The sequence below is a fragment of the Pseudoliparis swirei genome, chromosome 17, assembly GCF_029220125.1.
Source record: "Pseudoliparis swirei isolate HS2019 ecotype Mariana Trench chromosome 17, NWPU_hadal_v1, whole genome shotgun sequence".
NCBI lineage: Eukaryota > Metazoa > Chordata > Actinopteri > Perciformes > Liparidae > Pseudoliparis > Pseudoliparis swirei.
Window position 1 is genome coordinate 18937469 of NC_079404.1, and position 250111 is coordinate 19187579.

The 250111-nt window shown below is 43.3% G+C and overlaps 5 protein-coding genes and 2 long non-coding RNA genes across 16 annotated transcripts; 3 read left to right on the forward strand and 4 right to left on the reverse strand.

The window, feature by feature from the left end:
* The first annotated feature begins 7687 nt into the window (after nucleotides 1-7687).
* On the forward strand, nucleotides 7688-24904 carry phyhiplb (phytanoyl-CoA 2-hydroxylase interacting protein-like b). Its single transcript, XM_056435101.1, has 5 exons — nucleotides 7688-8039; nucleotides 17006-17202; nucleotides 19399-19573; nucleotides 20484-20601; nucleotides 23448-24904. The coding sequence occupies exons 1-5, from the start codon at nucleotides 7934-7936 to the stop codon at nucleotides 23989-23991; spliced, it is 1140 nt and encodes a 379-aa protein (XP_056291076.1). The 5' UTR covers nucleotides 7688-7933; the 3' UTR covers nucleotides 23992-24904.
* On the reverse strand, nucleotides 24888-43833 carry LOC130206870 (protein FAM13A-like). 2 transcript variants are annotated; one of them, XM_056435099.1, is made up of 20 exons: nucleotides 43427-43833; nucleotides 42895-43096; nucleotides 42538-42747; nucleotides 41080-41260; nucleotides 38342-38510; nucleotides 37575-37696; nucleotides 34556-34768; nucleotides 33616-33724; nucleotides 33165-33262; nucleotides 31713-31767; nucleotides 29613-29793; nucleotides 28646-28892; nucleotides 28364-28487; nucleotides 27973-28054; nucleotides 27298-27530; nucleotides 27068-27151; nucleotides 26856-26960; nucleotides 26460-26674; nucleotides 26169-26270; nucleotides 24888-25757 (listed from the first exon to the last, which is right to left on the reverse strand). In XM_056435099.1, the coding sequence occupies exons 1-20, from the start codon at nucleotides 43715-43717 to the stop codon at nucleotides 25634-25636; spliced, it is 3147 nt and encodes a 1048-aa protein (XP_056291074.1). In that variant the 5' UTR covers nucleotides 43718-43833; the 3' UTR covers nucleotides 24888-25633. The 2 variants fall into 2 exon arrangements, with proteins under 2 accessions (XP_056291074.1, XP_056291073.1); XM_056435098.1 differs by having other exon boundaries at nucleotides 31713-31782.
* A 100-nt stretch (nucleotides 43834-43933) lies between these two features.
* LOC130206872 (monocarboxylate transporter 9-like) lies at nucleotides 43934-62881 on the reverse strand. The gene is made up of 6 exons (XM_056435100.1): nucleotides 62359-62881; nucleotides 61362-61620; nucleotides 60008-60151; nucleotides 58975-59070; nucleotides 57356-58225; nucleotides 43934-45220 (listed from the first exon to the last, which is right to left on the reverse strand). The coding sequence occupies exons 2-6, from the start codon at nucleotides 61558-61560 to the stop codon at nucleotides 45036-45038; spliced, it is 1494 nt and encodes a 497-aa protein (XP_056291075.1). The 5' UTR covers nucleotides 61561-61620; nucleotides 62359-62881; the 3' UTR covers nucleotides 43934-45035.
* LOC130206874 (uncharacterized) lies at nucleotides 49379-50213 on the forward strand. Its single transcript, XR_008834204.1, has 2 exons — nucleotides 49379-49435; nucleotides 49749-50213. It is a non-coding gene; the product is annotated as an uncharacterized LOC130206874 (long non-coding RNA).
* Nucleotides 52478-55580, forward strand: LOC130206875 (uncharacterized). The gene is made up of 5 exons (XR_008834205.1): nucleotides 52478-52506; nucleotides 53299-53394; nucleotides 53525-53547; nucleotides 53730-53784; nucleotides 55477-55580. It is a non-coding gene; the product is annotated as an uncharacterized LOC130206875 (long non-coding RNA).
* Nucleotides 62882-81399: 18518 nt separating the features above from the next.
* Nucleotides 81400-96015, reverse strand: LOC130207398 (coiled-coil domain-containing protein 6-like). Its single transcript, XM_056435988.1, has 9 exons — nucleotides 95666-96015; nucleotides 94483-94632; nucleotides 92722-92850; nucleotides 91676-91779; nucleotides 89042-89202; nucleotides 86747-86903; nucleotides 85337-85437; nucleotides 84597-84718; nucleotides 81400-83064 (listed from the first exon to the last, which is right to left on the reverse strand). Exons 1-9 carry the CDS (start codon nucleotides 95918-95920, stop codon nucleotides 82861-82863), a joined length of 1383 nt encoding a protein of 460 aa, XP_056291963.1. The 5' UTR covers nucleotides 95921-96015; the 3' UTR covers nucleotides 81400-82860.
* Nucleotides 96016-97129: 1114 nt separating this feature from the next.
* LOC130207396 (ankyrin-3-like) lies at nucleotides 97130-232972 on the reverse strand. Of its 9 annotated transcripts, none has more exons than XM_056435979.1 (46): nucleotides 232896-232972; nucleotides 160548-160649; nucleotides 160147-160245; nucleotides 157532-157630; nucleotides 156563-156661; nucleotides 154837-155022; nucleotides 152553-152651; nucleotides 150985-151083; nucleotides 150252-150350; nucleotides 149549-149746; nucleotides 148910-149008; nucleotides 148658-148756; nucleotides 148462-148560; nucleotides 148170-148367; nucleotides 146757-146855; nucleotides 142705-142803; nucleotides 140866-141063; nucleotides 140570-140668; nucleotides 139231-139329; nucleotides 138977-139075; nucleotides 138745-138840; nucleotides 137318-137390; nucleotides 132788-132911; nucleotides 129149-129251; nucleotides 127276-127385; nucleotides 126087-126119; nucleotides 124966-125190; nucleotides 124599-124753; nucleotides 124023-124234; nucleotides 123583-123790; nucleotides 122689-122785; nucleotides 121602-121830; nucleotides 121354-121479; nucleotides 120847-120969; nucleotides 120285-120311; nucleotides 118328-118409; nucleotides 108829-108903; nucleotides 108150-108281; nucleotides 107690-107833; nucleotides 104079-105441; nucleotides 103677-103839; nucleotides 103343-103420; nucleotides 102875-102958; nucleotides 102659-102765; nucleotides 101051-101139; nucleotides 97130-99180 (listed from the first exon to the last, which is right to left on the reverse strand). In XM_056435979.1, exons 1-46 carry the CDS (start codon nucleotides 232962-232964, stop codon nucleotides 99161-99163), a joined length of 6615 nt encoding a protein of 2204 aa, XP_056291954.1. In that variant the 5' UTR covers nucleotides 232965-232972; the 3' UTR covers nucleotides 97130-99160. The 9 variants fall into 9 exon arrangements, with proteins under 9 accessions (XP_056291954.1, XP_056291959.1, XP_056291955.1 ...); XM_056435984.1 differs by lacking the exon at nucleotides 232896-232972 and adding an exon at nucleotides 165788-166047; XM_056435980.1 differs by lacking the exon at nucleotides 232896-232972 and adding an exon at nucleotides 160804-161050 and having other exon boundaries at nucleotides 129149-129236.
* Between the last annotated feature and the right edge of the window lie 17139 nt (nucleotides 232973-250111).

Sequence of the window (250111 nt, forward strand, 5' to 3'; positions counted from 1 at the left end):
GACGGAAGGAATATGTCAACTAGTCCTCAGTTCCACTTCTCCTTTGTTGTTGTGTGTGTGTGATTAAGCTTTCAATAAAAGGCTGGACCAAAGGGGTGCTCGGCGGAATGTCTTGGAGGTCGTCGTGCTCGAGCACGCGTCTGAGCTTCCCCTTTGGCCAAAGCTTTCAAAGATACTACGTTGTCTGTGATTCATTTCTCACCTCCTTGACCGTGAATATTTTACATGATATAGAGAGGAAAAAACCTATCATAACTTGGTGCCGTGACCCGGATCCCAACATACCCATCGGCTGGATTTTTCTTTTCCTGCGGAGCCACTGACACCTGTGCAAGGCCCCGACTGATCATCGGATTAAGAGACCGCTCAGCAGTGGATAATAATTTCTGCAGAGAGGGGATCCAGTCGTGGATTGACGGGATCCGCGGATCGGAAGACCGAGGAGACTGACCCAGACAAAGTATGTATGGTTTTGCCCTTTTGCGAAAAATAAAGGTTGATTACGCCCGTAAAAATAAGGTTTTGCCCTTTTTGCGAGAAATAAAGGTTGACTACGCGTCGTAAAAATAAGCTTTTGCCCTTTTTGCGAGAAATAAAGGTTGACTACGCGTCGTAAAAATAAGTGTTGTGAACTAATACATATTCGTGGGAGGTTATATGTGTTTGTTTAGCTTTGTTTGTTTATATTTGTTTGTGAATGAATGCTGTGACTCTATTGAATCAGCGTCGCCCGACCTGTTCAATTAGACAACCACAGATTGACAGGTTTGGGTAAAGAAACAAGGAAATGTACTAATACTATACGATCACACCATAAACAATGGGTAATTCTCACGGAAAGCCTGAAGGCGAATTTTCAGGCGACACATTGTTTATGTTCAAACAGGACTCAGATAGTGTGAAATATCTGAAGAAAAAAAAAATTTAAAAAAATGAAAAATAAAATGGAAAACAAAATACGGCTTTTCCGGCGAACTAAACGTTTTTGAGATAGAAACAATCTGTAAAAATCTAAAAACCATCGCCATAGAAAACAAAAAACCCAGACTCAGCGAATCAAAACACCACGAACTAAAACAAGCAGAACAGTGGGTCCGAGCAGCAAAAGAGAGGGCACAAGCCCAAGTAAAAGAAAAATTATGGGCTACCAAGAAGTCTATTTAAGGCCGTGGCTATTTTGAGTCATGGGCGATGCCATGTCTCAACAGGAGGGATGGTATCTATGATAGAACAATACTTCTATACAATAAATATACAAAACTACTTAAAACTTTTTTGTAAAGCATGTGTAACATGCATCAAGCACAACCCTCAAGGAAACCTTCGCCCGAAGCGAGGCAGGTTCCCGCTCCCTGAATACCCATTCCAGGTAATGCACATGGATTTCATCGAACTCACGCCATGCGGTCATTACAAATACTGTTTAGTAATGGTGGATGCATTTTCCAAATGGGTAGAAATTGCACCAACAACGAAAGCAGATGCTGAAGCAGTGGTGAAAGCCATATGCAAATATATTCTGCCCACTCATGGCATTCCAAGACGATATACAGTGACAATGGCTCACACTTTGTAAACGAGGTAGTAACAAAACTAAGCGTCATTATGGACATTGAACTAAAAAATCATTGTGCATACCACCCACAGAGTGCCGGATTGGTAGAGCGAACCAACGGCACCATAAAAAGCAAACTGAAGAAATGCATGACTGAAACAGGAAAACCTTGGCTGGAGTGCATAGACATTGTGAAAACATACATGCATATCGTTCCGACCCAAACGGGCCCTACCCCATTTGAAATCATTCATAGACGACCCTACCCCCTACCACTAACTCACCCAGATTTAGAGCAAGTGGGTGAGAAAGAAACAATAGTGGAGTACATGAATAAGATCATGATGGGAGAGGAGTCAGGAAGCAAATGTCTTGCCAGATTCACCTGTCTCCCCATTATGTCTGTACAGGTCGGCGACTGGGTCTTCATCCGCCATCAAGAAAAAGACGTGGAGCGACGCTCGCTGGGAGGGACCATTCCAAGTCCTTCTGACGACTGCAACCGCTGTAAAGATAGCCGAGAGGACCACTTGGATACATCTTTCCCATTGCAAACTGTTCCCTACAGAAATCCCGGACCAGTGCCCTGATCCCGAGACGACCACGAGCAGAGGGGAAGACTGACTTCAAAGGGGGCTGTCCGCTTAAAAGACAGCCATCTCAACGTCAGTGAAGAAACCAACGATCCCTGCTCTTAGGTGTCGGCTCGGGTGATGGAGCGAGAGGTCCCGAGGAACTCAAACGAGAGGAGCCCATTGAAACGACCGCGTACATTCATATGTATGATGACATGGGAAGACCTGTCAATGCTCCCGTTTAAGAAAATATAACGTAAACTTTTGGTTTAAGCTTGGATGACATAATTGTGTAAAACTCCTCACAAGGAACGGACAATTATTGATGTGAAGCTGCTGACTAAAAAGTTTAATTCCCAAAGAGATTGGTGTGGTGTTACTAACAAATTATGTGTAAGAAAAAAAGAATAATCATGATTCTGCTTGGACTGCTTAACCCAAATACGTAAATCACATGCTGCTTAGAAATTAGACAAATAAAATGAGTGCCCTTATTGACCATGTTTAAATAATAAGCAATAGCATAAACAGGAGGGAACTGACAGAGATATAAATGTATGTTATGTTATTGCTTACCGTATCTTAAACTCAACAATCAGAGGAGCTTCCCGAACTCCGCGTTCCCACCCGAAGGTTGTGTTATGGGTTTGGGGAGTCTGATAAGGAAGTGATAATGAACCAGACGGAAGGAATATGTCAACTAGTCCTCAGTTCCACTTCTCCTTTGTTGTTGTGTGTGTGTGATTAAGCTTTCAATAAAAGGCTGGACCAAAGGGGTGCTCGGCGGAATGTCTTGGAGGTCGTCGTGCTCGTAGCACGTGCGTCTGAGCTTCCCCTTTGGCCAAAGCTTTCAAAGATACTACGTTGTCTGTGATTCATTGCTCACCTCCTTGACCGTGAATTTTTTACATGATATAGAGAGGAAAAAACCTATCATGTAACGCTTCACCTCTTGACTTCACCCACACTATTGAGCTTCAGAGTAGCTGGACGGTTTGATTGTGTTACCTTCAGACTGAGCCGGGCGAGCTGTTTGCGTTAGCTGCATATTTATCTTACAAACATGCAAACAAACAAAGCGAATAAGCACATTTCCCAAATGTGAAACTATTCCTCTTGGCTTTCTGTATATTGTGCGTCCTCCTATCAGTTAAATGTATTTATTCATAGCATCCCAGCTTTGAATTAGTCTCTCTGGACTAAACATGGCTTGTTGTCGCTTGTCGGCTCACGTTAGATTTGACTGTCACGACAAGGACGGAAGGTGAAGGCCTTTTATTTCTTGAAAAGCTCTGATGACACACTGGGATTTCCTTTGGAGACCTGGAGAGACACACACGGCCGTTATCAATCCAACTGCGGCGATAAACTAAAGCCAGAGCTCACACTGCAAATCAATGACACGCCTCATATACTTCCCTCAGACAAATGTGTTTGTGGTCCGCTGTGACACACATTATACCCTGGAGACTTGGTGTCGTTTCCTCCGAATGTAAAATGTTGTGGACGGTGCTCCATATCCTGGCTCCTAGACGGCCTCCTGGATGATGAGGGATGCGTCGTTGCCATCGGATGAGTGTGTGAGAGGATGATGTTGAACGCTGCGAGTAAATATAATGAGGGGAATATTTGGATTCTTCTTCTTCCTTCTAATGTTCAAACCTATTTGGCGTCTTTTCTCCGACTCCACCGCTCTCTCCCTGCTATTCCCCCATCTGTCACTGTGTGTGTCCATGTGGCCTCTGAGCTTTAAGCACAGCAGAGGGACCAAATCAGTGTGGACTGCCAACACAGGGCACACTATGATTTACATATACAGGACTGTCTCAGAAAATTAGAATATTGTGATGAAGTTCTTTATTTTCTGTAATGCAATTAAAAAAACAAAAATGTCATGCATTCTGGATTCATTACAAATCAACTGAAATATTGCAAGCCTTTTATTCTGATTTATTGCTGATTATGGCTTACAGCTTAAGAAAACTCAAATATCCTATCTCTAAATATTAGAATATCATGAAAAAGTATACTAGTAGGGTATTAAACAAATCACTTGAATTGTCTAATTAACTCGAAACACCTGCAAGGGTTTCCTGAGCCTTGACAAACACTCAGCTGTTATAAATCTTTTTTTTTACTTGGTCTGAGGAAATATTAAAATTTTATGAGATAGGATTTTAGAGTTTTCTTAAGCTGTAAGCCATAATCAGCAATATTAAAAGAATAAAAGGCTTGCAATATTTCAGTTGATTTGTAATGAATCCAGAATGCATGACCTTTTTGTTTTTTTTATTGCATTACAGAAAATAAAGAACTTTATCACAATATTCTAATTTTCTGAGACAGTCCTGTATATATATATATATATATATATATATATATATATATACAGTGGACTCAAACACAAAACATGCACACCGAGTGATATTTTTTTGTTTTTGTTTTGTTAATTGTTTTATGTATATGTAGGTATGTGTATTTATGTGTGTATATATGTTTATATGGGTGTGTGAATTTGTATGCATGTGTATATGTTTATATGTATATATATATAGGTATATGTATATGGTTCTCTAAAATAAGTATTTTCATGAAAACATAGGTTAGGGCACTTATAAGCTTGATAGCTTCAGCCTCGACCCTTTCGGTCAGCCACTTTCTTCTTTTGTTGAAATTTTGATTTTTGTATATTATTGCTGATAGAAATAAACAAAACTAAACTATATTCACTTCACGAGATCAGCGTAGGAAAACCGACTGAAAGAAGAGAAGATTTGAATGTGAAGAGGTGGAAACAAAAGGAGGAGGGGGTGAACGTGGCGCGCTGTGGTTTCCACGGTACACAGTGCGGCTCTCCTGCAGCGCCGCTGGAAACACTGACGCTAACGCACCATGACTCTCGCTGGAGGGAGAGGGATGGTGAGGTAGATGGATGGATGGTAGGATGAGAAGGACCCTCCGGAGTTGGTCGGCCTCCTCCTCCTCCTCCTCCTCCTCTCCTGTGCCAGATGAGCACAGCCGCCGGAGCCGGGAAATGGGGAAGGGAGACGGGGTGACTAAGAGAAATGGATGATGCCTTCCATGACAATGAGCTGCTTTTTCTTTCTTTCTTTTTGGTGTACCGTTAGCTGAGCTCTATTTTTTTGTATTCTCTTTTTTCACGACTGCCCAGAGACTTTCGATGAACATGCTCACTGCTTTATGTAATTATAGTGGAAAAAGGTAATTTAAAGCAGATGCTGTGTTAATCTGTGGATATGGGTGCAGAGCTCTTTAGTAGGCTAATCAAGCCATCTCAGACAGCAGGGAGGCGGATAGTAAGACGTGCACACAGTAAACATAAAGAGTGTAATGTTATATATATATATATATATATATATATATATATATATATATATATTTTTTTCCCTCTCAAATGATAGATCATTTCATCTGTTGATACAGCATCTTCCCCTCAGGCAGGCAGAGATGGCTCTGTTAGTGCCATTTTCCATATTGTAATTGTAATTGTAATTTAGACTCAGATTTAGATACTATATTATTTAGATTTGTTCGTTATAGTGATTGCATAATTGTATGTTATAATTTGCATTGTTTAGAATAATCAGAGGTGAGTTGTGACGTATTGAGCTCGCGCATTGATATATCAACGGGCGGACTTGTTTCACGTGCTCCAGAATTCAGTAAAAGGAACGGAGCGAACTCACTGTTTTCTACCGTTGTTGGAACACATTACACGCGTAGACTCGTTCTTTCCGTCTAAGAGTGGTAAAACTAATGGAAATGTCAAGAAACATCTACTGATGACACGAAGGGAGTTTTAGCCGCTACAGGCTCTATGTGGGCAGGCATGCTTGATCTGCATCCTGACCTTCACTTCTCATGAGTTGCGTTTCCCAGGCAGGAAGTCTGAGCCAGATGCAATGTTTCCCTTAATACAAGTATGGAATAAATGCAGGCACGTCATGGCTGTGTCTAATATGTTTCCTACTGAATCCACAGTGATTATGGGCTTACCACGATTTTAATTTCCCTGCCTGCACGCTGTAACCCCGTTTTCTAAATCCTTCAATGTGCATGCGGATGATATCTAAAAATTATAAATTGCAGTATAAAAAGGGTCACGTTGCTCTTTGCTGTTGTGTAATGCTCCCTCTCCCTCCTTGTCTGTAACTCCAGAGACGATTTAGATGCCGGTGCCTCAAACAGAGATGTGTTTGGGTGGTTTCCCTCCGATGATTCGCAGTGGAGCCGACAGTGCGTCCGTTCTGAACAGCATGACTCAGGGGTCCCAGAGGCGCGGCTGCAGAGTCGGTTGAATAGATAAGCACTCTGCCGCCTCAGGGCGCCGTGTGTTGCACTGAGAGACAAAAACAAACACAATGAGTGACATTGCTGACCGTGCTTTTGCCGTTAGAGCCCCTCGACTTTGGAACAACCTGCCGGAGGGGATAAGGCTTGCAGAATCAGTAACTTCTTAAAACCCGTTTTTATAGAACAGCTTTTAAGTGATCTAGTCTTTTTATGCAGAACGTTGGTTCCCCTAATTTAGTTTGTCTGTTTTTAATTTATTTTTAATTTATTTGGTTCTTAATTTATTTTCTATTTTTTATTTTAATTGTAATATATACAGTACTTTTAAATGTAATATTGGTTTCTTGCTATTCCACTTGTTTTGCTTTGACTCTCTGTGGAGCACTTTGTAAACATTGTTTTCAAAGGTGCTATATAGATAAAGTTATTATTATTATTATTATTATTATTATTATTGCCTCCTTGATGCTCCCCTGAATAAAGGAAACCGTGCTTCTGTATGAAATATAAGAATGCACGCGACTCCACGGGGATCAGAAAGGATTTCAGCATGGCTCGGTGGTGTTATGAGAGACACTGCAGCCGTCACAATTTGCCCTTGCACTTGACCTTTGTATGTCCTGCAGGCAGTGCTGTTCCTGGGAGCCACTGATAATAAAGATGGTCTGGCAGGGGAGATAATTATAAATAAATACACCCCCCCCACAGCCAAGCATGAAGCATGATGTTGTGCCTGTGAACTGGCAGGGCTTTGCATTGTGTTGTGTGTCATTAGAATGCATAAGCTGCCAAAGCGGAGCCAAGTAATTCATTATGTCGCGCCATGCTGTCGGAGCTCGTTATTGGCTGGTCCAGTTGCACCTGCGCTCCTGCGAGAAAGGACACCTCACCAAATAAGGACATGTGAGAGACCATTGATGGGATGACGAAATAGGAAATAACTGGAGAGTGTGGCCGCCTGGCCGGTTGAGATGGAGCCCTGAACCGGAGGGGAAGCACCGGGCTGATCGGGTTACATAAGAAGCCATTACATTTGCGGAACGTCTTTGCACTAATCCGCTAAAGTATTCACGTGCAGCCGGAGTAACACACACACACACACTCACACATGCGCGCGCACACACTTGTGGCTCTGAAGGCACATAAGCGCTTGCGTGCACGTGCATGGGCGTATATATGTTAAAGGGGGGGTGGGAGGAAAGAGAGCTTCATACATATAATCGTGTATCTGCAGTAGCTGCACGCCCAACGTTGTAAGACCGAACTGGCGGCTTGTGCCGTTCGCGCCCGTGACGAGTCCGCTGACGCGCCACTAGCCGCGCCACCCAGGAGGAGAGGAGAGGAGAGGAGTGAGCGACGGAACGAGCAAGGGACTGACTGGAAGCCGGCTCTTTCTTTTCTCCTTCCTTGACAGCGCGCTGTTGTGCAAGTCCCGAGGACGATATTTAACGGCATTCCCCGGAATCATCACCCAGGCTCTTCTGCAGAGATGGAGGTACCCGCCATGGCGCACAGCATCACCGGTCCATTAAGTCCCTGCGAGGGGATGATGAAGGACCTGAGCTTGGACGCTTTACAGTTATGTGAGCGGGATGGTAAGAAGACGTGTACCTGCTCTCCACTTGTGTGTGTGTGTGCGTGCATGTGCGTGTGCGTGTGTCGGTGCATTGCCCTATTGGTCATTTCCGAGCCGCTGGCATGCAGACTGTGTGTTTTGCCATTGGTTTCAGCTGCATGCTGGACCCTTATTGTGGAAGGAGTATAGCCTACAGGGGCCGGTTGCTCCACCGGTTTCCTGGATGGAGGGATGGTGCACCTCTGCGTGTGTAGAATAGCTGAGTGTCTCGACAGTGGCAGCACGGTTTTGTTCATTTCAAAGAGAAAGGACTGCTCCAAAGGAATAAAGCAAACTGAACATGCACAGGCGAGGGAACAATGTGCTGAGTGTCTTTATTTCAGCACCACAGACAGAGACCGGGAGCCACCCCGCCTCAAACTGCTGCTTCTTGTCCTAATCTCAGGGAGTTATCCCATGATTTAGAATTCATGATTAAATGTATCTGTGCACAGTGCATCACATTTTATCATTACCAAAGACGATTTTTAAAAATCATATATTCATATATATCTTTTCCCCATCCTGCAAAACTCACCACTGCATTTACATTTATATTTCAAGTCATCCATGCTGGATGGTCTGGTTGACTTCTCTGAATTCAAAAGTTGTTGGGGATAAATACCATCAAACCACAGATGATGTGAATTATATCTCATATAAGAGACAATCTATAAACTAGTTTTATTATGAGCAGTTTTTTTACACAAGAAGGTATGAATTTTAATGGTGGGGAGCACACAAAAAAGCAAGTCATCATCAGGAGAGACGAGAGGCTCCAACATGGCTGCACCCACGTGTGTGCACCGGCGGCTCAGCCCTGCACACCCATCAGTGCAATTACACACAACTGATTACACATCTGATGCATGGTTCCAGAGAGCCCCTCTTAATTAAGATTGCAGATTAAGTCGCATCCAGCAATACAATGAGATCACACCTTTTCACAGCTAAATTAAACTCTTTTCTCCTCTATAGCTATACCAGATTTTTTTTCCCCTCTGTATTTGGATCGGCCAGTTCGTGCACTGGTGGAGTCACTGGTGTGTCTTCATTGAGCCTCCAAAGGACCCCCAAGCATCTGAACACAGTGCAGTCATTGTACCACACCACCGTTTCTCATCTGCCAGATCTGCTGCTCGTAATGTGCTACAGCAGGATGTCGTTTATATCCTCTCTGTGCTTTGTGGGCCTGATTCTAAAGCTGTCATTTTAATCATGATGGATGTAGGCTGGGGCTGGACTTCTCGGATGGATCCCGAGCCAGCTGTGTGCAGGTTTACATGGTATTTGCAACACAACAGACACTTTTCTATGTATTAAATGGGCTGCCCAGTGTAAATAGTGTGTCTGTGTCCTTGAGAGACACGCATACTCTCTGTTTATGGAGCAACATTGTTCAAACAACCTTCTGTGCACATTATGCAGGCAGGACAATTGATGCTTGTTGTATCGCAGAGTAGTTTCTAAAATCGTGAGGTTAAATTGTGTTCAGAATGCTTTGCCGTGTTGTTTGGATTGTATGAGTGTCTCTGTTAATCTGACCAACCCCTGAATTTTGATGTCGCAGTTCCTCTCGCAAGATGACCTCCAGATGTCGAGTTTACACTTCCCCTGCCACACCCCATGTAGATGACTGCATAGCCCATTTTTAGCATTCTTGGAAATATACCGTTTCATCAGCTGGTTCAGACGTATGTTTCCCAAGGACGGTGTTCAATTCACTTTCCCCTCAGCTTTCTAAATGCATCTCCTGAAGCCATTAATATTTCATCGTCAGCATGAGAGGCTCACGTGCCTATGGTGACCTCGCAAATGGAAATGCATGCAGCTTGAGTGGGCCTCCTGTCTGGAGGAGAGAGCTCTCGCACACTGAGGACTGTTTGAGCTTTTCAACGGACAAAGAAACGATGGGATACAAGTTGTCTTTGTGTGTCCCCTGTCTTCGTGCTGCAGCCTTTAACGGCTCAGTTTAGTGGCGTGGTTAGGACGTGACTATAGGTAGTGAATGTGTGTTGTGGTACATTCGCCTAAGTCTCTCCCGCTGGTGTGTAGAGGGCCTCCATGACGTTGGAGTGGCTACAAATTTGCCCCCAACCTCAGCGCGGTGGACTCTGTCGACGACCATTTTGATTTCGTACCCGCCGTTAATACGCACTCACAGTGTTGTGTATTATGAAGTACACACTGCATGTCTTGCAGGGCCTGTGTGCCGTGCCCGCGGACATAATTAACTTCATGATGGATGGCTGTCATTCTCGCAACCGAGTGCTGTGTCTGCACGGCCTGAAATACTGCTGCTCTGGAACCGCCTCGGTCTGGAAGTGTGTGTGCGTGTCCACGATAGACGGATAGACCGACTACTCGACAACGCCGTTGTTTCCTTGAATGCGGTGCCGAAACACTTTGAACAAAAGGATTTGCTTTTTAACACCCCGAGAAGACATTTTGCAAGATTTAACATGCAGTCGGAGACATGACAGTGAAGGGGCCGCATGTGCTGCATTTCAGACGTTATCAAAATGTTTAGTTTTTTTTATTAGCCGCAGCAATGTGGCTCTTTGGATGGCGATGTTGGTGTGTGGGTCAGTCCACCACTGGCCATCATCAGGTCAATGTTCTTCCTTTTCCAATTTTTGTAAATGAACTCAAAGTACCCCTGTGTACCAGTACAGTCTCACAGAGGCTGTGGCAACTCGTGTGGCGCTCACCCGCTCTGCTCCAGCATGGCGTCGGCCTCGTGACGTCCAGGACTGTCTGAGTAAGTTGGCCTTCTGGTGTGGCCGATGTTCAGTATGAGCAGTTGTGTACCGTGACTGTGTTGGCAAGAGTTGCAGGTACATGTTACGCTGCCACTTATCGGCTGCATAATATATTCACTTGTGACTGACTGTGCTACATAGTTCTGATCGCTGTTTGAGATTGATTGCCGAGCGGTCGGGCCCTCAAAATCCATTTCAAACATTAATGCAAAAATAAAATTAGTATTTTTTTTTTTGGGCCTGACTTTCTGAAGTTGTATAGAAACCCTTCTGTTGAAGATTATTTTCAAGCTTTTTTACTGCCAAAAAAATATATTATAGAAGGAATTTACACCAGCTTGTTTTAAGGAATGTAAATGAGAAAAACATTGACTCATTCTGGTTGTGGAAAGGTTTAGAAAAAACAGATCCAACCTCCCTCAAGGTCTTCTCTATTTAATTAATTTGTAAGAATAGGATCAAATCACTTAATCTCTAAAGGTGGAGTTATTAAACTGTATTTACCGTTTTTTTCTTTTTCTTTTGCTGTTCAGGAGCTTATTGATGTGTAAAAGGTAGACCACTGTAAGTGTAAGCCAGCATTGTTTAGGCTCCGCCTCCGTCTGACTCGCGCATTGAGAGGAACAAAGGCCAGATTTCCAAAGGCCCGCGAACATCGATGTCTTGTGGGTGTCTGCTGCGCTGCTCAAGTCTACAGTTCAATTTCTGAACCTAAAAAGTAGGAAGCTCGACTGTCTGAAGCGAGTGCCCATTTGCACGGTCAGAAACGATAGCACGAACATAATCCACCAACAATACTCAATTCCCAACATTAACGTTGACCAAAGCTTTTGCAGACCTTCAAATAGAGCTTCGGTCTCACACGCTGGGCCCTTTTTATCACCAACTGCCACTGTGAGCGAGTACGTTTTCATTATGCAGGTCGCCTGATTGGAAATCAGATCACAAGTGAGTCGCAGTATCAAGCCAGGTGTGAGTGGAACAAATCCAACCTCGGAGAGCCATTAGGATGGCTCTGCGTAAGCATGTTAACAAGATGTGTATTGATCCTTCTGCATCTTTTGCTATCCCACTCGTGATATTCGACTAGACGCAGAGGCCAATACCCAATAAAAGACATTTGATTGGGCTTAGCAGATTCATCAGAGAAGGCTTTTCATTTATTAAAACTGTTGAACCCTCTGCACTTGTGTGCCCAGAGTGTGTAATCACAGCTCCTAAGCTCCGAAGTAAGGTCTCTCAATTAGTTTAATCGTGATTGGGGAAACGCTCCGCCTCCTGCACAGCAGTATTATTCAAATCAATTCAGTTTATTTTGTACAGCCCACAATCACAAATTAGAAAAATTTTCCTCAGAGGGCTTTAAAGTCTGTACACATACGACATCGTTGTCCCAGGACCTCACATCGGATCGGGAAAAACTCCCAAAAAACGGAGAAAAAACCTTTCACAAGGAAAAAAAAAAAGGGAAGAAACCCTCAAGAGAGCAACAGAGGAGGATCCCTCTCCAGGATTGACAGAAGCAATAGATGTCATGTGTACAGAATGAACAGCGTTACAGAGTTCCAACACATTCAATGAACATGACAGAAATTATGAATGAGGAGTCGGCATGGACCACGATCCAGACCTCCACAATCCATGAAACAGAAGGAGGTGATGAGGAGGGACATCAGCAGGGCCACGGAGGCAGGAGTCCAGACCATGATGCAGAAGGCATCGCAAAGGGCCAAGGAGGAAGGAGGCCAGACCCAGGCCAGTGGCAGGATGCAGGATGCAGGAAGCAGCGGCAAGGAGTCACGGGGCAGGAGCCAGGACCAGCTCCAGACACAGCCAGGTCCAATGGACCCTGTGAGGCGAGAAGGCACAAAGATTGGGAAAAAGTAGAGTGAGTAATGTGCAATGAAGAGACGTGAATTTCTCCAGAAGGAGATAGAGGAGAGAGGAGGTCAGTGTATCCTAAAACACCCCCCAGCAGTCTAAGCCTAGAGCAGCATCTCTAGGGGCCGGACCAGGTGAACCTGATTCTGCCCTATAAGCACTATTAAAGAGGAACGTCTGTAGTCTCCTTCAGTGCCTCCCGGACTGAAAGTGGAAGTTGGTTCCATAAAAGAGGAGCGTGATACCTGAAGGCTCTGGCTCCCATCCTACTTGTAGCCGAGTGAAAGAACGAGAGCTGAATTCTACGGGCTACAATACCAGCCCATAAATCTAAGTCCGGCTGAGGGTTTCGGTCTCCCGTGTGAGATTGTAAAGGGTTTGACTTTCCCTTACCGCCTGACCTTCGTCCTTATGCGTTTCCCCCTCTTCCATCTTTCATCTTGGATTGAGTCCTAAAGGATTCAGAGTGCAGCACTGTGCGAGGCAGAGCTGTTTTAGGAAATTCTATATATGAGTTTTTTGAGTATGTGTTATTATGTTTTATATTTCTTTGCCATAAAAAAAAAAAGAGAACGCATTCAGAACAGTGAACAGTGGGGGTTGCAGATCTCATGAGCATTTCATTAGATTTTTGTAAAGCGGCATTCTTCAGAGCCAGTTTTTATTTGTAGCCTGAAGAGTTTTACGTAAGCAGTATCTGACTGCATGGGCAATGCCTCCGTTTTCAGGTTAATTAGGAGAGCGTTAGAGGAACCCGGAGCTAAACCAGCAGCCAAGCCACGAGAGGCAAGGAGGCCAACGCCTGCATGGGGTCTCCTGTCAGAGCTGTAAGGGACAGATCAGTGTTGTTGACATCAAACATTTAACACAGAGACGCTACTACTCTTCTGGCACAGCGCAACAACGGAGTTAGCAGGTTTTTCATGTTTTATGTTTTCTATGGATGCACCAAAATTGAATATTGTGCCATGACTGTCTCACATAGCTGATTTGGGTAATGGAGACAATGAGGCTGGTTTATTCCATTAAATTATTCACTATATATGATAAATACTGGAATTTTAATTTTTGTTCAAGTTTTGTTGCTGTTATAAAAAAGTGCATGGTTGAATTGTAATTCTTTTATTTTGAAGGATTCTTTGCCAAATTACTGTTGCGCGATAAATAATTTAGTACATTTATATCTACATATTTATTTGTTACATTTTGTTTTATAAATAGTTTAAGCTTGATGTTTATTTAGGGCATAAAAGAAAGATCCTAGTCACTTCCACGCATACAGTTTATTAATTAAACACTGGTGTTGTATCGATATTCAAAGGGCAGGTATCCCGCATGAAACATTTGGATTGGTGCATCCAAATGTTTTTGTTTTTTACTGTTAATAATGGGTTGTGTACTGATTTTGGGAGAGAATGAATGACATGTTTATGATCTAAAATCAATAATAAATGCTTGTGATCACACAATATGCATAAAATAGCTGCTGAATCTCTTTATATGTGGAAATTAGACAAACGGCTCCTCATTATTATTCACATTTGAAGTACACTGTGCATGCTCTATTACCCATCACTTGTGTAAGAACTGTACTTTGGCACTTCTGAAAACTTGCAGATGAATGACAACGATGTTGTTATTTATTTGTTGAAGGTCAGCAACAGAGAGTTGCTGACATCACCGTCTGGTCCGTAGAGCTGACAGAGCTCTGCTCTGCTATGTCTGCTCTCAGGCTGAGACAAACTGCTCCGCAGGGTAAAGTATAATAAGATGGGCTTTAAATGTCCACCAGCAGCAGCAGACCAGATGCTTTCACATGCGGAGAGGTTTGGGAATGACCGCATTAAGGACGAGAGCCAAGTTCTGCCAGGCTGAGGATGTAACGGCTGGCCTGTTTACATTTCACACACACGGGACTCCCCGACTGCCTGTAACCACTGACGGAGTCAAGAGTTTATGTCATGTGCAGTGAGTCGGCTGTTTAAATGCCAGGAATGACTGAAGTTTGAAGATTTCTATTCAAAAAAATCAAAAAGATTTGTCTTTATCACTGAAAGTGCAGATATATACAGATCTGGTCCGATCCAAGCACGGACCAATTGGAAGTCTTTCTTTCAGTTGTTGTGTTGAGTAAATAATGTTTGGTAATCAGTTAGTGGTGATTAGGAACTAGGGGATAAGGAGAAAAGTAGAAGCACGAGGTATTGTCCGATCTGGTGGTAAAGAAGGGGCATTTATCTGTTTTGGATGTTTCTTGTATATTCATCTGAACACACTAACAGTTTACCTCCACGCCTTCCTTTTTGTAATAATTGTTTTCATCCTGTCACACCATCTCGTCAATCCAACTCCCCTCACCTGCCTCTGATCACCTCGTTAGTCCCTCATTCCCTTCACCTGGTCCTCACGCCCTTCTCACCTGCAGCCCATCCCCTCATTCGTCCCTCACTATTTAGCTCCCTCACTTCCACTTGTCCTCTGCCAGATTGTCTTGTGTTTTCGTGCCAAGTTCTCCAGTGTTATTAGAGTATATTCCTGACCTGCCTGCCTGCCCTGACCTCTGATTCTCTGCCCCGCTGGTTTTTGGACTTGTTTGCTTCTTCGACTGATCTCCCGGTTTTGACCCAGCCTGTTTCCAACCAAAGACAGTCATCTTTGTTACTCCTGTCTGAGTCGTGCTTTTGGGTCCACTCTAATAGCACCGTGACACACACAAAGACCCACATACACTATATATGTGTAGGAATTATCTTCTGGTTTCCGAAACTGAATCAACCGACAAGTGCTTGTCTGTTGTGTGGAGGCGAGACCGGAGAGTCCACCCAGCAGAGAAGCATCTGCAGGTTGATTCAATCATCAGTTTTGGGATAACTCTTTTATGCCGCCCTCTGTCAGCTGATGAGTGGAGATGGAGGCTCCCGCTCTGCCGCCTCTGTCTTTGTTAACTCACGATAGAGTCCAGCCGTGTTGTGCATTACTCCCAAATTCTTGTATTTTACTCTCGTGTTTATACCCCAGAGAACACACAGAAAACCTATTGTTGCCTTGCCAAGTGGGCGTCCCCGAGTGTGTCGCAAGGTCTATATTCATCCTAATTCTACAAAGCTCTCATTCAACCATGTTTGGACATTCCCAGTGTGCACTTTCGGCTGTAGACGCTTGCTTCATGATGCGTTCCTAGCTCAGAGAAATGTAAGATGTTCCAACTTATTTGATGGAAACGATGTTGCACTAGGACAAATAAATAAATTAACTAGAACGGGCACTCGGTAGAGGGCATACCTTCGCATATCACAAGATTGGGCATTGAATTATGAACATTTTAGCATTAGTTGCCAAAATCGAATCAAATGGTCCCCGGATAATAACAAACCATCCCACCAAATTTCATGTGATTCAAGAAGATGTTGACCTTTTCATGACCTTGACCTTGACCTTTGACCCGATCGATCCCAAAATCTAATCAAATGGTCCCCGGATAATAACCAACCATCCCACCAAATTTCATGCGATTCAAGAAGATGTTGATCTTTTCATGACCTTGACCTTTGACCCGATCAATCCCAAAATCTAATCAAATGGTCCCCGGATAATAACCAATCATCCCATTAAATTTCATGCGATTCGGTTTAATACTTTTTGAGTTATGCGAGTAACACGCATACAAATAAATAAATAAATACACGGCGATCAAAACATAACCTTCCGCATTTTCAATGCGAAGGTAATGATCCAACTTAATTAAATAGGTCTGTGACGTCAGCAGCATTTAAAATGCTATTGCTGCCGGCTCCTGTGTATCGCCTGCAGTGTGATGCATCGTACCGCTGGTTATAAATGGATCCGTTTCTTCTGAGTGGAGATTTAATCTACAGCGTTTGAAATATTTAGGGTAGTGTGTGAGTATGTGCGTGTGTATTGTGGGGATGATGTGTTTCCATGGCAACATATATTGTAGTCTTTAATACTGGCGGTGCGTGCGTGCGTGTGTGTACGTGTGTGTGTGCGAGCACACGCTTTATTACTGTTCCTGCTGTCTGAAATAATTACTGAGGAACTGCAGAAGTATGGATTTGGACAAAGAGAAGCACATAATATTTCTGAGAGCTGTATGAAGCTCGGCCAAGATACATTATTCAAACTGTATGCATTGCTGCTTTAAATCCAGTTTCTCAGATAATAGAAATGTGATTGATAATCATTGATATACGCGCAACTGATATCTGTACAGTTTAACATCATATTTAATGACATGAATGTGATGCAATGTTAATTTCTTCTTCTTCTTTTTTTTACCCCACAGCCAGTAAATCCCAGGACGGCACGATCTCCGAGTTGGAGGAGCTCCCGGTTCCTCAGAACATCAATATCAGCAACATCACCTGTGACTCCTTCAGGATCTGCTGGGACATGGAGGCGCGCGGCAAGGAGCGCATCACCCACTACTTCATCGACCTGAACAAGAAGGAGAACAAGAACTCAAACAAGTTCAAACACAAGGTAACGCTGCAGATAAACATCGTTGGAAGGCAGCGCTCGAGCTGTGACTCGACACAGTGACTCGTGTTGTTGTCTCGCTGCAGAGAATATGCAACGTTTCATAAACACAGAAGACAAGTGTCAAGAAAAAGATGTTTTGTGCTACAAAATATCAGTAGTAGACACAACTAGAACAACCCTAACACTAAAGTAATCTGATATATATTAAGTCCAACTTGGTTCACTGACTGCGTAACACTGGGCACCTGTGGTTATATGTCGGCGTGGGTAGCTTCAGGACCAGTATGCACCAGGGTGGCCTATGGCTTTTTACCCAATCAGTAAACCAATCCTAAAACTAAATATATTCAAACAACAATCACAATGAACTAAACTAAACTAAAACTATCATAAGAAAAAAAGCTCTTCTAACATATCAAAATATAACCTGAACTAGAACGGGCACTCGGTAGAGCGCATACCTTCGCATATCACAAGATTGGGCATTGAATTATGAACATTTTGGCATTAGTTGCATGACAATTGGATAAAAATGGACCGTGCTATGGTAAAAAGAAGATTTTGACCTTTTCATGACCTTGACCTTTGACCCGATTGATCCCAAAATCTAATCAAATGGTCCCCGGATAATAACCAATCATCCCACCGAATTTCATGCGATTCGGTTTAATACGTTTTGTGTTATGCGAATAACACGCATACAAATAAATAAATAAATACACGGCAATCAAAACATAACCTTCCGCATTTTCAATGCAAAGGTAATAAGCAATGAATAATCAATATTACTTTACAATAAAACTAAATACAAATGTCAAAATAAATAGCTCCAACCGTATAGTTTTCCTGGAGTTCGTTTCTTTTTTTTAAAACCTGCATGAGCCTGATTGATCTCCACAGACATTACTATGTGTATTAAAAACTAATTTACATATATATATTTTACAGTATAATCCATCAAAGTCTTTATAGGTAATGTGAATCTATAAGTGATGCAAACTGTAAGTGAACCAGATTTTGTCAGGTCTTTGTGACGGGGTGAGGCTCAGGCGCAGAGAGACAGGCTGGATGCAATATAAATAACAAAAAAGCACTCTTTAATGAGGCAAAACAGTTTACAAAAAAACAAGGTCCAAAAGGCGCAGGCAAAGGATCGTCGGTCAGGGCAGTCAGGGTCGAAGCAGGCAGGATCAGATACGACAGACAGGACGACGGGAAAAAGACACGGAACTAGAGACGACAATCCGACAGCAGACAAGGGAAAGACTGACACAATATATAGGGGGGAAACACAGGTGTACGACATCAGACAGTAACGAGACAAGAGTGGCTGAGGGCAGGTGCAGGGAATTAAACAATTAAGACAGAGAAGACACAGAGGAGACACGGAACACAGGAGAAACAGAACCGGGTGTTACAGATTTCTTTAAGTAAAGCTGTCATTCAGGGTTCAATTTATGTTCTCGACATATACTCTCCACTTGTGTTATTTCTTCTGTGTGTTGCCGTGACTACTTAGTGGACCGGCAGCGAATGACATTTGTCCCTTCGTGGCTATAACTGTAATTACATATGAGTGATTGCGATGCTCCGCTGCCGTGGTGATGCTCGCCGTGTGAAACCTAAAATGATTGCTTTGAGGCTGAAACATGCAACACAGGTGCAGCGTATTTTACCTCACGGTGAACTTTCTATTCACGCTTAAGGCGTACGTTTACTTTCTCTTTCTTCTCTCAAAGACACAGCGAGCCGTCGCTCTAACAGGCGCTCGGAGTCGCCGTCGCCGCAGCAGGGCGACTACTCCCGTCGTGCCGCTTCTTTTTCCTCCTGCGGTGTGTGTCGCTTCTCCTCTTCCTCGCCACTGACCACATCCTCGTATTTTGACTTTAAGTGTGCAGCAACAGTGTTGGCGGCTGAATGGATTGACTCTGTTGCTAGGCAGGGGCTCCTGGTCCAATCAATGAGCTGCTGAGGCCCACTGATGCTAGGGGGGAGGGGGGGTAATAGTGTACACGCATGAAGAAAAGGAACGCTTACCGGACGTGTGCATACAATGCGTACGTGTTTACGTTTGCACGCAGGTGTCTGCGAAATGCTTGTCGGGAAAGTAATGCGTAACTGGAGTATCTCCTGCTGACCAATGTCCTCTCATCCATCACCTCCTTTTTTTTTTCATCTCATCCTCCCTCCTTCAAGGATGTTCCTACTAAACTGGTAGCCAAGGCGGTGCCCCTGCCCATGACGGTTCGAGGTCACTGGTTCCTGAGCCCACGCACAGAGTACACCGTGGCGGTCCAGACGGCTTCAAAACAGACGGACGGGGACTACGCCATCTCCGATTGGAGCGAGATCATCGAGTTCTGCACTGCGGGTGAGTCAAATGCATCTTACAGGACCAACATGCCCTTTTCAGGACATCTGGACATCAAGTAGCGCCTTTTGATTTATCTATTGTTTGCCTATATGTGAGTATTTGTGCTACAGAGGTAATCAGGATAGAGCGCACTATGAGCGAGCGAAGGGAAAGATGGATGGAGAGATGGAGGAGGGGAGGGTGAGGTAAAGGATGGATTAAAGGAAGCAGGGGAGCTGCGCTGTATATGTTCCGATGCAGAGGTCACCCGGTTCAACAACGCTGGCGAGTGGCTTAGAGCGGGGGAGGGGAAAGGGATGAGACAGCTGAGATGGAAGGAGAACAATCAGCGGAAGTGTGTGTGTGATTAAGGTGTAGTGAGACAAATTGATGGAGGAGGCTTAATGATGTTGTTGATCCTCTGCATCTCAAGCAGGCCGTAGATGCTGCTGCTGCTGCTAAGACCTTCCTGTGAAATCCTCAGTTGAATTGTTGAACTAGCATTAATTCAATGATGTCTCACTGTCAACAGAACGAGCCTCGACTTGAAAAATAGGCGAAAGGTCGAGATAAAAACTATAGTCTTGAGTCTTCTTTCATGTTTGTTTCTTCGCCGTTTAATAAAAGAGAAATCCATTTACCCCAAATTGTCCGTCTCAGTGAATTCGAGCACTTGACAAGGAGAATTGGAAAGGGGGGAAAAAGAGCCTCGATCATTATGAACTTTATTATAATCTTTGGAGTTAGTCCACTCCCTTTTGTGAGTCCTGTTTACAGAGCGGTGAGTAAAAAGAGACGTTGCTAAATATGAACAGTTCATATTCCAGGCTTCGCTCCTGGTCAATGTAATAGAAGAATTTCCACTCATGTCATTTGAACACTTGTTTCTGATCTTCCTGATTTCCCCCGCGCTGCGTCTGTTTTCCAGATTACTCCCCGGTGCATCTATACCAGCTGATGCAGAAGGCCGAGGTCATCGCCGGCCGGATGCTGCGTTTCTCTGTCTTCTACAGGAACCAGAATAAAGAGTACTTTGACAATGCCAGGTAGGCGTGCCACACTTATTACTAGTAGTGTTTTCTATGCTTTAATTTTGATCGTTGTTCTTGTTACCGTCGCATTGAAAATGCGGAAGGTTATGTTTTGATCGCCGTGTATTTATTTATTTATTTGTATGCGTGTTACTCGCATAACTCAAAAAGTGTTAAACCGAATCGCATGCAATTTGGTGGGATGATTGGTTATTATCCGGGGACCATTTGATTAGATTTTGGGATTGATCGGGTCAAAGGTCAAGTTCATGAAAAGGTCAAAATCTTCTTTTTACCATAGCACGGTCAATTTTTATCCAATTACATGCAACTAATGCCAAAATGTTCATAATTCAATGCCCAATCTTGTGATATGTGAAGGTATGCGCTCTACCGAGTGCCCGCTCTAGTTTAGATATGTTTCTGCATCGCTTTACTCAACTCGTCTCCCTCTGATATCGTTGCTTTTCAAAACATCACTAACTATGACTGTGTTGTGCTGATTGCACATTGAATTGGACTACACATGTTTTTTAACAACTAATTTATTTTCCCCTCGCGGTTCTGTAGAATGTCTTATTTTTATTGTAAATGTCAAAATAAATACTGTATCGGGTTTTTAAACTTTTAAATAAAGAGTTGCTCATTCACAAATTTTTTCGAACATGTTAAATTCAAAATGTCGGCATCTGGTGCATTTACTTATCTTAAAGCCTTGTGATGCAATATGACATTAATATGACATTTTAGCGCAGGTTGCGCAACATATTAATAATAATAAATATTAAATATTGTTCATATCCTCCTGTAAAGATTGTGTGATGATGATAGTTGTTGTTCCCGGCTCGTGGGCTCTGGGGCCGTCACAATAGTACTAAAGTTATTCTGCAAACAATGTGACGACTTTGTCATTTTTTTATGTATTTCCATTGAGATAAAACCAGGAGAAAAAAACGTGTTTCGGTTGAAGGGGGCAGCTGCACAACGCAGTGACTATTTCCTCTAATCCGTACACGTGAGAGGAACTCGGGTGGCAGCCTCAGAATAATCCAGGGAATCATGATTTGATTCTTGCAAAAACATCATCAAAAGAAAAAGAACAAAAAGTATACAGAATTCAGCCTTTCAGACATTAGCGTGAACAATCATAACAAAGTATATTATGACATTTTTAATGAGAGTAGTATGTCTGGACTTTATTCATGATATTCTATTTCATGAAAAAGAAATGTATGGCATTATTTTTGACAATTTATCACATACTATATATACTATGTCATTCTTTTACATTTTTAGGATGTTTTTAAACACACACTTTAAATGGACTTTCTTTTAGTAAAGATTTTTTTTGCTGACTTTATTCAGGAAACTTATTTTACACAACATTTTTATGGCATTATTTTTGACATTGTATAACATACTATATACTATGTCATTCTTTGAAATTGTTAGAATGTTTTTACCACATACTTTACATGGATTTTAATGTTATTACATAATGTACAATTCAAACTATGCAATGTGTTTTTCATTAATACCATGATGTTTTCCCATTCAATTGGACAAAGCACATTGTTTCTGTACTAAAGCCACAGCTTGTGAGCACTCTGTGGAGCTTTATAACATGACGTCATCTGGATTGACTTCTCTCTTTTGGCTGAATAAAGGTGCTTCTGTTAAACTGCACCACCATGTGGGCAATAACGGTACTGACATGGGGTTGGGAACTGACTAATTCCATAATGCCCACAACAAAGCATCAGTTAAGGCTATAATGAGAACCTCTGGAGGGTAGCAGCTCCAATTACAATTGATAATTGGAGGTTTTAAAGGTCAGATTTACTCTGTGAAAAACAAAAATGCAGCTGCCACCGAATTAGTCATCGCTTTGAATGTTCATCTATTCATTTGTTTTCCGAGAGCTGCTTTTGTTTCCCAGCAGTGTGTCATCCTGACGGGGAATTGTTTTAGTTTAGTTTTTCAATCCAGCAATGTTCTCTCTCTTTGTTCCTGTCAGACAAATTGGACGAAGCGAAAGTAATTACTGCTCCAGAAACATTGAAACTAGATATGTTATATCGCGTTGATTAATCGTACACATTTATTCAGTCTCATACCGTCTCATACGCGGAATATTATTTTCACCCTGCTTTCTGCTATCTCCAAAATGACTCTGATCGTCTGAGGGAGAACACCGAGTCCAGATGTGTTACTGATGGTGTGCTATTTTTGCGTATATATTTAGTTTCCTCTGTATATTTAGTATTTTAGTTTTTAGTATTTAATATTGTTATTGTGTTTTATTTTGTATCTTTTGTTATTACCTTCGCATTGAATATGCGGAAGGTAATGTTTTGATCGTCGTGTATTTGTATGCGTGCGTGTTATTCGCATAAGTCAAAAAGTATTAAACCGAATCGCATGGAATTTGGTGGGATGATTGGTTATTTTCCGGGGACCATTTGATTAGATTTTGGGATCGATCGGGTCAAAAGTCAAGGTTAAGTTCATGAAAAGGTCAAACTTCTTGAATCGCATGCAATTTGGTGGGATGATATGGTATTATCCAGAGACCATTTGATTAGATTTTGAGATTGATCGGGTCAAGGTCATGAAAAGGTCAAAATCTTCTTTTTACCATAGCACGGTCAATTTGTATCCAATTGGCATGCGACTAATGCCAAAATGTTCATAATTCAATGCCCAATCTTGTGATATGCGAAGGTATGCGCTCTACCGAGTGCCCGTTCTAGTTTTTAATGCTCTTATGTGCACCCGCTGCTGTGATCCTGACATTTCCCCACTGTGGAACTAATAAAGGAATATCTTATCTTATTTGTTCCTTATGTTCTAAACTCCAGGGAGATGCAGGAGAACCGCATGCTGCAGGCGGTGAAAGACAACAGTGGCAGCCACGGCTCCCCCATCAGTGGCAAGCTGGAGGGCATTTACTTCAGCTGCAACACAGAGTTCAACACGGGCAAGCCTCCGCAGGACTCCCCGTACGGCCGCCACCGCTTCGAGGTCCAGGCCGTCACGCTCCTCAGCCCCGGCAGCAACCTTTACTTCGGAGACTTCTACTGCATGTACACGGCCTACCACTACGTCATCCTGGTGCTGGCGCCGAAGGGCTCCGCGGGAGACGAGTTCTGCAAGCAGAGGCTTCCCGCGCTGGACATCGCCGACAACCGTTTCCTCACCTGCAAGCAGGACGAAAAGGGCGACGGCAGTCTGGTGTTTCACCACGCCCAGGACGTCATCCTGGAGGTGATCTACACGGAGCACGTCGACCTGGCGGTGGGCACGGTGGCGGAGATCAGCGGGCACCAGCTGATGAGCATGTCCACGGTCAACGCCAAGAAGGACCCCAGCTGCAAGACCTGCAACATCAGCGTGGGACGCTAAGAAGAGGCCGCTTTTAGGAGAGGGAGGGGAAGGGGGAAGGCTAGTGGTGACTGACCTCTAAACACACACAGTAAGTCCACAGGTACGGATGAAGCAGAGCGAAACACGCATGAAGCAGCAGATTTAGCAGGCTCCCAGACATGCACACCAACATATCTCTATTCTCTAGTCTAAAGAGAGCGTCATTCCCAAAGAAGAGGGTACACACCGACACCTTTGTCTCCTCGTCTCAAAAGAGGTACCCTCGATGTTAAAAAGAAGAAAAAACGTAGCTAAAGATATCCCACACGTAAGGGACCGACAACACAGACCCATCCATCCAGCAAGTCAACCCTGGCGTACCGACGAAACCCTTTAACTTTATTAACACACTTGGGCTGCTTCTCTTCAATTTCCTCTTGGTATCTTTCAACACTTGTCCTATATTTTGTGAAAACTTCTGCCTTGTTATTATTGATATGCTGACGATTGAGTGTCCACGGTTCGTGTGGATAAGCATTTTTCTTGTTTCCAATTACTTTGACTGTTATTTCAGAAATGTTTTCTTCTTATTCCACAGTAGACATGTTCCCCTCCTAGTGGCACAGACTGGTACTACAATGTTCTAGGGCTGCAGCATCGATGGTCATCTTTCGTGATACCAAAGGTATAAAAAAACAAACCAGACATGAGACCTCTAAAGGATCTTAACAGTGAATACACATTTGAGAGGCTGTTGCGTTAGTACTAAGTCTTTGGTGACCAAGTGTGAACTACTTGTTAACCTTTTTTAAAAAGCATGATGCAGCTCTGTGCAGCATGAAAGCTGCTAGTACCTCGACCACAGCAACTGTTTCTGCAACAGTCACTCTTGTTTTACCATCAGAAAGTAGAACCATAAACTGTGTTTAGCAGAATAAATGTGAAAAAATATTTATTTTTATTGATACATTCATATATATATTATCTCTCTTTATAGAAAATGATATAAACCAGAAGTGCACAATGTCAAAAGCTCTGACCATTATCAACAACTGCATTTAGCGGGAATTAACTTCTTACAGGCAAACTGGGGGATAAACACTAATTTGACTGCATATAGAACTTGCAACGTTCTCATATTTTCCAACGTGAACACGTTCATTGAATTTTGATCAACTCTGAGATTCTTTACGCATATCATAGCACAATGTAGCACGAAAAAACTGACATGCACGAACACAAGTATTTCATTGATTGCATTTAAGCTTACACCTTCTTTTTTTTGCCAATATAGCAACAACAAAAAAAGAGAATGCTGTTTGTACATTAACTTTGGACAGAGCTGTCCAACAATAGTGTTATGGCGAGGACAGAAAAGGCAAGTAGCGTAGTGCCATAAAACAATGTTTAGTAACCGTACATTACTAATATGTAATAAACAAGTTGTTACAGCTCATCATACTTGACATAAATAAGTACTTCATAAAATACAGTTTGTGTCATAAATGACAACGGATGTGTTTTTTTGGGACGAACAACTGCAGTAGCGCAGCATCTCATTAAGACTTCCCATCCGCGTTATTCATGTAAAGTGCATCAACATCACGAGCATGGCATGAATCCACCGGACGTCATCGTGACGAAGGAATCTGGTTCGGTCTGAAAGTCCCACCGAGTCGACTCAACTCGTCTTGGTCGAGTCCCGTTTACTAAGCAGGGCCTCGAGGAGGCGGCGCTTCGCCTTGAGGTTCTTGTACTGGCGGTACTCCTCGGCCATCGGCCCGCGCTCCTCCTTCTGACAAGCCCTGTTAACGATGAAGAAACAAAAAGAGGCAAACAAGGCAACGCTTCAGCAGTTTCAAACGACCTGCAGCAGCTTCCACGACCGGTCGATAGTCCCTATGTTGCCTTACTCGGATCGCTTTGTACAGTGTGTATTGTAATCAAAAACTAAATGTAGCGTTTACTTCGGAGGACTAACATGTGCAGTACAACGGATGTGTCGAGTTCAGAGCCAACGTCCATCTCTTCGTCTCTCTCCTCTCTGTGCTGTGTTGACGTAACATTACGATGGAATTTCTTTTGTGGATGATGTTTTTTTTTCTCTTTGTTTTTCACAAGGCATTGTTGGAAACTAAATGTTCCAAGTTTATTAAATGACAAAATAAAATTCAAAAGACAAGTAGTTTGGATGTGTGTGTGTGTGTCACCTTTACCTGCCGGTCTGCCTGTAGAAGTGCTTCTCAAACTCTCGGAGCGCGAGGTGAAGCCTCCGCTTCTCTAATCGTGCCGTCTTGAGGTGATCCAGCAATTCTGGTCTGTAAAGTAAGAATCAAAGAAATCCTTTAGATTTCGCATTTAAATTAGCCACAACTCATCCAACAAAAAGCCTAAATAATCCTGAATGACGGATCTATTTGATCCCAAAAACTCACAGAGTGGTCAAATAAATTGGAAAATCACACCATGGAGCTGATGATGCGACAACCCCTTCACATACACAGTACCTGGAAGCTTCATGCAATGTTGCCATGGCGACAATCTGTGGCTGGAAAGCCTTCACGTCGTCCAGCGGGGACACCAGAGGGGTTTCGGTCGTTTCTAGGGACGGCAGAAGCGGCGGCTCATCGGAAGACTCGCGCCTGGACGAGTTCAGTCGGACCGGATGCATCTGGGGGCTTTGCTGATTCGGATGCTCTTCATCAGAGCTCTCCTCTTCCTCCTACGTAGACACAAACGCATAGAGGGTGGTAATGCTTGTCATGTGTAGCTCTCACATCTGGCCACTAGAGAGCAACAGAGTGACACTCTTTGCATGTCACGCTCAGTTTTATCCACACAAGTGAAATACAGTTGGCGTCGTTCTACAGATCCCATTATTATTACATTGGATGTTTACTTACGATGGTCGTGATGACTGCCGGCGCAGCAGAGCAAGGCAGCAGCTGCTTGACGAGACGGTAGCGATCGTAGAACGGTTTCATCAGAGTCCGCTCCTGCCTGGTACTCTGAGGACAGAAACCAACCCGGACAAGGAGATGAGAACTAAACCATTAAGGTGGAGCCATCAAATAAAAAAACAACACGCAGGAAGCGACGTCCAGATCGGTCTCACCGGTCGTCCGTGCAAATTCTCAAAGTAGAGGAGACACTTCTGCAGGCTGGCCTTCTCCAATGCCGTCTGGAAATGGGACATCTCCTAAACATGCACAGGGGAAACTGTTAACGGGTGAACCGCCCGATTACATAGATTATGGTCATGTTTTACGACTTAATTCAGGGAATCAGACCACAAACTCTATCTTACAATATACGAGGTCGTGAAAGCATTTTGGCAAAACCCACCTCCACACTGTCGGGAAGGCCCAGCTCTCGCCGCCTTTCCTTCAGTCGGTTGGTTATCATGTTGACGGTTTCCTCCATATCTGGCTTGGCGTTGCTGTCGTTAAGTAGCTGCAGTTCAGCCCCTGCGAGTGCTGCCTCCCTGTGGCCTGTGCTGGTACTGCATGTCTCCGCTGATGGGCTGAAGTCTCCCGGCCCCCGCAGACCCCCCTCTCCTGAGCGTCTCAGCTTCAGCTCTGAAAAAGACAGAAGTTCAGAAAGTAGAATGAAACATATACTCTGACATTATTGGAAACATCTGTTATGGTATACTATACTATACAAATGCCTTTTTGAAAGACTTGTTGGTAAACTTTTTATTGGCACATTATACCATGACATTCTTATGATATATTTATTTTATTGATTTCTAGGACATTGTTTCTGAAATACTATGACATAATTACAATATACAATATAGACAGACAGGCTTTACTTGTTGGGACATAACTTCCGAATGAGTACTTGTACATTTGATACTATAAGTACACTTTTTATTGATTATACTTCAGTACTTTTACTTGTAAGTACTGAAGTATTTTTACATTGTTGTATTTACACTTTTTCTCAAGCAATCTAAATACATCTTCAATCATTAAATCCTGCGTCTCAGTGTGTATTCGTGGTTTTGAAGCTGACCTTTAAGCTGCTTGCGACTCTTGATGAGCTCCTTCATCAGTCTCGCCACCTCTGGATGTGCCGTCTTGTCGTTATGTGCCGGCTGACAAAAAACAACACACTCGCATCACTGAAAGAACTTGGTCTCTGTCACTAAGTCTCTGTAACTTTACTCAGTACTTTGTCCCCTGGTCTGGGTGAGTCTATGTTTAACACCATTTTGTTCAGGAGCAGAAAGTATAGTTTCACAAAATGTAATCTTCCAATGTACCAGCAGAGGGAGTAACTCACTCTAGTAGTCCACAGCTTCATTTTGGAACGTTCTTGTCATTTATTTACTTATTTACTATTTCAATTAAATCATGACACGGCAAAATCCAGCTGACCGAGCATCTCTGATGTCGTCCCTCACCTTGTAGTGCTTCTCCTGTTCGAACCGCTCCTCAAAGCGCCTGATCCTCTTCTTCAGGGCGTGAATGTTTCTGCTGAGCACTAAGATGGACATGTGCAACTCTGTGTGGACACCGCTGGGAGCCCTGAAGGAAGAAACAGGATGTAAGGACCGTTAACGTGCATTCAACTATCACCATCAGCACTGATCTTTTTAAACCACTTCTCATTTGGAGGCCCAGCAGTAAAGAGAAATCCTTCTTATCCCATCTGTCGGTCTATTCCTGAACACAGTTGGTCTTACATGCGTATGTGCTGTGAGCAGGGTGGAGAAGGGGCCGTGTCGGGGTCCAGGTTGTAGCGCAGGCTGTGACCGAGGTTGGGGCAGCGAGGCGAAGGAATGGGGCAGTCGCTCGTGGAGAAACGAGAGAGGAGTGGGCTGGTTTTAGGGCCCGGTGGGCTCGGCAGGTAATCTCCTGAAGTCCCCTCAGAATGAAATGCAGTGGACAGGACAGGACTGGACTCTGATGAAAGAGGGGAGTCCATGAGTCCTGTAATAGACAGAAAGGACAAAATATCAACGGACATCCTGAAGAGCTTTTACTATTTCTCATTTGAGTCTGTCAGATTTTAAAAAAGCATGATTTTATGTAATCAGTCACAAAATAAGAGATGTGAGATAAGGAGAAAGGAGGTAGAGGGTAGGTAAGGAAGAGAAAGAGAAGGAGGGGAGACAAATAGGACAATGAAAGAATGGCAAACAGCCCTTTCCTATTCAAGCTACAAAAACATTTAAAACATACTTTCTATCAATGTTTCGCCAGAACAAAGACATGGAAAAACCAAAGCATCAATACAATCTACATTATGATAAATATGACATATTATTGAATATATGTTGTAACTGATTGTGTCAGAGGTGGCTGGGCAGTGCTGTAACAGCATCGTGCCAGGGAGCGCCTCAATGCATCAACTCAAAGACACGCCCAGCTCTGGGGAACGATGGAGCTCACAGCTCGCCGTCAAGACTTTATTTAACGACACAGCAGCGAGGAAGATGCTCCGAAAGAAAACAGACGATGAATTAGATTCTATAAATAAAGTGTGGTCCGTGAGAGACCATCCAATCTGACGATGCACTGTGACATGCTTTGGGTATAATTTGTCAAAATACATTTATGACAAAAGTAGAGACAATCGTCAATGGGCATTTACAACCGCATAAAGATATTTCACATGTGAATATCACCACTCGGATATCATCGTCTTACCAGACTGGGACTGAGCCGGCGGCGGCGAGTGGAGAAGCCGCTTGTGGGTCAGATACAGGTTCTGCTCTTCGGTATAAGGAGGCGGTTGCTGGGCTGGTAGGTTATCCTGAATTTGCGCCTCTACCCGTGAGGGCAGGGGTCCCGAGTCGGCCTCCAGGGCTTGTAGCTTGAGGAAGGGGCTCTGGAAACAGAAGCAGAACATGCCTTCAGGGATGCACCGGGGCAGCAGCAGGAGAAGGCAGGAAGACGGCGTCGTTTGCGCGTAGGGCTTCTTCGGCGTTTCACATGCGGCTCGGGAATCTTGAGAAGTCCCGTGAAACCATCGTACTCTCTCCGATTAAAAATATATGCTCTGCCGCTGAAGCGTGGTTCGGCAGAGATGAGTCAGAATACCACGAATGGAGCTCTACGAGCAGTCTGCTTTCACGGGTGGCTGGAGTCCGAGCTACAAAGTTGTCAAGCAGCAAATCTGTGATCATCCAAGTCGGGAACAAAATCGGACAGAAATCGTCACGGCGATTCAGTCGACGGACGATCCTCTGCTGTCGCTCCCCGAAGAGAACCCCGAAATCCACATGGCTTTCCTTCTGACCGGCACTGCTGCTGCTGCACAGCCTCCACATGGATTATTCAACGTGCACGGGGGAAGGGGGGCGGCGGGATTGCCGCTCGTGTCGGTGCGTGTGGCGTGGGCGTGTGCGCAGGGGAGGAGAGAGCCACTGTACATGACGAGGCGTTTCCATGGCAACGTTGTCAGACTGAGCTAAGGAGTCTATTTGATGGAGGTGCAGGGAGTCACGTGACTGATTGCCTCTGTATGGGTGTGAATGTGAGGCGTGTGTGTGTGCGTGTGTGTGCGTGTGTGTGTGTGTGTGATATTGGGTGTAGATGCAATGAATTTTGATGCAGAGTGAAAAAAAAAATACTGCACCAAAAACATTTTGAGGGTTGAAACGTTGGATTATAACGCATTTGGTTTTGGGCTTTTGTATTATTAATTTAGGTGCTCTGACATCATTCTTTGCATCATCATCGTCATCAGCAGCATTAGCAGCAGCAGATAACGGCTCAGCTTCTCCTTTCCCACCCGCCACGGGTGTTCATTCACAAAAACAAACAAAAATGAATTACTGCTGTGTGCGTCACGCAGAGGAGGTAGAACGATGGGAGGGAGGGAGGGGAAGAAGTGAGGCTGCTATTACTAAAGCTAAACACCCACGGCAAATAAGATCACACACACACACTGTCCTGCACAAGGTATTAACTGTCCTGTTGTCATAGATACCCGCAACCCTAAACAAAGTGTTAATGGGGGTGCTCCTAAAAAGACTGCGGGGAAGGAGAACCTACGTCATGGCTATTGTTCCTGCCTCTGCAATCACGGCGTCTGTCAGGAGAACTACTACAACCTCCTCAGTCTCCTCCCGAAGCCCACGCAGGCCAGCGTGGGCACACACACACACCCATGACCACGCAAACATGGAGGTTACAGTGACACATGCAGAGACACATCTTTAAATCATTTCTTTTCAGAAGGTCAAATTATTGCTTCATCAACAGTTAAAAAGTGTTTCTTCAACTATAATCTAATATATATATATATATACATATTTATGTATATATATATGTGTATATATATAATATGTATGTATATATAATATGTATATACATATATATAATATGTATATATATATGTATACATTTATGTATATATACTGTATATGTGTATATATATCTCAACTAAAAAGGGAATCCTGAGTGTATTTTGTATTCCGGGTTAATCTGGTTACGGCGTCAATGAAAACTAGCAACATAACAGTTAAACATCAGCCCGTTTTCCTCCGTCTGTGCTGTAAATCTAACTAAGTATTCATCTCCACTTGAAACTTCTCTTTTCATGTGAGACCCGAGGGGAACTGAGCGGACTCGGAGGCTCTTTCAGTGTGCTCTTTGTGTGCATTAGTGCATTCCACTTTGCTAGCTCACAAGCCGATGGCTACGAACTCTCAGACCTGGCTTTCAGAGAACGGACCAATGTAAATGGAGGCCAGTGGAAATGATTTGGAGATGGCGGCCGACGCTGGGCGGAGGTCCGTTTACCTTCTCGGACGCAGTGGTCGGGGCTTCCGTCTTGTACACTTTGCAGCACAGCAAGCTGAAAAACAAAAGACTGTCGACAACCGGCAAATACGATCAAATGGCATTCAAATAAAGAGCATCGTTTCTCCCCGTGGTTCACAAGCTGTAATAACCATTGTGCTCCGTCTGTATTCCGAATCGATTTTGTATCAAATCGGTTACGAGGCAGGACTTCCCAGAGCTTTCTGTGGCTTTGAGGCCTCGCAGTCATTAAAGTTATGGCTTATTCGTGTCTGACACTAATGAGGCATCATTGAGAAGACGGGCCCTGTGGCTCTGTAGACGCAGCGCAAACAAAAACTCAGTTTACGGCCATGCTAGGGTCAACCTCATCCAGCCAGCTGGGCGGCGCCACACAAGCCACCGTGGCAAGTCGATGTTAGCCGGACTGGAATCCTCTCAAACCCGTGAGTGTGAGCGGAGCAGTGGCCCGATAACCTACTTCTCATCTCACCGGGCTGAACTGAGAGCCACAGAGCATCCAAAGGAATGAGATCAGATTAATTCTGACACATCCCCTTTGGGCGTTGGTTATTACCTTCGCATTGAAAATGCCGGAAGGTTATGTTTTGATCGCCGTGTATTTATTTATATGCGTGTTATTCGCAAAACTCAAAAAGTATTGAACCGAATCGCATGCAATTTGGTGGGATGATTGTTTATTATCCGGGGACCAGTTGATTAGATTTTGGGATCGATCGGGTCAAAGGTCAAGGGTCATGAACAGGCCAAATCTTCTTGAATCACATGGAATTTGGTGGGATGATTGGTTATTATCCGGGGACCATTTGATTAGATTTTGGGATCAATCGGGTCAAAGGTCAAGGTCATGGAAAGGTCAAAATCTTTTTTTTACCATAGCACGATACATTTTTGTCCAATTGGCATGCAACCAATGCCAACATGTTCATAATTCAATGCTCAATCTTGTGATATGCGAAGGTATGCGCTCTACCGAGTGCCCGTTCTAGTTTATTTATTTATTTGTATGCGTGTTATTCGCATAAGTAAAAAAGTATTAAACCGAATCGCATGAAATTTGGTGGGATTGGTTATTATCCGGGGACCATTTGATTAGATTTTGGGATCGATCGGGTCAAAATCTTCTTTTTACCATAGCGCTGTCAATTTATATCCAATTGGCATGCAAATAATGCCAACATGTTCATAATTCAATGCCCAATCTTGTGATATGCGAAGGGATGCGTTCTACCGAGTGCCCATTCTAGTTCTCTTTGATTTGTTTATTTTTTATTATAATAGCTGATTGGAGAAAATGAAGAATTTGTATTCCACGTTATCCGTCAAGCCCAATGAACAAATGGTTGCTTCTGAAAACCAGGACACCGCAGAAACAAAGGAGGAAAACTGGATATGCAAATCAATGTCTTTGTGGAGAAATGTTCCTCTCACCTCTCCTTGTGCCGAGTCGGTGTTTGGTTGTTGTTCCGTGATTCATTCGCTTTGCAGCAGTCGGAATCTGACGATTTCTGTCCAGCATCTGCGGAAGCCTGAAGAGAAACAATTCAGTTCCAATCACACGCTGAGCTGAACGATTTTCCACATTAAAAGCATTATTGTGCTTTCATAATTCAACACTACATGCTCAACATCATATATTGAGCAGCATGTGCAGAGGCGGCAAGGTGACTGTGCTGTTTCACTTATTTAATGTAGCACATCTTTAGATGTCTAGTTTAAATATAAACGTGTATCATCCTAAAAACAGTTGTCGCTCAATGATATTCACAGCGGGAGATGTCGAGTGTGAAAAGATGGAGCTAAATGGAATGGGCCTGGGAAAGGGAGAGAAAGAAAGAAGAAAGAAAGACAAACTTGGAAGAAAAGAAACTACAATGCACACCGTTGAACAGTTGTCTTCAACGGGTGAGGAAGGTGTCCTCCTGTTCTCTTCCTCCTCCGTCTCCATTGAGGGGGAGGTGAACGGTGGCATCTTGTACTGCGCAAAGATCCTGTTGATTGTAATAGTTTATTTTGATAACATGTGCTGAGGTTTTATGCGTTAAATTAATACATATAGAAAGATATTATTATAGGAAATATTAGGGAGAATATTGATATTGTTATTAATGTATTATGAAGCATAGGGGTAATGTTTACTCTATGCAAATGTAAATGGCAAGAATTAATGTATGTTGCATGAGAGTGACTGTATGTTAGTATTATAGATTGACGAAGCCGGTTAAACTCCGTGAAGTGACTTACAATAATAGACGGGACTTTTATTGTGAAAATACTTGTTTAGTGACTTGACCGGAAGTGACGTTTTGACCCGGGGTTCAGTGACATTCGACCCCTCCATTGTTCTAGCGGGACTTTGACCCAATCACTTGGTATTAAAGGCTGGACTCACCTTTGAGTGTGAGGATTGGCTGATTTTGAGTCTAAGACTTTGTGGATAAGAGAGAGTGCTCTCTTCCGATGGACCCCGAGAGGAGCCGGCACCGATGAAGACCGCGATCGTGAGGCCCTGAATGTTTGTTTTACACTTCCTGCCATTAAATGTTGAAAACTTAATTTGCGCGTCCGGAAGCCTGTTTTCCATCATTTGCGAAGTGCCCAGTTTCAGAACATCCTTATATGATAAATAAAATGTAGAGGGGCTACACACATCCTAATTGTTGTATTAATGTCAAATGTATTGTACGTTTGCGTCTTGAGAAGGAAGCAACGGGGCACGAGAGTCTTATCTCCTCAGAATTATGTGAACAGCTGTCACCTTGTGAAATGATTCATCACCTGTGTGTGAAGAAAAGGAGCGACGAGCAGGAAGAAGCGCTCACCCTCGTGCGGTACACTCCGGGAGCTCTCCCCCGAGGCTTTGGGGGGGGATGCTCTGGAGTGAGCGTTGCTCTGGGTCAGTGGAGCCGGAGAGCTCACAACCTGCCTCGGTGCCGTCGCCGCTCTCCTCCCGAGCCTCTCGGTCTGGACTCAGACTCTGAATGTCAGCGCTGACGTCAGAGGCGGATTCACGACCCCGCTCCGGTGGGTCAGGGCTAGGGAGAGACACAGGAAGAGAGAGTGAGACAGACAGAGGAGCGCACACACAGGAGGAGGTGAGGAGACAAGGAAGTGATTGCGCTCGAAAGAAAGAACACAAATTCCAACCAAACCTGTAGATTATTGATCAGATATTTAGAAAATGGCATTAGAATAAAACAAAGATAGATCAATGTTATGTTAGCAGGAATGCAATATATGTACAATCTAACAACACATTTTAACGCCATTTTATTCCCTGAGAAAACTGCTGGCCTCCACACCAGGTGACACCACGCAGGTCATGCTAATGCTACACCATGACATGAGTCACGAAGCCCTTTGGAGCTTTAAGACCTGAACCCAAAACAGCCCAAAGGTGGCGTACTTGCCTAAAGTGGCGTCTGACCCCAGAGCTGTGACCTGCAGCAGGCGGGTCAGTACAGCAGCGGCAAGAAACTAACGTTGTCGAAGAATAAGCCAAGACACAAACCACAGATGTCTTCTTTATGGGTCCATAACAGCAAGCTAAGAACTGTCACGGCGCTATTAGAGTGGACCCAAAAGCACGACTCAGACAGGAGTAACAAAGATGACTGTCTTTGGTTGGAAACAGGCTGGGTCAAAACCGGGAGATCAGTCGAAGAAGCAAACAAGTCCAAAAAGGGGCGGGGCAGAGAATCAGAGGTCAGGGCAGGCAGGCAGGGTCAGAACAGGCAGGTCAGGAATATACTCTAATAACGCTGGAGAACTTGGCACAAAAACACAAGACAAACTGGCAGAGGACAAGTGGAAGTGAGGGAGCTAAATAGTGAGGGACTAATGAGGGGATGGGCTGCAGGTGAGAAGGGCGTGAGGACCAGGTGAAGGGAATGAGGGACTAACGAGGTGATCAGAGGCAGGTGAGGGGAGTTGGATTGACGAGATGGTGTGACAGGATGAAAACAATTATTACAAAAAGGAAGGCGTGGAGCTAAACTGTTACAAGAACAGGCGATGGCATCATGGACTGCTCTAAAAGGAACGACAGGCCACCTTGAGGAGGACTGCAGACGCACGGCCCTCGCCGCTGACGCTCACGCAGACGAGACAAGAACACCTCCTTAAACCGCCGTAAAACGTCTCCACTCAAAGCAGCGGTCCAGACTGAACAGCTTGCTACTACGGAGGGACAGAAAAAGCTAAAGACGTAAAGACGAGAGAGCACATATGAGGAGCGCTCGATGGTCAAGTTGCACCCGGAGGCAGAGAGCTCACGCAGCCCATTCAACCACCGGCGCACGCACAAACAAGCGCACACACTCACAGAGCCAAATATAAACTCTCATAGCGCAGCACCATTTGGGATCAACAGTTAGCGTTCCAGTATAACATAGGTCGAAGACAGCTCACACTAATGGACAAATAAGTGCAGTACAGACGGATACAATCACACTCAAACACGGCAGTTTAAACGGTGATCTGACAACGAAGGGGAATATTCTTCATGAGTATCGACCAACAAACCCGATTATGAAACATGCTTCTTGACCTACATATCCAGACTTGAACTGAAAATCTATAATTTTAGGAATACATTGTATTGCTTCCATGCAAGAGAAACCCTTCTGTCCTATTTCTTAGGATTAAACCCTTTGTGGGTATAATTACACTAGAATCAATATGGACTGTGACGTTAGTGGGAGGCGCAGAGGTCCAGACAGAACCAGACAGAACAGCATGCAAGTGCTTGGCCTTTCTGGAGGAGTGACACATCCCTGTCTGACATGTATACAAGAACATAACCGGTAAAAGAGCCCATTTATATGTGTTTAAATGCCAGTTTCAACCTAAGAGCAGCCTCTTCTTCTTTTTTTTTTTACAAAGGAACCATGGGAAACGTGCGAGATGCGTCTGAATCCTGTGCTGCTGCACTTGTCACGAAGAATAAGAGCAAAATACATATTCAAACACGGACAAAACGAAAAAGAGGAAAAGCGGTGTGCCTTAGATTTCAGACATAATCGGATCTAGACAGATAGACAGTTGATGATGCAGATCCTTATGCCTGCTGAAACGGATGAGAGTGGGAAGCTGTGGGAATTTGTTTGCCCTGCGAGTGCAAAAAAGAAAAGGAAAAGAAAACGCACGTGGTGAGAACACAAAAGACCCACGCGGGACAGCGTCTACTTGAAGCTTGGCACTCAGCAGGTGTGTTTTAAGCCTTTAGAATCAGGACGACATGGAGACAATGGCTTAGTGTCTGGTGTTGAGAAACAGGGTGAGGTTCATCTTGCAGGTGGGAGGCTGTATATAAATGCACTTTGATGGCTGCAGCCTTGTGGCAACCCACATTCACAATTTTTAAAATAGAAAAGAGCACAGAAGCTGAGTGGAAGAAAAAAAAAAGTTCCCCACAAGCAGATGGCAGCTAGTATGAAGATTCTCACTGGGGCGCCGATTTGAAATTGTCCCATTTATCTGTTCCTTCAAGCAGCTGTGGTGCTTTTTTAATTTTTAATGTGCAATCAGAAATCAGCTGGACAAACAACAGTTATTTTGCCTGTTGACTTAAGATACTGGGTGTCATGGTTTCTGTGGGGAGATTTGCAACACAGTTTGACATCTTTTATGACTTTCATGAACATGAGTGACAAGGAGTGGTTGTCCTTAAATAGCTGTGGATGACATCTCAGCTAGAAATGCTGAATACAGACGGAAATGCAGGTCCAAATATTCCCAGAAGACAAGATTTATAAGGGAGAGGCTTGTGTGAATTCATACCACATGACCATTTAGAGACGTCTGTCTGTCTGTGGAGTGCAGTTACAAGGTTACAGATACCTGTTGAGTTGCGAATGCATCCATGTTGTTTGGTTCAGAGCGCTGGTGGCTGAGCTGGGAGTCGTCTCTCCCGCCAACATTTCCACACCACTCTGCTCCGAGTGACAGCTGCTGGATCGGACCTACCAAGGACACAACAAAGTAATCACATGCACACACGCCATAACAAAACCTCAAAGCTTTTTTTGCTTTGTCTTTGCGCATTAACAATATACAGAAATTACGTTACAGATTTCAATACCACAGAAAATGTAATTGAAGTTTGTTTTTATGTTGATACCGGTCATCAAATCACAGGACAGTAATGCCTTTGACTATTTATTAAGAGCACGAATTTATTTACATTTATATGCGATTTTTATCGGTGTTTCCCAGCTGAATATATTGCTAGTACCAAGTAATGTAATTAGTAATTTAACACAACCAGTCACCAGATACGTGGATAAGCTTCATCAGTAGCTACTGTGGCTACTGCAGTAGCACCAGGGTCTGATGGTGATGACAACAGAGGGTTAAACAGCGACTGCCTGCCTGCAGTCCACTGATGCAGCAATCACACTTCTAGTGTACAGGTGTGTTATATCACCACACCCCGCAACCGCATACACACAATATTTATAAATAATGTTACGACAGGCAAGAACAAACATTTTAAGACAGAATATAATTAAAATGTCAAACTTTTCATACAAAAATACGGACCATGAAAAGCGATCATTGATGGAACAATCATCAAAAGGGAGGAGAGAAAAAAACACATGGATTACCTCAAAGTGCGAAAGAGCAGATAGAGTAGGTGGGGGTGAGGAGGTGATCGAGGAGGCCTCTGCGTCATCGGCGTGGATTGGAAAGAGAACCTTCTGATGCCTCAGAAGATGGAGCAGCAGGGCATTACTCACATACTGCTCCTCCAGCATCCGGGCTCCTGAGGGAACACTGCACCACGAGGAGAGGGAACAACAACAACACAATGTCACATTTAGCAACGTTCAAAATGGTACTCTTTTAAGTGTCAATATGATGGAAAATGGTTCCATCTAGTGGAAGGGTGCATATACAGACGTGCACGAAGATGAAGCGGTCAGACTGCTTTTCGGTGAATCAAAATCGAGTGAATAAAAAAAGATGTGCCGCTGACTAAAAGCTTGAACGGCTTCACTTTGAAAATCGCAACTTCCACATTGTGAGATGTGACCCGCTCCTGGTACATTTGACTTAAGCATTCTAAACACGGAGGTAAGCCCCACCTCGGACCAAAATAGTCGTCACATGTTTATTACCCTGCAGCAGCTGTTTGTTTGAAATGAACCATGTTGTGGTTGATGTCGTCCACTGTGGTGTTTAGTAAGGCTACGATATAAACGTGGTCGGTCAAGGTCAGCTTAGCATAAACTACAGGGGAGAGAAAGTGAAAAATTTGAAAATTAAAAGTGTTTCCTTTGCGGGCGGGTCAACTCGAATAGCAGCAACGGTCATATGGATTACATGTACCTAAATGGAGCTTAAAAAACATTTTGGGAAAAAAAGTTGCTTTGTGCAAGTGGACATTGTTTGTATTTCTCATTCATTCTTTAACCCTCCTGTTACCTTCGGGTCAATTTGACCCCATTCAATGTTTAACCCTCCTGTTACCTTTATATTTACTGACATATTTTACCCTTGGGGTCAATTTGACCCCAGCAATTAAAACCTCCAGAAAATTATTAGAATTAATATTGTTTTCCAAGTTTAAGTGTGAGGTACTTTATGTTTGTTTGTTGACTACCTAAATAGCCCTTTAAATATATAAAAAAGTTGATATTTCTTATACGTTTGACACAGTGAAAAACAGCCTGGGGTCAAATTGACCCGAAAGAACACCGACGTTAAACATTGAATCGGGTCAAATTGACCCTAAGGTAACAGGAGGGTTAATTGAAATCATTATACCATTCCCCTTTTCCTCTGATATGGTTCCACAACTTTTATAACCAGAAAGAAGAGTACATTCTTCAACTTCCTGCAGCTACAGCAACCTAAAACCACCCTGGACCTTTGCTGTCAACACCACACCCCCTAACCAGCTCTTCCTCCCCTCGCTATATCATCATTAGAAACCAGACGTTTCCACCTAGAATAGTCATTTACCACATTAACAATGTATAGTGTGTATTTTATTTGTTCTTCTTCTTTACTGTCCCATTAAAGGGTGTGACCCTGTGGAGGGCCCCGGCCCCCAGGTTAGGAACCACCTAACTAACCTCAGCCACTGTGACTGTGTTCCTTACATGTCAATGCATTGGCGTTAATAATGTTATGTATCATATCAGCCACAGGTGTAATTTTGTGTAGCACTTTGACTTTTATTTGAATAACTTCTACTTGTAATGATTATTTTACATGTTGGTACTTTTACTTACGACTTACTCGTCGAGTTGAATCTTTTCCAGCTCTGAATACGTTACCTTAAGAAGGTTGTGGGAGGATCTCTTGGAGTGGTTTGACCAATTATATTGAGAACATGGCTTCAGACGATCTGGACCCTTTATGAGTATCGACATTTCTAACTGCAGACTTGATGAGTACCAACATAAAATACTGCGTGAACAAACAAAAACGGATTTTTCAAAGCCAAATGTGTTCTTTGTAACTGATTTATGCTAAATCTTTAATAAATGATTGAAGGATAATCAATAAAAACTATTATTTACAACGTATTAACTCTTCATAAAGAAGGCTGTTTTTAGGTGATGTACTTCATTAAAAAAAGTCCTCTGAAAAAAGTTTGTAATCTGTTATTTTGGCCTAGACTAAATTAATTGAATTATATAAAATATCATTATTCCATGGTTATTAAGAAGGTTTTAAACAATGTATAGTGTGAAAGGAATCTAATTATCCTCATGTTTATCTGACATTTCCCCCTCATATGGAGAACTAAACAGCGTGACTAACAACGCATTCCACCGGCATGCCGTTCGCTTTCGGGGGAAACAAGGCTGGCATAGATGAGACTGCGGGAGATGAAGGGATGGGGGAAGAGCTGAAAGGTTGTTGATTGAATAGAACACATCCTTTCCTCAGTGGCAATAACTGCAACAATACACGACTAATAATAAGTGGGACTGCCGAGGGATTGCGCTTGTTTACAGTGATAGCTGCGTTCTGTAAACAGGAGGGGAGGAGCAACCATCAGTATCCCGATGACCTCTTGTTATATCGGCATGTCTTCTCGTGTGCCATCCTCCGTGCTATCAGCTACATCCACACCCATTTCCTGGACACATCCGACTCCACCCCGACATAGTGGTGTAGCCGTGGAAAATGTTTGCTTTTGTAGTTTGTTTGTTTTACATCTGGATGTGACAAAGACGAGCTTTACTGTCGTAAAACACAAGGATACCAACTGTCTGAAGCGTAATGTGAGTTAAGTCCACCCAGGCTGTGCGGATTTGATGGCGGGAATCTAGTGTCCCAGGACTGTTCTGGAGTGGATTTAAATGTGGCATCAACAACAGCAACTTACTGAAATATACAAGGCCCGAAGATGGTTGCCAGACTTTTCACAGGCATGTGATTTGATTGGCTGTGAGCAGCCACTCTAGATAGGAAGTGGATGATATAAGACAAAATAATGATGTTTTCATCAGGGAGATGGCAAAGGACTTCTCTCAGAGACTGGTTCACCTCGGCCTCATCGGCATATCCTAAAAATGAGCAAAAACATTAAAAACAGCATTTATTAAAATGCACTTCAAATCAATAATCTTTGGTATCTATGAATACACCATATACAATCAGCCTCAGACTCATATGACATATGTCAACACACTCTTTTATGCCTTACAGTGCATACAAATGAAGAATATAAGGAGCCTAATAAAAGAGAACCACCCACACAGCAGCGCACTCCTAAATTGCTACGGATGGGTTAAATGCAGAGACCAATTGTTATGTATGTATGTAAAAAGTATGAACAATTATCATACAAACATAAAATAAACAATACTTAACAATACTCAAAACTAAAATGAGTAATTTGAGATGGACATTTATTAATAGTTGTTGCAATTTTCCGAGTAAATAATCAATTTGTTACTCAGAGCATAATCATTACATTAAGTCTGGCTTGAAGTCTACTGCTACTTTACTTCAAGGAGAAAACATTGAGCACAGAAGGTGATTGAGATTAATTTAATCTCAAGGATGTACAATATGCTGTCGACCCTTTAACTTGTGTGTTCACACTTCTACTTCAAACTAACTTCTTAAGAAGGAAATACAGACACTGCCACTTTCTTACAAGAATAACATCCATCCCACAAGTTCCCAAACTGGTTTCAATCATTTGACCCCAGCCATAGCTTAGAGATATTTAAATTTAGAACATTTGAAACCATAACATAGATAACAATAGAGTTTTTGTGTCTACAACTTCATTATTATTGATTAATTTCAAAGAGCACGGACAGGTGTGTCTGCAACGCCCGCTGTTATTACGAGGTACAGCAGTACAGAAAAGAACAATAACAGCATTTATGTAATCACACCTACAATTAACCAAGTAATAGAAGATCAGAGACTATCAAGCTGCATGTGATTATTACCTTCGTATTGAAAATGCGGAAGGTTATGTTTTGATCGCCGTGTATTTATTTATTTGTATGTGTGCGTGTTATTTGCATAACTCAAAAAGTAGTAAACCGAATCGCATGAAATTTGGTGGGATGATTGGTTATTATCCGGGGACCATTTGATTGGATTTTGGGATCGATCAGGTCAAAGGTCAAGGTCATGAAAAGGTCAAAATCTTCTTTTTACCATAGTGCGGTCAATTTCTATCCAATTGGCATGCAACTAATGCCAAAATGGTCATAATTCAATGCCCAATCTTGTGATATGCGAAGCTATGCGCTCTACCGAGTGCCTGTTCTAGTTGTATTCTTGAATTAACCCAATAATGCCAGTCGAACACGGTTAGTACCTGTGAGGCTCAGAGCCAGCTGTTTGCGCCGGGGTTCTGGAACTATTGGGATGGGCAGTTCCCGAAGGAAGAGTTTGAGGAGCGAGGCCACAGTGGAGACGTCTCCCTCGTGCTCCAAATCCACCAGTTCTCCACGGTCCCATCTCTGCCTCAGCTTCCTGGTCCGGACCACCGACCCACACAGGCGGAACAGACCTCTGTGGTGCATTCCTGTCAGAAGAAAACCAAAAGAATCAATCAGTACACACACACACACACACACACACACACACGTCATGTTTGATAATTGTTGTTTGCATTGAGAGAGCAAGATAAAGATAGAGAGAAGTAAGGGAATGAAAGAAGAGCTTCAAATACCATTCTTATCGAGGAACTCCACCATGTCTCTGAGCACGAAGGGTATTCCACGAACCATCTGCCCTTGCTCTCTTAGTGTTTCAAAGTTAACACCAAACACACACCTGGCGGATAGTTCAGGCTCTGAAACCAGGGTGGGAATATTTGATTCTGGGCTAACCTTAGCACCTGGCTTCAGGATTCTCACTGAGGACGGGTCACTCTGCAGGGAAAGAAGAGGACAATTCCGCTGACTCGTGCAAAAAAAAAAGTAATTAATCCCAAACCCCCTCCTCCATTTCAAGAACACATATGAGATTTAGAAGTGACTGAATCCATGTTTTGATGTGAAATCGTGAGTTGATTAGCAAGAAGTGAGGAAACAATGGCATATTTCCTTTATTAAGAAAAATAAATACACTCATGCACAACATGCTGCGAACAGAGCCACAACAACCGTGACGATTAAAGTGGGATCGCGGTGCTCTGACTCTCACACCGAACATGAACCGGCCCACACGAACCCCGAGGAACGGAATAGAAGAGAACTTACACAGAGCGACAATGAAGCGCTTGCTCCCATTATTCGGCTCACGGGAAAACTCTCCAGTATTTGTTGAACTGTTGAAGTAGTTTCGCCTCCTCGACACGACGAGCCACTCTCAGAAAGTCCGACGCGCGACGAATAATGACCGCCATGGCCCTCACATCCCACCGTTTGGGCTCCGAGGAGGGCGAGCGTCCACCGTGGAGTGTTTATGTTGCAGGTCACGTGACACACTGTTTGTAACCATGGTGGCTCGTGCGGAGGAGGTTGCCAGGAGAAGGAACAAGCATCAGACATTGTTGAGCAGCTTGACAGCTTTCGTGTTAGAGGAGCTAAAAAGGAAGAGAACAGGGTCGAGATGTTTCTTTTATTTTTCCAGTCTTCATGGGAGTTTTGTCAACAGTGCGCGTGCGCCGGTTTGCGGCTCACACACACACGGCCGCAACGCAACGGTATATTCACCGTTAATGACCATCTATCCATGATGCATACGTCACACACCTTGACACTCCGTGTCATTAATCCAAATATCTTTTATTGGCACTTTTTAAATAAACTGATGTAGTAAAACAACAATACATATTGTGATATTGGCTTACAAAATAAGAGTGGCTAAGGGGTGACAAACAGACACATGTCTCTTCTAGGTCAGAAGTAATTGTACTTCCTCTGCACCATGTGAATACTTCTAACACAATAATCACACTCTATTGTCCCAAATTTACCCTGATGCCTGAAACCGGAGCTATCAAACATACATTTGTTGTGGTGTAATTCACAACATTCAGGTGATTCTAAAAGCATATTTCAATGTATTGATTAACATCATGATCACAATAATCAACTCAAGCAAAAACAGTGTATACAGCTCCATGGTGTGCATATAAAAGTCACTAGCGCATAGGACTTTACAAACTAGGGTATGTGGAACTCAAAAATTATCTATAAAGCAAGACTTTTGTATTGTTCCAACAGGCATTATGTGTTGACAGGCATTGACTATCATTTATGCTTTGGAAAGATACAAAGTAGTGTAATTAAGATATACATCAAAAAACAAATAGAAATGTGTTGCTATAATAACAGTTATCAAAAAGCGCTCCCTCCCTCGTTCCTGTAAGATTCCTGGGAGATTATTGTGCATTTGCAGAGTGGTTTCTAATTTTGTGATGTAAAATTAACACTCAACGTTTTTCTCCCAGGTATTATGAACGGAACCATGTCTTTCTTTTAAGAGCTACAGTGAACACCTGTGTTTACATGACAACAATTTTTAATTTGGGAGTTGAACAATTTTGTTCAGTTGACCTCGTAAAATGAGGGAATATAAAATAAAAATCAATACAGGCATAAGAGACACACCTTTAAAAAATATCTGCAGTATATGGTTTGAACCTGAGAAATGCAGGCAAGGTATGTGAGGAAAAAGGCCTGTATTTCAAAATCTCTGGCAAGTATTTTGGTATATTAGAACTTGGCAGCAGAAGTGAGGAGAAAATTCCTGTTAAGTCAAAGAAAGAAAATTCCTCCCAGAAGGTGTTTGTATGTAGTCTATCGGAGGACAGTTGCTGGAAGGTAGGGGATCGATTTGAGTCCTTCTGAACGTTGCTTATATTCAGGCTAGAGAGGCAACTTTGTCACAGTTGCTGGTGTAGTGGACATCCGGTCTGTCTTTCTCCGAGTGCTTCCTGTTCCAGCAGGGAAGGTTGAGCAGAAAGAGAATGAGTGCCCCCAACTCCACACAGGCCCCACTGAAGTAGAAAGCCAAGTCATATGACTGAGTCCAGTCAAAGAACCACCCTGGAAACAGATGAGAAAAAACATGTGAGCAGAGTCAGCAGGAATTCCTGTCATATACAGCAGTCAGCTAAATAATGACAAGCCGGTTCCTGATTCATGTCAACATGCCCTTTTCTTTTCTTTGTGCTGCCTGGTTTAACATGTTGCTCTCATGACCTTACGACAGGGTTTATCCCAGCAACAAAATAGTTGACATACACTCCCGTTCAAAAGTTTGGGGTCACTTAGAAATGTCTTTATTTTTCAAAGAAAAGCACTGTTTTTCAATAAAGATAACATTAATCAAAAATACACACTATACATTGTTAATGTGGTAAATGACTATTCTAGGTGGAAACGTCTGGTTTCTAATGAAATATCTCCAGAGGTGTATAGAGGCCCATTTCCATCAACTATCACTCCAGTGTTCTAATGGTACATTGTGTTTGCTAATCGCCTTAGAAGACTAATGTCTGATTAGAAAACCCTTGTGCAATTATGTTACACTGTAAAAAAAGATCCTAATTTTACGGTAAATAACTCTAAATATTTACAGTATTTTTCTTTCTTTTTAAATTACATACAAAACTCTGTGAAATTACAGACATTATCTTTAAATTAACAACCCAACTGTTAATTTAAGTTTTATGCTCATAATACAAAATAACATTTTTCCCATTTTGTAAAGAAAATGACTGTATTATTAATACAGTCTTTTACCGTTTCTTAAATGACATACAAATTCATGTAAAACAACAATTATTACCTGTAATTAAATGTGGAGCTCCTTATATGAAGGTTTATGTCCATACTAACAATTTAACGATTTTCTTTGTAATTTTAAGGTAGATCATATTATATTTATATTAATGTGTACTTTTACATTCAAACTCTGTAAATCTGAATCTAAATGTAGCTAACTTTTGTCATTACATTAAACATATTGCATTTTTGAAGAGTACAAAGTAGAAGAAATAATAGGTTTTGATACTTGTTCTTTATAGGAGCATTATAGGGCGACCGTGAGTATTTGTCCAGTGTCGGTGTCCCGGAGCGAGACATCTAACTTAAAACTGTAAGTTGGATAAAGGCGCCAGCTAAATGCATGTAACATGCTTGAAAGTTTCAACCTCAAGAGAGCAGTGCAGCAGAAACTTGCCATATAGGATTTAGTGTCAACTAGAAATAAGACCGTCACAATGGCAATGACCACCACGAGCGGAGTGCGAGCATCCCAGATAGCAGTTGGTCCTATCCGCCTCCTGTTCGGTTTGGTCATGCCACCGGATCCGCGCACCATCAGACAGCGTTGTGACTGCGGTGGATGCTCCAAGTTGTTGCCCTTCGACTTTTCAAACTGGTATTTTCAAAACTGCAGCTCTTTGCGCAAAAGCGAGTTAGGTAAGTGTTGAATTGTGTTGCTACTGTCGAATTATGGCTCGTTTTCTTAAGAGTTCCCTCCTCTTTTGGCTGCCGCTAACATTGCTTTGTGAAGTTTGAGGTATTGTTAGACTTCAACGTAAATAAGTTATTACCGTAACATCCCGGTTTTAAAAGAAAAAATCGTATTTAATCACACACAGTTGGTGATGGTGTATAAGCTGATGTTGCTACTGCACGTCCCTCTGCCAGGGCTGGTCCAGCTAACTACCAGGTGTGGTTCTCATGGAGCTATCTTCTGCAGCTAGCGCTGAATTGTCAGTGGTTAGGTTACTTAAGCTCAGCAGGGTGCGGCGATGGGCTGAGCCGAGCTAACGCCAGCCGCGAGCTAATAGCGCCAGCTCGCGAGCTAATAGCGCTAGCTCGCGAGCTAATAGCGCGCGCCAGCACAGACCTGTTTTAATTTAATTCTGCATGTATTGAGTTCTCAACACGTAACTTAGAATTTGCAATGTCATCCTCACAGTTGTACAGAAGTGACAACACTGTTGATCGCCATCTCTATAATTCAGGTAAGCACACATTCTTTGGAAGGAAATGTTTTCACAGCAACTTAAAGACACATTTGAGAGGGAACCGTATAACCTGTTTAACTTTATAATGACCAGATTTGTATTAATTCATTAAAATACTATCTTAATAGCGTAGTGTTTGTTAGGATCTGTGTGTTTCCTGTTTTATGTTGAAGTCCCTGTCTCGTTTCCTGTTTCCTGCTCTTCCCTCCCTGTGCTTGTCTGTTTCTTTCCTGATTGTTTCCAGACACGCCCTGATTGTTTCCACCTGTGTCTCGTTCCCCTGTGTATTTAATCTGTGTCCTTCTGTTTGTCTGGTGTCAGATCGTCTTTTTTCGTTCCCGTGTGGTGTTGTCCGTGTTCCTGTACTGAGAATAAACTCAGTTTTTCGTGAAACTCCTGCTGCGTTTGGGTCCTCCACACCACGCATCCGTAACAGTGTTTTTATAAAAATGACTTGACATGCTATATAAGCACTACAAATTAATACAATTGAGAACAAATAGATATTGTATATTTCCTGAAAGAAAAGATGCATTTCAAACATTGTTTGTATTTTGGTTTGTTTTAGATAAAAATGAACAGAAAGAATGGGCCTGTCTCCAGCTCCACCATTAGACGGAGGGTCCGTCAAGATGTTTTGACTACATCACTGTGATTGATGGGAAACTGAATACAACTTTGACTGTTAAGTAAAGTTTCTTCTCTTCAATGTGTATAACACGCCTATTATTGCCGTTTAATCTCTTTTTTTACGGTATACCTCGTGTTTTCAAACACAAATTTTCATACTCCTGGTTATAAAGAACTTTAATAGTTGCAAAATATTATTTTTTTCAAAGTTCTTGGAACAGAAGGTTATATTTCTGTGACAAGTGACACTGTTTGTTTCTTTCCTCTGTAATTCAGGATGTTCCACTTCATAGAATTGTTGACTAACAAAACGGTAGCAGTAGTGCCACAAAGCTATACCAGCTTTGTGGCACTACTGCTACCGTGGCCGAGGGACGAAAGGGTGGACAAGGCTGTCAGGCGCCGAAGCAACAACCTGGACCAGACTGGCAGACACGTGACGTCAGAGTAATTGGATCATGCGTATGCGTATATTAATATTGTATTAATTGGCGTTTTAAACGGATATAAAAATCACTTTGTTATATATGTTGGGGAAACAACATTTTAATCACATTGTTCTGTTTATAATTCTGTACTTTTCATTGTGTTTATGTGACTTAATTTTAGATAATTACTTGGTGGAAATATATGTCTTCTGCTCTACATCAGATCTCCAGTCAGAAGAGGAGGCAATTCCTAAAAAGAGGAAGCCAATGCCGGTGTGAGTAAATATGTATACATTTTATTCTTTAGAACACTTTTACCTTAATAAAATAAAGCGTCTGTCATTCATTTTTATAGTATGACCAATTAGTTTTTTTCTAGCCATTTCTATGGAGACTCGGATGGAGACAGTGAAAATGAAAATTCCCCCCACAAAACAGGGGTCCAACCACTAACGGGACAGTTGTCCCTCCAATCATTGCCTCCTCCTAACTATTCCATGTACTCCATCACCAGCAGGACAGCGAACACGCCAGTGGGTCACGCCCACCTGGCGAGGGGCGTGGTGTGGTTCAACACCATTGCCTGCTGTGGTGAGCAACACCTCAAACGGCTATGGGATTCAAATTGAACCTTTTAATCATTTAATTTTTTTAAATGTTAACAATTGTTAATTGGATACAAGACATGCAATACACACTGTCACATTGAATCCAAGTGAATATGATTATTATGATTGCATTAATGAAATTGTATACAACTTGATATTTCCATATTTTATGTAAAATCTCTTAATCGTTACATTTTTTAACTGTTTTTCGAATGGTTTTTTTATATAGCTGTTCCAGTTCAAATCCTAGGCATGCTGGAGACAATTACAGAGGTGAGAGACCCGGTTCCGTTTCCTGTACCACAATGGAGGAAGTGGACCTTTTGAGCAACGGCTCAAAGATCCCGTCAACATTCTAATGAGTGGTGAGTTTTTGTTTTAAGAATCTCACTAAAGCTGATTAAAATCTATTGTATGTAATTAACACTAGACAATACCATGTTTGATGGAAATGTTTTTCAAACATTCTGTAAAGTATCAAATATTAATCGTACTTTTCGATCCATTTTCGATTTCCTCCCAGCAACGTCGGACGACATGATGCCAAACGTGGAACATCCCGAATGAATGGAAAAAAATTATTCAGTCAAATGACATCTAAGACTTTGCTCCTGCGTAAGTAACTCATATTTAATGAAAACAATTTGGATTCACCCAGAGGTCTTGAGTAGTGTTCAAACTTACAAATAACCATCTTTCCCAGATCTTTTTTAACGGTGCTAAATAAAATGTTTGAATTGCAACTTTATTCTCTACTTGGGTAAATGTTACTCGACTATATCTTTACATAATAGTTATATGATATATTGGCTCTAAATATAGCATAGCACACCTTAAGTGCCAGACAGCTACTAGATTTTAGACTGCATTTCTGCTCTATGTTGCACTGAGGATTCATGAGATTTTGTATCTGCTTGTGTGATTACAGATGCCGTCAGAAAGAATCATGCCACACATGCATCCACTGATGAACAGATTCTAAAGCATGCCATTAGGTGGTTCAACCTGGCAGCAAACCGGGGTAGCTCCAGGAGGCGTGCTACTGTCGACATCCCCCACACTGAACAGAATTAAAAATATATATTTATATTTTTATATATAATATATATTTATATTTTTATATATATATACACACACACCAGTTCTCAGTTGGAAGTTCCACCATTCACTTGAGGCCACTGCGACCTATTCTCTGGGAGAATTGTGGTATTTGGGTTAGGTGGTCGGTATTTATGGTTGTATTAGTTGTAGCTCTTGTGTTCTAATGTGAGCTATAGTTTTTACTCTATATGTTGGTGTGTATATATTGTCTCGAACTAATTATAAATAAATATGATTCATACATGTACAAGAAATAATTTGATGTCCTTTTAATAAACTGTTTTTGATATTATTTCCGATTGCATTTCTTTTTTCCCCATTGATGCATATTAAATATATGTCGGTATGTAAAGTAATTGATCCGGGCCAAATGAGCTGCTTTATGGAAGGATCCAAATGGAATGAATATGGGTGCACGGTTGCACATCTAGCCACTGATCCGGAGCCTATGACGATCCGAGGGAGTCAGTTTGCTATCTGTGATATTAATTGTGTTACATTGAACTGGAATAGGCCTTTACTGTTCAAAATATTGAAAATGACAATGCTATTAAAAACATTTGATTTCCACATTCCAAGTTGTGCAAGTAAAAAATAGTGTGAGTTTGGCCTGTATTATAGAGATTTATGCCCACATGGACACTTCCAGGCCGGTTAAATTAACTGGGTTTGCCCTAACGACGGAGGCCCGATTCTGCCATAGTTGCTTGCTACTTTGGGTGTCCTTTAGCCAAAAAGACAGTAACCTTTGCCCATGTGATTGAGGCCCAGTGCTGCTATAGTGCATGCCGTCTTGGGCATCCACACAACGGTGAAAGAGGGGGAGTTTGGCCCTAAGAAAGTAGGCCTTGTGCTGCTGCAGTGCATGCTGTCTTGGGCATGCGTAAGTCAGCCAAAGACTGTGCATTTAGCCGGGGGAATTGAGGACAGCAGTTTCTTTATCCGAGAAACAGCGTTGTTGGCTGCCTTTAATTCAACCTTTTCAGCCTGGACGCAGAGCTCAAGTAGTCTTGAATGTGCCTCCAAAAATGTATGGTATTTACGGGGTTAAATCAGCCTTTTCATCGTTTTGACGCAAATTGGCAGAGATCCCGAAGTTATACTCAGCCAATTTAGCCTGGAGATGATGCATGTGCATTATCAAACTGCACAATTACTGTTGAATCTACCTTGCTTCCATAGACAACTAACATACTTTAAAGACATTCACTGTCTACAGTGAGCAGTTGAACAATTAAAATGTACATTGTCCCATATAAAGGATGGCTAATGGCCGAACTACTTTGGCCAACACCTTGGATCTGCTGGATTTGAGCTATGCAGAAGAATAAAGACAAGAAGAGGGGGAAATGGCTTCACAATGGATTGACTTGCTACATGCGGTTAAAAGTTTGAAAACATGTTGCAACCTCTATGGGATAATGGCCATGTTGGCAAATGAGTGTTGCTGTGGGCAAAGGCTGAACTCGAAACCAACCTGCCGCATAACACTGCAACACAGTTAGGGGGAAATGACATTGTCATGTTTGCACAGTTGGCATTTTGGTGGTTCTAAAGGAAAGGTCAGATTTGTTAAAATGCAAGAGGGTCATACTATGGGCCATCTGAATGTAAATAGAATGTCACCATGATATCAATCCAGCGATAAGCAATATATGCAGTGATTATTGTTGATTGTTCCATCTCAATTGCCGTCATCAGTCCTCATTTGGGTTATTGTGCAGGGAATGGCACTAAAACTTTTTACAAATATTTGGGTGCTTCATTTTCTTTAATTAAAGACCCACTAAACACTGGGCCTCTACTTGTGTGTTCTTGTGTTGAGGCTAACCGGGGAAATAATAGTAATAATACAAATAATAATCTACCACTTCTGAGTAGACTCAATGTAGAGGAAACGCTTCATATGGATCAATGTGTTGGAGTTCTGTTGACTGTAGACTAGTAAGTATACTACAAAGGAATTGAATGACCAACCGTCGTCGCTCTCAGCCAGCCTTAAAAACATACTAAGTGTGGAAATATATATATATATAGCCTACCATGTGTCTATGTGTGTTTGTGTTAACCTATAGGTATTATTACAACTTTACCATATAGTATTTCATTTGTATTCATACACTGCAATGGAAAGAGTTAATTGAATATACCAGCCTATAAATACAACTAAATACAGACATTTCTTTAGTTTCTTTCAAAACAAGTCATCTTTTTCTATATTTGTTATGTTACCACGCTAAAACCATTGCTATTGGCTGTCTCCCCACGTTGCTTTGAACATGATTGGATAATCTGCCTGTCACTCAGAGAACTGGCCAATGAGAAATGTCCGCGCCTCGGATTTGAAATTGCGTCTGTTTGAGCGGGAAGCCGCAGCGGGGCAGGCGCTACTCGGCAGGTCTGCTAGTGTCTGCTGTTGACCTACCTGCATTATTACCTGAAGTATTTTACATATGCCTGCGATTTTAACTTGTGGGATGTCAACGGAGAAAGAAAGACTGGGACACAGAGGAAGGATCATACGGGATGTGGTGACCAGCAAATTTGCTGTAATGGATATCCTGCAAAATTATTGAAGATATCAGGTAAGAAAACATTTTCACTGTTACTTTCTGAAACAACCTAATGTAATTTTCTGTTTAGCATAGTTTAAACATATTTCATTTAGACATATGGAAACAAATTAATCATTTTATATGTTTAAAAGTAATGTTATTACATTAAAATCAGTTAATTAGTGTGTTTAATACAGTTCATAATGGATTAAATAATGCTATAGGTGGATAAACGGACTGTTACAAAGAGTTTGGTTAGCTAGTTAAGTAAACTAGCTTCAGGTAACGTTAGCTTGTTGGCATGATTCTGTCTCACAACCAGAAAACATACTTGAATGTGGTTTAGGGTGGGTGACATGGATATAATTGACAGTATTCTTCACTTTTTCGAACCGTACTGCACACAGCACTGGACCCTGAGCAGTGCATGGCCTGCAAGATCATGAGAAGGCTGAAGAACCAGGAGTGACAAGATACCACTGGATGGTGGGGCACATAATTCCACTCAGGAGGTAAGCAAACAGGCAAGACATAGAGAGAGATAGGATTTGTTCTTACAAAAAACAATATAAAACAGCAAACATGTGCATTTAAACAGAAACAATACACACATACATACTGTAAAATGTGTTGTGTTCATTTAAGAAGCCTGCTCAAAACAAATGCATGCATGAGTTACTCTAAGTCAGACTGGGAAATAAAGCCTCTAATTTTGTAAATGTTTCTGAGTTGGAAAAAGGCACCTTGGTGATGCTGGTGATATGATTCTTAAAATTGAGTTCACCTTCCATGGTCACTTATAGGTTTGTGATTTGTTTTTAGTGATCTGAAAATGTCTGTTTACCAACGGTCCCCATCCAACCTGACAGAGCGTGTGAGGATCTGCAGAAAAGAATGGCAGAACATCCCCAAATCCAGGTGTGTAAAGCTTGTCGCGTTTTATCGAAGAGAGGAGGCTAACTGCCGCTAAAGGTGCATTAACTAAGTACCAAGTAAAGGGTCTGAATACGTATGTCAATGTGATAATCCAGTTTTCTTTTTATTGCAGGGTATTGAGTGTAGATTGATGAGGTAAAATTAATTCAAATGATTCTATCATAAGGTTGCAACATAACAAAATGGGAAAAAGTGAAAAGTCTGAATACTTTCTGCATGCACGAAATATGTGGTGGCAGTTTTTCTGATTCATTTTCACATTACCCTTTTCAACACTGATAATAGCTAATTACACGAAACTTTCTTATATTTTTCAGCTCAATAAGGATTGGAACAACATTGACGGGGGGAAACACCCAAAGTCCATCACTCGTAGTATCCACTGCAGCATATATAAAAGATATTAGTCCATTTGAACCACTATTGCAAAACCTTACATTGTGATTAATATTAGATATGATTTCTCAAGTACTTTAATGATCTGAGCAAAGCACTTTTTAAGACAGTTCTTCCACTGGCCATAAAAAACTGAGGAGCTTTTCCTTCGGCTTTCTTTTTTGAGGCAGTGGCCCTGAGAGGTCAGGGCACTGCAACTTAATAAAACATGCTAATAGACAAAACACAAGCAAATTAAGAAAACAACTTCATCAAATTGACAGCACATGTGCAGCATTTAGAAAAAGCGCTGCAAATTCAGCAACACTGTACAGAAAAGCGCTGCAAATTAAGAAAAAGTGTTTCAAGAGGACACTAAATCGTGATGAACACAGCTTGGACAGGCTTGCTGTTGCTATGGTTTGTTACTCATGAAGTTATTGAAATCGGGTATTGTATCATCTGTTTACGCTAGGGACCTACAATATGCTACTGCTCTACTCACGGAAAGTGAGCTGCATGCACCTCGCAGGACCTTGCAGAGCGGAAAAGCTGAATTATATCAGTCATTCTGATTATTTCTGAGGAGATTTGACAGATTTTAAACTGTACTATCCGGTTTAACAGTGTGGACAGACAGCCTGTAGCCTGCATCATATTCATGTAGGCATTATTAGACAAAAAAATATACAGACGTATAGTCTACAGTAAGCCAAGCATTCACATGAGACTTCTTTCCTTGAAAAATCCCCAAACAGACCACTATTACCTTACCTGAAATGAACATACCTCGTACTACTATCACCACTATAAAGTTATTGCTTATATGGTTATTATGCAAGCTACAGTTAACGTAACTTTTTCAATTTTGAAGATGAGGTCATATGAGATTGAATTCTGCTTTTCGCTCTGCAAAGTCCTATGAGTTGCGTGCAGCGGTCACTTTATGTGCAGAGTAAAGCAGCAGCAAAAGTCAGTTCCCAACATAAACAGATGGTATACGGAGCCGACGTACGGAGCCAATAACTTCACGAGTCTCAAACTAGCAGCAACAAACATGTTCAAACCGTGCTCAGCACCATTGTCCTTTGGAAACACTTCTGTTTTCTGTATTTGCGGCATGTTTTCTAAATACTGGACATGTGTTGTCAAATTGCTAAAGTTTAATCTTAACTTGCCTGTGTTTTGTCTTTGCATGTGTTTTCTTAAGTGGCAGTGTGTTGATCTCTCAGGGCCACCGTAGAGTTAGCATACTTTTCAAAGACATGTCGTCATCATTATCATCATCTACCCTTTTTATTTCTAAAGGCATTGAGGAAAAGACCCTCAGACATGTCAGAATCTAATTATCGGTGGTTGGTTTGATCTAGATGTATCAATTAGCTTCTTTACATTGTTTAGCTACAAGTGTGTTTACCTTGCTATGATACATCTGTGAACGTGCCCATTGTTGTGAATCCATCTCTTTCTTCTTTTCGTGATTCACATGTTTCTGATGGAGTGTAGCTTTAAATAGGTAATAATTTAATTACTATCATTCTCAAAGCTGACTGTTCAGATTGACAGAATGTCAATTGGTACAGACAATTTCAAAATAGTTAGTTTAAGTTTGTTTAAAGGAATGGGAAGAAATGAAAGCCAACTTTCTCAGGACTTTCCAGTGAATTTGTTTGTCCTTCTTCCCCCCAGATGCACCGAGGATCTGGCTGATTACTGGAAATTTGGAAGATTGTTCTTTATCTGCACTGTCACTTCTGGTAAATATTTATGAAGAAGAAATATACTTTATTAATCCCCAAGGGAAATTAGTTCTCTGCATTTAACCCATCCTTAGTTATTATGAGCAGGGCTGCAGTGATGCGCCGGCCGAAGCAACTGGGGTTCAGTGCCTTGCTCAAGGACACTTCGACTTGCAACTAATGGGAGGAGCGGATCGAACCGACAACCTTGGGGTTGCAGGACGGCCCTCTTACCCCACTGAGCTACAGCCGCCCACAATTATGGACCTTTTGTGGTATGTTTTGCTTTCACTTATCAACTGATAGTGAATAATTGGTTGATTTTGAAAATGTACATTAAATAAAATGTTTTAAAATCAATATTGGTGTGTACTTTATATGTAATTCAGTTTCTAACCCCTACTTTAATTGAAACATTGAATGTTTTGTAGATGTTTCAATGTATTTAGATTTTTCACAGTAATCTCAAAAGCTTATATTTCATAATAATTGAACACTTGTAATAGTACAGGAGAAATCTGTAAAATCACAGTATTTCACTGCAAAACCTTTATAAATATCATTTTATTGAAGGTGTTTGATTGTAATAATATAGGAAAAATCTGTAAAATCACAGTATTTCACTGCAGAACCTTTAGAAATATCACTTTATTGAAGGTGTTTGATTGTAATAATATCGGAAAAATCTGTAAAATCACAGTATTTCACTGCAGAACCTTTAGAAATATCACTTTATTGAAGGTGTTTGATTGTAATAATATAGGAAAAATCTGTAAAATCACAGTATTTCACTGCAGAACCTTTAGAAATATCACTTTATTGAAGGTGTTTGATTGTAATAATATAGGAAAATCTGTAAAATCACAGTATTTCACTGCAGAACCTTTAGAAATATCACTTTATTGAAGGCGTTTGACTGTAATAATATACGAGAAATCTGTAGAATTACAGTATTTCACTGCAGAACCTTTAGAAATATCACTTTATTGAAGTGAAGTTGACTGTAATAATATACGAGAAATCTGTAGAATTACAGTATTTCACTGCAGAACCTTTAGAAATATCACTTTATTGAAGGTGTTTGATTGTAATAATACATTCAAAATCTGTTGTAAAATTACAGTATTTCACTGCAGAAGCTTTAGAAATATGACTTTATTGAAGGTATTTGACTGTAATAATATAGGCAAAATCTGTAAAATTACAGTATTTCACTGCAGAAGCTTTAGAAATATCACTTTATTGAAGGTATTTGACTGTAATAATAAAGGAAAAATCTGTAAAATAACAGTATTTCACTGCAGAACCTATAGAAATATCACTTTAATTAAGGTGTTTGATTGTAATATTACAGGAAAAATCTGTAAAAAAACAGTATTTCACTGCAAAATCTTTAATGAAAATTACTGTAAATTTATGGTTTTCGTCCTTTATTTGAAGTAAGGTATTTTACCTTAAATTTATGGTTTTTTTTTGTTAGCCGTAGCTGCCACTCATTTGACCTTCTTTTTACGGGTTTTTTTCTTACAGTGTAGCACAGCTGAAAACAGTTATGCTGGTGATATAAGCTATACAACTGGCCTTCCTTTGAGCTTGAAGTTTGAAGAACAAAATTAATACTTCAAATATTAATCATTATTTCTAACCTTGTCAATGTCTTGACTATATTTTATATTCAATTTTCAATTCATTTGATAAATAAAAGTGAGCTTTCATGGAAGACACAAAATTGTCTGGATGACCCCAAACTGTTGAACGGTAGTGTATGTGTTCCACTTGTATCTCACCAATAATTACACGTGTAGCAAGATAAAGAAAAGCTCTCCTACCGACAACAGGGGGTCCCAGCATGATCCCAAATCCCCCGAAGAACATGAGGATGCCGTGGGCTTGTGTCAGTTTGTCCAAGCCGACGATATTCGTGGTGATGTAGGAGGTGAGAGTCCAGTTTCCAGAGAAGAAACCCAGGGCCACAGTCAGAATCTGCAGTCCCAGATACGTTTGAGTGCTTGGGATAAGAAGCAGCGCCACACCTCCAGCAAACATGGTGAAGGCATACAGATAGATGCCGTTAATCCACTTGATGTCCACCAGCATACCCAGCAACAGTTTACCCACACAACTGGCAATGGCCCCGATTGACACCAGAGGAAAGACACTAACTTCTTCAATGAGTCCTTCACTCTGCGCCACATCCTCTATGAAGAGCACAGGAGGGAACGCCCCAAGGCTGAACAGGAAGACAGCGATACAGAAGGCCACCATAACTTGGTCCTGCAGGATCTCGTACATGGAGTGCATGTACTCGCGGTAAGCCTGCCGCTTATTCTTGATGACTTTCACGATGGTCAACCCAGCCAGGAAGCCCCCTTTCTTCGTCTCCGTCTGAACGGCTTTGTCTTTGGCATCGATGGTGACGAGCAACTCCTTCACCGTCAGAGTTCTCTCCAAACTGGTCGAGGTGGAACCCGCCAGGTCATCCAGCGGAGGCTTCTCGAAAAGCTGCTCCTCTGTGCTGCATTCCAGAGCGGCCTTCTGTTTGAGGTAGTACCCCGGCATGTTAAGGGGCCTCATGAAGCCTGCGCAGGCCATGAGGTTCAGTGCTATCGCTCCGATGATGAGCAGGCAGCCACCCAGGCCGAACATCACGATCAGCTCGTTCTGAGCGGTGGCATAGATGAACGCTCCAACGCTTGTGCCTGGGTGAGCAGAGGCAGACAGGAAGTCAGTGTTTGTGTAAGTAAAGGACATATCGAACACTATAAATTAAAGTTACTTTCTGGAGAAGTTAGTGCGAGTACGGCACTTTTCAACTTCTGCTAACGGCATGACTTTTTGACCAAATTGATTTAAAACCAGTGCAGTCGATATGATCATTTAGCTCATTCATCTCTGTGTTCACAGGTTGTATCCATGTTTATTTTATCTTCAGATTCTACTGTACATGGTTGAGTAATTAAGTAATACAGAGTATCCAGGATGAAAATCACCTCGGACCAAAGAAAACAATGATGTCGGAGTGTTCTGACACGACCTTGAGTACACTTCTACATCACTACAGCAAGGTTAAACCATTGGAGGTCATCAGGAAAAATCATTTTATAGGATGTTAAATTACTAATATCCAGACTTTGCGATATCTCAGTAGCTGGGATTTAATAATGGACTTTTTTTAAAGATACATTTCGGGTGCTACTTATTAATCTCCCCATTGAAGACGATTATGTATACTGCAGCTTTAAAGTACACTTTGAACCTTTTGGAATCATTACCATCAACGTTTTAACTCTCAGCAAAACAGACCCAGTCACAAGTCGCCTTACCTACCTAAGAGAAGACTCTGCCTTTGCTACACTACAGATTATTACCTCAGTATCCCAAGGCTCCCAACAGCTCATAAAGGAAAGCAGTGAGCATGAAGCGTGAGCGTAGGGCAGAGGGGCAGTACCTGTGGTGACAATGCCGAGGGCAAGGCCACGTCGCTTGTCAAAATACTGACAGGTGATCGTTAACGTGGCTGCGTAGACCAGGCCACAACCCAGGCCTATGTTGGAGAGAGGAAAAGGGCAGACAAGGGAAGAGTAATTTGTAGAAACTCAACAATGGGAATTCAATCGCACAGCGCATGTCAGGAGAATGTGTTTAAAGGCCACTTGCATTTCTTTCAAATTCTAAGGAGTATGTATATTATTCCACAACATTGTGCACTGTGCATTTCAGCAGAAACACTCAGGAAATACTTCTTAATATGTATTTACAATGCATACAAATTGTAAAGTTCACAGTGGACTGTGCATGGGATCTCTTGCGCAATGCAAATAGCAAAACGCAAAAGAAGCATATGGTGAGCAGTAAAATAGCTGTATGTGGATGGACAGGCACTACCTACATCTAAGGGCAACTCTAAATATATAGAACTGTCTTCAAATATGCATGGCATCTCCTCAGCAGCCTGTGAGAAAGACAGACTGTGAGAGGTTCACCAGGATTAAGAACGAACGGCTGAGCTGTCACTTAATGCATGATAACAGGTGGTGTTGGGCCCAGGCATGCAAACTGGTGAGTCCGTGTGGGCAATACAGAGTCACATGGGGATCAGGCTAAGCCAGAATGTCCTTTTTTTCCTGTTACCATCCCTAAACATATAAACCAATGGGGACATCCTCAACGGGTTATTGCAGCGTGATTCTACATACTTTCTGTGGAAATGGTAAGAATTAAACTGGTGATGTAGGATAACGTCTGCCTCTGCTGTTGCATAAGAGTTGAACATTGCCTGTGCCCCTGCTTCTATAAAATCATTATTGTTACGAGATACTAGATTTTTAGAGGGATAAGAAGCTCAGTTAATACTATGGCCAAAGAGACTTCCAACACTTGTTTTTTCTCACACTGACAAGACCCACGCCTTTATCGGACGGGCTGTTAGCATTAACGTGTGTCCCCCCCCCCCCCGAGGTTATCATGAAGTGTTTCCTTACCAACCACGATCCCATAGGAAAAGATGAGGAACTGGACATTCGGAGCAAAGGCACTGAGCATCAGGCCGCCCGCCACCATGACCCCACTGAAGATTGTCACGGGACGAGCCCCAAAGTTGTCTACACAGGCACTGCAGACAGGACCTGAGGGAGAAGAGTATCGATACAAAAAGAGACAAAGTGAACGAAGGAGGAACAAAAAATAGTCAGGGAACAAGGAATAGTGATGATGTTGTTTTGCTTGTCTTGTATTCGGGATAACAAACTAATCGGATCATTCATGGTGTGAAATCCAGACTTCTTTCCCTCTAAGCAGATAAAGTGCTACATAACCTGCAGTCCTGCAGCTGACTGACAGCTGGGACATGTCGCGGACACGGCTGGGCTTCAGGCGAGATCAGTCTCGACGTGACTTTCACCTATTTGAGAAAGAGGACAGCAACAAACCCGGCTGGCGAGTGACCTCTGACGTACACGGGAAATGTGAACCAAGACTGTCACGGATCCTGTTTGCTCAACACCGTCTTGGTCTTGGAGCATATCTTTGTAATAATTTCACCAGCTTTTACCGTTGACTCGTATTTTTCTACTTTCTATTTTTTATTTTCTGTATCAAGGAGGCATATACACTCACAAGCTTGCTCAACAAATACAGCGTTTGTTACGTCTCTGAGTTTCTTCCCCGTCTGTCCCTCAATCTGCCTTTATTTCCATCCCTGTTGGGCAGCTTACGGGCTCAGTCATCCTCCTACACTCATAGCATGGATGACTTGCACTTGCTTTGCTCTTCTGGAAAAATCAATAGCAGCAACTCTGCTCAGGGAGCCAAAAGTGGCCATCTCATTGCCGTTTCTCTCCATCCGGTAGAAACACGACAGCGAGGAGAAGTCTTTAACACCTGCAGCTACAGTACACAGATTCCTTGATGATGGGTTGTATTTCCTCTTGACATGGCATGGACGCATTGCCCAGACTTTGAACACGCATTGTGTTTGCTTTGTTATCAGTGGCATGGCATCATGTGGTACAATGATTGAAATGGAAATGGCAGGAAGATCGTTGTAAAGTGTTTAGTGCTGTACTTTCAGCACTAAACCCAAGAAGATAGTATCTTCTTCCCCTAAATCACTCGTCAGCTGATATATTGCTCATAATGACGTGCAATGTATACAACTAACATATGAACTATGGCGGAAACGTAAAATAAATGACACACAGTTTTCCCTATTTGCATCTATCTCTTTAAAAGAACCCTCGAACATGAGTCCAAAACTTCACAATCCAATGCAATTCATGTTGGTCTTTGTAGACCCATGTTGAGGATTATTACATTATTAAAGCGTGTGCGACTCACTAGCGAGCAGTCCCACTCCAGCCACAAGGGAGCCCACCCAGGCCGTCATGCCTTTGCTCTCCTGGAAGGCATGCAGCCACTCAGGGTACAGCACGCCCACTGACTGGGGTGATCCATAGGCCAGGAGCTGGGCCATGAAGGAGGCCGCAACAATCACCCATCCCCAGCCGCCGTCCAGCACCCCGGTAGATGGAGCCATGGTGATGATGCTACTGCTGCCCTCTGGGATCCGCTACAGCCTTGACAGAGACGGGGGCTCCTGGGAATGACAAAACATAAGACAGTCGGAAGTTTGACAGCACAATAATTGAATGATCAGCGAAGGACATGTTAGTTATACAATGGTATTTTTAAACTGAACTTATAGCTTCCTTAATTTACACTTATTTAAAGCCTTAATGCAGGGAAGGCTGCTGCAGCACTTGGCCTGGGCAAACAGGCAGGCCACCTGTGAGAGGTCCTGAACACAGACTGACTGTGGAGGCTGCTGCCCGTTTTGTTCCCGGCTCTATTTAACCACACCTCGGAGGTGGGGAAAGTAAAGAATGCTGCACTGCTTTGTTCCCCCCTCCTTTACGATTCCGCTCTGGACCTGAAACCGTTGGGAGAGGCCTGCTGTCTCCGATGCTGACCTAAGTTTTTCAGACCTCTTTCATAAATTATGTGTAACCCAGAGCAACTTTATACATCAATGCGTCAGCCTTATCCCTTCTGTTGCGCGTTGTTGCTTCTTTTAGAGCAGCTGGTGCTTCGCTCCGTACATTAAAGATACAAAGCAGGCGTACGGTACAGCATGATGACAGTAAATAGTCTACTTGTTTATTCAAATTAAAAGACAGTAATATCCTTAAGCAAATGACAAACGTCTTATTTAAATAATCTTTTTCATTCAACAACAACCATGCCCCTATTTCCTCATGTGATCTAATTCCTTCAATTTAAACACGCGCACATTGTGCTTTTATTTGTTTTTGTTAGAAACCCATGCGACACTCACCTCAGCATCTATAACAACCGCAGCAAGACCCTTCAGAGCTGCGCGCTCTACGGGAACTTCCCATGTAGGAGGGTTTCCTTATTTAAATCCCGTCTGACAAAATCACTACAAATGACACCAACAAGCCGGCGCCGTGTCCGCGGATGAATGCCGAGCTGGAATATCTGACACCCGTGTGCCAAGATAGCGCATCATGCATCCGTGTCTTTCTTCTTTGGAGCTGGCGACCAAACCGGTTCAAAGCTGTTTCTGCTGGTCCAGCAGCAGCAGCAGCAGCAGCTCTGAGCGCAGCTACAGGAGGAAACGCGCTGCTTCCTCTTGCGCGCCTGGAGCGCCAGAAGAGCACGGAGTCCTTCCGCCCGCTCACACTGTCATGTGGCCAAAGCTATTTATATAGGCTACTTAGTGATTTCTCTGCAATACTTCTTGATGTTCTAAGTCATGGAAAAGTCAGAAAGGATGCTGGCTGCACATAGAGCATACAGACATGCACCAAAACACGCAACTATTTTACCTATAGGTTATTTTTTATATACAGCGCCTATAACAAAGTGTAAAGTTACATTATTAATTGCAAACACCATGCAGACAATTCAATTTAGTTATATATATACTTCTGCCTGGTCTAGCTGGTACTTGGGTGTGCTGACGATGGGGGCTGGGTGGAGGCGATGCTCTCTCCGTGAACCTATTGCCATCCGTCCAGTCTGAACCGGTTGATGGATGGTCATAATAAAAGCGCCACACTGCACCAGCAGGGTGCACTGCTTGGAGTCCTCTCCGTGGTGAGCCTTGATTAAAGCAGTAGGCTACATGCACAAGGCTCATAAAGTAGTCTTATAGTCTGCCCGTCACTATAACAAAACAACACGTTTTAACCTAAAGGAATATAAGAGTGATGTACATGAATATGCAGCAACAGTTAGACAGTCCGCCATGTGCAACATGGGTTAAACTGAATTACATCCAACAGGAGGGCAGTAAGATGACTAGTGAGGTGGTGCATGCATGACTTAAAGTAGCATGTCAGTGTCTGAAGTTGAAGTTTAATGTTATATAATTTGTGGCTCCTACACACCGGCCCCTAATTGTTTCTGGCAGCGCACAAAACAATTAATCATACATTTATATAAGGAGACATTACAACAGAAAATAAAACAAAAGTACCCCCTAAAACAGACGGTTTCATAATAACCTCCTATAACCCTAATGAGGCACCGTGTATGGTTCTGGGGTTTGCCTTTATTGGTCACTTGCCTCACAATTATGCTCGTCTTGGTTTGCAGACAAACAGAACGCACTAGTTCTTTCTTATCAGGAAATGTCTTTAGAAGTCTTCCGAGTAACCAGGAACTTCGTGGAGCTGTAGCATCTGCTACAAGTACGATGTCTCCATGAACAAGATTTCGTCTTTCCTTACGCCACCTTTGTCGCTCCTGTAACAAAGGCAAATACTCCTGCTGCTCTCTCCACCTCTTCCACTCTCCCTCGTAGAGCTCCGCCCTCAGACTCAAGCTCCTTCTTCAGGCTCTGGAGCCGACTGGTGAATGCTGCCCTCTGATTGGCTAACTCCTCCCTGAGCTCCTCACTCCTGTGTTCGCTGAGCCTCAGCGATTCCTCCAGGTTTTTTATAGAAATTTGGTTAACAGTGGCAGAGGGGTAGCCACTCCCCAGCTCATCCCTGTATTGTTGAAGGAGGCCATTAATCACCCACCCCAATAGGGTTTTAATAGCATATGGCCCATTTTCACGGCTGTTGATTACCTCCCATGGTTCCATTATCTTTGATGCGTTTGTGCCAATCAACAAATCGACATCAGCATTAATTCGAGGAACGTCTAGACCAGGGGTACTCAACTTCGGAGGCCAAGAGGGCCACATTTAAACCACAACAGGTGCAAAGGGCCACAAATTATTATTAACATATATTTGTACCATTTTATTCACTGTATTTATTACTACCTAATTTTCACACGATTTTGGTTGGCTAATTATAATTCAGGGTTTTTCCTGGGTCAAAATGGGTCTTCGGTGCTCCCAAAAAATTGTTTTGCGCGCTGTGCGCGCACCGTCTGTTCGTGCAGGTCGGGCTGTTGAGTGAGTGATCAGCAGCTGGCCGCTCGGTCCATTCGTGCACCTCACAGTTGCGTATTGATCAGACAAGAAGACACGCTTATCAACTCCAGTGTTCCGAACAGAAAGTGTCAGTACTCCCTGGGTCCTGGAATGCATAAGTTTGTATGATTTTGTTTCCCTTTTTACACTTAACATTGACGGGTAAGATTGGAAGGATGCCGTTACTGCCTCCGGCCCCTGTATGCCCACAAGTTGAGACAGTCGTGCCACTCACTGACAATTCCTTTGGCTGATCTTCGCCTTTGCTTCCTTCTCTTGTGTTAATGTGCAAAGTGCTGGGATGACGTTGATTGCACACTTCGCAAGACAAGCGCTTATTGCAACTCCTATTAATATGTCCTGTGTGCATGCACCCAAAACAAACCCTCTTTTCTTTTAGAAAGTCCAATTTTTCCCTATGGGTTCTTTTCCTTAAGGGTATACAGTGCTCCAATGCATGTCCACCATGACAAAATATTCAGGAAATATTGACGGCTGTATGCGACACATTTTCTGTTTGAGTCTGAATGCTACTTCGGGTTTCATTCATAGCTGGCCCAGCGGCCACAGAGACAACGGTTGCAAAACTACTACTTGTGAATTGTGAACCCGGTCGTGACCTCACTTTGTCGCCGCCTTTTTTTACACCACACTGAGGGTCCTGGATGTTTCCGAAGACGGGATCAGAAATCACCTTTACCTCGTGCTCAATGAATTTGGCAATGCCCTTAAAGTCAGATCTGCGACCTTTTGTCTCAGAGATGTCACATGCAGCTGCCCTCCATTTCTCTCTGAGCTTGTAGGGAAGCTTCTGCATTGCCATTTTCATATTTGCTGGCATGTCGAGTTCCTCCAAATAATGCAATTCCTCCATAGCATTGCAACATTCTCTTACACACAATGCAAATGCCTGCAGCCCTTCCACATCTTCTGCTCTAACAGCAGGCCATCCAATGATCTTGTCCATGTAGGCAGCTGTGACTTTCAATTCATCTCCAAAGTGTGTTCGAAGAAGGTCTTTGGCCACAGAGTACCCTCTCTCTGGAGCCATGTGCTGGCAGCTACGTACCAGATCTCGAGGCTGCCCTCTGGTGAATTGCCCCAGATAGTATAAACAGTCCCCTGGTTTTGTCTTAGCTTCCACACAATGCTCAAATGCTCTGATAAAGGATCTGCAATGAAGTGGATCACCAGCGAAAGTAGGAATTTCTCTGTGTGGAAGAGACTGAGAGTTCTGTGTCTGTATAAGGAGTGCTGTTACTTCATTTTGTCTTTGTAACAGACTGTAGAGCTCTCCAGGTATTTGAGGATTGCCTTGAGATGGTGTTGCTTGATAAACACCAAGATTTACATCCGATTGGTGTGATTTTATTTGATCGGATGTTCCTGTCTGATTAACGGCTCTGGTTGGTTGAGTGTTGGCAGAGATGGAATACTTCTGTGGAATTGATTCTTCTTGCTGTGGTTTGTACGGTGTGGCCTGAGGATTTAGCGCAGTTCCTTTTTTGAAATATGATTCCATTCCATCTGAATGTGCTTTTGAAACACACTCACTTTTTGCGGCATTCAACACTGCTAGCTTTGCCATAGTTGCTGCTATTTCAGTGTCAAATTCAAGTTTCTCCCTTTCCCTCCTTAATTGGTCCCCTTGTTCTTCCAGAGCATGTTTCTTTTGTAGAGCTGCAGCACGCGCCACAAGCGCAGCCTTTTCTGCCTCTGCTAAAAGGCACATGCTCGACACTGAAGACCTGCTGCTACCTATTGAAACATTACTAGTTCGCCCTGAGCGTTTGCTGAAAGTATTGGATCTGTTAAGTTGTAATAGTTTATTTTGATAACATCTGCAGAGGTCTTATGGTTTAAATTAATACATATAGAAAGTTATTATAATAGACAATATTAAGGAGAATATTGTTATTAATGTATTATGAAGCATAGGGGTAATGTTTACTCTATGTAAATGGCAAGAAATGGCCCGCCAGAGTTACGGGACTAAGGACGCGTGTGAGGTGAGTAGCTCGCGCTAAGCTATCGAACTATTTATGCCGTCAGAGCACGACGGAGGGCACAAGCCCGCCGGAGAGTTTAACAAGCAATCGACGCTGTGTTTTTGTGTTTTATGTGTGTTTTGTTCCAGTTGCGTTAGCATGTTCTACACGATTTGCGATACATTTACTGGTGCAGATCTCCCACGGTTGGCCGCGTGGTCCGTCGCACGTTGTTTGTGTCGCTGATGTAGAGTCGTGTGTGCGCGACTGTGTTTGTTATGTTTGTGTCTTTTCTTTAGTGCGTTCCTCGCATAATTTGTCTCACGCCTTCCACATGAATTGTCTCTTTTTCCTTTTTACGTTCCTTGGTGTTTGTTTGTGTTTTTATGTTGTGCGTTCCTCGTATCGTTTGTCTCACGCCTTCCACGTGAATTGTTTCTGTTCTCTTTTTACGTTCCTCGTGTTGTCTTGTAGAGACTATCCATTTTGAGTCTCTTTTCATGTTTTTCTACGCTTTATCTTGTGTGTGTGAGGCCTTGTTTGTGAGGCTGTGTGCCACGTGTGCGTGTGAGTGGCCTGTGTGTACTCCACACCAGGTGTGTCGCTGTCCAGTCTCTTTTCATGTTTTTCTACGCTTTATCTTGTGTGTGTGTGCGAGGCCTTGTTGGTGAGGCTGTGTGCGAGGCCTTGTTGGTGAGGCTGTGTGCCACGTGTGCGAGTGGCCTGTGTGTGCGCTTTACACCAGGTGTGTCGCTGCTGCAACAGCGTTTGTGTGTGCTTCGCGGTTCATGTTTTTTGTCATATTGTGCGCTCCTCGTTCGTTTGTTTTGTGAGTAACACGTTTTTGTAGACAAGACTTGCGGCTATTTGATGTGCATGAGAGCTAGTACTTCCAAGCAGGACCAATATAGTGGCTGTCAAGTTGCAGCATAGATGTTCGGGTCTTTCGTTGACAATTCTGATAAATGTGCAGTTGCGTGGCAGTTCGTGGACAAGGATCATTACCCCCATTGTGGCCTATAGGTGTGACTGTAGCATTAGCTTGGTAGTTTGGCACATAGTTTGATCGGACGAAGACGACGCGGGGTCTCACTGAGACAACGCTAGATATCCAATATAAAATCCTAAGTTAGTGCGTGATCGATGCTATTTACGAGATTAAAGTTACATAACGTAAGCGTGGCGGCCGTCATTTTGAATTGTGTCGTAGTTACAAGCTCATTAGACCGCATAAATCAGTGAGGTTGCTCGTGTAAGCGTGGCGACCGTCGTGTTGAACGTGTCGCAGTTACAAAAGGGGACCCTCTGATCCGCTTGGATACGAAAAGTACAGCGTGTTTTTGTTTTATGTTTGTCCTGTGTTAAATCCACCATTTTGCATTCGTCTGAGAAGGAGGGACATTTGGTCTTTTGTTCGACCACATGTTGTGGGGGTTGAATACATTTACATAAGTTAGGACGCCATTACACATTCGAGGTGGCGCCTACTAGTGGACCAGGCATGCTAGGGATTAACCTAACCATATTGAATTGAGAGTTTCTTGGTTTTTGATTAATATTGCCATTTTTGGATTACAGTGGATTGTTTGATTTGTCCATTATTGCTTGTTTGTGGAATGGCTCGTGTTTTTATCAGTTGCCTTTGACAGATTGTCAATTTTTGAGTTTCAATTATTGACGTTTGCCTTGTGTTATTGATTTGTCATTTGCTTTTCCGCAGATTGGCGTCTTTGGATTTCTGCGGTCGGCTTATTCATAATTGACAGTATTGGTTAAATTAACAGCTTCTCCCATTTCACAGAAGAAATAACATTTGTTTCATTGGTTACAATAACACCTTTTTCCCATTTGTTAAATGAACATTTTCATGCTGTTCAATTTCACTGTATTGCTTACCTAATTTGGATTTTTTTCCCCCCAACTGCACCGCACCCACAATTAGACACATAGGGTAGAATAAAATAGGATTTTTCTGTGCTCTACATTTACATTTCCTTACATATATTAAGCCTATCAGTACCTGATCCCTTTAACAATGTCAGAATCGACGTCAATCAAGACCCCTGTCGCTTGGATAGAGAATGTTTCTCTACACTGCCATGAATGGTAGAGAAAGCCGACAGACTGCACCACTACAAGAAGCTGAGGAAGCAGCAGGAATGGCATGCAGAGGGCTTACTTGATGTAACAACCCTGGAGGGGCCCACATAAGAACAGAGACTTAGCAGCAGAAGACCAGAAGCAAGACAAGTGGTTCCGATCCCGACCAGCAGAGAGCGCCAAAGCCAAGAACGCTCACAAAGAAGAAGCTCCCCGACTGGAACCCTGCATAAAGAGGCAGCCCCGGAACCAAGGGCCCAGTGGTTGAACTCAAAGGAGGCAGAATTGAGTCAGACCCACGTAGCATGGTCGCACAGCTGCAGAAGGATTCAGCTGAGTCCAGGACAAGGGAGCGACAGCAAGAAGAAGAGGAGAGACAGAAAGTTAAAGTACGTGACAAACAGATAAGAGGAGAGACGACGAGAGGAGAGACGACGAGAGGAGAGGCAGAAAGCTGAAGAAAGTCGGAAAAGAAAGGAAGAGGAGAGAAAGAAAGTGCCCCATCATCCCCTGCTCAGCCCAGAGCCCAGCCACAGATGCCACTGGAAGCCAGATGCAACCGGGAGAACTCCCCTTCCCCCAGTAGTACATCGACCCCCACCCCTAGTACAGACCCCCAGGCCCATCAAGATGCTCTCACACCTATGACCACCCCGCCAGCCATCAGTCCTGCCCCCCAGTACCTGCAGTCAACAATGGAGCTGCATTCATGAGTCTGCACCACAACAACAGAAGCAAGACTCATCCCAAGAATTGGACTTCAAGGTCACATTGAACGTGCCTACAAGCTGGACCAGAGAACTAGGTCCCCACGGAGAGCCAAGCAGACTCCGCCAACAGATGACTTCCAGCATCAACTAAGGAGATACCAGCCCCCATACAAGAGCGCTACCACAGACAGAGCGCCCCCAAGACAAAGAACAACAGCATATCCAAGCTCACAGCACCGGGTCACCCAGTACAAGCCGTACAGCCCAAGGAATATACTTCATCACGGTCCAGCTGCCCCCATAGAGGGAGGAGGAGTCCCCTGGAAAGGCACTCGATGCTGCCACCGATCCCTTGGCAGTCGGAGACGTGAGGGCAATCCTGGCAAAATGCTCCTCGCTGAGAGAGCTAGACGACCTGGAGAGAGATGCTGGCTGCTCATCTGCCCATAACAGCCAAGATGTGGACACTGTCAATATACACCTGTTCGCTGCCATCAGAACACAGTGGCCTTTTACCCCTGACATGGCCAACCTGTCTGGCATCAAGTTAAGACCAGATGAAGATCCCTATCACTGCACCTACAACTACACCACTCCTGTCGACGACGCCTACCAACAAGCCTGGGACGAAGAAAAGGAGGTGACATTGAAGTCATCAGACCAGGAGACATTAAAAGAAGGCGTTGCCGCTGAATGCCTGCAGTCTCCCGACCAACGAGACTGGTACGCACTGCAATCTGACTCTGCCCTTCACATCACACTGCTGAGAGGAGCAGGCCACGAAGCAAGAACTCTTGGCCCCATGATGAAAGCAGTCTCAAGAGTAAGGTGGATTTCTACCACGTCCCCCTGTCTGTCACACACCCCCGATGGTGACTAGTGGAAAATACAACAACATTCGTATTCTAAAGGACTGCTCCAACAACTTGACCTCGACAGAAATCATGGGAGAGAACATTCCAACCATCCTGCCACTGATGAAATGCTAAAAAGACGTGCCGCCCCAACCGTGGTCAAGTGGAGACTACGATGTTGGTCACACCGCCCAACACAACGTGGAAATGATTATCCCCTGAAGCAAGAACAGAAGGACGGCATACGAGAGACCATCCAAGGCTTGTAAGAAGCAGGAGTGCTGATTGACACAAAGTCCAAATGGAATACTCCAATATTGCCAGTTCCCAAATCCGGCAACAAAGGCTGGAGGATGGAACATGACTTGAGAGCCATCAACAGTGCCACAACGCCACATAACATTCAAGTGCCCAACCCCTACACAGCAGTGTCCTGCTTGTCACCAAAACAACAATACTTCACTGTCATTGACTTGCCAAATGCTTTCTTTTGTCTGCCCCTTGACAAAGCAAGTATGGCTATGTTTGCCTTTACGTTTGAAGACAGACAATACACCTATTCCAGAATGCCGCAAGGCTACAGAGACAGCCCGGGATTAGTTAATGCAGCCCTGAAGCAAGACCTAAAAGACCTCACCATTCCAGAACACACAGTTCTCGTACAGTATGTAGATGACATACTGCTTGCCGCACCAACTGCTGCAGTCTGCCTCAGAGTGACCAAAGACATGCTAACCAGAGCAGGTTATAAAGTCCAGCGCTCTAAAACACAGATTGCAAGAAAAAACAGTGACATTCCTGGGAAAACTCATCTCAGGAGACTCCAGCGCATTGTCTGCAGGACAGAGGTCTGCCATCTTGAGTGCAGCAAAACCAAAGACTGTACAAGACATGCTGTCATTCCTTGGCCTAACTGGATACCGCCGCCATCACGTTCCTGACTTCACACAGCCACTCCGAGACATGTTGGCTGAAGCAGGAAACCGTAACCTGAAAGCCACATTGACATGAACCACTGATGCAGAACACTCATTCACAGCAACGAAGCAGGAGGTCAGCAAAGCCATGAGCACCTTCATGCAAGAGGGAGGACAACACCAGCCTGCCTCCCAACAGAAGCAAGACGCCATAATTCCTTGGCAACAGGGACAAGCGGATCCCAGAGACAGTGAGCCATGTTTTCCTCCAGTTTGGATACTGGATGCCGGACTGCCAGCAAGAAGAAGACCGAGAGGAGGACCTGTCATTTGTCATCTGTCACATGTCATCTGTCACCTGTCACCTGACCTGTCATCACAGCCATCGATGGAGCAGCACCTCAGGATTGTGCATTGCCTAATTGCACCATGAAGTACCACCACTCTCCACTTGAACACTGTCAGTGTGGAATATCCAGAGACATCACAAGAACGTTGATCCAAGCAAGAAGTTTGGCCAAACATCAGAAGCCGACCACAACATGCGTCCACCTTGAGTTTTCTAAATCAAATGTTGTTTCAGAAAAAGGAGGGATAGAGGAGATAGCTAATGTACTACAGCTCAAGCGAGACCATAGAGGGGTGAGCAGGTTGCACAAAGCAACTGGGATCCCTGTAATGTGTCACGAGCTCGAGGTCAACACAGAACAAGGCGTTCACACATTTTTGACTTAAAGTGCGTTCTCTATGACAGCAACAAGACAAGATCTCAAAAGTCTTACAACAGCCACACACCAACTTTGTCAACGAGCCCAACAACATGGCAGACGGATTACAAGTTAACCTGGAAGAACCACATAACTGTACGGAGATTGCACGAAAAGATCTCAAGGTCAGAATGGACTTGAGAAAGAACCACTGGACAGTCCTGACTGAACACTGTTCACTGATGGACACTGCCACAGAGGAAAAGAGAGCAACATCAACAACAAGGGAATAGACATTCAACCATTGCAGCTGAAATCATCCCACAACCAGCATCTTCACAGCTCACAGAATTAGTGGCTTTGACAAAAGCACTGGAACACGCCAAAGGAAAATCAGTCAACATTTACACCGATTCAGCTTATGCATATGGAGCCGTGCATGTCGACGGTCCCCAGTGGTTGAGAAGAGGATTCTTAACTACAGCAAATGCACCAGTAAAGCACAGAAGCCAGTTGGAGCAACTACCAGCTGTCATCCTGCTACCACACAAAGTAGCAGGAATGAAATGCAAAGGACATCAGAACTTGACAACGACGGTGGCAAGAGGCAACGACAGCCATTGACACACCGGAACTCCCGAAACTTGGATTAAAGGACATTAAGCGCATGCAGAAAGAAGCAGGAGTTTATGAGCAGAATCAGTGGGCACACAAAGGAGCCAGCCAGAAAGAGGGTCTCTGGAGATCACATGATGGACGCATGGTGGCACCTGCGAAGATGTGTCAAGGACTCATAAGACAGGCACATGGTCCCTCTCATGTGAATCCCAGAAGAACGGAGCAGGAGGTCTCCATCCTCTGGTGGCATCCCTACATGACAGAGATATGGCATTCGAGGAGTGATCAGGTCTGACTGGCACAGTTTTGCAACTTAACACATTCACATTCACACAGGAGCAGACTATCGCCCAGGGAGGGGATAGCAGATTTCATGGCGTGGCTTTGGAGAATATTTGAGGAATGAACTAACCACAGTTAAGTTTTTCTTTGAGCAGGTTACCGGAGCCCACCAGGAGCCAGTGGACTAAGTCCAGGCGAATGGGGTGCTCTGAAGTCATTGCAAGGACCTCGGAGCGCCCTCGATGTGAGTGGTCTCACACAAGTGACACCATTTCACATTTTTGTAATTATGTTCATATCTGAGACATTAGAGCGAGAGTTAGGACTGCAACACAGGAAGATGTGTGCAGATAACATCGACTCTCACTGCTCACTGTCTCCTGTCATTAATGGCACCTCGATGTGCAAATGTTTTGTTTTTCCCCATAAGCTGTTTTAGGGTTCGAGCACGAGAAATGAGGGTGCTGGACGAATACCTGCCTGCTATCAGATCCTAGTAGGATTTGAATATTTCTATGCCCTAGTCAAGGGCCATAGATAGGATCAATTACATTTATCATAACCATTAAAGATAAATAAAGTTAGATTGGATTGGATAAGTAATTGAGACTCTGTTGGACGACGGATGGCCATTTAATAGATGATTCCTCCCACGGGTGAGAAGCTGTTCCTCCGACTCAGTTAAAGATTGCGAATTCAAGCCTAGAAAGTATTTGATACTTATTTAAATATAGACATTATGATATAGACAATTATTCATAGTCAAGTGTCACATTCTGTATAGAGCCGCCCTAGTGGCCGCTGTGTGGTGTTGTGTTTTCTCATTTTCTCCAACAGCTACACCTGACGCCCAGCATCGACCTCCATCGTGTGCTGACTGCCTGCTGTGAGGACCTGCCATGAGGAGCTGACCACAGGAGCATCGGACACCATCATCACCCGGCTCAGAGAGACTGAGGAGCAGACGGAGAGCCATGCTGAGGACACCTGCGATGCCATTCGGAGCAGAGGACAGAACGATGAAGAGGGACAGATGACATCATGTGGATATGCGAATCCACCGACCGACGGACGGCGCAGCCAGTGAAAACCATGAGGAATCATATCTCCCCAGGGGCTGGGACGCCCGGGAGGTATGAGACAGGTTCCAGAGAGACAAGGCTTTTCCGACCTTTTGGATGACGGCAGAGAACCACGGCATGCAGGTAGCTGCATGTAAGCCGAGATCCTTGAGAAGTCCTCAGCTGAGATTTAGTGAGTGTGAATTGCTGGTAGACAGTTAACTGCTTGCAGTCTGTGGACGCAGTAGTTCATGCTCCCTCAGCTGAGTGGGACGATCACAACCATCATTGACAATCTGCTTGGAGAAAGGAGGGATGCTGAGACGAGAAGGAGTGCCGAGCGGGTATGCGGAGGGACTGGATTCACAGGGATGCACAGACACCTGCACAGAGACACTTAGACAGTGCACACGTTACATCAACCGGAACCATCAGGACAGCAAGATTATTCACCTGTGTGATGAATACATTCACACTGACACTTCGTGTTATTTAGTTTCCTTGAGAAGCAGGGATGCAAGGAGGGAGTGATGTTCTTCCACAGGGATGATGAATGATAATGAGTGCTTATAAAAATGTTGTACAATGTTTGTTTACATAGAGGGTCAAAATAAAAGGGCTATTACTGGGTTGTTTATACTATTGGATAAGTATAAAAGGAGGGATTGTTAAGTTGTAATAGTTTATTTTGATAACATCTGCAGAGGTCTTATGGTTTAAATTAATACATATAGAAAGTTATTATAATAGACAATATTAAGGAGAATATTGTTATTAATGTATTATGAAGCATAGGGGTAATGTTTACTCTATGTAAATGGCAAGAATTAATGTATGTTGCATGAGAGTGACTGTATGTTAGTATTATAGATTGACGAAGCCGGTTGAAATCCGTGACTTACTATAACAAGAGACTTTTATTGTGAAGGTGACTTTAATTGACGGGAATCTTATTGTGAAAGCGACTGAAACCGGAAGTGACGTTTGACCGGCGCAAGAGAGGATTATGAAACGGCGTGTTTTTAGAGAGCTCGTCCTCTTTTTCAGGTGAGCTCGACGGAGGAGGGTGTGAGCTCCCGGGCCGGGAGCCGGCAGCCTGGACACGAGGAAGAGCGCGTTGAATGTTTGATTCACTTTTCTTGCCATTAAATGTTGATAACTTAATCCATGCGTGTCCGGAAGCCTGTTTCTCCACCATCTGCGTAGTGCCCCAGTTTTGAGAATACCTTACAGATCCAACATTTGAAATGCTGTCCTGCGGCTTAACATCCACCCCATCATGATCACCTTCAGTTGTAGGGTCCTTTCCATTAAGGAGCCACTCATTTACATCAGTAATAAATACATTGATTTTGAGCATTTTTAGTTTGAACCACATTTCCTGATTTTCCACCTCCTCCTTCGGTAAAACCATCAACAACATTTCATGTTTAACCTTTGCTTCCCCACAGAGAACATTGAATTTTTCAAATGTACCTTTGACCTCTTCGACATAACCTTTGTCACTCATCAAACCCAAAATTGTCTCTCTGAGACTGCATGCTCTTTGAAGAGTCCCTTTTCTGTCCTTTTGCAGATTCATGATCTTTTCCATGAGGGCTTTTTCTGTTAATTTAACAGTCCGTTTCGTCGTAGAGAAGTCCATGGTATCTGCATCAGCTCCGTGTCCTTCCATTGTCGGTGATGCAAATCAGTTCTGAATGTTCGCTCTGGCTCATACAGTCACCACCAGCTCACCTCTGCCCGCGCAGCTCCAACACGGCGCCGTTCTGACGCAGCTTCACCGCGCTGCCGCTGCAACTTCAGCGCCGGTCCTGTAGGTCCGCTATGCTGCCGATTCACCGCACTGCCGCTGCTCCTGTAGCGCAACACTGTTGCCGCTTCACCGCACTGCCGCCGCTTCACCGCACTGCCGCTCCGTCGCCCTGACGCCGATCCCGTTCGACGCTGCTCCTCCACGAGCCAAGTTTTTGACTTAAAGTGTAGTGCCCCCGTTACCTGTTTAACGTGGGCCACTACTGGCTGCTCATTGCCGAAGGTTTAGACGCGTTTTTAGTAAGACCAAGAGTCCCGATCATTTCTCCTGTGGTTTTATTCACAATCATTAATTTCGTAGGAGACCTAGGCTCACATCCCGACGGTCAAAAACTGTTTGGTCTCGTCAATAAGCAACACCTGGCCTCCCACTTCACCTCATTAAGAAGGGACAAACAACAACATACGTACAGCAAACTTGCCCCACATAGTAGTGGGAGGTCCAAAGTAACAATAACATAAGAAAATGGCTCCTACAGACATGATTGGCCTTTAATGTCTTGAGGATAGTTTTGTAATTTAGTTAATTGAGCCTGATTTTTTTTAATGAGATGCACAGGTATGATTAGCGTATGTGAAGATAGATTGGAGCATTCTTTCTCTTGGTAGCATGTAAAGACTGAAGAAAAATGGACCTAAAACCGAACCCTGAGGAACCCCACACAGATATGTGCATGGGAATGTGTTGCCAATGAAGAGTAGAACAGTAGTAGATAAAGAGTAGGTACACATTACAGAGTGGTCAAATGAATAGTTACACAAGGATAGATAAGTCAATTATAGTCACACACTAACAGAATAGCTTGAATTGATATTTCTTCAAGAAACTAAGAACAGCACACGTTTATTTGACTCCAACTTAAAACAATCCCGACTCTACAAAGAGAAACATACAAGTAGCCGACTAGACAAATTGTTAATTATATTTAAATGAACACCGGCCCAATGTCGGTTACTGACACATATTCTTCCCCTGACTTGGGTTTGATGATTTCATGGTGTGGAAGGAGACAGAATAAATCCTCTTGATCACATTGCAGTAGCATCATAAAGTTATATCATCATGGAATTGCATATTCTCATAACCTCAGGTCAGCCACACAGTGACACTAAGTCTGAAGAAACAGCAAAGAACAGGAGGAGAGAAAAGAGACGGGAAAGAAGAATTCAAAGAAGACACACAGAAGATGAAAGAACGAGGGGCCGTCAGAACAGGGAAGGGATGAAGAGGACAGACCACAGGTCAGACTGGTTTTCACACTGAATGCAACTAAAATTCTTCAGGAACTTTGATGCTCCCCCCACCACCACCACCATAACGGAGGTCTGCTGCCTGGAATGGTCTTAAAGAAAAGAAAAGATTTAGGATCCTTAATCCCTTTCTGCCTGAAAAATGATGTGAAAAAAGAACAAGGGAGGCACAGTTAATTGTGCTCTACTCTGGCATAACATTGGCATGTTGCCCCAGACCAGTTCCAACCAGATGTAGTGCATGTGGGGGACAGTGAGGAGGAATCTGAGGGAGTGGATTACCGCGCGGCTCTGGTGCACTACGAACACAACCAGTGGTGGTGCTGAATTTCACTTGCTTGCATAAGGGATTCAATTATACTCAGTCACACACACACACGCACACGCACACGCACACACACACACCTCTCTCTGCCCTGTTACTCTGTGTGGTAGGTCTTGGAGGTGGGCGTGGCAGAGGGTCATTAGCAAAGTGGAAACACCTGAGCTCGGGTCTTGTGCGCCAGTGCACTCTTTAAGAAACCCTCTCTCCCCCCTGAGACACCATTTGGTTTTTGGTGACATCATGGTTTGTGATTGGACACTTTACTACATTGCACTTATCTCTGCTGCTGAAATCACTGACTCCACATGCCACGGGTAGTTTAAGCTTGCCACTTGTGTTGTTGCCTTTAATACATCATTTGTTTATTTGCTTGGCCACCTCCCTCTTCTGCTATATGAACATGTAAAGGCTATGGTCAAACTGCAGTTGTTTGAGAAATGGCTGCTGGTTGCTAAGCAAGAGGGACTTCGTCTTTATGAATCAGGAAAGGCACTTTCAGTTGCATCAGGGCCCCTTATCTTCGAGCAGCAATAATTGCTTTTAGTTACCTTCGCATTGAAAATGCGGAAGGTTATGTTTTGATCGCCGTGTATTTATTTATTAATATGCGTGTTATTCGCAAAACTCAAAAAGTATTGAACTGAATCGCATGAAATTCGGTGCGATGATTGGTTATTATCCGGGGACCAGTTGATTAGATTTTGGGATCGATCGGGTCAAAGTTCAAGGTCAAAGGTCATGAACAGGTCAAAATCTTCTTGAATCGCATGAAATTTGGTGGGATGATTGGTTATTATCCGGGGACCATTTGATTAGATTTTGGGATCAATCGGGTCAAAGGTCAAGGTCATGAAAAGGTCAACATCTTTTTTTTTACCATAGCAGGATACATTTTTGTCCAATTGGCATGCAACTAATGCCAAAATGTTCATAATTCAATGCCCAATCCTGTGATATGCGAAGGTATGCGCTCTACCGAGTGCCCATTCAAGTTATCTAATGAAAAGGACACAAAAATTGGAACTGAAAAGGCAAAATATTGCGAAAGTTGGAGGTGTATAAGCGAGCGGCGAGATCTGTGGTGCTTTCACCCCTTCAGGCAAAGTATCCAGTGGTTAAACATATCTCAGAGGAGAATGATTTGACTCGGAGTCGTAGGAAGCCGATGAAACCTTTATGTTCCGTGTCAAGTTGCTTGAACACTGTTATGCTCACTCTTCTCGTGCACCTGATGCTGACGAGCAGGAACTGATGGCAGTGAGTCCTGTGGCTGATACCGCGTCAGTTAAGAGTATTGACGCGATACTCGAGCCTGATGAGTTGTCTGGTTGTCTGAAGAATTCAGGGACCCAGAAGAGTTTAGATGGCTTCCATTTTCCAGAAGCACAGCCTGAGCTGATTTTTAAGTATCCAGATTCATTTGGGGACATGCTCGCCCACACTAACTGGGTTGACCACATTATTGATGGGGGTCATAGCACTCGCCTACCCGTCAGCATTTTTATGGTCTTACCTGCTTAGTGTAAATATTAAGATGCTGAGGTAAGCATCGTCTGGTCTTCTCCATGTTTGTTGGTTCCTTAAAGGAAGAAGACACTCAGGTTCTGATCAGATTTTTTAAAGATCAACAAGTGGATAAAGCAAGATTTTGTTTCCATTGCTTGGCTGCACATAATGGAGGGTGACTCTAATTGCCAACACATTTGATCTGCTGAAGGTTTACTGTCAGGTGAAGCGGCAGCTTTTATCACTCCGAGCTGTATTCCTGTAAATGACGCCAGTCTGGTTTAGACATGCTCCGGGCACTTTAACACGGCTCATGAATCGTGCCGTCTCTGGCCCGGCCGGTTGTGCAGATTATTTTGAGGATTTAGTGGTCTATGTTGACTCTTGGTTTTCTCACAGGCAGCAGATTAAAGCGCTGTTTGACCGGTTGGCAGAGGCGAAGTTCACAGTAAATCTAGCAACGTGCGAGTTTGCTTGCGCAACACTGATTTACTGTGATTGGGCAGGGGAATGGGGCTCCTGTGCAGTGTCCACGGTCTGCCACGAAGAAAAGGAGCTCATGAGAGTCTTTGGGATAGTAGATAGTTTCTGTAAGAACTTTTTTCAGTCGTAGCACCACTTACTGACTAGCTGAAGGCAAGGGCTCAGTTTGTGTGGTCAATCGAGTGCCATGAAGCTTTTTGGTAATAAAACGCAGCGAAAAGGCTGGTCACGCGCCTTTCAAATGCCATTTACAAGCATAGGCACAATTCAAACTAGAATGGGCACTCGGTAGAGCGCATACCTTCGCATATCACAAGATTGGGCATTGCATTATGAACATGTTGGCATTAGTTGCATGCCAATTGGATAAAAATTGACCGTGCTATGGTAAAAAGAAGATTTTGACCTTTCCATGACCTTGACCTTTGACCCGATTGATCCCAAAATCGAATCAAATGGTCCCCGGATAATAACCAAACATCCCACCAAATTTCATGCGATTCAAGAAGATTTTGACCTTTTTCATGACCTTGACCTTTGACCCGATCGATCCCAAAATCTAATCAAATGGTCCTCTGATGATAACCAACCATCCCACCAAATGTCATGCGATTCGGTTTAATACTTTTTGAGTTAGGCGAATAACACGCATACAAATAAATACGCGGCGATCAAAACATAACCTTCCGCATTTTCAATGCGAAGGTAATTACTGATTTGGACCAAAGATAGTCTTTAATAATACTTTAGGATGGCCTACTCATTAAGCCCATTGCAGTTTTTTGACAGATTGCACAAAAAACAGATATATTGGTTTTGGTTCCGGAAGTTTTGTTGGGCCCATATAACATAATAAACTCAGCTCCTTCTGTTGGTGGTCCTCTTCGATCATCAAATACTAACACAATGATTTATTGACTTTTTCTAAACCTACAGAGAAACTTTGAACTTTGCATGAAAGCATGTCCCAACTGTTTGGTACGGCCTCACAATACTTCGCCCTGGAACAAAGTCTTTTGTTTTATGTATACTGTACTGTATCAAAATGTATTGTCAGGAGGGCCCACATTTCCAATAATGCACAGAGCTAGATTGAGTGATTAAATTATCCTTTTATGTTCCAAAAAGCTATTTTTTTTGTAATATGCCTCTTAAAAACATGTATTTTTGTCCTATTTCAGTTTTAACCATCAGTGAGGTGGACGTTACATTTTGGGCTTTTACATAAACTAACCTGGTATTCTGACACTAGTTATTATCTTTTCTCCACCACCTTGACACCCGAGAAGCAGCGGCCTGCTGTTCTTTTCCGTAAGAGGCTTGGCAGGTGTAAACATACAGAGCCACCCCGCAGTCTGGATAAACGTCTCTTGATTTCGGCTGCCCAGCTCCATCAAGCTGTCGAGGTCAAAGGTCACTGTGGCCCCCAGCGAGGCCACCCTGAGTCTCCAGTGCAGAAACCTGCTTGGATTAGTTCAGGTTGCTGGCTTCGGCCGCAAGAGAGAGCACAACAACGCGGTAGAAAAACAAAGGCTACACTTCACTTGTATCGCTCGCTCAGCAAGTCTTTGGACAAAGAGATCCTCATGTCACTCTTACGATGGGGTGTTTTCATTCTGGTGAGTTTGAGCCGACCGTATGTGTGAATTACCTAATGTGTCATCCTTGCCCCGCTCTCCTCCCACCAAAGGTTATTGCTCCCACATTACAAAAGGTTTACCGTGTTAAATGATCCTGGGGTGATTGATGTTGAAAACACTCCTTTGGTCTTCAGCCAGTTAGAACCGGCTAAAACCATGTCGACATGGAAAAGGAAGTTGCACACCGACCCAGAATCAGGAGTCAAGATAGCTGCTGTGTGGAAGTGGCGCATCACATGATGCTGATTAGTTACAATAGATAATCATTGGTATGGACCCGTCTGCATTGGCCCAGACGGAAATAACAAATACTGGATGGACTATTTTCTTTTTTTCTTTAAAAGCTCTGATTTAGAATTGCATTTCAATGTTGAGTTGTAATTATGATGAGAAAACTCGGAGCAACGCACAGATTTATCATAAAGGTGACGCCGGGCGCGTAGCTGTGCCGACCAGTCCACATCGTCGGCCCTGGCAACAGACCGGAGACGACTTGTTGTGGTTTTATTTTGCTCTTGAAAAAAATGTATTTCAATTTGTATCTATTTTTCTAGATAGGTGAAAAAGAAAAAGGCAGCTTTGAGCAGATGGGAATGTCATTAGCTTTACAAACATACGGTCATTGTATAAAGTATTGGCCAAGAAGAAAATTGTACCTGATGACGGTGCTACAGAGGAAAGATCAGGGATCAAATTTATTACAATTCATCCTCTTAATGTCTCAACCGATTTTCACAATTCCCAAAGGGTCTCAGTCAACCTCACGGTGGGACGAGGAGTAACATCAGGGGATTAAATATGCAATGGGAATTATGGCAATCTGCTATTTCAGTCAGAAATTGCAAGGTCATGAACTATGGTCGCAAGACAAAAATAAAACATGAAATCGTCCAGTGAAGCAAAATACACAAAAAGATCAAATCCATTCGGAATCAGTGCACATCGCAATACGGCGAGCGCATCGGATCGCAGCATCCTGCGAGGGAAAAGACGAGTCATCGAGCAGAGACTGATATTTGAAGCCTACAACGCTTGCTTATCGACGTTTAACTCTTATTATTATCACATAAAAAATGAGCAAAAGTGACCCAGAGAACCGACGGTTAAAAACGGAGGCTGTCATCTCGAGAGCTTTAATCACACATAGAAATTTAGTTCAACAGTACCATTCATTTAGAATGTTTGAGCAGGATGAATATTTAGTGTAAAGAGCATTATGGTGGCTTTTTTTCTTGTCCTTTTTCTGATGACGAATATCCACATGATAGAAGCTTTCAGAAACACACCGGAGCGACAGAGAGAAGACCGAGTACGTGAGGAAGTTGGAACACCCGACTACATTTTTTTTTAAAAACACCTCAAAAGGCGACATTTATCTGTGGTTTATGTTTATGTCCATCCTCCTGGATGCTTTTTTTTCTTCTTTTCATGACAACTGAAGAGCAGCAGAGCCTTAAATGCTTTCAGAAACTAAATAACTGGCACAAGCACGGATTGATCAATGCCCTCTAATGGAGGAAGTCAGAGCGAGGTTTCGACGACGCCTCTCGCGAACCTAGCGGTACTGCGTTAAGCTCGGGGTGACTCGTCGACGAAGGGGGGGGGGGTGGAGTACATTACTGCAACAGTCATATTATAGGCGTGAAAAGAATCCACCGCATCCGCCTATCAGTTCGTTCATCGATCCAAACAGCCAACCTATCGGGAAACACCAACATGAAACATACTTTATGTGCCGTTTGTGCCATCTCAGAAGCGCCACAACAGAAATTTCAACCAGCTAAAAGTCCCAGGCAAAGACGAACAAAAAAAAACATGTACGAGACAGAATGTCAAACAGATAATTGGCCGACAAATCCCAGAAGTGATAATTTTTCAGTCCATCCATTCCGTTTAAGAGTAATTGAGTAACGCCGTGTGTGGATTTGGCCGGCGGCGGCGGCGGCGGGCTCCACTGAGGGTGAGGCCCCGCCTGGTTGCTTTCCCCTCGAAGACATTTTGAAGCCGCTTCTTTTGCGGAGTTGGTAAAGAGTAAGAGACTCGACTTCCAGAACTGGTAATGGCGGAAGCTGCAGTTGCGGTAGCATCGTGGCGTTGGGCGCGCTCACGCCGCAAAGACGGAGCGACGCGCTAAGGCTGGGAGGGAGGCGGCGGCGCTGCATGCTGAGACATCGCCGCCGGGGAGGACATGGACTGGACCATGGGCTGGGCTGGCGGGGGTAGCGGGGGTAGCGGAGGCTGAACCTGCTGGGCCCCCGAGTGCGTGTTGGGGGAGGGTGGGGGCGTCGGACGTTTGAATTTGTCGGGGCTGTTGCTTCTTCTTGGCGAGGGCCTCTGTTTTGAGAGAGAGAGAGAGAAGAAATAAAAAACATTTGAATCATCTCGTCTCACGATGAGATGGAACTTTATTAACCCCGACGGAAATGGGCCAGAGTTCGATCAAAGGTTAAAACAGAAGAAGAAACAAGAGGCACAACGTGTAAATGTACCACCAGTGCAAAATAGAAGAGCAATAAGAGTGAGGTAAATATAGGAAACACAACTCAAATGGAAAAACTATTGTAGCTACTATTATATAGCTACACTTGGATAGCAATGCAAGAAAACGAGAGGCAGTTGTTTTTTTCTCACTAGAGTTTCCATGGTTTCAAACTACAAAAGGTAAATAGGACTGTGAGCCAAGGCTGCTCGTCTGTGTCATGGTTTCCCTTCCTAACTATGTTAGTTATGACCTGACCGCTGCAATTCCAGTCAGAGGACTGGAAAAAGGAGAAGAAAAAAAAAAAAAAAATCGGAGGTTCTGAACTCCCAGATCAAATCATTTCCTGGTTTAGCTCCTGGGTGGTCTGAGTGGTGATGGAGAGATGTGGTCTGTACCATCCACATAGATCAAGAGAAGTGAATGGGTGTCAAATACCACAGAGGGAGAACACAAGGGATGGGGCCTGCAAAGGTACAGCGGGAAGAAAGGTTTACTTGAGGAAGGAATAGGCTGCAATGAAAGGACTTATTCAAGAGATTATTCTGCCGATACAATAATATGGCATCATATTTTGAACCCTATGAATGCTGCATACCCTGATTTATCGTCTACTGTACTCTAAATCTGATGATTTACCACATGAACATCATGCTGGATAAAAAGACTTGAAACTAGCGATTGAAACCATAAAGTTTATAACAGGAAATAAATCAGGTTTAGAGTAGGGTCATTTTCTCAGACTTCTAGAAAAAGAAAAAAAAATCTAAACATATTTTCCCAAAGCAAAGTCGCCCTCTGCTGGTCAGTAGTGAGAATGCAACTTTAAGGCACCTCCTTATCAGCTTCCCTCAGAGGTTGTAGCCTACCCTAAAACCGTAAGGTAAACATTAAGGGGTGTGTGTGTGTGTGTGTGTGTGTGTGCGTGTGTGCGTGTGTAGACGTCGTGAAATAAGCAGTCAGAGCTCTCAGCATAAGTCAAGCCGCAGGTCACAGTAACCTGGACAGTACAGTTGTAAATAGAATGCCATCATGTGTTGATCCAGTAATCGCTGCGTCTATTTCGTATGCCATAGCAACAATATCGGTGAGATAGCCAAGCCTGTTAAAGAACTGCAAATATTCACACCCATAATAGGTTAACAGTATCGGGTTTGTAACTTTTTTTATTTGTTTATATGGCATATTGATAAAAAGAAAAGGACCAATAAAGTCGAAGATGTAAACCTGTGGCACAAAGTTTTTATTGGATATCTTAACTTTCTGATCTAAATGTTTGAGCTTCGGGTTGCAAACTCAGATACTTGCACAAAATAGTTAAAAACACCCTTTAGAGCCTGAGAACCACTCACTATACGCGAGACGTCTGGGTTTGGATGTTACTTACGGCTACGGAATGAGAGGCGCTTCCGTGAGGGTGCAGGGCGGGGGTGTTGAAGTGGGAGATGGCCGCTCTGGACAGCGTCGCCGGAGGAGTGAAGCCGACTGTGTGGCTGCCATAGGAGAGGCCTGTGGCACAGGGAGACGGACATGAGGAGACGGTTGCGCTGCATGGTCTTTTGTTCCAAGTCTTCGTTTTAAAACTAGAAATGTACCTGTTGTTGAGCCGGAAGTACAGCTTTTTCTATACTTTCCTTTATCCGGAATTACTCGTGAACAGCTTTGTTTGGGTTATTTAGTTCCGTGTTCAATAATTCAGCAGCAGACTCCAGGTGAATACAAAGTTATTATCCACAACCACCTTCTGCTAATCTCAATTAGAAAAAAATATTTGGTCGTAAAGCATTTGTGATGCAAAAGCATGATGATTTGATGATCCGACTGATTTCCACAGAAACAACAAACGAGAGAGCAAGCCGTTGATTTGAATGGACAGAGATCAAGGGGAAAACATTTCTATTTTACGGCCGTCTGCTGCGAGGTTGCATTCATGGTTTCACTGACCGTAAAAAAAAGAGACTTTAACTCATCATTGATTGTTAGTTCTAGATTTGATACTATAAAATGATGGATTTCATTGTCAACCTTTGTTACAAAGATGAAGCTGGTTTTCAGAATACAAGTTGTATAATTTGCTGGCGATTCTCTCTTGACGCAATATAACTCGATGACCTCAGATGGACTCACCGGGGGAGATGGGTCGGCTGGAGCTGGGGGACGGGGTGTAGGGGATGGGGCTGGACACGGTCCTCGCTCGCAAGCCCTGCGCGGACATCTCGTTGAAGTACCTGAAGAGGACATGACCGGTCAACGAAAACACAGAAGGTTTCAATGTGCAACACCACTGAGGATAGTTATTGATGGTCTCAGCATGCAAAGACAAAAGCTCCTTCATGGCTACTTAAAATGGGTCAACTCAGCCCAACTGGTATGCGAGACAAACATATATTAAAGTTTTTAAAGAAGATATTTTAGCGCGATGAGTGATGAACGAACAATCTTGTGTGCATGAATGCGTTTAGATATTTTCTGAAATATAAGCTTTGTTTATTCAAGGACCATACTTGTGTTTGTGTATGTTTTACACCCACTTGGCAGATAGTTGAAAGTTGATTAAATTCGTAATGGAAAAAAACACGTGTATTGTTCCACACAACCACGGTCTTCCGTGACTATTAATTAGAAAGATTAATTTGGTCGTAAAGCATTTGTGATGCAAAAATGATGACAATGCATGATGCTTCTGATTTCCACAGAAATAAAGGCTGACCAAGAAGGGACAAACATATTACGTGTCTAGGATATATTTGATACTTTTCGTAAATATGAACTTAGTGTTTCCATGTTTTACACCCTCTAGCTACTGCTGGAGAAAGTTGTAAGTTTGATCCTTTAAGGAGAAGAATGTGTACAAAGCCACTAGTTTGACCAGACGGTTTATGTACATGTCATCGCAAATATCACTTCATTCAAATTAATCTCTGATAGGATTTTTACTTAAATTGTGACACCTAAGCAGTTACGAACGTTTTGTACATTATACTATATACAGTACTTGAAAAACGTAAAAAAGCAGAGGGCGCACAAACAAGTTTCAGTGCGATGAGATGACTTGATTATGCTAGATTATCTCATACAAACTGAGATGGAGCAGTCCGAGTGGTTTCTCGACTGTGTGAAGCCCGAGAGCCGTCACAACAACCTCGTACTCAATCTCACAACGAACTGGGGAACCATCTGGGTATCACTTGGCTGCCGGAGCTTTTAGGGTAATGGCTGCCAGGAGGAAAAGGGATCACACTAGAGACCAAAATATTCTGTTCGCTGAACAAAAAAAAGGAAGACGGCGGTCTTTGGTTTATATGGTCCTGATAGTTTGGCTCTTTTTCAATTACATGAAGCAAACACAGAACTGGCTGGATGAAACCCGGGTCCCGCTAATCATGTTCACGTCTCCCCGAGTCAATATTGGCGTCTTCAGCAATCTCGGTGCCAAATGACTCTCCAGTACTCAAATCCTGTCCTTAAAGCAAATCTAATGATGTTGCATCCCTGCATTAAGTTATTGTGACCTTTTTGATCGTATGGATCATCTACCTCTCATCGTCCATCTCCAGACTGGATTCGCTCTCGGACAGCTGTCTGCACAGGGCCTCCCTGCGCTCCATTTCTCTCTGAAGCTTTCTCTGCAGCCGGATGTTCTCCTCCCTCATGTGTCGCTCCTCCTCGATGTACTGGGCACGTTTCTCTGTGTCTGGGAGGGGAAAGACGGAATAAATTACATCAGCTGAGCTATTGTCACGATCACATCCGTGCCACTAAATATCAAAGTGAAGGACAATAGTATTAATGCTTATGTCAGAATTGTTGAGCAATTACCCAAATATAAAAAGACAGTAGTGACAGTTGTGTGAAGATATAACTGAATCCCCTTCAAAGACCTGAAAGAGCAACCCAAATTCTCTTTCACAAAATAAAGTAAGTGGGTCACTGCAGATTACAATTTCAGATAAGGTGAGCAACATCAGAATATTCATAGTAGCACTATTGGCAGTTGACAGAGCGCCCTCTAGTGGCAAAAACAAAGCATAGACAGAATAATGCCGAGACAATCCCAGGGAGATGATCAGACTTATTTTGATTAATTGAGTAATTTCTCTGAAATGTAATCAGGCTATTGATCAGTGTTGTAATTCCACTACTTTTAGCGGTAACGAGCATGTGACATGTGAAGTAGTATTTTTAAATCAACTAACGAATTTAAATGAGTTCGATTCACAAGCATCTTTTTTTGTGAAAATGAACACTTGCAGACAAGAAGACAAGCTATCTAACATCGCAGGACCTTGGTGGCGCGAATGATATTGTAAACGTCTCGACGTTATGGACTGATGACACGGAGACGGGACGGTTATTATTTCCTCCTTTATTGGGCATCCACCAACACAGACAGCTGCTCCTCTCAGCTCAGCAGCGAATATCAACAACAACGGTTCCGTCAACCACACCCTACCTGCTTTTCGAGACAGTTTTAACCTCCCTCCCTATACTCCGCCAATCACCGAACCGCAGACCACCCACGGACGGGTGCCACTGTGATTGACAGCCACTTCCAGTGTTGCCAGGTTCGCGGTTTTCCGGCTGGAATGCTACTTTTTTTGTTGCCTGCTGGTTTAATTTTTGTCCGCTGGTTCGGTAGACCTATTTTGCATGCAAATTACATGAATATCTTAAAATAAAAATCCATATTTTAAATGAAATAATTTATTTATACCCAAATCCTACCAAACTGACACCAGATCAGCACGTACACACCGACATCCACACATTGGCCACACAGGTGAGCACTACACCCCTCAATTTTATGCAGAACCTCAAGGCACCTTTGTTTTCTCTTTTAATTAATGTTAATATTGTAGGTCAATCACTTTTATTTCATTGGGCCTAATGTGGTAAAAAAAACTCTGTTAAATGACAGACAGTTATTTTGTATTAAGTTAAGTATTAAAAGGGACTTTTGTACTACTGCTTGATTTGAAGGCCTGTTGCCCTGTTGATTGTAATAAATAGGTCTACAACATATGTTTATTGTGTTTGACTGTTAAGTACTGTTCATTACATTAAAAAAGCAGACATAAGTTACTTTCCCTAGTAACTAATTACTTTTGATATACAGTAACTAGTAAAGTAATTAAATTACTTTTAAAAGAAGTAACTAGTAACTATAACTAATTCCTAATTTTCAGTAACTTGCCCAACACTGCTATTGATTGACTGAACAAAAAACAAGTACTATTAACTTTGACGCAATAGCTGTTGTCGGCTACTTTAAATGGTAGCTGCTTGCATTTCCATGCCGTATTAAAACATATATATATCTAAAAATTTGTTTTACTGTATTGTAGTATGCACATTATCGGTGTCTCTGATTTCTAGATCACCACTTTCTACAGATGGACTGGGGGTGCAGCTTGCCATGTTAGTGAGAGTCCGTCCTCATGTTGTATAATAGATGGGCTTTTAGAGCAGGGGGGGGGAAGTAGTCGTAGTTTATGACCAACATCGACTTTCATAGATGCTTATTGTTGATGACTGCATTTCCACTTCTTCCACTTTGTATACCCCAAGTACCACCAGGTGCAATGTGACCAGTGAATAACAAGTAGGTAACAAAGATGTAAAGCAGACCGTCAGACAATGCTCGAAGGTATCCGGCTCCTTCTGGTCTATGGAAATCAACCCATGTCTGAGTGTAGGGTGAACATATATTTCAATGGCATACTGTCGTTCATCAGAGTTTACTAATCACATCCGTAATCAACACTTGATGGCATCTGCCCTGACAGAGCCCACACTCCCTTAGATCATCTGACAAGTTGAAAGGCCACTTACGTTGCAGCTCAGTTGTGCGCAAGCTTTTCTTCAGCCTTTCCACCTCATTCTTCAGGAAACGGATATGCCGCATCATGTTCTCTGGCGAGTCTATCTCCATGGAAACGTCTCTTGGTGAGGGAGGCGCTGATACGGGCTGGTCCAACTTCTCTTGAAGGATTCTAGTTCAGAAAACAAAGAAAGAACACAGATATTAGAATGAATCGACAGGACTGATGTGCATGATAACAAGCTTTGAAAATGTAAACAAATAAATCAATCTATTTAAGCTCCCCATGGATTTTACACAAGACTGGATGAAAGCCTATTTGTTGAATTTAAGACAGTTCACTTCATTCTCAAAAAGAAAAAATATTGTCAACCATTCTTCATTCATGACATCCTCAAAATTGATTTGAAATGACTGACAAAATTAGGCCCTTCAGGAGGTGATTATTCATCCTATCGTTAGTCGATGATGGGTAGTTCTACTTTGCTTCCTAAGTGAAGCTAAGACCCTTCGTTTTAGGTGACAGGCAATATGCATTTTAAGTTTAAAACTTAGAATAACTAGTAGAGATGCACCGATCAGGTTTTTGGTGCCGATCACCGATATCAGTATCTGCCAATCACCGATAATACCGATCACTGAAATCAGTACCCGCCGATCCGATAATACCGATCACCGATCACGGTGTCGATTGAAGCATTCTATTTATTGTGTAGCATTATTGCCTAGGACTATGAGGAAATACATATATAAAGCAACTCAAACATTAAAGAAATTACCGATTTCTCTAAACATTTAGGACTTTCTTTGGAAAATGTCCTAATTGATACATTACAATTGTTTGATTGCTATTGTAGGGGATTTCAGTTATGTATGGAACACATCTGCATTATTCATTTCCTTGAACTCTTGGGGAAATCTATATACAGGACTTTTCTTAACATACAAAAGTCTGACTTATTTTTATAAACTCTTCCTTGGTACGGTAAAAATGTTTTATTGTTAGCATAATTTAAGCTAAATCTCAGAAACGATCTATAAAGATACAAAATCAGTTCATTGTTTTCTTTTATATGTTAGCGTATGATTTGTCGACATCTTATTTTGATAAACGGATGTTGTTCCACGTGGTTCTTTCAGCTAACTTTGCGAAACCGGATGTTGTCACTTAAATCCTTCCGCTAACTTTATCAAAACCCTCTTTGCTCCCGATCGAATGTGTTTACCGTCAACATCAGTCTATAGGGCAGGGGTCCCCAAACTTTTTCCTAAGAGGGCCACATAACGTTTGCCTTGTCTGCTGGAGGGCCAGCCGGGGTGCTAGTGAGAATGTGCTCACCCGTAGGGGGTAGGCTATTGTGTTGTTGGTTGATCAAGCATCATTAAACACATGTCAAAGTGTAAATATCCCTCAAGAAGTACCAGTTGTTCAGTTCCTCCCTTAACCCAAACCATTCCAAATCCCATGGAAAATGTCAATATGATCAATATATAAATTACTTGACTTCAAAACAATATCTGGTGGCGTAGCGCACAGAATGCGGCGCCTTTGCAGACTCCTTTTTTTGTGAAGAGACTGAAACCAGGTCGGGCGATCTTTATTTTTTTTTTTTTTCAAATATTGGCTGTGATATGGCTGTGATGCACTGTCAATTATACCGTCATGAAATAGAACGGAGGCTTGAAATGTCAGGCAATAGGTTTGATAATATGTGCGGGAATGTGTGAGTTAAGAGCTTCTGCCGCTGCAGACATGACCAATGACGCAGACGCAACAGCGGCCAGTGCAGGAAACCAGTAGGTAGGAAAACCAGTGTGGGTGTAGCGGGCATATGTGTTTCCATCGACAAGGAGATCTGCCGGGAGCGAAAGAAAAGTGCAGACACGTCTCAGAAGAGAAGAGAGAGAGAGGGAAGAAGAAGCGCAGTGCAGTCTAAAGCAAGTTGAGGGTCCGGTCTCGGCTGGTCGCCCTGGGCTCTTTTTTTTCGGATTTCCCCAGCGTCTGGACGGAAGCTAACCTTTTTGTTCAGGAGAATGACAATTTTCCACGTCGCGACAGCGAGGAGCAGGCCGCGTCCATCAGATGTGGATGCGAAGGCAGCAGAGCGCATTGAACGCTCGAACTGTGTCCCATTGAGATGTTCTGTGAAAAAAAAATCTACGCCACGCGCACTCTCTGGTTATGCTCAGGAACTCCAGAAAAAAGGCCCTCAAATTACGCCCATCGTCTGGGAACAGGGCTATAGGGGCTCAGACATGTGAGAGTCGGCTGAGTCGACCCAGAGATTCAACTCGGGGGACGGGGACGCTGCTCGCTGCGTGAGGATCCCCTCTTGGGCCTCTCACTCTGCGGCCCTCGCCGGGCGCATCGTCTCCGTTGCGATTGAAACGTCTCTGATAGTTCTCGCAGATGTTACGTCATTTGATCGGCCGTTTTGAGAACGCCGATCAAAACCGATAATGGGAATATCGGCCGATATGGATCGGCGCCGATCAGATCGGTGCATCCCTAATAACTCGTGCGGAAATTCCACCCACATTTATAGATTAGTTGATCAACAGATGACCAATTGATTAAACCAAGCTTTGAATCCAGGCAGATTATTAAATGTCCATCGTGGTGGACAGATATGATCATTCCCCACCTTTTCTCCGCCTCCAGTTTGTCCATTCGTTTCCACAGTCTGTTGACCAGGGCTTCTTGTTCCTGCTCTAATGTGTTCTCAAGATCGATCTTCTCCCGCCTCAACTGGAAAATACAAGAAAGAGTGGAGAGTGCCGTTCAGAGGTAGAACAACCGTGAAGAGGAGAAGACTCCACGAGACTGCACACAAATAGACCAACGGAAACCAACGGTCTCTGACTAGAGGCGCTTCTGTTACAGAGCCAGAGTCTCCATGCCGGCTTGTGATAGAAAAATGGAGAAAGGACAATACAGATGTCTTAATTGCGAGGAAATTGTTCTAAAGATATGAGTGTTATGTGGTGAGGTTGAACACTAATGTAACTCCTGTGTCTCTGCTAAATGCAGTGGCATCACTCACATATACATTCATGACTGAGCAGCAACAACGAATGCATGCATGCACATCTCAAGAAATATCGGACCATCAGAACACAGAAACAGTGCAATACCCCCACACAACCTTCCCCCAACATCTGAACATGTGCAATATCCCCATATAACTGTCCTCTTCCCCCTCTTTCTTCTTTTTACAAGCTAGGTCCAGCACTAGCCCACTTGCCTACTTATTATCTCTGCACTCTCCTTTCTTATGTTTATTTTTGATAACCTGTTCCTGTACTTAATACTGTTAATACTGTTCATACACTTTACCACTATGTACAGTGTGTTTTTTGAACAGTGTTTTTTTTCTATATTATTACGGTTACTATTGTTATTGTTATAGTGTGTTTGTTTTGTACCTCTGTTGACTCGGAGAGCCCTGCAAAAATAATTCCGATGTGTCTGGACTGCTGGTCTAGGCACAGTTGGCAAATAAAAAACCTTGAACCTTGATGTATTGGCTTCAGCAGACACAGGTTTGACTCAGACAATAACGTTCTTTCCAGCTAAAATTAAGTAGGACGAATTAAAGCTGGTGAAATGTTGGCATCTCAAAATACCACAACTGGACAGACAAGTTCAGGAATATAATAAACCGTTCTCACTCGGGCACACTAAGCATACCTGTTCCAGGGTTAGCTGCTTTGAGATGGTTTCGTTCTCCATTTTCTTTATCTTTTTCATGAGCTTGTTAACCTGGAACTCCTGCTCCTGCTCCAAGTGTTGCTCCAACTCTGCCTTCTCATGCTGGAGCTAGGTTGGAAAAAAGGGAAGGGAGTGGATGAACAGAGGAAAAGAAGAGGTGGATGAATTGAGAGAGATGAGAAAGGGAGGGGGGAAAGAGCACAAGAGGCACATGGTGAGTCACATAACTATTCGATGACCACAGTGAACACACACACACACTGGTGTCAGGTCATCACATTTAGAGTGTAACAAACCAGGAAGCCGACGAAAAAATTCTAACAGATTTAAGGTTGAACTTCCTAGAGGAGTAAACGGCATAAAATAATGATTTGGCAAAAGAAAGTAACCGCCGTTGGCAGTTCACCAAAACAAAGACAGGGTGCGGCTCAGCAGTCATTAAAAATGGGATGACTGTGATGAATTATAGAAGCGATTACTCATTACAGGGAAGAGGGATTTGAATCCATTCATAGGAAAAGACTGGATAGGGCAACATAATCATTTCCATCATGCTACTAACAACAACTAGAACACCTCAAAGGAAGGCAGTCGGTTTTAACTTACGATTGCATTCATATTTACTGAAGCGAGTGCTCTGCAGAATCCTGGATCAAAGAACAAGCCACCAAGTCTTGCCACACCCAGTGCAATCACTTTTCTTCCAATTAACACTAACAATTGTAGGTATTGTTTTTGATAATATGTCTCCCTTCAGCCAAAACAACAACCAGCCATAAAAGGCTCCCAACCCCACTCGACTGTGCAGTGCGTGGCAACGATGCCCGAGTCTTTTAGCTTCAGTCCATGGACACTGTGCAGAGAGGCTCTTTGTCCTTCATGCAGAGACTGTTTGTAAGCAATACATGAAAAGGGGCAATGTGCTTACGTCTACACAATAATAACTCTAAAAACACAAATCTTAATTGGCACAATAGAAGATTTAAGAAAAGGGGATGCAGTAAATCAAATTGAGTATGCATGACCTGCTGATATACTTGTATCATTTGGCTGCTCTAGTTCAGACAAACAAAGACCATCGTCAAAAGTAAGTGTGGGGGAAAACAAAACTCTTGAATTTTTATGCACAGGAGCATTTACACACCATAAACTAAACGACCACATTTGCTCAACTCTCCCTCAGTCATCACAAGAATATAAAATGTTAGTGTACGTTTCGACACATTCTTTGGGCCATTTCTCAGCGCCACGTCTTCAGACAGAGACAGGTTTTTTTCATGTTGAGTGAGAAGACGGACGACAAAACCCCAAACAATCTGTATGACCTTAAATAGGGGCTGCCGAGGCATCCAGACTCCCACTTCTTTATACGTCAACAAACCATTTATCAGCCCACAGCTAGCCATTGAAGGTGTGAGAGCATGTGTGTATGCGCTGCGTGTTCTGCAGTTGGGAAAATAAGATGTGGAAAACAGACGACCTGCAGAAGAGAGGAGTGTAATTTGAGAGTCATTTAGAGTAGCTGGCAGCCACAGGGAAGTCATCTTGACCCTTTCCAGGCATGTACACAGACTGTTGATGAAAATGCAATAGCTGCTGTTCACTCCTACTTGGGGTCGGGTGGATGGACACCCACGCTGCAAGCTCGACAGTACTGCAGCGAATAACGTTACATCAATAGGGTGAAAGTGTAAACCGATGTTAGGGTATTAATCGTGATGTCTGGTGAAAACAACTCACATTCATGAGTTTCCTTGACAGTTCATTGGTGAGAAATTCCTCTTCCTTCTCATAGTTGACTGCCAAAGTCTCCTTCTCCTTCTGGAGGGCCTGGATCTTCTTAAACAAAGTGTTGCTGATAAACTCTTCTTCCTGCTCTGCTCTTGCTTGCTGCAGGGAAGAAAAAAAACAAGAGGCGAGAAAAGAGCACGTCACATTTAATCCAGATTAAATTGACCACAAACCGTGCGTATATAGGCATGCTGCAACCATATGCATCAAATAATCAAAACCTACTGCAGTGAAAAATCTCCCAGCCAAAAAGGGAAGCATAATTTCTCCTTATGACTCAATGGGTTTTGCAGTACCGACAGCGAGGGAAAGCGTGGAACACGGGCCACGGAGGAACCGTGTGGGACAGCTACATCAGCTAGCATTACAGTGTGATGATACGCCTTCGTTAGCACCAGTCTCTCGTTCTCAATCCTCTTCGTTCGTCACTGACCTCACAGCTAAACCCGTGTTTTGCAAGCTGGTCAAATGTGTCAGTTGTTGAAGAACAATAAGGGGACACAATTTTTAAAAAAGCAGCTATTTGAGCCTCACGTTTACGGGACAGGGTGCACTGGGGCCGACTTGCCAACATACGAGTCTGGCATTTAGCCAACTAAGTTTGACCTACATACTTCTACCTCCATCCAACAGATCGGTTACACTTTTTTTATAAAAGCTGGGGCTAATAAACCGAGCATGAAGACATGACGCCAACGCGGCTATTTATTCCCCCGGTTAGCGTCTCCTCGTCGGGCATAACGGAGACAACGTGTAGCTATAACACCGGTCAGTAACTTGCTCCGTGAGGTGACCCACCTGGTGTTTTACCGCAGTTTTACTCAACGTGGAGCAGACGCGAGCAAAGATTAGCAAAACAAAACAAAGGCAACTGGCTGTTGCTGTCCAGCCACCACGTTAGCCCACAGGCTAAGTTAGCAACACACCAAACTAGCGTTAGCTCTTCTTAGTGGAGCAAAACACCAGAGCGATGCGTCCAAATGCAGATAACATGTCCACGTAAACCTGCTGGTGTATAAACGTGAACTAGTTACCAGTAAACTAACACAAGCCACATCGCAGGTGCTGACAAATCTAACACGATAAGTGCATAGCAGCTAGCTCGCTAGCTCGCGAAGCTAACGTTACTCACAATGGTGACGCTGGCTTTGCGGAGGTCCCGATTCTCCTCCTGCAGGGCTTTGCACTTGAGTTTGAATGTCTCCAGCTCAATTTTAAGAACTTTGTTCTCTTGCTGCAGAGAGGCCAGCCGGTTCGTCAGTTCCTCCAGACGAAACTGCGAAATGACAACGCTCGGTTTCTCCGAGTTGGAGGCGGAGGTCGACATCGGGGTGGCCGAGCTGCTGCCCGCTCCGTCCGTGTCGCTCCCGCTCGCGCTGTCGGCCATGGCTGTGCGACAGTGAGGGAGTTTGGGCGAGAAGACGACGGCAGCTGCAGCGTCTGAGCAGCGCAGGCAGCGGAATGGTGCGCGGCGTGACCTTGCTCTCGCGCGGCGACATAGCGCCGCCACCAGGATGTCTCCGGTACTGCACCCGTGCGTCGATGACTCACGAACCTGGAGCCGTTCATACCTTTTGTTTCCCCCAGCAGATAGATGGAGATTACGTTCAATTCAATTCAGTTTATTTGTATAGCCCAATCTCACGAATTACTAATTTGTCTCGAAGTGCTTTACAATCTGTACACATAGACATCCCTGTCCCAAAACCTCACATCGGATCAGGAAAAACTCCCAAATAACCCTTCAGGGGGGAAAAAGGGAAGAAACCTTCAGGAGAGCAATAGAGGAGGATCCCTCTCCAGGATGGACAGGTGCAATAGACATCTGATTGCCAATCGAGCCGAGTGGGCAGCTTGACCCTGAAGAACATTTTTTGTGTGTAGCTTGTCTCGTCTACCCGTTTAATCCACAAGGTGGATATTAGTAAATGCGTTTGTGTTTATTCAAAGCACCACATAGAGAGGGGCAATATGGGCCCACGAGAAGGTCCATCCTGCTGTGGGAAGATTTGGGCTCTACATACATACTCTTCTACCTACTGGTTAATTATTCGATGAAATAATCAGTAGGTAGAAGAGCATACTGTGTTCCACCTCAAAGACGACCATGATCAACTGGACAGTTCCTCTCGTATACATATTGTCTTCGTAAGTAGTCCTGAGTCATCATCTGCATAAAGCATCCATTTAAAGTGGGATATGAAATGTTAATAAATCATACATGTGAGTGGCAAGACTAGGTGGGACTGCTTTGAAATAAAGTTTACATTTGATCATGTATTGTGGGGCAGCTGTGGCTCAGGAGTTAGAGGGTTTATCCTCTTGTCAGGGTTGGTGGTTAATCCCAGATTCCTCTTGTCCACAGCCTCTGGCTTTGTAAATGCATCCCATTAATTACATATTAAACATAAATGAGCAATATCCTCATGGGCAACTCTTGGTTCTGGTCCCAACAAGGTGACGCAAACATAGAGATAAGCAGCCCAAGGACACTTTGGTGGGCAGCACATTATGCTGCGTCTCTTATCACACCACTTGCATTGGTTACATAACCAAAACAATGTTTAGGACACAAAGACAAGACGAGAAAACAATAGTTTTTTGCGAAATCAATGCATTTTTATTTTTGTATTTTGTATTTTTTTTAAAGACGTCTCAAACATTTGTGGTGGCATCATTGCTGCTATAGCCTCTAAAAGACCTTGAATAACCAAAGTGCTAGAATAGTTACATTGCAATGGCTTCACTCTGTTAGTAAGAATTGTACATCAAAACATCTTCTCAGGTGAAAACACATATCAAAGGATCCTCTACCCCCTGATTGACACAGTAGTATAAGGGGATGTGGTACAGCACACTACCTGACTTCCTTTACCCCCCGCCCCTCCCCCCAAAGAAAAGTCACATAATAGTAATGTCCACAGCATAGACATCAGCATACTGAGCCATTGTGCCAGTAGGACACCACACTTGAACAACATGGGCATCTAATGAAAACCAATACAAAGATAATTCCTAATGTCATGTAAAGTAAAATCTTCCACACTGCATGTACAGACTCTCAAGCCTAAAAAGATCACACGGTTTCAGAGTTAAACACAATTTATTTTATGCTTAAATAATTGTTTTTGACCATCCAGTGTTTTTGTCATACAATATGCTATTCAGAGCTACAATCAAATAATGTCTTTATGAGACCTTAATGTGAGTAGGTTTTAAATTAAGGAAATACTTCACCAAAAATAAATCGAAAATGAAATGCCCCAGTTTTCCTTTAATGCCACAGCAGCCGTTAGAAAACCAAATTGACACACTGCGAAAATGATTACAAACAGTCTAACAGTGTACAGAGACTCCTACACCTTATAGCCAATACGCACAATACAGTTATAATTTTACAGCGAGCCAGCCTACTAGCAGTACATTCCGATTATTTCGTTCTTGTAGCAGAAGCTGTCCTCCGGTTTTACAAAGACAGACAAGACCTCACACCCTCCAGAAGCTATCAAACTCTTTTTCATCCTCATCCCAACATGGTCAATGTTTTAATGGTATTGTTTTTTTTACCTAGTCAAATTCCTTGTTTGTGCAAACTTACTTGGCCAATAAAACTGATTCTGATTCTGATTCTGATTTTTCACTTTAAAGTATAAAATCGGTGACAAATGTTTGGGCTATATGTGTACACAGATAAAAGGGTTTATTTGTCATTTGAATAAGGTGTTTGCAAACTTGGAAAAGTTGTACTTAAAATGTATGTGAACTGCATGCATGAAAATATGAGTACTCTGAAAGGCTGCATTTTGTAGGATTAGATCCATTCCCACTTTGGGATTTACTGAAATTCGATTTTCTGGAAATATCATTTGTTAAAATCAAACCAGCTTTTTTTGTTTCATGTACAAACATTATACCTGCTCTAATAGTTAATTATACAAGAACCTGTGAAGTTACACTCAAATCTTTAAAAGTGGAACCGTTTCAATACGTTTTGAAAGCACTTGAAAAGGTTTGTCTCCTCGATGCGTTCTCGACCCTTCGCGTACGCTTTATTAAGAATTGTACACATTGTAATTTTATATACAGAAAACGGCTTTTGTGTTAGTATAAGTTTTTAAAAAGGAAGAAAAAAAATCCCTAAACAATTTACATCCTGACAACAATGGTTTCAAGAAAAAACTATAAGGCGAGTGTTGAAGTTGGATCAGAAGTGTTCCATTAGATTTTGTTTTTGTTGTCTTATTGTGTCGACTTCATTCCTTCCACCCACCTTGTGTATTGAGCTCTTGTGCCACCTGTGTCGTCGTGATGGAGTCTTTTATCGTTTTCACAACAAATGGTGCTCCTCAAACAAAGCCCTCGCGACACCGGTGGACCGATGGCACGTATCGTTTCACACAAAACAGGAAGCAGAATCATTGTCCACGGGTCCACCGCAGTCAGAAGGCCAGAACCTCCCGGTCCTTTCATCGACAGGCGGTGAGTTGTTCATGCTCGTGCGCAAGTCAGGAGGGTCAACTCCTCTCACGTGAAAACCGTTTGTTTGAAGCAGATAGTTGCAGACTGGACCCTGAAGTCTTCACACTGTCGATCTCTAGCCCTCTGAACTCGTCTTCCCAGGAAACATCTAACCTTGTTCCTGTACATCTGTAAGACACAAAATAGTAACATCACATAAATTGGAGTACACTATTGCAGTACGTCTATATATTACAACTGCTAGTAGTAATGCTGATTGCCATACATTTTCTAATATCTACAATTGTTCATTATTTTAAAGTGAAATATCTTCTTATGCATATTCATTTCAATTCAATAGGTTGTAATCTTCCTCTGATTTTTCGACAGGTGAAAGCACAAAAACTATCTTGATTCTCCGATCCTCTGAATGACAAAATGAGCAGATGTTGCGTTGGTTGTTATTGTGACCTCGTTGCCATAGAAACTTTTTTCCAGGCTTCACAGCAGTGCCATATTTTGTCTGAGTCAGGTTTGTAAAGATGGAATGATGCACTGCAAACACAACACGTGGGCGAACAGCAGTAGGGATTAACAGTCTGGCCAGTGGGATAACACACTCTTTTTGGATGCTTACAATGCTGTTGTGAGTTGGGGATTTAGCAAACAAAAACAGGCATGGAGGGTATCAGAGAGGCAGTATAATGCTGAGGTGTGTCGCGCCGTCAGCCCTGTTCCCTGTTCACACACGGAGGGTACAAATGTGACCAGGGAATAACCAGGCTCACACATCAGTCAGCCTTTTTCCCTTTTGAGTCCGTCGGACAGCGAGACAGAACCGGAAAGGTTTTCTAGGTTCTTGGTTTTCTTACGGTAGCGTGCGGTCCACTTAATATGCTCACTAGTGACTCATCTGCCGAGCCCCGCTTGTAAACTGCTGCTCGGATTTTCTCGGCTTGAGGAAGGTTAAACAAATCTTCATAATAAAGAGTCCTAATTGACCTTGTTTGCAGTTTTACAGACGTCTCTTTTACAATAGCATGCTCAAGGGATGACTTCATTTTATAGGCCGAACCCTAAAGTTAGCATCGCACTGGGTGCCTCGTAAAAAAAAAAAGGGATGTTTCTCCTAGATTTTGGATTATTGAAGGATCTGAGGCAAACAGAGGTTTATGATATTAACATGTTGTATTCAGCAAGATAAGCTGCACAAATAATTGCTCCCTTTATGATTTTAGTGAAAGTGATGGGATGTTGTTTTGCAGTCTCATTTAACTATAAGACAAAAAGCTTAACATTTCGGATGGCTATCCACTGACATACAATATCGTAGAACAAAACGTTGAAATCTCTTTAGCTTGTTGTATTCCACAGACCTTATTTCAGGCATCTAACCAAAAATCCCTAAAAAAAAAAGAAGAAGTCCTTTCTGGCTCCGTATCCAGTTCTTATTCTAAATCTAAAGTTAAAACACACACACAGGTGAACATGACTTTTCACAGTTTGAGGTGAAGTTTCGTGCCGTAACAATGTTTTGGCAAACGACAGTATATCCGACCTTCTGTGCAGCATATCCACTGGTTGCCTGGCAACCTCACTGTGCGTGACCTCATGTCTCCTGGAAGTGACTACGCACGGCTGTCGTTAATCAAGAAGCAGTTACAGCACGCAACTCCCCCTCAAACCACAAAACGTTATTACATTACTGTTTGTACGAGACGCAATTAGCAACGATGGTCGACGGATTTCTGAACTTTGGAGAGATACAAGCAAGAGGAGAAAAAAAGCCAACGAACATAAATGCCAAAATGATAATTTCCAAGGAAGAGTAGAGAGTGAGTGTGCACTAAAGTGAGGCGAGTTTGAGGAGAGGACAACTCAATAGGATCCGAGTATAATGGGAGCATAATGTTTTAAAGAACTGAACTTGGGAAATTGCCAAAAATTGGAGCAGGTGTGAATGTAACCTTATGGAAATAATAATATACAGATACATACTGCACACGGATTCATTCATACTACATAGACATAAGATGCTGATTGTGTGGTGGCACTGTACCTGGTAGAGCACAACCATCCCTATGAGTGTAGCTTTTTATCCCCCGATCTTTTGTCATCCTTTCGCCTGCTGTTTCTTGACCCTCCTTGCTGGAAAACACAAACACACACACAGACATAGAGTTGAGACGAGGCATTCCTATCTTCCGATGAGAGGAAAACAACCCAACACACAAACCCGGAACACAAAACTGAGACAAAGGAGAAAGCAAAACTCCCCACACTGTAGGAAAAGCAGTCAGAAACGTGCACGTTAGTAGTAGCTTCATTGTTAGGAATATTATTAGGACCCAAAACACAGAGCAACCAGACCTACAAGGAAGACAGGGTATATTATTATGGAAAGAGTCAGAAACAAAGGAGACAGATTGTATTTTCACTGCAGAGTCACGGCACTGATTAGTCATATTGTTGACTAATCGGCTCAATAATTTAAAAGACCATTAAAACCGCACAGTCAGGAGCAGAGTCAGCATCCCCTTTGTTATGCAAACACAATAGACACCGCACAGTGTCAAACCACAGCAAGCAAGAATGCACTTCAAATGGATGCCTTTACATTTATATTATTTTTCGCCCAGAAGAGAGATCATGAAGACAGTTATCCAGAACCAGTGAATCCAGTGTTAATCAAAAAAATCACCTGCACCGCTGGAGGACAACATAATCACACCTAACGGATCCTCAGTTTGACTTCATTGTTTGACTTAAAGCTTCACTCAAACAAAAGGGAGATGTAAAAATAAGGTGCCTGAAAATTACACTGGGCTTTTGTAGAAAACGATTTCCAGCTCAACATCCCTCCTAAAGAAGCTTTACAGGGAAGCAAAGTATTTTATGTTATGCATGACAATTTCACACAACACAGTTATTCTGTATATGCTTGTTCCAGCATTGAGTGAAATATTTTTAAAATGTGTTTATCATTTCATATCAATGTATATCTGATTCAGTACATACACTGCCATTCAAAAGTTTGGGGTCACTCAGACAATTTCATATTTTCCATGGAAACACACACTTTTATTTATCAAATGAATTGCAGAATGAATAGAAAATAGAGTCAAGACATTTAAAAGGTTAGATATTAATTTTGTTCGTCAAACTTCTAGCTCAAAGGAAGACTAGTTTTAGCTTCTCGCACCAGCATAACTGTTTTCAGCTGTGCTAACATAATTGCTGAAGGGTTTTCTAATCATCCATTAGTCTTCTAAGGCGATTAGCAAACACAATGTACCATTAGAACACTGGAGATGGGCCTCTATACACCTGTGTAGATATTTCATTAAAAACCAGACATTTCCAACTAGAATAGTCATTTACCACATTAACAATGTTTTTGAGTGTATTTCTGATTTATTTAATGTTATCTTCATTGAAAAAAATAGTGCTTTTCTTTGACCCTATACGTTTTTGCTACAGCCCCAGTTTATTCAGCCTCTTAAAATCTAGCTTTTTTTTACACTTAGTCTTGCTCAGTGAAGCTTTAAGCCTAACCTTCGTATCATCTGTGAACCTTCCACCAGTTATGTTCTCCCAACTCCTGATCCAGCTATCCCATCCAGATTAAACCTTGAACCCAGTAATAAAGTTCATGCCAACTTCTGACCCGTCTTCCTGCAGAAGGGGACTGTGCTGAAGGCCTCGGTGCCACCTGTCACCTCCTTGGTTTTCTGGTGTGTGAGTAGAAACCCGCCGAATAACCTTCCTGATTACCTGCAAGAAGGATGTCAACAAAAGGAAGAATAACACCTGATGGAGTCTGCTCCCTGTGATTTTTCAGAGCTGAATGAGAAATGTATTAGTTATATGACTTATACATTACTTTTCTACTGATGAGGTTACCATCGTGGTCCATATAGTGTTCCTCGGTCACAGAATCGCCTGAGATATTCTTTGCTTGTTCTCCCTGCAAGCATTTGTGGTTAGCATCATTAAAAGCTCAGAAAGGGCTGATTCAAATCTGATAAAACAATCCTTCACCATCACCACACCGAAACATCACCTCAAGAGAGAACCGCCACGCCAGAAAAAGGCTGAGTGCCAATTACATTACATTACATGTCATATAGCAGACGCTTTTATCCAAAGCGACTTACAATAAGTGCATTCAACCAAGAGTACCAATGTAAACAACATGAGCTGTGGCATGTTGCATAGTCATGTACACACACATGACTCTCACAACATCAGCACACCAAGCAATTCCACTACAATGCACACCAGACTGAGCGGCCCCAACCAAACCAAACCAAAGCTCAGGCCAGCTTCTCCTCGAGGCTTTCGAAGGTACCTTAAAAATGAGACGGCGTGTGAAGATTCTGGTGGTTACAGTCTGTTCTTCCTGTGAACTGGAATCTACACTGAACTGCTGTCCAGGAAGGTTTTATAAGGCCATTACACAAACACATGGAGGGAGTCAGGAGGAGAAAGCAGCAGGAAAATGTGTTAGTTGATACATTTTTGTGGATGTCCTTTATGTACTTCAACTCCACGGTTGGCTAAATAAAAAAAGAAAAGAGAAACCTGGACTAAAACACTGACGTTTATGTTTTTTTACAGATAATTATGTTCTACGCTGTTATCAGGACTGTTTCGGGTATTTTGAATTGGTTTATCCTCATTACCTGGACTTTTTTCTCCGACACAAGTGCTCCCTCTTCCTTTCTGCCACTCGATGAGTCCGACGAGCGGTCCTGAGGTGAGTGCTTTGAGCCGTTGCCATTCTGTCGGGACCTCCCCGATTCGGCTCGAGACGAGGAAGTGACGGAGTCACTGGAGTTCTCTTGGCTGTTGGCGAAGAAGCACAGAGTTAGGATTGTCGCGGGATGGTCTGAAATATTTCATTCGCATGCGTGATGATTTGACACAGTATATTTATTCTGTCTCTGATTATTGCAGCACTTTGGTCAAGCGATATGCAGCTCACACGGAGCGAAATATTGTGGATTTCTTTGTGTCTGAAAATATAATAAACACTGAATTTGTCGTTCTGTGTGTGAAGCCGATAGTTGTTTAATATTTTCTACCTTTCCCGCCTGTCGAGCAGTTCTGAGCTGACACTCCGGCCTGGCGTCTGTGGTTCCACATTGACGCTGGGTGATTCACTGTGCCAACCTGAAAGTGAACACACTTCTTTTTCTGCTTGTTCAACCTGAACAAGAGTCTCCTGAACACTGGCCTTGGTCATCTCTCTGTTCTCCTCTTTCTCCTCCGAGCCTTCTTCTTTCTCCACCTCCTCTTGATATGCCTCTTGTGTTTCTCTGTTTCCCTCCTCTTCGTTGGATTCAGACTCACTGGGCTGACGCTCCCCAAGTGCCTCAACCCAGGCCTGAACGGTTTGTTCCTTGGGTGTCTGGTCCCCTTCTGTTGTCCCACACATATCTCTTTCACTGCCACACAAGCCGTCTTCATCTTTAAACTGCAGTTGTTCATCTGTGTCTTCCTGGTAGACCCTTTCCCCACTGCCCCCATCAACGTTTTGGACCTCAGCCGTTTCATTTACAGCCTCTGCCTCTAATGAAGTACAACCTTTTCCCACCTCATGCCCAGTTTCTATGAGATGTTGATGCTCCTCCACCTCCGAGGTGGTACCTGTGTTCCCATGACTTATTACATCCATCTCTTCCTCTGCAAATCCCTCCTTCTGTTCCTTCAAAATGTTATTCTCCAGTTTAGACCGATCTTTTGTTATCATCTCACATTTTCTTTCCACGTTTTTAATTAAGTCCTGTTCGACCCACTTTTCCACAAATCCATTTCCCTCCGCTAATTTGGCTGCAAACATCTTAACAACCTTTTCTATGTCCACTGTCACTTCCTTTTCACTTGCTTTGAAACATAAATCCTCCTGTATTACATCGGGGGAATCCATCTGCACTCCATCTCTCATTTGTGGTCTGTCGGGCGATGACGGGGTTATTGATGACACTGATGAGAGTGAAGGGGAAGATGTGGAGTAAGCCATGTCGATGTCTAACTCACACATTGCAGGGAGGGAGTGTGACTTGGGCTTGTGGCTGAACTCCATTTCTTGACAATACCTGTCCTCCTCCTCGCTCAAAAGCAGCTGGCCGTTCAGAGCGATGTGGGGCTTTATGACCTTGGGAGGAACAGGATTAGGGAGTACAAAGACTGGAGCAGGCAGGGCCAGTTCACAGGGTCTGGGGGGGCTCCTAGGGGGGCTGTCTGACTCTATCTCTGGGCTCCAGGGCAGGGACTGAGGCTGGGAGCAAGCCGGCAAAGGTGTGTCTGGTTCTGGGTCATGGTGGTGGTGGTGTTGGTGATGGGCAAGGGAAGGGTTGGGGGTGACGGGGAGTTCGGGCTCCAAGAAGTTGGGGTCAGAGTGCAGTGTGGCGGGGGACTGCAGCTCCGCTAGAATGCTTTGATAATCTGTAGGTGACAGGATGATAAATGTAGAGACATACACACACCTAACCATACTACAGAGGAAATATAACACACAAAACACACACACACACACTGACACAAACACTGTATGACATGGACGATGGCACAGAGGCTGCAGTGTAAAGCATGTATCCAGACAACCTCGAGCTGGTATGGTGATGTGTCACAAGCTATGCCAGTTGACAAACTATTATCAAACATGCCAAGTCAAATGTAATAAATATATACATTACATTTTGATGTATAGGTTTGAAAATGCAAATATTTAAATTCTTAACAAATATTTAAAAATGTTGCATCCTAAAAGCAATGTCATGTCCATCAATAGTTGAACTTCATTTATGGTGAGGTGGGTCACATTAGTGACGCAAGGCCATATTAATAATATAGTGATTGAATGTGATGAGTGTAAGATATTAATATTTGCCAGGGTGTTCTGTTACATGCTCACATGACATAGATGACAGATGAGATATTTCCGAAGGACGTGGGGAGGAGAAGGAACAAAATAAATGCTAAATCAATATTTACATTGTTGAAGGGTCAATGGGTGATTGAGGTAGAGGTGGGGAGATGGATGGTGCAAAAATAAACTGGCAAGCTGGACAGGGAGACAGGGGGCGGAGAGGAGGGGAGGAAGGAGTGGGGCTTGGACAACATGACCCAGAGGCAGAGACGGAAGGGAGAGTAGAAATGGAGAGAGGGGAGGCAGGGGGAGAGGAAGAGGTCGGCAGGGTCACCAGAGACTCTTTTCTTGGAGTCATAGTGACAGTGGATGAAGCTATGAGGGTGAGGGTGGAGGAACAGATGTGATAAGAGGTTCAGATGGTTTAGGGGCAGTAGAAGAGGGTATGATGGTGAGGATGGCAGGTATGGTTGCTGTTATAGAGGGTACAGTAGTATGACAGGATGGGTCAGACGTAGATCCAGATAATGTGAGAGAGTAGAGATTTGGTTCACCTAATAAAGGGTTTGGAGTCAGCGCGGTGAGTGAGGGGGAGGTTGGACCAGATGTGGGAGAGCACGGGACTGAAGAAGGAACGAGTGAGTCGGCAGCGGGAGAGGGAGGTAAAAGTGACGTGATGAGGGGGATTAGGGAGGACCGGTGGGGCGAGAAAGGGAAGGCAGGGGACTGCCAATGGTCAGCAGTGGGGCACTGAGGGATGAGGCGTGGGTGACGAGGGGAGAGGATGTTGGCACGTGGTCGTTTGAATAGCGCTGGAGGTGCCAAGTCTTTGAGGGAAATGGATGACTCGTAACTCGGGGATCGGCGTGGGGAAAAGGGGGCGGCAGTGAAGCGCTGCAATGGGTCTAAGGGGAGTGGGTGGGGGGGTTGGGGTCACCGATGGAAAGACAGCTTGAGTGCTTCTGGTGGTTAAAGGGATAATCATGCAAACTATAGGAAAGGAATAAGGCAGGATGTATGCAGACACGGTGACATAAGACAAAAAATTAATTGGAGGATGAGGGAAGAAGAAAACATCAAATATTGTCGAATGTGAAACATGCTTGCACAAGACGACAATGGATGATGTCATTCAAGGGTGTGTGGAGGCTAAATGAAAGATGGATAAGGACTGGGCAACACATGACTCTTAATGTGTTAAGAGCTGTAATGTGCTGTTATCAGCAGTAGATGCTGCTGGGAGGAGGCGACGGGAGGCAGGAGAAAGAGGAAGAGGAGGCAGTCTGGAGAGATTCTCTCATCTATCCAAGGAAGGCTCAGAGGAACTAGAGGAGAACTAGGAGAACTAAACTAAACCAACAGAGAAAAGTAAACTCTACAGGGTTATATAATTTCTACTTAAATTGAGAAAAAAAACATTTAAAGTAGAACGTAGAATGTAGCATGCACTTATTAATCGTGGATATTGCTCATTTGTGACAACTGGAAACATTGGCATTTGCCCCAAGCAAGACCTGATGCTGATTAATTCAACAAACGGCAATTCAAAATCAGTGCAAGTGCTATTAAAAGTATGGCTAGAATTTAATGAATTGAAAAGCAAAAAAAATCTAATTTAAAGTAGAATAGCATAATCATTTATATGGCAATTAAACTGTAAAGCATGGATATCAGAGATGCATTTGGGGAACATTAGTAACCAGTTGTCCAAACAAAATCCAGAGATTTAAACCAGGACTATAAGTATGTCATCCATGCATTGGCACAACAACAAAAAGGTAGCAGGGAGAGGTAAGAGGTCAGCTAGACAGAGCTAAACATTACCATCAGCCTGATCCCGGAAAACAGCGTTATCATCGGCAAAACATCTCGTGCCTGAAATGTTACCATAGTCAAATATTGGGCCCTCCAGTAAAGTCACAATATCCATCCGATTGACTTTGGTCAGCACTGAAGTTAAGGCATCCGCTGCAGAAAAAATGGAAGACCAAAATAATGTATCGAGTCACATGAAAAAAACAATGTGCAAGGTTTGTAATTATGAGCAAAGCGTCTTGGCTCATGTAGCAATAGGCCTTTTCCTAAATGTAAGCATCTTGTCCGGGTTGATGCTTAAGGATGTTGAAGTTGACTAAGATGGATTACACAGACGCTTGTGGAAGAAAGAAACCCATAGCATGAGAAGTTTGTCTCAAGGTGATTCCCTTTTTAGACATACATCAAGGGAAGAGAGACCAAGAAGGAGGTACAGAAACGTTTTTCAGATGTAACAAAACAGTCTTACTTGTGGCGTTCTTTCCTTCCCGATTGACCCATTTCTTAAGTAACATGAAGCTCTGGGCTGTCAGAGAATTGGGGTTCTCAAGCCTGACGTGGTTGATCTCATCCACTGTGAAGTTCATCTCCCGAGCCAACTCTGTGACGAGACAAAGACGTCAACGCAGAAATATTGAAACTTGAATGTACTTTTTCCTTATATTCCAAACACACAGCAGAAGGAACTTAGATAGCCGACATATATTCTTTGCACGTTACTCTGTTAGCCTGAAGATGGCAGTAATTAACAGGGCTTGAGACCAAGAGAAAGAAAGTTAGGTCGAGGCGGATTAAGCGAGAGAAAAAAGATGCAATGCCGAATTGTGCAATAACTACACACATTTCATTTCATTTACACTACACACATACACACACTTTGCATTTTGCACACTGTCTATATTTAATATTTTTATATTTAATTTAATTTGTCATTAGTATTGTGTATTGTGTATGCATATATGTTATACATATACATATATATCTTATTTTATATTTTACTTTGTATACTCCTATATCTTTCATCCCTGTTTTTTATATTTTATTTTTTATTCTTGTGTGTTTAGTTTATTGGTGCTGCTACTGTGACGTCAAATTTCCCCTTGGGGATTAATAAAGTATATATCTATCTATCTATCTATGTTTGTCACCTGTCCAACTGAGTCCCAGGTGATCTGCAACGATAGCCATTCGCAAGTCTGTTCGTTCACAAGGACTCTGGGGACCTGAGAAGATAAGAGGACATTGACTCAATCAATACGATTCACATACTTCTCTCCCTATACACTTATGTTAGAGAGAAATAAACACGGACATAATGTTCCTTTTCTGGCCACTTGTTCATCAGAATTAAAAATATGAATTACGGTTGGGTTCAAAATAATTATACTATAATGGTTAGCATATTCGTTTTATATAGCTGTAATATAGGTTAAATTATTTCCCCAGGATGGCAAGAAAAGGATATTTCACACGAGAGACATTATGGGCAACTTAAATATGTTCATAGAGTAAGTGGTGCTCTGTGACTATTTGTGGTATGTATCCTCTAAGCAGGCAGTAACTGTCATGAGAATCACACAAAACAAAGCATAACATGACTCGACAACAGACTCGATGCTCTACAAATCTAGGGTGAAAAGATCCATGTTAGAATCTAAAATGTCAACATGCGAAGACGCTTTTGTGTGTTATTTGCCAACACTAGTCAGCTTACATGACAATTGACAGCATGACAAATTCTAAAGAACAAACTACAACAATAACTTGGTAGCCACCCCGCACAGACAGACAGACAGACAGACCAGGGAGTCACAAAAAGGACTGGTTGTGCCAGTGGACCAGTCACTACTACTGGCATGCTCAATCTACGATACGGAGGTTTAAAAAGGGTTGAAAGGGGGGAACAGAGAAAAGAGAATCTTGCAACAAGGACAATACAGGACACAGTACATCAATGACAAAAAATAAACTTAAATGACAGCTACTGATCTGAAGAGAATATGTAAACACTCCACAGGCATTCCAGTCAATCCATTAAACGATCACAACGATGTCATGCAACTAAACGTGGAATAAATAAATATATAGATGTATTTTTAAACATAGTGTGAAAGTTTTACAAACTAGGCTTGATCTCCGCGATGGGAGGCGTTCGAGACCCTGTGAGTCCCTGACTGCCCTCCTTCCCACCAGTCCGCCTACTCCTCCTGCTCCTCTCACTGCCGGAGGCCCTGTCCGTCGTCACCACCTTTGCCCTTACGGACGCGGCCCCGGCCTCAGCCCTCGAACCCCTACCAGACCTGGATGAGCGGGAGGGCTGGGAAGGCTGGGAGGCGTCCGACAGAGAGGTGCTCCGGGAGGTGCTGTCTTCCTCCGCCTGCTCTGTCTGCGTCTTTTTCTCCTCGTCTGACAGGCGGTCCACCAACTTTAGCGTCTCCCCGCTAACGCCTTTAAAGTATTCGATCGTGCGCTTGCAAACCTCACTCGGGTTCTCCCGTCTGTCCTTTCTACATGCTCCCTCAACTTTGACATTGCTGACCTGATGCCTATCCTTCAATGGTAGCCTTGTGGGCAACTGTATGGCGGCTCTCCCTGTGTCCAATGCCCTCGTTGGCTGTGAGGTAACAAGTGAACTAGCTGCGGCAGCAGTGCTGCTCTTTTTAACATCCTTGATGGGTATTCTAGACCTGGGTTCTACTTTGGCTATGCCTGGCTCTCGTCTCTTCCTGACCTCAACCTTCACTGCTTGTTTGGGCTTCTGTTTACCCACGGCGGTTCCCTGCGTGTGAAACGACCAACCTGATGCTTTTACTGGAAGCCTCGACTTGGGCTGCTTCACTTCACTTTCCTTGACGGTTTCACTTCTCAGCTCCTGCGCTTCACTGCTGTCGAGTACTTCCACTCTCTCTTCTACATCCCTGCAGCACAGTGTTTCTATCCTGCTCGCTTTTTGAAGTGTGGGCTCAGAGGAGGACTGCAAGTTAAACACCACGCTGCCACATTGAATGTAGTTGGCCTGAACACTGGAGGACTCAAGGTTATTGTTGTTGTTGCAGTTTTCAGAAGGGAAATCGCTTCTCTCTAAGTCGGGATCAGTGTGTCTGCTAGACTGGCTCTCTGTACACTGGCCCTCTATCCTGATGTATTCCGGCACCATCTGACCCTCTGACATCTCAGCTTTACAACCGTTGAGATCCCCTGAGTCTTTTTTCACAGTTATAGAGGCAGCTATGCCCATCTTAATAGGAGTGCGTAATTTGGGATCAACCTTAGAGGCTGTGATTGTGCATGAGGAGGCGGTCTCAGCTATGGCTTCACAGGTGGGGGCATCAGTACCGGTATAGCCAGCGTCACTGCCAGGCTGTGCAGTGCTGCATTTTGCTGTTGTTGTTGCTGGTGTTGTTGGTGTTGTGCTGCTGTCTGTGGTAGTGTCTCTAACCTTCACCATCCCATCTACCGTGGCCCTCTCCCCTGATTGGGAGGAAATTACCCCCAGGATCTTGCCCCCTCTCCCCTTTTCCCCTGTTTTAGGGTCAGAGGAATGCTCACCAATCTGGAAAAACTGAAGCCTCTCTTCAACAAAGTCCCGCTTGCTCATGTCAATAGCACCACTGCGGGTCATCTCAAACATCTTCCCTTCGTGGAAAGGGAAGGGGTTAGGCTCACTAGTCGGTGTGCTCTCATCAGTCGGGGTTCGAGCGGGGGTTGTGTCAGGTGTTGTAGCCTGTGATTGGTCCTCCACCGATAAACCAAAGGGCTTGGGGTCCTCATCTTTTGCTTTGGATTCAAAACCCCCATCATCATCCCCCCCTTTAGTGGACCAGGGGTCAAAGTCCAGGCCTTTGGTGGTAACAGTTTTAAAGGTTGAATTCAGCTCCTCTTCAAGTTGGTAGCCAAAGTAGTTTTCTGCCAAGCTCTGCCTTTCTGGATGTCTTCCTTCAAGGGTATAATCTTTCTCATCTCCACTGGCTGAGGATGTGTTGTTCTGAGTCTTTACATTATCCCCCCCTTCTTCGCATTTCTCTTCCTCTATCACTTCAAGCTTGGACTGACTAAATGAGCGGTCGGTTGTTTTCCCATCATTGGACAGACTACATATTTTAGGGTCCTCGGTCAATCCGTCATCCTCATCCTGAAGGTCATACCCATCTAAAGAGTCGATTTCAGTAGCATCTGTGTCATGGGAGAACTCAGCAGTGGTTGCTATGGAGCAGTCAGTGATTGACTGGTCATTGCCAGTTTGGTCAGAGTCTGCATCCTCTTCCTTTTCGACACCATTGATCTCAGACTCATTAATTTCATTGTTCTCTGATTTCTTGGGCTGTTTCTCTCCCTCTTCTTTCATTTTGAAAGTGTACTTTTTGACAGGGATGGGGTGGAAGACTGACTCATCATCACTGGAGTCGCTGTTATCAGCTCCAGGGGGAAGAGGGGATGGAGGCTGAACTCTGATGATAGGCTCGGCTAAGAGGTGCTTATCATGCTCCTCTTGGAGGTTCACTTCTATCATCTCTGTCTCTGCCTGCGAAGAAGCACAAGAGCCCTTCTTCTCAGGGACAGACTGCTCTGCCTCTAAAGGAGGAGGAGGTGGAAACTCAATGTAAGCCACTCTTTTACTCCTTGAGCTTTGTCTCTCTGTTTCCTGTTTTCTGCTGTGATCTTCTGAGGAAGCGAGCTTTGATTTTTCCTTTGAGGGCCCTTTGTAGATGAAGGTCTTCCCTTCTTCCTCCTCAGACTCCTCTGTGATAGGGCTTGGCATGTCAGGCATGAAGCCTATCACAGAATCTGGTGTTTTTGAAGCAAGACTCACGTCCACTGAGCTGAGGGTCTCAAGGGTAGTAACATGACTTTTCCCAGAGCTGTCCATTAAAGTCACTTGTTCTAGAGTGTCATCTTCTGGACTTCCTTGAGGAGATGGAGACTGCTTTTGCTTGACAGTGTAAAATGCACCCCTAGTCTCATGCACTGTCCTACTCTCATGGCTAACTATCTTTTTGCACGTTCCCAGCTGCCCCGAAGCTGTTTCTTTTTCATCCTGCTTTCCTACTTGGATGGTAACATACACAGGTAAGGGTTTAATATCTTTGAAACCCTCTGTGACAACTACAGGACTGAATTCATCCAAATACTCTACTTGGTCACTATCGACACCGTTACACACAACATTCGACAGGCTACCGTCTGATGAGTCTGTGGATTTTCCTGGTGATGATCCACGAGTAGACTTGTTGGATTCAGAGCTACTGTGTAACTGATTTCTAGCTAAAGTAGGTATATGAGACCCTGTCCTCTCATGGCATTCAACAGAGGCATCTGATTTTAAAGTGGTGGATTTGTGATTCTCTGAGAAATTAGATGGCTTTCTTATAGGAATTTGTGATTCCGAGTTTTTTTTTAGACTGTCATTGCTATTTGGACTTTCTCGGACAACAAATTCTGTGTAGATCATTTTCTTGGTGGTTTCTTGAATTTGTGAATCACTATTATTGCCATCTTTTATAGAATCAGGGATTAAAGACTGAGATAATTTGGGAGATTGGGGTTTATATGTCCTGTAGTCTTGGCTCTCCCATGTTTTGAATGACTTGTTCTCTTCCTGATCTTCTCCACTAGTCTCATGCTTGGGTGAGAACTTGTTTGATTCACTATCTAGACGTCTTCTCTGATTTCCTGGACTGTCTGGTGCTTTTGGAATGTTTGGACCAGCGAACACCTGATACACAGGTAGCTTACTTTCCTGGAGTTTCCTGATTGGAGGATTTGAATTTTCGCCACCCTGAGGACTCCAATCTTGCCTTTGAGCCTCTTGTTCAAACTTTAGCCTCACTGCACTGACTTTGGAGGAAGACATTTGAAAAGGTTTAGGGCTTTCACCTGCGCTCCCCTGTGATTTAGTATCTCCTTGTTTTCTTGGGTCTGATTCGCTGTACTGCAGCAATACCCTTCTCTCTGGACTGCTGGGCAAACTGGCACATTTCCTGTCACTGGAGCTGAACCTGTCTCTAAGCCTTTCTCTACTCCACTCTTCCCCACTACCTCCATTCTTATAAGATGCCCTTTCTGGACTGCTGTGTGTAGAACTGGGCCCGGATCGTGATTCTCTGAAGTCTGGTCTTCGAGATTTCTTTTCTGGAGACGAGAGCTCATCATTGAGCTGTTCTGTTTTATCACGAAAGAATTGGGATACCTCACTGAGTTTTTCCTCTGCCTCCTTTACAGTCCTGTCCACTCTGTCCTCATACATAAGCTGTTCTCTCTCCTTACTCTGTGTGTCATCCGACACACGCATCCAAACGGATTGTTTTGGGCTACCAGGCTCGGATGAATACTGCAAAAGTGTCAGTTTGTCGAAGTTATCATCGACATTGGCCACTCTTTCAGATTTGTCAAAGACATTTCTTGACGACCTAAAGACATACTCCGTCCTTGGTCCAATTGATCTACCCTCACTGTTACTGCTTCTGTCTGGTGAGTGGAAGCGAGACCTATCTCTCAGATATTCCTCTGTGTCAGAATGAGACTGGTCAAATTTCTCAGAGAGTAGCATTTTCTCTGCAAAATTATAAGATTCTCCCCGAAGCTCTGATGCTTCATCCTCATTGTACTCCACAGAGTGTTGGCTCAGTAGCTTCAGTGTTTCGTAAGAGTCATCTGCCATGAGCTGGGCTGAACTAGGGCGACTGTCTTCCTCGTGTGACATGGGTGTGTTCACTCTGGGGGAGTCAAGGTACACTGGAAGCGATTCTTCTGGCTCCTCTTCTTCCGGTCTATTCCCTAGATAGTAATACATTTCCTTCTCTGCATGGTTTTTTGTCTCTCTGATAATGACCTCCATTGGTTCTGTTTTATTGCCCTTTTCAATGTGAACCTCTATTATTCTTTCAACCTTAGGTTTGGAGTTGATGTCCTCGAGGACTCTTTGGGATGTTTCCTCGTTGCCAGACTTGTGTTCAAACAGTCCAGCCAGCTCTCTAGAAGGGTCTTTGCCTGACTGAAAAGCCTTCATTATATCATGCACTGACATGGTTTCCTCACACCGCTCTGATGCTGCTTCTTTGCCATGTGGTTTGTGGAACACCATCCTGGTGGTGGTAGTGATGTGAGTCTCCTCCTTTACCCTCATCCCTTTTCCCATTGGATCTTCATCAGGGCTGACCTTTATTGAATAGCATTTATTCTGATCTGGAATTATTGTAGTTTGATGCCCTTTAGAATCTGAATCAATATATCTGACCGGATGTGCATCCTCCATTGCAGGTTGTTTGTTATCCTCTGGGGGCTCATAGCTCCTGATGACATGCACAACCTCAGTCCTAGTTTCAGTGATTACTGGGGGAACTGGGATATCCTGAAAAAGGACCTTGGGGCCCATACCCTCAGCACTCTGAGGAGCAGAAGGTGTCCTTTCACTCCGGGTCTCAAAGCCACTGTCTGAGAGGGGGCTTTTATCCTGATCACGTGAGATATCATCAGGGGAGTCGAGCACAGTGTCTGCACCGAAAAGCGCATCTGCTACTTTACTCATCTCTCTGTCTGAAGCTGATGAGCGCATGTTTGTTGGAGGCATTTTGAGCTTATGCTCCTGAACTGCTATGGTGGGTTTAAGGACACGTTTCTGTTTCTCCTTGCCCTCTCCTTCTCTCTTTCCCTCGTCTGCTTTATGTTTTGTGTCATGCATTTTGGAGAAAGAGCTGCTTCCAACATCATTGGCCAGGTAGTCAACCACTTTGGAGAGATTGAAATCTCTATCTGGTATCGTTTTGGATTTTGCTTGAGGAACCACCGACTCATATCTTGGTGGATAGCTCCAGTTGCTTGGTGGTTGTTCAACTTGTACTTTTGAGAAGTGTATGTCATCCAAAGAACCTCTTGAAACCCTACCATCCTTCCCAGCGTCTTTGGTAAGGATTTCACTCACTTTGACCAAATCTTGTTTTACTTTCTCCACAATTCTATATGGCTCCTCGTCCTCTATCTGAGCCTCTTTTGAAGAATCAGACTGAAATCCTTTATTGGCTGTGGAATTTGGGTCTGTCTGCAAAATGGCTGACATTCGTATCAAGTCCTCTTTCATTTCGGCTACATCTTTCAGAATCTCTTGGCTGGATGAAAGTGGCGTTGTGGCATTTGACTTGAGGCCAGCAGTAAAAAGAGGTGCTTTGATTGGGGAGAGAGTTCTGGCAAAGGAAGACTGCATCTGAGCATTCACCTCAACAGGCACCGTCTTCCTCGGGGACAGAAGGGCAGCAGCTGACTTTGACACCTCGGGTAACTTTTTGAACTGGGGTTCAGGCAGCACATTAATAACAGAGTACACTGGAGCAGTCATTGTACTGGCTGTTACAGTAGTGGTGGTGGTGTTAGGAGGGGATTTCAGAGAGGCGTAAAGGGAATTAGAAGCTGATGATCTAATGGACTGATAGGAGGAGGATGCTGAAGAGGACAATGACTTCAAGGTGCCATAGCCCGCAGAACAAGAATTAAATGTTTTTTCAACCTCATCAAAGGCAGCATTGACACTTGTAGTCGCAGCGTTGGTGGTTGCTTGTATTCTCTCTTGAAGACTGTTTGCGAGAAGAGACGTTGGAGATGAGGAGCGGTACTGTGTAGGTGACACAGTTCCATTGATCAGAGCTGCAGCACTTGGCGGGGTGTTGGATTTAAGTGGTGACGAAAGTGAGGAGAACAGGTTTCTTGCAGGACCAGTGACATCTGAGGCAAAGGAATGCACAGAGGAGAGACCAGGGACGGTTTTTATGGGTGAGGAGGAAGATCCTGTGCCACAAGAGCCCCCCATTACGGTCTTGTATGGCAGGGGTGAACTGAACATACTCAGGGAAGATTTGGGAGAGATTGGAGGGGTCATGCTTATCAATGTTCTCTCAAGAAGAGGGCTTCCTCCTCCAGAGACAGTTATAGGGGAGGTCCTAGCAGACAATGCTGCCAGTCCTTTCATGGATATCGTATCTGGGGCGCTTCTACCTGGTGAGGCCAGGGGACTGGGGCTGACCTGCACTGGGAACTGGGATTGCTGGACTACAGTTTTTATCGGCGAGGAGATGGTTCTGTAAGATCGGATAGGAGAGGCCATGTCACTAACTGACTTTACGGAAGAGGCAGGCGATCCCGGGATGTTGGTCTTGATGGGGGAGGCAGAGTTGATGGACCAGACAGACTTTAATGGAGAGGCAGAGGGCGTGTTGGATGACGAACTGGAGAGGGAGCCAAACCCAGACTTGGCTTGGCCAGGGACGGCGACAGGAACAGGCGACCACGCCTGATAAGATCTCGTTGAAACGACAGGTTTGTGAGGGTAGCTAGAAGGCTGTGTTCTCGTCGAGCTGCGATCAGTTGTTTCTTCAACAATAATTTAAATAAAAAGCAATAAAAAAAGTAAACAGAAAATGTAACGGAAAATAAGTTGAAATAAAAAATAAAAACCAGAAAGAGAAATTTGAGTCAGTCAGAAACAGCATATTCACAGCAGCAATACACAGTTGTATACAGGAATTGTAAGAAAGCATCCTAGTTAAAAACTCTGGATGATATGGCAAATGATGGTCTAAAATCACTGACTAGTAACAAGATACATCAGATAAAGAACAGAGCATGTATTGGAACAAAATGCTTGACACGTGAAAGACTTCACAAAAAATGACATGATAACCAAAAACACAATTCCATTGACTTTTGATGTGCTTAATCTATTTGCCCACTTGCAACAGTGCCTTTTACTGTACATGTTTGATTGACATGTGTTCATTTGGTTCATTTTCAATGCCAGAGATGACCCCACAAGTGTATACCATTAATTTAAAAAAATCACTTTTCTTGTTTGGTCAAAACTTAAAATAAAATATGAGGTTGCACTTTACAAAAATGTTACAGTAAATCAGCCATTCATGCCTGTCCAGCGTGTCCTGCAATTCAAGTCATATTTGAATTGTCTCTTTTTTCAGTTTAGTCAACGTTTCTCAAGATATAACTATGAATATAATATAAATCTCAACATCTTTCTTTAAGAAAAGACTTGGATGGACAAGGCTAGAATGATAAAACAAAACACAGACAGTGTCTAATAAATAGTAAAACTTCTGTGTTATAGTATGCATTATAAAAACTGCCCCTACAAATGCTGCTTTGGCAGTATGAATGAAGGGAATTCAAGTTAATGTAAAGTGCAACCTGTTACCACATTAATATACACAGCCGCACACAATCATAAAGCCAATAAGAGTGAAATGGCCACTAAAATGACGAGAACAACATTTTTATTCAACATGAATCAAAACATATTTGTTGAAATGATAAATGAAAAGACAGACATTGATTCCCACTGTTTCCACAGATAACAGAACAATTGAAACAGGGAGACTTTGTGTCAACATGGAGTGGGTAAGCAAAGCGTAACACACAGTAAACCATGCAAATGTTTGATGAACGGACAGATGTTAAAAGAGTATGAGTCAGGTGAATAAAATAAATGATTGATGAACAAGTTGTCTAGATCTCTTTCTAAACTATGGCTATATGAAAGAAAAATATGTACACTGTATAGAGGGACCTTCAGACACTAAAGCTAATTAAAATCACATTAACATCTGAAATCAATCAAAAAATTTATGCAAGTAAAAATAGGAAACTCACTCGCTGCTGGGTCGGTCAAATAGCTGTAGCGCTTACGCAAAGCTAAGGAGGCAAAGGTATGACGTCGTTCTGGCTTTTCGGTCTGAAACAAACAAAAAAGAACAAAAGATGCTTTAACATAAAAAATATGGTGAAATGTGATTCTAAACTATGAGTATTAGATATTAATATTTATGTTAATTACTCAACTTGGATATCTCAGCACACGAAACCTGTTCTATTTTTAGTGAATCAGCACATGCTGGTAGTACTGGCACAAGGAGACACTGCAGGTGTTCTGTACTGCCTCCTCTGGAGAGTAATACATCTCTTCACTCACTGCATTTTTCAATGTCATAGCTCCAGACAAAATGTGCTTGTTGGTCTGGCTCACCCCATTAAGTGCTCAGTATGGACAAAATCCAACTTCCAGTTAGTTACGAATTACATGAATGTTTACTTATTATGAAAATGCACTCCTCAGATCATCAAATGTTGTGACACGGTACACCGTCCTAGATTAAACTAATAGTACTAATTGTTTTATTACAATATTAGGACAGTGATAAGAAGTTTATATTCATCCGGCCCTCTCACAATCAATGTTGCGTTTAAACTATGACTTTTTATAAATCCTAACATAATTTTTTTTTAAAAGTTGAACTCAGAACAAGGCTGAAGTGATGCATCTCTTCAACCTCAGCTCCAATAACAAGTCTCTAATAAACTGTGTTGACAAAATATAGGAAACTCAAAAATGGAGATTACAATTTAGTTCAATTTAGAGCCATGGCTTCAACGTTCAAGTTTTTTCCTATTTGTTACCAGATTGAACCATTTTCTCATGTACATGCTATTTTTCTGGTTTCTACTCTGGGTATAACTTCTGTATTATAGATTACTGCAGTGTTTGATGTCATTTATCAAAATCAATGTTGATCATTGACAAATCCCGGGTACTTATTATAGAGAAAATGATTCAATTCTTATGCGGTTTAATTCTCCGTAATACAAAAAAAAGAACAGTGGCATTATGGAAACAAACTGAAATATAAAAGGGTTACAATTCTGAAAAGTAATGCATATGTGGTTGTTATAATCAGGGCTAATGTTCATTAAAAGATTTAACTCAGTGAAATTGGAAAACAATAATAATATATAACTTCATGGCAATCAACAAGGACATCTCTGTCCTCGAAGGACTGCAGAGACACTTTTCAAAAGGGACCTTCCAGAGTTAACCATATTGTTTTTGTTGTTGTTAAAAAGGGTTTAATAACATTCCTAATTCTCCCATATCAACATTCTGTCTGGCAGGTGGGTTAATATATGTATATAGAAGTAATATAACACATGTGGTAATAATAACTATAAAGTAAGTATTCAAACATAAAAACAGCCTTATCTCGCTTTGGTTTAAGTCACCTATAAATGTTTTGACATGCAGCTGAGAGTTAGTTTCTCTGTCGCAAACAAGCCAAGGACAAGGCTGAAGAAGGGAAACCCCAAAAACAAAAACAATAATAACTAAGACTAAATGATAAGAGTCCGGGTTTCATCTGAAGCTGACAAAAGGGACCGTAGTCCTGTGTGAAACTTCCTAGGAGTTAATAGTACGAATGGAGACATGGTGATTCCTGTTGGACATGTATGGAAAGGAAGATAGAGATGGAAAACAAGCTGAGGTGTGGCACAGCAAATTGGCTCCACTGCACTTTAGGATGAAGACAACAACAAATAAATCCTTGCTGATTAAAACGACTGCCATTTCCACTCATGCACTACATGGGGTCACTTCAGAAATCACGTAGCTGTGTAAAAAAACAAACATGCAGTCCGAAGCATCTTTTACACCAAGGTACTGTACAGGGACAAAATATCTGCGACACGCATATTTACTACAACATCTGCAGTTAAGCCAACAGAAAGGACGACAAAGAAGAAGCAGTTCCATGTGATGATGAAGAATCTGTTTTACCTCATCATCAGGATCAGACTCCATATCCTGTGGTATTCCAAGATGCATTGCAGGAGAGGAGAGAGATGACACAATGGAGAGCAGGGACGTTATAATGAGCGGGGAGGTGGAAACAAAATTCAGGGGATGAAAATGGAGCAGCAAAAACAACAAAAAGCATCAGAAAATATCTATGGGATTAATACAAAATAAACGGCAAAATAACAAAAGCAGAAGCAAAACAAGTTCAGTTTCTTGTGATCAATCGATACCACAACAAACAAACAAATGAGAAGAGTCATCTTTTTTGCATAATTCGTATGTGCCCACAATAAGCCAGGCAATAGAACAAAGCACGATGTGCATGTGCAGCTGCGTGTGTACGTTGTGGGGTCTTATGGCTGGCACAGGCTGTAACACTAATAAAAGACACAAGCAGCAGGCAGTCATGTCTAGACCAAATGAACTCCAATGAGTCCTCTTGATGTCAGGGCAACATCGCTTTCTGTATTTCAACTTCATTTACATGTTGATGATATGATATGGCCTGGAAGGATGAGCTATTCAAACATGGTCACCCTACCTTCTTGTGAGTTGGCAGTGTGATATTCAAATTGCATATGGCAGTCTGTGGAAGGCCTTTCATGGATTTGGGCTCTCTCAGGAAGGAGAGGCGGCCACACGGCTCCTGGCCCATATCTCTGATCTGCAGAGGACAGCAAAAAGGATTGCATCACAAGTTGACGAGGACAAACATCTTCTGTCTTTTTTTCTACCTCAACTGACTGAAAATTACATCATTTTGAAATGGTCTCACAGTATTTAGATTTAAGCAGCATGTATTTAATTTCTCATTTATAGCCTTCCATGCAAAAAAGACTTGGACAACAATTTAGTGAGTACGTCGCTCTGATCATTTACTGCAAAAGAAAATCATTATTTCGGTCATCATAAGGTCGGCTGATGGGACATTTCTGACATAATTGAATCAGCAAGACACATTTACAAAGGACACCAGAGAGGAAAGCAGCGAGAGAAAGGAATATATATATATATATATATATCTATATGGGAGGGATAGATTGCATACCTTTACGTTGAAAGGAAGCCTGTTTTCCTTGAAGGAGAAGAAGTTAAAAACCAGCTGTTGCCCACTTTTGGTGAGAGGGGACAGGTTGCCATAGCAATCCACGTGGATGGGCTTGCCCTCGAGAACCTACAGAAGTTTACAGACAATCATGCGGTTTATGGAATTGATGCATTGCATTTCAAAAACATGTAATGATTTGTTTATCATCTGTCGATTTGTTTGTCATCCACATGAACACACGACCCCACCTCGATATCTTTGCTCCGGGCCACTTCCTCAAAGTTCTCCTGCTGCTCGAGGGTCTTGTCCACTTTGTCGTCAGTCATGCAGAAGCAGCGCAGGCGAGCCTCAATGACGTCGTTCATCTTGGCGAACACCACAAACTTGGCCAGGTACGGCACGCAGATCAGCTCCCGGTATAACTGAGACGCTAGACTCACCATCTCAGGAATCTGGTGACAGTCTGCGAGCCAGAACCTGTGGAGGAGAGATCGGAGGAAAGAGGAGAGGTTACTATAACCAAGAAGTTCAGTTGCTGAGGTCAGTTTAGAGGAAAGCCTCAACAATTAATGGGTAATGTGACTTTGTACCACTTTAGGTAAATGCGTACGTAAGTGTAACCCTGTGAGTATGCAGGGCCACAGAGAAAAGTGAACTTTACTAATAAAACAGTGAAGAGAGCATCGGGAGGACAAAAAACTCAAAATTAAGTAACTTCATTAATTCGATTAATAGGTTCAAGTAGCCAATAACATGTAGAGTCACACAAGTGGGGAACTTTCTCTCCTTATGTCTGTTGTGAAATAGAAGATCAGGAAACAAAATGTCATGCTGTCGTAAAAGAAAATTAAAACAGATGCCCAGAGCTGAGTTTGTGTCTTTTATATTTTGGGATTTACTGAGAACTTTTCCTTGCTCCTGTCTTCTGGCAGTGATTTAAAAATGTAAAAATGTGGTAGGCTGAAGGCTGCAACTAATTATTAATTTCATTATTGACTAATCTGTCAATCATTTTCTGGATGAATCATTTGGTCGATTAAAACTTCAGAAAACAGTGACCTGGAGCCATTATATTTCTGTCTGTTTTGCTTGAAAAATGACTTCATTTTCAAAATAGTGGCAGATTCATTTTTCTTTTGGACGCCTAATCGTCGTACCTCGAGATCACTTACAGTTCGAAGAGAAGCAAGACCTCACTTTTATATATTTTACAAGAACTGCAATGACGTGTTAATTACTCAGCTTCAGAAAAATAGTTGTAATATTTTTTAGAATGATCAAATACATGGCGAACTTAAAAAAAATATAGCAGTATATGTTCAGCGTGAGTCTCACCTGGCCGACACATTCGTGGTGAAGGAGACGCAATCGGTGACAAAGGACAGCGGTGTGGTCCCTGTGATGTCCTCCCACTGGGCCGGGGACGTCCCTCCTGCATGAAACAAGCCCTAAAAGATGAGCTCACTGATTTTCCAACCTGAGCTTTTGTAATCCGCATCCTTTTATCTTCTTAGCTCTTCATCTTCCTTCCCTCTGTCGATCGGTGGCTTTTGACTTGAAAAGCAGGCCTGATGTACACTGAGCTATTCAAGTCACAGTGACTCTAAGTTAATAACCCTGTTTCATGTCTAACTAGAACGGGCACTCGGTAGAGCGCATACCTTCGCATCTCACAAGATCGGGCATTGAATTCTGAACATTTTGGCATTAGTTGCATGCCAATTGGATACAAATTGACCGCGCTATGGTAAAAAGAAGATTTTGACCTTTTCATGACCTTGACATTTGATCCGATCGATCCCAAAATCTAATCAAATGATCCCTGGATAATAACCAATCATCCCACCATATTTCATGCGATTCAAGAAGATGTTGACCTTTTAATGACCTTGACCCGATCGATCCCAAAATCTAATCAAATGGTCCCCGGATAATAACCAATCATCCCACCAAATTTCATGTGATCCGGTTTAATACTTTCTGAGTTATGCTAATAACACGCATACAAATAAATAAATAAATACACGGCGATCGAAACGTAACCTTCCGCATTTTCAATGCGAAGGTAATAAACGGCTGGTGTCACTAAACACATTTATTAGCATCTCAGGATACAATGAGTGTCAAAGTATTTGTATTTAATAACTTATTGCTAGGCCTGCAGACGCATTTTGTATCGAGGCCCTGCTGCAGTGTTGTCGCGCTCTAGTTATCTTCAGTTCCACTTGCCTGTGATGCTGCAGAGCAGCCGCAGGCAGGGTACAGCGTCGCCCCGCTGGCCGACGGGATGGCCTTCTGCCGATCGAGGCGGGACAGGGATCGTCATCGTGATCGGTTTGTGGAACTTCCTCCTCCTTGGCTCAACAGTGACGATGGGGCTGAAGGTGGCTCTGTTGCCAAGGACCGCCCTCGCCACGTCGTCTGGCACCGGCTGGGCCTAAACAGAAACACAGGAAGACGGGAGAAAAAGGTTGTTGGCGAACCGTTTGGTCAAACTTCCCCTCAACTTTCTATGAAATAGAAGCGTCTAGACAGGTGAGGCGGAAACAAATAATCAACTACAAATAGGTCAGGCGTATAAATAAATAATAGCGTCAGGGGACAGTATTTGGAAGGGAAAAGCTGAGTCATGAAACTGAGTCATGCAGATCTAACGCGTCGTGCCGTACCTGCAGGCCCACACGGATCTTCTTGGTGAGCGCCCCCTGTGGGAACGAGGCCTGGACCATGGGCACGGTGCTGCTGGACAGCAGGCCTCCGTCAGGGCCCATGTGGCTGGACTCCTGCTTGATCCGCGACACCACGGCAAAATACTGAGGGAAATCGGTGGTGACGATGCGGCAAATGCGCTTCTTCTCCAATTCGGCAGGACTGTCCAGCTCTGTGACAGAAAATGTGACCCGCATGAAAGTGACTTTCGGCCACATCTAATGGTTGCTATCTCTTTCCTTAAAAAAACACTAAATACCAGTCTGACTTGATAAATATATCTGAATGTTAGGTAGTATTTGTATTTAGGTAGGACATTTTGGTCAGTGTCACTATAAAACAGGACAATAAATAGGCTAAACAGAGTGAAAGTTAGCTTTTCTAGGTCATCAGCTGACATATAGCCCTGGGTTATGTAGTGTAGGTTTTCCTTCGTGGTTCAGTTCACCTTCATCCATCCACTGTGGACACAAAACTGTCTTTGTACAAACTGTCGTTGATAAATGTTAACGCACACAGAATAACCTTTCCTTTACCTTCGTCCATTCCCGTAAGCAGCTCAAAGAGGTCTTGGGGTCTGGCGTCAGACTGGTGCTCCTTCCACGTGTCACCATTGTCACTCCTCAACACAATCAGCTCCCTCTCTTTCCCCCGCATGGACCCAAAATGAGGGATCTCCACAATCACCGGACTGAGAGAGAAAAAAGAACATGATACAACTTTAATAAGTAAAAGAAACTCCAAAGTTCAGGCCAGCTTTGAGGTTTTTGATGATATTTCTAGTTAATTAGCTGCACTGGTAACCTATAGCCAAGTTGATATCAGGAAATATGTCAAGATTTTCACTCTGGCCCGCTGAAGACTAATCAACACATGGAAACATGTAACTCCCAAGCATCCTACCCGAGAAACTGAGCACCAGCTGGTCCGACTTCCACCAGCCGGCTCACCAGCCCCTCTCCCTCCACCATGGGCGGGGGGTAGGCCAGCTTGTGCCTTTTGGCCAGCCGACAGGTGATGCGCGTGGGCGCCGTGCACTTCCGAGGAGGGATGATGATGCGCATGCCGTTGTGGCGGCTGCCTCTCATGGAGCCGCCGCGGGCATCAACCATGAAGCTGACCAAGAACCTGCAAGGTGTAAAAAGAGCAACGTTAGAGGAGTAAAAAAAAACAGACCGAGAGAAAGATAGAAGGACGCTTTACCACGGACACAAGTGAGGAGGACGATTCCCATGCTGTGATCACCGTACACCCAAACAAAGTAAGGAAAAGAGAGAAAACAACTCAAATAGAGAAAAAGCAAGAAATAAAACGAGAAGAGGAAGGAGAGAAAATAAAGATGCTTTGAGTTCTGAAAGTTGTCCGTTCTCACCTTCACGCGTCTCAATTTATACAGCTTGAAGCTAAACAGGGTGCTAATGAAGTCGCAGAAAGTTTAGTTTCCACTCCTGAAGCTGAAGGTGAGACCGTTGCCACATTTCAGTTCCTCTAAAGCAGCATTTGGTGAACAAGTATTAAAACACCTGCCCAAGATTTTTGATTTGATTACTTTGTGATGTGTCTTCAAATAAAGAGCAGGTTTGGGCATTCCCATATAACCATTAACACAAGTAAAGAGGCTGGAAGATGGAGGAGGATGTATTCTTCATGAGCAGCCCTTAAGCATAAAGCCAAACATGACGGTTCTGTTCACTTCCAGTGTTATGTTCTGTATATTCTACACTGTATGCTGGAAATAGCAGAATCCAAGTAAAATTTGGAGGAAAATTCATTTCCAATGTGCGCTGTGAGAGGAAGAGAGATGATGGCACGTCGATGAATAGACTCCCAAACACGTTGACTACACACTTCTAATATCGAGGCAGTGCAAATGAAACACCAGACCACACGGATGAGTCGAGCACAGAGCGGAGGAGAGAAGGCCGGGAGGGGAAGAGAGAGTGTCGAGGTGAGAGGGAGACAGAGGTGGAGGAGAGTGGCGTCACTGCAGCATCGTGGGTGAGAGCAGCAAACTCAGTCATCACCTGGAGTCATACTGAGGGAGCGGGGAGGAGAGGCTGCAAGATAAACACAATGGAGGCAATGCAGAAGGCAAACCCCCAGGACCTAGTTTTAGTATCAAAGCTTCACAATCACTGGTGGGATCTGTCGTAACGACTGAAGATGAAGTAGAGATTAAAAAGTGCAGCGGTGGAAAATCAAGGGAGAACACGAGGCACACCGAGGACCGAATTACAATGAACAAAACAATAAATACATAGACAGACAAACAGACATGGCCCAATAATGAGTCAAAAAAAACCTGGACGTGACAGATCCCAGTATTTCCTTTCGGAGCAAATGGTGCATTCAGTTCTGCACAAGTGACATTCATCCAGGGCGGCATTTTACGATGTCATATATTTACCTTGGCATTGAAAATGCGGAAGGTTATGTTTTGATCGCCGTGTATTTATTTATTTGTATGCGTGTTATTCGCGGAACAAAAAAAGTTGTAAACCGAATCGCATGAAATTTGGTGGGATGATTGGTTATTATCCAAGGACCATTTGATTAGATTTTGGGATTGATCGGGTCAAAGGTCAAGGTCAAGGTCATGAAAAAATTCAACATCTTCTTGAATCGCATAAAATTTGGTGGGATGATTGGTTATTATCCGGGGACCATTTGATTAGATTTTGAGATCAATCGGGTCAAGGTCAAGAAAAGGTCATAATTTTCTTTTTACCATAGCACGGTCAATTTGTATCCAATTGGCATGCAACTAATGCCAAAATGTTCATAATTCAATGCTCAATCTTGTGATATGCGAAGGTATGCGCTCTACCGAGTGCCTGTTCTAGTCAAAGTATGTGAATGAGAGCAAAATGTTATCCAAATGAAACACACGAGTCACTGTGACATGAGCGCATACAGACTCTGTTCTGTGTTCCTGCGATGACATGTGGACCATGTCTTTAGACTTGTGGTCTGACATGAACGCTTTCAGAGGATGGAGTGTGTCCTTTGTTGCTGTAATGTGACGTGTGCAATAGCAGCACTGCAGAAGGCGCCCTGCGTCGTGTCTGCATCATTGCTGCAGGGTTTGCTGAATATTGACTCTTGCGATAGTTATTGCGAATGTGCATGCTGTGTACGTGTCAGCTTTTGAACGTAGCGTATGTGTGTGCAGTCTGGTGAACAGATGGGATGAGACGCTGCAGCTGGTCTTACCCGGAGTGAATGGGACTGGCCACAGTGTTGTGGCTGTGGTCCATGGTGTCCGGAGTCCAGCTGTAGCGACGCACACACTCGGAGCTGTAGTCTCCGGTCACAGCCAGGTGCTGGGAGAAGAGGATCCAAAGACAGAGGGGAGGAAGACGAGATAAGACAAGACAAAGAGGAGGGTTAGGAGTGACAGATAGATATGAGGTGAAAGCAGAGGAAGGAGAGAGAAAAAAGGACAGACATCAAAACAATTGTAAATGGAAGGAAAGATGCTTAACGAGAACACAAAAAGAGCTCATTATGAGTCATTGCAAGACATAACAGTTGACAGCCATAACCCTCCCTTCCTTTTTCTTACGACCCTCGAGTCATGCATGGTATGGGGCAATGAGCTGATAACATTTACGGCTTCTCAACTCACGTTTCAACTAAATCGGTCACGATCAGGACAAAAAGGCACAATAAATAACACGGTGAATATGCTACACTGAAACGTACACAGGTTATGTGTGGCGACGACGGAGGCCTCGCAAAAACTAGAAGCCGGCATTCATAAATGATGGATGTGAACATCGCATCGTTAGAACTCACATACACTGAAGCTAACATGGGAACGACCGCAATGCAGACCGGAACTAATGGATGAGATGAGAGCGGCGTGGATCCAAAACAAACAAATATACGAAACTCAAGAGCAATGGAAGCTGAACCACAGTGACGGAGAAAATACAAAGAAATGAGGAATGAGTTGACATCCGTGAACTCTTTATACCTTATTGAGTGGGTCAACCAAGTAGGAAATGTCTTTACATACACTCTGAAGCTTAGGGGAGAAGAGAGACAGTTCAGAGGTCACACTGAGGGCACCGTGAGACAAATGAGCTCATGGAGCTTTGTTTCACGAAAAGATTTAATGTACACCAAAACAAACATGATCCAGTCTGTGAATATTAGATGGTTTTACAATTGTTCCTAAATAACTGAAACTTCATCCAGCATATGCAACACAGATTATTCAACGTTGAAAGTTATTTGACCTTGTGTGTATTTTCAGTTTGATACGATACCAATGTAATGGGAAGCTGTTGGGAAGTCCCAAACATTTGATCATGTAAGTGCATATTTTACATACAAGGGGAGGGGTGGGATGGGGAAAAGTTTGTGTAATGTTTTTGTTTTTGTTTAGTTTTGTCTTATTTTTGTTGGGTTTTTTTCTCCTTGTTTTCATCTTATGTAAAAAAATTAAAAAAAACATCATCCTTGTGTGGTGATTTCTACAAGGTTATACATTTGTATATTTTCTTTTTGTAAAATAATATTTTCAGCATAACAAACTGTAAATGCTATTTCACTACAAATATTTTGTAATTTTTTTGTTTTGTTAATAAATAAAAAATGTCAGTGCATATTTTGGCCATGTACAGTTAGAGATCTTGTGTAATGATGTCATGGAACTTGTTGGTTATATCACTAATATTGTTGATGAGAAGAAGGTTCAATCTTTCTGTTTTTGCTCCTGACAACCACAAACTAGCGTTGGACAGGCGAGCGCTGCAGAGCGCTGTGTTTTTCCCACGAGGAAGCAAAGAGGGGCCTTCCAAAGCCCTGAGGTCTGAACAAAGTCTTCGTCAAGGTGCGACACACTCTCCCTCAGCACTTTGGCAAAGGAAAGCAGGGCGTCAACGCTGCTTCTGTTGTGACCTTTGTGCAAGACGAGTAAAGCTACCCTGATTTAAATCTACCCAGTGTGCTTGTTCCCACTAGGCCACTTACAGAAAGAGCACCGGGGAATTTGAAGAAGACGAGACATTAAAGTTTTTTTTAAAAAGGCAGGAAAAAGTGAACATCTACCGAGAGAAGACAAAAAAATGTATCTTACCGTGTCCTTCGTGGGCGCCAGAATCTCTTCGATCATCATACTGTCCCGTGCATAGGAGCTCCGGTTGAGCGTGTTGGACCTATCCGAACTGAAGGAGTGGAGGCTACATGTTACCACGCAACCCGGTGCCGGGGACGGGCAGGGGAACACGAAAATAAAACAAAAAGCAAGGAATCCATTACTACATGCAACTTCCAGGGAACCAGCTTTTTTAAATTTATTTTTATTGTACTTACAGTACTGGACGGAGAGAGTCCAAAAGTCAAAGTGGAGAATAGAGGGAGAGAGAGGCTGTGGAGCCCGCAGTTTGACCGAGATAAGAAACGACAGCAGGTTGTTCGGAGATGGAAATGTGAGCGAGGTCAGTTTGTTTGCGTCGAGAGATAGAGGGGAAGAGGAAGAGACTGAAGGAAAACACAGGCGGCTGTTCAGAGGTGTGGTTGGTGTGCGTCATGAACACAGCTGTCGCAAAGTGTGTCTAAATGATGACATTTGACAGATTCGGCGAGGGAACGAGCGTGCAGCTCGTCGTCAGAAAAAAGAAACTAGGGCGGCTCAAACCTGTTAAATCTGACTCGAGCTCAAAGACGGACTTCTTTATTCTAAGATTAGCAGCTGACCTGGACCCGTTTCTGAGCAGCACACACACAAAAGGGAAGCTGGTCTTTTTCCATCTGTCCTGCTGCAGTCTGCTTCGTGGCTGTGCGGTGACGTGTTCTCAATGCGGTGCTGTAGATTCCTTTCAGTTAAAAAAAAAAAAAAAATGTTGTGCTCTGTGCTTTTTTTTTTTGCGACAGTGTTTTTCGATCGTGGCAGAAGAGCCGACGCACAATCGGGACACGGACGTTCACCGTCCGCGCACTTGTCTGGGCACACAAACAGCGTATGGGATGAGTGTGTTTTTGTATGCGTCCGTGCCCTTTGAGGGGCTTACAGTCACGCCGACAACTCTGAGCTGTGTTTTGAATACTGTACGTGGGTATTGATGTGTGCGGTGGGGTGGCGAGAAAAATGCAGAGCTCAGCGTGTTTGAGTGGGCACACTATTCAGCACGGAGAGAAGCCCTTTATTCAGCACGGCCCGCCTACCCCACCATCCAAGTTACCGAGCAACTCTGTGTGGCCTGAATGGACTCGCTTGGCATGGCAGCACTACGCTACCCCACCACCACCCTCCGCTCCCAGCCGGACCCGGTTTGTTCTTCACAGCTTCCTCCTCTTTCTCATTCTGTCCATCTTCCTCTCCTCCCGAAACACTTAAGCTTCTCAGTTCCCTTCTTTGCTTCCTTCTAATTATCGTGGTCGTCTTCTTTACTGTCTGTCATTTATTTCTGCGTGTCATGCCACCGCTGTGCCCTCATCTCTTCCTCCACATCTGCCGTCTCTATGGTTACAAAGACGCCACAGTTTTAGCCAACAGTTCACTCTTCTTTCCACACCACTACATTCCTTTTATTGTCGATCAATCTGTCTGCCTCGCTGTGAACTACACTTCCCATCATCCAAACGACTTGACTTGGATCTGCTCGGCACCTCCATGTGTACACCAACGTACCTGTGTATTAATGAAGGCAACTGTGTGGACAGTCGCGTGTGTCCGTGTGTACATGTGAGGGGTTGTGCGCAAATGCATCCGTGTATGTATGATGCCTGTGTCGGTGATTTCTAAATGCTGGACCAAACGTCCAACGAAATCTCAGGCCGGTAAGTTTCCATCTCTGCAAACCAGGATTTAAGATCCATGTTAATCCTGAATACATCTTCACTTACTTAGATGTTAATAAAGGGGACACAAGGGGGTGGGTTATTAAGAATTTGATCCCTGGAAGTTACACCCAGTGGCACTACAATAAAATATTAAATTATAAAGTGCCACTTAAGAACAAGCCACCTCAAAATGTTATCGAATTATTCCACACAACTTAAACTAAATAAAAGTATGCAAAAAATCAACAACAACAACACACACGTGGCATTTGTGCTCTCATTTCCAGAGGGATTGCTTCTTTTCCACACCTGCATCAAAAACATGGTTTTTTTTCAAGACGGATTAGAAAATACGGTGAATGGCGATCGGCTAAAATGGAGCGACGATCTAAAAAATACAACACATGACAGCAAGAAAGTGACAAATCCGTGACTACAAACAACACTGGATGATGCCAGTGTACGATGGATGGCTCATGGGTTGGGTTAGTGGTTTTAAGGGCTGTAGGGTTGAACAGGGTTCATGGGTCACAGGGAAAGAGGGGGGGGGGGGAGACACCATTCACAACTAATTATGCTTACTACTTCTACAACTACTACTCTGTTCTTACCTGAGTCTAGGGCTAGAATGAGGGACACGGTGCAGGAAAACAAGGAAAAGAACAGAATAGAAGAGTGAAAAGCGAAGCATTTTGAAGACATTCAAGCATGATGTGGCTTTCACTTCTTTCCCCATATGACATTGATGCTGTGCTTTTGCATGGTGGTATGGACTAGCTCATTCTTGAGTGTGTGTGCGTGTGTGCGTGTGTGTGTTTGTGTGTGTGCAGCCCAGTCAAAAAGCAAACCATGCAATGTCGATGTCATAAACAGAAAGGAAAGAGGAAAGAACTTGCTCGGCATCATACATTCATAATACATTACATATACATTAAAAATCAATCAGTTTCAGCTTACTTCATATGCAATTACACAAAAGCACTGGCATAAAGGATCAGCTTAGGTATGTGTAATTCTAATATCTAGCAGACAGAGATATTATTATTTACAAAAATCCTCCCCTTAAATACCCACAAAAAAAACACAATAACAGTATGCGTTAATAACTGAAACTTCCAACCCTTGAATGAGTACATAAACCTCTTCTAACTTCCATAATATGTTGAACTCTTAACAACTATTCTCACCGTTCAAATCTCTTTCCAGTAAACGACCCATTTTCTTGTCAAACATGTTTGATTATGGACTATTTTCAGTTAATTCCCTGTTTCCCATGTTTTCTTATGACCCGCGGACGTCAGCAGCTTCCTGTCACAGTTGGTGTCGTTGTTTTTATCAATCCAACCATCTCAATACATCTGCCGTCTGTCCGTGTGGCTACAATATACAAATATGTGCTCTGCTCTACACTCGTCTTGTGTGCTGCTGATGTGTTTTCACTGGAGCGCGACAGTTTTCCACCCCGTACTTTGTTCCCTTTCTCAAACTGTCGTTGGGCCTGTGTCGAATCTCGATGAGCAGCTGCTCACGGAGAGTATCAAAGGCCTCACGGTTCAGAGATACTGCTTATATCTCGTGTGTGACACTATGGGCCATGTGTAATCTCTACCTGGGTTTGAATGAGGCCAGATAAAACGCTGAATCATGTTGTCAGGTTGAATCATCGGATGGCAACTTTCCAGCTGCTTTCTCCAGTGATTTCCAATATTCTGTTTTTGTGTGTGCCCTGAGTTTCTGTGTGAGTGTCGGAGGGGCTGTAGATGACATGCTTTGTTTCACAATCTGATGCGTAGGGTGAACAACCACACCATCGATATCAAATATATAAACAGAACCTGGCCACACTATTCTAAGGACAAGTTGGACCAAATAGCTGTCGGCACTGCGCCAGAGGACATCAGTGATATTCATAACATAGATGACAGGTGCTTACCTGGCTGAGCGGGCTCCTATGCTGAAACCCATGTACCCCTCCTGGGGGAGGGAGTCATCCCCCAGCTCTTTGAGGTCCTGAGGCCGCAGGTATTTGTCCGTGTCCCCGGTCAATGCATCCTCACCTGGTATGGGGGATGATATCATGAAATCCTCGTTTACTTTAAAAACAAAACAAAAAAACAATCCCAGCAAGGAGAGGTGATGCGGCACCTCAAGAAGAAAAACAAGCCATCGCTGCCGACATCAGTCTCTCACTTATATGATCATAGTTGGAGGCCTCGGATCTTTTATCTCAAGCACTCGTTTAACCCAACACACCTCACTGCAACTACACAGCCCACTGCAACTTAACCTCTGCATTTGACTGTGACACAACAACAACAATAACAACAACATGAAGCTGTAACACTGAGCATTGCTGATGCTTGACTGTTTTAGAGGCGAGACAAAAGTCATTTTAGAGAAAGGTGCTATCAGAGGCAGCAGCACAGCCACTTAGCGGTATATCTGGAGCTTTCCTGTAAAACCAAACGCAGCTCTTTTCGCAGCACCCAGAAGGCAGAGCGCAGAGCGCAGAGCGCAGAGGGATGAACAGCGACCAAAAGCGACCAAAAGCATGAGCACAATAAACAGACAATAAGCCCAGAGGGCAGAACCGCAGCGCACCTCGATCGGCGGACCGGTGGACGATGACACGCCGGTCCATAAAGCCGGCGGAGCGGCTACTGTGTTTCCCCTTCTCCCTCATGTCCAGCTCTGTCCTGCCTGCAACACTGTGCTCCTTCACCGCAGCCCCTCCCCCTGCCTTCAATACTGCCGCACTCCGATCAGACACCAGCACCAGTGGCAAGCTGGATGACAATATTAGTAGGCATTTCCGGTGTCACATTTCAAAACAAACCGTCGGGGAAAGATTTTTAGGTTTGTCAAACATTGCCTCAAACGATTAAATGAACGCCTGCTATTCAAAATGCATGGAAGCACATGCCCAAATGAACTCCCTAAAATGCTAATGGCATACTAAACGTGTAAGTTGTTCATTCATGTACTTCTACTGTCTAGAATAGGACAGTAGACTAATAGAAAAGTAATATGCACTATCTCTGTGCGGCCAAATGCTTTGAAATAAATCTCAAATGTAATAAATATCATTAATGGTCAATGCAGTTATGTAGAATTGCCTCTGCATACACTCTATCTTCTTATAATGCCCGAATCGCAGAATTACCCTCACGTATTCTGAAGACAATGCTTTATAAATCAATATAAATGTAGAGTAAAGACAAGCTGAAATATATTTCTCGTGAAATAAAAGCGACATTGTTATATCATCAAATGTAGTTTATTTTCTAGCCTAACATTTGTGGATGTCTGAGCAAAATGATGAGTCTGGAGCTTTTACATGCACCTTTATTCTGTGTTGCCACTTTTATCATGCAAAACCGTTGATTTAAACTCAAGAAGAAAGCAAACTAACATCATAATACGGATTTAGAATTGAAGACAGGTGGCATAGCTCTAATTCTGTCGATTTATGTTGTGCTTTTATTCTGGTGGTTTGCTGATGACCTAACTTCCGGTGTTTTTCTCGCTGTTTCTGTCTGGATTCACAGAACTGTAAAACAATTGGTTCCCAGTGCTGTAATGTATCACCATCCCATTCAAGCTCAGTTACCCCACCACACACACCTCGACACGTCCACACACACGCGCGCGCGCACACATACACCTCATATCATCTGCATGTTATAACGTCACCGCATCAAACCTCACTCTAGCAAAAAATAAATAATAAATAAATAAATAATATCCGAAGCAAGTAAGAAGGCTGAGGGAATTGCCGTCAACATTCATCATCCATAACATTAAAAAATAAATAATAATGACTAATTTCACATGTGTTTGGTCGTCAATGACACTCCACTTTCTGCCTCTCGGTCGATCCTCTGTGAGTGTCTATGTTTTTCTTCTTTTCTTTTTTACATCGCAGCCTTCAAAAGCCGGAGACAGCCATGAAAAAAGTTCCTCTAACGATGTAACGACTTACCTTTGTTATAAGCAGCCATTATTAATCACAACTCTTCTGATATCTCTTGCGTTTGTTCTATGTGTCTAAAGCTCCGTTAGACGTCCCCGGGATGAAAAGTGAAGCCAGTGACAGGTGAGGACTATCAAGTAGTCCATTCAGTGCTCTGATGGAAAACGTTGCCCTCTCTTCACCCCACGCACTTCACTCCACTCAGACCATGTTGCGCGTCAGCCGCCGGTGCGCACATCTCTGCCGCTCTTTCTCCGCAAATAAATACAATTTACGCTATTTTTAAGTTCTGAAAAAGTTCACATTGCTGGGCAGAGAGAGTAGAAGTCAAAGCCATCGGGTTAATTCTCATGAAGGCGGTTCACAAAGCTCCTCTGGTGGGATTTAAAGAGAGAAGCTCTCACCAGCATCCACAGCCAACTCCGGCTGAACAGCGTCAGCAGGGGCCGCGCTGACAGTGTTTACCGCGCAGTCAGCTGACCACATGCTTGGGAACCTCCGCAGAGGAGACAGTGACGGAGAGGAGGAGAGAACTCGCACTGGACACTCCTCCTGCCTCGTCTCCCTCTATGGTGGAAGTCTGGCTGCATGTCAAAATAGAAGTGGGGCTAAAATAATGACGAAATAACCACCATCGTGGTGCAATTCGAACATTTCTCTCCTCTTCTACATGTTGCACACAATGACTAAAACTTCAGGAATACATTTAGAACATTTATGCAAGAGGTGTTTGACAGACCTTCAGTAGACCAACAAGAGGAGACTCAACACTTACAGACAGAAGAGCTCAACAAGGAGTTAAGTTGCTCTCTAAAGACGGCACAATTAGTGGCCATCGGTACAGTCTAGAGAGAGCACGACATGAGCACGTGATTGCACAGGCAGGCCACACACACACACACACACGCACAGACACACACACACACACACACACACACACACCAGGAGTGTCCCTAACAACTACAGTTTAATAGGATCGGCTTTAGGATTAAATAGAGATGTGGACACTCTTTACTTCCCAACTCACACAGACACACACACACACACACACACACACACACACACAAACACCCACACACACACACACAGCTAACTGTAGCCGGCCTTGTGCTGCTTTCTATTATTCAAAGTGAATGTCAAGTCTGTGCTGCACCAACACAATGCTGATGAATTATGCACACAGTATAAACAGTTTATGAGGCTATGGATACTCTCTATTTATAATTCCTGCATGGTAGTGATAACACATCCAATCCTACATTTGCCAATGAGGATCTCCAACATACAGCTAAAGCGCAAACTCGTCCTCCTCCACCTGATAGTCTGTGTATGTAACGTGTTGATTCTAGCGGTGTCACCTGACATAGACACTCCACCCCCCCTCCTACTATCCCCTAAGCTACAGCCCATGACCTAGCTCATCAATTTTCCAGGACTGTTGGCCCTGTGGTTCCAAAACAAAGAGCAGGCGACTGGAGTGGGCAGCCCTGAACAATGTGGCTTGTTCTGTAAACTCGCGGTGGCACTTGGTCCGGCAGCTGTTCTGTCATGATTTCATTTGTTTAATGTAATTTATGGAGGTTTACATGCAGTGAGACACGATTGTTTCATTGCGTGCATGCAGTCCTTCTCATCGTCTGTTAACTGAATGACATCATAAAGTAAGTCACGTTGACCTTGTTTTCATTATTTCACAGCAAGAGGATGACACTTCGCAAAGTGTGTTTGATGAGGACGATCGCGAGAATGACGATGTGCAAGAAGTTAAAGAATAACAAATGTGTTTTCAAGTGGCAGTGAGAATAACATCGGCAGTGTCAGTTTGTGAAAAGAAACAGGACACTCAATAAGCCGGGAAGCCAAGACCAGATTCAAGGCTAAAACGACTCAGAAATGTCGATGCTTGTTCATTAGAAACAGCTGAGACTGCATTCTTTGTCTGATGATGGAAGTATTTTTTTACATCAGTATTTATTAACTGCATACTAACTAAAACACATACCAGAGCCTTTGGGGACAGAATAAGTGTGCTCTGGCTGTTGTTTGAGTTTATTCTGATTTTGCTTGGAGACTTTCTCTTGAAAATAAACAGCAAAGCTGAAGAGTACAGCGGAGGCCGGACGGTTAGCTGTTCAAAGGGACGGGGGAGTTCGGCTACAGCGTGTTATGTTCAAGCAAAACAAGCAAACAACAGAAAATTGGAGGCCAAAGGTGACAGATACCTTTATCAATATCTGTAAAAGACTCGTCATTGAGAAATTCTGGCACATTGACCCGGACTGTGTGATTTGAATACACATACAGTGGAACATGCACATGTTACTGAAGATGACACGTGTATGGAAGTCATGCAGTGTATTGATATTACTTTATTGGTAATCAAATCATGAAATCACAGCAATGCTTTGCAAGTATCAATGAATGTAATTTTAGAACTAAAAGTGTGACATTTGGCAGAATGAAGCAGTAGTTTGAGCATTCTTCACATACCTTCATCGTCAGACATGTCGAGGAACTCATTCATGGTCTCTGGAACGTTGGTTTTGTGTTTTTCCGATGCACTCTGTAAATGTGGAAAGAAGATGGATCACTGAATCATTCAGTTTTGCAAAAAAATATAGTGTTCCTTTCTGGACAAACCCCTGAAACTTTAAACCTGTTCCAGACAAAATAAGTATGAGTTACAATGATGTAGTACATTAAAAGAATATGATGTACCACGTGATCATTTGACATCCCTATTTATACTTTTAATCATTTTGAGACTGTTATATCACCTGAAACTTTAAATAATTTGGGGAAAACTGGAGTCAGTTGATGACAAGTTCAGCATTTACATTCCAACTAAAGTGTGACCTTCACGTATGTTTCTTAATATGAACATTAAACTAAATCTTAGCCGTGGCCTCTGTCACAGGAAGAAATATTAATATTTTTTTTTATCTGCATCTCAAAATTGAGCCGGCTGCAGATGTAGGTTCACCAGAGAGAACAACAGCAGAGGCCTCTGCACAGAGAATAATAGATCCATCCCACCGAGGTGCAGGGAATCGACCTTGATCTTTAAATTATTTCACTGTGCACAGACACAGTTATGACTCATACACTTTGCAGCTGATTGTGCAGGATCCTCTTTGACCTCCTTGTCCGTCTCCCCCGCCCCCCCTCACACACTCTCACTCCCTCCAGTCACCTCACCGCCATCCTCTCGTTCTCTCCCACCTTCTCCCTCCCCCTCAGTCATGTGTGCGGGTCAGATCGCTTTTCGCAACCTGAGCTATTTGAGGAGAAACTTTAAGCTCCAATCGTAGCCCTCTCTCTCTTAATCAGGACAACTTCACGCATGTGACATAGCGTGACTTACTGACTTACTTGCTGACTGTTTCAGTCCAAGAGCGACAGATTCCTTGAGACCATTTTCTAAAGAATATTGGAAGGTTTTTAATCACACATTTTCCAAATTTTTTTTGTTGGGTCTTGCAACTCCTTATTACAATGTTTTGGGGTTGTTGCCGAGATTACAACTTTTCTATTGATAGTTTCAAGTTGATTATATTACAGTTGAGGAAGGAATACAAATCCTGATTGCTGCCTGAATAGTGGGAAATTAATAAAAAATGTATACTATAATAAGTATGAATGTGTAAATGTATGCAAAGTATGAGATTCGTCGATGTGCTGTAACGCATAACTGAGGATGCTAAATTCTCACTTTTGAAATGTTTTTCTTCCATCTCCTTTTGTCTGGGTACAAAAAAACCTCAATAACAACTTTTAAACGATACTAAATAACCTCAGTGTCACATGCATGCGTTGTATCTGTAGCTCTTGTATTCAACCTGTTTCCAAGTTATAGAAAAATACATTAACGGTGATGTGATAGAGCTCGTGTGGATTGAATCATATGAGTGTCTCACCATGGTGGTCAGGCTTTCATCCGTCACAGGCCTCAGAGTGTCCACCACAGAGATGTATCCAAGGCGACGGGCGATTGATAGGGCAGTGTTCCCATTCTGACCAATGAGAGAGCAACAAGAAGTTATTCACACGAGGCGCACAGAAAACACAAAAGAGCATTCAGTATTTCATCCCGCTTCAGCTCTGGTGGAGTGTGTGTGTGTGTGTGTGTGTGTGTGTTTGTGCGCTGACCACAGTGAGCTCGTTGGCCAGGGCCCCGCGCTGAAGCAGCAGGTTAATGACGTGGGTGTGGCCCTGCTGAGCCGCTTGGTGGAGAGGAGTGTACCCGTTCTAGACACAGACACACAAACGCAGTCAGGGAAAGAAAGAGAAGAAATACTCAACCTGTATGAAATCTGAATGTGAAGGAAGAGCTACGCAAACACAGTAACATAAGACCGTGCATGTGCGTGTGTTTGTAGGTGGGCGAACATGTGTTTTTCTACCTTGCTTTTGCCATTGGCGCTGGCATGGTTCTGCAGCAGGAAGTTTGCCATCTTTGCGTTGCCATAGTGACAGGCCACGTGCAGCGGAGTGTAACCCATCTGCACGAGGAAGAGACACAGACGTGAAAGGGTGAGATATGAAAAAGGGGGGTGGGGGGAGATACAGGTACGCATGCTGACTGGCGACTAGTATTTAATTAACGGTGCATCTTTGTAAGAATTTTGAATAACTGTGCAAGAGAAATAACTTTCTTTTGAGCATGCCATCTTCAATTTTAAAACTTCAAAACTGCATATGTCATGCTCTCGTTGAATTATGGGTACGGTGCAGAATGCTAATGGATGAGATCAGTGAGAGAATAACTTATTTGCTGTAAACAAGTGTCCCGTCAGCACAAATACACACGTACACACTACATAACCTTGTGTAAGTCCAACCTTCAACTGCTGCAGGTTTGTCCCAGTGAATGTAAGCAGCCTGTTATGGGGCCTGTGTGTGTGTGTGTGTGTGTGTGTGTGTAAGTGAATGTAACTGACAGAGTGTGACTGAATACAAGAGCATGTACGCGCTCATGTGCATGTGTTTGTGCTGCAGTGTGTACCCTCCTAAAGACATGAACACCTTCCTCTCAGGTATCAATCCTTTATTTATCTATAACCTGAGATGATTGCGGACAAGTGTGCGTCTGTCTGTGTGTCTGTGTGTGTGTCTGTCTGTGTGCAACAGTATTTTTCTGATGCCATGACTAGACTAAAACTATACAGGAAAATCCACTTTAAAATGAGAGAAAAACACAGACAACGAGAACGGGCACTCGGTAGAGCGCATACCTTCGCATATCACAAGATTGGGCAAATAAAATTGACCGCGCTATGGTAAAAAGAAGATTTTGACCTTTTCATGACCTTGACCTTTGACCCGATCGATCCCAAAATCTAATCAAATGGTCCCCGGATAAGAACCAATCATCCCACCAAATTTCATGCGATTCGGTTTAATACTTTTTTACTTATGTGAAGAACACGCATACAAATAAATAAATAAATACACGGCGATCAAAACATAACCTTCCGCATTTTCAATGCGAAGGTAATCATATAGTCAATGATGTGTGTAGATAAAAAAATATATATATATGTCAAAATATATATATGTACAGATTGTAAAGCACTTGTGAAAATGGGCTATACAAATAAACTGAATTGAATTGAATAAAAAAGGTCATGCATCAAACCTCAACTGTAAAAAGCGATTTAAGTCCTGTATCCGTGTGTGTATTCAAAACGTGTGTGTGTGTGTGTGTTGGTTTTGTGTGTATATGAGCTGGCAAAGCTCTACCTTTGTTTGTGGGTCGACATCAGCGCCGTGGTTGAGAAGGACTTCGGCCACCTTGACCTTGTCTTCCTGTGCTGCAAAGTGGAGTGGCGTCAGTCCGCTCTGTGTATGAGGATAGAAACACGTGTGAATACACACATACAAGAGTTATGGTGGGAGCACACGAGACAGAAACATGCTATCTTTCTCAGTCAACACGATGCTGGAAACCAATGGTCGACATCTAGATTCTAAAAATGTGGATTCAGGTGATAACAGCAAGGGTCGGTATCTCGCTGTAGCTCCGCCCCTGATTTCACCTTATTGCACATGTTGACGTTGGCGTTCTTGGTGAGCAGCAGGGACACCAGGTCCACGCTGCCCTCCTGTGCTGCGAGGTGAATGGGGCTGATGCCTTGCCGCGTGACTGCGTTGGTGTCGGCGCCGTACTCCAGCAGCGTGGTCCCGATGTCCATTTGGTTCTTCTTGGCAGCGATGTGGAGCGGCGTGTAGCCATTCTGAGGCAGGTCAAAGAGATGCAGGAGGTCAGGAGGCTGGATTGAACTCTTCGTCTACTTTAATGGATTAATGTAGCTACGATATGGTATTATGGCGGCTTGCTATGCTCAGTGGTGCTTAAAACAGGGATGATTTCCATAAGTGTTTTCTTCTAGAATGGATTTCATTCCATTCTAAATAAAACATTTAATTGAGTTCATACATTATAGACTGCAGTATGGACAAGGTTGTAGGAAAAGACCACGATGGTCATTTTCTTTACATATAACAGATATGAAATATACACAGGACAGATAACCAACAGACTTCTTCTGCATCGGAGGAAAACAGTTCTGATCCCAGACCCTGACATGAAGCAAAAACTATGAGCTGCTACCAAAAAAAGGTCAGAAATATAAGAAGCTCAACATTACTGCAACCGCGTAAGTAATAAAGCGACATCAATCTCAACATAGGCCTTTAGTCATGACGCCAAATCTACAGTTATGTGATGCACTTTCACATAATGGTCTCAGCTGTCGATTGATTGAAATAATTTGAAATAAATAATGGACTTTAAATACACAATCATGAAGGTGGAAGTGACATTTAGATTTGACATTTTACAAATGAGTGGGCGAACTTTCAAGAGTTTGTGAATGTGTTTTAGACGTCACACACAATCCAGTGTCAGCGGAGCAGCTGTTCTGACATGCCTCACGCCGGTTACCATGGAGAGGAGCTGTGAGACTGCATTGAACTAAAGAGCGTTTAAATAGATTGTCCTGCTAGGAATTTCACTGGTGAGCTGCAGGTGAGCTTTGTTCAACTCTGGGCAGCATTGAGGTCCACAGTGGGGCGGAATGATTTTAGCTTAAAAGAGAGTGAATCCAAGGCTGAGGGGTGAGTGAGGGAAGAGGGAAGTGTCACATATATCTCTAAGGCCATCGCTGAATTCACACGTTACTTCCAAACTGTCATCATTTCCTAGACTGTTTTATTTGAGCCGGACTTATTTCGCGAGTCAATTTTTACAACGTCAGCTCATCCTGTCTTTAGTACAGATACGACGCATGCATAATGCTTCTGCTACGCATCTGTGATCATGCACTCCTCGCATCTGAGTGAACAAAGGATTGATCCCTTTCTAAAAAGCCCTCAAATTAAACCAAGCACACCAATTTTAGCAGAAAGCTGAATCAAACACACTTTATAGAGGGATGAAGTAATGACTAAGAGTGTGAGAGGGAGCAAGGTATAAAAAGAAAAAAAGATACAGTTTAAGAGAGAGAGAGAGAGAGAGAGAGAGAGACACAACTTGACCATATGTCACCGACCATGTGTGTTTTATGTCTGTGTCAGACATTTCAACAAGAGCAGTAGCTTTTGATTTTTTTCAATTTGGAAACACAGTGTTTTCCGGCTCTGGAAGCGACTTCACAGAAGAGTGGTTCGCAGTTGAGGCCGATGGATTACTTGACGACATGTATAACACATCACCACTTGTGCTCTCCAGTTTTGTTTGATGAGAAACATGAAAACAATATGCTGACAGTGTGTGTAAATCCTGGTTAGGGGAGTGATTTCCAAGGCTTTGCAGAGCTCAAATAAAGCCAGATGAACTCATTGTCGTATGTGTTGATGTGTGCTTGTGTGGATACCTTGGCGGCAGCGTGTGGGGAAGCTCCCTGATCCAGCAGCAGCAGCGCCACTCTCTGATTATCGTAGTGAGCGGCTACATGCAGTGGAGTTAGCCCACTCTAAAAAAAACACACACACACACACACACACACACATCATGCAACAGATCACCAGGTTAGAAAACAAGCACACGCCGATAAGTTAATGAAAGCACCAAACCAACAGAGTGTAAAGATATGAAGGGAGATGGACAAAACACTGATGAAAGAAAGTTAGTGCAGGAGAAAGTTTAGAGCAACAACTTCAAGCTGTAATCTGGAAGCAGCAGCTAGGGGGAGCATGTCTTCCCCGGTTTATGGAATGTGAGCCTTTGCTCCAATATCTTAAAGAAAAAAGGTTTATTTAGCTTCAGGATAGAGCAGAATCAGAGATATCATCTTTTTTTATTCCAGTCATTCTTCTTTGTGAAAATGTGGCATCTACATTACCCACAATGCAACTTAACAGTGGTTAGATATTCAATATGTGTTATGCTAGTAAAGGCTAATGTAGCCACAAGCCACCATGAAGATGAAGAGCGGGCGACGGAGGTCTGGTCATCTCACGTCTTTCTAACTCCACGCCACCAGATTTGTTTACATTTTTCAAATTCTAGTGTTTTAGACCCAACTGACTCTAGTGACATCGCTTGAGGCAATTTATCAGACTTTGAACACCTCATTTCGGAGTCACAAAAGGCTTTACGCAATGTTTTTTTCTTTCTTCTTCACACATTCAGCAAAACTTTGATTTGTAAAATCAACCGAAACCTAAATTGGAGATAGATGATTTTAACATTGGTCAGCGATGACGCAATAATTAACCATTCATATTTTAGCGCTAACAACAGCAGTAGCAGTATGTTGTTGTTATTGTTTTAGTTGAAAGATATCCTCATGGCATGTTTTGAGGCACAAAAATACAACGCACGAGTATGTTCACTTCTAAGTCACACCTAAAGTATTGCATCCACACAAAAATATACTTCCATCTTACGGAAACATCCTCATTATTAACTCAGAAAAAGAGAGCTGTATATATCCTGATAATCTCATGAGCTGCTGCGATGTGTCGTTTCAACCTTCCTGGAGACATGGGAGGGAGACCTGTGTCACATTCTGAGTCAAAATGTGAGGAAACCAATGAAGTAATTGTCCTTCTTCTCATCTCTAAAAAGAATTGTGCATTTCTAACTGCAATAAAGGCCTAATTTGGCTTTTGTGTTTGGACTCAGTGTTACAATGGGGCTGATTTTAGCACGACACCACCAAGAGGAGCTTCATTATCATACCTGACCGCCATTATGTTAAACGCTCTCAGATGGTGGCGCGCACACAAACGGACACACACACACACACACACACACACACACAACTAGCTACTCTAATCAGAGCCAGCAGGCCTATGCTAAGTGAATGTGTCAATATGTCTGAGCGCATCATCCGGGGAATAGAAGCAAATCTACCCAGACGGTTTTTGCAACAGGACAAGCATCTGTTGGCTGTGTTGTCCTAAACCTGCAACTCCTCCACGAGACTTCCCCCACCATCGACCCCGTGTCTCGCTGCAGCTTGGAAAATAAAACTCAGAAAGGGTTCTGCTTATTCTCTTAGAGACGGGTTGGATAAGAGCAGGCGGCAGAAAGAAACTTGCAGGATGATAATAGTCACGGCATCTGGATGACTTCCTGATCGTTCTGGATTTGTTCGCCAGGTCTCACCAGAAAAGTTGACTGTTTAATCCTCAAATCATCAGTAGGGGCGAGATCCCCCTAGCGACGCTGGCACTCAGTGGCAAGTGCCGCTCGGTGCCAGTAATCAGACACTTACCTCACTGGCACCTCACACACTGCACTGGCTGGCACCACACACCTCACTGGCACCTCACTGGCACTGCACAGCCCTGCTGCACACTAACACTTATAGTAACATAGATATACCGTTTACTGCACATCATAATATAATTTTTTTATTAATAATAAATACTATGCAATATTTTTATTGCTACTTGCTCACATATATTGTTTATTTATAACATACTTTCACTTATAAATATATAACAATAATATACCTTATACACATAATACACTTACCACCCCTCTTTTATTAATAATAAAGCCCATATTATTTTTTTTACGTCATACTGTTTGCCACCGTCAGTCATTCTCGTCCAGCACAAGTGCAGTTGTGCGTCTAGTTAAAGATGCCACCAGCAGTAGCCACACTTGCGGCAGCTGCCATCAGTTGCCATCAGTTGCCAGCAGTTGCCAGCAGCAGCGCCAGCGGACACTACTGTGCTAAAAGAAGAAAGTAGTCAAACTGTGCTTCACTGCTAGGAAGTGGAAGAAAGACTATCACAGATGGATGTGGAGACAGATAGTGTATAGCGATATAGACACAAGCTTCACTGTGATAATATATATATTTAATTGATGTATATATATACATAAAAAAGAGTATGAATATATATATATATATAACAGATGTGTTGTTTTATATAGCTAGATACACAGATGGAGTATATATATATATTATACACTTATATTATATATATATATATATATATAACTTTATGGCATACTACGATATTTATGTTTAATGACGTTATTATTTTTGACTGACATACCATACACTACATTGTTCATCACGTACTTACACGCCACAGTTTGTTAGGTCACTCGTTCACATTGATATATATTAACTCCAATTCGTCAGCATTACAGGAGCAACCGCGGGGCCATTAACTCTCCTCCACTCACGGCATTACAGCATTTCATCAGCACTTTACGCTCGCCTCAACCACACCAAACACCACAACAACCGGTTCACATGCACGGTGCCACACTTTGATTGACAAACAACAATATAATATACCACAAAATATTAACGACAACGGTATCCCAAGTAAGTGTCAGTAAATATAGCAGCGCACCCCCTCACACTTAAAAGCTGTGTATCTAGCTATTTTAGCTCTATCTATCTATCTATCTATCTATATCTAGCTAAACCAGCATCCCTCCATTCTGTGATCATGAGTGATCTTCCTTCCGGCTGTCCGGGTGAAGCTTGTCACACTAAATCTCGTCGACCGTCCACTGGCCGGCTCCCCCCTGGCTGCTGGCTTTTTTTTTGGCACTTGGCTTTTAGTGGCAACTGCACTTAGTGTTAGTAGTGGTAGTTTAGTGGCAGCTGTTATCGGCTGCTGCTGGCAACTGCTGGCAACTGCTGGGTGTCAGTGCCTGCAGAGGTCACTGCTTAGACTAACGAGGGCATCTCCTCAAACATGTGGCATAAGGAGAATTTTTATGTGGGCAATAACATGTATACATATAAAAAAAAATAATTATATTATTTTATTTATTAAAGAATTCACGGTATATATACATTATATATTATAAGTGTTATATATTGTCGTAGTGAAGCTAGTAGTAGCAAATATATATTCAATATAGTACAGCAGTATTGTACATATTGCATATATTTATTAATTAAAAAAGTCTATCTATCTTTAGGGTTGCAGCACAGTGTGCAGACTTGCCACTGAGGTTGAGGTGCCGGTGGTGTGAGTTGGTGCCAGTGTGTTGCCAGTGAGGTGCCAGAGGTGCCAGTGAGGAGTGTTGAGTGTTTGTTGCTGATGGTGTCAGTTGTCTCCAAATCATTACAAAGCTTCAGGATAACTCAACAGTTGCGCATGTACACTTTATGTTCCCTGTTATGTAAGGTTATCTTTTACATGCAGCTTCTAATAATACAAATGGATGTTTTCCTAGAATTTGTGATGGATGATTTAAAAACTCTGATTGTGACAGACCTCGGATGTATCAATGATATAGAAATTTAAAGCTTGTACTGTTAATATTTCTCAGCTCTAAGAGTTGTTTTTATCTCCTGCCTAATACGTGGGGTCTTTTCCGTGCCAGGTCTCTCCCTTTTCAGACATCTCATGTTTTCCCAGCAGAAACACATTCGTAAAAACCCATAAGATGTACTGCATGTCGTGCACGAGACCTCTCCTCTTTTTAAAGACATCTCACCTTTCCAGCAGCATCAGGCGCAGCTCTCTTCTGGAGGAGGAGACTGGCCACCTCCATCTTGCCGTACTTTGCTGCCACATGCAGCGGACTGAAGCCTTTCTGTTGAACACGGAATGAAATACATCAACAACATGAGAGGATAGAGGAGTAGAGATGGGTATAAAAACAGGAAGTTAATATTGACTTTGTTTTTTTAAGTCAGCCTTTGCTAGCCTGGGTCAAACTCTTCTCCATAACAACATAGTTTCTCACATGGTTGTAAATAGCTCCTCTGGATGGTTACATTCAGTGTCCACTTTGACTTACCAAAATAAAGGATTTGTACCTGAAAACTAGGGATTTCTAACTATTATAAATAAACCTCATTAATTACATTCAAACTTGCGATAACCTGTAATGAGTATTATCTGTGAAAGACAACAGGGAATGTGATACCCTGAGAAACTGAGGCTCCGGCCCATATCTCCTCGTGTGTTCCGGATCTATAAATGTTGTATAATGCGATCCTGTGTGTGCGTGAAGATATTTTAAGACATTAGGTCATATTTTCCTGAGGAATTTGACTCCCACAGTTTTCCATTCCACGCTCTAAAACACATGACCTCATTTGTGTGATTGGTTTCGTATTCTTACCGCTTATTTAGTAAAGGGTTATTTTAGAGAAGATTAGTTTTAAATGTTTTTAAATGTGGGCACTTTAATGATACATCTGTTTCATAAACATCACAAATAGGTCAATTCGTGGTTTTCCAGATTTTTTTGTCGAACAACTGACTCAAGTGAAGTCCCAAAAGAGGTGTGTGTGTGTGTGTGTGATAGAACGCTGGCACCATGGGGTTTACCGCTCATTAATTTGTTCCACTGACAGAGGTCATCTTGAAAGACAGCCCACAGCAACATACGATCACAAACCCGTTCCATAAAGTCTACTCTAAACCTCTTCTTGACCTTGATTCATGCAATTAGTCACATATCAAACCAACACCACCAAAAACTGACATCATCCCTCCATGTTGGGCTGCACCTATGCACTTAAGCACTTAAGTGCGGTTTTACATTAGTGGGCCAACACTAATACTGCCACTGACCTAAATGTGAGCACTAACATTCATGTGATGTACATTCACATGTGTGAGCCTTGCATGTATGCTGGTTATCAGTCTCTATGAATGCTTTTGTTGTGACAGAACATTTCAGCAGCAACAAACTGACTGATGAACATAACAAGACAAGACGTTATGGAAACCGTTGGAAACTGCTGCCCACTAGTGGAGAGTCACGGCACTGAAGTAATACAGCTGCTCTGTTCTATGACGTTTGGGTCCTCAGATGTGTGTGTCTGTGTATGTGTGCGAGAGGATAAATCGAGATATCCAACTCCACGACTCCACGACGACCCTCCCTCCGACCCACCTTCGTCGAGGAGGAGAGAGAGGCTCCGTTCTCCAGCAGCATCACGGCGACGTCTTGGTGTCCTTCGCGGGCAGCCAGGTGAAGGGGGGTGTAGCCTGAGGTGGTGGCGGCATTGGCAGAGGCGCCGCACTGCAGCAGCTGTTGGACAATGTCGACTTTCCCCAGCCGACTGGAGATGTGCAACGCTGTCTGGTCGTCCTGCGCAATGGGGAACCTCATCGTTAGCCCAGTGTTTCATCATCGTGTTGTTTTGTTTTCTCCCCTGATTGATAATGAGGCCGAGTGTTCTGACCTTGGACTTCGTGTCCACATTGGCTCTGTTCTTGAGCAGGTATCCGACCACGTCTGCCTGACCTGCCCTGGCTGCCATGTGGAGAGACGTCTCTCCTCGCTGGAAGGAACACAGGGAGGGTTTTCAGTGGGAGCTTTTATATGTGATGACGTGGGACTTAACAGAAACATGTACTTCTCACAAATGATGCACTCACGACGTTGGTGGTGTTAGGCGAGGCTCCGTGGTTTGTCAGTGCATTGACAATGTTCTCATGGCCCATGAAGGCGGCCACGTGGATGGGCGTCAGGCCAGACTGGAGACAAAACAAGTCCAAACAAAGACAAGCTCTATTAGAGTCACAATCCATACAATAGTGCCGCTCAGGAGAGTTAAAAGCCAGCGCACTTTAAAGAAACCACTTCTGGTGCTAACAGGTAGAGTCGAGCAGAAAATAGCGCTCAGTTACCTCAGTGACAGCCTGGATAGATGCTCCATGTTTCAGCAACAGCTCCATCACTTTCACTCGGTTCTTCTTGCAGGCGATGTGAAGCGGAGTGAAACCGTTCTGCACACAGAGAGACGGAAAGGAAAGGTTGGTGGGAAGCTCACACGCACGCGAGCGTCCATCTTTACACAGTCACGAGATATCCACGCCTGCTTTTTTGTTGTTGAGGTGTCGCAAAAGATTTATGATTCGTGCAGATAATGTTAGTTTATTACTCCTCACAATTCTGAATAAATCCCTTTTTATTTCTCTGTAATTTTCAACATCCATTCACCAGAATTCATCATTCCCAGACATCTGTTTCTCTTCTATTTTGCTTTATGAAATTCATTTTTAACTGTCTTTGTATTACTATAATATAAATATTTGTCTTCATCATTATGATATCTGTTTGACCCCTTTATTATTCAATTTATATTCTTTGTATGCATTATGTACATCAACATACATTTTTGTTCTATGTTTTTTCACAACATGAATGACGCTACGACAAAATATTCTTCTCCTGGTTCAATATAGTGATATGTTACATGTTTATTTCCTGAATGATGTCACTTCTCCCACTCGGACCCCTTCCCCCGTGCCGCCCTTCATCCCTACCAGAGCTTTGGCGTTTGGGTTGGCCTTCTTGTCTACGATGAGCTTGGCCACCTTGTAGTGACCACAGTGGGCAGCGACATGCAGCGCCGTCAGGTAGTCGTTGGTGACGTCGTCCACCGGCACGTCGTGCTGGAGCAGTAGCTGGACGCAGTTCAGGTGGTCCCCCTGAGTGGCCATGTGGAGCGGCGATAGCCCGTTCTACAGTGTTGGGGAGAGGTAAAGACAGAGAGGGAGACACAAAGAGAGAGAGAGAGACAAACACACACACGCACACATAGACAAATGGACAGACAGACGCAGTAAATTAGGGCGTGGCCAACGCGCTGCACAGGCAGACAGTGAAGGAAGGTGTTGAGAAGGCTTCAGGAGCATTGTTATAATGAGGCCATTACAACAATGTCTATTTTGTTACACTGGCCGTCCTGTGGGGCTACGCAGCGGAGACAGGCTGCTCTGGAGAGGTCGCACAGACGTTACGGAGACGATGCGACAACACGACAGCAACAACAACAGACGTCAAATAGCTGCGTGCGGAGTAAAGCTAGTTCACAGAAACATTTGTGTTACATTGTATTATGAGCAATGTGTACCCTGTTTGCACGGGGATGCGATCTATATCTGAGAGAAACGCCAACTTGTGACATGAATTTGTTCCTTTTCCTCTTCTAAGCGCCTCCTGGATTGATCGCCCAAGTAGCTATACCTTGGTCTTGGACAGGAAAGGAGCTCCTCGGTCTAGTAGGATTTCTACCACTTGCTCATGCCCACTCCTCGCCCCACAGTGAAGAGGTGTCAGACCATCCTGAAAAAAAGAAGAAAGACAGCTCAAGTGTTTTGCTAAGCGTTGTTAAGCGTCCTTGGGTTTCATGAAAGGCGCTATATAAATCCAAGCTATTATTATTATTATTATTATTATTATTATTATTATTATTATTATTATTATTATTATTATTATTAAGTGTTAATAAATAACAGAAGATGGGGAGAAAAAATCATCCGTGCTTTTCTACAAATGATTAAAACTGAATCTGGTTGGTCGGTTCAAAGAAAATCAGTTACGAATATATGATATGATATGATATGATATTCCTATATTTGTCCCACAGTGGGGAAATGTAAAAAATCTATATATAATTAATATAATAATATATCATATACCTTGTACATTTGATATGGATTGACCGAATTATGTTTGGTTCCACAATCGGTAGGTCACAAAATTACAAGCATATTTTTCTAATTAACAAAGTTGAGATAAACTTCACACTGAAAAGATGAAAAAGGTCGAATCCGGGCGAGGACACAGCAGCATTCACCACAAAGTTAATACTCTACGGATCAGGACATCTAAGCATAACGAGGAAGAGGCACCATGTTCACGTGTGTATGTGTGTGTGTGTGTGTGTGTGTGTGTGTCTGGGGAGAAGTGGTCTCACCTTGGTCTTTGCATCAATTTTGGACCCTCTGTCCAGCAACAACTTGACCATGTTGCTGTTGCCCCTTTTTGAAGCCACATGAAGCGGTGTGATGTCATTCTAAACAGCAAAGAGGAAACAGGTGTTCGGATTCAGCCGTCACAAAATAACGCGTTGGCATATACGAGTCTACAATTAATCAGATTGTATTCATTAGATATAAACCATGTAATCTTTTATTTTAAGATGTACTATAAACCCTACACTCTGCTTATTAGGGGTACATAGTGTTTTATTATCAAGCAAACAGCTGTGTTTAATTCATCGGCTCTGCTGTAGCATGGCTCTTTAGACATGAACCTGCAATCAGTGTCAAAAAGCAGCACAAACACAAACACTCCTTTACACACTCGCGGATATAATTACGGGCCACTGATAACTCTGGTTAGCTAAAGTCTAATAATGTGGAAACAAACACATTTTTAATGTCCCCCTTTCTTGCGTTACAATATAAATGTCACGGGAAATAAAAATCAATCCTACTCTGCTTATTATAAAACATATCATGAAACAAAAGCCACATCATTTAATGTAACAATTATACTGCTCTGGACTTTATTTAAAGTACACAACATGTTTTTTTCCAGCCCCCAATTTAAATAAATGATAATGATGCCCTTTGTTAGTTGGCATTGTTCGCATTGTGTAACTTTGCATTACTGCCATGTTTTATTCACCAAAACTCAGGTTTCTGTCTGACGGTTACGTCCACTCTATTAATCAATCATGTGGCTTGTAGATCACCATAGATAGTTGTGGCAGCTGTGGGGGTGTTGTGTCTAATTGGCCTCGGCTGCTGGCTGATTGGTAATCGGCTAATTGGTAATCAGCCAGCAGCTGACGCCAATTGGTGTGCGTGTACCTGTCCCTATAAAGGATCAGTAGGGACTGGGGAGCGGGAGGGAGGGCGCAGGCTGCAGTCTCTTGCAAGCAAATAAAGATGTTGCCAAATATCCCTCGTGTTTCGAATCCTTGGTGCTTTGGGGGGGAAACCCACGGGTGACAGCATCAAACCCGTTACAATATTAAGTTTACAAAACAGCTTTACCATTGTCTCCATTTTCTTTATACAAAGCAGCAAATTATGTACCTAATTGTTCATATTCAAATCGCTTCCATGTCTTTATATTTCTGAATATCTTGAAGTAAATTTGAAAACAATCTGAGATGAATTTGCCAATACCATCTAGAATGTCCAGAATTCAAATTTAATCCAGAATAATCTACCTCATCCTTCAACACTCTTGGGCCATAAGAAATAGAGTAAAACAACTGCCCTTTTAAGGAGCATTTTCTCTAAATCTCCCCCTGTATTTGGCGGAGAAGCCTCAATTTCTCTGCAATGTGATGCAACTGGCTGATACACCTCTGAGGATTGAGGGACTGCTCAATAATGAGTCATGGAAACTAAACCACGGTTTCACATCTGTACAGGATCCCTGTGCTCAGCACGATCTCCACCTTCACGCCTGTTTCGCCTGTATGCTGGTAGTACCCCTCCCAAACAGCAGAGGGCGGAATAAACTCACCCGCGCCATGAAGTCCACAGCAGCTCCTCTGTTAAGCAGCAGCGTGGCCACGTTGATGTTGCCATAGTGAGCCGCGATGTGGAGGGGGGTGAAACCACTCTGAGGATTGGAGAAAGGCGAACAACACACACGTGCAAACAGACAAGCACACACACATTGCATTAAAAACTATGAAACCAACACACATGTGCAGTAGGCTCCAGACTTGGAGCTTTTCAGCCGCCAACACGGGCCCACGGTTGACGCACAGACGAGGACACAGGCTACTATACACTGTGACAATAACACCTGACTTTCCCCACAGTGGCAGAGAAAGTCATCTTTCTAAAAATCAAACACGGGGTCAACGTGCTGACAACGAGAGGGATTTTAGATGCAGTACACCTTATAGGCTTCTCTGTGCTTTCATTATCACACTGGGCAAAGAAAAGTGAAACTATATAGGCTCATGTGTAAAGCATTCAGCTCCAATTTGACAGATTATATTTACTAATGAATCTCTTTAATCTAGATCATCTCATTTACATCCTGATACTTTTAGGGTGTAAGAAATGTGTCCTGCAAATGAAACGAATGTCCATTCGTTAACCATCTAATGAAGGTAATTTCCTGGCAAACCCCCTGGCTTAGTGAGCAGCAGCTGTGGAAGCAACACAAGGGCATTGGAAGCAATCTGTCCAATAAGAAAATAAATCCCACATTAAACTATCTAACAATGGCATCCCAATTTCAAATAAGAAATAATCCAGATGCGAGCAGGAGTCTCAGACATGTGTATCCACTCTGCTGATATCTGGTGTCTCAGAAGCCCCAACCAAAAACATTACCACTTTGAATAATCTCAGAATATATTTTTCCGTAATCCTGTTTATAAAGTAAATTCAGCAAACATTCAAATTAACCAAAAAAATCCATCTTTTTAAAGTCAGTCAATAATTTTCTTCCATCTTCCATCAGAGTACCATGTAAGTATTTTCACCACGAGGAGCCTCACACCACAAAGCCATTTCCTGGATGAATCACATCCGATAAGTGTCCAGTCTGCCAAAGCCAGACACAATGCCAACAAAAACAGGCTCGCACAGAAGGCGGCCGCCCGACACTGAAGTGACGAAGGGCCTTGTGCCCATAGGAGCAGTGTTGAGGTAGCTTGTTGCTTTGGTCCCATGCAAAATGCTTTAGATGCAAGGGTTGGGGATTAGAGTCGACAATCTAAAATCAATAGAGCGTAGTAAACTAATTAGATTAGCTGTCTGTTGCTCGAAGGCTGGGTTCCTTTACAGCTTAATGGGGTTTGGGGTTGCCATGCAGGTTATGTGCAAACCTCTGCTTTTCAATAAATGATAACCACTTTTCATGCTGACACTGGTTATCATGTTAATCGGTTTCATGGAAGGACCGTGTCAGGACAACATTTTGGTAACAGTCACTCTGAATTTTGGAAAAAGAACAGCTTTGGACACCATGAAACCATTAGAATCAGCTTGATACCCAAACCTCCAGCCTCAGGACTGACGAAATCAGTATTCGTGAAACATGCGCTTTTACTCTGACTTTCTCAATGACGAGAGGTATCCATAACATGAATGAAGAGATGGAGAGGAAGATGAGATTGAGGGAGGTGACAACTGGCTGCAGAAACAAAACTGCATCAAGTCAGGGGCACTGAAGTGTTTGTTTGTTTGGTTTTTCAGAGTTTTTATGAGCTGCGATGGAGAGACTTCATAATGTACAGAGTAGAGGTGTACCTCTGTTGTTCTATTCACCATCATCTACAGAGTCAGCCAAGAGAGGAGAGAATAGGCAGTTAGCGAGCAAAAAACAGGAAAGGGGAGGAGCAGAGAGGGGAGAAGGAGATCACTACTAAACAATTTGTGGCAAAAAAAGTTCTGTTGTTACCTTTGATTTTAAATTTAAGAAAGACATTGTGAAACCAGAATCATTTTCCAGCATCATCACAAAGTATATTCACAAATTTGTATGTCTGTCAGCTGGAATGTCTTATCTACAGTGAGTGTTATTCTGATGAATAATGTGATTTAATAAATACAAACTAAAAAGGTACTTCTGCATCTCTCCCCTTTCTGTCAAAAAGATCATCAAAAGATTCAAACAAGAGAATAAAGGAGAGAAAAAGGCAGCGAGAAAAGAACTGACTTCCGTCAAAGATGTTAATAATCAAAGAAACAGTTACACAATCAAATAATCAGAGATAATAAAAGAAAGAAAAAAGAAACAACCAACTGAAGACCCACCACCCGGCTGCATCAGCGGCGTCACTCACCTTGGACTCGACGTCTGCGTTGTGGTCATTCTGCAGGAGCAGGGCCGCGGCCTTGGTGTCATCCTTGCGGGCAGCGATGTGCAGGGCAGGTAGGCGTACCTTGCCCTTTGTATCGTTCTCCAGCAGCAAGGAGACCACCTGGTCATGGCCCTGCTGAAGGGCCACCGCCAGAGGAGTGAAGCCATCCTGCGTGTGAGGAGAGAGAGGAGTCACTTGGGCTGGAGGGGCGCCGTGATGCACGACCGTCGACGGGGCTGATGGGAGATGGTTGCTGTGACTGGATGGACTATCATGTAGATGCAGGCAGAGAGGACAGCAAAGCAAGACCCCTGAGTCCTATCCACATTTAAAAGTTTTTTTAAAGCGCATTGACTTTTGTTTTATAAGATCTGTGTTGATTCATACGTGTGTGTGTGTATGTGCATATGTGCCTAAATGTATACATCATGTTTATGTGTGCAGGTTAGTGTGTATGCACATGTATGATTGTCCTGAAAGGCATCCTGTGTGGATGCTAGTGGACTGGTGAGAGGCTTGGGTAGTCCTTTAGCCCTATCAGCTATTTATCTCGGCATGTGCTTTGTTTGTACACTCAAAGAAATGACTCATTGGATGAACTCAATTAAATTGTTGGCAGGTTTTCCATCCAATAATTATATGCAACTCCAACTCAAATTTAGCACATCAGTGCAATACAATGTAATTAAGTTAGTCCAACTCATTTGTATCAAATACATCTCAAATAAAATAACGATATTCATTAAATTAAATTAATTTGTGTTTGTCCAACTCAAAATATAAACTAACTAACTAAAAAAATATGCAAACTCCACACAGAAGGAATGCCCTGACTGGGAATTGAACCCACAGCCCTCTGGCTGTGAGGCAACAGTGCTAGCCACTACACCACTGTACAGCTCTGAAAGTGTCTTCACCTCATGCAAACAACTGATTTTCAGCTGGCGCATGCGCAAAAGGTAGTCCTCAATGAAACACATTTATTTTGAGTTGATATGCACACCATCTAACCTAAATAAATCTAATAAATGAAAGTATTCCTACATTTTGTGTTACACCCATTCAATATAAATATCTTCGTTTTGTAATTGATTTATTTAAATGTATCAAACAATATTTAAATGTGTCACCTCTAAGAAGGGCTTGAATCGTTTTTTTGAGTGTACGTGTATGTGTGTGTATGTGTGTGTATACGTGTATGGACTGGTAAGTATGTGTGTGTGTGTGTGTGCAGGTTCCACAGGCTGAGCAATGTAAATCAGGGCAGTAACAGCAGCAGCAGCAGCCGTGGAGGAGAGGCAGCGAGCGAAGCGGACCTCATCTGTGACCCTCTCAAGGTCACACTGCCTCCACCACCATACACTACCAATCAATGATGCTCTGCCTCGTCCCTCACGAGGAGATCAGGAGGGAGGGAGGAAGTAGGGGAAGAGGAGAAAAGGGCAGGCAGAGGATGGTGGAAAGACAAGTGAGGTAGACAGAGTGGGAATGTGAGACAGAAAGGACACAGAGACAAAAGGGAAGTTGAAACAGACTCAGGCAGATGCAGAGTGAGTGGGGTCGGGATCATAAAGGAGGAAAGGGAGGAAAGGAGATGAAGGTGGTTAGTACAACAGATGCAGAGAAAAATGCATGGAGAAATACTGTAACAGTATAGAGAGGTGCACACATTAAAACACACACACACACACACACACACACACAGTACCTCAGTGGCCATACTCTGGCTGGCGCTGTGCTCCAAAAGGAACCGTACCACCTCCAGGTGATTCTCCTGGGAGGCCATGTACAGAGGAGTGAAGCCATTCTGGACACAGCATGGACCCAAACACACATTTACATACAGGCTTCGATTAAACTTTGCTGCCACTCAAACATATAGAAGTTTCCATAATTTGTTTTCTCGTGCATGGTTGACCTTTTTCTTGATACATTGCACTGAATAAATATTTGGTGTTTTTATATTTAGTTTAATTGTCATTAGTATTGTGTATTGTGTATGCATATATGTTGTATATATACATATATATTTTATTTTATATTTTGCTTTGTACGCTTCTATATCTTTCATCCCTGTTTTTATATTTTATTTTATATTTTTTATTCATGTGTGTTTGGTTTATTGGTGCTGCTACTGCTACGACAAATTTCCCCTTGGGGATTAATAAAGTATATATCTATCTATCTATCTAATGCAATGTAGAATGTCCCAATATGCCTTCGATGATGACACTTGTACTGTCAAATTCTATATAGGAAATTCAAAATCTTGAGAGTGATGCATACCGAGCCACGAAACAAAATGTTCAGGTAAAGTCTGAAATATTTCTGAGTGGCGGTAACATCTCTATCGGCTGTTTCAGGGTGTGATCAGAGCAGAGAGAGAACAAGGTGCCTGTCATCGTTCTTCTCACCCTGATCTGATAGTTTAATTTAAATTGCCGAGGACATCAGTTTCCTGGAGAGGCAGAGGCCGAGTTGGCGGGGAGCCAAATTGTGTCAGTGAGGACTTTCCACTGAGTGATTCCCCTCAGCGTCAGTGACTTCACGACACAATATCACACACGCAAATGTGCGAACTGTAATAACATTGAAGTTGTTCCAGGTCCTAAATGTAGACCAACGGGAACTCGCTGTCCGTGTGTGTGTGTGTGTGTGTTGAGTGCGTGCGTCCCACCTGTGATTGTGCGTTGACATTGGCTCCATTTGTGACCAGCTCTTTGACGACTTCCGTTTGTCCGGCCAGCGAGGCGATGTGCAGAGCAGTGTTTCCTTTCTGGATAACGGGGAACAGCCCAAGGAATGTGTGTTAAGCTCTGCCCCACCTGTCCAATCGTATTGCTTGTGTGTGTATTTGCCCGTGTGTGTGTGTGTGTCTATTCGTCACGTTAGTCTGTTTCGCCTATATCCATGTCAGTCTCCATGTGCACCAGTGAATCCCCCCCGACGCCCACCACATTTTTGTCCTGCTGGCATTGCAGCTCTGGCATCCCCCCGCCGGCTCTGCCAACAATGTGTCACTTCCGCACATAAACAAACTCCCCTTGAGCCTCGGCCATAAATACGACTACAGGAGGCGTTTTATGAACCGGTTTCATGAACCGGGTCCTTGTGAAGAAGGATTCGACCTCCAGCCTTTCTCCCGGCCGCGTGATGCTGGCCTCTGGTATTCGACAAGTGCTGTTACACAATAGTGGACATCCATCACATGTACTGAATACCGGAGCAAGAACATCAGATAGCGGGGCAAATTAATAAGGAGACAAAGAGGCTGGTTGCTATGTATTATAACTGAAGACAAATAGGTGTGTGCTCTACTGAGTCTAAAGAAATTTATGTAATATAACACAGAATCTTAAGTGTAAAAAAAATGCAATCTAATGCGATAATTAAGCAATATAAAGAATACAACCTTTGAGAAGCCTACATGCTTCAGCTTTCGTTGAGAACGGTATTGATTGAACTTTCAACACTCTTCCCAATATCGGCTCTTGAAATCCAAAATCTGCTCACAGCATCTAAAGCATGGTTTACGTTTTATATCGATGTTCTTCACTATAAGAGTACGCCACTGATTTAGAATTGCACATTTTAAAATTGTCTTGTGTTGAACTTATTTTTCTTCCTTTTAAAAAGATGTTCCCTACCTTACCCACAATGCAACCTGATGACAGACAGTTTGGTCAGAGATTCAGGTGTGTTGTAGTCGTAGCGGCTAATGTCGCCGTGAGCCGTGAGCCTTCAGCAGAGATGAGGAGCGGGCTACAGATGTCCGGTAAGATCACTTCTTTCTAAGCCACACCCCTCCAATTTCTCTCATTTTTTCTCATTTTCAAACTTGTAGTATTTAGCCCCAACGGTGGCAGCCATTTATACAGTTTTTAGTCCAGTAAAACACAGAAACTACAGCCCCAGACATTGTAAATTAAGTTAAATCAGCATCTCTCTGACAGTCTCAACATTGTAAGCGTTTGTTAGAGAGCTGCCAAGGGGATAATGAACCGAGGACACGGCCTCTTGTTTAACTCTCCCACAACAAGAGCAGCACAACATAAAATGGGCGGATATATAATTAACTTTAGCTTTAAAGACCCACACAGCCTAAATGCTAAAACACTTTGTGTTACTGAGTCTAGGTATCCTAGATAGCACTGCCTCCCTCATTGTTTCCACCGGCCGAATACAAGAGCAACTGATCGGCGTCAGGGTGCAGGCGGTGGATTCCCAAGATCTCAAAATAATCCCCCAGAATCCTCAGGGTCACAACAGAGAGAGGCTTTAACTGAGGAGATTTTCTATGTGTTTTCTCTTTGATCTTGAATATTTCATTGTGTCCTCTGTTGACGTCAACACGAGGCATGCGGCCTGTGGCAGAGAGGCTGAACCAGACGACTCAATGGGAGTGAAAGCCTTCTGGGCTCAGATGTGAATAATGTCTTCAGTGGCTCTTCAACTCAAAGATGCTTCAAAGGAAGAGACCCTCCCCGTGTGAATAATACTGTATTACAGGACATCAAATATAACACTTCTGCTGCTTTTGACGACCTTGTTCTTTATTACATACATTCTGCTGTTGAAATTATACCTAACTCCCAAATGCTTCATTCGGAGATATTTCCTTTTTGCTTATTCCTGCAGCATTCACCACGGGGATCATTATATATTGATCCAAAATGCAACTCTAAACGGCGGCTGCACACGTGCTGCGATCCATTGCCGACATACGAAATGGAAAAGTCGAAATTCCAATGGGCACTGCACACCGAATTTTGTCAGAATATTTTTCCTTTGTGTTGTGTTTTTGTTGTGAAACGTGCGCCCCAACAACGCCGTTACTGCCATTTACATTCAGCTGACTTGTGCTTCTTTGCGAGCATGCAGTACTAGTTTAATCATCTTCTCTCTTTAAGTATCTTAAATGAGATTTTCAGAAGTATTTCTCCACAGGATTTTCTAGTTTTTAATTTAAAGATGGTTACTTTATACATTAGTTCTCTTTGTTAATGGCATTGTGGTAATTGATTTAGGCCCTCTGGGGATGCTTGTTAAGCTCTAAGACTTGTCATAGAAACATCGGTTTGCTGCGCGGGCGTTCATGTTTTCTCGAACAGATGCACTGGGATGCTTTTAGATTGTAAACGGGTAATTCCTACCCGCAAATATTGACTTCCGACTTGCTATGGATTGCAGTATCACAGCAGTACCACTGGAGCAAAGTGCAGCCATGTTTTGTTCTGGATCCAAATATAGCTCACCGTAACATCAGCTGGCAGGTGATGGGGTGGGCCTTACCTTTGTGGCTGAATCCACATCTGCTTCCAGCTTCAGCAGCTCCGCAACGACCTCCACATGCCCCTCCTTCGAGGCTAGATGTAGAGCGTTCAGGCCATTCTGAGAAAGAAACACATTTAGTGCACTCTGTGCAGCTCTTGCACAAGGACATACTATGAGATTATATTAAATTGTAGGGAAAGGGGTTAAAAATGACAAAACATTTCACCCAGAGGTTGATACTGCTTGTTCAGTTGTGCCCTTGAGCCCTCAATTTGAAATTCTGCTGATGCAGCAGTATGGCAATAGCATGTTTATGTGTGTGTGGAAAAGAATATATCTTAAAATTGTTCTCAACCCCAAGGAGAACAGACACTCGCAAGTACTTTTAAGTTTCTTAAAAAGTGTCAACGAAAACATACCTGATTGCAAATGTTAATCTCAACTCCAGACTTGAGGTAGTCAAGGACTTTTTCTAGGTTTCCTGCTCGGGCAGCTCGCAGGTAACTGGCATTGCTGTCAGACTGGAGAGGAGAAAGCAAAGAGAGAGAGAAAGGGAGAAAGGATGAGAGTACGTACAGTCAGACATTAGCCACATGCTTATCTGCATATCAAACTGTTCATTATTCGGCATATAAGACAACAGGCGCACACACAAATGTCAAAAATGCACTGTACCAGGTAGAACTCTGTCATAATTTCTTCGGCATCCACAACACATCTTAAGAGGTGAAAAACAAAGCCAATATCCATACGCACTGCAGATCCATTGTCACATTAAAATCAATGTTGTAAAGTCCACTGGTGTCTCGAAACAAGACGACGCTAAGACCTCTCAAAAAAGTAAATCCATGAAAAAGCAAACAGAGCGACGGCACATCATCCCAACATTTCACGTCATCCAGCATCCAATCCCACTGGGCTGTTATTTCAGCTTTGTTCAATCCAAATGTCTCCGATTCCCAAAGGTAGGAAGTTCATCGACCGGGCGGTCCCTCCAGCTGCTACAGAGACCTCCTCCATTCAACAGAGACATCTCTCTGACTCCACCGGTACAGTAGTTGTCGGTGTACGTCGCCGTGCTACCAGAAGCCTTCTCTATTCTGCTTGACTGTCCTTTTATTTCGCTTCAGAAATAGAGCTTTGCACACCAACAAAAAAATGATGAGGCAAGCATGTTTTTGCTGGTGTGTGTGAGAGAGAAGAGAAAGGGAGGGAGGGGGGGGGGGGATAAGAGTAGACAAGGAGATGGAAAAAAGCCAAACAGAGAGAAGACGAAGAAGAGAGTGGTTGCGTTTCATATTCATGTTAGCTCCTGGGATATTTGGTTTGACATTAAGTGACACGCAGCAAACTCTGCACATTTTGTCATTTTGTAAAACTCAGCACTTGAGCTGCTGAGAGAACGAGGGCGAGAAGCCGTGGTACGTTGCTTCATAATAGAGGCTCAAAAACAAAGTCCCCAGAATTCTCAAAAGACCCAGACCTGCTAAATTTAGCCGTGCGTCCGGTGACACTTGGGATAAACTCAGCGGGGACAAGCAATCCAACATTGTACTCCCTCCGTTGTGCTTTTCCAGAAATAGATCTGGCAAACATAGTGGGATCTGACCCAAAGCCAAAGTGTGAGTGAACAAGTCATCCAGCATCAGATTGTTAATAAGCCGTATAAAATATGTGTGTCTATGTGTGCTCATGCACAAACTAAATAAAGGTCATTTCCTGATGACAAGAAACCATTAAGCCAAAGCTCATATCAGCCCGCATCTAGAAATGTCTTCCTTCTTTTTCCAAACCGCCGACCCCCGAGAGAACTGCTTGACAGAACTGAACCACTTACGATCTTCCTGTTCTTTCTTTCTGTTCTGTTCTTCTGGCCTGAACCATCGCGATCACTAGATTGTGTTGTGTTTCTGTTATTCTGAATGTCAACCACAAGAAAAGACCAACATTTCCACAGCGATCAACAGCAAGCTCTTCATCTAAATACGATTTCATTCTACATCCTAATTCAACAGCAGTGACAAAGATCCCGATACTCCAGTTTAGTCAGTCATGGACTCCAAGAATCAGCGTCTTTCATGATGACATGTTAAACACTTCTAAACCCAGCCAGCAGGTACCTCAACACTCTCACTGAAGTAAACACGTACTCTCTTATTACACAATAATTCTACGTGATGTTGACATCATTCCAGTGACTATTGGTTTCAAGTGGCACACTGCGGGAATGAAAACAGCGTCTTTGTGAGGAGAAAACATGCTCAAACTAGAACGGGCACTCGGTAGAGCGCATACCTTCGCATATCACAAGATTGGGCATTGAATTATGAACATTTTGGCATTAGTTGCATGCCAATTGGATAAAAATTGACCGCGCTATGGTAAAAATAAGAGTTTGACCTTGACCTTGACCTTGACCTTTGACCCGATCGATCCCAACATCTAATCAAATGATCCCCGGATAATAACCAATCATCCCACACAATTTCATGCGATTCAAAGAAGATGTTGACCTTTTCATGACCTTGACCTTGACCTTTGACCTGATCGATCCCAAAATCTAATCAAATGGTCCCCGGATAATAACCAATCATCCCACCAAATTTCATGCGATTCGGTTTAATTCATTTTGACTTATGCGAATAACACGCACGCACGCATACAAATACACGGCGATCAAAACATTACCTTCCGCATTTTCAATGCGAAGGTAAAGATAGGAATATAAATACACTTGGATATATAAAGTTGGATCAAGGTGGTAATTTCCTTAAAAGAAACTTCATTCACTTCATTCAGTTGGACACGCTTTTTCTCTACACCTTCCGCCGGAAACTAAAAACACATCTTTTCCAACTATATCTGGATTAAAACACAGATTAGCACTTCAGTGGCTCTTAAATAGCTCTTATTATGGTACTTTTGTAGTTCGACTATCTTGAAGAAATGTTACTTTCTGTATTCTTGTTGTTCTTAGTTTGTACTCTTGGTTGAATGCACTTATTGTAAATCGCTTTGGATAAAAGCGTCTGCTAAATGACATGCAATGTGATGTAATGTTCATAGGTTAGTCTTTTAAATAGCACAGTTCCCTTAGCTTCTCCTTCTGCAACGGCCCAGGCTTAAGTGCCAACAGATTAAATAGTCTTCATCCATAAATCACTATTCATTGCTCTCGTCAGTTTATCCCTTAATGCCCGCAGTGAAAACCAGCGACCAACATGTTCAACCCTCCATCCATATCCCAGCTAGCTCCAAAATGAGGAATCTTGAAGTCTTTGTGAATGAGGCATTACGCAGGATGGGGCAAGAGATTAGTAAAATAAATATCATTAAGCTTTCACAGATCAGAGGTTCAAAGAAAATGGGGCCATTAAAGACTAGGTTAAACCTGAAGGAAAGCATTAATCTAATGTTAGATAGATGGAAGATGACACGAACAAGAGAGAGAGAGAGAGAGAGAAATCTGACACACCAGTGACAACTGGAAAAACAGAGAATTTAGCATTCCCACTTACAGTTTTACACAGTCAAAAAAGCAGCTAATTTCTGTTCTAATTAAAAACGCCCTCTGGTCACTGACTGGTGTCTGCACACTCTCCTCAATGGGGAGAGGAAACACTACATTACATTAACACCTTAGTATTGACGGTTGAAGGGCCGTAATATGTTGGTTCGATCAGATAAATCCACATCTATTCGTCAGACTTTTAAATCAAAATCCTTAAAGCTGAAAAACTCATTAAAGCTCAATCTGCAAAACCCTGTAATATACAGCTCGACCTATATGTGGGAGGCAGATAACAACATCCGTAACTGAAAGTGTAAAATATCGCCTTAAGGATCCATACGTTTATTAAAGAATTGTTACGATGGTGTTTACTATGTGGAACATTTGGGGATGAACACATTGTCGTGCACTCTACATTATCATGACACTGTTCATAAGGATCTCTGGACTGCAATATCTTGTTATTTTTCATCCGACATAGATAATGACATATCTGTGATAATATTGGCCAATATATTTGCTTGACCAATTCAATGATGAAACAATATTACATTATTAACCGACTGATCATTTGAAACCGTCTTCCACCATTCTAACACAAACGTTGTATATATAATATGCCGTTTCGGTATACCTTAACCACTTCTGCCATATCACTGGTGGCCAATTAATGAGAATTTTTTTTGTATAGCTTGGTGGAAATCCACAGTTCAATACCTAATATTCATATTCATTCACTCATGCCATCAACACAGTGATCGTCAAGATGAGTGGCGGATACTTCGTATAAAGATGATATCCCCGGGCCGCCAGACTGCAACGATGTCAGTTTGGCACTCGAGCATGCAACACAAACCTGTGCAGCATTTCACGCGTAACACATGTCTAAGAAGCAACGCATCGACACGTATGAGTCTGCACACACTTTAGAACAGTGTCCACGGAATAAACACACGCAAGAAAACATATGTTGATGTCATCGCTGCAGGCTCTGGGCGAACTGAGCGAGCTGACAGGAGGAGAGACATTGTTCCACTGTGTCCTCTTCTCTCCTGACAACACAACAAACACGGAGCTTCACAGCTCTGCTCGCACAAAGCCGGGGGCATCCAGTGGCAGGCCACAACACCCACCAGTGCCAAGGAACATCCCCCCCACCAACCTCCACATCCATTTCTCTGATCTCTAAACGGCCCCCTTTCCTGCCGAGCACCTCATCCGGACTTCTCCGTTCCTCTCAAGGCAAAATATAGTAACGCTATTGTTGAATTACTCCGTAAGGCTGCACAGCAGGCTATTGGCAACACAATTAATGCTCATCTATATCTGGAGGTTTTAGAGCCTCCTCTGATTCAAGATGAACACGATGTTCTATGTACAGCCGCCTCACACCTCTCACGAGTGTAACTATCACACGCTGTCACTCAAAAACATCCCTCTATTGTAGTAATGCTGCTGATGGAACGCACCACACATTTCAGGTGCACCACAAAGAGGATAACCGCTAATGGCCACAAGAGAAACAGAGAGTGAGTAAATAAATGACTGAAGCTATAAGGTCATTCCTGAAAGCACGACAAACAAATTCAACATCCAACACCACTTGCCTTTATACCTACGTTAAAAAAATATATTTGGGAAATACATTGTTTTGCTGTCTTGCAGAGAGTTACATGAGAAGCTTGATACCAGTGTTTGAACTTGAAGATGAAGCTGGACCCAGGATACCTTTAGCTTAGCTTAACATACAGACTGGAAACAGGGTCGCACTGTTTGCTTTTCTCTGTCTAAAAGTTAAAAAAAGATATTCACAAACTCATCAGAGCTTATCTTGTTGTTAAACGTCTGAGAAAGCCAATACAAGCATTCTGACAAAACCTCCTACACTAACATGTTACAACCTGCAGACAAACATACACTTTACATGTGACAGCAGCAGATGATTGTTCCATGTAAATACACACCCAAACACCCAACCAGTCGGAATGAATGACACAGACACTGCTGAACTCACACCATCAACCTCTGAGACATCACTCAGTAACCTCTATTGTATTGTTGTCAAGACAACACCAAGTCACAATCACAAAGCTATCAGAATAAAAAAATATTTGTAACATTTAAAAACCAAATGTTAGTATTACTCACTTGTGTTAGGAAGACAACCCCTTCTTCAACAGCCATGTTCACTTTCTCTCCCACCTTTCTGTCGCTCCTCTGTGAGAAGGGGAGTGAAACCTGAGCTAAGAGTGGCGAAGCAGCCAACCAGTCATCTATTCAGTCACCCAGTTAGCGCTCCTTATCTTCACCTCATGGGCATCCATCCCACTCAGAGCATTAGCAAAGGTAAAGAAAATCAGAGGGCACCAACAAGCGTGAGTGCCGGAGGTAGCGGACACAACGGCTCCTTCCGCCGACTGATCGATGCCCCGCACATGATGAAGAGGGATGGTGGGAGGAAGGAGGTGAGTAGAGAGAGGGGGGGGGGGCGTGGGGGTTGTAAGAGCGTGCCGGGCGAGAGCAAAGAAGCAGAGGGGGTCTATCTAACTCCTCAGTGGTGACTAAACAAAGCGCTGAGTGTCTCTCTGTCTTTCACGCTGCAGAAAGGACACGCCGCAAAATCCCATCTGCCGCCTCCCTGTCCTCCCTATCTGTAGCTTTTGTGTTGTTTGTTAAATATGTCAACACGGGTAAATCCCTGCAGCCTCGCAGAAGCTGGCCCATGCCCTACAAAGCGCCTCTGAGTGGGGAGGGTTTAGGAGGAGGAGCACCCTGACCTATACCATAGTAGCTGAGGCTTCTTCCTCCCTCTCTGCCTCCTTCCTTTTCTTCCTCACCTTCATCTACTCTCGGGGTGTCAGTGTGATCTTGAGATCCAAGGTTGGGGAGGCGAGCAGGGAGAGGCCAAACTGGAAAATAGCAGCTGAAACAAATACTTTTGCAAAAATGACTGATATGTCAACATGGTAACCCCCCCCCCCCACACACACACTCACTCCTCGCTCTTGTTATCCCACACTCACTCTCACTTTCCCTCCCACTCATTTTCTCTGGTTCACTCTCTCCCTTCCTCCCTCCTTCTCTACCAACGGCTCTTTATTGTCATCCTGCTTATCAGCTTTTCCCCCCCTAACAAAGACCAGCTGAGTGTGTGTGTGTGTGTGTGTGTGTGTGTATTGTGAGTATATGTTCAGGCTGGGCTTGCTCTACCTGGTTGCATCAACCACAGGGATCTCAGTGATTCTATGGGTATCTGCTAAAGCGGGTTCACAAATTCAATAACAGCAGAGAACTACAACAATAACACCAGACGCTATTTCGGGAGGAGTGGGCCGGTGGGGGGGCGCCCCCGAACAGTCAATGGGGACACTTTAACAGGGGATTAGGGGCTTTTCCTCTGGTATTAGGGACCCCCTCTACTCCCACCTCCCACCCCTCAGCAGACACGCCCCATTGCAGTCAGCTGAGTGAGAGCTGAGGATAAAAAAGCTCACCCCCACTGGCTTCTCCTCATAAATCCTGCTATCTATGATCTAAGACAGTTCGGCAGTTAAGTGAAAGATGCAGCATAACTACCGTGTCCATGTTATATGTTTGATCTTGGGTTATTACACCTGTGGGGGTGGCAAGTGATCCGATTATCTTATCTTGGAAAACCAGCCACAGCTGTAACCCCAACCTTTTTCCCTTTAGGGAAGCCAAACTGTTGAGATCAACCTCTATTACGAGACTGATAAGAGTCGATAAGAGCATTGGGGGTCAGGACTCCCCGAAGAGGTCACGAGATAAATATGAAAGGTCATGAGAGGATAGCAGAGACTCAAAACACATATTCTGGTTCACAAAGTGTGTATTTTTAGGACTTTTACATTCTCAGACGTTAAAATTAAACCACCTGAAAACATGAAGGGAAGTACATGTATTTTGCTGAGTTAGACGAGAAGATTTACCGTATTTTTTGCACTATAGGGCGCACTAGATTATAAGGCGCACTGTCAATGAATGGTCTATTTTCGATCTTTTTTTATATAAAGCGCACCCTACTATAAGGCGCAGCGAAAAAAAAAAAAAAAAGTCAGATATCAGTCGATCAAACTTAAACAAACGTTTCACACATTATTATCAACATTATAATAACGTTAATACAACTACGTACAATCCAACCTATTTTTTCAGTTTTGGGATTGGGATATACACACACTGTAAATTAATATTGTATGATAGTATTGTAACGGACTGTAATGTTGTGATGTAACGTAACGTGAACGAGAACGTCTCACGAGTAGCTGTGAGGCGTGTGTGTGTGTGATGTTGTTGTGTGTGTTGTGTTTGTGTGTGTTGTTTCCGTTTCTTCTGAGCAGGACTGACGCTGAGCAGACGTGGCGTTTTTTTTTTTTTTTTGGCGGGGGTTGTTGTTTTTGTTGTTTGGCGTAGGCCAAGGCCAACAGTATCTTGTTCTCCTTGAATAACATCCCTATAAGCCAATACGTCTACGTCTGTGTCCGCACCAGGTACAGATACTAGTATATAACAGGCTGCACGCTCCTGCGCATGTAGTAGGCTTAATGCTGCAGCGGCTTTGTAGTTTAACAAAGAACATAAAAACATTTTTGAGCGCCGCCGTGCACGCAATAGCTGCCAGGTCAAATCACAAAAAAACAATAACAAAAACAGAATGAATCCATATTATAAGGCGCTTGGATTATAAGGCGTTTAAAGTTTTTTAAAGGCTTTTAAGTGCGCCCTATAGTGCAAAAAATACGGTATATCATAATTGACCGACAGCCATACAAAAACAGAAATATGAACACAAAGTTGTCAGGTAAGGTGTCGAATTTTCAACCTGCGATCATTGCACCGTATAATCCGGCACATAATCAGCCATCTGGTTGCGAGCTTTAGTGATGCTGGTAGGGGATTGTGTTACCTCTGGACAGAGCCAGGCTCAATATTTCCCCGTTTCTAGTCTTTATGCTAAGCAGTGGCGGTGCGTCCATAGAGGGCGCTAGGGCGCCGCCCCTCTTAAAATTTTGAGATGAAAAAGAAAAGAAGAAGAAAAAAATATAATATATCATGTCAAAAAACATTATATACCAAATCATTTAAATAGCAAATATACCGTGTTGACGCGCTAAATGTGTGTGGGAGACCGTCAGCCTGTCAACAACCACTTAAGTTAAATGTGACATAAATAATATATCGCCACTCATCCTCACGGAGAGAAGCCCCGCCCCATTTTCGGGGCACCGGCCCAACGTGTGTGTGCGGCAGCGAGCAAACATTTCACGGTCGTTTCGGCAAGGACGGCTTCTCATTGGCGGATGAAACGTGAATCTTGGGGCACAAAAATGTGCGCCGTGGCCAATGACATCATTTCTTATTTCACGTGACTGGACTATTCGGCAAATAAGAGACCGGTATCGTTCCCTCAGCCAGAGAGCTCCACGGAGCTACGGGAGCAGGTTGCTAACGGAGCTGTTAGCTGGAGGCTCAGTGAGTAATGCGCTGTTTAGTTTCCCCTGTCTGTTGTTCCAAAGTCCTGGGACTGAAACTCTCTAGACTACAACGGGGTGAGGGATCTAAAGAGCTTCAGACAAGTGTAAAGCACGAATCTTGCCGCAGTTATCTAGCTAAGAGCATGGAGCTAACTCGCTAACAGCCTGAAGCTAACCCTGTTTGCAGAGCAGCAGAAGGAGACCGAACTGCCATCGAAAACACAACGAAGAAGTTCTGAAAAACAGACACATTCCCTCAAGAATGATGGAAACAGGCTGGTTACAGACATGATTGACTTAAATGTAAAAAATTTTTTTTTCAAATATACACTTTTATTAATCCCCAAGGGGAAATTAGTTCTCTGCATTTAACCCATCCTTAGTTATTAAGGAGCAGTGGGCTGCAGTGATGCGCCCGGGAAGCAACTGGGGGTTCAGTGCCTTGCTCAAGGACACTTCGACTTGCAACTAATGGGGAGAGCGGGGATCGAACCCACAACCTTGCGGTTTCAGGACGGCCCTCTTACCCCACTGAGCTACAGCCGCCCCTAATTGAGAAGTTTGCCAACTTTAAAGAGAGGAGGCTACTTTTCTTTACAGTAGTGGGTCTACTCTGTCAAACACCCAATGTAACATGTGTTGCATCTCTTTCTGACTATTCTGCTCTGAACCTCTTTCATGTGAGGGTGAAACTTTTTTATTTTGCAAACCTCTGAAACCCAACCCAATGTTCCATAAAGCTGCTCTGAAACTCTCATGCCCAAAGTCACAGTGTGTTGATAGTTGTTGTTGGACAGTGTTGAGCACGCTGTTTTCTTGAAATAAAGCTTTGTTTTTTACAATATTCTACTCAAAACCTCTTTTCTTCTCATTGTTGAGTGCTATTTAAACCACGTCGCCCAACTGCGCCCCCCCCCCCCCCCAAAAAAAATTTCACCAGCCGCCACTGATGCTAAGCTAAGCTAACCGGCTGCTGGCTGTCGCTCTGTAATTACAATACAGATGCGAGAGGGATATCAACTCCCTGCAAAAAATGGTCAAACCTAAGCATTGGAGAAGAGTTAGGCAATAAACTAACAATACTAATAATAAACACTTCATAAAAGATCAGGATCGTGTTTGAATTTTGAAAAAGAACAGTGATGCTGGTCTGTGACAGGATGCAAGCTTTGGCTCCTGGTATGAATTGTTCAATAACAAGCAAAAGTTGCTCTCAACAGATGTGTGAACCAATGACGTGATTAACTTCCAGCACATGGAAAATCCCTGGGTCACACCGCTATGTGGACACTCTTCCCTTCTGCCTGGTATTTTGATAATAAATGATCATTAGTATCACACCCGTAAGCGCTATTCATAGCGGGAGTGCTGTTGTTCTGGCAGCTGTACCATCACACACAGACGTACAGGACAGACGGTCACACGCAGCCCTCCCTGCCTCCCTCCCTCGGCCACTGCTTCCACACTCCGTCACTATTCCGGAGGAATGGCACCACTGCATTGTGGGTATTTTCCAGTGCTATCAATTTTCAGGCAAGAGAACTGAAGAGCGTCGGAGAAGGAGGGAGGGACACGGAGTGGTGTACGTGAGAGCTGAACGAGGGAGTGACAGATGCTCTGGACCAGAAGAGGCGAGTTAAACATGTGATTGGTGGATCACAGGCCCCTTCACTCGCACGCCGCACTGAGCGGCCTTCCTTGGAAATGAGAGGGTTACCATGGCTACCGGGGGAGGGTTACAACAGAGGAGGAAGGGAGTCGAGAATACTTATGGAAAATTATCTCTTTTGACACAAATGCTCACACAGACGCAGACCCTCAATTTAATTATGTGTGTTATTATTAGCAAGGAGTCAACAATATAAGACAGGGGTGGTTCAACATGAATAAAACCTTCTTGCGTGTTTTTGGTAATAAATATATGTGGATTCAGATATAACTGTTTAGATTTACCAGGAAACTACATAACTTTCTATTTCTCACAGGTGACTTTTTTCTGAAATTATTTCCCTCTGTTTCAGTTGTATTATTTAAAATGTAATCTGAAGCTCGACATGCCATTTGTTTATCTGTTATTATGCTCTCGTTAACTCCTAAGAAAAAGCTTAAAAACATCACTGAAATGTAACATGTGTTCTTCTTTTTAGGAAAGAACACATTACATTACAATAATTAAATACAAAATATAAAAGTGTTATCCACCAAAAGCTTCTCAGTGCTGACTATATAACCAATGTGCACACATTATACCACAGAGCACCAAACTAAAGCCCTGTAATATTTACTGAAAGTAGCACTTTGGTTCAGAACCGTTTTATGCTCATGGCACCCAACCCTAAAAATATGCTTAAATATTCAAAGGGAATAGAAATGGCTCTGGGCAAATCCAGTTGTCTCCCAGCTGGCTGGCTTCCCTTTCCTGATTTCACAAACGTGCTCTGCCATCTCAGAGGAACCGGAAAATATCACACCATGCTCGTTGTGGGGAGAACCCTCGATATTGGTCGATAGACAGCAGATATTTACTGCTCCTGCAGCATGGAGCTCACTCAAGGGCACAGCTCCCTGTCACCTGGGACATAAAACCGCCAGGGGAGGGATGGGGGAGGGAGGGGAGGATCAGGAGGAGTGGATGACAAGAGGGAGAAATCTTTAAAAGAAAAAAATGTGAACCATTCAAGTAGAGCAGAGAATGAATTATCACGCAGCACTAATATATGTTCAGATTCGTTATCACGTGTATTACTTTATTTTTTATGAAGCTTGTAAGTTAAATATCTATTGATTACACTATTGAGACACCCTTGGAAATGACATTCAACCTTTCAAAGGGATTATCCTGGCTAAAGGTTGAATGATTTTTTTATTTTTTTATTCTGCAATCCCCCATCCAATTTTGTGCTTGCTGTTAAAATGTCATTCTTTCCCATCTTATTAGCATAATGTGTGTACTACTGCAGTTCTACTACTGCTGCACACATGAAGCCACATGTCTCTCTACTGTCTAGGACCGGGGACGAGGACTAGGGGAGAAGTTAAATGTCGTCTTGGATTTCATCCAACCGACTCGTCAGCTGTACAGGTGAAATCTACACACTAGTGCACTGTGCTTGATCAATAGCTGTCCCACCAAAAAAGTCACCCAAAGACAGACTCCAGAAGAGCAAAGGAGAGGCAAACAGATGCAGACAGAGGAGGGGGAGAGGGAAAAAGGTTAGTGGAGGGGAGTGGTTGCGAGGGGAGAAAGTCAGAAAGAATAGAGAGTGAGAGTAAAGCAATAGGAAGGTTATACATATGAGACGTCGGAGCGTGTGAGACAGAAAAAGAAGAGAGGAAGACGCACATATGGAAACAGAGACACGAGTTAGAAATAAAAGGACAGGACTCGTGGTCAAAATGTCACAAGAGACTAAAGGAAAGTAAACAACATCAACGTTTAGTTAACCCTCCTGTTACCTTAGGGTCAATTTGACCCCATTCAATGTTTAATGTCGGTGTTCTTTGGGGTCAATTTGACCCCAGGCTGTTTTTCACTGTGTCAAACATACAAGAAATATCAACTTTTTAATATATTTAAAGGGCTATTTAGGTAGTCAACAAACAAACATAAAGTACCTCACACTTAAACTTGGAAAACAATATTAATTCTAATAATTTTCTGGAGGTTTTAATTGCTGGGGTCAAATTGACCGCAAGGGTAAAATATGTCAGTAAATATAAAGGTAACAGGAGGGTTAAACATTGAATGGGGTCAAATTGACCCTAAGGTAACAGGAGGGTTAAATCAAACAAAGTCAGAGACATCCTCCTCCTCCTCCTCCTCCTCCTCCTCCTCCGTTTGACCTGCAGCAGTCAAACACTGGACTCTGGTGGACGGTCTCCTGCATGACGAGTGTCTCTCTGTGTCCACAGCTGGTGTCGGGGGAAAATAAATAAACAAATAGACCTTGAAGATGTTTTGCTCCACTCAAAGAGAATAAACTGCAACAGGATATGTGGCTGGCTCACTTTGAACACAAGGCTGATCTTACAGTTTTAATGCAATTACTCTAGCTGTGCATGCAACAGCTACAATGTGGATATTTAAGTCCTTTCTTCTTGTTAAATATTTATAAAAAGCTGGTTTAATGCCTGCTTCTTTAATTTGCAGTTGTGTAAGTTGCTCTACTTGGAAGAGACTGTATGAATAAAGGTTGAATGACTGAATTAAAGAAATAAAGAAAGACTTTATTGTCATATTGTCATGTATTCTATGCATTGACCCATCCTTAGTTATTAAGGAGCAATGGACTGCAGTGAAGCACCCTGGGAGCAACTGGGGGTTCAGTGACTTGCACATGGACACTTCGGCATGCAGCTAAAGGGGATAGCGGGGATCGAACCGACGACATTGCAGTTGCAGGACGACCGCTCTGCCCACTGAGGTAGCCGGCCTCAGATTATATCATACAGAAGGGAGAAATTCCACAAACATACATATTGTGGTCATGTATGTTGCTTAATATATTACTATAACGCTGAAGCTTTTCAGTTGACATCTGAGCTTTGCAAACATTTTTCAAAATACATATTCACTATCCTTCATTTGGTGTCGTATTTCCGTTCACCTGATGAATGTCAGTCCAATAATTCTCTCTTCTTTTAGTGAAACATTTGTGTCTTCAGCTGCCAAACGCTCCACTATATTCATCAGCTATTCCCGACCTGTCTGCAAGTTTAATAAATAAATGAACACAAACACTAAAGTCTAATAGTTATTAACACAATTGAAATGTGTCTTTTACCAAACAGACCTCCTGCTCTCACAACGTGCTTTTCCCAATTTCAATCCCGAGGTAACGACGAAAGAAAAGTCCATCCATAAACCATCCTAAAACAAATTTTTTGTCAAGAAAGGCCGTTCTCTGCAGAGACATTCTCTTATGAGTGACTTTCCATTCTTTGTGATTCAGTAATGGGACATAAAAATGCAAATGACCAGCGAGTAGATGGACTAAAATGACTAGTCCCAATAATAAGAGTCAATCTTGTGTGAACAGCGGGTAGTATGTACGAACTGCAGGAGCTGAAATTGAGATGAGTTGTGCTGTAAAATTGTGTGTGTGTGTGTGTGTGTGTGTGTGTGTGTCTGGTATATGGAAGAGAGCGGGAGAGAGAGAGCGAGCGAGAGAGAGAGAGAGGTGGTCAGTCAATTCACTCCAGTTCTCTCCTCTCCCACTTTGATGGATGTGTGTGAGTCTCATTGACTCAACATTGCAGCCACATGCTCCCCTGGTTGCACAGCACGCATGGATTGATGCTGTAACGGAGATACAATATAAAAGGACGGGTACAGACACGCAAACCGTACACTACACACACACACTACACACACACACACACACACAGAGACAAATCCACAGGCCACCAAGAGAACATGGATCAATGATATTATTCAGTTGCTGTCGGTGTTGTATAAAGTTGAGCAACCTGAACTGATTTGACATGATTAATCTAATCACCAGATTGACTTGTTCCTCCGAGTCAGGTTGAGCTGTAGGGTATCTGTTACGAGGACGTTAATCACAATAGGAAGCAGTAAAAGGAGACACGGCTCGCTCCCAGAATGTATATTTCTTGAAAATGGCTCTCGATATCTGTTTCACAAACAGGAGCCTGATTAAACCCCTTCTTCAACTGCCGGGCGTCAATTCCTCCTCTCGACTTGTCCAAATGATTACTGGTGGAAAAGACATGAAAGCGACGGAGGCACGGATGTGAGGAAGCTTTGAGAATCCTCGTCTTTCCCTTCCATCCTCACTCATTCAGCTCCCCTTTTCCTTCCATCTTCCTCTCTCTCCCTCTCATTCAAATCTTTACAAATGTCCCTGTCTCTTGTCCCTTTCATCCATCTTTCCACTGACACTCCATCCATACTGCATGCATGTATTCTTGGTCAGTGTGTCTCATGTTCTTCCCTTTGTCTTCAACGTTCAATGTCTCGAAATAGTGTATATTCCAGTTGACACATTGTCCCTCCCAACTCTTCAAAAATACCGACACTTATTCAGTAGCCATGAGCTTCAAACTATGACCCTCGAGGTAATTTCCCTTCTAGTGTCAGTTCTGGACGTGTCACTGTCAGTTTTCCGAATATAGTGTCTTTTCAAAATAAACTTGAACTTTAAACGTTAAAATAAGCCCGCTTACGAAATATGTCATATATGTCAGCGTTGACTTGGTTTCACACTGCGGATTCTTGATGTTTATGTGGGTCTGCACGTGTCCAACAGACTGCTGTGCTGTGTAAACCACCTGACATCAATAAAGTCACTTGAGCTTATTTTTAGCCTTGGACATGTCCTATCTGTTGCACTGGGTCAGCACCACTGCTGGGCCGCAGTAAGTGAAAGTACTTTGGAAAAGGTGAGAGACTGAATATCCATCTGGAACAGGGGCATGGTTACATTGTCAGGATGGCTTTCAGACTAATGAATTTTGAAGGAGTTTCCTTCTGATGTCTTGCCAGGCTGTTCCTTTCCCTTTCCAATGCCCTGATTGTTGGCAACTTATGTCAGACACACCGCACTGTATCTACATGAGGTGTGTGTGTGTGTGTGTGTGTGTGTGTGGGGGGGGGGTGACCGTGAACATTGTGTGGGTGTGTGCGTGTGTATTGTGATCGTGTTGTCTCTTCTGCCCCTACAGCCGACAGAGATCCCTTCCTCTGGTCTTTATGCAAAATAAATTCTTCTTGATCCCTTCTCACAAAACTACTAGGGCAGTTGTGCTCAGTGCTACAGTGTGTGTGTGTATGTGTGTGTGCCATGGATGCATTTGTATGGAGACTTGTGCAAAACTCATGATGCCTTTAAAAAATTTAAAACAAATAAAAATAAAAACTGAGAAAACCGGACAAAGCAGGAATGCCCCTGTTATATTACTGAAGTAAAGTCATGCAGTTTGAAAGTTAAACACGTTGACACATTTCCCACAGCAAAGAGGCAAACATGTGAAGCAGGCTCTCATTGTCAAATAGAGTCTGTCAGAAACAAATCAAAATCAGCTGTAAATGTCATTTTCCGTCGCTTTCACCATAACATTTTGAAAGCTCACAAAGCTCTCGATAAAACAGAAAGACGTCTGTTATTGTGGCGTGGCGAGCGGGCTGAATGAAGCTGAGAGTGCTGTCACTGTTTTTGCCTGATCTTTGGCAGGCAGCGAGCTCCAGACGAGAGCGGACCACAAGCCATCTGTCCCCCCTGAACCCCCTCAGTCTCCACAAACACACACACACACACACACCACACAAAAAGAACGGAAACTAAACAAAGGACCTAAACTAAGCTAAATTAAGGGACACTATTGTAATCCTCCATGATGACACTTTGACACAAGACCAAAAGAACCAAAAGCTAAACCATGACGCAGAGAGAGGAGGAGAGGAAGATGAAACAGTAGGAAGAAGAAGGAAGTATGACTGAGAAAGGGGATTTACATTCACCAATACAACTGCTGATATTTAATTTATACTGAATCTGTGTACCTTCGCCCACAAACACAGAGGTTATTGCACATTACAACCTCCCATACAACAGTAATGGCCTCTCGGATCCTGGCGTTTCTGCTCGGCAAACAGAAGGCTATTAGATGCTGGAACAGCCAGCTGCCCCTCAGGCAACGCACAGTAATAGGTTGTTGAATGGAGGGGGGGGGGGGGTCCCAAATCCACTCCCCAAACGTGGCAACAAGACAGGCAATTGTAGGCTTTGAGAGTAAAGAAATTCCCTCTTTGTTTTATCTCGATGAAACGGTCAATATCCCAAAACACACACCGCTGCAATTCCAAATCCTATTCAGCCAATCGGCAGCATCAACTCACATAAACGATACCGTGACCAAACCATCGAGCAACATAAATCAACGAGGTCACGAGAGTTCAAGGGGTCAGCCGGGTTAAGCTGGGCCTGGAGAAGGATTTCAATACCTTTAATGGGACTGAGCAGTGGAATGGGCATTCAGTCTGTCTTCTTGGAGAGACTCATTTAGATTAATAACTCCAGATGTCAGCGCAACAATCCTGGTCCCGACACCAGAGTGAAAACCAGGGGCCCGTCGCTTTGGATTGATTTGCCGGAGAAGATCAGACAAGCCACATCGTTGTCCTCTTTTACATCTCCTTTTAAAACCCACCTTTTCCAAATGTACTTTTACGCCATTAGTTCCTTGCTGTGTGTGCGTGTCCAATACACACTATTTTCTCAGTTGTCATTTTTATTGGATTCTGTTTGTATTGTGATCATTATTAAACAGAAAATCATACCATGTGACTTTCTATCAGAAAAAAAGCTATTTCTGTTGCTGTATCTCTTTCTAGCGCAGGCTATGCTTACACTCAGGAGGAGCGTCTCTCTATCAATTGTGCTGTGTTTAGCACAGGACATGGGACACGGAAATCGATAGAGGGAGGGGTACAGGATGACCCAGAATGTGCCCCTTCCTATTCTCCTCTCCGGGTTCATTTGGGGTGGCTGTTTTTCTATCTGCGAAGCACTGCGATGTGAGTGAGATTCCCTGGTATACAGTCATACAGTCACCTAATCTTGGGGTTAAGGATGCGAGTCAGTGCACTTACATCACACGGCACACGGATGGGTACTCAGCAAAACAGCTTGAGCATCATGCAAGCCAACGTTTGGTGGTTCCAGGATTTTCTTCTCTAAACACAGCAGTTTGTTTAGCGGACGCAGGCTGTCAAACAGAACTGGCTGAAGGTGCAGCGGATGGTTGTTCTGACCAGTTATTACCCAGTCGGATGCTGTACAGTAGTACACAGAGCACAACCCACAATTATAAAGTGTGCAGTATTTCCTTCGTAATATGGTACACAATTTACTGACACCGGTCGGGATAGTAATCAGATAGAGCAGTTTTTTTCTTCTTCGATTTACAAAAACAATCCCCAATGAAGCCATTTGTATCCTCATCATTACTATGCACACCGCTTCAAAAAAAGAATTATATCAGACAAAAATTCAAATCAAGTTGAACAATGTCCATTAAAAAAACTGCTTTAATCCAATATAATGAGAAACTATACTCTCTTCTACACTTGGTCTCTAAGTGGACTGAAATGTGTTTGAAAATCAGAATTCAGACAGTGCGATAAGTAGTTAGACAAGAAACTATAATGCAACATTTTCGGATATATGATAATTTATATATTTAAGTATTAGAAGAGTGATACCACTGTAGCTGTAGCTCGTTAGCTTAGCTTAGCACAAAGAGTGGCAGCAGGTGGAAACAGTTAGCCTGGCCCCGTCCAAAGGGAACAGCATCCACCTGTCAGCACCTCGAAAGCTCACACATTCACATTAACATGCTCTGGTTTTTACCGGGGGTTATGTGCTTATGTGGGGTTATGATATTTCTTGGCTGAGTGCAGGTGACCAGTGGAGACTTGTCATCCAACTATTCCCTACTGTCAGAGTAGGTGTCAGAGTAGGTGAAAGCCAACCACCGGTAAACAACTAGTGGCAGGTGGACCTATTGTCCTGCACAGCAGACAGTTTATACTGTGGCTGGCAACAGTTTTACTTCAGACCAGCTTTATTCCAGTAACACTAAAATCAGTGACTGACATCCTTGTAAAACGTCCCCGGCCTCCTCTGTATGAGAGTATGTTGGCTGACCCTCTCTGACCGCCCCGTGTCATCCATCCATCACACACAGCCAGAGCTGACGGCTCATCAAGGCCACGTGTGCGCGCACACACACACACACACACACACACACACACACACACGCACACACACCTCCACTTAAAACACAACACATAGAGTAGGCAGTCTTGAACACATATTTTGTGCAATGTAATACACTTAGTGTACAATGCAGCCAAAGTGCACACACACACGCACACACATTTGGCCAACTATGATACATATAAATGCTTCAGCAGGTAGCGTCAAGGTCACAGCTGAGCAGAGAGACTAATGACCTATAATAAGACCCAACCTTGACTGATGGGTACAGTCAGTTAGCTCGAGTATAGCGGCCAGAAGAGCAGCACACACACACACACACATGCACGCACACACACATACACACACAGACAGACACACACACACACACACACACACACACAGCTCTGCTCTCTGCAGCTCAGCTCTGTGTCTGCAGTCTTCACTGAGGTGGATTTTGATCTGCCAAACTTTTGAATTTAAACTCATCTTCTTCAGCAATCTCTTCTTATCTCTGTCTGTGTATTTAATGTTTTGGTTTTCATTTCTGGCTTGCAGAGACTTATACAATTAAAATTAAAATACAGATGATTTTCTGTTTATTATTATACTATTTATTATTGTGTGACATGTTTGTCTCCTACAAGTTGGTTACTTTGTGGGTAAATGTATCTTGACATATACTGTATGTTCCCTCACCACAGGAAGGAGATACATACGTGTTAATAGCAATGAAACTTTACAACGTTAAGAACGGTATGTGTTCCCATGAGGACACTCTGGGGCTCAAATGACCAAGTCCCAAGTCTCCGCCCCCACGATCACCCTGAAGTGTCTCCTATGTGCAACATTAACGTGCGTGGAAGCTACACAGAAACATTGCGACACCGATTCAAGCACTGCCACTTGCACTTTGACAGTCACTATTGTATATTTACTCACAAAATAGTACTTTTAAAAATGAAAACACAAACACACACATCACTACAATCAGCCATTTGAACTACAGCCACTCACTGCAGCAGTTGTAAACCAGCCGGTGAGTGACTCATGATATTATTGGCGTCATGGTGACATTGAATAAAAATTCTGCCATTTTGTTCAGTTGACTGCCAAAAAACAGGCTAATCGACAAGATCTGAAAGGCCAATTCATCATAAATACATTTCATCAGAGATATTAATATATTTAAAAAGTCCTAAATGATAAAGAAGTCCTGCTGACCTTGAGAGAAGAATAACAAGCACAGCGTTGATGCTGTTGTTGTCTACTGTGTCGTTAGTTTCAACACTCCTCTAATTGGTCACTTTAGCAACTTGTTTGTCTGTGTGTGTGTGTGTGTGTGTGTGTGTGTGTCAGATGATTTCTTTTTCTCCTAACAGCTGGAGCGGCTATTTGGCTGTCAGGTGGTAGGTCCCCGAAAACTTAAAAGTGCACTGAGGGTGTGAAGATGGCTGATACAGAGACAGCTGGCAGAATCCCCGTCAGCAACACTCTCTCTTTCTCTCACACACACTCACACACACACACACACACACACAGCAACCCAGTCAGCAGCAACACCAACAACAACCTGACTCATATTGCTGCGTCTCGGTGCATCAGATCAAGCCTCCATGCTGACAGAGAGAAGAAGAGAGCAGTTAGACAGAACCTCATAGAGACAGAGAGGACGATGCAGTGTCCACTTTTTAATAATGTAGTGTGCCATTTCTTACAGTAAACTAAACTAATGATCACTTGCATTTTAGATTAATCTGTCATTTACTTTTGGAGTGGATCTTATTTTGTCCAACCAAGTCGTGATGCTCCGTCTTGACTCCATCTCCAAAATAACGTATCAGAAGCCTCAAGACAGCGAAGTACGAAACAACAATTGGATCTAATTACTCTCTTTCCTCTGAATAAAAAAATCGGCACAACAGCTAACGAAGACGGTGTAAAAAGTGTTTTCTTCTTCTTTTTCTTTTTTTTTTACGTTCATGTCTTCGATCCCTGAGCAGGAAGAATACGGTCTCCATTTTGTCCAAAAAACCCAAATGTACAGAATTTACAAAAAGCAGCAAATTCTCACATTTGCGAAGCTGGAAGCAGCCGATGTTTGGTATTCCTGCTTCATAAAGGACTAATCAACAAATCAGTATGTCAGCACAACTACAGCATGACGATAGAGAGTTAAAGTATGCTAAGAAAGTTATCTTTGGTTTAATCTCAAAACTATAATTTCTGTTCTAAATGAGTGACAAAGCAACAAGCAGACTGTCAGCGAAGTTGCAGCTCTGTGTTTATTACTCACTTGCCTCCAGGTGGGATCATACCACGACTATAGATTCATGATGAAACATGAGACAGATCACAGATAGGAGGTGAGGTCTTTGAGTTCAGCTGAACAAAAATATCCAGAGTTTGTCAACATGGCGATGACACACAGGGAGCTGGCTAGTAGCTGGAGGGCTTCTTCTATTTTCAATCTGATGGGTGTTCATGAAAGCGGCACTAACCAAACAGAGGTGAAAGAACCACCAGAGGAACGAGGAAGGTATAGGATGAGATGCTATCTGTCTGTTATGTGGAGAATATTTATACATCACTTGTGGTGAGAATGAGAGGAACTGCCGTGACTTGTGAGTTGTTTCCGGGAGAGCAGGCCGGTGTGTTGGTAATGAAACGACTGTGAGGTTAAAGCTGAAACAGCAGAGATTAAGTTTCACCGTCGTCATCACACAATGACAGTCGTCATCGCTGCTTTATGTTTAACGTCAGCAGCGTTTCAGTGGTGACGGATCACTTTTTATTCCAGTTACAGCAAATTCAGGACGCGAGACAAATTTCCCTTTCCGATCACAACCGACCTATTTATTTTCATCATTGATACATTGTTATTAAGGCTGGAACTACTGATGATTTTCATTGGGGATTAATTTGTCGAAAACTTTCTTGATAAATGATTAGTCATTCAGAAGTTTTTTTAAAAAGAGCTGGATTCAGAGAATTTGACTACTTTTCTTTCAGAATTGACTCAAACTGACTAAAAGATCATTAAAATAGTTGCCGATTAATTTAATAGTTGACAAGTAACTTATTAATCGTTGAAGAGCATAATATCTGGAAAATGTTTAACAGCGAAAAGCCCAAATGTACTTGTTTAAGATTACTTGTTTGTTTATTGCTTGTTTTCAAAAGTCCAAAACAATATTTCATGCCCCTAAAATAGTGTTTTGGACTATACTAACTTTCCCAGTTGTTGATGGTTTCCCTCTCCTCCCGTGTGTGTTTCTGATGGGTTCCAGACAGGAGCAGAACGCTCTGAGGGCAACACGAGCCACAGCACAGCATCATCCTGATACCTGTTCTGACCTGAGGGTAAACTTCAATCCCAACATGTACAGACAATGCCCCTCTAGCTCTGATCCTTTACTGTCATTAAATGACATTCAGGCATTCGTACAAATAAGTAAACCCAGTTTAATCATAAAATAAAAAAGAAATTGCAGAATAAGATCTAACAAAGATGAAAATATGCCATGAATAGTGTGGCGTCTCCAGTAATGTAGCGAATGCCCTCGCCCGCTTTAAATGTAAACCCACACCGATTAGTGCCCTTTAAACTAACATGTGTGGTGCTGCACCATAACCGCCCTAAGTACACAAAGTACACATCAGCAGACACAAGAGACATAAATAAAAGAAGTCAAAGGTCACATAAACCATGAAGAACCAGTCGCAGTTTACTGTCACGACCTCATGCAAATGTTTAGATAATCAGACAGAGAAAAAAGAGGAGAAAACTCACATCTTTTAGGGAGCGGGGGGCACTTAGAACAATATAAATCACCGCTTCCCTCCATCCCCAGCCTCTTCGTTGACTTTCAGACACTGTACAATATGATAGGAATCCTCTCTGAACTTTCTAAATCCACCACACTGCAAGTTCCAGGTTGTGCTTCAAGTCATCTTTCGGTGTTCATGGGTACGATGAAATACACACTTCCATCCCACAATATGCTGTGAGTGTTCACTGGTAACAGAATCCAAAGCTGCCATTGAATAATTCAGTATCAAATGTTAAATCGACAGAATGCTGCTATTCTGGCTGTCCACACACAACTGTTAGCAGAAACACGAGGAATGCAGCCAAAGACCTCTGTGTGTGTGTGTGCGCGTGCATGTGTGTGCATGTGTGTGTGTGTGTGTGCGTGTAATGTTCTACTGTCTAAAGGTCTATTTTTCCAGTGATCTGACAAACAACAAGCTGAGTTAAAGAATACCAATCCCACCTTGGAGCTACGATCAACCTTTCCCCGTCAGCCGGCAGTACACTGGTACACTGCGCCCAGGCTTACGGTTTAAAGTCGTCCACTACGAGCCGGCAGATAACAAAAGAGATCATTTCTCTCAGTTTTACCTCCCACTGTAATGCAGAGTACACCCAAGGCCACACACACACACAATACAGTATTTCCTTGCTCAGATTGCATTGCAATAAAGACTGCAACCTTTTCACACTAAATGACCTCCTTTAAGGTGCAATGGAGTCTTCCCCTCGGGGCTGAAATCAAACATACGGATTGTGTTGTGACAAAGAGATGTTGAGAGCCCGTGTTGTAGCTCAGTCTATTAACTGGAGGTTTATTCTGCTTTAGAGGGTAATAATACACATTTCAGAAAAGATGCAGTTTGAATACCAGAACAGGTTAATCTTTTAGAATGAAACATTAAGTCTGCACATACTTTCGCTAAAACACCCAACGGAATCAGGTCGGAGCTGATCAGACAGACGGGGGCATCCATGTTTGGGAGTTGGGTGGATAGGGTGAGGGGGGGGGTGATTTTTTTTCTTCTCTAATCATGAATCTAGGCGGTTTTTTTTGTTCCCAGGGGAGCCCTGCAAATGCCTCCCTCCCTCCCTCCCCCCGACGTGAACGGCAGCCCGCCGAAGGCAGCGCCGCCCGAGGAGACCAGCCTGCTGATCATCTCAGAGGCTGACGTGCGCAGAGCCTTCAAGCGGGTGGACATCCGGAAGGCGGCAGGTCCCGACCACATCCCGGGGCGCGCCCTCAGAGCATGTGCAGACCAGTTGGCAGGAGTCTTCGCAGACATCTTCAACCTCTCCCTGTCCCAGGCTGTTGTTCCTGAGAGCTTCAAGATGTCCACCATTGTGCCTGTCCCCAAACACCCCAAGGTAACCTGCCTGAATGACTGGAGACCCGTAGCCCTCACCTCGATTGTCAGTAAATGCTTCGAGAGGTTGGTCAAGGACTTCATTTCTTCCATGTTGCCTGCCACGCTGGACCCATGGCAATTTGCATATCGTCAAAACAGATCCACCGACGACGCAATTGCCATGGCACTTCACACCGCCCTTTCCCACCTGGAGGAGGAACTGTTGTGTGCGAATGCTGGTTGTGGACTACAGCTCAGCGTTCAACACTATTGTTCCCGCCAAGCTCGACACCAAGCTCAGAGGTCTAGGCCTGCACTCTACCATGTGCAGCTGGATACTGGACTTCCTGTCGGGCCGCCGCCAGGTGGTGAGGATGGGCGGTACCACCTCAGAGCCGCTGACCCTCAACACGGGAGCCCCTCAGGGATGCGTGTTGAGCCCTCCTCTACTCCCTGTACACCCACGACTGCACGGCCATGCACAGCTCCAACGTCATCATCAAGTTTGCTGACGACACAACAGTGTTGGGGCTGATCACCGATGACGACGAGACAGCCTATAGGGAGGAGGTTGGATCACTGGTACAGTGGTGCCAGGAGAACAGCCTCGTCCTCAACGTCAAGAAGACCAAGGAGCTGATCGTGGACTACAGGAAGCGGAGAGGAGAGCACACCACCATCTCCATAGACGGAGTTGCAGTAGAGAGGTACAGCAGCTTCAAGTTCCTCGGCGTGCACATCTCCGAGGACCTCACATGGACCACGCACACCACTCACGTGGTGAAAAGGGCCCAACAACGCCTGTATTTCCTTAGGCGACTGAGGAAATTCAACATGGCCCCGCATCCTCAGAATATTCTACACCAGTACCATCGAGAGTGTTCTGACAGGTTGCATCACCGTCTGGTACGGGAACTGCACCGCCCTGGAGCGTAGGGCACTACAGAGGGTGGTGCGGTCGGCACAGTACATCGTTGGAGGTGAGATTCCCTCCATCCTGGACATATACACCAAGCGGTGCGTGGCCAGGGCCAAACGCATGATGAAAGGCAATAACCACCCCGCCGACAAACTGTTCACCCTTCTACCGTCAGGCAGGCGATACCGCAGTATCAAGTGCCGCACAAACAGACTGAGGGACAGCTTCTTCAGTCAGGCCATCAGGCTGCTGAACAAGGACTGAGACCCTCATTAACACTACACACCAGAACATATTCTGTGAATATCTATGGCCATGGTGTATATTTTATTACATTGTTTATATATATATATATTGTATATATATATTGTATGTATATACATATATATATATATAGTCTCAAAAAAAGTGTATATTTTATTACATTGTTTTATATATATATATTGCCATGATGTATATTCTATTACATTGTTTTATATATATATTGTTAATACTTTCTTCTTTTTTTTGTGTGGATATTGTATAGTTTATTCTCATTCTTATTCTTTTTTTAGTCTGCTACTGCTGTCGGGTGTTTTGCACATAAGAATTTCACGAACCGATTATACTTGTATAAAAGGGGATGTGACAATAAAAACTTGAAAAAAAACAACACTTGTAATAACTATACTTACTAATTGAGAATGAGGTCATGCCAGGAAATATCAGACTTCTGTGAAAACGTTATCATGCCTCAGTCTGATATTTCCTGGCATGACCTCACTCTGGGTTAGTAAGTAGTTATTACAAGTGTTGTTTTTTCTTGCATTTACTATTTTCATCCGAGCGGTCGAGGTTAGTAAGTCGTTTATTATGTGGCATTTTTTCGCTCCTAATGTTTTGTAAATAAAAACAAATTGTAATATGTCATTTTGTTCAGCTCTCATGTCTTCTCACGACACGATGTGTTTCAGTTGTTTCCTAGCAACCAATTACTTAACTTCAAGTTACAGTGATCAAAAGAAAAATCATTTTGCCGATGGGTGCCCTTTTGGGGGGGTTTGAGCACCTGCCCCCCAAAATGTCTGTGCATGTGCCTGGCGGGTAGTATGCACGAACTGCAGGAGCTGAAATTGAGATGAGTTGTGCTGTAAAATTGTGTGTGTGTGTGTGTGTGTGTCTGTATATGGAAGAGAGCGGGAGAGCGAGAGAGAGAGAGAGAGGGGTGGTCAGTCAATTCACTCCAGTTCTCTCCTCTCCCACTTTGATGGATGTGTGTGAGTCTCATTGACTCAACATTGCAGCTACATGCTCCCCTGGTTGCACAGCGCGCATGGATTGATGCTGTAACGGAGATACAATATAAAAGGACGGGTACAGACACGCAAACCGTACACTACACACACACACGCACACACACACACAGAGACAAATCCACAGGCCACCAAGAGAACATGGATCAATGATATTATTCAGTTGCTGTCGGTGTTGTATAAAGTTGAGCAACCTGAACTGATTTGACATGATTAATCTAATCACCAGATTGACTTGTTCCTCCGAGTCAGGTTGAGCTGTAGGGTATCTGTTACGAGGACGTTAATCACAATAGGAAGCAGTAAAAGGAGACACGGCTCGCTCCCAGAATGTATATTTCTTGAAAATGGCTCTCGATATCTGTTTCACAAACAGGAGCCTGATTAAACCCCTTCTTCAACTGCCGGGCGTCAATTCCTCCTCTCGACTTGTCCAAATGATTACTGGTGGAAAAGACATGAAAGCGACGGAGGCACGGATGTGAGGAAGCTTTGAGAATCCTCGTCTTTCCCTTCCATCCTCACTCATTCAGCTCCCCTTTTCCTTCCATCTTCCTCTCTCTCCCTCTCATTCAAATCTTTACAAATGTCCCTGTCTCTTGTCCCTTTCATCCATCTTTCCACTGACACTCCATCCATACTGCATGCATGTACTCTTGGTCAGTGTGTCTCATGTTCTTCCCTTTGTCTTCAACGTTCAATGTCTCTAAATAGTGTATATTCCAGTTGACACATTGTCCCTCCCAACTCTTCAAAAATACCGACACTTATTCAGTAGCCATGAGCTTCAAACTATGACCCTCGAGGTAGTTTCCCTTCTAGTGTCAGTTCTGGACGTGTCACTGTCAGTTTTCCGAATACAGTGTCTTTTCAAAATAAACTTTAACTTTAAACGTTAAAATAAGCCCGCTAACGAAATATGTCATATGTCAGCGTTGACTTGGTTTCACACTGCGGATTCTTGATGTTTATGTGGGTCTGCACGTGTCCAACAGACTGCTGTGCTGTGTAAACCACCTGACATCAATAAAGTCACTTGAGCTTATTTTTAGCCCTGGACATGTCCTATCTGTTGCACTGGGTCAGCACCACTGCTGGGCCGCACAGCCATGCACAGCTCCAACGTCATCATCAAGTTTGCTGACGACACAACAGTGTTGGGGCTGATCACCGATGACGACGAGACAGCCTATAGGGAGGAGGTTGGATCACTGGTACAGTGGTGCCAGGAGAACAGCCTCGTCCTCAACGTCAAGAAGACCAAGGAGCTGATCGTGGACTACAGGAAGCGGAGAGGAGAGCACACCCCCATCTCCATAGACGGAGTTGCAGTAGAGAGGGTCAGCAGCTTCAAGTTCCTCGGCGTGCACATCTCCGAGGACCTCACATGGACCACGCACACCACTCACGTGGTGAAAAGGGCCCAACAACGCCTGTATTTCCTTAGGCGACTGAGGAAATTCAACATGGCCCCCCGCATCCTCAGAATATTCTACACCAGTACCATCGAGAGTGTTCTGACAGGTTGCATCACCGTCTGGTACGGGAACTGCACCGCCCTGGAGCGTAGGGCACTACAGAGGGTGGTGCGGTCGGCACAGTACATCGTTGGAGGTGAGATTCCCTCCATCCTGGACATATACACCAAGCGGTGCGTGGCCAGGGCCAAACGGATGATGAAAGACAATAACCACCCCGGCCACAAACTGTTCACCCTTCTAGTCAGGCAGGCGATACCGCAGTATCAAGTGCCGACAAACAGACTGAGGGACAGCTTCTTCAGTCAGGCCATCAGGCTGCTGAACAAGGACTGAGACCCTCATTAACACTACACACCAGAACATATTCTGTGAATATCTATGGCCATGGTGTATATTTTATTACATTGTTTATATATATATATATTGTATATATATATTGTATGTATATACATATATATATATATAGTCTCAAAAAGTGTATATTTTATTACATTGTTTTATATATATATATTGCCATGATGTATATTCTATTACATTGTTTTATATATATATTGTTAATACTTTCTTCTTTTTTTTGTGTGGATATTGTATAGTTTATTCTCATTCTTATTCTTTTTTTAGTCTGCTACTGCTGTCGGGTGTTTTGCACATAAGAATTTCACGAACCGATTATACTTGTATAAAAGGGGATGTGACAATAAAAACTTGAAACTTGAAACTTGAAACACACCCTCTTTTGCTCTTCGCTCGCCCCCCCCCCCCCCCCCCAATGCAAAAGGGAGCTAACTGAGAAGAGGCGCGATTGCCATCGAGCTGTCCTAACACAGCCCATTTCCTCAGGTCCACAACCTCGGAGCTCCAGCCTGCGTTTCGGGGGCCGCCACGAGACCAGGACCACGCGGCGAGGGAGGGACAGCTACTTTACAACGTTAGACCCGCTGTCACACACAAACACCGACTTAAAATAATGGAATCCTGTTGAAGAAATTGATGACCGCGTGATTCTTGTTATCACTGAACGGGACGGTGGAGTGGCAGGTGGTTAAGTGGAGAACAGGGAGACGGCGTTGTGCTGGGGGGGGGGGATGAAGCAAAATAAAGTAATTATCAAGCCGTACAGAAGGGTCAACAGAGCAGAGTAGTGTGTGTGTGTGTGTGTGTGTGTGTGTGTGAGAGAGAGAGAGAGCATGACAACACCATTTCAATAGGATAAGCTTTATCTGTGAGTGTATGAGAAGCACCTGCCATATATGCATAAATACACACACACACACACACACACATGCGCATGTGACACACAATTTGGTGCGTTTAAGAGCCTGATGGAAGAGATCGGGCATTGATGCACAGTAGGGGATTAATGAGTGTGATGTTGTTGGAGTGGGGGAGTATCTCTCACATTCACACTCACACTCACACACTCACACGCACACACACACACACACACACACACACACACACACACACACACACACACACACACACACACACACACACACACACACACACACACACACACACACACACACACACACACACACACACACACACACAGCTGCTTCAGTGAACAGTGAGTAGTGAATAGTGAATGACCCCAAGACAGACGTGTGCATCAAATGGAAAGAAAGGAAGAAAGAAACTCTAAACTTTGATAGCAGAGCTACAACGATTTGTCGACTAATCAATTAGTAAAATAAAAAAATATATATTTTTGGATAATAATCAACAAATCGTAAAAATGGCAGAAAAAGCTGTTCAGTTTTTCTTAATAAACCGAATGTCGTGAATGATTAATTGATAAAAAGAACGTTAGTTACAGCCCTATTCGGTCTTAAGCTTTTAAAGAATAATAAGGCGCTACATCAACTGCAGGTGGAAGAGAGAGAGTCCACATTGGAGTGAATCGTGGATGTCTTTCAAACACCAAGTCCGTCATCGCCTGATGCCCAGTTTTCTATTATTGTCTCTTTTCTCTTCTTTCTTGTTTTGACAAAGTCACCTTTTCCCCTCTCTCCTTTCTGCATCTCCTCCACACCTGCTCCCCTCTTGGCTTCTCTCTCTCTCACTCACTGTGTCCTTGCCTGACCAAGTCTCCTCTCTCTTATCGCCTCCTCTGTCTTTGGTTCCTTCCCCCTCTCTCCCTCCTTCCCCCTGCGTACCATTCAGCTCTGTAATCACATCCTTAAGCAGCATTGCTGCATCTGTGAATAATCTCACAGTAAACTGCAACTTTCTGAACTCTTTTCCTGTCTCACCCTTGAGCTCCAGAGGTGAGTTGGGCCGATTTAAATGAGATGAATGATGGAGTCGTGAGTCCACGGCGTACTTGTTCGGAGGGGAAAGCCCAACAGTTTGGTGTGACTCGGACGACAGCACCTTGGGAGATGCTTCTCTCCAACATCTGCTCCTTACTGTACGTTCATTTGGCAGCTCCGTGATTGTTCTGTAGTCCTGGATCCTTACAGGCCAACAGGATGGTCCCCGTTCATATTTCCAAAAATGCAACAGCTCTGTCTCGTATCCTGCTGAGAGGACGTTTCGCCCTGTGACTTAGCAATACTTGAGAACCGAGCCTCTGACGCCAAAGGTTTATGCATTTACATGCATATTATATTCTCTGTTCCAATAGCCGCAAGCTACAGTATATTGTTTTTGCACTTACATTGCTGTAACTAACAATTGTTTTCATTAACGATTAATATGCCATGCCCATGTATCTCCTCAATTAATCACGTAGTCCATTAAACTCCAGAGAATAGTGCCAACTATAATTTCCTAATCCCAAACATATGCCATCATATTGCTCGTTTGGCCCATCCAACCCTTAAAAGCCGATTTATTAAGTTTACTGTCACCAAAGAAGAAGAGGAGCACATCAAAGCAGAAAAATGGAACATTTTATCTTTTTAGAAATACGTACATATATATACACACATATATATATATATATATTTATATATATATATATACACATATATACATATGTATACACATATATGTATATATATATGTATATATATATACTGTATATATATATACATATATGAGAAATGTCATGTTGTACCATATAAAATAAATTTCATATGTCGTTTATGTTCAGTGTATCTCCATATTTTCAGAGGCTGAAGAATGAGATGCTTCTTTAAAATAATTCTCCTTATTCTTCGAATAATACAAAACTCTGAATCAGCTGCATTCTTTTGTAGATGAGGGCGGTGAAACACATTTATTGTTTTTTATTAGCAATGAACAGTTTAATATTTAATTTGTACATGTTATGTGAAAGTGAAATCACATACATCCAGTAGTTGCACAGAGGACACCTCATCGGCGTGAACGAGAGGGATGAAGAGGAGGGAGGGTGTTGAAGAGCGTCAAGAAAGACGCCACTCACCTTCAAATAACCTCGAGGCTTACGATCACGCTCTCGCTCTCTCCCTGCCTCGATACAGTAATTCTCTCCATTTTTTCTTATCGCTTACTCTCTCCTCTCTTTCACACGCACGCTCACTCTCTCTCTCCATCTATTCGTCCTTATCGCCTCCTCTTTCTTTTCTACATCGTCCTCTCAGTGCTTTTCTCCCTCTCTGAGGCTCTAATGTTCACTTCCAGCGCCCACGTGAATGTTAAAGGACGTCCTGTGTGTCGTGATGAGGTAAAGTCACCTGCTGCACCAAAGAAAGGTGAAAGACGTCAGATGAACCAGACCAGGAACCACAACTTGACAACATGAATTTTCTTTTTTTCCCAGTGGTAGGACACACAAATCCCCACATACACAGGTTTCCAGTTACGAAGGCTCCCTAAGAAATACCATCACACACACACACACACACACACACACACACACACACACACACACACACACACACACACACACACACACACACACACACACACACACACACACACACACACACACACACACACACACACACACACACACACACACACACACACACACACACACACACACACACACACACACACACACACACACACACCATGCCCCAGCAGTAACTCTGATTGAGGACCCTTGAAGTGGTGGATCAATAATTAGAACAATCCTTATTACATGCTCTCATTCCCCCTTAGAGACTGAAGCTAAAGTAGAACAATAGCAGCAGCATGCAGTCGAGTGAGGACGCCATTGGAGGATCCTGCACATGTCGTACAAGAGTGGGGACTGGAATGGGCTGATGCTGTTAGTATTGGGGTTGTATCGTGTTTATACGTGTGCGAATGGGCCACATAACGTGGATTGACCTGGTTTCGGTTCGTCGGCGTGTCAGAAAACATCTGTTTGGTGGACCTCGGGGGATTTGGCGAGTACTAGTGCCGTGTTTGTGGATACTTTATCGATATGCAGCCACGGTGACGAGGTGCAACACATTCCAATAAAAAGGGCCGTGGATTACATGCTGCATTGTTCCTGTGAATTTCCTTCACGTGGGAAGGCAATCTGAATCCAGCGTGGTAGCAACATAAGCTGTGTGTGCGGAGGGTGGAGACCTCATTATTGTAGGTGGTGACTGACGCCCCCCACCTGTATTCTGCACTTTTTAATGATGCAGAACAATATTATAATTCGTACAAAATCGTTTTGGCGAACAAAGAGCCACAGACCCCACTTTGAGAATCAGTAAACCGTGAGCACATTGGCTGCTTTACCATAAGGTTTTTATTCTAAAACACACCTCTTGCAAATAACTACACACAGTTATCTACATTAGACACATTATTTAAACTAAAAGCCTTGTGCTGGTCGTGTTGTTTGCTAAACACTACCATTGAAATACTGCACTCAATCAACAAACACTTGCACCCAGAATGCACCTGTGTAAGCATCTGTAACCACTTAGAAATCAACGTGAACATATTTGCTCTTTGGTGTGAAGAACAAAGGAAACGAATTTGTGGAGAGAGAGTTAGAGGGCTGTATTTGAAATATACTGTATTGTGTTTGTCATCTTTAGTTAAAGGAATTATTTCTGATTCTTTTTGGCGTATTTAGAATAAACACATTGCATGTGTGTTCACAGTTAATTATTTGGTGTTTGTGTATAACGTTTTGAATGAAGTGTATGCTTTTGCATTAGATGTATGATATGTTGCATTCTGTAGGAATCAGAAATTAAGAAGAAATGTAAGCAAGTGCAAACAAGTGTAAGTGAAATTGACTTGACTAGCCATTCCTTCTGTTCATCCTAGCCCCTAACAGATCCCGTGCTACTGATAAACAACACATTTCACCGTCCTCTTTTAATGCTAAATTGTATTTGATATCTTATCATCAGATACATCTTACAAACTCACTACCTATTTGGAATAAAAAAACACTCTTTGTGCTTCCACATACAGCGTTTGGGTACTAAAAGAGTAAATTCTGCACTAAAATGGGAGATACAAACTTGATTTGACTTAACCAGACTGCTGAAGCATCACATTATTGTAACTTCAGATACAAGTCTCATTCAGAAAAGGCAGCAGAAAGGATTTGTGTGTTTTAAATATCTCAGTATCTTTGGCAAAGCCTTACGAGGCTTCTTAGTTAAAACATCTAACCAACTAACTTGCTTACATCACATTCCAATTGAGTGAATAATACTTTAATAGCCATATAGGCTCCATCGATTGTCGTTTCCACAAACTGAAGCTTGGCAGCCTCCTCAAAGTCACGCGTGCGCCGTCCAGCCGGTGGCCATCTTGATGGTGAACACATTTTGTATTACTGGGAGGCGTTCCCAATGCCAATGCAATTAGCCGAGGCATGCATGAGCACCAAATTCATTAACCTCCATCTTTTATGGGCTGCCGGGGAGGGGAGGAGGTGAAGGAGTGGGTGCGGGGAAGGAGGAGCGAAGCAACACGCGTTGCCGGCTTTGTTTCAGCCGAACCAGAAAGTGAGCGGAGAGAAAGCGGGAAATGAAACGAGACGGAAAGAAAACGAAATATAGGAAAGGCGTCTATTAATATATGAATTGATGTTATGCTTCCTCTCTCGCCTCCAGCCTGCTGGCTCTTTTCCCTCACGGTTTACTTTTCCTCTTAGGACCAAGCCTTCCCACTGTTGCCATGGGCGTGCTCTGAAGGCTCTGCCATTCGCCTCCCAGCCGTCATTTGAAAGGCTTGCTTTAGAGTCACTATACTGTGATGCAGATAATAATAAATGATGACCACTGATGCGCTCTTTGGAATCTATAATAGATCCAGTAAAAATAAAAAAGGGCACACTATTAGAGACACAGGTGCAAAGACAGCTTGGAAGACGAATCGCTGATTTGACTGCAGAATGAGCCGGTGGGGAAAAAAAGCGAGCACATGACCCAAATAAGCCCGATGAGAGAAACAATAGGTACTGTATCGACGCACACGCCGTCTACCGGGACAGTGTGTAAAACTGGGACCTGGCAGTAGGAGACCTTCTCTCTTTATATATTATATATTATTTATATATTATATATTATATATATATATATATTTAATATTTTTGAATTTGATTTGATTTGTCATTGATGTTGTGTGTTGTGTATGCATGTGTGTTGTATATGTACATATATATTTTGTTTTGTATTTTATTTTACTTTGTATACTTCTATATCTTTCATCCCTGTTTTTTATATTTGTGTTTTTTTATTTTTTATTCTTGTGTGTTTGGTTTATTGGTGCTGCTACTTGTAACGACAAATTTCCCCTTGGGGATTAATAAAGTATATATCTATCTATCTATCTATCTATCTTTCTCTCTCTCTCTCATCCTCTACCTCTCTCCCTCGCTCTCTCATTAGAAGTAAAGCAGCTTGGAGAATTAATGTGATGGGGGTTTCCCGTTCAGATGACGACTGCGACAGCATTGATAGAGACACACGCTCCTAGAAACATAGAAGTGTGCTCTCTCTCTCTCTCTCTCGCTCTCCTCTCCTTCTCGGGTTAAAGTCCCACTGTCAGCGCAGAGGGACTATCTCCCTCTGCGCTGCTTTCCTAACAATACACAGCGTAAATACGGAGACGCACTACACCCAGGTGTTAACCATCTGTAGCAGGGATCCCTCCCCTGACACCCGGGGCTCCATTAGGCCGACACAACATGAGCGCTGTCTGATAAAAGCAACAGGCCTCATGTCGAACTATCACATGCACTTTGTTGATCTATTTTTGCATTTTGATCGTTTTTACAAAGGCTTTGTCCACAACTTACTCCCTGCTATCTACGTAATCCTCCACCATTGTATTTGAGGGTCCCCATTTTGAATTTGTTCACTACATATTGCCCTCAAAGAAGTGATGTCCATTACATGCACAACATTTTCTTCAAACAGCCTCCCAATGCAATGTGTCACATTTTACAGATACACAAACAGATGATTAAAAAGGGTCCAATATCTCAATTTACTGTTCACTTAACATCAGAGTTTAGTGAGGAAATAGTGAGCGAGGAAAGGAGCGAAACAGCCTTTATCTCAATGGACTGCATTTCATGTTTGTTCTGATATTAATCCAAACAAGCAATTCACAGTAAACAATCTGTGATCCACATGAGAACAAAAGTGTCGTCACTAATGCTGAAGGATCAAAAATCTGCTATCACTCCTGAACTAGACAGACCTCGTAATACATGAATTAACACAAAACAAGATATATGAATGGGAAGACACACCACTCTGCATTAAACAAGTGTTCTCTGTACCTGCTCCACCATCTATATATATATATATATATATATATATATAAAATATATATAGCGTTTGTAGAGCAGTGAAAGGAGTGAGTCAAAGCAGTTGGTTGCACAATGTGCACCAAGAAGACCACATCGGTTTAGCTCCAAGGCAAAAAAAAAAAGGTTTGAGGCTGAGTAATGAAGGGAAACTGACAACGTGACCTGTGACTGTCATGTACTTGTATCACTTTTACAGTCTTACTGCGTATGTGAGTCTTTCGTCACGCGTCTCTATCGAGAAAGTAAAAATCTGGTGATATTCAAGAAAAAATGTAAAGACATGACTCTGGAGAAGTACAGATGTAACAGCATTGATGACGCATCATAAGTAACGGTTAATGGGGACTAGTTTTGTTGTTGTTGTTGATTGTTTTATGTAAATATGTATGTGTGTGTATTTATGTGTGTGTGTATGTATGTGTATGTGTGTGTATTTATGTATGTGGGTGTGTATATGTATATATGTGTGTGTGAATATGTATGTATGTGTATGTATATGTATATGTATGTACATGTGTATACTGTATGTATATATGTTTATGTATATATATGGGTATATGTATATGGTTCTCTGAAATAAGTTTTTTTCGTGAAATCATAGGTTAGGGCACTTATAAGCTTGATAGCTTCAGCCTCGACCCTTTCGGTCAGCCACTTTCTTCTTTTGTTGAATTTAGATTTTCGTATATTTTGCTGATCGAAATAAACTAAACTAAACTAAACTCCTCACCCCTCAGTCAGTCTATTCTTACTGTACAACGCACACAGGGATAGTTGGAAGGCCACCAGCAGGGTAAACAGCGCAGGAGCAAGGGCAGCCAAGCAGTAAAACCACTATAGCGTATCTGTACGTGTGCTGGAGAGAGAGAGAGAGTGACCGACACGATAACCCAAAGTGCACATCCCTTAAGTAAACGACTAACAAACAAATTAAGTTTGGCTTTGTTTTGTGACAGTGCATCATTAAAATGTAGCAGCATGAGCCAAACAAATGCGCTAATAATAGAAAAGAGAGGACCTAAAGGTGATGGGACTCCGAAAACATAAACAGACCGAGGGACAACGAGAGGCATAGAAGGAAACGAGAGAGAGAAGAGTGGATATGAGAGGACAGACGCAAGGATGCAGGGTGTTGGGGCCGAGGTGAGAAGAGAAAGTTTATTATCCTCGTGGTGGATGGCGCTGCGAACAATCCAATCAATACAACTCTGCCCTCTTCTCCCCTCATCATCTCTGTCTCCTCTTCTATGAAACGTGAGCCTTCAAAAGGACCACGAACCCCCTGCACCGCATTTCAGACACACATCATTCATGCACACAAACAGAGACACACGGAGAAAGTCATGTGGACTGATGAGCAAGTGAACAGGAGGACAACTTGACTGAGAAGTAGATCCATGAATTCACTTGACCTTATGAATCTGTTCTCTTTTTTTTTGGGTAACCGAGAAGATTAGCCCACGATAGCTCGCCTCTTGTTCATGCTGAGGTCAAATAACGTTGCCAGCAGCATAATTCAAAACCGGGCACCCATGGGCGCAAAGTTCAGGAAATGTCACTCTTCTTGAATAGATCTCTCAGGGTCAAATCTCCCCACATTCAATACGTAGAATGCAATGAATGCTTTTCCCTAAACACTAGAATAGAACAGACAGCGAGGAGTTTATTTTAAGACATAACTGTGGCCAGACAACAAGTTAACCTTGGTTTTTTAATCATTTTTCCAGCAGTAGTAGCTTATAATTTGCTCTAATCTAATTAAATGTGTGTGACTTTCTCCGACTGGTCCGAGCAGAATAAAGAGCAGACGCAGAAACAAGGTTCTCCGCAAGCTGATATGTACGAGAGGAGGAAGAGGAGGGATACCCACGTGTATTTCAGTTCCCCCTCTATCATATGAAAAGCTTTATCATCAATAAATCACTCCTGTATGCATTATACATGTCTCTGTGCATCCAAGCACACACACACGCACACAGACACGCACACATACACAAGCAATTACCCACACAAACGCACTAAAGCACTCATTCATTTCCAAAACCATGACCAAGTGGGGAAAAAACCAACACGAGAGGAGTTTTTTCTCCATCTCCTGCAAACAGGACTGCACACTCTTTGCAACTGCCAGACTTCATCTCATTTGGTATGAAGCGCACAACAAAGTTAAATGACGCCGATGAAGCAACGATTAACAAATCAAACCCGGCGCAGGGTGATGAGAACAACTGACTCGATTCTCATTAAAACGTGGAAGAATGTGCAAATATGTCAGGAAGCCCTTTGTGTGACGTAGTTTTACCAAACGGACAAACAATATTCTGAGTAGTTCAGAGTCAGGGAAACAAAAGAGAAGATCATCATGTACAAACAGGTGACTTTGAGCCATCGTGTATATGAAGACAATACAGGCACGAACATTATGCAAACAGCTCACATGCTTCCCAACAATAAACACCCAGACTCGCACATGAATAAATAGGGGAACACCATCACACACACTCACACACACATACACACACACACACACACACACACACACATACACACACATTCAGGACACAAGGTCAAAGAAGCTCTTTAAATTGGACTTGTGTGAAAAGGAATCAGAGACTAAACGTGTCTTGAATTATGCGCAGATCTGAACATGTATACGGTTGTATTTATGTGTGTCGAGGCAACCTCCAAGCCCAGTTGATCCACACACACACACACACACACACACACACACACAGAGAGAGTCACGCTCCATCGGTGCTAGCTGAGCGGAGCAGATGAAGCCAACCAGCCCTCCTCTGTTACCTTTCTCTTTTGTTCCCGGGACGCTGCTCTCCTGCTCTTCCTCCGCTTCTCCTTCTCGTCCTCTATCGCATTCACATCCACTTCCCCCCGATTCTTCTTCAATTGAGAGGCCGCGTGAGCCATGATAGGCAATAAAAAAAAGCACCACACACAACACAAGCGTGCCTCACCTGAAATCCCAGAGAAGTTCAGAGGCTATAATGAACAAAACCGGGATCTCAGAGGAAAAAATTCGGGGTAGAAAAGGAATGGGGGGGAAAGGGAAGAAAAATGCCCTCCTTGAGAAGGAGAATGGAGAAGAGTAGGGTATTTTTTAATTTGTATGTATATCCTGTGTGTCCTTTCTTTTGGTTGTTGCTCTGGTCTGGTCCCTCTCTTTTTTTCTTTTTTTTAAGTGATAGAAAGACGGGAGAGAAAAGACAGCAGCTTTTCTTCATCTCCTCCTTCTCCTCCTCCTCCTCCTCCTCGTCCACTGGCAGTGTGGAGGAGCGCGTCCAGGAGAGGTGAGGACAAACCGGATGGAAAGAAAAGAGACACGAGCATCACCAGCACAGAGGTGGGGGAAGTGAGGAGAGAGAGAGAGAGAGTGTGTGAGAGTGAGTGAGAGAGAGAGAGAGAGAGAAAGAGAGAGAGAGAGAGAGAGAATGGAGGTGGAGGGAAGAATGTAGGGAGGGGAGCGGTTACTACGGCAACCACGCTCTGTTTCAGTCCGTCCTCCTAAATGTTTCTCTCTCTCTGCTCTGGTACCTGCTGCTGTACTGGTTCTTCACCATGCAGATGTGTGTGTGTGTGTGTGTGTGTGTGTGTGTGTGTGTGTGTGTGAGAAAGAGAGGGGGTTGAAGTGCATGAATGAAGCAAAGGCACTGGTTAGAATAGCAAAAGGAAATGGTGGGAAGGAGCAACAGCAGAATGAGAATGTGTATGTGCATCCACGTGTGTGTGTGTATGTTTCTATAACCCCCACTTATCAAACAGACACAACAGCTGGAGGTGGCCAAATAAGGGGATGGGAATGAGGAGAACATGCAAAGGACACGGGTAAAGGTGAAGAGGGAGAGAGGCAGAGAGGGAGGAGATACTGGATGATCCTGGTGGAAGAGGAAGCTATAATTGACTGACGATATCAGATAATATCTGATATCGTCAGTCAATTGTTCAACTTTGAAAATGCGTACACACACCTGAAAATGAATGAATGTATAACTCAATGACAAAGCAAACCCAAAATAAATCAATGAACCAACCAGGTAAGAAATAAAGAAATAAATGCCTATTTGATGGAATTTTTTAAGTTAACAGAACTGAATTTCCGTCCTGTGCTTCTCTAAACCAGAGTGGTCGTCCCACCATCTGGGTTCATTGACATCGCGGTGGAGAGGTCAAATGGGACCAGGGGAGCTTTTGTTTCACCAAATCCCTCGTGTCTTTGTTGAAAACAGAGGGACAGAAGAGGAGGAGGAGGAGGAGGAGGAGGAGGAGGAGGAAGTGGAGGAAAAGAGACAGAAGAGAGGGACAGAAAAAAAAGACCTTGTTTGATTTTCTGTGACTGAAGAGTGGAGAGCAGAAAAAGGCACGCCATCTGATTCAGGATGTCCTTCACATCAGCCGCGCTCACGTCAGACGTGGCAGCGTGGAGACAGACGGAGCGCGCGGCGGCCATCTTTATGTTTCTCTCCCCCGCGTGCCTGCATGTCAGAGGCACCTATGAGCCTGGCTGGGTCCTGTAGACACAGGAAGGCTGCCTCATCACATGCCTGTCTGCTTTCCACACAAGCTCCCGTGCCTCTAAACTGTACATATGGACTGCATGGGGGAACCATACGGAGAAAAAGCTGAGAATGAGAGCAGATGATCGGTCACTGCTGCGAGAGAGGGAGGAAACAAGCCTCCAGGGACAGATGACAGGTTTAGTCGTTGGACACCAGTCGTGTAATGATGTGAGTGTGAAATTCTCTTTTCTCTTCCTCAAATATATTCACCCTCCCAGTCATTTTTCTTTCTTTTCAGCCCCAAACACCCGCCACCGGCGTGCGGGGGGGATGAAGCTGATTTACAGCCCCCATCATGCATCAGGGGGTGTCACATTATGCCAAATTATCATGCGGGTTGCTAGGCGAGGGCCAATGGGGTGACTTCAGGGAGGACAGGATGGATGGATAAGGAGCGTGAAGAGGTAAGAGGAGGGATTAGGAAGAGAAGCAGTGGGGGGCTGGGTGTATGTGTGCAAGTGTTTGTAGATGCATGGAGAAGACAGCAGGGCATATGTGCACATGATAATCAAACCGCTTTATAAAAACAAGCCTTTGTCCGAAGAGAGGTGTGCAAAGAGGAATCACGATGAATGAAATGAAAATTACAATCCTCACAATTTCTTCTGCAGCTCAATATAAGACGTCTCCTCACGCTCCGCTGCCCACAGAGGAGATACAGAACATTCTTCCGACGCGGCTGAGAGGGCTCTACAACAGTTCACCACTTGCTCACCTCTAACCCCTTCTTATATTTTGTGTTTTGTTTTTTTATTCTTGTGTGTTGCTGCTACTGACTCGACAAATTTCCCCTTGGGGATTAATAAAGTATATATCTATCTATCTATCTATCTATATAAATGTTGTGATGAAATGTAATTGTGCAAAAACAACAGTGCACTATAGCCGCCAGTATACGACCAACTTTTCAGAAATTAATTCATAAGTAAGAAAGTAAGTAATTTATTTTCCATAGGTACATACATAACGTGTACATACTGACAGACATTAACAACAGAAAAAATGTACGAATGGAGGACCGTCCAAAGACCGAGGTCTGTAGGCTCCTCTGAGATGAGGAGTTGGACGGCCCCTCCCCTAACCCTTTAACCCCCCCCTCCCAACTACTACAGGCACACAGACAGTACACACACATATGGATCAAAACATAAAATGTCGTACAAGCAACAACAACAACAACAACAAAACCAGAACAGGAAAAAAGAAAACCAAAAGAAAGAGACATAGTAAAAATAATAATAAAAGGCAAATGATAATAATAAAAGGCAAATGATACAAACCTAGAAGAAGACGATGACCCACCCCCATACCCAATAGCCTTGCTCGTAGTAAAAAAACACTGCCAAGGTGTCCTATATTCCAAACCCCAGCATTTTGCAGGCAAAGAAAAAGCCCGTCTACCCCAATAGAGCAGAGTTGGCTGGACTCTGGAAGTCGACGTTTATTGAATACTTTCCACTATTTTCCAGGCACTGTGCCATACACATACAGCCAGAATACAACTACCACAACCAGAATGATAGATTACACACAAAATGAACAATACTGAGGCATTGGTGCATTATTAGATGTCAATTTTCATTTAGTATCAGGAGTAAAGATGCTTAGAGCTGAAATGATCACTCAAGATGATCGACGGATAAACCAATTGGCAACTATTTAAAAAAAACAATAGTTAGTTAAAAATGAATGTGACAATTGTGATTATGTATTATTATTACAATATTGAGGATATTGAATCCATCATCACTCATTCAGGAATCCGATCAGAAATTAAAGAATTGAATGAAATGTAAGTATCCCACCGATTATATGGTTACGAACATTGAATATAAAAGCAAACTTTCCACTTCCTCATATGTCCTCAGACACCCCTGAGGCCATGTTGCCTGGGTCAGTCTCTCGTCTGTGGTGAGTCTGTGTATCTCAATGGGGCATCTCCCACGGGTGCTACAAGACCAATCTCAGCATCAATCTCATTGGCCTCTTTGACCTCTGCAGCCGCAACAGCGTGTCGCCTAACACCCTCACAAAAACAGGCAAGGCAAAGACGACATCTGGAGGGTTGGCGCTGGACAGGTTACTGTGAGGTTACACAATAACCAACACACAGGGATTTTTTTTTTTTTAAGAGAGCTAAAAAAGCCCAAGTGGTCAGTTTTCCTATTTGTGTTTGCCCATGTTAGAGACACGTTCCTGTGATATAAATGAACCAAATATTTCTCCCCTGTGGTAATTGTATCGCTTCATCTGAATCATTTGTTTACATTGTGGTGACACGTAATGTAACATAATTCACCTTTAGGAATAGTGTTGCCACACGGACTGATTAAGTGGTAACACAGGGGGAGGCAGGTCATTCCTGCTAACTCGCTATGCTAGGCAGTTGTGTTGTTAAGGTTCTCTGCCTGTATGGATATTAAAGATTGGAATTCGATCCTGAATACTCCGCCTCCGACTCCGTATCTCCGGTACTACAGTGGTGACCCTGACGTTTCTAGGAAAGTTTCCAGAAACTTAGTGAACATGGCAGAGCGTGATGTTTATGTAAAGTTGCCGGAGTTTTGGGAGCATGCGGCGGAGGCATGGTTTGCCCACTTGGAGGCACACTTCGCCTGCCGTCAGGTCCGTGACGGGGACGCAAAATACTACCTAGTGGTAACGGCGCTGGGAAGTTCCACATCGTCCAGGTTGGTGGGATTCATCGCTGCTCCCCCGCGATTAAAGAGCTCCTCCTTAAGACATTTAGCTTATCTGCTAAGGAGAGAGCCCGCCAGATTCTTGACATTCAGAGCCTGGGGGACAGCAGACCGTCTCATCTCATGGAGAAAATGCTGAATCTGCTCGGGGGGGAAGATCCCCAGATATTGTTCATGGAGGTTTTCCTGCGCTTGCCAGGTCCAGACGGCGCTGGCCAACACGGCCATCACAGACCCCGCGCCTTGGCTGAGGAGGCGGACCGCTTTCCTGGCGGCACGAGCCAGAAGCGGGCGTTAGCTGTGACGCCGCGCCCGTTTACAGGCAGGACGATGGCGGCGGCGGGCGCCTATGTCTAATCAGCGTGGAGACACCGGACAGTGCTTTTACCACGCACGTTTCGGGACAAAGGCAAAGAAGTGCATCGCCCATGCAGCTACAAACCTCCGGAAACGGAGGGCCCACGCTCAGTAGTGGCCGTGTTTATCAACGACAGCATTTGAAGACCCTTTTTCTGTGTGACACGGGCGCCCAGCGGAGTGTAGTTCCCGAGGAAGACGCCGTCAGGAGAGCATGGTCCGCGGTTGACGACGGCTAATACGGCGGCCTATGTGTTTGTGCATCGGTCAGCGTTTCAGCTGGGAGTTTGTGACAGCGGACATTTCTTTTCCCCTGCTTGGGGCAGATTTTTTGTGCCCATGGACTGTTAGTGGACGTTAAAATAAACGCTTGGTTGTTTCCTCCCTGGTGTGCACACTCGGCAGCGCAGCGTCTGACGGACTGTCGAGCTCGCTGTCAGGGTCAGACATTTTCTTAAACTTTTGGCTGAGTTTCCAGACCTGTCGTTACCCACCTTTTCTGCACTCACTACCAAGCATGGCGTGGAGCACCACGTCACGACGGAGGGTCCTCCTGTTCACGCCAGTTGAACCCTTCTAAGCTGGCTGTGGCGAGGCGGAGTTTTCGACTATGGCCGACAGCCCTTGGGCCTCTCCGCTGCACGCCGCGGATTCCGCCCGTCTTGGGACTATCGTCGGCTCCCGACCGCTATCCGGTGCCGCACATACAAGACTTTAAGTGGACCTGGTGCGTGGATACCACCAGGTGCCCATGCACCCTCTAGACATTCCCAAGACGGCGGTGATTACGCCTTTTGGGCTTTTGAGTTCCTGCGGATGCCTTTTGGGCTCAAAACGCCTCAGACATTCCAGCGCCTGATGGATTCTGTGCTACGGGACCGTTTGTGTACCTGGACGACATACTCGCGCCAGCGCTTCAGTGGAAGAGCACCTGTCCCACCTCCGTGCCCTTTTCACGCGGCTCAGCGATCATGGATTAATCATTAATCCTGCAAAGTGCCAGTTCGGGCTGTCTGCCATTGACTTGTGGAGGCTGTCGCGGCTTTCCGCCCGCTCACAGTCCGGTCGCACGGGAGTTCCTGGGGATGGTGACTTGAGGCTTTGAAAGCAGACCCCGTCCAGGCGATCGACTGGACGGTGGAAACGGAGGGGCTTTTACTGAGGTCAAGGCCGCGTTGGCGGCTTTGTTGGCACACCCATCACCCACGGCACCCATCTCTATCACTACAGATGCACAGTGGGTGGAGGCGCTGGCAACCGCCTTTTTCAGCCGCCAACCCAGAGAACGCAGGTACAGCGCTGATCGTGAACTCATGGGTCTTTATTTGGCGTGCGGCACTTCCGTTTCTTGCTGGAGGGCCGTGAGTTCACGGCGTTTGTCGACCACAAGCCGCTCACCTTCGCCAGCTCTCATACATTTCAGAGTTTACCACGGACATTAAGCATGTGGCTGGCAAGTCAAACCTGGTGGCTGATTGCCTCTCCAGGGTCGTCATCGGGGCCGTCCAGTTGGGCCTGGATTATACGCGCATGGCGGCGGACCAGGTCGCTGACCCTGGCGTCCAGGCTCTGAAGTTGGAGAGCACTGGATTGCGCTTGGAGGACGTGGTGTTCGGCGACGCGGACATCACTCTGCACGGGCCTGTCGCGGCCTGTCGTCCCGCCTGCTGGAGGCGCTCGGTGTTTGAGGCAGTGCACGGCCTACGCACCGTTAAGCCTTCAGTGCGTTTGGTGGCCAAAGTTCGTCTGGCATGGACTTAAAAGACGTGAGGACTTGGGCAGGGAGTGCGTGGCTTGTCAACGCTGCTGGTGCACCGCCATTCCTGGTGCCGGAGAGGAGGTTTGACCATGTGAACATTGATTTAGTTGGTCCGTTGCCTCCTCTCAGGGTTTCTCATACCTCCTCACTATGGTGGACAGGGAGGCAGTTCCGCATTGCAACGTGGGTGCTTTGGCACCCCATCAGACATTTCCTCGGACACAGTTCACGTCCGAGCTCTGGGTGGCTGGCGGTCTGGGGGTTGCTGCACAGGACTACCGCCCTCAGGCTAACGGCCTCTGTGAGCGCTTCCATCGCTCCATGAAGGCGGCCTTAGGCCAGCCGCAACTGGGTCGACAAGCTGCCCTGGGTGATGCTGGGGTTGCGTGCAGCATGGGAGGATCTGCAGTGCTCTTCGGAGTTGGTTTACGGTCAGCCGCTGAGGGTTCCAGGATTTCCTCCGGGCGGCTCCTGGTCGGCGAGGGCCCAGCGGGCTTTCTTGCTGGGCCAGGAGGCTTCCGTTCACCTACTACTCAGCACGGTACTCCGGGGTTCAGGTGCCCACGGATCTCGGCTGGGCACGTTTTATCCGCCACGACGCACACAGAGGTCCCCTGCAGCCTCCTTATGATGGACCTTTCAGGGTCTTGGTAGACGAGGACAAGCACCTCGTGGTCGGCCTGGGCGGCAAGGCGGAGCACATCTCGGTCGATCGGGTGAAGGCTGCTCATTTGGACTTGGGCCAAGAAGGGGCCGCCCCCCAGCTTTGACTCCTGTCACGGGTGCTAGACCTGTTGTTCCGGTCCCTCCTCTTACGGGGACCGCACAGGAAGGAGTCGCATTACCAACTCCAGTTATTAGGAGCCGTTGGTCGGCGTGTTGTTCCGCCACGCAGATTTTGTTTATGTGTGAATTCTGGGGGGGCTTGTGTGGTGACACGTAATGTAACATAATTCACCTTTAGGAATAGTGTTGCCACACGGACTGATTAAGTGGTAACACAGGGGGAGGCAGGTCATTCCTGCTAACTCGCTATGCTAGGCAGTTGTGTTGTTAAGGTTCTCTGCCTGTATGGATATTAAAGATTGGAATTCGATCCTGAATACTCCGCCTCCGACTCCGTATCTCCGGTACTACAACATGCACAAACACGGTCACCATGCTGCAGGAACTGTGCATGTGTTCCAGGTGGACTTCACTCATTATTTGTAGTCTGCTGCCCTCTAGTGCTCAACTGCTTCAACAGACCAAACACTGTCCCGAGAGGCATCTCTTGGTCTGATACACGTCATACATTCATACAGAAGCTGAGAGAAATACAATCAACACAGCATGTGTCAACCTCAACTCAACTGTGATGAAACAGTTAAAACAGCACCATGACAAGGGTTGAATTCAGGTAACATATCATGAACACATTTCACCTGTTCGTCATGTCCATGCCTTCACTTGAGAAATAATCTCTATCTTCAAGCTTTAACTTGTTTGTTTTTTCCTCGGCGTATGGCTCTCAAACTTGAAAAAAAAGGAAAAGATTTTCACCCAGAGTCCGACTATACAATCTATATATCATCCCTTCCTCCCTCGGGTGGTCCCAAATTGTGGAGAAATCTTTTGTCTGCTCGGATTCAACTGGGAACGCTTCCGGGGAAGAAGAAAAAAAGCTGGGAAAAGAAAGGACAAAAGGTCAAATGGCAAAAGGTTTAAGACTGTTAGGTGTACCCACACAGGGGACCCCCCACCTCCCCACCCCACCCCCCTACAGCACCTACACTTGGTCTGAAGGCTTAAACATCAACATGGGGTGTGTGTGTGTGTGTGTGTGTGTGTGTGTGTGTGTGTGTGTGTGTGTGTGTGTGTGTGTGTGTGTGTGTGTGTGGGGGGGGGGTGAGAGCAGCATTAGACAGTGTGTGAAGGATGTCTGCAGCCTGGACATCAAGGCCACAGCTGAAGACAAATTACGGCAGTTGTTTTGGCGAGGATCTCGTCTCTCGATCACACACACACACACACACACACACACACACACACACACACACACACACACGCACACGCACGCGCACACACACACGCACCTTCTATTTTGTGTACCTCCTTTTGCTCCTAAATAATCTAAATGTCTCTGATGTCTCCCCTCCGGATAAACAAAACGCGCCATGAGATGTGCGTTTTAACCCAGTTAGCTAATAGCTACAAGCAACCTTCCTAAATGTGGGTCACGGCCAAGCGGTCCACTTCAAACCAGACCAAAATGTCCTTCCATGTCTTCCCCACTGAGGGGCAGACAGACATTCACAGTGGAGGGGATACGCAAGTGGACACTTTAAACTGGGGTCTTTAACACTTTTGCTCTCATGAATTTGGTGAGAAGAAGTGTAAACATTGTCTGTCACCGCGTATTAAAGGAAAGAGAGAGAAACAGTTAATGTGGGTCATATTAAAGCCACTTAATGAATTGATTAAGAGAAAATTGCTTTCCGTTTCTGTAAATGTGGTTACAAGTCAAAGAGGGATGTCACTGAGTGTAGGATGATCTATGAGTTTTAAAGCAAGCCCTCATAACTGTGCATAATCAACTCCGCTAGAATTTAAACATTAAAGCATGCTATTAAAAAACATAGTTCATGCAGCGTTAACAGTGGAGCAGACTGCTATTCCCTGATATGTTACTGGTTACCAAAAGGTAAACCACTGGGATTTACACATGAAACAAAAATGAATTGGATTTATGTTCTATATCGGTGAACGTGGTGTCCAGGTTTTATTGACGAACATGAACCACGTTTTCAAGCAATTTGAAGCTACTATGCGGTTGGTGGAAGAAGAAAAAAGTGTTATTTATTATAAACCTCTCACAAGCAAAACCTGCAATGCATTTCCTTTTGAACTATACCCAAGAAAAGGCTAATTTACCCTGACAATGTGAAAAATAATGTGAAAAAGCTCGACAATTCGCCACATCCATGTTGCGTCATCGTCATGCCGCCAGTGTCGTGGAACAAAGTCACACCGAAGAGAAGCAGGAAAATATAATCACGAATTTTATTAGATGAAAGCTTTTCTCCGTCCATATCTCCAGGCTATTTCAATGACTTCATTGAGCGATCCAAATAACAGCAAGACCCAACACAGTTGCCCGTTGATTATAATATCCGTTAATCAATGGGGAGTTGATTTTTAGGCGGAAACCAGTGGCGGTCTGACTCCGACGACTGTGCGGAAGGGGGAAGCGATTCCTTTTCTGTTTTACACAGAAATGGCAGCAGAAGAATAAACAATTTCACGGTCTGTTGGGATTCGGAACAGTTATATACGGCGTTGCTGAATCACACCCAGTTTCTTCCTCCTATTCTCTCGCTGCTTTGCATCAGCATACCGTTCTGCAATAAGTCATTTCACCGAGGCACAACTCAAAGTAGGCAATGTGTTCTCCAAAAGAGCGAGAAACAGAATTGGTCATCTTGCTGCTTGCAGTGTCTAAACTATAGGCAAGGCAATTATTTAAAAGTGATGCAAAGTTTCCATTATTTTACTCAGAAAAATGTTCGATTGGTGTCCTGTGCACTTCTCTATTAAAAGTGAAACTTCATTCTCAGTACATTGCTGTTGATACACTAAGTCCAATTATGTTATTATATCCAGGAAATGGACATACTGATTATATTTGTGGCTTCGGAGAAACTTGTCAATTTCCTGATGCTAACCAATATGAGTTGGCCTAAGTGGTTTTTAATTGAAAAGAATAGGAGAATCTAATGGGAGGGCAAAACACAACGGGGGAAAAAGAGGTGTGACGAGATGCGTCTGAACCGATGGCGAGAAATAATACAGAGACAGAGAGGCAGGTGATATTGCAACTCGTTAATGGCTGAATACAGACGTAAGTGACGAAGGCCTGACCTTGTCACTCCAGCCAATCGCAGGTCGAGCATGGCCTTCTGGGATATGCCTTGTCACCATGGTGACTGGTTTTTATCACGATGCAGTCCCTTAACAGTAACCGGTCCTCAGGAACTCTCTAATGGACGAGTAGGCGGGATATTCACAGGACATGTCAACAAAACTAAAGTTTCCCTGTTTATCCGGAGGTTGATTTAGCTGACGTGGGAATTGGGAGGGTATTAAAAGGCTGAGCTCTGCGACGGTTCTCATAAAACAAAACAAAAAAGTAATCCTTAAAAAAAAAAGTTTAATTGATTTTGTTAGCAACTACATGTGGACTCCACGTGTGGCAGCTATTGTTGTTATAGTAATCAATGATAATCAAATAGTCTCATTTATTGTTCATTGAGCATTGTTCCATTTTTTATCATCAGTCAGAAATGATGGACAAATATTCTTAAAACTTCTTTGTGTGCGGGGACAACTTTGAAACACAAATTAAAATAGTTTTGCAGCCAAATGACTCCTTTTTCCATTCCAGAACTCTGCATTTGTACACAAAAAATAATAAAGAACCTAATTAGTTAATGAAATTGTGGATTGTACTGAATTGTGAATACAACTGCATTACTTTCTTTAACAACAAAAGCTGCAAAAACCATTGCATTTAAATGTTTTTTGTGGAATAATGAGACAAAATGACGCAACCCAAACAGTGAAGAGATTTTTAGGCTGTACTTTGTGTGCTGTGCTCAATGATTTGGAGTCCGATCAAAGACAAGCCCAGTGCCTTCCTACCATGCAAAGCAGCAAAAGCTACCAGCACCATATGTGTGCACCCATCAGTGGGTCCACACGCCATATGCCTGAATGTGCACGTGTCATGCTTTCTCTATGTCATTCAACTCACTGTCCTCTCAGCAATAGTGTTCATTCGTGTAGTCCTGGGGTGAGGTGGGGGGGGTGTGTCTGGGTGTATGCACAGTACATATATCTTTATATATTTATTTATTTGTTTAAGTTAATGTATGTACAGTACTTTACCAGCCTTTACTGTGCAGCGGTTTGGGTTAAAGTGACAAACTACAGCAGTGTGTGGAGCCCTGTGTGTTTGTGCAGGCGTAACCTCACTAGACCTTGTTACTGGAATTGCAGGAGCAGTGTGTTTGTGCTGCCGTGTTACACTCCCTTAGCTGCTGGGCAGTGGAATATTCTCCCCAGTGTCGCGTTTCCCCCCGTCATGATGGGATCATAGAGATGTGCCAAGAAAGCGCTGCGCCCAGGAAGCCTCTCCCTCGTTCTCACACGGTACGCTCGCCCCATTTCAAAGTATCTTCAGACACGCACAAACACACAAAGCAACCACCCGGAAAGTACTGCCGAACTCAGGGAACCCCAAAGTATTGTGTTTCTGTGCAAGCGCATACAAAGACAAATACTTCTGCACACAACTACTCAAGCTATTGCTTTTCTTCACAGAAGAAAGGTCAACTGCCACCTGGCCATTTACAGTCTGTCAGATATTTACCATACTCCATGTGAGCCTGTTATTCAGTCATCAAGTTGCAAAACATATTAGGTTCCATGCATGCACGTCAAATAAATACTCAATGCAATAAAGCCAAATAAGCAATTATAATATCAATGAAACTTATTCTATTTTTAGCAATATCCTCAAAGCAAGGTGACTTATAAATACTCAGTACTATCAGCTTCTCACTGATATTAATTACGTTGCTCTGGTTCGCTTTGGAAATAGTCCAGCAGGCAGAATTTAATGTGACAAGTCTGCCACCAAGTTCAATGGAGACAACCTCCATTCAGCCCAAATTGTGTTTTTGAACATTTCCATTTCCAAATGCTGTCTGTGACCAGAGATACTTCCTGGGCATGTTTACTATCAAAATATACACATGGAAGTAGCAGAATGAAAAAAGCCCACCAACTGGAATGAAGCCTGAGTTTTACAGTTAAACCTCTCGCCTAGTAAAAGTTACAGCAAACATGTTTCATCACTTGCAGGCTTCATTTTCAATCACTGGAAAGAAGAGGCCGAAAGTCGGCCAAGGTGCTAGCCATCGAGACAGCCGGTGTGTGCCACCGACTTGTGGTAATTGGAAATGTAGCACTACTTCACTTAGCCCATCCCATTTCTCGTATTAGTGTTGCCACAAGGCCGAGATGCCGTCTGATATGGTATCTGGAAACTAGAGTGCATGGAAAGGTAACAGTTTAAGTTTATTGAAATTGTAATTGGATGCAAATCAGCTAATAGTGTTTGAAAAGCAAGAGCTGAGCTGCAAACTCTGCAAACTGCATGTGCAAGCAGATATACTGCACATACAAGTCTGTGTCATGTGCATCCAAAAACCTCCTCTTACTCACACCTTAGCAATGATCACCATGCAAAAACACACACACACACACACACACACACACACACACACACACACACACACACACACACACACACACACACACACACACACACACACACACACACACACAGGTGCTGTAAATGTCAAGTCCTCTCACTTACCACATCCCAAAGTTGAAGACTGTCATTTCCATCCCATGCCTTCTACAATTGCATACATGTTGCCCAAAATATATGATAGAGAAGTCTAATTTGTGTATAAACAATAAACAATATTCATTGAAATGCTGGGGAAAAAAACTGAGTCCACAAACACAAACACTTTGCTGACCTGAAACATATCTATATTCAATGCACTGGTTTCATGAATGTGGAACTGAGAGCATAATTAATCTCATTTTAGGTCGCTCAGAAAAACCAAACATGTCATTCTGCGAGATGTGCCTCATGAGTCTGCCAACATCACACCGAGCCTATCATTCGCTCTATCACTGAAAGCAATAACGCACAGAGACAGACAAAGAAAGGAAGAGATAGAACTCATCAACCGTTCTCCACTGTAAGCCATAAGGCTACCAGATCGTGCCAAGTCTGATGAGCAACATCCAACACTCCTCTCTTTCTCTCCCTGCTCCTCATTCCACCCCGCCCAACCCCTCCCTGCTGCTCCGTCGCGACAGCTGGGGCCCCAGTCCCACATCAGTGGAAATTTCCTGAAATGTCACTCCAGTCGACGGCCTGAGTGATTGTATAGTGTGGGAAGTATTGCTGCAAAGGCCATTCAGACATGCAAACAATTCTCCCTCAGCCCATTGTCCCCAGTCCCCACGTGATGGCTGTCACCCCAACTTCAGCTCTTGGAGGGCAAATTAATCCGGCCGTGCACATCTTTCCGAATCAAAACACCCACTGTGCCTCGCCTTCCTCAAACCCTTCATCGTGTGTCCTCACCTTCTCATCCAAGGAGTTCAACCTGTCGTGATGACTTAGCCAGGGGCCAGAATGAAAAGGTGATGGGTCAGAGGAGAAATACAAATTACACTAAATACAAATTACAGCAGAGGCTGACGGCAATGTTTTGTAGATATTTATTTAGAATCAAATTTAAATTTGGACCTGATGGTGCAAGCTGAAAAGTCCGACGATCACCAAAATGATAACAAGTCACACAACACCTGGACCAACGTTTCTGTCAGTCCATTCAACAGGTGTTGCGATATTTCACCAATAATGTGATCTCTGATGCAAGATGGATCATTGAAGTCAGCAGGACTCATCTTCAGGGGAACGTGAATGTCTGCAGAAACTGTCACGGCATCCATAGTTGTTGACGTACTTCAGTGTCGACTGAACTGACGGACAGACCAACAGACACACGGTGCTATCTGTAGAGCAACGTTGCAAGAATGGCTCAAATTGAAAGTGAAACAAATAGAGAATGCAATAGTTTGACCTCATCATCCAGCAAGGCAGTGACAGAAGTGGCACGTGGTTCTTAACTTGACCTCACCTCACCTCACTTATCTGCTGATCCAACTAGAAGATACATAGGTTACCAGTGTGGTTGTACCACAGCCCTGTTAGCCGAGTATTAGCAACTGTCTGAAGAAAAACCCAAAACATTCAAGTCCACGTGACTTTTCAACTCACCCTTTCAACTCCTTGCATCTTCAGCTAATCCTGACCGTCTCTGACATTGTCTGGAAGTTCACCAGGTGCAAAAAAGGGAAGGGGATCGAAGGCCATGAACCGACTGAAGCTGGGACGGTGCGGGTGTGCCCGAAGCCCAGCCCAACCCAGTTCAGCGACAAGTGACAGCAGCGGTTACAGGCAGTTAATCAGACAAGCGGTAATCTAATTAGGAGATCAACAAATGTGCTTCTCAGTGCTGAAAAGGAGGACACAACCCCACAGACAATAGAGCGGGTCAATGCCATTGTGTCCGAGAACCACGAGAGGGATGAAAAAAAAGAGTGTTATTTGAATAATTCAGATCAAAATGAGGGTTGGTTCTGCAGCAAGAGCACTAAGCTGTGCCTGCTGGTGGGAATTTCTACTCTAATAAATTGTGTTAAACTAATTGTTGTTGGTGACTTCATGTCTCAAAGCATCATATTTCTCAGAAAGTGACAAATTGTGACTGTTTATTTGTGCGAGTCAAAGCATGATATTTGACATTTTGGATGTTGAAAAAATGTGAGTCATGGCACTAGATGTGGTCTGGATCTACGACAACGACCTGCTCTTTCTGATTAGCAACGTCAAGAAGAGGTAAGTCTTGGCGGCTGGCCGTGCGTATGACAAAGCCAGTGACCACAGTAAGGCTTCACGATATTCCAAACCTCTTTTGGTCTCCATGTTTTTTTTAAATATTTTCTTTGCCACAAACACATGGGCACTAACAGCATACGACCGCAGCACACTTTTGGACATAAACTTTTGCGCAAAACAAGGGGTTTTGTCCACTTTTTCCATCGATCCAGCGTGGCCGGCGGAGATCGTACGAGCGAACCACAACAACAACAGTGGAGCCGCTACTACGGGGAGACGACGAAAACATCGAGGGAAACGGAGCGGAATTCGGAACAGACTGAGAGTTCAAGCCCACCGTCCACCTCTGCCCAGCATCCTTCTTGCTAACGTCCAGTCTCTGGAAAATAAGATGGATGATGTTAGGGCAAGGATCAGATTCCAACGGGACATGAGGGACTGTAACATCTTTTGTCTGACGGAAACATGGCTGACCCCGCTGGTGCCGGATCGAGTCATATGCCCAACCGAGTCCTTCTCTGTTTTCCGTGCAGACAGAACGGAAGAGTCTGGTAAATCTAAGGGTGGAGGGGTTTGCTTCATGACTAACAACAAGTGGTGCGACCCCAAGGACATTAAGACTCTTTCTCGTTCCTGCTCGCCGAACCTGGAACATCTGACGATCTCATGCCGTCCATTCTACCTTCCCCGGGAGTTCAGCTCGGTCATCACCACAGCCGTCTACATTCCACCACAAGCGGACACCGGCGTAGCACTATCGGACCTACATGATGTGTTATGTCGGCATCAGAACAAGTATCCCGACGCGGCTGTGGTGGTGGCTGGGGACTTTAATAGGGCAAACCTAAAAAAAGTCATGCCGAACTTTCACCAGCACATTACGTGTGCTACCAGAGGGGAAAGAACGTTGGACCACTGCTATACGCCATTCAAGAGAGGCTACAAGGCTGTCTCTCTCCCTCCGTTCGGCAAATCGGACCATGCCGCCATTTTCTTGCTTCCGGAGTACCGGCAAAAGATCGCGCAGGAAGCGGTAGGGACGAGGAACGTAGGTGGGTGGTCTGACCATTCAGAGGCTGAGCTACAGGACGCTCTGCGTGTCGTCGACTGGGACATGATCCAATCCAGTTCCAGTGACGTCAGCGATGTTGTGGAAGTAGCAATGAGCTTCATAGCAACGCTTAGCGGACACCATCGTCCCCACGGTAAAAGTTAGGGTCTTTCCTAACCAAAAGCCGTGGGTTGATAGATCGATGCGTGAAGCTGTGAACGCCCGGAATGCTGCCTATAACTCCGGTCTTGTATCCGGCAACATGGACGAGTACAAGGCAGCGGTCTATGGACTGAGGAGGGCGGTGAAGAAGGCCAAGAGGAGGTACCGAGACAGAGTGGAATCACAGATGGAGCAGCGCGACACCAGGCGCCTATGGCAGGGGCTACGGACTATCAAAGACTACCAGAGCAGACCCCGCGCAATGGTGAGTGCCGACGCATCCCTAGCGGACGACCTGAACTCATTTTATGCACGGTTTGAGGCTAGCAACAACAGCGCTAGCTCGCCGGCTAACAACAACACCGTTAGCGTAGCCGAGGTGAGTTCTACCGCTGGGGATGAACACACACTCTCTGTGACCGAGCACAGTGTGAGGAGGGCTCTGTTGAGGGTGAACACCAGGAAAGCTGCAGGTCCAGATGGCATATCTGGGCGAGTACTGAAGACCTGTGCTAACCAGCTAGCTCCAGTGTTCACCACAATATTCAACCTCTCCCTGGCTGAGTCCGTGGTCCCCGCCTGCTCCAAGAGATCCACTATTGCCCCTGTGCCCAAGAATGCTTCTCCAGCATGTATGAATGACTACCGACCGGTGGCCCTCACCTCGGTGGTCATGAAATGCTTTGAGAGGCTGATAAAGGACTACATCTGCGCCTTCCTCCCTTCCTCCATGGACCCGCTGCAGTTTGCTTATCGCCCAAACAGATCCACGGATGATGCTGTCTCCCAGGTACTGCACACCACACTCTCTCATCTGGACAGCCAGAGGGGGCACTATGTGAGACTCCTGTTCATTGATTATAGTTCAGCTTTCAACACCATAGTCCCTCCAGACTGGCCGGCAAGCTGATTGAGCTGGGACTGAACACGCCCCTGTGTGCTTGGATCCTGGACTTCCTGACCGCCAGGCCACAGGTGGTCAGGGTGGGCAGACACACCTCCAAACCCCTCACCCTGAACACAGGATCCCCCCAGGGTTGCGTCCTCAGCCCCCTACTGTACTCCCTGTACACACATGACTGTGTGGCCAGGTTCAGCTCAACACCATCATCAAGTTTGCGGATGACACAGTGGTGGTGGGCCTGATCTCCGACAACGACGAGAAGGCCTACCTGGAGGAAGTTGCTGATCTGTCACTCTGGTGCCGGGACAACAGCCTCATCATGAATGTCACCAAAACTAAGGAGCTGATTGTGGACTTTAGGAGGGTACAACAACAGAGGACGTACTCACCACTGGGGATTAACGGGACTACTGTGGAGAGGGTGAGCGGTATAAATACCTGGGAGTCCACATCACCGAGGATCTGACATGGTCAACGAACACAGACACTCTGGTGAGAAAGGCAAGGCAGCGCCTCTACCACCTCAGGCAGCTGAGGAAATTTAAAGTTTCCCAGAGGATCCTTCAGTCCTTCTACTCTGGAGCTGTAGAGAGCGTCCTGACAGGAAGCATCACAGCCTGGTTTGGCAACTGCTCCGCTCAGGACAGGAAGGCTCTGCAGAGAGTAGTGCGTTCGGCTGAACGCACTATTGGAACTACACTCCCCACCCTGCAGGACTTGTACACCAGGAGGTGCAGAACCAGAGCCGGCAGGATCATGAAGGATCCTCACCACCCCAACAACAGACTGTTTCAGCTGCTGCGGTCAGGCAGGCGCCCGTAGTCACGCTGCAAGAACAGAGAGACTGAGACGGAGTTTCTTTCCTCAGGCCATCAGGACTGTGAACTCCGACCTCACCAGGACCCCCACATAGACCCACACAACTGCCCCTCTTAGGCACACACACACACACACACACACACTTACTGTAAATATTGTGTTGTTTTTTATTGTAAATAGTGTGTACTTGTTGCCCTTGCACATTCCTGCTGAGCATTGCCACTTTCATTTCACTGCACACCCTGTGTGTGTATGTGACAAATAAAACATCTTGAATCTTGAATCTTGAATGGAAACAAAGACAAGTCCGTTCACGCACACAGGAGCCACAAATAGACCATCACAGGGGAAGATAAAAACATGCGTGCTGCTACTGGCACTTCACAGACTCCATCCAGTCCAGATGTTTTCAAACCCCCTGGAATCAAAGTGTTGTATATATGTTTCTTAATAAGAGAAGGACATCTCAGTGCCCGCCTGTCTTTCACGTTGTCTTCTATACAAGCCTACAGCTCGATCAAAAAATATGTCAGACACAACTGTGTCTGGCATATTTAGAGCTGTGCTGCCAATCATTTTAATTGATTGTAAACAAACCCAGATCCCCTTTCGAAGGGTTCATATTCTTGCCCGTCGAAGCCCATTTTGGCCCTGGCTGGGAAAATTAATTCTCGTCATTTCCAAAACAGGATATAAACACAGTCTGGTGATGACAGTGCTTCTACCTATTAAAGTTCTCATAAAGAAACTGGTATGCTTCCACAGAGAACATCTATAAACTGGTATAAACACACAAAGACATTGTTTGCTAAACTTAGCAGTCACAAAAGTGGGAAAGGGCTTTTTACTGTCAAGCTCATGCAAACAATGGCTGCTCTGCAACATCCAAGCGCTCTGACCCTGGCTTAAATGACAACGCATTAGATTACAATGTTTGAAATGCAGTTTTAATCTATTTTGTGCAAACATAGCAAACATTTGTTCGGTTCACTTTGTTTCATGCAGAGATAAGCTGTTGCAGATGCAGACAAATACACTGATGAATATTTTGGAAGGCAGCAGATGATAAAGTGCCACTGGCTGACCCAGACAGAGGAGGTGAGCGTCTGAGACGGGAACAGACAGAGAGAAGGAAGTTCATCCTCGTCATCGGGGAACACCATCGTCTGACCTGTACCGCTGCTCATGCCATCTGCTGTACTTGAGAACCAACACACTGCAATGCAACAGTAGAAACGGTAGGAATGCACATTTGAAAATGGAAAGATATTTTCTCTACCATACATATAGACTTACACACACACACAACACACACACTCTGGGGGCCTTGTTAGACTGAGCTAGCAGGCAGGTTCCAGATGCCCCATGCTGGGCTGAGGGGCTGAGCCAAAAGAGAGAATAGACATTGGACTTCCACATACTTCCAGGACTGAGCCGTGAAGCACATAGTGATGCCCAGACAAACAAAGAGCATGTCAACAGTGACCGGTGTGTTTTACATTCCTTCTCCAACCCCTCACTCTCTCTCTGTGTCTTAGGTGTTTTGATGTGGAACTAAGCTTCTTCGTAAAAAAAAAAAAAAAAAACTCCACCCTCCTTCAGGTTTTTACAGTTCATTCCGTCACTCTGAGGCAACTGCAAGAAAGCGAGGAGGCTGACAGCAAAGGAGCAAACTGAAGGGGGAAGAAAGAAGAATGAAGACAGTGAGAGAAAAAGAGAGGGAGAGACATTCACAGGGAGGCAGCGACTGAGAGGAGAAAGGAGGTCAGATAGTGGATAATGCTTATAGCATTGAGAAAGAGTGTGAACCCATGAAGGTGGAAGGTTTCACTTTGGTTTGAAAGGCAGAGGAACATGGACAGACGGATGGATGGATTAGGAAATCAGTTTTAAAAATGTGGTGCAGTATCATGAAGTTCAGGTGAATTGAAGGTTTTGTTGATTCTTTTTATTGTCTCCTACTTAAAAAAACATCAACAACATCACAAGGAGATACTGCCGTTGGGGCCTTGGTGCGACGGACTGTCACCATGAGTCTTTTCTTTGTGTAGAAAAACTGAAGCTCTCAAAAGTGATCACGGGGATGATTATTAAATTGCCAATCTATTTGATTACATTTTCTGTCAGACAAACCAGTGTCTGCTTCGGCCTTTTCACTCACTAGCTGCAGGATTTTTTTTCAATCTTTCTCCCTCTAGCACTCACACTCTCTAATCATCAAATGTTGAGGTTGTGCGAGGCCCTTTTTTTAATGGCACGCTCAAATACAGATTATCAGCCGCTTGACAGCTCCAATTAGGTGATATTATAGGAAGAATAATAAGGTAAAGCCCCACTGTAGAACATGGATGATTCCTCCTATCTAATCTCGTCCCCGTCGACACCGTAGAAAATCCCATCACAGCTTGGCGACACACTCCGCAGTAGGCAAATTTGATATTTCATGGAGAGAGTGCAACTCCCGCCTCGGCCTCAAATGCCTCTGCCTTTTTTTCCCCTTGTTTGCTATGATTTATCAAACCGTTAAACCCAGTGTAAACCCATTTAGGTAGTGATTTCTAAAGTGGAGCAGAAGTCACGTTAACTTAATTTGCCTCTGTCTACCACACCGCCAGCCACATCCCTTCAGCTCTCAGAGCATGACTCCGTCTCAGGCCTACGTAGGGTCAATACTAATGCTGTCTTCATCCAATTCAAAGTGTGACTATGCTGGTAGAGCAGACAATTAGCTGACAGTTTCGGTTAGGAAATCATATTTTCTCTGAAATGTATCAGAGGTTCAAGCACACACAGAAGGCTGTTCTTACAATTGCCCTTATCAGACAATTATCTGGGTGTCGTTGTTATTGAATCAAATGCCAGATTAGGAATTAAATGCCAACGTTGAATCAAATTTCAGCAGTTCAGCCTTGTAGGATGACATTTCTCGGAGATCACCTGATTGGATGATGTGTGGGTAATTAAAACATGCAGCTCGAAATGTCTTTCTGGCCATGCTTCTTTGGGTATGTAACACATTTTTTACCATCTGGGCAACTGAAGTAGGGCACAAGGGGAACTCTGGAGACGCTTCAGTAGCCAGTTGATCAACGAGATGCCTCAAACTTCATATCTTACATACGGGTGGGTGTTACAACAACAACCCCACAGGTTCCCTGCATGTCCCACTCTGTGAGAAGGGTCTCAAGTGTTGGTTGCAATCTGTGTCAGACTGTACGATATTGAATTTGAGTCACATGAATGTCCATTGAATCATTTCACTTTGTTGAAAGTGGAATGCAGATACAAGTAGAGACATGTATGTTTCATTTTATATACATATATATACTTCATTTTGTATTTTATATTTTACTTGTATACATCTATATCTTTCATCCCTGTTTTTTATATTTTATATTTTATTCTCGTGTATTTAGTTTATTGGTGCTGCTACTGTGACGACAAATTTCCCCTTGGGGATTAATAAAGTATCTATCTATCTATCTATCTATCATGTACATCTGTCCCCCATGTAAAGACCAAGAGTCGAACAGTCTGATTTAATGTTTATGACATGTATTAAGTACTAAATATCAATATCTACAGCACATTATGTGTACATTAAAGTGTCCTTAAGTAGGATATTTGGACAAAGATGGCTAGGAAAGACACAGCACAGACTCAAACAGAAGTAATATTAGAGACGCTAAAGAGATTTGTGTCTCTGCTAATAAACTTTGTCTTTGGCAGAATACAAAATTAGATTGTTGCGCTTTGACCACTGATCCCTGATCAAAAGACAATCATATGTTGAAAAGGACTGAAGACTTCAGTAATCCTGGGTTATACGTTTACATTACCTCTGACTCGTGTAAATCCGGGACGGTATTAACTATTTGTGACTTAGACAGAGAAAAAAAATATCCTCTCTCCGGCTTTCAATAGTTCTTAGTCCTAATGTACTTCCTGTCCTTGCCTTTTGTTTTACATGCCTCAAAGAAGCATGCAGAGACTTAGAGTCAGGCCATGATGAATAACATTATCAATCACAGCCACAGTGAGACATAGGTCTTTCCAGAAGCGCTCCATCCCTCTCCGTCTTGGCCAGCGAGGAGAATGTCTCCATTGTTTAATGACACTGAGGAAGGAAATGATTTCTCTTTGTTCCCTCACAACTCCATTACTGTCTCTACGGGTGTGCAGCACTGTACTGAGCTGAAAAGACTATCGTTTTATAATTTTCACTCAATTTGAGTTTTTTTGGCACAGAGTTCATCTTCCCACTCGCTTTTATATAACACCCGCTGCCCTCTTCTGTACCGAAGAGGGGCAGCGTTTTGTAGACGGGCATTTTATGTTGAATGTTAGAGGATTCAGGTGCATGTTCTGTCATACATTTCCCGAGACTTCTGCCTCCATCCAGTACATTGGGTATTCCTTGGCTTCTAGCGTCCTTTTTTTCCTGTTGTTCATGCAGGTAATATTCAGTCCCGGGGATGTCCATAGTTAACCACCCCCAACCCCTCCCCCCTCGTGTAGTTAATAAGCGGTTGACTTCAGCTGTGCTGGGTAATGGATGATAGATGAAGCAATCATAAAGAGTCCCCAGCTGGTAGATCACGACTTTGCTTATTCCCTGTGGGTAAACTCGGCCATCTGGAATGAGCTAGAACCATGAAAGCATACTGGTCCATGCTGGGCTAGACAGCAAGGAGATCTCGGCCGTGATTTATTCATGACACATGTGGGTGAAGACTCGACCTTCCTCTCTCGTCCCTCAGCTCCCCCTTTCCCCAGCTCCCTCCTAGACACCATCACATCATCCCACCATACTGCCCACGTGCCCCCCCTCCTTGCCTTCATGTTCTACCTCCTCATATTAATCACATCAAATCACCCAGAGTAATTCATGTTCACTCCCCCCTGCACGTACTGAATGTGAATGAATAGACATTTTAACTGCATGATGAGAGGTAATGTTGGATTTTAAAAGTAGCTTTTTATTTTTTATTGTTTTTAACTATGAGCAAATCCAGCCATTATAGTGGTATCAATCTTCTCATTGAATTCCAGGCAAAAAAAAAGGAACAACCCTATTTCCCAAAAGATTAAGCTATTTATTTAACTAACATGCAATAAAATAGGTAGCTAATGACAGAATGGTCTCTTTATCACCTCTTGTAAAGTGTCCAGGTTGTTCCAATAAAAACAACACATACACATGCCAGAGGGTATCTTATTAGCAGACTCACACCCTCACAGCTGGAGGTTGTCACATTGTGTGTGTGCCGTCAGTGTCCACAGGGCAGGAGAAACCCCGCGTGTGTAAAGAGAAACAAACCGACACACCGGCCTTCTGCAGATACACTGGGGCGACCCACGGCATGCACACATTCAAACTTATTGGTAACACACATAGTGTATATATGTATACACTGCCATTCGAAAGTCACCTGTTGTATTCATATCTTTTCATCTTATTTCCTTTAATCATTTTTATCTATTTTAGGCGAGACGAAATTCAGATACCAAATGTATTATTTTACTCTTGAACTAGTTTTTTCCCCAAAAGAAAAAGAATTAAATGATTAAAACTTAATTTTTGAATTTTATTAATTATATATATATAATATTATGTAGTAGTTATAACTGAAATTCAATGCTGAATTTTTTTCCAAGACACAAAAGCATAAGTTAACCTAGATCATTATTGAACCACAGCAGTGCTTGAATTTTGGCTTTACATATTTTGGGAACTGCTTTTCTTTGGGCCCTCTGCCATCTACAGTGGTCAGATTGAATATATAAATATATATATACTGTGATAATGACAACTCCCACATGCCTCATCCAAGCCTCAGGCATTGCTTCTTTCACACTTCAGCTTATTGCAAGCTCAGTAAACACTGTTCAGACACAGTTTGAGTGTGTGTTTGTGTATTTTTGTATGTGTATTTGTATGTGTCTATGTGTGTGTGCTTGTGTACATGCGTGCGTGTGTTTGTAAAACTATGACAACTGTGACCAGAAGGCATTCTGCACTGGGGCCATGATGAATGATCAATTTAAAAATCCATAATTCCCACTCCGTTTCAGGTAACCACCCCTGTGCTAAAGAGATGCTTTTCAATGCAGAAAACATGGTTTTCAAATAGAAACACGTCACAGTCATGTAGTTTTAATGGAGAAAGATCTTTGCAGAGACACTGATATGATTGTCAACCTTCACAGACAAAGTTGAACACTCCCACGTAGCAGCTGTGATTTGAAGCCAACTTCCTGTCATGGTTCTCAACACAGCTACTCAGGATTTATTGCTTGTTGGTTAGCAGGAAGCATTTACCACCTTCAATCAAATCAATATCTAATGCTCACGCTGTCGCCCGCCAAAAACAACAGAAATGTAACAACGACAACATCTTTATTGCATGTCCAACTTTATTGAGGAACGAAAAATTGATGGCTTGGAGATATATATATAACGACATCCCTAACGGCCCTCGGGAATCTGAAACACAATAGATAAAGCTGGCCCAATGGCACGCAGCGCTGTCATTTAATGGGCCATTAGATGACTGGTGTTTGGACAGTGGACCTTGGACGTACAGCAATAACATCTTGTGCTGGGTGTTGCTGAGCGAAGCAAGTGAGGGAGCACATATAAGCAATGCTTATTAAAGTCAATGATGTGGGGAATGGAAGAGGAGAGGATGAGGGAAGAGTTTTTAACATGGTAACAAAGATTGACATTTTCTGATCAGTAATAATTCCAGTTTGCTGGTAGTAAGTAGCCGGCTCTGTCACGGTGCTATTAGAGTGGACCCAAAAGCACGACTCAGACAGGAGTAACAAAGATGACTGTCTTTGGTTGAAAACAGGCTGGGTCAAAACCGGGAGATCAGTCGAAGAAGCAAACAAGTCCAAAAAGGGGCGGGGCAGAGAATCAGAGGTCAGGGCAGACAGGCAGGGTCAGAACAGGCAGGTCAGGAATATACTCTAATAACACTGGAGAACTTGGCACGAAACCACAAGACAATCTGGCAGAGGACAAGTGGAAGTGAGGGAGCTAAATAGTGAGGGACTAATGAGGGGATGGGCTGCAGGTGAGAAGGGCGTGAGGACCAGGTGAAGGGAATGAGGGACTAACGAGGTGATCAGAGGCAGGTGAGGGGAGTTGGACTGACGAGATGGGAAGCAGGATCTGGAATGACATGATACTTAGTGACAGGATGAAAACAACTACTACAAAAAGGAAGGCGTGGAGCTAAACTGTTTCAGGCTCAAAAAAAGTCCAAACGGTCACCGGCAAGATAAATAGCAAATAAAATTGAGTTATCAATATCAATATCCATATCAAGCAAATCCCATCAGTCTGGCTCCTCTGCTCTGTAGCGAGTAAAAAGAGACATGAAGGCTGAGAGTGTTGCAGAAGAGATGAGGTGAACATTTTGTTTCTGACACTGAAACCTGACAAATGTCACAGTTTCACTACAGCAGCAAGGAGACGGTTCCTTGAGTTATATAATAACGTGATAGTGGAAACTGTACCGGTACTACCGCTGTCACTGAAGCCCCTGGGAATGTGGATCTCATGCCTTTCGGTGGTTTATTTTTGGTGTGCATGCATGTGAGCTTGCATCTGTTCTTATACTCATCCACCTCTGCTTCAAGTCATCTCCTCTCACTTTTTTGCTTCGCTTCACTTCTCGAAATCCCCAGTGGTTCCACCTGTCTCGAATTTCGACACTGCTCTCTTGTAAAGATGCGATTCTCCCAGTCTATCTCTCATCCATCGCCATCCTCCGCCTTGTCTCTCCTTACCTATACTCATCCCTTTCAACCCCCTTCCCCAATGCTGCTGTACCATCTGGCTCAGGTGATGTTGCCTTGGGGCTCGCATTACGCTGCTGTCAAACCTGAACTGAAGTCTAAAAAGGAGAGCTTTTAACAAAGTCCTCCCAGTCGGCATCGCGCCCTCCACCCCCGCACTCCTTCTCTGTGCGGTTTCAAGAGCCCCGCTGATGGTGTTGGGCATTGTAGAAAGCCTTCAGACCGCCTGGGATAAAACATAAAAAATATGGATAATGGAAGGGAAACATCGTGGAACCCCTGCTGACGGAAATCCCACCGTTGATAAAAATGTAGATGTTGTCTAGTGAAATGCATAATGTTGGTACTGAACATATCAGTGAAATGATCAGAGACATCCGATTGAATTAGCTTCCCTGCAATTTCCACGTTTGCCATATTGGCTCGTAGTTATATACTGTATTATTATATTGTTTATACACTACCGTTCAAAAGTTTTGTCTTCCATGAGAACTCACTTTTATTTATCAAATGAATTGAAAATTTAATTGAAAATATAGTCAAGACATTGACAAGGTTAGAAATAATGATTAATAATTGAAGTATTAATTTTGTTCTTCAAACTTCAAGCTCAAAGGAAGGCCAATATTTCATTTAGAAACCAGTGAAAAATAAAGACATTTTATATTAAGATAATGACAGAAATTAGTGAAACACAATGGTCTTGGTTTAATATTTAAAAGGTCAACAGTGACACATGATCAATTGAACAGAATCGACACCTGTCCATTGTCTTAACCAAAGTGCTTTGTTTGACCTGAACCCAACGAAACGTGTGGCTCGGGATGTGAACCCTGTCTCACATGTTTTATATAACCCACTATCCATCCAGACCACCGCCGTTTGGCTTCTATAAAAATGTTCCAACAAACATAATCCAGGCAGCAAGTTCATGTCTGTCAAAATGTAACCGGTAAAGTGTGTACACGTAAGCGCCAGACACGAACACTGGACTCTGAAAATCATCAATGTTTTACATTGATGAAATATTTCTTTGTGGAGCACGTCTCCAGGATGTCTCCCTCACCTGGTTTTCCGGCAACAGTTTGGCACGAATAGTGCTAAATTGGCATTCTGCTCTACATTTCAAAACACAGCCTCAGCTCTGTGGCGATCTATCAGACATTTTCTATTTCAGAGGAAGCCAGATCCCACTGTTAAGTGCATCGTCAAGCTGCGAGCCAGCAGAAGGGACTAAACACACGGCAGCTACCTCTTCTGCCTGTGATGGCCCAGTTCATCTTTCATTTAGTTTACCTATTTTATTCACCAGTAAGCTTTCATTCTTCCTTCCATGGAGGAAGCAGGGGTGAGCCATCCAGCTTGGCTCCACTGTGGACGTATCCCCACAATGCATCATCTGAATCATACAAACAGCCCCTGAGAACAAAAGAGACTGTGACGGATCCAGGAACCCCCTTCCCTCCTTTTCAATTATCTAAACTGTAATTTAAGTTATTTTAATTACAAACGACATTGGCTTTTCCGTCCCTGGCACCATGCAGGCCCTGAAAGAGCCACTGCTCTGAAATCTGAAACTGAAATCTAGACCGTTTCACCCACTCCAGCTTGCTGTACGCATTTATTGTGAATAAACACAATCAGCCTGCACACCAATCACGACAAACAGGAATTTACATCATGTGACATGATGAATTTTGCCAGATGCTTTACTGTGGGAATTAGTGTGGGAATAGTGTGATCTTTGTCATTCCTCACACAATAGCTATAGTGTTATAGTTATGACCTGAGCCTTATTAGCGCCTCATACATCCATTTTTGCGGGACTAATTTTGCAGGGAGAACAATTAACAACCAGTGCATCTGTGACTCATGTTAATTTAGTATGGACTAAAAATAAACCAGCGATCTTTAACTGTTTGCATACAGTGTTTTTTTTGTCCGTTTTCATACTTAAATGTAAGCCGTAGTAAAACCACCGATGTGTGATTATGAAATCGGTGAGACAATGCTGCGGTCACAACAAGGTCGGCAGACAACACAGGGAGCATAAACAACTGTTATTGCTTTTGGTACAGAACAAAAGCTTTTGATATCCTGCTCTGTTGCGTTTAACAGTTGCCATGGCGACTCCGAGCCAGGAGAGGCTTAAGGAGGATCCCAAACTCGATAAAAGGGGTTTCTAAATCCGACAGTGGAACACTTAATTAATTTTTTTCTCTCGCTTGTTTCCAATTACTGACTCGCATTGTGGAGTCTTTTGATGAAGAGAGGAAAAAGAGTCGAAGAGGAATGGAAAAGCACAACGGAGCGAGATGTGAAGAGCCTTCCAGACGGAGCGGTGGGAAACGGAAGAGGCTGCGGGGTTAAGGCAGCAGAGAGAAATACCACAAGTCTGGATATGAAGGCAGACATTATTACACGGCAGACGTCACTAAGCAACAGCAGCCCGCGCTTCAAATCTTGGGCCTATTTGCATTCAAATTTCAGAGTGAATCAGCAATTTCATTTATATGAAATGGCTGTTTTTTGTTTTTTTGTTGCTGTATTTTCATTAAAATAACACCCACAATATTATTCAGCAAACCAGAAATTCAGAGGGGGAAAAAAAAGAAGAAAGAAGAAATTCTGAGCTGAGGGAGGGGTGTTGTATTCCAAGAATAAACTCTGAAGTCATACATTTATTTACGTTCCGTCTTGGAATACCCTCTCCCCGTTTCTTACATTTTCTTGCCTACAATGGCCTGAATACGACATGACTATTTCTCAGATTGAGGCCTAGCCGTGTCTATATTATAAAAGAGCTTTTGATACCAGCCCAACACTGGCTCTGGCTGTTGCTTACATGAGAGACTCAATTTATATTGCGCTGAACTCTCACTGGTATTGATTCGTTCTCATCGACAGAACATAAAAACTCACCAAGGCATTTCTTCAAATTGCTTGCTTTTGTTGACGGAGGAGGCGAGTGTGGAGAAGGGTTGGTGGAGAGATAAAGTGGCGAGCCCTTGTTTGGTCTTGTTTTCCTCGTCAGTTGGCCATGGCTTCTTTATTTCTACTTTTCTGTGTTTGTGTGTACTGTATGATTGTATTCATACCGGAACCTGCTCAAGTATACAGACGCATGTCTTTTGTCTGACAACAAAAGCTGCTTCGGTTTGTTTCCAGAAGGCTGACTTGTAATGAAACCCGCAATCAATTAGTCAAGTCAGATAAATCACTGGTCGGGAAACAAGGTAACCAATCATTCATGCAGGATTTATAAAGGCCGGATTAGGCTTGAAAGCTTTGTACGACGTGTCGTCCGGCCGCATCAGAAGGCGAAACCGTTTAAAGCTGCTCCAAAGGTGGAGTGAGAAACTGACAGTCAGAGAGAGGGCTGAAACACCATCAACATTTGAATTTGAGGATAATGCTGCACGTTGTCAGTCTCTCCTCAAAGCGCATCCATAGTGTTGGTTCACACAAAATGTGGTAAGACATCCAAACCCTTTCTAACTTTCTCACCTCCACACACCTGGCCAACCGATGCATCAATTCATCCCAGTTATATATTTTTTCGCAAAGTCCTCACCGATTCTGACATTGGAGGGGTTTCCCCAAGTTACCTGACCATCTGAACAGCACCCCCGATGAAGCACCCTGGCGCCGCTCTCCTCCCCTACGGCCGTTTGGGAGGGAGAGCTCCAGAATGACGGAGAAAGGAAACACTCCTCCTTCACACTTTCCTCTCCCCTTCCTTTTCATCTCCTCCTCTGTCACTCTTAAGCTCACACCTTGCTCGCACTTCGGCCTTTTCAGCCCTCTCTCTCCTTCGCTACCGTCCATATTCCTCTCTACTGGCTCCTTGTCTTCTTTTTCCACCTCATCCCTTTCTCCCTCCCTCTCTCGCTCAGTGGAAAGGGTGGAGCAGACAGTTCATCTGAGAGTGATGGAGCTCTGACAGGCTTGATCCCTCTGCTCTCTCCCCAGGGCGTGCAGCTGTGCCTGGGCTCTGCAACGCCTACCTCCCCAAACACAGATCCAAACAGAAGCGGCAGGAATACACCCACCTACACACATGCGTGCATACATTTATCGAGGTTCCGAGGGCGCACACATGTGCACTTACTTACACCTCCACACTCTGATACAGCACGTGTGCGGCTTTATATAAGGCATCACATGTCTATGCTGCAACAAGTATACACTGAAGAAAGAAAGGATGTCAAGGAGGTGACGTGATGAGGAATCACATGTAACAGGATTTATTTTGGGCCTGACATCAATATTCAAGTTCAATAGAATGTTCTGGGGGTTTATGTGTGTGTGCAACTGCAAACAAGTGTGAAACAACCTTGGCATGATACCCCAAACAAGTGAAATATAATTTATTTTTCATGTGTAATTTGCCAATTTGTCACACTTTTGCCAACATTTAAACCTTTAGTGACGCACATATTGTGGCCAGGAATCCATATTTTCATTATTATTAATATGCCGAATATCCTCCTGACTAATCAGTAGAGGAAGGTAAATAATGTCCATCACCATGGTGACATATTCAAATTATCTTATACTGTCTGACCAAAAGTACAAAAAGGATAATCAGTTCACAATTATATAAAACAGAGAAAAGCAGCCAATCCTCACAATGGTGAAGCTACACTTGGGGAATCTTTGGGATTTTTGCTTAATCAAATTTAAAAATCATCAAAATATTTGTGGATTCTTTTTCCTTCGTTGAGCAGCTAATCGATGAATTGTTTCAGCTCTCTTTAGCAGCATACTTTATTTACTGTATTTACCCCTTAAGCACAGACATTCGCTCCACGGACTCTCTGCCCAAACAGCCCCGTGAAGTATTACCTATCCCTCTCAAGGATTTGATTTGTGCCAAGTCCATTAGCCTAATCTAGAAAAACAAAAGCAGCACTTAGTCAGTCTCTCTCCCTGTCTCTCTCTCTCTCTCGACACACATCACATCTTCCCTCAGCACGTCCACCAGTGCCCTGCTGTTATCTGGGGGATGTGACGTGCCATTTCTCTTTGAAGGCCCTGTCACAGAACGGCTTATTTCCCCAGTCTTCCAGACGCACCAGGGTTTTTCCATCCAAGACAAAGAGCAGAGCTGCCCGAGTCCGGCCGCCCGGCTGTCTCATTAAGAACAAGAGGAAACACAAGAGACACGTGTGTACAGTCCAATGAGAAGTGCAAGGATGAGGAAAATGAGCTGATGTCATCTGTCCTTTTGTTTGTATTTGTTTGTCTTTGCTGCTGATGCATCCATAGGGCCGTAACACATTTACCAATACATGTTCAGTTGGAGAGAAGTTGCCTTATAAATGCTTCTATGTCACTTTTAGCAAATATAGAGCAACAAGTAAATGTCACTTTTAGCTGTAAGTGTGAAATATACTGTGAGGGGTGGCAGCAAAATATACTGACTGGAGAAATATGCAGCAGTGGCTTGTTTGTGATAGATTTTCAATGTTTCAGTGACACCACATTTCTCAACTGTCTCCCTCCATCCGTATGTTTGACAAAAACACGAAAACAGTGAATACACACAGCACATCTTGCAGTTGAGGGAAGCTTACTTTTGGAAGATAGACACCTGGAAAAACGGTGGTGTTTCTAAAGCACCGGTTGGTGTGGAAGCATTTCTTATATAACAATGTGTTTACTCTGCTGAAATGAAACCGTACAGTGGTCCTGAGCTCTACTTTCTCTGTCCGTCATTTAAGTTTTCATTTTAGTTTAATTCACACTCACACCAGATGCACAATAATAAACAACCATCCTCTTCTCAGTTTGCGTGCTCTTCATTGGATATCATGTGTATAAAGAAACATATCGAGCAAATATGCAAGTGTCTGGTAATATAAGCGTTGTTGTCAGTTATAGTCATTAGGATTCTGGAAGTGAGCTACTTCAATATAAAATCCCCAGGAGTCATTTATCTTGCAGCCACATTTCTCTCCCTTGTTTTGTTATTCTTTCATGCAGAGAAAACGGTTCCATGTCCAATTTAACTACACTAAAAACCCAACCGAGCACAACTAACCAGATGTCCGGAGACAAGAGTTGTACTTCATGCTCGGTCAAACCCACACACACACACACACACACATACACATATTCGATTAAAGGATTTTGCTTGACCGAACAAAAGCTTGTGTGTGGTGGGAATATATGCAACCCAATCCTGTTAATACTCAGTTAGTGTATGTGTGTGTGTGTGTGTGTGTGTGTGTGTGTGTGTTATGCAATCCTCATTATCTCTATCACGACATCACATTCTTATCACTAAGCCTCTCTGAGATCAAAGAGCATTTGGAGAAAGATTAAAGTGCAACACAAACTCACTATCAAACACTCATAAATTACACACACTAAACTTACACAGACACACACACACACACACACAGACACACACGCTGATGAGCACAAACGCCCACTAAAAGGCAGTTTGGTGTCTGGGGATGATTTACGACCCGCGTCATAATCACGGTAAATCTGGGACCTTCAGTCAAGAAGATGTTGGATTCTATATCCTTGATCTTCACAGCAGCTGCCTCATGAAAAATATATTTTTCTCTTCTGGCCACCAAGTTCACCAGTCCACCTCCCTCTCTCTCTCTCTCTCTCTTTCCCTCCCTCTCCCTCTCTCCCTCTCTCTCTCTCTCTCCCTCGCCATCTTTCGCACAGAGCAGAAACTAGTTGCCATGGCTACAATCATTAACACATCTGGCATAGTTATCTGGCATGCGCATGCGCACTGAGTGAAGCACAGAGACACATGGGCACAGGTTTGTGCATGTACACACAACAAACAAACAACATACATATGTTTAGACTCATTTATTAATATGCATCGCTTCGCTGCATTGAGTTTCACGGCTGCAGTCTGGAGCTTGTGAGGAACAGATAGCGGGCCGAGACATGGGGGAAATATATGAACGGAGAACTTTTGGTTTCTGTGATAATCCCATTAGTGAATTTAACCCAACTTCCTTGATCTTAATCTGTTGGGAAATGGAGTCAGCGTTGAGAAGAATTTAGTATTCATAATTTCAGAATGTTCAAAACTGATATTTAACCTTCTGCCTTAAAACATTATTTATACTCTCCGTGTGAAGAAGAACAGCATGACCAATAGTTTTCGGAGGCTCATACGGATATCGACACTGAAGAGAATCTCGATATCATTGTTTCGCTAAAAAAAATTACATTTAAATAAAAAATCAGTCAAATATAAGCACTAAACTATTTATACAGTCATGACCACCTACTTCGTGTATACAAAGCAATCTTGTGACATAAATCATGCCATATTTATACTAACACACTTTGCACTCGCACCATTACACTATTGCCATAGTACTTCTTAAATATACATTCATATCTGTGGATAGCAGTTAAATGTCAATATTTAAACATAATAAAACAGCTTTGTTGTTCTTGTTTTAGCAGTTTGTCTCGTTCTGTGTGAGAACAGGAACAAAACTCAATAAAAGTCTTTGAATGACACATCCCAATAAAGTCTTCATTTTTAACCGCCCCTACACCACCAACTTTAAATCAACATTTCACAACTGAAGTCAACACTTAAACTCGTCTCTTGCCGTCAGGAACCAGGCTGACAGCTTCACCACTGAGCGTGGCACATGTATATCGCAGCAGCTGTAAATTATTTAACGGGAAACGCTGAATATTTGTACTCCTCAATAACAGATGCACTTAGCCTTGTTGAACATACAGTGGCTATCTGCTGTAACTGGACTTCTCTGCTCTGGTCTTTACCTGTTCAGCAAATCCCTCATCTCAAGGGCCACCACAAATGCAGCTTTGACCCTACCCAAGGTACACGGGTATATTTTGTGACACTGTGTGTGATCGGTGGTTTTCGGCACGCAAAGACATTTATCAAAGGCTACGGCAGCAGACGTGCTTTAGTTATGCTTGTTAAAAAATTAAAAAAAGGTTCAAACTGTGAACCACAACCTATGAGTAGGCTACACACATGTGAGCACAAGCACACGCACTCACATTCCAATGCATAAGTCAAAACATGTTTCTGTCGGTCCAAACATCTCTGAAAGTCATAATAACAACTGCTGAGGAAAACAAGACAGCTATGCATGTCTCAGATACACCCCCCCCCCCCACACCCCCACCACAGACACACGCACACAAATACCTGTGTGACGCAAGCATACCCCCACCCCCCCACCCTAACTCGAGGACATCCCCTTGCCTCCCATTATGCTCTCTTTACACTTTACATACCAATCCTCCCAAAGTAAATCACACAAAGCAAACCAACAAACCAGCCCGACCAGTCTCTGTGTCAGAATTATTATAATAACTGTCGGCTGACAGCCGGCTCTTCAAAGGGCTTCGGTAGAATTCCAGGTGAGGCTAAGCATTTCTTTCTCATGTCAGAGCCACATGCACAGACAACAAATATAAACACTCAAATTCACACGAATACAATCGGTTGTCCCGGCTGTACTTTGAATAATTGTCTGTTAAATAACACAAACCGCCCTCGATCTTACACATCTGAGATGAGCTGAGAAATCAAGACATGATTATGTTGAACGATCCCAAAAAAATCTGTTGAAAACCAGTGACAACATGGTCAAATATGCCTTCAGTCACTTTACAATGGGTTCATCAACCTCACCCATTAATCTCACCTCACAACCAACCACCTCATACTTCCCATACAAACGCATAACACATATATGTTGCTGATCTTAAGCAACAACTGAGCAAAAGGAAGCACGTCAAGACAAAGAGCGCTCTTCCCCTCTCGTACCTTTTTGCCTTTCTTCTTGCGATGAGCTGCTTTCCCGCCGCCTGCTTTCTCCTTAGCTTCCTCACTCATGTTCAGAGATCTCCCCCTGTTCCTCTGCTCTCCTCACTTTTTTTCTTTTTAATCCAGCATGTGGGAGCTTGTGGAGCGGAGCGGCAAGCAGCTGCTGTCTTCACTGGCGAAACGTTGCCACGGAAATGTCCATCTAGAAGTAGTGAAGGAAGGATTGTTCCATGTAGAGTGGGAGTGCGCGTGAAGAGAGGAGAGACTGGGAGGACTGTGCTGATGCTCTCTGCCTCCTCCTCTTCCTCCTCTCCTCTTCCTCTCCACATTCACAGACACACACACACACACGCTCGCAAACACAATTACGAGGACGCTCTCCGAGCTCCACTCCCACTTGCTGCCTTTGCCGTGCGCAATTGGCGACTCTCCCCGGCGCACTCAGAGGCAGGGTGTGGAGGCAGGAAGAGAGTAGAGGGATAGAGGATGGGGAGAAGGATGAGGAGGTGGAGGGTGTTGATGTGTATGATGAAGAAAGGGAAGAAAGAAAGAAAAATCCTGGATGTTGTGCTGCCTACCTGGGCGTGAAGACTGGAGACACTCTCTTCCAAAAGAGATGAAAGATCCAAGAAAGATGTGAGGAGAGCCACACAAAAACAGAGACAGAGTGAGAAAGCACAGAAAAGAAAGAAAATGAGTGTGAAATGTTGTTATTGGTGTTAGTGAAAGAGAGAACAGCTTTAGGCTGAAACAGAAGAGGGGGGCGTGATCAACACAGTCGCTTCCCTCTGCCGGCTTGACGATTTCTGCTGTTGCTCCCTGCTCAGACGTTGTGATATGAAATGAGACTCTCCAGTAGAGCGACATAGAGACAGGGAGAGAGAGAGAGAGAGAGAGAGGATCATTAACACGGTGCATCAGGTCCTTCCAGAAAAGGAAGTCTCCCCACGTGTCTCTGCCAGCAAGATCAGCTTACTGGAAACTGGAACAGAACTGAACCCGGCACTGACTGACTGGTGGATTGAGAGAGGTGTGTGTGCGTGTCTGTGTGTGTGTGTGTGTGTGTGTGTGTGTGTGTCTGTCTGTTGGGGTGTGTGTGTGTGTGTGAGACAGGCAGACGAATGGGTGAAGAAAAAAAGGAGACGGGCACGCAAAGGTTGATAATATCCAAACAATATCCAATCAACGGACAGAGAGAGACTCCAAAAAGACAGAAGGACCACGCCTTCCCAGATTCAACAAGCTGTAGCTCTCCACCAATGAAACATCGTGCTAATCACGAGGAGAGCGAGTGCATCAGGGAGAAGGGGAGGAAATGGGAACAAAAAGCCCCGGGTGCCACAGAGGGAGAGATCGGAAGGAGGCGTGAGAAGCCGACAGGAGAGAGAAAACGACAGCGGGAGATGGGGAGGAGTGAGGTAGGGAGGGCGCGAAAACAATGTGATGTCAGTGAAACAGACAAACCGGGAAGGCATGGAGAGGAGGAAAGAACAAATGAGGAGCAGACAGAGGCAGAGAGTGGTAGGGCTTGTTGTGATCTCCCTCTAAACAACAGGTTCTTTATTCTGGCCGGTGTGTAGCTGTTCACCATCCCTCCCTCCGTCCTGCTCCTGACCAGCTGTTTGCATCCCCACAATGCTGTTTGGTTTCAATTGGTCCATGGCCTCAAAACGGAGAGACAAAGGCCAGTATCTTTAGAAAACAGATGCAAAGAAGCATCGACTTGAACATTTTCCGACTAAAAACGTGCAAAATCCAAAATTCCGAGCGTATCTAAGGCGTCCACACAGATCTCAACGCGGTGACGGATGAGAAATAAACAGAGAAACTAGGATTACACACACGGGATGAGAGCAACTTCATTCTCTGCTCGGGAAGTATGGAGAACCTTTTTGCAAAAACAGTGGCCTTTAACAAACAAAACAGAAACCAAAAAAATCCTGCTGCATCAAGCACACACACACACACACACACACACACACACACACACTTGGTAACTATTGATAGCTAGCTACAGCAAGCATCTGTATCCCCTCCAATAACACACAAACAACTATTTGCTTCCCTTTCGGACTTGAATAACAACGAGAGCTAGAACGATAAATTGCCGCTATCAGCAGAAATGTCAGTAGAAAACTCTCAAGAATATATTTGATTTAGAGACAGGGTCTACGTTAAATAGTTTTACCAGCAGAACTGTAAAATGTCTCATAAATAACAATATTAAAGGTTTTTTTACAAAAACTTTCAACAAAATGTGTGAAGACAGAAAGTAGAAGAGTCACAATAAGGCTTGTTTGCAAAGGAATTGAACATATTATTCACTTACGGGGTACTTTTACTGACATTAGCGTCCAGACTCCATAAATACACCTGGCACAGCAGTTTAAGAATTAAATCAAATTAGATGCAGTATGTTTATGGTACCACACCCCCTTCACTTCACTTGATGAAATATTGATCAATCCATTCTCTACTTAAATAAGTTAGATCCACTGAGATATTCATGTATTTTTAAACAAAAACCAGCCGATAGACACAACTAGAAACAACATAATGGGAATATTTCCACGTGATGGCGGGTAAATGTGTGTCAACTTGTAGGGTAGCAAACAGTAAACATCTCATTAGAGGAGGAGGATGGAGGGAGTGGGGTTTAGTTTACTGCCCCGTCACCTCTGGCTTTTCTGCTGTGTGTACAGAAACACTGTTCTGCTTCAGCAAGGGTGCAGACTTTCTGACACATGCACAGCTGAATGAAAACAGACAGAATGATTACATAATAAACTAGAACGGGCACTCGGTAGAGTGCATACCTTCGCATATCACAAGATTGGGCATTGAATTATGAACATTTTGGCATGAGTTGCATGCCAATTGGATATAAATTGACCGTGCTATGGTAAAAAGAAGATTTGGACCTTTTCGTGACCTTGACCTTGACCTTTGACCCGATCAATCCCAAAGTCGAATCAAATGGTCCCCGGATAATAACCGATCATCCCACCAAATTTCATGCGATTCGGTTTACAACTTTTTTTGTTACGCGAATAACACGCATACAAATAAATAAATAAATAAATAAATAAATACACTGCGATCAAAACATTACCTTCCGCATTTTCAATGCAAAGGTAATCAATCAAACTAATGCATGAATCAATGTTGTTAAACTAGTGTTATTGATTTTTGTTGATGGTTATTATAAGTGTAATGCAGTTAAGACAATTAAGCATTTACATGACCATCACCATGTAGGGGTGTTGACTAAATTGGATTATAATAGAACTATTAGAGGATAATGTAATTGCACCAGGCATCAACCTCCGGGTCTAAAAAGTAAAACCATTGTGGAAGTCTTTTAAACTTGAATTCTTTCTAGCAGGGAGGGACTCCTCTGATGGCAAAAAGCTGATTGAATGGAATTCTATGAGAAGTTGATCCTAATTCCTAATTCTCACTTGATTTATTCCATCGGTAAACATTGCAAATATGCGTTTATGGTCTCAATCGCGAGTTTCAAGTCTTCTTCAATAAAGCATGCTGTTGATTTTAGTTAGATGTGTTCCCATTTCGAGTCAAATAGATGATAAAAGAGTGTGCTTTATGTCAAAATGAACGTGCAGTCGGCTGATAGAGGACAAGAGATACAATTCTGGACCTTGCTGAATTTTAGTTGAATAGCTCTGCGACAGACAAAAAAACAAGATGGTGACGGACACAATGCCAAACTCAAGGCTGTCCACAAACCAATGGGTGACGTCAGAGTGACTACGCCCACATTGTTTATAGAGTCTATGGATTACACTTAAATACAAGTCACCATTAGAGAGGAAAGAGGAGATAGGAGCTGTGCCACAGAACTATTGATGCCATTTATGGTGTTGATGCCATATATGATGTTTTTATTCTGTCCATTTTAACATTGTTCTCCCTTATTTTATTTGCTTTGTCTGTAGATTGTATTTGTAATCTTATGTTTTTAGGTTTGTTCTTAACATCAGCAACATTGGGACTACAGATGAAAAATAGCCTCTTGGCTAACTCTGGCACATTTCCTGAAATGTTTTTATCAATGTGCACTGTCCCTTATTAAATAAACCATTAAAAAAAAAATACATGTTGCCTTCAGAATAAAAATGTAAAGAGGAAAGAAACTAAGATGCGGGTGATTCACAAAGTCCTTTATGTTTTAAAATGCAAATATTATCCCAAAATTGTCAAAGCTTTCGATCTACTTGACTCCAGGATTTCGCTTCAATAAAGGTTTCCTAATGCTGTGCCCCACCTCAGTGAAAGCTCACGACAGATTACCGGCTGTAACACCGGTGACATGATGTCCTCCAGTCGAGACCATCATGCTCCACTCTGTCATCTTCTCTTCGCTCCACCTTCCCCCATCTGCAACACCAAGTCCTCAGAGCGAGAGAAGGATTACACATTGCTTCACACGTTAATCTGCCGCTTCACTCCATTTTGTGTGACAGTTAATGTGCACGTACAGTGAGGCTGATTTTGTGGGTGCTTACAGCTGATGTATACTGTGTACCTTTTTATTTATAAGCCTCACACCTCACATCAGGAAACACCACACAGTCAAACTGAATTTAAAGGGATAGTTCACACCAAAATCCCAAATACATATTTTTCCTCCCGGCTGGAGAGCTATCTATCAATCGGGATTGTTTTGGTGTGAGACTTCATTTTTGAAAATATCATCCGAAGAGATTTCCTCCGCCTTCCCTTTAATATGACTCAAAATAATCCACAGACCGGGTTGTGAGCAGCGTCACGTAGGAACTATTTTAATTCTACTAACCGCATCACAGAGCAGAAAGAATAATCCACTCATGGACGAGTCGGTATATTTGATGCCACCATCAATAAATCGGCGACATTTCTCATTATAAGACGATACTAACAAATATTATTCATATTGTGCTCTGATGAGAACCATCAGTCATTACAGCAGGAAAAGATGGTATACAAAATATGTTATGACTAGACAGCACCTAGGATATATACGAAGAAAAATACCTTGTTTTTCATTATTTCTAAAGAAATTTCACAGAACACAAACAACGGCTGCAAGACCTTCAAAGTCTGTATCTAAGAGGAAATATTCTCCATCTAAATATCTAAATTTGTACCAATGGATGTGTCACGGCTCAGCAGTGACTCATCTCCTTTTTTGTTTTTCCCTGTGACCAATGTTTGTTCCCTGTTACGTGTGTGTGTGTGTGTGTGTGTGTGTGTGTGTGTGTGTGTGTGTGTGTGTGTGTGTGTGTGTGTGTGTGCCATGGGCGTGGCTTCCAGCTCCTGGCCTCATCTCCACACCTGCACGTCATCTCCAGCACCTGTCTTCAATCAAATCATCAATTCCTTCCCTCTCACCAGTTGCCAGATTATTTCACCGTTTCCAGTGGTATTCAGACTCTCGGCCTCTCTAGTGTTTAGATTGCTCTCTTGTTGTGTTCTTTGACATCCTAATAACCTCTGTTCCTTGTGCCCAGGATTCCCGTGCCTGCACGCCTGCTCAGACGCCACCTCATCGTTCGTCTCATCAGTGTACATAAACCCATTACCTTCACCCAGCCTTGTTGTCCCCGTGTCTGCGCTTGGTTCCGGCCAAAATCGAACCCTCACCGGATGTATGGTAACAATGTCGAGTGTTTATGTTCTGCAGACTGCAGTATATCGCTTGTTTAGGCATTTCAATTCTTATTCAATCCATTGCTTCATTTTTTGCAAAATGTCAGCTATTACATAATTATTCTTAGAGGCTGTATGCTGCTTTAACCACTAAATAGAACCACAATATTTAGCTTTATTTATCTTTGGACACCCTTGGCCTGGCTTACATGGTGACTCCAGCTGCTGACCTAACATGTGTATATATATATATATATATATATATATATATACTGTATATATATATATATATATATATATATATATATATATATATATATCTATATATATATACACTACCGTTTAAAAGTTTGGGGTCACTTAGAAATGTCTTTATTTTTCAAAGAAAAGCACTGTTTTTTCAATAAAGGTAACATTAATCAAAAATACACTCTCTACATTGTTAATGTGGTAAATGACTATTCTAGGTGGAAACGTCTGGTTTCTAATGAAATCTCTCCATAGGTGTATAGAGGCCCATTTCCATCAACTATCACTCCAGTGTTCTAATGGTACATTGTGTTTGATCATCGCCTTAGAAGACTAATGTCTGATTAGAAAACCCTTGTGCAATTATGTTAGCACAGCTGAAAACAGTTATGCTGGTGATATAAGATATACAACTGGCCTTCCTTTGAGCTTGAAGTTTGAAGAACAAAATTAATACTTCAAATATTAATCATTATTTCTAACCTTGTCAATGTCTTGACTATATTTTCTATTCAATTTTCAATTCATTTGATAAATAAAAGTGAGTTTTCATGGAAGACACGAAATTGTCTGGATGACCCCAAACTTTTGAACGGTGTATATATTTATAAAAAACACTCATAAGTCCATATAAACATGTGCTCACACTATTCCTGCTATATTCTTGAGAGGGAGAGTCTTTTTTAGAGGGGATGTTGGATTTCCATATCAAAAGGCATATTTCGCAGTAATCCGCTAAAGAATCAGGGCGTAATTTCCCCAAATCAGCCATTACATCCCAGATACTATATGAGGAAAGAGGCAGAGATGTGGATAATAATCTGACTGACGGAATGAAAGAGGCGAAGATGTCTAGTCAAATATGATGTCATCTTTTTATTGTAAGGGGGGGGGACACTGTCGGACCTTAAGTGTAGTTTATCTGTAAAGCTATCGGTCACTGTGGTCATCCATGATTACCAACCTTATTAAAAGGTTTATAATTACCATGTCATTTTGAATTACTTGGAGAAGCCCTTGTAAACTCAATATACAGATAGTATGGATATTCATACCAATATTATGTTGGTTAGTGAAGAATATACAGACTGATTATCATAAGAATACTTTTTAAAATGTGGTATAACTTATGAGATATTCATACAGGATGTGGCCATTTAATGACTATGGTTCTGACAATAATGACGGAGGTAGACATTAAGCAACTTTACAGTTTCCAGCTCATAAATATGTGATACATATATTGTCCTTGTGGTAAGGACCAGTCGATATCATGGGATCAGGCTGTGATCTTTTGGCTGCAGTTTGCATTTGCCATTAGTGTATCTTTAAACATCCAAACTCATCATATCTCCTTCTGATCTCCAGGACCGGAGATGAAAGTTATTCACATTTTATAGGTTAATGAAAAAAGGGAGTAGATGTACACAATAGTTATTAATATATACCAATAAATAATGTCTTTGGGGAAACAATGTAGCGGCCATACGGAAATTTGATGTCATGAAATCTGATCGTTACATCTGCATGTAAATGTGTCCTTTATTTATGACTTTCAATCTAAATCCCAAAATGTCAACCTGCTTTTGGCATTGCATTATGATCTGAAATCAAACGCCATTGTGGCAAGTCACATTTTTACTGGCCACTTCATTTCTTTACCCACCACCTCTGAAATACACGTAGAACGTTTTAGTACTGTAAACACTGAGTCCAGGCACCAGACAGAAATATGGAATTTATCAAGCATTTTAATCCCCGACTATTTTTTGTTTAGCAATTTTTTTCTTTTAAGTAATATTTCTAAATGGAAGGACAAACCTATCTGCCACAGTGGCAGGTGACCTGAAATATTTACCTGCCGCATCCAGCATGTATCCTGCATTTGACAGGTGCTAATTTCATTCTCTGCACAAGAGGTAAAGTCAGGAGATCACCAACATCACTCAGACCCATCCCATCATCTCGGGATCATGGAGGTCTATTTCACTTTCACAGAAATCTATCCAATAGTTGTTGAGATATTTCAGTGATGTATTCAGTTTCTGACCGGCCATTCATAGACAACAAATAAACGACCGGTTTCACGTGTCCTTTCAGGATTACTGTGCAGATTTCACTGTTCTACATTAATCCACAAAAATACACAAATAGAAAGCCTCTACCGAATGGGCTGAGGATTTTCTAATGTCATGTGTTGATGTTTAAATGTGGAACAGATTTTCTGCCACAACTCCTACTCAGACATGTCAGCTCCCCAGACTACGACTAAAGCCACCCTGCAACCCTCCGCAGCGAAGTGTCTCCTCACATCCATCATGCTCGGGATCGAACGTCTCTGAACAATGTACGTTATGCAGAGGCCAGACAGGGCCTGACAGACAGCTCTACGGGGGGTTCCCATCGCATGCTCATGATGAGAGTTGCTCCATACAAATCAAGCGCCTCCTTTCACGAGAAATCCATCATCACATAAGATGAATGCTGCTCCCGCCATGAAAACAACCCTCCAGTGAATCACGCCAAGCAAAGTATCAATTCAATGACGGCCTTAGTGGACAGAATAACAAGGGATGCAACTTCTGTCTCGATTCCATTCACATTTTGAAATCGACTCAAATGTCGACTTTACTGTAATCAATATTTCAAGCGAGGTCGTTATTACCCCAATCGGTTTGTCTACGACGGCAGCTCTTGTTTTATTGCAATAGTCTATAGATTTCTTACTCGCAAGTCCAAGCTCTGCAAGAAAATGTATTATTAACACCGCACCAAGCAAATGTGTAAAACTGTAAAATGGTCAATTAAAGATCGATATGCTTGGCCGGAGTGCAATGGATGCAAAGATGATCAGACAAAGAGCGACTCCAGTACTGAGGAAAAGATTAGACACACCTAAAAGCACAGGCTCCTTGTATTTCCATCCTTATGAGGACCAGACGCTAACTCCAGCTAAGTCCTGAGCCACTCGCGGCCCGGGAGAGAGCACAGATCAAAATGGCCAATAGAATTCTCAAAACTGCAGACATGCTAAATCTCTAAAAGAGATAAAGTACAGGACCACATCCATACATGACCATCCTTTTTAACTGCACCCAAGCTAGAGAGTGAGTGGCTCATTTTCAGCTGTGTCCTTTCATGTGTGACAACAATGAGGGTTAAAAATCAGACCTACTTTCCTCCGAAATCAGGTCAGGGCTGAACAGGTGCTCTCTGGCTGATAAAGGGTCGAGGATGGAGGGCACCATTTTTTATTTTAATGGTTTTATTCTAGTGTTTTGGGAGTCATTTGTATAATGGATAGGAGAGGGTAGGAGAGGAAACACAAATGTTAGTTTTTAAAAGACATGATATACATTTAAAATATACTTTCGAAGAGACTGATCAAACCAGAAAGCAAAAACCTCTTCTTGGTCTTCCTTAGATCTGCAAACCTTCTACAAATATGAATTATATAATACTTTATGCTGCACAACGAATCTTACGTTTAAGTATTTACATCCTGTCGCTGAAAACCAACAAGAGCAACATAAGATATGATGCAACCATCAACAGGACGACATCATCAGTCTTTTCCTTACAAAACTGTTTTAGTTAAAGGATCTTCTTCATTAGGATTAGGGGATCTTCATTGTCATGGTTAAAAAGCTGTGGTCATGGCTAAAGAAACCAAAGTTTTAATTATAATGTGTCAAAGTATCACATGTTGTTGACCCGCCTATCCACCTCGACCTCCTCCCTACATCTACTTTGTGACTCTAAAACTTCGTCTACCAACTTCCTCCTTTGCTTCCAATGGACAAGAAACATTATTCCCACGGCTGTTGGAGATATTTGTCACCTGAATGTTTAAAGGAATAAGAATGTCTTTCGGGATTAGCTGAAACGACTAAATCAGGAAACCCACTGATATTCACCAACAAATGCATCTCTATTTATCAACATTATTATTTAGCTTGTAAAATGTTTGCTAGATTCCCCATCTACGTAAATGTACCACATTCACGGTAGGTTAATCCACTCTGCAAATATTGCAAAGCCCGTTCAAACACATCGTCCGAGAGCAAATGAACATGAAGTATTTTAATTGGCAGAGGCGCAATCTGCTTTCGAGTGTACAGTGCTCTAAAAATCGATACTCGTGTATTGTATTATTCAGTGCTCTGTCCCTGATACCAAACACTCCCATTCCTACTGCTTATTGTGAAAATGAATGCAGCATTCTATGCAAACATCACAAAGAGCAGATTATTGATTTTTGGATTTGTATTTTCCTCCTGAGGCGTCTTGCAGTTCTGTGATTTGGGTGCTGGTGCAAAGCCTCTACACACGTCTTCTGCATACATGTACAGTGCATGCACTTGAACATATCTGCACTTGCTTTGTGTGTGTGTGTGTGTGTGTGTGTGTGTCAGTGCGAGACAGATGTGTGTTGTTGTTAATATTGGCCTGTATCTAGTAAGCACAGCGTGAATTGTAGATGAGCTGAAGAGTCTTTGCACTTGCTTTGTTGCTGCTGACACGGCAATGTCCAGAGGCGGCCCGATCTCTCCAGACAATCCAGTCCCGTGCTGGAGCTGACAGGGGAAGTTCACCTTAAGCACAAGACCTTTATTCCAGGAAATAATTACTTTTCCGATAAAAGTGGCCACCCCCAAAAGAAAGTAATAACAGCCCAGTGGTGATGAGATGGCACATAGAAACCTATATTTATTCTCAAATTTACAGTAAAGAGTAAGTGGGTGAGGTTCTGTGCTTTAACCCTCCTGTTACCTTTGGGGTCAATTTAACTCATTCGATGTTTAAAGTCTCAAAATATATGATTGAAATAATGTTCTTTGCTTTATATTTCACGACTTTTCCTTATTTAAAGATGACAACTGGGTAAATATAAAATCAACATGATTACATGTTTTCAATGTCCTGTACAAACTAGTGCTCATCGGTGTTCTTTGGGGTCAATTTGACACCAGGCTGAAATCTCAACATTTTATCGATCTATTTTATAGGTTTTGGTTGTTTTGGATGATATTGAGGTCACTATAAATATAACATGCAATTTTTTAAATCTTCAAAGAGGTTTTAGGCCCTAACATAACCGGAGCAAACCACTGATAGTTCACACAAGTTTAAACATCAGCCTTCGAAACACTATTTTATTTCAGGGCTATTTCAGTATCAACAAACACACATTGAGTACCTGACACTTAAACATGGGAACTAATTGGAATTAGAATAATTTTCTGGATGTTTAAATAGCTGCAGTTCATTTGACCTCGAGTGTAAAATATGTTTGAATATTTGAAGGTAACCGGAGGGTTAAATTAAAATGGAGAGAAGATGTTCATGTGATGACTGATGAGAGATGTCTGAAAAATACATCAGACAGAATCAATTAAAAAATTAGATTTTTGGCAAACACATTCCAGGGATTTCAGCTTCCTCACACAGGTGTTTGCCAGCTTTCAAACCACATCCGGATTCACCTCAAAACCACACAAAAAAATCTAAAAGTGTTGATTCATATAACTGCGTGTTAATGTAATTTGCGCACTTCAGGTGATAAACAAGGTTGTTACAGGAGCAGGTTTTGAAAATGTAGCTGGAATTCAAACCGGATGTCATCTCGCCTCTTCTTCTGCCTGAAAGGACCTTTGTCAAGTTTTACGACTCCTAGGTAAGTTAATAATACATACAATAATGGAAGAAATAATAGGTTTAGGGTACAGACTGTTCCATGATATTAATGGTGTGGGTTGATTGTAAGCCCTAATTTTCTTTTAAAGCTCAAAGGATTCCATGTAATGTGAAACTCATAATACAACCCATCCCGTAATATAATTATGAACAGAAAAAGCTCATTTGATATTAGGCACCAGATTACATATTGCACACGATCCTTTATAAATAAAATGAATATTCAGCAGAAACTAGGGGCGTCACAATATACCGGCATTGACAAATGTGATATTACATTTTTCAAACAGAATACAGGTTTTTTTTTTTTTTGTTTTGTTTATTTAGAATACTAAGTTTTCTCTGACACAATTATAGTCAATAGGTGTATTATTGTTAACCTAAAAGGATCTATGGTCTGATGTGTAACAGCTCGAGTGGCACATATACTCAACGTGCCAGTCGTGAACAATGCTGTTTGGTGATTTTTGTTTATTCTGGTTGAGTCATGGAATTACTATCCTGGGAATTAGATGATAACTTCATTCCAGTGACTCAGCACCATTATCTACCATTACAGCTTGACATAACTTCATTTAAAACAGGATTAAATTACATTTACCTACTTAAATGGGCCATTAGTGTCAAGATAGCATTCCCAGAAGATGGAGAACTGGCACGAGAAAGCTCTTTTTTTTCCCTAAAGAGTGCAGAGAAAGTGCAAAACAAAAGGCAGCACTCATGGTGAGGTGTTGAGAGGAAAAGCGTGAGGTGGGCCTGTCATTGGCAGACGACAGCGATTCAACTACAAAATACATATTCAATATGTTGATTTGTTTTTGATTGCAAATGATAACCAGCATGTTGCTTCTTATGCAAATACAGTTATAAACCTGTATTCCTCTGATGAGACTCCTGCTTCTGGTATTGTACATATTAGACATGCCTTTCATTTGAAGTGTCGTCTGCTTTCCCAGGAGGCACTGCAACTACAACACTATGTCCTCATGTGTTGACAAATCTACTTATGCTAGTAGGCAGTTTCCCCTCCAGCTGCAAATCTCAGTCATTGATGTCTTGGTTAATATCATCATGATGCATTCTGCTATGTTATCTCCCTAGCAGCCCTTTGGCAAAGGAGTGTTTTACCGTGCGAAGCCCTCTGCACGCGCTCACTCTGGCACGACAGAATCCAAGCCATTGCTTTTGTAAGAAATCACTTCTGGTATGCGCTTGTACATTTGTAAAGATTATGTCTTAACACGATTTTTGTTTCAACGGTAAGTTTTGCAAAACCCCTCCAATGACTTGTGTTCACCACAGACAGAGAGAGTGATGATCGATGCATCGGTAAAAGTCGATGGACGCACCATGAATTGCAAAGGCGATAGACAGATTCATATTTCCGAGAGCTGCCTCGCCGTCATCCCTTAGCTAATTCTTTTAATGGTTCACAGTTTTTAATCACTCCTCTAAAGTCTATGTGCTTTGCTTTTTTATTTTTTTTTATTTGACACACTTTGAAATCCTTCACATCTTGACTTGTCAAAACATGACAAGCACTCGCGTGAGAAAATGGAAGTAATGAGAAGTGTACACCTGGGGGTTCACGCTTCGACACGTCCGAATATCTTCTACTTCTAATAAAGTACACCGGGCGTTTCTTAGTACCTCTAATAAATGTTGCATTGGGAACACAGTTATTGCAAACTTAATACATGTTCAGAATTAGCGCCACTACAATGCTACAGATTTACGAAAAGGCTGAAAAAGTCGAGCAAAGCATTTAGCGTTAGCCCTCTCGTTTTCTCCTCTTGTCTGATATATACATTTTAAAATGCAGGTACAAATCTAATACAAATACCAAAAATAAACTTCAACCTGATATTTAAAACTTCTTCCAACTTAAGTTGTTGAGTCTTTCTTTGATTTCAACCCACACCTTGTAGTAACAAGAAATAAAAACTATTAAATTATTCTGTTTTATGTCATTTTTTTTTTACCAATCTGAAACTGTGTTTTAAGGAGCTTGGAGTTCAGTAGTCTTTGTTTTAGTTTCTTAACTAACCTGGTCTAATGTTGTCTGGATGGACATAACAGTGAAATCACTCTAAGTTCCCCTTAACTTTCCCCTAACCTCGGAATGTTGAGCTGCAAATTGCAGGCCAACCTCAGTGCCTCGTAACATATGTTCGTCTACGTAGGAAATTGCATCACCTTCGGGCTAAAGTAGATGTGATGTGGAAAAAAACAATGGACTCTGTAGGAAACCATCATTTTGCTCCAACATCATGCCAATCACCCATCGCTAATGTCTCATAAACATGCACACCTCGTGCTCAACAATGACTAACCAATCCCCCCATTCCCATTTCCACCGCCTCTAAAATTGTATGAACACCTTCTCCATCACCATGGCATCCACAGCTCTGAGTTTAATTTGAGTGAGGTGGGTCACAGAAGGTCAACAAAACAATGTGGCGGAGACAAAAGCCGTCCTTTTTGACTCGACGCCTGCATTGAACCACATCATCATCATTATCATCACCGTCGTCACCACTGTCGACCGGGCACTGCAACTGCAAATTCATGGTATTTATAGAAATTAGTGGTTTAGAATTTTGTTTGGAAAATGACTGTGACCAGGTGCCATACTTTCTCTGACAAATACAAAAATACTCTCAGCTATTTACTGACGTTGTGAGTCAAATCCAGCGGAGTGTCATCGTAACTGCTTCCGGATATTTCAGGTCCGTCGACATGTAATATATCTGGATACTATTGAAGTCGTTCATAGCAACACGACTATTAACTGTCAAACAATATTTTTGACAGTGTTGACAAATAGTTTAGTTTTTAAGTTCCTGTGAAATATGCGGAGATGGAACACCTTAGACTCCTCACTTCTACCAACGCTCCCCATTTAAACTGAACATCCAATGGAAAAATGGAGCCACGCCTCTGTCTTGACATTTCGGCTTAAGTTGCCATATGCTGCCTTGTTTTTCCGTGTTGCTATCTGAAATCTAAATATGTGAGAATGCGCGCGTCACAAGAAATTGCTCACACTCTCTGCTTGACACAACCTGCACCGTCAATCAATGCTGGGCGTGGTGTAACTTATCAATACAGACTGTTTGTTTTTCTCCTCAGATCTGACAGGTGATGTAATCACGCTCTGCCTGGATAAAAGCTGTGTTGCTTACAATTCGAGACATTCAAATTACCCCTCTTTTTAAAATGGAGAATCTCATCTTCTCTCTCTCTCTCTCTCTCTCTCTCTCATTCTGTGTTTGTCTTCTGTAAACCCACAAAGACACACATTCACACAGACACGCACACACACACACACAGAAGACATGGTTGATTCAGGACTGCTGTTCTGCCAGCAACATCATCACTCTCCTTTCCACCCTTGTCTCCATGGAGACAAGCTTCCAGAGCTGGCTGGTTCCAGACCGTTGTGAATCAGCACAGACTGAAAAGCGGACGGGGAGGGGGGAGGAGGGGTCTCTTTGTGTTTAAACATGACTGGAAGAGCACTGCGAGGCGATCAAACTGTCCCACCGTCCGTGCGTGCGGGTGTGGAAAGGAACCGGTAGATATTCGGAGAAAGATATCGTGATTTGAGGTTTGTGTTGTCGACCCGTGTGTTTCACATGTAGTGCATTGAATAATTCAACCGCTTCTTCAGCTCACACGACACCCTGCATTCACTCATTCTTAAATCTCGTCATTTTAGGCACATTAAATATAATTTACCCGTTATCTCATTCACTTCAACAGACGAGAAAAGCGTCATAAATGCAGGAAGGGAACGTTGTGTATTGGCACAGTTGACCTCCAGTACAGCTCATTGCATGTCTTTACTAACAGGGTCTTTGCATTCGACCTATTTTACCTGTGTTTAGCGTGAATCACTTGATTGCATATGTTACTTACCGTCACCATGGGACAACGGGCTGGAAAGACATTGGACATCCCATTAAAGACAACCAAACGTAAAGTATATTATCATTGTGTTTTAGCCATGCTTGCAACATGGCTCTCGGAATATGTCGGTCTGAGGGTCGGTTAGATTCAGACTGAAATAATTCAACAACTGATGCATTGTAACATGTCATACTCCTCACCTCCACCTGTTGGGTCTGAGTCTGTGTTCACCATTATTATCATTATCGTCACTCCCACACCCCCGTCCATATTGAGCTTAGCTCATGTGGGGAGTGACGAGGTCTGAGAATATACAACGAATATCAATGCTGCAAATATTCTCCAATCAAATACGAATCTATTCAATGTGAGCGAGCTGGCTTTAGACCGTAGCCTGTCTTTTACCTTTAGCATTCAGCTATTACACCGTTACTACCGATAACATAATAAAACAACCAATTCAATAGAATTCCAAGAAGAACCAAAAACATGAATTCATTTCAATTTATTCTGTACAGTCCAACATCACAAACTTGCCTCACAGGGTTTTTACAATCGGTGCTTCCTCTTTCCTGGACCTCACATCGGAAGAGGAAAAAGCAATACAGGAGGATCTCTCTCCTGATGGACAGAAGTAATAGATATAATGTGTGCATAATGAACAACATAACAGAGTTACAACACATTCAATGCATATTACATTAATGATTCATACAATGAGACCAGTAGGCTTGATGGACAATTCATGAATAACAATAATAATAGCAGCAGCGGATGTAGAATAATAATGTTTACTACATCCACTGCATCTTTTAAAATAAAACAAATAAAAACATGTGTAGACCTACTGACTGCTGAAGTAGCTGATGTGCTCAGAGGCTGCAATGAATAGGTGAGTGTGAGAATGTTTGAAACAAGATGCCCAATAAGCACAACTTAGAAAGAATGATGGAGCACGAAAACAGGTATAGGAGGATACGAGTGGAGGAAAAGAAAAGCCTCTATCCCAGTCAAGGAAACGTCCCTCTGCTGTGTGCCAGCGGAGGAGTCCACCCCATGCCTCTATGATGAATGCACTAACAGCTGGACGCTTCCACAGTCAGGACAACGGCGGAGGTGTTTGGTGAAGTCTGTTTTAGACCGGATGTCATGGATCTGCTGGAGCGTGCAGTATGCGTGAGTAAAGTTCCCTCCGCGGGGCAACGGGAGAGGAAGCTCTCATCAGCTCAACACCTTCACCTTCTCGGCAAGCCCGAAGGGGTCCTCCTCGCTCATCGCATTTACGGACACACATTCAGAAGCATGCGTAAAAATAAAAAAGCCGCGCGCGAAGCATGCGTTCACGCCATACCGAGTGTGTGTACGGTTACAGCGGAAGTTGGCCCTTGTTAAAGGTCAGAGGGCGCAGAGATTCTTGGGAGTGCACTGAGTGCTAAACGGGGGGGGGGGGGCACAGAAAGAGCAACATATAGTTTATGGAGGAGGGAGAGAGCAAATGAGGCTGTTTCCACTCCTGGCTACATTCTGCACATTCTTCCTGTGAGTGTCTGTGGTGTTTCAGAGAATCAGAGAGAGGAAATGGAGCGATGTCAAGATCACACTTTGCTGGAGCAGTCACTCGTTGTTTTTTCTTAATCAGATGAACTCTCCTCCAAAACCCATCATTTTGTTCCGCTGCAGTCTTTAGATCTCACGTAACGGTTTCC

Coding starts and splice junctions, on each gene's coding strand:
- LOC130206870 (XM_056435098.1), bottom strand. CDS start 43,717: ATGTCTGATGCTTGTTCCTTCTCCTGGCAACCTCCTCCGCACGAGCCA. Junction 26,675..26,855: donor CGGCAGTCATCACGACCATC/GTAAGTAAACAT, acceptor GTGTCTACGTAG/GAGGAAGAGGAGAGCTCTGA. Junction 26,271..26,459: donor ACATTGCATGAAGCTTCCAG/GTACTGTGTATG, acceptor CTTACTTTACAG/ACCAGAATTGCTGGATCACC.
- LOC130207396 (XM_056435978.1), bottom strand. CDS start 160,878: ATGGATATTGGCTTTGTTTTTCACCTCTTAAGATGTGTTGTGGATGCC. Junction 148,757..148,909: donor CTATCCAGGCTGTCACTGAG/GTAACTGAGCGC, acceptor TTTTGTCTCCAG/TCTGGCCTGACGCCCATCCA. Junction 141,064..142,704: donor CCCCACACGCTGCCGCCAAG/GTATCCACACAA, acceptor GACCTGCCTCAG/AATGGCTACACGCCGCTCCA.
- LOC130206872 (XM_056435100.1), bottom strand. CDS start 61,560: ATGGCTCCATCTACCGGGGTGCTGGACGGCGGCTGGGGATGGGTGATT. Junction 59,071..60,007: donor TTCCTATGGGATCGTGGTTG/GTAAGGAAACAC, acceptor TCTCCAACATAG/GCCTGGGTTGTGGCCTGGTC. Junction 58,226..58,974: donor CCTCGGCATTGTCACCACAG/GTACTGCCCCTC, acceptor CTGCTCACCCAG/GCACAAGCGTTGGAGCGTTC.
- phyhiplb (XM_056435101.1), top strand. CDS start 7,934: ATGGAGGTACCCGCCATGGCGCACAGCATCACCGGTCCATTAAGTCCC. Junction 17,203..19,398: donor CAAACAAGTTCAAACACAAG/GTAACGCTGCAG, acceptor CCCTCCTTCAAG/GATGTTCCTACTAAACTGGT. Junction 19,574..20,483: donor CATCGAGTTCTGCACTGCGG/GTGAGTCAAATG, acceptor TCTGTTTTCCAG/ATTACTCCCCGGTGCATCTA.
- LOC130207398 (XM_056435988.1), bottom strand. CDS start 95,920: ATGGCCGACAGCGCGAGCGGGAGCGACACGGACGGAGCGGGCAGCAGC. Junction 94,633..95,665: donor GCAAAGCCAGCGTCACCATT/GTGAGTAACGTT, acceptor TCTTCCCTGCAG/CAAGCAAGAGCAGAGCAGGA. Junction 91,780..92,721: donor AGCAGCTAACCCTGGAACAG/GTATGCTTAGTG, acceptor TGTATTTTCCAG/TTGAGGCGGGAGAAGATCGA.